The sequence below is a fragment of the Catharus ustulatus genome, chromosome 4 (assembly GCF_009819885.2).
Source record: "Catharus ustulatus isolate bCatUst1 chromosome 4, bCatUst1.pri.v2, whole genome shotgun sequence".
Taxonomy (NCBI): domain Eukaryota; kingdom Metazoa; phylum Chordata; class Aves; order Passeriformes; family Turdidae; genus Catharus; species Catharus ustulatus.
The window spans coordinates 23,224,122-23,477,145 of record NC_046224.1 but is presented as its reverse complement, the minus strand read 5'-3'; the positions used below and the strand labels follow the sequence as shown (position 1 = coordinate 23,477,145).

The following is a 253,024-nucleotide window of genomic DNA, read 5'->3' as shown; positions in this document are numbered from 1 at the left end:
TGGAGGAATCCATCTAAATCTTGAAAATCCAGCCCAACCAAAGTAGCCTTTTAGTTGATTTACTGCTTCTGTTAAAACTGACAAAAAACTAAATGGTGTCAGCAAAGTGCCGGCCAGCCTGCCTCATCTCCTGAAAGCACATGCAGCTAACTCCTTCCTGCGTCCTTCATGGTGAGCGTTACCTGTGCCAGGCCTTGGTGTCATTACAGCACCAGACCATCACTGACAGAAACGTTTACTTACGAATGTTCTTAAACCAGTGTGTACTTCAAAGGTTTCCTTTTGTTTCTCTGTGTTGTGTTTTTTTCCTGTGTACGTGGTTTTGCTTAGGGAGGTATATAACTAGCAAAGACTTTTTTTTTTTAAAGAAGTATTGCACCTTTTTGTTTTTTGTTTTTACTTTTTTCTGTACTGTTGCTTTTTAATTTCTGTATTTAAGGAAAGGTTTGGGGTTTTTTTTAGCATCAGTGTAGTAGTACTCTGGGCAGGATAGAGGTGACCTATAATCCACAGTGATAACCAGTGTGTGCGTGCATGTGTGCGCTGGGAGCAAAACTTTTAAGACCTATTGTTGTGAAAAGAGTTGTAGCAGACTTGAAGGAACATCCCTTGACACAAAGCAGGAAGTCTTTTGTGGGGGTGGGGCAGGGGGAAGAGGGAAGAGAGATACTTTTTCCATAAGTGGTAGGATTTCCATGCGGCATTTTCCAGCTGTTACACTGTCTAACAAAGTGCCGACCTTCTGTACCAGCACATACCTGTCCATTCCAGCCCTTAGAGGGAGCAGTGCTTTATCACCTGGCAGAGGGGAGCAGATAGGGGAGTCCGTTTCTTCAGCATTTTCATTGAAGGGTATGACCATGTCTAATGTATTTAACTCATGGGTTTGGTGGGCAGAAGCAAAAACAGATGCAAGTCATGGGGGGGAGGTTGGTGAGCACGTGTGTTTGTGTGTGTGTGTTTGCCTGTTTGGTGGGGGTGGGAGGGAGGGGCTAGGGAATTACATGGCTGTTTTATTTAATTCGCCCTTTCTACGTAAACCCAATGTCACAAGGAAGACTGAGGGAAATGCTGCATATACACATGCCTGTAGATTTGTATGCAAAGCATTATGTGGTAAAAAAGTATGAGTAGGTTTGTATTTGTTTAGTAAACTGGAGAGTGCAGCATACTCTGGCCCGTTTGGAAAATACTTTCCTATTGTGTCTCCTCCATCTATCCCACCATGCACAAAGAAACAAAATGCTCTCTTTCAGCTCCTGCTAGCTGGCTAGTGCCCCCCATGTGCAGGCATCTGTACAGCTTTGTTTCTGTCAAAGACCAAGCGCACTCAGACATGCAGAGCAGGTTCTTAAAAAGTCCTGTGCCAGCAGTACTTCCTAGTGAAGCACCTTTGGCCTGAGCAAGCCAGTATCTGTTCTGTCACATGATTTGCTCTACATGCTGGTTCATTGCTGTGTTCCACCCTCACTTCTCTCTCCCAACCTGCCCTAAGGTCCCGTTTCCTGCACTTTGGGCTAGTTGAGTTCATTGCGATACTACGGTGAAAGCCGGGTGCTAGAGCCCCTCTTGTTTACAAGACATAATGAGGGATTTGAAATACTTAAAAAGAAAAGCTAAATTGTTCTTCCATTGTAAGCTTAAAGGGAAAAATTAAAACGTACAAAAAAAAAAAAAAAAAAGACCAAAAAGTGCATATATATATTTTAGATGAAGACTAACTCTGGGAGCATTTAACAGTGTTTTTGTTTTTATTTTAACATTTATTTTCCTGCTTTAAATTTGCAAGCATTCTCAGGAATTCTAGGGTAGGAAGCCAGTTTTTTGAAGATGGTTTATTTAACCTTATCCTAGATAGATGGCTGTTTCTTGTTGATAAACTTTTACAAGTTCCTGAATCTTCAAAATGTTTGAAAGTTTTTACTTTAAAAAAAAAAAAAGCTAAAAAAAAAATAAAAAGAAAAAAAGAAAAAATCTCCAAATGTTACTGTCAAGCGAGGGATCAAGAATTTTAAAGACTTTCTAAATTAAGATACATTAAGAAAACTTCTCAATATCAACAACAGGAATTCATTGCAATCTTAAACAATTTGTGGGAGAAGGGTTATCATTTATTTGTTACTCATGCAGACGTGCAGTTGCATGGAGAAGAGAAGTGTGTGAATGGAAACTTACTATTCCCTCTCTATTGAAACTAAACAAAAAAATTCTTCCAAGCACCTTTTTAAAAGCAGAGTGAAAGTATAAACGTTACTAAAATGCAGTAGAGTTTAACTGAAAGAATCCTCGGTTGGGACGACTAGCAGGAAATACACGATGGTGCTTCTTTGAACCACTTCTGAGCAGTGCTAAAGAAAACCAGTGCTGACAGAGTACTCAATAATGAAGTAGTTCTATTAACCTGCCTTTTCAGTACAGAAAAGAAAGAATATGGAAAAACTCCACAAAAATGTACATTGGAAATAAACTTTCCTGTTTTCAGCTACATGGTCAGTTTAATTCCCCGCATGGAGATTTGCTGCTTGCTTTTCTTCATCCACCCCACCTCCCAGTCTTTCTGTTTCATTTTATATGAGGGAAATAAATAGCTGTTAAACTCCTCTGTTCACCCTGTTGCTGCTGGCTGTCAGGGCTTACAGTCTTGAACTTTAAAGTTGGGTGTTGGGATGGCCAACTTCTGCCTCCCAGCCCTAGGGGTCAGGGGCTTACTCCGCCAGAAACGGCTCGGCTCAAACCACAAAAACCGCGCTAGTGCCTTGTTACATGCACCCACATGCCCTACAGTAGGGGAGGGGAGGGAAGACGAGGCAAAGTGAGGCAGTGTAGCCACTTCATGGAAATAGATGTGCCCATTCTTAAGGGAAGAAGAGCATGCCGCGTGAGCAAGTCGTGCAATGAGTTACTTAATAGTAGTTGAGATAAGTTATTATTAATAAAAGAAATCAGATGCCAAATTCTGTCTTTCTCATAGCAGTAGCCCAGTGTTTTCATGTTGTGCTGCGTGTGCATGTGAGTCTTTTGAAAATAATGCATCAGTAGTAATAATAATGTGCTTTAAAAATCCTGTTGTGGGCCAGTAGAAGGAGGATTTACTTAGAAAGTTTAGGATTTTATTTTATTTTATTGTTCTTTTAATGAGAGAATTTGAGTGCTTTGCCAGAAGCCGTGTTTTATCAAATTAGTAGTGTCCTAAAAGAAAGGAAACCGTAGCATTTAGTCAATAAAAGCCGACAGACTTGATATTCACTTGGAAATGGATTGTGACTGACTGCTGAAGGGTTGACAGTCTTAAGTTTCAGCAGTCTGTCTGCTGGGTCCAAACCTATTGTAGTACAACAGTCTGCTCCTCACTTCCTGAATGTGCATCCTATAAGTGTTAGTGACTGTCTCCTTAGTGACAGTTTCCTTGCATTGTCAAAGTGACATGGATCTATTTTCCAGCTACAGTTGACAGATCTGTATGGCTTAGTCACTGCATTCCCAACCATTCCAAGTGGTGTCTGAGAATTGTGATAACCAGACTCAGCTGCTGGGGACACACACTGCTTAAAGTTGTAAAAATTCTGCTACCATTTGAGCTCCTAACAGCAAAAAGTCAGCAGGAATTGATGTTAGGGTGTTTCTGGGCTTTTACAAAACTGTTCCTGGGAGGGAGTCTTGGGCAGCATCTTGATTAAACATGTTGCAAGGTGGGGAAAAGAGACTGGGGAAAGCACAGCTTGGAATAGACTAAGGGCATCTTTTTCCACATAAAAATCCAGCCACTTTGCTTACCCTACCTTGCATTGTCTATCAAGCTGAGAGTTTTTTATCTGTTTGATAATTCTTTCCTCCATTTGAGGATTTAATCTTAGTAGTGACAACTGAGTCTAGCATGCAAAACAGTGTGGTACAGTTCAGAAAGCTGTGTTTAGATTTCCGACATTTACTTTGGAATACTTGCCATTTTTTCCCAGTGTTTTTATGTTTCTACCTGGACACTTACCCAGCAGTCTTGAGAGTGGGGTTTTTGTTCGTTTAGGGGTTTTTTTACAATCACAGGGTATCAGGTTTTTATTATAGTTTTGGTTTTGTTTTTTTTTAAATTGTGCTTCACATTAAGTGGCTTTTGTAATGAGTAAAAGTTAAGCCAAGTATGTTTTTACCTCTGCAATATAAACAGGTTGTTTTCAAAAAAACTGGGTGGGATAACCACCTCAAAGATTAAATAACAATTAAACATTTATATTAAGTTGGCCTCTTTTTTACCATGAGATTTCTGAGCATTTATTCTTTGGAACTTTTGCCCTATTTTTTCATCCTAGGAATGCTGCCACATTTTCCACTGTGTCCTGATAGTGCATCCAAATAGTACTGTAGTTTATTGAGGGGAAATTTTGGTTAGGTTGGGTTTTTTGCTTCGTTCTTTATTACTTTTAACTCTTCAAGTTTCTAATTTTGTTTGTGCATATTGTTTTTCCTATTGACTTTAAGAGGAGCACTGTTTGTATATCTGAGGTACCAAAATTTGACCAAGCCTGGTCAAGGAAATGAGCTGGATCAGGGTTAACGTAGCAGATGAGGACCTGTTGTGTTTCCAGAGTGTGTTGCATGTATTGCCTTCACTGTAAATCATGTGACCTTAGTATCCAGGTTCTCAAGTGGATTGAAATGCAGGTTTTGTGGAGGCTAGTTAACATCTCAGGGTAATAGTCCTGATTAAGTAGAAGGTAGGGGTTTTTTTCTAAAGATGTAAAGTTCCCCTAACAAAAGCAGCTTTCTTAATTGTAAATATGCATGCATGCTTTGTGGGCAGGAAAGTAATACCAAGACAACTATGTTGAAGTTGATTTTTTTAAAAAACCCCAATAAACAAATGCTGTTTAAGTGCAACTTTGGTCCTGAATCTAAAGCAACGTATGCAGAATCTGTTGGTTTGTCTAAATTGATTTTGCACACAATAGCATTTCACTTCTGTAGTTTATTTGCCTCTGTTTTGCAGTTTTAGGAACTGATACTATTAGATCATATCAGTCATTCCCACTGTGATCAAAATATAGATATCTAAAACCCAAACTCTTTCTTCTCTTTACCTTCAGTACTAGGCTTCCACCTGTGGCAGAAGGATGTTAACAGTAATGGGGAGAAATATGTGAAGTTTCCCAGTGTAGAGTTGGTATTCCCTGTTGTCCTGAATTCACATCCAAACCTAAACCACAAAGCAACAGTTAGGCTGTAGCAGACCTGTTGGTTGGACTAAACGACAGGAGCCAAACTGGAGATTTTTAGCAGCCTTGCTAGTCCATGTCCTTTGCAATGTTTTGCGTAAGTGTCCCATCACTGTAAATACCAGTGTTGCTGAATTTTACCAAAGTTCCCTTGCAGTAGATATTAGCAAACAGGTCCATTTTGTAGTGACTCGCCAAGCAGAGCTTTGCCTACAGTAGACTTTAAGGGTCTGTCTACATTGCTGTTAAAATTGAGTTAGGGTCCTGTTTAAAATTATAGCGCTCTATTTTGTGGTGTTACGTGACTTTAAACTTTGTGATGTAGTAACTATAGCTTCTGATCCTTGTATGAAAAGTGCTTTAAAGTTTAATCTGTGCTACAAAAAACGCCACAGCTCCTGATGGGTTGGAGCCTACTTTTAAAATTTGTCAGGCCACAATAGATGCAGTTTCATCTGTAGCACGCAGCAGACAACATCTGTTTATATCCACAGTTTGCCTGCGCATTGCTTTTCATCGAGCTATGCAGGAAAGCTTTTCTCTAGAAGTCTCCCAGAGTCCTAGCAAACTTCTAGCAAATCAAGTGCCCTCTGTGAAAGAGCCATTTTTGCCCTGTATGTGTGATAGTTGGGACTGGTGACATTCTGCAGTGTTAGGGTTCCTGTAAACTTTGTAGTGAGAAAGGGAGTTTTTTGACTTGACTCTGACAGCCTTTCTGTAAAGTAATGCAGAGCACTCCAGGGAAAAAGAACAAAAAAAGGGAAGAATGCATTGTGCCAGCCAGCGTTGAGTATTAAAGTATTTTAGCAGTAAACATTCTTAACTTCTTGTGAGGGGCAGAGGGGAAGAGACTGGAGAATTTTGCATGAGTGCGCAATACAAGGAGACCACGTTCGGCAAGAAATGTTTCCTTGAGCACTAAATGCCACTTGGCTACTGGTGTGTGTTGTTACATTCACAGAACTAACTTCCTCTTTTTTTTGTGTTTGTTTTTATTAATTGAGACACAGTGGAAGCTCCTCCTGTTTCAGATGAAACACAACCAACCATAAGTGATCATTTTCTTCATCATTTGCTGTTGAGCAGGTTGCACAGCTTGTTAGAATAGCTATTTTAGTGACATGGTTATGATATTATGTGCTTTCTTTCCCCTCCCTCTCCCTGCCAGATCTGGCTTACCCTTTCTCTATAAGGCGCTGTGTGGGTTTTTTTGTTTTGTTTTGGGGACATGTGGAGAAGAAGCAGAATGAAGTGAAAATGCAAGCCAAGGTAGAACAGCCTTACTTTAGGGGGTAGCCTTACAACAGAGCTTTATAGTGAGTGTGCTGTATTCCAAAATATGTAAGCCAAAAACAAACAAAAAAAGCATTCATTTATGCAAAAAAAATTTAAAGAGGTGTTGGAAGACTTCTTTAATATGTACCTTCTAAAGGTGGAGTAAGGTCTCACCTCACCAAGTGATATGTTATTGTGATACTTCTTGCTGGGTCAGTAGGAATGGGTTGGGGTATAAGCGCTTAATGTTTCCTCCTATGTTTTTACAAGCAGTAAGTTAAATGTGGTATTTATGAATGTGCCTTTGTGAGTATAGTGACTGTCTAATTGAGGAGACCGCTTGGGCTGGAGGGGAGACAATGGTCAATTTATTCTTTCAAGAGGTCAGACATTGAGATTGCAGCCCACTGGTCCCTTTTGACGAGCAGCATCATTGGCTGGTCTCTACACTGCACAATACGTATTCATATGTGGTAGAGATTGGGGTGGGGGTGCGAAGGGATGTCATGTGGTGCACAGAAGCTGTTGATAGTTCTCGGCTAGTCTGCCATTGCAGGTTGAGTCTGTGTATGTATTATGTGGCTTCTCTTTATGTTTGTGTGCATGAGTGTGAGTGCGTGTGGCTTTGGTTTTTTGTAAGCACTGGAGAATTGAAACACAGTGGTGTTTGAGACAAATTTATACATGTAGAAAAGATGATGTTTTGTAGCTTCTGTTAGATAGTGGGTGCAGGCACACTTTTACCCTCTCTGCCCGTGTCCTGATAAGCGAAACAGGAATTTATTTTTTTCAACCCTTCAACTTCCAGCACACTTAATGTTGCCATTTAAATGAACAGGGTATAACACAAGAAGAAAAAGAGTTTTTGAAATGGTGAGGTAGAAGTGTTTAAAAGGAAAAAAATCTGAAGTAATTTTTTGTTTCTTCAAAGCTGTTTGTAGCTAAACATGGGAATCTGCAGTGTCTCCTTCCATTTGTTTTTTTTCCTAATAATTCACCTCTTCGTCCCACCCAAAACATGAGGTGTACAAGAGCAAGAGCTGTTGTTGTAGCGCTTTGTAATTCCCACCCTGAAAAGAAACTCCAGTGGGATCCCTCAGCTCTATTCAGGAAGACAAAGAGAGGAGAGACTCTGCAGTTTTCTTTGCTTCGCTCTCATTCCTCTCTAATGGCCTTGAAATGTATTATTATGCAAATGTGAATTTTGATACTGAACTTAAGAAGAGGTTGTTTGTTCTTTTTTCAAAAAAAAAAAAAGGTCCCATATGTGGTTAGCATTGCTTCTTTATTTTGTAAGTGAATTGTAAACTATGCATTCTGCAAAGGGGGTATAGGGGACAAAGATACTTTGCTAAACTGTTCAGGAGTTTCTGTGTCCATGGCATATCCATTATAGTTTGGGGAAGTGGGGAAGTGATAACTTTGTATTGAGAAGAAATTGATATGAACCTTTCTTTTGTCAGAACTGGTCAATGGATAACTGGGCAGAGATTTGAATTACCAACATTGACTGCAAAACAAAATCAGCTCTCAGCCTTGCACAGGGTGAATTCAGCCACACAGTGTTAACCCAGGGCCAAAAGGGTGACTGAGACACCAGGTCTGCATGGGAAATATCTACCATCTCCTGTGCTTTGGCCCTTGTTAAGCTCAGGAAACCCGCTGCCACAGGCACTGGTTTTTTTGTATTTACTACTCATTTTCCATTTCAGCAGTCCTTGTGCTCTTCCAGTAGAATTGGAACATGGCTAGTCCTTGATATCCACGTTTCCTTATCCCTAACATCTTCTTTGCTGCTGTTTCTGGTACTGTTCATGCAGTGACAGAGCAGCTGTGAGCAGGATGGGGGAGATGGTACTTACTTTCTAGTGCTGATCAAAGCCCAGCTATGAGGACTGTGTATTTTCAACATCAGCAGCTATAGGTGTTCTGTTGTCTGGTGTTGCTGCCAGTGACTTAGCACTAATATTGAAAGCATGTGAAATTTTAGTGAAGGTAGACTGAAATGTATACCAGGTCCCCTCTATTTAAAAGGAGCTATCCTATTTTTATTATAAGGTTATATCATAATGGTCATTAAAAAGGATTTACTTCCTCACATCTCCACAATGCAATCATTGTGAATTATGTGCATTCCTTGAAGCTTGCTGGGCTTCCAGGAAGAGTCTCCTCAGAAAAAAACGTAGATCTCACTGCTCTCTCCATCATTATAATAGGGACCTTTTGACTTGACTTTTTCCTTTGTCCATGGTGAGCCATGGTATCGGCATTATCTTGGGTGTAATATCATAAACTGAGAGATTATCCTGCCTGTATTCAGTGTTTTCATGCAGCAGTTTTATTTTTGTTGACATTCACAGTACTGTAATAAGTAATAGACTTGATGATCACTCGCATCTGTGCTTGCCTTGCAGATGTGATCTTATCAGGGTTCCACTCTGTCAGAATGCCTTTCAAAAAAAAAAAACAAAAAAAAATTATAAATCAGAATCTTAAACTCATTCACAAAAATACCTCGTGGTACATTTCCCCTTCTGATGTAACCGTCTAAATCTTAGTTTTTCTTCTAAACTTGATGGGCTTTTATTTCCATCTGTTATCTCCTTTGTAAAAAGATATTTGAACTAGTGGTTTTGAGCACAAGTTGGGAAGCCTGAAACTCCTGAATTTTAACATTGGCCATTACTCTTCCCTTGCCTTGGGCAAGTCATTTAACTACTTTGCCTTTGTTTTATTCATCTGTAAAGCGGGGTTGTTAATAATACTTACCTACCTCACAGGGGTTTTGTGAGGATCAACTAGTAATGTTTGTGCTTTAAAGAAAAAAGCGTGATAGAAGTATTATGAGGTTTTCACAGCAAGATCGCTAGTTCTTTTTACATTGTTTCCTTATGTGGAGGGAGATAACCTTTTTTTGTTTAATTATTGAAGCCATCAGACACTCAGATCCTAAATGATAGAAGTTGATAGAGATTCAGTTACTCATACTCTTCAGTCTTTATGCCTGTTTTCATCTTCTTCTTCTCTTCTTTATATAGTTATGCCAGTGTTGCTACAGGTCACATGTCTCTATTACTTTTAGATAAGCTCCAAAATTGAAGTACTTTGAGCTTGCTGCTTCTTTCACCAGACCACCAAATCAGAAGAAGTTTGTGTTTGTCTCCCTGCCATTAAATGGCAGTTTTGGTAACATCATCTTTCAGGTAGACAAATTTTTTCCTGCCATCAGGAAGGGGGGTTGGCGATGTGTAGTTCCAGAGAGGGGACTGTAAGATGAAGAACCTGGCCACTTTATGCTGCTGCTCCAGGGATAAAGGGCAGAGTAGCTTCCTATGTCCTTCCCTGAGTTAATTTCAGTGTGTTACACTTCAAATGCAGTGTCTCTTCTTGTCCACAATATACAGAAGCCATCACCTGCCAATAGAACGTAGGAACAGAGAGAATGATAGTAGATGCTGCTTGTGCATATGCCTTACAGCTCTCCCAGAGTGTTTCTGGGAGGGTGGTGGGGGATGAGGTCTTCATTGGGTAAATCCCACAGCTGTCAGGGAACCTCTGCTACTTTCTCCTCTCTCAATCACTTGGTCGCTGTTTCTTCTTTCTTGGATGTGCGTCTCAGGGATGTGCATATGAGCCCATGCCTCTTGGAATTTGGTGTTTGAAATATCAAGAACATGGTTTCTGTAGCTGAAACCTTTCTGTCTGACACTCCCTGGTCTTCTCTGTCCTGCATTGCTCCCCGTGGCCTTAGGAACATCTCCACTGTGCCCTATGCCACCCTCTCCATCTCTGCCAGTAATCAAGTGTATACAGTGATTCTGCAGAGAAAGAAGCTGAAGTGATGCAAATGCACCTGTGGGATTTACACACAGAGGTATTTTGGTTTTCTGCTGCATCTGCTCTAAAGCCTGCAGAACATCTGATGCACAGTGCTTTTTTTTCCTCATCTAGAAAGCAGAACAAACAACAGTATAACTCTGATGATGGTAATTCTGTAATGTTTACTTTTAACTAAATGCTAACTATTTTCCTCAAAGAACCAAAAAATCCCCCACCTTTTAACAAAAGTAACCAAATGTAATCTTCCTGGGAGCGGAAGAGGAAAGGGGAGGAGGAAAAGCAGTGACGGGGGAGCGTTCTGATCTATTTTCATCTCCACTGCTCGGCTGGAGGTGTGAAATGCTGCTTTGAGTTCCACAAACATAAGGGATTATGTTTACAAAGGTAAATGCCTTCTACCTGTTCAGGAAACTCGCTACTGGTGGGCATCGGGAGTTTGGCAAGTTTTCTCTTCATTGCAAACAAGTAATGGGAGAAGGGTGTGTCTGGAAGAGTAATGGAGAAACAGATTCATTTCATCTAGTCTTCTTGGTAAAATAATGCCACCCTTCTTCTCTCCTTGGAATGGAGGGATGAGGTGGCTGAATAGAAAATCATTGATGTCCAATATGGCTGGATTAGAAAAGGCAGCTTTTCTACTTTGCACATAAATATGTAACAGGAAGGTACAGCTAAAGTCCTCTTGCCTGAAACACTGTCCCCCAGAAGCAGACATTGTAATAATAAAAATAGTGGCTGTGTGTATATTGATGCTATTTGCAAGTTACCTGTAAGTGTTTATTTTTTTTTTCTTATACTTGAAATGGCTTCCTTTACTAAACTCTTACCGTAGTTCTGGTTTCTCCCCTCTTTCTATAGTGTGCAGTAAAGAAAATTACAGGACAAGTGGGGAGAATGTAGAGGAGATGACACTATGTCTTGCATATCCAGGTTTCATCTTAATTTCCATCCCATATTCTCAGAAATGTTTGAACTTCCTAAGGGTTTTCCATGGACACAGAAACTCAGCACTTTAGAAGGTGCTCTTGTAAGGCTGGCTGCCCCCTTTTCCTCCTTTTCTATATTTTTATTTTACTTTTAGTATAGTGGTACTTAAGATCACTGGTTCACTTAAAAAGAAAAAAAAACCAATAAAATGTTTAAACTCTACTAATGTACAAATAAGCTGAAATGTTGCATTTTATGTGTATTTTTGCCATAGCAGGTACTGTATTTCTCATGCTGGATTTAGAAAAAAAAAAAGGAAAAAAAAAAAAAGAAAAAAAACAAACAAAAGGGTGATGTTTTATTGGAGTGTGACAAGTTAAGAGTAATAAAGAATTAAGTCGTCGTCATTTCATTGAAACTGAGAGATGGTGTAATACTTATATATAAGTTTTCTGAAGGTTTTTTTTTTTGGGCTTTTAAACAGCTTTTTTGGTTTTTTGTTTTTCTCGGTTTTTTTGTTTTTGATTTTTTTTTGTTTGATTTCTTTTTTTTTTGAAAGATATGATTGTATTATGTGCAACTCAGTTGCTTACATTATAACTACAAACTATTTTTGGGTTCCTGGAGAAAAAAAAAAGAAAAAGAAAAAAAAAAGACTAATAAATGTGTTTGGCTGCTAAGCATTTAAAGCTCGTGTTCTGTGCGCGTTTTGTGTCCCCTCGGGCGGCGCTGGCCTCCGGCCGCGGGGGGGCGCTGCGGGGCGGGACGGGGCGGGTGGGGGCGGGGCCTGAGCCCGCGGGGCGGGGCCTGCGCCGCCCTTATCCTGCGGGCCGCGCGGCTGGCCGGGCCCTGTGCCGCTGCTGCTGCCGCTGCCATGGCGGCCCCCGGAGAGGAGGAGGACGTGATGGCGCGGTACCGCTCCCCGCTGGTGTCGCGCTACGCCAGCGCCGAGATGGCCTACAACTTCAGCGAGAGGAAGAAGTTCGGCACCTGGCGCCGCCTCTGGCTCTACCTCGCCCAGGCTGAAAAGGTAACGCGGGACGGGGCTGGGGGCAGAGCGGCCGGGCCGGGGGGAGCGTGCTGCCCGGGGCATCTTCACGTCCCGTTCCCTTAAGGGCTGTGGCCGATGAGGACACGGGAACCGGCCCGGAGCTACCCTCGGGAAACCGAGCAGCGCAACTTTCCAGGCGTGTTCCAGGGAGGAAAGGGGCGCCACGGCTGGGGGCTCTGCGAGTTCAGGGTTACCCAACCCTCTGTACACAATCCTCCGCGTACCTGTTGCCCCTCAGCAAATCACCTCTTCTCGCCTCATATCCTCCCCCTTGCACTTTCGCCTGCACTGAAAAATTGGCTTTGTAAAAGCTCTGCTAAGCAATCTTTGGTGAGGGGTTGCCGTTGAGCAAACACGGGTGTCCTTCCCAAGCGCTCGGCTGTTTGCTTTCCAGGAGGTGTGGCGGGGGACGTCCACTGTCCATTCAATCCCGTGGCTGACAGTCTGTGCCAGCCGGACCACCCCTGCATCTGCAACCATTCGTTGTTAGATTGCCCTTTTTTTCCGAGATTAGTTTACTTTTGGCCAAAGCGAGCAGTACATTTACCCCGCAAGTAGTTGTGATGTTTCTGGTAGGCTGAGTGCCACAAAAAATAATGCCACAAAAGATCGGGTGGTGTGTTTTATTAATTCAACTATTAGTAAGCAGCAACTGAGAGTACGTCCATATGATTGCAAGCTGTTGGGCTAGTAGAGGATAGGAAGTTAACTTTTTTGACACGCACTTAAAGCTGAATCTTCTGACTCTGTCTCTGGTCTTAATTAGGGATACATGTACAGCTATTATTACATCTTAATTGAGACATGGTCAGTTTTTAAGATGCACTAACTTGATTCCTTGTGACTCTTACAAGGTTTTTGACTGTGAAAAAACTGTAATGTGTTTCGCAAAAAACCCAAAGAAAAAAAGGTACAAAACCACCCACTTTCTGACAGAATGGCTTTAGCTTTCACACTCCATAGGAGCCCCTTTGTTTTTTTTAATAGAGTCCAGTTTCTGTTTTCAAAGCCCTGGGATTGTTAGAAGAAATCCAAGCACTAGGTCTGGGTGTTACTGTGAGTGCAAGGGCAGAGAAGCACCATGCAGGAGAATGAACACACAGTGCACAGTGTCATTACTGTGTTCCCTCTCCATGCAAGGAGAGTATCTCTAAGCAGCTTTGTCACCAATATGCTGGACCCAATATGATGTTTCAGAAGCAGAAGATGCAATTATACAGCTATGCTAAACAGGAGTCACCTGCCAAAGTACCACATGCCTGATTTTATCACAGTTCAGATGGTGGAGTGAGAGAGCTGCAAATCTTACCTAGTATAGAAAGTGCCAGTACTACGAGTACATGCTTGAGGAGCTTTGCACGTTCAAAGCATGACAATTTAAACATAGTCTTATCAATTTCAGCCGAAAATTATCACTTTTACTTCTGTTCAAGAACAGAATATGTGAGTTGCCCAGCAGAAGAAAGCAATCTGGTTGAAAGAACCAGTTTGGGGCTTCTAGGTTTCCACTCCCAAGCCCTGAACTCTGGGCTACCCTGTCTCTTGACCCTTGCTCTGCCTCCCATTGCCACCCCAGAGTTTTGTTCCCAGAAAGTAGAGACAGGTCTTAAAATTTCTTGAGCTCTCTTTTCATAGTGGGAAGAGGCTCACTACTATTTTTATCTGGCTCCTCGTTGCAGAGCAATTTGTAATCTAATGTCAGCTCTGGACTAAAAAGGAGGAAGAGTCAGCCACTTCCAGCACCTGTTACTTCTGTCAGTGATCAGTTAGTTACACATACAAGCAGTTTCTTTGGGTTCCTTGTAGTATTTCTATGAAAAAGAACACCAACCCAAAAACCAGGCAATAAATGAACCATGGCAATTTACTGCAGCACATATCCTCACTTCCAAGACGTTCATGTGTTGCTTCTTCCATCATTCTTTTGAAGATACATTAAAAACCAAAAAGTAACAACTGAACTGTGGGTAATACTTACTTTTGTCTTCTGATAAATCAAATCTAGGAAGGTCTAATCATCGGTTTTCTGAAAGTTGCAGGGAGTAGTAAGACAGAAGACATACAACTTAGTGGCAAAATTTTAGGTGAAGTACAGGACCAGGCAGATGGCTTCAGTATTCACTCTACTTAACAGGTGGTCCACTTGGAGTACGTGAGATAAGAATGAAAGAATTATTTCAGTAGAAACTGAATTTGGCAGAAAACCTATATAGTGTTTTGTTCCTTTCAGCAGGCAATAGCAGGAGTTTGAAAGAGCATGCTTAGAAAAGTGGGATTAGTAAGAAAAACTTATCTTTTCCCAACTGACAGTATTTAAAGTTTGGGTTAAAAGCTGAGGTGTCTGAATTTATACCCATCCCAAAACACTAGTTAAATTTTTTACATAAATTCCTTTGAATTATGATTCTTCTGTTAACATTTTTTATCTTGAACTCTTGACTTAATTGTGTTTGAAAGTCAAGTACAAATTTCTTGGAGCTCTCCCTTCTCGTAGAAGTAACTTTGACATCCTGCAGCATCAAACTGACTTACGGTATGTTTTGCACCTGTGAAATATAAATGTTTTCTCTCTTTCTATAGTAACCCTCCATCTATTTTTTCTGTCCAGTTAAGTTTCGTTATTTTTCTGTCATACGTTCTTTATAAGATGAGCAACCCAGCGTTTTCATTTTGTGTGCAGGAACTGTGCCATATCATCTACCTGTTAGTGATGAGCAGTCATAGCTGTTAGAGTGGCACATCAGAATATTGGGACATTCTCACAAGAATGACACCCTAAAAGCACAGTTTGGAGAGCTCATCACTGACTTCACACACCCGTGGTGCTTTGGGGAAAGCCTTGTGTTCTTCCTTGTGTAATTTGCCTGATTGGTTTTCTTAGGTACATGGGTTTGAAGGACGTTTGATTGTTTTTTTCATGAGGTACTGCCAAGTTCAGCAAAAGCTCATAGGGAGGAGGCCTCACACATTGTTTGTGGACAGATGAGAACATCATTTGTCTTGGCACTGCCCTATCTTGTACATGTTCTACGTCAAGTCATCTCTTTTTGAGGGGTTATTTCTTTCCTCTCTGTATGACTGTGCACTGTGGTCAGCTTTTCCCAAAGGATCACGGATGTCTGAGCAAGGCATGAGATTTGAATCTTGGCACAAGAGTGTATTGCCTGCTGAGCTGCCTGTGCTTTTAGGCTGTTGCAGTCTATGCTCAAAGGTGGTCCAGAGAGTTTTTCCTGGCACAAGTTATTTAGTATCATGTTAGCTGGATTTTTCTTTACCCAAAAGATAAACTTAATTGAAAGAAGTTTAAACTATACTATTTGTGTATCATTTTTCCCCATGTATTTTAAATTTTGTAGTTTTCATGGGAATGTTACATGATTGAGGAAAGTATGAAACCCAAGAGGAACATCTAAGAATGAACACTCCCCTATCCTGCTGGAAAAGGCTGGAGAGCCCTAGAATGAAAGCATTGTCTGTTACAGCTCAATTATACCAATTCTGGGAGATGTCAGATAGGAGTAAATTATTTAAACAGCTTCTGTCTCAGTTTGTTGGTAAAGAGAAAAAGCAATAAAAGGTCTTTTCCCCTTGCAGTCACTTGGGCTTCCAATCACAGATGAGCAGATACGGGAGATGGAAGCAAATCTGGACAACATTGACTTCAAGATGGCAGCAGAGGAGGAGAAGAAGCTGCGTCACGATGTGATGGCTCATGTGCACACCTTTGCCCACTGCTGTCCAAAAGCTGCAGCCATCATTCACCTTGGAGCAACTTCCTGCTACGTAGGGGATAACACGGTAATACAGTATTTCCAGTTCCCTGCCTGCAGAGCTGGGAAAAACAAAGCTACACTTGTTTATTTTATAGCTCTCTATAAAGTTTTCTTTATAAAATATTAAGTGGATTTTGCAGTCTTTTTTGTTAATTTTACTGTTGAAGTTAATTCAGTTTTTTAACCTGGCTGCCCTACAAAGCAAGCTCCACTGTTGCCTTTCTTCTGATGTGAAGCAAGATCTATCTGGAAATTGTTCCCTAACCTCTGCTTGCATGTTAAATATTCAAGGAGATAAGAGGGGAGTTGCAAACACATGAAGAAACATGTGAGCTGTGTGATTTTACATCCCTGTGACAAGAGTTTGTTGACAAAACAGGGTCCATGAGCTTTCAACTGCTACTTGGAACCCTTTCATAATTCAGGGCAAAACAAGCTTTTCAGCAGCAAAGAGAATGGGTCAGTGTGTTAAGTGAAGAAGCTGTGTGCTTTTTCAGCTGGGTACTTTTTAGTTTTACAGAATTGTAAAATATTTGTGAAAAACCTTATCTAGAACAGAGTGCAAACTGAAGCCTTATTTCTCAGTATATGTTGCGGTTCCACTGTTCAAGCCATTGCAACTTCACAGCTGCTTTTGTCGCATAACAAGCTGCCGTGTAATTATTTTTTTCTCTACTCCTTAGCAAGCCTGTTTAGCTTTTGGGGAATATAATTCCTTGTGACACTTGTGCCCAGCTGTACCTCAGTCTCAAAAGAAGGAATAAAGACAACTGGTACCTTTTTAGCCCACTTACTTTCCTGCTGTCTTTAGCCTACAGTGCCTATGGTTTCCACTTAGGACCATATGATTTAGTCTGTCATTCCATGGGCAGTTTCCAAGAACCTCAAAATAATCATTTGTAGGTACTTGGTGGAAACAGGTCTTCCACCACGTGTGACTTTCCGTGGAGAGTATAAAAGGACCAATGGTGGAGCCAGCATTTTTGTCATGAGCAAGTTCAGTGCAAGTTCTGTTACAAGAAGGAAAGCAAATCGTTTGTTTTAATAGGAGACTTTTGAGTCAATGAAGCATAATCTGTGTCCTCTCTGAGAGAAACTGTTATGTCTGGTCCTTTAGACACGGCACAAAGTTCCTTTCTCTGCTTCTTTCAGGATTTGATTGTCCTCCGTGATGGGTTTAACCTCCTGCTCCCCAAGGTGAGAAGATGGTTCTGCAGTGTCTCAGAACTGGGGAGCACTCATGTCCTGTGTATAGCCTGTGTTTAACTTGGGTTTTCCTAAACGTTTGTGGGAAGCTAGGAGGAGTTGTCTGTCTGGGTTGTTCTCAAAAAAAGTGAACAGTTCCTTTCCTTTCTCAAGTCTTTTCCCAGAGCTTTTTTGCTCACAGTGAGAATTATAAGCAGCTCCTTGTTTATCTCTGCCACAGATACCACACAGCAATACAACTGTATTGCTTTCAGGATTATCTTAGTCTTATCCTTAGCTTTGTTCCTAGGAGTGTGTCAGCATTCAAGAAACTATATAACACAATTTTCTGAAGTCAAATATAGCAGGAGTGTAGTGCAGTGGTGTCTACCTGACGTGAATGAGCTGACATCCAATTTGCCCTGGACTGTAGGTGTGTCAATTATACACCAAGCAGCTTTCTTTCTGACCAATTCCAGGAATAAAAAAAACACCCAAGGATGAACCAACTGCAGGATTGGGTTGGGCATGAAGATTAGACTAGTTTGAGCTCGAGTCCAATGACTTGTGTTAGCTCTTGATTGAGTTTTGTAGCAAGCAGAAATTGCATGCATGCCCTGAAAAACTGAAACACGCCATATTCTACAATTAGAAGGGGCTGCATAGTTGCCCCTCAAGGTCCCTCCCTGCACAACTGCCCCTTCCTGCACAGTGGTTTCCCTCCCCTTTTTCTCACAATGTTGTGCATGTGAACTTCTGCTGTGCTGTTTGAGGTTTTTTCCCTCTCTCATTCCACCTCTTTTCTATCCTTCCTGCTTCCACCAGCTCGCAAGGGTGATCAGCCGGCTGGCCGACTTTGCTGAGAAGTATGCTGACATGCCTGCTTTGGGCTTCACTCACTACCAGTAAGTAGCTATCAGCCTTTACTTTCTTTTTGTTGTCTGTGCTTTGATTAAACTGACCTACTGCTGCTCTTCTGCCATCCTTTTTCCCATCTCTGACTAGTTGGTGGTTCAGGAAAGGTATATGTGCTTGACTCCAGGCTTATCTCAAGAAATTGGATCGCTGCTTTTACTAGCTGTCAGCAGTTGCTTCCACACAGCTTCATAAAGGATGACTTCCAGGCAAACACAGATGTACATATTCTGGGCTGTTTCAAAGAAGCACGACTGGGAATTCCACTAAGCTTATCTTCCAGTCAGATTTTCTTTGTTTTTCTTAAGTTATTTTTCACTGCAGCCTAGAAAGTTTTGTTAATGGCTACTTGTTACTATGGATGGTGAGTCAAAGGACAATGAGATGTGGGTGGTTCTGTTCTTGGAGTAGTTTAATCTCCTGCTTCATGTCTTCAGAAGCACTAAACTATACCATGAGGTAAGCCTGGGTCTTCTACCCCAGTGATGCGGAACAAGAGAAGCAGGGAAATTAAGCACAGGTTGTGTCTGACTCATTGTCAGGTACTTAACATTTCTCCCTAAGGAGAGTGAAAGCATCAGGTCAGGTCTCTGATTTATTGTCTTGCTGTATATGCAATGTCAGTTCCATCAGCTCTAGTCCCACAGCCCTCTTTATCTACAGCTTTTTGGAGGAGTATCTGTGTTAGTTTCATTTGGGCTTTTGGAAAGAGGACAGAGAAGTGTTCAAGAAGTGTATGCAAGGTGAAATCTTAACTGATGTCTCAGCTTTTTCTGTGCCATTTGTCAGCAGAGTTTTTGCTCCATTTACAGTCATGTCATTTACAATCATGTTTTCCCTAGCCTTTCCTTTTCCTGCTTATGTACTTGCAGAGGCCTGTCTTGTTGCCTTTCACATCCCATACTAAATTAATCCAGGTGAGTTTTGGCTTTCCTTGCCCCATCCCTGCAGTGTTGAATAGTTCTTTATATTCCTCCTGGATCACCTGTCTCTGCTTCCAGACCTTACAAGCTTCCTTTTTATGTCTGAGCTTAATCAGGAGCACGTTGTTCATGTGTGCATGGTTTTTTGAAGTAGCATAGAGGTTTTCTTTGAAGTTCTTGTGGGTAATTTGAAATATTTTCACTTTCTGGGTTCTGCATAACACCGCTGCTCTCACCTTAAAGCATTTTCAGGGGGACTGAGGTGTAGCTAAAGCTTGCAGTTACTTATTCCAAGGTAGAGGTCTTACAAGAATTGTTGGCTGGCAGCATTGTTGTAGTGTGTTTGCCCAGAGGCTGAGTAGCACATTTTTATAAATAAGAAGGAAAGGTTCCTGAGAGGAATAATTTAAAACCACAAAGTGGATGCAGATGTCTCTGTGCTGAAAAGTTCATACCAGTGCTGTGACTCAGCCAGGGTGCCCCCCGTGCCCTGGGTGAGTGGAATTGGGCTGGGGGACAGATGCACCCCAGTCTGTCACAGCCCCTGCAGGCCTGCAGGGGGCGCACGCCCGGCACATGGACGCAGAATCGCTGTTTTCTCGTAATGTAATTCCATCTAATTCCTGAAAGGAATGATTACATCTTCAGTACCGTTTACTGCTGACATTGGTACATCCTTCTGCCTAAGCCAAATCCTGTTAATTTCTGCTCAAATGAGTCAAGAGAGATGAATCTGTAGGGAACTCTTAATGGCAGACTCAGCAGTGAAGTGTGGTGCTTGTGCGAATGCTTAGCGAGTCATGTTGTGTTCTTGATTGCTTTCAGACCTGCCCAGCTCACCACTGTGGGGAAACGCTGCTGCTTGTGGATTCAAGACTTGTGCATGGACCTGCAGAACCTGGAGCGGGCTCGGGATGACCTGCGCTTCCGGGGTGTGAAAGGCACCACTGGCACTCAAGCCAGCTTCTTGCAGCTCTTTGAGGGAGACCACAGTAAAGTACGTCAGACAGCCCAGGGTACAGACGTACAGTCTTGGCAATTTTCCACTCTGGAACACTCTGTTTGAGGGAACATTGAGATTCTGGCATTAAATTTACAAAGTCACCATGATCCCTCTGGGGGTCATTGACAAGGCTCTGTGTGAAAGCGAACAGCATTTGGGAAGGGATGTTTCACAGAAAGTAGAAGATTTTTTGACAGGAAACTGAGAAAAGCAAAAGACCATTTTTGTTCTTGCTCACCTTGGTAAGTTGTATTTTGAACTCTGTTGGTTTATTTTTTTTCCTACTTCACCCCAAGGTTGAAGAGCTGGACAGATTAGTGACTGCGAAGGCAGGATTTAAGCGGTATGTAACATGAATTCTTAGCAGTGTGTGACTCCTGCTGGTGCTGTTGGCCCAAATTCCCCTGGTTGCAAACTGACATCTGCGCTGCTGTTCACTTATTCCCCCTTGCCATCTTCCATTCCCAGTTGCATTTTCCTGCATAAAACTTCACCTTCTAAATAGGCCACTTCTGCTTGTCTCCCTGTCAAAGCACAGCTGTCCATTTTCCTCTGTTTACCTTCTCTCCCATCTGCATGCTGCCCCAAGAAATTGACAGCCTGAATTCAAATTGCTCTCATCAGGGCAGAATGACAGCCCTCCACTTCAAGAGCCATGTCACTCCTTGCTCAAAGTCGTGCAGTACTGTTGTGTCTGTCTGGAATGCTCAACTTCTGTGCTCATTTCTAGGGCTTACATGGTCACAGGGCAGACCTACAGCCGCAAGGTGGATATTGGAGTCCTGGCTGTGCTGGCCGGTCTGGGGGCTTCTATACACAAGGTGAGCACCCTACTTGTACACATTGGGAAGAAGGAGAAATGGTTCAGATCTTGAGGAGAAGGTGCTTGTGGTGCAGAATGCTCTGCTCAAGAAGTATTGGTGTTCCTTGTTTAGCTGTTTTCTTAGTGATCATATGGATTCACCACTGGGTACACGCCTGGTACTCAAATCTCAAAGATCTTAAGACCAATGAGAAATAAAGCAAGTTAAGTGAGCAGATTCTAAGATGCTCAGTTAACTTGCTTTGACACCCGATATTAGTCTAATCTATGCTAAATTGGTCCAATTAGAGTAAATGTCTTTCCTAGTAGTGTATGAGTTCTTAAATTTTACCATTTCTTCCTAGTTAATTGCCTTTCTGATAATGGTGTTATTCTCTTTCTCCTTGTGGATTCTTTTCATTGATTTATTTCTGTTCCCTCCCTCTCTTCTCTTGGGCCAAAGTGATTTGTGGTATTCTCTTCTGTTTTGGTTTTTTCCCAGTTCAGTGAGCACACATTATCTGTGTTTGCAAATCACTGCAATTTTGCGATCTTCTGATCTGTCTTCCATTCCCTGCAAACAGCTCCTTGTTGGAGTCCTGTTCTCATCTAATCCAGTGAACATGCTGTTTTCTTTGTTTTCTTGTCAAACATTTTTAGACCAGGAGGTATGATTGCAGTGTCTTTTTTTTGGTTAAATTTTTCACTGTCCCTAGCTTACTTCTTGCACATAGATGCAAAGATTCTCTGAGAACACTAACTGTAAGATATAATGGTGGGTGTCAGTTTGGTTCTGTTTTGATAATTTCTCATGCTTTCTTTCTAGATTTGCACTGACATTCGTCTTTTGGCAAACCTGAAGGAGATAGAGGAGCCTTTTGAGAAGGACCAGATTGGTAAGGAATGAGTTTTCTTGGACTGGTGTATGTGTCTTTTCATTTATGTTGGTGTGGCCTTTTAAACAAACTTAGAAATGTCCCTGGCAGAATTTGCTTTAAATTAACTGGAGTTTACATTGTTAGTATTTCCAATCCTTTTAGAAGAAAAAGAAAGGAGGGGAGGGAGGAAGTAAAAGGAAAAAACACCTTACCTAAAGGTTTCTGGGTATTAAGAAATTAAAATCAGGTTTGTATTTCTGCACTTCCTGTGTTTGGGTGGAGAGCAGGAGTAGCCATGTATGTCCCATTGCATGGAGAGGCAGACCTGGGTCTGAGGAGTCCTTAATGTTTTCCAGTCCTCATGAAGCTGACTGGAAAGCAGGTTTTTTGTTTAACTCAGAATTTTGATCTTTATAAGCAGACAAATTACGAGCAATGAAACTAGGGTGGACCTTGCACCCTTTCTAGAAGAACGCCAGTGATGTGATTCTGACACTGTTAGGGAAAAGGAAATGTACTGTTTTGGCTCTTGGCTGAAAGAAAGTTAAATAGTTGTATAGAATTGAATCAGCGAATTAAGCCTTAGTCCTGTCTGGTACTTTTACCATTCTACATTCTGTGGATGGTTTTAATACCCCTTCACTAGAGCAACAGGCAGCAGTGTAAGCATCTGACTTTGAAGGACAGCATTACTGAGCAGATGGAGGCTCGAACACTGCTAAAATTGCCATGGGTAGCCTGGAGCAATGGTGCTAAATACTACATTGAAAATTCAGACTATTTGTCTCTTGTATGTGATAGTACTTCTGTTTTGCAGAATTGCAAAAATGTCATCTGACTTTTTCTTTGTCCATGTTTAGAGGTTTCTGATATGAAGGGGAAAATGGCGGTGTCACTTTCATTATTATAGAAAATAGTTGTATTTTGAGGCTTTAGTCAAAGCTATGACTCCTGACACATTTTTCTTTCCCGGGGGAGGACCTTCATCTGTTCTCTCCAAATGCAGCACTCTTTCTGTTGCCCTGTTTGCACCCCTGTTCCTCCTTTGCCAGGCTCCAGTGCCATGCCTTACAAGAGGAACCCAATGCGCTCGGAGCGCTGCTGCAGCCTCGCTCGGCACCTGATGACGCTGGTGATGGATCCCCTCCAAACAGCCGCCGTGCAGTGGTTTGAGAGAACGCTGGATGACAGTGCCAACAGGTCTGTGACTGCAGCAGCTGCAGGTGGCCTTGTGCAGGAAGGTCCTCTGCTCTGTTCAGAAAATAATGCCTTTAACTAAACCCACAAGATATCACCTTGACAAAAAGCAGTCTCAGCAGAACCCAGAGACTATAAATTGGTTTCCTCTATACTGTCAGATAAAAAAAGTTAGGTTTTTTTTTAATGTCAAGATCTTCTGCAAAGTAAACCAGCAGCCAGAGTAATAAATTGCTTTCCTTGTCTTCCTGTTTCAACAGCACAGTGTTACAGTACTCACAGTTCTGAAATTCTTCTTGTTCTGTTTTAGATGGAGTTTTTTGATCCTTTTTTTTTTCACTTTTTAGAGAATAGTTCAATACCTTAACCCTCCAAGTAATCTAAAAACCATATTTTAATTTTGAAAAATATTATTTGTAAGAAGCAGTCAGATCTTGGAGAAAGAGCACAATTACTTTTTAAAAATTTAATGGAAATCTGTGCAGGTCTTTAGGATGTTGCTCAGCAAATTTTGCTTTATGATTCTTCATTACAACTATTTTGAACTGAAGTTATTTACAATTATTATCAAGTAAATTAGTAAATTACAGCAATTAAATTCAATGCTTCCATCTTTATTTAGTACTAAATCTGCATAAAGCTCATACCTACCTTTGAAACAATTTAGTTTCAAAGTCATATTCTGTTTCAGAATTTGATCTCTTAGAATCTTAGGAATCTCTAGACTTTAAGGTATGGCACCTGTGAGACAATGAAAAGCAGCAGTTTTGGTTTGATTAATGCTAGATTAGCATTAAGATTGCTGATGAGAATGTTATTTTTAGAATGTCTCCCCAAACGTAATACATGCATAAAATTTTGTGAAAAAATAGATTTTTTCCCAGAGAGACCTTACTCCAAGCTCCTAGTCTCATTAAAAAGAGAGCTGCATAGGCAGCAGAAAAAAAATGTAAATTTAAGAAGTGGCATACTGGTTGATATAGTGTGTTTATTTCCCAATAGCTACCAAGTGTTAAGAGATGTACTGGAATGTTTAAAATTTTATTTTCATCTCATCTAATAGAAAGACACATTTGTCCATGTCATTAACCAATTATAAAAATCTATGCCTTGAATTTTTCTTGTTAAAGCTATAGTGTTTTGGCAGGAGAACAAACCAGAGAAAGTTCAATCAGTCTATAGTCCAGCAGAGTTGTTTTAAGGCACTTTGATAGAATTGGAAGGCTTAGATGTAGCACAAGATTCAAGAACCTAAAATAGCATATTTTAAAAGGTCACAGTTTAGTATGGGCCAGGCCCTGCTGCCACAGATGGATGATGCTATGTTTGCTGCATTGTGATGTAGAGCATTTTGCCTGATACAGCTCATTCCCCACTACTCCTCGTTTCCTCCTCTGCTTTTTGTCAGGAGCCTCCTTTGTGACCAGGATCTGGTTCCTTGGAGGAAGCCCTCATCAAATGGATGGATCCTCTTGGAAATTCCCCACTGAGCACAGCCAGGCACAGCATGAGCATGCAGCATGTCTTACTGCTGCAGGGTAGGACCAGTAGTAGACAGTTCAACATAGAACACACAAGGGAAGATCCTTTAGACTGCTGCCCTGTTTCCTATCTGTAATCACTGAATTATCTTGGAGCTTTCTGTGTCTGCCTTCACCTTATTCCCTCTCTCTTTCTACTGACCAAAAAGACAAAAAAAAAAGAGAACAGCTCCAGTGTTAGGTCACAGTAATGCTATTTAGAGCATTATTTAGAGAAACTGGAGGATCTGAGGTGGACTAGAACATGGCTTTGTTGCTGACCAGGTTTCTGGGTGTGTGTATGTTTCGTAGGCGCGTGTGTCTGGCTGAGGCTTTCCTCACAGCTGACATCATTCTAAGTACACTGCAGAATATCTCTGAGGGACTCGTGGTGTATCCAAAGGTAAAGCAGGAGATAATGGACTTCCTTTGTAATGCTACAACTATGCAAAGTGCACCAAAACATTCCCATGCCATGAATTTTTATCTGTTGGTTCAAATGGTTTCTGAATTTTGCTCTATTCTTGCCGTATTCTCACTGTTGTAGGACATACATGAAAGGCCTCTTATGAGGTCAGTAAGAGAGTAAATGCAAAACCTGTCACAAAGGATATTTTTCCCTGAATTACAGAATGGATCTGTAGAACTCAGCAGCAAAAGATACTGTCTAGACAGATCTCATCCAGTTCTGTAACTTACTACAGGTTAAAAAAAAATATTGGGCATCTTTTCCAAACTAATGTCTCTTACAAGATATGGCTTCTAAGTATTATCAACTTCAATATTTCCAGAGCTAAGTTCAAAATGACAATTTGTCTTTGCATTGTGGGGACAAACTATTTATCAGGGCCTGTTAACAGGACAAGGGGTAACGTTTTTAAACTGATAGAGGGACAATTTAGATGATATAGGAAAGAAGTTTTATTACAAAGAGGGTGGTGAAACACTAGAATAGGTTGCCCAGAGGGGTGGTGGATGCCCCATCACTGGAACCATTCAGTGTCAGGTTGGACAGGGCTCTGAGCAGCATGATCTAATTGAAGATGTTGCTGCTCACTGCAGGTGGTTGAACTAGAATGGCCTTTAAAGGTCCCTTCCAACCCAGACTTTTCTGTGATTCTGTGACCATTGTCCAGTCCTAGAGATTCAAAGGGAGAGGAAAAAAAACTTATGAGAAGTTTTCTGTAGACTTATTCTATAATGCTGTTTCTTTCTTCCTATTTTTTTTTTCTTTTTTGTGTGTGTTTAAGGTGATTGAGAGAAGGATCCGGCAGGAGCTGCCGTTCATGGCCACAGAGAACATAATCATGGCAATGGTGAAGGCTGGGGGCAATCGTCAGGTACAAATGAAGTGTCCAAAATACCTTTTTTTACAGCCTGGTGTTTTTCTCCTGAGAAGCAAATGTCTCTGGGCTTTTGTCCTATCTCACCTTTCTCTGCTCTTCACCTGCTCCCAGAGTTATTAGTATTTCACTCGTGCTGCAAAGCCAGGCTCTTCTCTCAGAGGGGAGAGCACTTGTGAAGATGCTTATTTTCTGTTAGGAACAGTGTGCTTGGGCTCATCTGGCTGGCTGTGCTGGAGAAGAGGGAGACCTATTTTTATGTTTGATACTAGTAGGCATTTTCCTTTTTTAAGTGTTTGAAGGAACTTGGAACACGGGCCAGGATTCTGATTCAAATGGAACATGTTGGCAGTTGGCTACCTTATAAATTAAAAGAGGATGAATCAGTACTGTTAACAAAACAGCAAGACCAGTCTGAACCACTCATTCATTTATCATTCTTCCCTAACTCAGTACAGTGTACTAACCACTTTGTTGTAGTCCTTCATTCAGCTTCCTGTGTTCAAGGAAACCGTAATTAAATATTTTCCTTAGTAAATAAACTCAGACAAAATTAGATTGTATTTCCTTATAATTTAATTTCACAATTCAGGTCAAAATTGATAATCAAATTTCCATCTTAATAAAACACCTTTTTTCATTCACCTTTTAGATAATAATTTTTCCTTCTATGATTATTTCCACATTAAGGAGAGAAGCTAAACTTGCAAGAATAATTGAAAGGGTTTGATAGAAGTTTTGAGCAGAATATATGTGGTTTCAGTTTTCTGAAACAGTTGTGGCAAATAACCCATTATATTAGTCAGGAAATCACCTTTTTTCCTTTTTTTTTCCCCCCCTGTGTCTCTGATGTCAGTGGGTCAGTGAGTAAGCTTCCTGACTAAATGCATTAAGGGTCACATCATGTGAATCACATTCTGTGATTCATTTCTGTCTCTTGTTGACCTGCCTTCTTTCTGTTTAATTACATAGCCATAGGGCTTAGAGCATTTTTAGAAGATGTTTATATTCACATTCGTATGTTCTGTTTTCCTGTGCTGGGAACTTTGGAACAGCACATTTTCTAGGCTTTCCCACCTCATAGCACCAAAACTCGCTTCCTTTCCCCACTACTAAACAGCTCTCTCCCCTAAACATCCAGAAGATAGATCTGTTCATTTCGCCTGAAGCAGGTCAGTGCTGGAGCAAAATGACATTTGGATAGAGGAATCAGGATAATTTTTTTCTAATTGTAGTTCAAGGATAATACATTTAAGGAGAAGATTCCTACACAGCTGTAAATGCAGCCACATGGCTGTGTTTTAGGACCAGCATGGCAGTATCTGATTTTGCAGGTGATACCTGACTAGAGTTGGGTTCCCTTGTCCTTACCAATTGATTCCAAAGGAATGTTTTTTTTTTCCTCAGTCTATCCTTATGTAGGCCATGGTTTGCAAAGTCTCACCACTTGTTAAGTTGGACAGATTCTTTTCCCTTTTCAAAATCTGTAGAGGTTTTACATTGTTTACAGTTAAAAAAAAAAAAATCTTAGAATTACTCCTAAAAGTATTTGGGAAATTTGAAGAAGATTCCAGTGTCATTAGTTTGTTATTGTTCAACAGGGAATGTATGTGACATTTGGACTGTTTTAGCCTCAAAGAGCAGATGTGAAAGGATGAAGAAAATCTTGTTTTAATGCAGTGGCACATGATCCACTGCAGTCCAATCTGTGTCTTCTTTTTGCACTGTCCAGGACAATACACTTCGATATTTTTGCCTCCCATACAAGTGGTGAGATGAACGTGTCCTTTCAATAGCAATGGAATGACTTTTTTCTTTTTCTATCTTCTTCTCCCTTACCTACAGGATTGCCACGAGAAAATTCGTGTTCTCTCTCAGCAAGCAGCAGCTGTTGTGAAACAGGAAGGGGGTGATAATGACTTCATTGCCCGTGTCCGTGCTGATCCTTATTTCAGCCCTATCCATAAACAACTTGAAAGCCTGTTGGATCCCTCCTCCTTCACTGGACGTGCTCCTCAACAGGTAAAGTAGTGGAAAGAGGCTGTGGGTTGTAATGCAAGTGTAGTTTAATCCTGCATCCTCTTGTATATGATATGTACACTCTGTTTGCTACAGAGTATACATATTATATAATTCTAGCTGTACTACTACGGAAGACACATCTTTCTTCTTTGATTTTCTTGTCTTTCTTCCCTGTGGCTTCACACTTTTGATTCTGGGCATACCAGACCATTGGCTGTCTTTGTGAAAGAGAGATCCCAGTGAGACAAGCAGGTCCAAATGGGGAGGAGGAGGCAAGACCTTTTCCTAATTTTATTTTTCTCATCTTGAACAGGTGGCAAAATTCCTGAAGGAGGAGGTTCGACCGGCACTGATTCCATACCAAAGCAAGATGGGTGGGAAAATTGAACTGGCACTGTAGGTATAGTCTGCAAATGTGTGTGGGTTTAGGAAGATAATAAAAGCCTTATTGACCCAGGTCTATTTACTGTGTCATGTTATTTTGGTTCTCTACAGTACATTTAACCTCCAGAGCTTACAGTCACCTTGATTCCAGATGGGCTTTTCATTCTTTGTCTGCTCTTTGATGGAGGTCAAGCCTCCATCTGTAGTGTTACTGAGAAATGCTCAATTGTGACAAGTTACCTTTACCACAGCACCTTCATTGACCCCTTACAGAGCACTGCCAGCTGTTAAAGAGCTATGCCTGGTGCTGCCTGACATTCATATAGGACTGACTTGAAGAAGAGCAGTGGTAAGGGGAACTGAGGCCACTCCCATTTTCATCTTTCTTTCCATGCCCTGAAATTTTCTCCACAGGTGTCTCAAAAGTTGATGAAAGTTTGTCCTGACTTTCAGAGTACTATGACTTGGGGAGCAAATAGGCCAAAATACTAGAAATAATGGAAGGGAGAGGTCATGGAACTTCATGGTTCATTGAACTGGTGCTCCTTCAGTGCTGCTTTCCTAGTTTAATACTGTAGCTGTGGCTCTGTTGCTTCTGAAAAAATCATATTTACAGGTTTTGGGTATAAAACCATCATGTTTTGGCTGTGATTGTGGTCCTTAGCGCTAGGTGCTTGATAATGAGTGGCAGGTGGACTCTGGCATGTCACAGTTGTTCTCTACTACACGTTTTGTCTGGTAAGGAAAGAAAAAAGATACTGGAATTCATTGAATGACAGAGAAATTCAAGAGCATCAGTTTTATTTCTGACATTAATGATCTGTTTTGTAATGTCTGTGCTTCACTGGACATCTAGTAGTGGATCAAATTCTTCTCCCTTTGACTTAAACTGGAATAATTCCCTTACCACTTCTTCCAGCGTTATTACATCATAGAGCATTTCTTCTACTTCAGTGCAATAAAAAAGCTTTCTCTGGCCTCTATTTTATTCAGACCTTCAGAGGTGACATGATAAGGATTACTTGATGATTTTTGAAGTGTGGTTGCTGAAGAGAATTAAGAAAAGCAGAACTAATTGAAAGAAGCTACCTGCTGTCCTTCAGGTCATTGAAAGAGAATTTTAAAATACTGCATGTTTTAATAAGGCTTGTCTTTTTTAACTAGTTAAGAGCAGTGGGAAGCTTCAGGCTGTGATCTCCTTCCATCAAGATTGCTCTGGCTTTACCTTGCCCCTAGAATACGGCATTCAGAATGTCTCAAACATTTGTGAATTTGATGGTGTTTAAAGCATTTTGCTTGCTTGTGCTATTAACATTTAATTAGCCATCTGTTTGAAAAGGATAACTCTAATTGAACCCTTGTAATTTTCAGGCTATTACTCAAACCGATAGCCAAGAAAGAAAACAGACAGATGCGTAATTCATCCTTTTTTGGTCCTCTTTCCTCTTCAAAAAAACCAACCAACCCTGTGTGGAGAGGAGTAACAGTATCTTTTCTCATAATTGGAAGTAAATCTTTTTCAGGTAGAGGCTGCCAGCTGTGAGCTGTTGGATTTGTTTTCCTGGAAATTATAAAACGAGTAACAGTGGTGCAGAGGAAAAGTCATCCTCCTAGAAAATGAAACACAAATCCTTTGGCAGACTTGCACTCCTTGGTTTGGGAGCTGACTTCCTGCTTTGCTGCAGAGTCGGCAGTGGCAACAGCCAGAGATGTTATTCACCCCTGTGGTTGGTTGTTGGGAGGAGGTCACCAAGCGGTGCTTCAGGAGTAGCTCTCCATTGTTCAGCTCCTGATTCTCCCCCTGTACTCAGCACTGGTGAGGCCACACCTCGAGTCCTGTGTCCAGTTCTGGGCCCCTCAGTTCAGACACGACATTGAGGTGCTGGAGCGAGTCCAGAGAGGGGCAGCAAAGCTGATGAAGAGTCTGGAACATAGGTCTGAGGAGGAGCAGCTGAGGGAGCTGTTTAGCCTGGAGAGGAAGATGTTTAGGGGAGTTGTCACTCTGCAACTACCTGGACGTAGCGTGTAGCCAGGTGGGGTCAGCCTCTGCTCTCAGGAAACCAACAGGATAAGAGGACGTAGCCTTAAGCTGGACTGGGGAGATTCAGGTTGGACATTAAGAAGAATTTCACAGAAAGGGTAATTAGACAGGGTGGTGGAGTCACCGTCCCTGAAGGTGTTTAAGGAAAGGCTGGACGTGGCACTCAGTGCCATGGTCTGGTTGACATGGTGGTGTTTGGTCAGAGCTTGGACTCCATGATCTCAGAGGGCTTTTCCACCCTGATTGATTCTGTGATTCCGTGGCAGATTCGTGAGGCCAGATCACACTTTATGCCATTCGGTGCATGTCCCTGCAGCTGTGCAGAGCAGGACCATCCCCAGGCCCAAGCCGGCGCCTCCCCCGCGCCTGCCGGGCCGCGCCTCCCGGCCTACAGCCCCCGCCGCGCCGCGCGCCGCCGCCCGCAGCCCGCGCATGCGCCCCGGCAGCGGCGCGTGGGGCCGCCGGGTCGGGGCCGGGCGCCCGCCCTGAGGGGACGGCGGTGGCGGTGGCGGCAGCAGGTGGGTGCCGGGGCAGGTGCGCGCCGGGGCGGGCGGGGAGCGCCTTCGCCCTCCGGGGCTCTCAGCCTTCCACTTCCCCCCGCGCCGGGGGCGCTCTCCAGGAGCGGCTGCTCCACCTGTGCGGCGCCCCCCGCACACACCTCACCCCGGCACCCCCCCTGCCCCGCTGTCCCTCGGGCGGAGCGGGGGCCGAGGCCGCCGGGGCGGCTCCGCCGCTGGGCTGTGTGCGGGGCGGGGATGCGCGGCTGCGGCTCCGCTAACCGGGCTGGGGCGGGGAGCAGGAAGGGACCCCGGCCCGAGGGAGCTCCGCGCACCGGCCGCGCTGACGCAGGGTCTGGCTCCGGGAGTGACTCACGCTGTGCTTCTCCGTCAGGGCTGCCCGGGGCACGCTCCCTGCGCCCCGCTTCCCCCGGCTGGGCTCCCCTGCTCCCCGGGACGGGCTCTAACCCGCCTCTCCTGCTCGTGGCTACGACTCCCGGGGGTCCTGCTCTGCCATACTCTGCTCTCCACGCCTGCGCCTTTTCGGAGGTGCCTCGGAGGAGAGACAGTCTGTCTGCTGTCTGGCTGGGGGGAAGGAGCAGTCACGAAACACAGATGGAAATATGGCAGTATCCTCTAGGCAATGGGCACAAACAGACGTGCTGCAGGCCCTGTGATTGTCAGCTATAATAAATGTTAGAAGGCCAGCAGGAGACAGATGTAATTCTTCGTACCTGGTGATGTAAATCCAAGGAAGCAAGGAGCCCCAGTCACGCGGATTTAACTCTCTTTACAGGCAGTGACTGTGGGCTCCGGGACAGCTCTTGATGTCTCTTCACAGAACTGGTAAGAGCGGAACAGAGAAGATTTCCTGTGTGTGGATTTGTTTCCTTCCTAATTTTTTGAGGGATGCCTGAATTTAAGCAGGTGCTTTCCTTCTAAACCAGTCCTTTTCAGTGTTGGTGGGGGGTGGTTTATGTGATGTCATAGCTTCCTACTTCATGATGTCTCAGCCCTACTCTGCATGGCTTGCTGTGGTTTTTTTTTTTTTTTTAAGGAGGGAAGTGGGAATAAGGGAAGAACAGTGCCTTGAGGAAATGGAGGATTCTTTAGTGCAAATAGATGGGACAGTGAAGCAGTCTTACTGAAATTAAGATCAGTGGGTTTTTAGTAGTGCTAGGCTGGATCTTAAAATCATTCAAGAGGCAACTGTCAGCCTAGCAGGAGTGGGGCACTACTGTGCTTTTGCTGAACTGTTGATCAGGATACAGTTGCTTGCTGGATAATCTGAATTCTAGAATAGATTTTCAGCTGCTACAGAGTCTAGAGTGGTGGCCTGGAAAGAAACAGCCACTGGAACAAAATTCAATTATCGTTATTTATTTCTGGATCCACACAATGTGTCTGTGACTGTGCCTATGCAGAAACAAAAGCTGAACTCCTACTCTGGAGAATTCATAAAGTAAAAAAAAAGGAAGAGGGTGAGAAGAGGCATGACATGTAGTTAAAGAGGCCAGGGTGGGAACTGTTTGTGTCATGTTAATAGAGTGTTTATTCTGTATTTAACAGATTAAAATGACAAATACTGCCTATCTTAATTCCTGTTTATGATAGTATTTTGATAATGTGGTTTGATATTCTTAGAGAGGTGTCATTCATAGTGACTCTTTGCTGAAGAAGGATGAAGGGAATCCCTGAGGGGCAGCAGAGAGGAAGGGCATATTTCTGGAGGAATTGCACTGGTCAGGGAATGATAGAATTGAGGTGAGGAAAGTACTGCACGCTTGCTCAGGACTGAAATAATTCTCCAGTTTTAGGGGTCTCTGCTAGCAATGTTGTTTAGGTTTTTCTTCTTTGCTGTGCTTTTAACCTGTCACTTTACCGAAAGGTGAGATCTTTTGCTAATCTGAGTGTTCTAAAGCCTGACAATCTTAAAAGACAGGCAATAATGAAAATACTTGGCTTTTAAAAAGTAATGTGTCTTACCTAAGGTGACATGGTATCAGTAGAGATAATTGGTTGAGAGCTCTGTGTGTGAGCTGCCAGTCTTAGTCCCATACTTGGTGAATTGATTTGTGTGTTGCAAAGTTGTTTCCCATGCTTGGTATTTGGGAGGCCTTGACAAAGGAATTGGCGATACCATGTTTGAGGCAGTAACTGTTTTGGAAATGGCTGGAATGATGCCTCTTCCTGGCAGTGAATTGCCAACTTCTCACCAACACATCAGAAGTAGCAAAAACTTTAGAATTTGCAAATTTGTCCAGTAGGAGGAGGTAAACAAACAGCTTAATTCTCTATTGTGAGTGGGATGGTCTAAGTGTCGCTTAAGAGATGCAGAGGTTTTGGTACTTCTGGTTTGTGGTTTGTGTCCTCAGCCACACAAAGACTTGCCTAAACTTCTTTCTCTGCCACTCTTTATCCCAGGGTCAAGGTTTTGATACATAAAGCTTACACAGGCTGAGTATCTAGGAGTGCTGGGGAAAATCTCTTGTCGGCTGTGTTACTGTTGGCACAGTACTTGTTGGGTAAGGAAGAGAAAGTTGTTGTCTTGCCACATTTGTTTTGTCTTTGAGGAGGTCTCAGATTTTTTTAAACTGGAGCTCAACCAGTTGCATTGGTAACAGAGCAATTTTGTTTCCGACTTAAGGAAAATACCCTGGAAGAAATGCAAACAGGCTTGTTTTATGAGATAGGGGAAGAGAAGAGAGTATATTGCTGTTAGTATGACTACAAGGACTGTTGTTACTGCCCAGTAAGTGCTGGCTGGAAAGTATTTGATGATTCTAGATGAAAGAGAAACCTTAAAGTCCTTTTTTTCTCTTCCTGATCCCCAGAGGTTTTGTCTTGTTTTGTTACAAATGTTAACAATCATTGTATCTTTTGCTTTCTTTTCTCTTAAGTTATCTGTGCATATAAATTTCTGCAGGAGTAAGATCTAAGTAGTCCAACATGACTACTAGCTCTCTAGATGAGAGCTTTGCAAACAGTCCTGAGAGGTGTTTTGAGTGTTACTAACCTCTTCAGAAAGTTGTGTCCTGTAAAGACGGAACCCTGAAGGAAAAAAGTTTTGAATGCTGTGGGATATATTTGTCTTAAAAGCCGTTTTCTAGAGCCAAATGAAGTGAGACCAGCTTAGAGTCCTGTGAAGTGAATCTGACTTTTTTTGCGAATACCAGAGCAAAGAGTAGCAAAACAGAGCTACAGAGAGTGACCTGAAGTGAGCCTTTCCTGTGCCTCACCAAGGTAACAGCAAACCATGACAGCAAAACCTCTGCAAATCCTCTGAGGCCCTGTCAAGGAAGAGCCGTTGTTCAGGCCCTTGTTCCATTGTCACTGGGAGCAGTAGGATGAGACCAGCTGGAGAATCAAACTTGCACCTGGGTGAGCCTACAGAGCTGGTGATGGAGACAGCCTCGGATGGCACTGCTTGTCACTGCTCAGGACAGGAGTGTGATTTAAAAGACCTCATAATACCTGACTTTAAGTAACTGTCAGTAGTGTCTTTTAACCTTTCTTTGATTGGTACGGCCCTGCATCTCTAACAGAAATATTTTCTTTCAAGTTTCTGTATACAAATGAAACTGGATGGTTGTGACTGCTTTCCACAGACATCTCATAAATAGTTTGCAATCTTGCAATGGACCAGAAGGTAAACAACTCTTCTGAAAATTTTTTGGGGAAAAACAAATTTTTGTAGAGTTCTGCAGAACTGCCTTTGTCATGCACTCTGCTTGTTTGAGTGCCCATTTATAGTGCAGTACTTGACCCTCACAGAAGATATGTTTAGACACTAATCAGAAACCTTTGGTTTATATTTGCATAGTGGTGTTTAACACGAAATTGCCTTTACCCTAAGCCTTGAAGATTAGGGTGACTGCAAGCCTGCCTATTTTTGGCACATACAGGTTTTCTTGCCTCTGTGTTGGAAGTAAGGAGAATTTTGCTGTGCAGTGAGAGGGAACCTGACCTCTTTTTCTAACTTCATTTGATGCAGACAGAAAACCCCCAAAACTGTTGTTCCAGTACTCAATTGTAATCCTCCTGTGAGTTGCAAGGAGCACTCTGTATTCCTGTCACGTATCTTTTCACCACTCTAATAATGGGAGTACTGGGAAAGGGGAAACTCCTCCTCTTCCTTAGATCCCAAGGGTCTTAGCTAACAAGAGGTTCTCCACAGAGGGGCAGTTCATGCTTAGCTGGCATGGGTTTGCTTTGGAACCAGGTGAATAAAAGGCAGTTCTGCTCTAGGAATAAAATACCTGTTGTTGTGTAGGATATCTACATAAGTAGGTATTACATAGGGGTGTTTTAGAGACAAGTTTGACACATTGAACTGTGGTCAGGAAGTCCATCTGTGATCTGTCTGTCCAATGCATAAGCAGTAGGAAGCAGGATTCCGCTTTTTCACATCCTCGTTTTCAAAATGGAGATGCGATGGGAACAAAACTACAAGTTACTTGTTTTGTTCCTTTTGTGTAAACTGACCATGGTTCAGCAGCTTCAGCTGCACTGGGGCTGTCTCTGTCATTGCAGCAGGCATTGCTGGACACTGAGCAGTGCAAGGAGCAGAACTGTTATATGGAAGTACCTTTTAGTTATGTTTCTGCGCAGAATTACATTTCCAATGAGGGCAGGAATCTACAAGGTGCTTTATGGCAAGAGACATAGAGTTCCAGTTTACTTTTTGTTGTCTCTGTTGTTCTAATAACGCCATGAGGCAGCTGGGAGGAAACACTTTGCCCTGCCACATTCCTGCTGTCTGTATGTGATCCCAGTTGATGACTGGGCAGCACAGGAGTCCTGGGTGGTGCCTCTGCAGCAGCCAGCAACTAGCCTGCGTGGCTCTGGAAGCCTCCCCCTCGCTGCTCTCCAGGTCCCTCGTCCCCCTTTTGTGACCTAGGCTTTTGGTGCACCTCTGGTTCACTTCAGTGCTACAAGAAGAGAGCTGAGGGCAGTTAAAGTTCCCAGCTCTTCATTCCCAGTCATGTTGTAGAAAGGAAGCCTGAAGGCCACCTCAGCACTTCCAGCCTGCGTTTGTAGTGTTGCTCAGCACCCAAAGCAGTGTGAGGCTGGTCATGGTTTGTAAGCCTCAGACAGGAAGTTTGGGATGAGCCAGGTTTGCTAACCCCATATTGACTCTTTAACCAGTGTCTGTGTGGGATTCTGCTTTTTTTACAAAGCCGGGATGTCAGGGTGTCAGGGACGGGAGCTCTGCATCTTGTCTGCCCCTTGGTCAGGTGTGTGGCTGTGCTTTGCTCACTGATGTATTTGTGAAGCTGGGGTTCTCTTCTGACTCTGTGTGCAAAGCAAATATTGACTTGTGGACTAATGGCATTTGCAGCTCCAGGATATGCCTTTGCCCAACCTGAGGGAGACGCTGATGGGGGAAGGGAAGGCAGGCCAAGGGCATCCTGCTGAGAGTTTCCCTTGGACATTTCATTGAGCAAATCTGGATTATAATTTGAAAAACGTAAGTTTTCTGGTTGTGAGAAGATGAAATTGAACTGCCCGATTCAGTGCAGAGCTTTTGTCTGATGTCTTGCAGAGGGAGTTGTTAAATTGACCCAATCTACTTGGGATTTCAAAAGCTGATCTGGGAGAGGCTTCTAGAACTACACTTATGTGCATAGCTTCCTAATGAGTACTGTGACTTTCAATCAGTTTTTTCTCTTCCAAAGCTTTTTTTCTTAATAAAGGAAGAGAATAGAGAACAGTGGAAACCAGCTGACAGTCCAGAGGTGGCAATGGGATTTACTGCATACACTGTTGCTTTATGTTCATTAAACATAAAGGAAAACAGTTCTTCCCTTGCTAGCTTATTGTCAGAGGAGGTGTTGTAACTGTCAGAACAGAGGTGCAGTTCTTGTAACAGTGAATGAAAATTATTCTAGAAAGAGTTGTTATGCTTGTTCTGCTCCTTCTGACGATGCTCAGTGGAGGTTCCTGCATAGTTACTGCTTGTAAAGTTTTCAGGATACAATGGTAAAATGCTTGGTAAAATGTTTGTCTTCTGCACAGTCTGCTAAAAGTATGCTGCCTTTTTTGTGGATTCTTTTTTTTCCCTTTTTTTTTTTCCTTAAAATCAGTGGGGGAAGAACAGTCCTGGGAAGGAGTTTCTGTCCCAAAATAAAGCTTCTACTGAGAGGCTCCAGACAGCATCATTTTGTGCTTAGCACATCCAGGCATTACCACCACAGGCTTAAGTGGAGATCACATACGGCAAAAGAGGCCAAGCAGGTAAAACACAGGCAGCAGGAGATTGCTATCTGGTGTTTGCCAGGAGCTAGGTAATTGAAATCTCTCATACTACTGTGGGCAAGAGCCAGTGTGTCCAGGGGAGGCACAGTATTTCCAAGTAGAGGTAAATTTGCAGGACTCCTTTGCAAACATCAATTTCTAAAGGACACCTGCACTAGAAAATAAACTAATTGGACATAATCCTGCATGGTGTGTGTTTGCAACTCGAACGAGGGTATTGCAGGTAGAGTTCTTCACATGGCTGTACTTGATGCTGACTGCGTGCTTCCCCTGCAGCCTTCTTTTTTGGGTACATCACACCTGTCTTCTAGCAGGCTGGAATCAATGGTTGTGTGATTTATTTTGGACACTGAATGCAAAAAGTAAATCTATGATTAACAGGTACTATTTGCATTTTAGCAAAAAATACATTTCTTTCAAAATATGAGGACTACCTGTCTGACCTGTGTGACCACACTACCACACTACCTGTGTGACCAGAATTGCTTCATATAAGAAACTTAAATTGCCCTTGAACATGGGAGATGCTCCTTAATATGTGGGTGAAACTGGTTTTAATTTTGTAGTAATGAGGGCTTGGGAATTGGTATTAATATTTGTTGGATCTGATTGTTTTCTTCCTTTGTATTTCTTACTGTTGCTTTATTTCAGAAGAGTGTACGTTGCAAATAGCATAGCAATTTCACAAATATGGTTTTATTAGCTTTGTGGAACCCCTTTTCTTACTTGCTATCTCCTGGCTAGGAGAGCTTAATAGTTGCTTCAGATTTATATCCCTCAGTCAGAGAAAAGACCTTCCTGTATCAATCCCACAACTAGATATCTTCCTCCTCCTTCTGGCTCTCACTAGGTGGTGCCTGGCAGTGTCAGGGAACCTTCTTCCCTGTTCCTGTAGTGCTGAAAGGGCTGTTTCAGTGACCTCAGCACTTTCTCTTGGGGACACCTGGCTGTGAGGGCAGTGCCCAGGGCAGTGTCTCCATGTGCCACAGTAGGAGCCTTCCCTTGGTGTGATTCCTGCTGCTCACCCTGCCCTTCTGTACAACCAGGCCAGCAGCAAGGTGAGCCTTACGCTCTCTCTGGGCTCTGTCCCAGATGGGTGCTTGCAGGAAGGTTTCTATGGGAACCAGGGGCAGGAAAAACCTGCCCACCAAGTTCAGTGCTCTAATGTCAGGGACAGGAGAGCAGGCAGGGGAGTGATCCCCAGCAAGGCGGAGGCCAGGGCGCGATGACGTGGACTGGGGAGGGTGTTTATCTGCTACACCTGTCTTGGGACAAGGAGAGACTCAATCAGCACTCTCCTGCCCTGTTTCCAAGTACTGTAGTTAATTCCCATGTTATGAGTTTTTTTCTCAGCCTGACACCCTGGCCTGCCTCCTCCACAGCAGGTTGGGTCAAGCAGTGGTTGTGCATGCAATAAAGGTAAGTAATGACTGAGGGGAATCTCTACTCACAAGCTCAAGGCACTGAGGATGGATTCAGAGCACAGGCAATGAGAAGCATGGCAGATGTACCAGGTGATGGCTGCCTTCCTAGTAAAAGCCATTTGAAACAGGGTTTAAGTGGGCTGAGATAAGGCAGGGGAGGACACCGTGCAGGCTCAGGAGCAGAGCAGTCATGCTAGCAAGGCAGTGAAAAAGCATCGAAATGCATTCACAGCAATATTGAAAGGGAAGTAAGTAATATCAGCCAATTTACCTGCTTGGGGGTGCATGCCCTGTGTGTTCCCATGTAATGTGAGCATGCAGATGCTCATTTTGTAGTTGCTGTTTTATCTTCAACTGCTAAGAGAAGAGTTGGTGCTAAGGAAACAAAATGGGATGAGAGCATAGGGAAGAACAGACGAACATTTACGGAACTGGTGAACATACAACTGACCATCCTGTGGACAACATTACTTCTCAGAAACAAAAGCTGGATTATTTTTTTTTTTTTTTTTTTTTTTGGTGATTCTTTTTGCCCTAAGAGTTGGTGTCAGAATGGATCAGAATGTCTGTTTATCCATGCTGGCCTTTCTCAAGCAGAGAGCTGCTTAAATCTATAAGGAGGAAACCTTATCATTTGTGTTCCCAGACACAGATGTTTTTTATGCTTTTGCAGTGTTGTACAGCTTCTTATCTTGGAGTGCTGTAACAAGTTGCTTCCTGGCTGCAAGTGCTCGCTGGCAAACTCACTGAGATGCAAAGACAATATAACCTTGTACTAATCACCACTGGAAAACAACTTGAATAGGGCCTGTGGGATGAATCCCTGGGGTTCCTCCTTTTAGCAACTTACAGTCATAAGTAGCTTTACTGAGAAGGGAAGCTGGAAAAGCCATCCTAGATGTGCAAATGTTAGTTTCTCCCAGGTTCTTTCCCAAGGAAGTGTGGGTGACTGAGCTATCCCAGCACTGGCTTTATCTCTGCTTGGTAGAGGTGTCTCTTGCTGTTTCCCATACACAAATTGTAAGGTTGATCATAAAGTCCAGAATCTCTCTGATTACTGAACTATTCCAGCCTAGAAATCCCCATAGAAATCCCCATAAAAATCTGCTGTTAACTAGTGTCAGGAAAGCAAGGAGGGGAGCTCCATCTCCTGATTTAGTTCAGAAGAGCCTGGTTTGACTCATTGCAGACGTACTGGATAGCATCTTGTCCACATCCACATGCTTCAGGGAGTTGTATTCTGCAGCCCTACACACTTTACTCCTGTGCTTTGTGGTGCTACTCCTAAAATCTCTTTTGGACTTATTGCATCTAATGATACCTCCTTAAACCCTTTTCACCCCTCCTGACCCTTCTCCATGGTCAGTGTCTTCAGAGAATGATGATGTATGGGTTTTTTTCTTAGTTTACATCATTAAATACAGAACTCACAATAAACAATGGAGAAGGTGTTAAAAGTTGACTCTTTTTTTAAAATTCTTTCAACTAGCAATGCTGTTATTTCCACAAGAAATTTGGCAAATGACTACCCTTTCTAGCTGGTCAGTTGGTATGAAACCAAAAGGAAATTCCAGTCTCTGGAATTTATTTCTTGTGGAGGTGGAACTTAAATACTAAGGAATTTAACATTCACATGAGGAAGTTGTGTGTGAGGGGTCTGTCAGTCCCCCACTGTGTTCTTAGATGCTAATTGAATTCTCTCATCACCCTTTTTTTCTTTTTATAACAGGAGTGTAACATCTCACCTCTGTGGACAGCGTTTCTGGACCTGCTGACACCTGTGCCACTCAGCCTTGCCTAGTGCAATGTCAGGTGAGCACACAGAAATTTGACACAGTATCTTCTCATTTGGCTACTTGCTCTGTCTTCACCTGAAACTTCATAACAAAGGTTTTGGTTCCAAGAGCCATTCTTTACATGAGCATGCTTTCTGGTCAGATTGAGAGAAAGAAAACTTTGTAGCCCAGCAACCTTTTCACTCAGGTAAATTCAGTTCCTTCTTTTACCATGTAGAAACTTTTTCAGCCATTGAACAGAGAGGAAGAAGGAGGTTGAAATGTGGTCTGCCTTCCCCATTTTTCCTTAAGATTTGCTTGATTCTGTTCTCCCCCCAAAATTTCCCCCAAAGTGAGTGACTCACAATGGCTGTGAGAGATTTTTGCTGTACAGTGATAGCTTTGGACAGGCAGAATGCTGAAGAATAACTGGAGTTCAGTTGTGGACTTCTGAGATACAAACTTTGCTAAAGACTAGGTCTTCTCCTTCTTAGAGAAGCCAACTTTCCACCCTGTACTCTTTTTTAAACCTTCCTTCCTGGTCCAGCTGGTTATTTCAGGGCGCTTAACCGTGGGGGAGACTGTGCTTCAAGGCCAGGTAGATCTTTGTCTTGCTGGTAGAACAATAGAAGACTTGGGGCATATTAATCTGCTTCAATTGCAAGATTAGATGTCTGCTTGTATTCCAAGGGAAGCTGTTCACTGGGGTTCTACCTGAGACTGTAAGGATGCTTGTCTTGAACACGAAAGACCAAGATTGTTGGTGTACTTTCATTGCTGCAGCTCTCTATACATGGTCTGACAATATCTCAGCCCACTGGGAAAAAAGGGAGCAGTTGAATATCTTTCTGAGGGCTCTGATTTTCTATTCTGGTGCCTGAGTGACAGTTTCAGGAAGCTCTGGAGTGCTGCTGGTGCTGGTCCATAGGAGGAATTTACTTCTGCAAAATAATATTTATGATACTCCTGGCTTTTTGCTGATCACACAGCTTTTCCAAGCAGTGAGTGATCATATGATGCCATGGAACTATTTCTCTTCCCTAGAGGAAACTCCATTTGGCTTTTGGTTAATAAAAAGGAACAAAACCATCTGAAATTACTGGCTTCCCTGGTGAAGTGGGAGCTGTCTCACTGTTTAGAGTAGCAGTAGCAACAAACTGATGAGTGAGTCCTTCCCATACTGAAGCAGTCTTTATTGAGTGTGTATCTTCCAAGGGTGTTCTTCCAGGTTTTCGCTGCTATGTGTTGATCTCTTTCTGTTTAGGCCATCACACTCCCTCTGCTGGAGGTCCCTTCTCAGCACTCACACCTAGCATTTGGCCTCAGGAGATCCTGGCAAAATACACTCAGGTACAGTGTGGGGCAGGGTGGGGATGTCCTCTGGCTCTGCAAAAGTAGAGGGAACCTGTTTTTTTGTGATGGTCTTTGAAAGCCACAAGGAAAAGAAGGGAGAGGTGCATTTTTCCTCCAGTGTCTTGGTTGTGGACTTCACATGTTTTGTGGTTGCATTCTGGCTGTTGCAAGAGGATCTTGCAGAGCACAAAGAAACTTCTGTGAATTCCCTGCTATTTTGCAACTATTGCTCCACTGTAAAAATGTTGACACCCTCAGGGAACCTCTGTCATCATCAAGCTACTCTGGATGGCTTGTGCATACCAGGAAATGCTAGCCTCAAGCTTGTCACCAGGTGGGTAGAGCAGGAAGGAAGGAAGCAGCTGTGAAATTTTGTAATTTAGCTGCAGTGTTTGCTGAAAGCAGATTAAAGCTTTTTTTGGAGACCTGTGGGCAGTGCCTCTTGCTTCTTGGGTGCTGCCCAGGTGCAGTACTTACGAGAGTCTCCACAGGAGGTGCGAGTGGGCTTGCAGGAAAAGGGAGAGAGCAGTAGGTTTTTACTCCTAAAAAAAGCCTGGAGGTAATCTGCAGCATGTGTCCCCCAGTACACCCCAATGCCAACCATGACCCCAGATGAGGAAGGCTGAGATTTGGGTCATGGATCTTAAGTTTCTTTGGCCTCTAATTTGGACTTGCATCACAGGTGCAAATCCCAGTTTTGCCTGCTGCCTTTCAAAGGCAGGAGATGGAGTGGTGCTGTGTATTGGTGATGCAGACAATAGAGGCCATGTTAGCTGGTGTGTATATATTCTACAGTCCATGAGAAGGGCTGCATGTCCCTCCAGGTGGGCAATTCTGATCTTGATAAGATGCTGAGATCACGTCCTGCTGGGAAAATCTGTATAGTTTTTTTCCATGGAGAAGTCAAAATGGGAATGGCAGGCAACATCTCAGCTGGGAATTGTGGAGGGAGGCTTTAAAAATTAAAGGGCAAGGGGTCTAGTTGCTCAAAGGGCACAGAGTGGGCAGTGGTGGGATGAGGCAATACCTATGTGTCTTTGTTTGGTTATTCAGTGATAAACTGTTGAGAATGTCTGTCTTCCTCCCTCACATTTCCCAGAAAGAAGAATCTGTTGAGCAGCCAGAGTTCCGCTATGATGAATTTGGTTTTCGAGTTGACAAGGAAGGTAAAACCAGTCCCGTCCCTCCCACTTGCGTTGTGTCCAGCCCTCCTCATGCTTTCAACTGTGGCAGGATTTTGCAGCCGTTCTGTGCTAAGTCTTGTCTACTCACCTGTTTCTGTATCCTACTATTTGTAAATAAGTGCATTAGATGTCCTGGCCTTCTGGAAGTCCAGAACATAGACTATGCAACAGTCATTTCCATCCCCTTATGCCGTGCCATGGGGAAGAGGGAGAAAAGTTGAAGAGTTACCATTTCCATTAGCAGCTGGAGAAGGGCAACTTTCCCAGTTCACAGTGGGATCTCCACTGTGTTCAGTAGCACTGCAAGGGCTCATAGCAGGCACAGTGAAATGTGCTGTCTGCAGAAAAACTCATGGCCAAGGTGAGTGGTGGTATGTTCTGCTCACCTCAGCATCTCAATAAAGTGTGGGGCAAATTGTTGGGGAAAAAAACTACATCCCAGTTTTTCTGCAAGCTATGGAGGCAGGCAACCAAATAGAAGGAGGCATGGAGTGCTGTTGAAGCTGAGCATTGCACTACAACAGCTGGCTGCCTTAGCAAAGAGGAAGAGAAAGGAGTGGGAGATGTAGGAATTGTTTCATGTGCTCTAGGGGTCATTCCCAGGGCTCAGGCTATATAATGTAAGGGCAGAAGCTGTTTGCATGTGTGCCCTGAGGCACCTTGAGGCATAGAAGATCCTCTTTGAAGCAATGACCTGAAGATGAGGACAGAACACAGTGATATTTTTTTTCAGCCAGAACATTTGATAGACGTGTGCATTATAAAATCTACAGAAAGATTTGGAGTGCATTGTTGGGAGGTATTGTATGATGAAGGACAGAGTGCCTTATGTCAAACCTGTCTTTGTGCTAAAGTATCTATTTTAGGAAGCCAGCGTCAAGCTAAAGTGCTTTCTCATTATGAATTTGGAAGTGTCCTTATTAAAGAATTTTTGGTGATTAGATATCCCCAAAGTTAACATTTTGCACCTCATTACTTCCATGAGCATATAGCTTCTGCTTTCCAGCTCTGAGGCTTGCTATGCTTTTGTCAGCCTGATTTACAGATCCTTACAAAACCCAGCAGGATGACTGCTGCCAGGATCTTGTTTAATTCCAGCCACACTGTGCTCTAAATCACAAGTAAGTAGAGACTGGAAGCCTACTGATAGCTTCTTAGTTCTCAAGACTTCTGCTTATGACCATAAAATTTGCTGCATGAAGCAGGCAGTTAGAAACCAGCCTTTGCCTTTCCATATTCTGATTGGAAGATATGAAGTTTTGAGTGTGCTATTTTCAGACATCCATCTATTCCCCACCCTGCCGTGTGTTAATTTCCTTTCGAGTTCCCTCTCTCATTCCTTTCTCCTCCCTTTGCTGAGGCAGATGGTGCTGAGCCGAACTCCAGCAAGCTTCTGGGGGTCCCACTGACGGAGGAGCCACAGCAGAGGCTCAAGTGGCAGGCTCATCTGGAATTCACACACAACCATGATGTGGGCGACCTCACCTGGGACAAAATTGAGGTCACCCTGCCACATTCAGACAAGCTGCGCTCCCTGGTGCTGGCCGGCATCCCACACAGCATGAGGCCACAGGTGAGAACGCTGCTTGTTCTGGGCAGGCACTCCTGCCTGGAGTAAGAGATCATGGAATGGGATCTCTTGGTTGAGAGGGTGCCAGATGATGGCTTTCTGTGCCTGGCTGAGTGACTACTCTGTTCACCGTGTCCCCCCAGCTGTGGATGCGCCTTTCAGGGGCTTTGCAGAAGAAGAGGAACTCAGAGATGTCATATCGAGATATTGTGAAAAACAGCTCCAACGATGAAACCATTGCTGCCAAACAGGTAGGAGATACTTCCTAGTGCTGAGTGGGAAGAAGGGCAACACTTGCTGTGTGAGGAAGATGGGGTGTCTGCCTGACTTCTGCAGTAGGGGCAGTTGAGAGGATGTGTGGTTAAATCCTGCTAAAGCTTAGTCCTGTGAGGTATATTTCTCCTCTTTTTTGTTGCAATAGCAATTGTTTAGCTCTGTTCTTTTCTAGGACAGCAGGGAATGCATGCATCCATGCTACTTGCAGACTAGAAAAATGCTGCAGCTGCATCTCAGCAAACATCCTGATACTGAGAAAAGGGTGAAAGGTTGACATGCACTTCTGTTGAGGTTGTGGCAGCTGCTTTCAGGGCCTGTCTTTGTTCCCTTGAACACAACGTTTCTGAATACCAGCAAGACTGTTAAAGGGTGTTTTGCCTCTTCCTTTGACCTCATGGATTTGGACAGGTTGTTGGTTTTTCTCTGGAATACATTTGTTGGGAAGCCATGCTTGAAATCCAAGCAGATGTAATTCCCAACTAGTGTATGTTTTCTATTGTCAGTGGTGAAACTAGGGTCTGGGTTTAGACAAGTATCTCTAGGGATTCAGCAAGCCACTGTCTGCACTGGCATTTTCCCACATGCTTAGACAGGAATACCTTCTTTGATGCCTGAGGACTTGCAGGTGGGTGTGGGGAGGCAGATTTCCCTGAGGCAGGGGTTCAGGGGAAGTGCAGAGAGCTGAAGGCAGTTTTTCAGATGCTGCAAGCTGACTCTGTCCTTGTTTATGGCTGCCTGACAGATTGAAAAGGACTTGCTACGTACAATGCCCAGCAACGCCTGCTTCTCCAACATGAACAGCATCGGGGTGCCACGGCTGCGCAGGATACTACGGGGACTTGCCTGGCTCTACCCAGACATTGGATATTGTCAGGGCACTGGCATGGTAACCTGCTTTCAGAGTGTCCTTGTCAGTTTGTCTCTGGTTGCACAGGAGCGAGTTATTTGAGGTAGTGCTGCCAGATATTGTAGTCTCCAGCTGAGCTGAAGAGAAATCCCTTCCGCTTGGAGCACTTTTCCTAAGGCAAGGAGAGCAGAGTAGCACCACACGTCCAAAGATATGGAAGACTTTGGCCCATCTGTGGGGGAGGGGGCAGTCATTATACTGAGGAGAAATCCCTTCAGTGAAGACTGCAGTAGAGCTCCTGTGGAAGGAAGATTTTGTCACCTAGACACCGGTTCATCTCTACATGTGAGAAAGTGAGGAAAGAGTTCTACTCCTCTTAGAACATGCAGTTTTTCTTCCTTAAAAATCCTAGGTGGCTGCCTCTCTGCTGCTCTTCTTGGAGGAGGAAGATGCCTTCTGGATGATGTGTGCTATCATCGAGGAATTGGTTCCTGCCTCCTACTTCAGCACCACCCTCATGGGTGTGCAGACAGACCAGCGTGTCCTGCGGCAGCTCATCGTGCAGTACTTGCCCCGCCTGGACAAGCTGCTTCAGGAGCACGACATTGGTAAAAGTGTGCCCTGGAAATTTCTTGCCAGGGTGACATGCAGACAAAGAGTATTGTTTTTTCACAAAGAGGACCAACAGGGAGAGGAGCAAACCTCCTGACCCTGGAGGCAATGTGTGGAGGAAAGCTCTTAGGAGAGTCCACCTTCACTGGTTGACTGACTTCCTTTGTTGAGATTATTTTCCATGTCTCTGTTTGCAGAGCTCTCCTTGATCACCTTGCACTGGTTCCTCACCTCCTTCGCTAGTGTTGTCCACATCAAGCTGCTGCTGCGTATTTGGGACCTCTTCTTCTACGAGGGCTCTCTGGTGCTGTTTCAAGTCACTTTGGGCATGCTAAGTATGAAGGTAATTCCCAACTCCTCTCCCTCCTTTATAGTACTTCAGTGTTTAATTCTGAGATTTAGGGGCAAGAAGGTTTTGTATCCACTTGCTGTATGTGGTTTGGGAGTGTGTTAGGGAAGACGACTTCCTGCTACCTTCAGAGCTGGAGGCTATGAAAAACTTCTAAGGCACTTCACAGAAATTAGAGATTGCTGTTTCCTGTGCATACCTCATTTCTTGCCACATAATTAAACCTCATCAACTGCCACCCTCTAATCAGTCTAGATCCCAGCCTGAGGGTCCATCTTATCTAAGCCCAAACGGATTGTGATTTTGCACAATCTGGGAGGAAAGAAAAAGCCAAAGCTGTGATCATCTGGGAAGTTTTGGATGGCATTGCTTAAATGCTCTAAGAGATGAGCATTGTTCTGACTGCATTTGATTTGACTGGTCTGATCTTTTCCTTTTCTGTGTGAAAAACAGTTTGCTGTGTAAAGGGCAGGGGTGATCCTGCTGGGAGTATGGAGAAGGTGGAGCACAGTTTGGCATGGTAGGTGCTCTAGACTGCAGCTGCCATTCTCTTATCCCTAGCAAGATCCCTGATGTGACCAGTCCTAGTGGTTGATGCAGAATAGATTTGAGTTTGGTTTTCTATGCCGATTTGATTTAATTTCAGTGGTGAGTTCTGTGATTCAAAAAAATGCCAGCTAGAATTCTGGGAGGAGAGTGAGTAGAGGAGTAAAAAGTGCTGTTTCCCTCTAAAAAGTTGCTAGGACTTCTGCTGTTGAAGGTTTTTTTTTAATGCAGTTTTCTAGTTCTATCTGCCCAAGCTGTACACTGAATGTAAAACTGCATCTAGCAGCATCAGGAGCACAGCTGTCATGTTCACCCCTCCATGAGGCAAAAATGACTGTTGTTGCAGGAGGATGAGCTGATCCAGTCCGAGAACTCTGCCTCGATCTTCAACACGCTGTCAGACATCCCAAGCCAGATTGAAGATGCAGATGTGCTGCTGCGAGAGGCCATGCGCGTGGCCGGCTCGCTGACGGACGTGGCGGTGGAGACCCAGCGCCGCAAGCACCTGGCCTACCTCATTGCTGAGCAGGGACAGCTGCTCAACTCCAGCACCACTGTCAACAATCTATCCAAAGTCAGTGCACAGGGTCCCACTGCCTCTGCTGCTCCCTTCTTACCGTTCCTTATGTATTTCCACCCAATTACGGTTTGTGAGTAAGAGGTCCTTCTGTTTGAGAGGATTTTTGGTTCCAGGATAATTGCTACCCAGTGAAGAAAATGTATCAGGAAGTTCTATACCAATGAAAAACTGCCAGATCTGTCCTGGTTGATAAATCCCCTGATGAAAGAGATATTAGCATTAATTGTAATTATTATTCATGAGGGTGATGATGAAATGTGATACATTTTGTTGATGGAAACTAAAAGAAGCAACATAGGCTTGTTCAAGCCAAGAATTCGCTTGAAGCACACAGAGTAGAAACTGGATTTAATCCATTAGTAAGAAACTGGTACACTAAAATAACCTTGGAAGGTAGAGTCAGAACACAGCAGCAGCTGCTTTTGACAAGCCAAATTAAAGATGCACCTGTGTTTAATCTTGGACTAAAATCTACAGTTGCAGACAAAACAAGCAATTCTAAAATGTGAAAACACTTAGAAATTTATATACAATTACATGTAGAACTGCTTCTTACAACAAATAGAGTTAAAATTATTTACATGGTTTATGGTTGATTCTTGAACTTCAGTTATGCTTTTATAATAATTAAGGTATAAATAACCTGTTACACATAGAGCAGTAGAGCCGATTCAATGCATTAGGACTAGAACAACTCCTGTCTAAAACTGCCAATTTGCTGGCCTGCCTCTTCTAGTGGTAACTGTCAGGACCCCTTGCCCAGAGCTGACTGGTGTGGGGAGTTGCTTCATTTTATTTCTGAAATCTCTACTAATGTGTGCACTCTCTTTTCCCTCTCCTGCAGATTGTGCGGCGCAGGACTCAGCGCAGGAAATCCGGCATCACATCTCTGCTTTTTGGTAAGGACAATCCTGCACCTTTCATGTGTAGCTGGTGGCTATAGCAGCTTAGGAGGGAGGGGAGCAGGCAAAGTAGGGAAACGTTGGGACAAAGGGATTGGAGAGAAGGGAGTCAGAATTGAAGGATGAGAGGGAAGAAGTGCAAGTTACTAGTTGCTTTCTTTGATCTGAGCTCAGAAAGTAAATTTTAGGTGAGACAGTCCATGAATAGTGACCAACAGGAGGAGCAGCTCAACCCAGCTGTAATGTCCTTCTTGCACTGACCAAGAGGTCAAGCACATTTTCATTATATTTCCCTTACTTATTCTGAGAGTTTGATGTTTTGAATGCTTTTGATTCTTAATTTTCTTCACTTATGAGCCAAGCCAACATATATCCAGAAAGGGCACAGTCACAATAGCTTTTGCAGAGGTTTAAGAGTAACTTATTTCTTGACTCCATAAAAGCCCTTTCTGCTGTAAGCCTCACTGTCATCACCTTACTTGAAATTGGCTAGCCTTCTTGAAATTGCCACATGCAACCACAGGAATTGTTTTTCCGGAAGAAGACAGCATGCTGAATTTACAGGGCTCAAACGGTGTTCCTGTTGTGGTTGAAATGGTCTGAATAAATCTAAAAATGGCCTCTACTGGTCTTTCCAGAGAGGAGCTTTTCTGATGTTCTCCAGGAAGCTGATATATTGTCACAGGCTTCCTACAAGCACATAGAGCATTACTCAGAAAAACTATGATAGAATACCCACAATGCTGTAAAATCAAGCATGCAGAAGTGAAGAAACACAGGAAAGTTGCTTGTGCAACCTAAACTCAAGACTTTTTGTATGTAGTGCTCTCATAGAGTTGGTACAGCCTGAACTGGAAAGGAACATGGCTGCCACATGCACCTTTCTTGGGTCTCAAATAGTCTCCTTCACAGTTTTGAGTATTTTTATGAAAGTGATAGTGAGTTATGCACATAGATAAACTTTAAGTACAAGCTTCAAAATATATCAGTGGTAGCCTCACTTTAGTGGGGCTTCTGTACAATGACCATCATGTGTTTTACCTAGCATTATTCTTAGTATTTAAAATGTTGGTTAAAACTGAGAAGTTGTCATCTTGCAGCAGTTGACCACAATGGAAAAATTCAGCCCAAGTGAGAGGAAGGAAAGCTTGTATGTGATAAATTCACCCTCTACTGGGACCTGACAGTCAATCCTAAATGTAAAGTCTGCTGCCTTTGATAGTTACTGTGTAGCTACTGGTGCTTAATCCTCATCTGGGAGGAAATGAGAATTTACCCAGAATTTAATTCTTCTTCCTTAGAGTGACTTCAGATGTGGCCGTAACTTGGGCAGGAGCCATAGAATAGCAGGAGCAGTTTTTAGAAGAGACCTCTCACTGTCTGTATTCCAGTGTCTCCTGCTTGAATGTCTTTTGCTCATGCTAGATCAGGTTGGTCAGGGCTTTTTGTAATTGAGATTCAAAGAGTTGAACCAGATTTGTAATGCAGGAAGAGAAAGAAATAACAGAAAGTAATTTGGCAGAGGGCAGAACATGCAAGAGATGTTTCCTGTTGTGTGGGCATTGCACCAAGGGAATGCAGAAGAGCTTGTCCTGTGCAGAGCTGTGCAGCTCATCAGTCTTTGCAGGCTCAAAGCAGAGGTGTGGCTGAGCATGCTCTGTGGTTTCCTGTTTGGAAATGTGGGTGTTGAAGTTTGAAAGTGTATATGTTGAGTGCAGTGAGGTGAGTCTGGGGGACATGCCAATTGCTTTCCTCTGTACCATGTCCACTCTAAACTGGGAGATTGTGGAACTTGCTCTTCCCACATCCCCTACTTGTGTTTGGCTAGGATTGATCTGAGAGAGAAGAGCAAGGTATTTTGGCCAGATGGGACTGAGAGATGACAGAAAGAATCAATGATCTGTGTAAATGAGAGCAGCCCACAGAGCTTGTGTAGCTGTGGTTTAGTTTCTTCTCTAGTCACGTTCTATTTTAGCAGCATGAAATTTCTGGGAATCCCCAACATCTATGTGCTCACCTATCTATTTGCAATCTTTGCATCTCTGAATAGGAAGAATTCTTGCATGCTCTGTACCTAGCCCTGGATACAGAGGAGGAGGAGATTTTTTTTTTTTTTATTGCTTGGACTGGGAGTAACTATGCCCCACAATTTTTCTAGTCCAGAAGCAAAGTTCAGTTTTCTCTTATGCTCTGTGTATCTGATGTATATCAAATAATTTAATGTAGCAAATAGAAAACAGTTATAAAATAATTTTATATCTAATTTTGTGCTTTTATTTACAGTCCTAAAGTTTGGGTCTTTTTAATTAGGATCACATGATTAAAAGATACTGTTAATCATTTTTCAATTAGCAGAAGCTTAATGTGTGTAGAGCTGTTGTAGCAGCTGTAACTCAGGCCACACTTTATTTATATTGTTTTCTATAATGCTGCTAGAAGATAAGCAGAGTACTAATTTGCTAGCCAATTATTTACTTAGCTCCTGAATAAAGGCTGTGTTTGTATAAGCATTGAAGTTCAGTGAGAAATACATTAGTTTAAATGTTAATTTTGTTGATCAAGCTACCACATCTTCAGTATATTACAGAGGGAGCAAAAAAATAGATACGTGAAAGTACACTTTGGATTTAATACAAGATTATTTTTTTAGAAAAATAAGCCAATGGTACATTGTCCCCAAACATCAGGTACCAGTGTTTAAGGCATTCAGATACTGAATACTGAATACAGGTAACTGTCTAAAGAATCCATCCCATCAGGTGTCTTTCTGCATAAGATAATAGACAGAGGTTGTCAAAACTACTGGGGAAGACTAGTGATAGTTGAAAGATGCTTTGGTAATTTCTGTACACCCCAAACATTTGAAGTCTGGCTCTGACTTTATGACTGGCACAGCAAAGTGGGCTGTTTTGGTTTTTCAGATCTTTTCCAAGACATGGTGAAGAATGTGCTCTCAGCCTGTGAGTTATACAAATATCAGAAGTAATTCAACCAAAACTTGATTCAGTTTCAAGAGAATTTCAGTTGAAGGGAATTATTGCAAGTTCCCTAGTCTTGTGTCCCACCTTTCAGCTGACTGTGTATTCTAGACACTTCTCTAAAGTAGTACCGTGGTATACTGAGTTTCCTAGACAGATCAAAGATGACATATTCCCATTCCATCTGCAGTTTGAAGTATCATCTCCTTAAAATTTGATGCAGTCAAATTGATATTTGCTATTTACATTATTGAATAGGTTGGCAGTAAGTACCTGCCTTAGTTTAGGTACTTCTGATGTTAGGCTTTTTTGGTCTCTTCAGAACCAGGAATTTCTAATGGCAAGAAAAAAAATAAATACAATGCAATTGCTTTCCTTCCCTCACCTTCCCTCTTGCTGCATGGGCTCCACCAGGGGATGATGATCTGGAGGCACTGAAAGCCAAGAACATCAAGCAGACAGAGCTGGTGGCTGACCTGCGTGAGGCAATTCTACAGGTGGCACGGCACTTCCAGTGTGTGGATCCCAAGAACTGCATCATTGTGAGTGGAAACAGCTGAATCTGCATTGCTATGTGCTCCAGGCATGGGTTTTGTGTGTTCAGCAGGGCTATTCATGTGCTCCTGAAGTGCATTGAGAAAAGGGCTTGAGAAAGAGCATGCCGGGTGTAATGGCTGGAGGGTGAGGCTTGCTTAATCCATCTGTGGTGGAGGAGGGCTATGCTGAGAGGTTGTCTGCTGGCTAGGAGCAGGGATAGGTTTGGGAACAGGAGCAGGGAAAGGTTTGGGAACAGGAGCAGGCAAGCTTTGGCAGATAGCTGGGAGTCACCTGTGGACATTGATTCCTCTCTGCTCTGCTTGTGTGTGTGCCTGCTAGGATCTGACCCCAGACTACAGCATGGAGAGCCACCAGCGGGACCATGAGAACTACGTGGCCTGTTCCCGCACGCGACGCCGCCGAGCCAAGGCACTGCTGGATTTTGAGCGCCACGATGACGATGAGCTGGGCTTCCGCAAGAACGACATCATTACGGTGTGTCAGCCTGGGCACAGGCAGACCCAGCTTGTCTGGGACACTGCACTACCTCTCCTGCAGGGAAGGAGGGGAGGACATAAGCTCAGAGCCTGGTTAGGAGCCCAAGAGAAGCAGCTGGTGCTCCTAGGGACTGCCTGGGGATGAGGCAGTGTGTTCCTGTGAGTGTCATCCTGTGGGTTGTCCAGGAAAGTCCCTTTCCTGGCTGCTGTACAAAAGATGGATTTGGTCCAATTCAAGTCCCAGTTTAACACTGCACACTGAATTGTGATAAGACTGTAAAAACATCCATTTGCATTTAACTGTGAGCATCCCATCTGAAACTGGGGAGAAGAGGATGTTTGCAGTAACTTTGTGCCCTTGAGGGCCCTGGGCCATGTGGGAAGAGAACATTGGCAAAGCGGTCAAGAAGAAAGCAGTTCCTCACTGTGGACACACAGGCAGCTGTTCCCCTCCTGCCAGTGCAACCTCTTCAACTGGTATTTTTCACTCCCTCTTTTTCAGATCATTTCCCAGAAGGATGAGCACTGTTGGGTGGGAGAGCTGAATGGACTGAGAGGTGAGAACAGGTTGAGTTGCACTGGGGAGAATGGAGCCAGATGAAGAGCATCCATTCATCTACAACAGCTGCTCTGGCAGTAAAGTGTCTGCCAGGTACCCAAACTATCTGCCAGGGACAAAGGAAACATAGGAGAGCAGTCATGCAGCAGTGACCTGGTTACTTCTTGCAAACAGCAAGTTTAGGCTCCATCCTCCTGGCACGGGGTGGTTGGGTGCATGTGCACTGCTGCGTGTGGGCAGTGTCCTGTAACTGGCTTTCTTGTGCAGCTGCCTTAGTCATTGTGATTTTTTGAGGCTGCTTGCTTCCTTCTTTGGGGGTGGGCCCTACGAACTCTGATTTATTCTCAGCTCCCACTGGGCTTTCTGTAAGGATTTCTCAGTATCTTTGTCAGGCTCATCTCTTTGTTCACTCTTTGTAGGTTGGTTTCCTGCAAAATTTGTGGAGATCTTGGATGAGCGGAGTAAAGAGGTACTTGGAAACCCCACAATTGCAAAAAAACTTGACATGAAAAGAAGGGTTTATGTCATAACTGAAAAAAACACAGTTGAAAAGAACCATAGATTTCCCTCCTCCAGTCTGTTTGCTTTCTCTGGCCATTGAGTGCTTTGTGATGTGATCAGATAGCTTATCTTCCTCAGCTTGTTTGCTCCACTTCCTCATGCTGACCAAGTGGAGAATGAGGGCCCCAGATGGCTGCCAAGGCACCTGTGTGGGATGCCTGGGGTTGCAAGGACCCCAGAGGTGAAAGCTGAGAAAGCAGCAGGGAAAGAAGCACTGCAGTGCTTCTGTCTGCTCACAGCTGTCTGTGTTCTTTCACTCGTTTGAGGCTGTACCTATGGATCTTGCTCATGCTTTGTGACCATGACAGTAAACTCTCCCCAAGCAGCTGTGCCCAAGGGACAAAATGTCTTAGTTCCTCTTACAGGTGACAGTGATGGCATGGCACATACCTATAGCAGATACTTCAGTATGTCCTCAAGATTGGGGTAGTGTGTATGAGACAAACATCAGCAGCTGTTGACCTAAGCAATTTTCAGGGGAAGTGGAGAAGGCCCAGTTTTCTCTCTTCTCAGCATTTGGGGAGTGAGGAGGGATTCAAAGGCTGAGCCAGGAACCCCTAGAGAAGCCCCCAGAGAGATGTCACTATTGACATATTGCTTCCTTTCCACTCAGGGCTGGCTCCTTAGATGCAGATCACCTCTCTGTGCATAGAAATGTCTGCACTGCTGAGTGTTTCTCCTAACTGTGGAAACAGAGACAATCCCACTTTATGGGAGGGTTAACAGAGTTGACAGTGTGATACCTCAAAGTAGTGTACTCCCTGACCTGGAAATTCCTATCTGGTTCTGTTTGTCTTGACTTCTAGCAGCTTACAGAGTCTCAGAGACCCTCAGTGCAAGTCCCTCTCCAAACCTTAGCTCAGCCAGCATCACACCATCACATTCCTATATGCTGAATGCTGCTGGGATGATGCTGGGGTCACTTGTGTATTCTCCTGGGTATCACCTAAACACAAAGGTCCCAGGAGATCCCCCAGAGTAGCACAGAACACAGGGCCTATGCAAGAGCATGACAGGTGGATGGCAGAAAGGGGTTCTGGTGGGCACCTGGAAGTGGAATTGGTCTGTGCAGAGGTGTAGGTGAGTGGACCATCGCCATGCTCTGCCCCCTGAGAGCTGCTTCTTCCTGTTCCTCAGTATTCCATCGCTGGAGATGACTCTGTCACAGAGGGGGTGACAGACTTGGTGCGAGGGACACTCTGTCCAGCCTTGAAGTCCATATTTGAACATGGATTGAAGAAGCCATCTCTGCTGGGGGGGGCCTGCCACCCTTGGCTGTTCATTGAAGAGGTGAGATATCACAGTTCCTTTCATGGAGCAGTGTTACCAGAGGGCTAAGGTGACAGGATGTAGGGCAGGTGTGCTGAGTGTCCCTCTGTTCCTCCAGGCTGCAAGCCGGGAAGTGGAACGGGACTTTGACTCCGTGTACTCTCGCCTCGTGCTCTGCAAGACTTACAGGTCTGTGCCCTGCTCCTCTCTGCTCATCAAACTGATGCTGCTCTGCACCTTGGCAAGGCTCATGGTCTGCCCCATCCTCCTGTGGGTCAGCAGGCTGCTGTGCCTGTGCTGACCTGGGGCTGGCAGTGGCTCCTGTGTTTTCCTCTGGGTCTGTATCTGGCTCTCCCATGGTTGTGGGGGCACCTCTGGGCTCAGCAGTAGCATGAGAGCTGTGGGGGTATGAAGCAGGAAAGGCCTGTGTGTGCCCAGGGTGACTGGAGCTAGCTGGATATCTCTTGTGATCTTTACAGGCTTGATGAAGATGGGAAAGTCCTCACTCCAGAGGAGCTGCTTTACCGGGTGAGTGCTGCCCCAAGCCCAGCCAGAGCCCAGCTCCCATTCTGGGGACATTTTCCTGTGGAGTCTGTTGAAGGAGATGCTCAAGAGTCTCCCAGAACTTCCCTTAGCCCCTGTGGTGCTAGCAGGTGGCACTGGTGAGGGTGGGAGCTCCAGGGAGGGCAGCATTTGGCTGTGTTGCTGAAGTGGCTGCCCAGCAGTAACCACACCTTCCCTCCCTGCAGGCAGTTCAGGCTGTGAACATGACACACGATGCTGCACATGCACAGATGGATGTGAAGCTTCGTTCTCTCATCTGTGTTGGACTCAAGTGAGTCATCTGGCCCTGGTACCTTCAGCATTTTGGGTGCAAAGAGCTTAGAAGGGGCTTAAGGGCGGCAGTAGTTTCAATCTTAGGCCACAGAATTGTTTTTCCCCCCTCTCACTGCAGCCACTGGGTGAGACTTGTTCCTTGGGCATTGTGCTGGCCTGATTCCTAGCTGGAAGGAGCTCCTATTGTATGGAGTGGCTCACACAAGTTTACTGGGTTATCCTGTTCCTACTGGGGTGGGAGTCCAGGCTTGGCCTGAAAACAGACTATCCCAGAGGAATGAGGTTTTTTCCCTGGCTGCTGCTGAGTAACAGGCCTCTACCCCATTGTCGCAGCGAGCAGGTGCTGCATTTGTGGCTGGAGGTGCTGTGCTCAAGCCTGCAGACCGTGGAGAAGTGGTTCCATCCCTGGTCGTTCCTGCGCAGTCCTGGCTGGGTGCAGATAAAATGTGAGCTGAGGTGAGTGTCCCCATGGCATGTCCCCATGCCATTGTCTGGAATATATTTTCCTCCTCCTCTGCAGGAGGTGGCTCTCACTATGGCTGGGTTTGAGCCCTCTCCAATTAGTTGCAGCATAGCCTTCCCAGACATCGCAGCCACAGAGATTTCCTGCTGTGTGCTGCAGCAGCAACAAATCTCTGGACAGTTTATTGTGAGGCATTGTGCCTGCCTGATCCAAGAGCAGAGTTTGGCTCCTGGGGACCTGTTGTGACAAGCAGGCAGCCTTTGCCTGCCAGCAACCTCCTGCTGTACACCTACTCTGATGGAGAGTCTGCCTTTTTAACCCCACTGCTCTCCCTGTGTTTTGCCTGCCACTCTATAATTTGAAGCAGAGAGCAGGGAAGGTGCTAGGGACACAGTTGGACAGTCATTGGCTGCAAAGGAGTCAGTCACCCACTGACTGAGGTGAGGGAGTGGTGTCGGGGGCTGAAGGCAGCTTTAGTGCCTGAGGTCACACAAGGCAGTGTGGAGCCCAGGGCACACATCCCTGTGACTCCAGGCATCCATGTTCCTGGCCTCCTGCACTCTGCAAAAACCAGCAGAAGTCCCAGGGAGCTGGAGGGAAATCCCCTGCCATCACCACTGCTCCAGCCTGGTTGCTGCTGCTGTTCAGTGGGAGCTGGCTCTTGTATGCGCCACCCAGTTGCCTCGGGCCCCAGTGGGGGTATCTGTAGCCAGAGCAGGCCTGTGTGTGCACATTTCAGGGTGTTGTGTTCTCAGCCTGCTGCTGAATGGGAGGAGGTTTCCACCACCTCTGTCCCACAGCTGCTTTCTCACAGTGCCAGTTGGGCACACCAAAGAACTGAGTGGGACTGGTTCATATCTTACATCCTACTTCTCCCAGCCAGCAAGGGAGCACCTGTGCCAACCCCTTAAAGCACTTCTGCTGCAGAACACTTCTCTTGCTCCAGGGAGAGGGAGGGGGCTGCAGAACTCTGAAGTGCTACAGGCAGGGGTCTGCTTTCTGGAGAGGAACCTGCAATCTGCCATTGCCAGCTGCATGCATCCCCCTCAGCCAGGTGTGTCTGCCATCCTCCACAGCCCAGGGCTGCCTGTGCCTCCCTGTGCTGCTGCACCAGGCTCTGTAGGGGCTGCACTTGTCACATCTTCAAGCTCCTTCTTCCAGCCTGGACCTGGATGTGAAGCCCAGCAAGGCAGGGAAAACAGGGAATGAGTAACTGCTGCTTCTTTTCAACAGCATCAGACAAGGAATTTCATCCTTGTAGGCTTAGTGGCATGCCAGGACAAGCTGGGGAGACCGTGTATTTGTGTGCCTGGGACAGCAGTTGTGGGCAAAGGCTAGGAGTGTGGTCTGGGGGTCTGTTTTAACATCAGTTTCTTCTGGTTTTGTTGCAGAGTCCTCGGCAAATTTGCTTTCAGCCTCTCTCAGGATTGGGAGCTGCCAATAAAGAGGGAGGTGAGTAGGTGGCATCTCTTATTCTCTCACTCAGCCAGGGGCTTCACTTACTGCCTCCCTCTCCCTGCTTTGTGCTTCAGCCCATCCTCTACCTCCTCTGGAGCCAGCTCCAAAGGCTGTGGATGGGGCTGCTTTCCCTGCTAAGGCAGGCTGTGCTGCAGGAGCTGTGTAGCAGTGCTAGCTGAGGGGGCTGCCTGCCCTGCCAAGTGGGGCAGGGGGCAGTGACAGGCTCCCTTTCCCCAGTGCTCTCCAAACCAAAGAGCCTCTCCCTGTGTAAAGGTGGGGAGAGCAGAAAGCTGCTGTGTCTGGGTGCCAGAGGCCTTGGCGTGCTCAGGCTCTGCATGCAGACACAACCTCTTGTTCTCTGGGTGTGATGCACTGACCCAGCTCTCTGTGTCATCCTGCAGGAGAAGGAGAAGAAGCCACTGAAGGAAGGGGTGCAGGACATGCTCGTGAAGCACCATCTCTTCAGCTGGGACATAGATGGGTGACCCCCACCCTGCCCCATCCTGGGGACCTTCTCGATGGCGCATACTCCTCTCCTCCACCCCCTAATGTCTCACCCCCTGCCCTTCCCCACCCCACCCACTTGTATCTGTGACAAAATCCCCCATGGGGGCTGCCAGACCACCTGGAACAGATGGAGCAGTGCCAAGAGGCTGAGCTACCGACCCAAGGGGGTTGATGTTTGAGGGTGATGCTGCAAAGGGACAACTGTGTTCTGGCTACAAAAACCAAGTGCCCCTTCCCAGCTTTCCACATCTCTGCCACCCCCATCTTCTGCTTTCCTCAGCCCTGCCTCCCCACCACTGCTGAGGGGAGCAGCCTGGCTGGAGCCATTGTGCACTGCCACATGGGCTGGCAGTCACTGGGGGTGTGAGTTTGTCTGTGGCTGAAGCTGTGGGGAAGAGACTGCACTTGAGGGGTGGCTTGGATCCATGAGAGCTGGTGCCATTGACAGTTGGCACTGCAGCTGCATGTGGAACTGGGCTGGTGAGAGACTCACTGCTGTACAGGAGCAGGGAGAGCACATCTCCTCCCCATGCCAGCCAAGAGCTCCCCTCTGCTGGGGGACATGTGGACAAGTTGTTTTGACCAGGAGCTGAGAAGGGGGAACAGTTTCATCCCACCTCCCTGGCACTGGTGTGGGTGTTGACAAGAGTTGCCCAAATTTACCAGCCTGTTACCACTGTAACAGCCTTAGGGGATGGTCCTTGTCTCCTCTGGGAGCAGACAAAAACCATCTCTCCCCTAAAGAAGAGTGTTTCATGCTGTCATTTTAGTCTCTAGATGATTTTTACTGTTAACCAAAAAGCTGTAAATTTACTCCAGGAACATGTATATTTTGGCACCATTGTAGCTCAGGACAAGGTTTAGGTTGGAGTTGGCTCAGGGAGACTAAGTCGTCCTCCTCGCCCTGCGATGGCAATGGGGACGTGGGTCAGGAGTGGAGAATTGCTGCTTTGTGGTGGTGGCTCTGGATACAGAGTCTGTGACTTTCTACTGAAAGCGCTTGTCTGTGAGCACAAACTACTGATGGGATGACACTAGATTCTTACTTTCCTTTATTTGGTGGGTTTGTAAATAAAAACTGCGTCTTCGGAGAGTGGTGGGCTTTGTCTTATTTTGTGACAGGGCCAGGACTCAGTTTAATTTTTCCTTTCTGCCATTTGACAGATGTGCTGGCACCAAGGGATCTCTTTGCATTGGAGCAGCCCATGAGGTCAGGCAGCAGCCAGGGCAGAGCCAGTTCTACTGCCAGCAGTGGCAGCCCTGCCTCGCCTCTATGCCACCCAGCCCTAAGAGCAGGTCCACAGCAAAGCCCCAGAAAAACCAGAAATACTGAAAATACGGGTTGTAGGGACACTGCAGGGGGAGGACACGTAGGAAAGGCAGAGGGGCTAGCAGAAAGCAGGGCAGGGTGATGGGCAGTGTTGTCTGTTCAAGGAGTGTCACTGGCAAAGGCAGGTGTAGGCTGAGCTGCAGTGTGGGACAGTAACAGGGCACAGGCCCTTGGGAGAACTGTTTAGAAGTCCAAACTCATGAGAGGGTGGAAATTGCAGCCTACATTCTGATTTGAAAGTGAGTGTTTTCAGTGAAGGTAATTCCTCTGGAATGTGGCTGTGGAAGGGGCAGTGCCACCTCACCACCACCTGTAGTCCAGACCTGCTGGGCTGGAGGAGACTCTTAATAGCTGCCCCTGGTAAAACCTGCTTCTGGTTGGAGGGTAGGTAATTTCCATACGCTGAGGGAATCTCCCTGCAGCTGAGAAGGATAAGCCACCACCACTTAAGCTGCTTTTTCAGGTTTGAGAAAGGTGCAGAGGAATCACTCACCCTTAGCTGGAAAAGGCACAATGGCCCCAAGCCTCCCACCAACATAGCACAGAAGTTTTTGAGAACATGGCTGTTTGGAATTTTTTTAATAAAATGGATTTTTTTTCTTCAAATATTTGTAACTGAAAAAATAATTCAATTTAAAGATCATTCTCTCCCCCATTAACTTGTCACTTTTATCCTTTTCCAGTTGAATACTCGCTCTGGATCTGATGCCCCAGCACCATCTGACTCTGATGATGCTGATCAGCCCTCGCCATTGGCTGCATAGTGGAAGGGAGAGTGCGTGCTAGTCAAATACACATTACAAACAAGTAGTGGTTACAGCAGAAAGATTCATGATTACATTCAAGGTAGAGGCAGAACATCAGACTTTGTTTTTCCCAATGGGTGCAAAAATGTATGTCCAGGGGAATACCTCTTCCAACAAAGAACTATTGAACTATTATTCAAAGAAATAATAGTAAGAAAGCAGAGAACTGGGCAAGCCTGCTCTGGGCACTGCTTGGGGAAAAGACTTTCTAACATTTCCAGGGATGGGGCACCACCTTCCCCTTTGCCCACAGGCACAGGGTTATCGCTCACTCTACTGGCAGAGGGGCTCCCATAGGTCAGCCAGGGCTCCTCAGGACATGAGGCTCATGGTTCTGTTTCCTCTGAGCTCCTGGAAGCTCTTCAGCCAATGCAAGCATGTTAGGCAAAGGCAGGGTCAATGAATTCCTACAGTTTCACACCTGATGGTGAAGGTGAAAGGGAGCAGTGGTGAGCTCAGCCTTTCACCAGCAACCTCTGGGAAGGGCTACACTGGTATCAGGCATTGGCATCTTTCTGCCAGTGACTGGAGTACCTGGCACAGGGCAAGGAACAAGGGCTGGCTAAGGCCAGGGCTGCAGCTAGAGTGCTCCCACCTTCCTCTAGGAGCTCATTGCACTTTATTGATAATTTCCTTCTTTATTTAATGGCTGCAGATTTGTAATTATTTGTACCAAAGAAATCACACAGCTGGGTTTTGTGGGGGCTACTGCAACTATGGGCTAAAAGAACCTGATTTTACTTGAGTCTGACAAACAGGCAGCCTCACGTTTTCTCCTCAGCCCTTTGGAGATCCTCCCACTTCCCCCATACCTTCCTCCTTAGAAACTCCTTGCCTCCTGCCCCCACAGCTGGGCAGCTGCCCTGGCAGAGCTCGTGAAAGCTCTGTAAGCTGATTGCTAAGTACTCACTGCTCCCAGTGAGCACCTGGGCTGCACCAGGAGAGAATTCAGAGAGGGCTTAGGAGGATAAAGGGGGTGCCCACCAGTCTCTTTTATTCTGATTTTTAGGATGTGACACTGTAGCTTGGGGAATAGAAAGCCTGTGGGGAAGGGGAAGGGGGGCGGTGTCCTCCCCAACCCGAACACTGAGGGAATAAGAGGCTCCAACTTGCTTACAGTTCAGGGCCAGAGGAGAGGGGAGGGGACAGAAAGGAAGCTGCCAGCAGGCTCCCCCTGCAAATGATTAATAAAGTGGCTCCCCATGCAGTTAACAAGCAAAGGGCTCAGGAAAGCAAGAGGATCTCCCAGCTGCGAACAGGCATGACCCCACCCAGCTGCCAGTTCAGTGGCTGAGGGAAAGCACATTGTCCAGGATTGGGCTGCCTGCCAACCTGCCTCACCACAGAGCAGAGGTACCAGCACCCCTGTGGCACAGCTTCCCCCTGGGAAGAGGACCAGGAACCAAAGTTGCAGGGAAGCAGCACATGGCTCACAGCTACTCCTGCCCAGTAGGAAGCTCTGTGGCCCAGCGTGGGGAAAGGTGGGGACAGCATCCTCAAGGAGAAATTGAGAAGGATGGCAGTTGATCATTGCCTGAGCAGGTCAGTACCTTAGTCTGCACGACTTTAGAAGCCACAGCTTCCCTCACCTCACTCAGCACAAGCAGCCTGGACTCAGCTCAAGGCCAAAGCAGGGACAGACTCTGGTGAGGTGGCCACATCCAGGCTAGCCATGTCCCACCTGCTCAGTATGGCCATGAGTTACTACTGGCACAGGAATTCTACAGTAACAGGAGTACAGCACAAGAGTGAGCCACAGGCCTGGTGTTTCACCATAGAACCCTGCCCAAGGAATAGCACTGTCATGGCTCTGAGGTCCTGAGGGTTTGTCCACCCACTCCTCAGTCTGCAGTTCCCCCAAGGCATCAGCTTGGGGCCCTACAGAGACACGGCACCAGCTCAAAGTAAGCAGCCATTTACTTTTGCCTTTTACCTTGTGGGACTGGAGGGAGGGAAGAGCAGAGGTCAGCTGCCCAATACTTGCTTTCAGGCTTCTCTCCAGAAAGGGGCCCTCACAGGCACTGAGCTGGGACCACTCCTGTAGTCCCCTTCCTCACCTATGGGGTCTAACATTCATCCCCAGCTGCTGCTTTCCACTGGGGCACGTGCTACAGCGAGGCACCAACACAGCAAAGGCAGGAGACAGATTGCACATGGCCCCCAATGATATGTTACTGATTGCCAGCTGTGCCCCTCAGCTGCTCCCCAGGACACAAAGGAGCTTTTGTGTCCCTGCCCAGGCTGACTGCCCTGCTCACCTGGGGACGTCATGAATGCTGTGGGAGCTGGGGGCAATGGGCTGTGCCTGACAGCAGTTTTAACATATAAGGACCTGATTTTAGCACCTTAAAAACTGTTTTGCAGCCCAAAGCGAGTGAAGTGAGCAGTCAGGTCAGCAATATTCGGGAAACCAGCTTAGACCAGGTTACCAGGCTGGTGAGGAGCCCTGGTTCCCTCTGGCTACATTTAGAGCAGGTGCCTGTTCTGCCCAGCTCCTGCCAGCCCTGTGGCAGATCAGACCCTCCCCTGACAGAGGCAGGTGGTGCAGAGGGCAGCTGCTCTGGGCCCCAGGCAGCCTCCTGCCTTTGTGTCCTGCTCCAGAGGTAGAATCCCCTTCCAAAATCGTTAAGACCGTCCATGCTGGGGCAGCAGAACCCCCTTTATCTGCCAATCCTGAGAAGGCGCAGAGTGCTGCTGCTGTAAACAACTCAGGCCCAGTCATGCTCTGTCCCACGTGAGGGAACAGTGTGCTGCCATTGCTCCTGCCTGGAGGAACAGGGGCTGCTGGCTCTGCTGTCACCCTGGCTGGGCCAGGCTGTGTGCAGTGGGCAGGAGGCTGCCAGCCCCACAGCTCCTCCTGCCTCTTGTGCCCCCCCAGCATCCATTCTCCCTGCCCTGGCCCGGCCCAATGCCGGCTTCACGCAGGAAGGACACTGTTAGGGGAGGAGTACAAATACTAGGAGCTCTTTCTTTTTTTCTCTTTTTTGGTTGACTGGCCTCTTCCCTCTGCATGCCTGTGCCCTCCCACTCCCATTCCCTTCAGTCTCTGCTCACAGAATTACAAGCAAGAATCCCAGTGCAGCTGCAGATCATGTCCATCAAGAAAGTCTGTGGAAAAGAGGCTGGGAGCTGTGGTGCTCAGGGGAGCCAGGCTCATGACAGAACCCCCTGGCAGCTCCAGCCAGTCCATGCTGTCCAAGTTAGCCTCAGCAAGATCCAGGGCTATGCCCCCAGACGGCTCGTGAGCAAAGTGCAAATCCGAGGTGTCCATAGGTGAAGGCGGGTGGTCCAGGATGGCCGAGCTGCTCAGCATCTCACTGTGGAGGTCGTCAATGAGGGACAGGGGCTCCGGCCCATCGTGGCCTGCCGTCAGCAGCGGGAGGCCGGTGCTGCTCTCCAGGAAGTCCTCCAGCCGGCCCACGAGCACCGGCTGCCCCAGGGACACCAGCACCGCCAGCTCCGAGGAGTGGTGGCTGCTGGGCGGTGGGGAACAGGCCGGCGCCGCAGGTGTTTCTTTCCCAGCTGGGGATGACTGATCCTTGAAGTCAGCAGAAATCTCTGTACAGGGAACAAACGGGCCAGGGTAAGGAAAAGTCTGGCTGAACACCAGAAGGGTCCCTCTCACCTACCACGGCCACAGACACCCCCCAGACCAAGCCATCATTGACCACCAGCTGGGATGAGGAAACATCCTGCGCCTTCGCTTGCCTCGCTATGGGGAGTTTTCAGCCCACCACCATGAAATTCCATCTCTGTCCAGTATCTCAGAAGCCATGTACCCAAATTTGATGCAGCAGAGCCATCAAGAATCACAGAATCATATGAAGGCCTGACTGATATCTCCCTTAGTGTCTTAGTGACTACTGCCAGTGCTAAAGGCATTGGAAGGGGCATCAGAGAAAAAAGTGGAGCCATGACAGACTTTCCCCTCGGTGCTCTACAATCCCCAGCATCAAACCCAGGGACTATGGGAAATGCTGGCTTTGTCTCCTTACCTCCACTTTCGATGAGGATATCAAACAAGTCATCCATCTGCTGGCTGGAACAGCCATTCTCCTGGGAAGAGCAAGTGCATGATTACTTTCCTATTTACCAGGGGAACTTCCACCTCCAGAAATACCCTTGGCTGCTGGCTCTCCTCCCTTGCCCCAGGGACAGGGCTCTTTTCTAGCAAGAATGAGCAGGCCATGACATGGTTACAGTCCTCTGTAACCCAGGCTGTTACTGGCTGGGAAAATATGGTCAGCAACGACAACGAATGGCTTGGGATTTTTTATGTGTAATTTAGGGTCTGCTCCAAACCCTCCAGAGGAAGTCTGACAAGGAAGGTGCAGTTGTGTCTCCATTCCCTATCACTGGCCCACACCAAGAAACTAAGTAGGTTTACAATGGCAACTGTTTGTCTCTACAAGGAAACCGAGGAGAATAACTGCTCTCACCTGGGCCTTTGGCTGTTGCTTCATGGCCTCTTCATAGCCTGGTGGTGGCTCTTTTATTGGGACCGAGGGAACTGGAAGAGGAGGTGGAGAAGTTCCAAAAAGAGGCGTGTGCTGTTGCTGCTCCAGGTCCATCTGGGAGGGGGAAGGGGCAGCAGGAGAGCCAGGCTGCGACGAGGACTGTTTAGAATGAAGGCAGAAGAGGGAATGAATGCAAGTCAGGGAAAAGTCTACATCAACTCCTGTCTCACAGCTGCTTTGAGACACCATCACCTCTCCCTCTGAGCACTGCACAGTGGTCTGCACTGCTCTGCCCACAGCAGCCTGCCTCCTTCCCTGGACTCTGTGCACTAAGCCCTTGCTGCAGAGGAAGAAGACAAATTTCCCCTCCAACTCACAGCTGGAAATCTTCAGCTGATTTTTCCAATGCTAAAGCAGCTACACCACAAACCACCTCCTCACTTCTCCTGGACGGGGAGGGCCTCATCTGTCCAAGCAGGGGATTCCTGCAGCATTTTGGAGAGAAAGGTCACTTCCCTTATGTGTTCAGCCTACTCTGTGTAATATATCCAGGACCTGTCTTCTACTCCCCCCCCTCTGCAGAGCCTGCTTTGGAGTCATAAGCCAGCTTCACTCAGCAGCAGGTTTCATAACCTGATGGTACGTGGAGAGCACCAGAGCACTCAGCAGCACCAGAACTTCAAAGGAAATGCCAAGTGTTGCAGGAAGTGGTGCTCATGACTCAGCTTTACAAGATGAATCAGCACATAACTGCCCATAAGAAAAGCTGAAACTAGGATCAGGCCTTTCCCTCTACAGCAGCTATGCATGACCCCCATGGAAACCTGCTCCCTGGAACAGTGAACCCTGGGGCAGCAGCTGAATGTCACTTCCAACATGTGTAGGTATGGATGCCCTTGCCTATCCTGTTTTCCCTGGAAAGCTGCTCATCTGTTCTGTGACCCACAGGTAGAGGAGCGACCCCAGACCAGTTCTGCTGGGGTCCACTCTTCCTGAGAGGGGCTGGAAACCATGGCTGTGGCACAGGCCACTGGGACGTGCTGGGAGGGTACCTTTTTGACACATTGGGTGGGCTGGTTTTGCCAAAAGCACCAATTTTCAGGGACTGTTTATGGAAACTATTGGGGAAGAAAGGCTGCAGGTTTGGAGATGCTGAGAAAGACAACATAGTGTATGGCCAGCTGCCCTGCAACCACCTGCAGATCTGGATTCTGACCCCCCCCAGAGACGTAAAGGATTGGAAGAGTCAGTACAGACACCTCTGCAGCACAAAGGCTAAGGCTCTGAGGAAAAAGGTGTCTTCATTTACCTTCTGCACATTCTCTAAGGTCTGAAAGCAAACCAAGGCACTGATTCTTTGCAAAGTAGGTATCTCACTCTAAATATACTAGAAATTACATCTGTCTTCATACCCTTTCCAGGAACTGACTCAGAAATGATCCTCCAAGCTCTAAAAACTCTCTATAATCTTTCTGTATCTTAATTACATGTTAGAGAGACAGCTAAGCAGGCTAGAAAGGGAAATGTACAGCAGAGCCTCTTTACAACCAGCACCTGGAGAGGGTTAAAGGCAGAGGTGCCCTCTTTCCTGAAGCAGTATAGCACTTCACAAAGCAGTGATTAACTGGCATGCTCAGGGCAGAGGAATGGAAATGACAGCATGCTCATCGGTACCAGAGACTAAAAGATCACAGCCTTTTTACCCCTCTGAGCTCACATGCTCCCTCAGCAGCAGCCACACTGCCCACACCACCCTCTCTCTGTTTCTGTGCAGCAGCACTCCTTTAAGAATCTGGGACACCCTTATGAATCAAGGGGTCCCCACTCCAGCCCCTCCTCATTTTTAATCCACAGACAACATCCCCTGGAGTGTGGCATATTTGCTCCCACTGCCTGTGGGAACAAGCCCTGGCAGGAGGCAAACAAAACCAAGGGAGAAAAGTGAGCAGGCAAGTGAGCTACCTTAGACTGGTCTGGTCCTCTGGGCGGCTGCTGCTGCTGCTGCTGTTGCTGCGAGGGCTGCTGAGGCGTGTTTGCAGGTACCTGACATGGCAGTTGGCTGGAAGTTTTAGTGGGTGATGATTGTACACTCTGGAAAGAAAATTATATCCATAACAGGTTATTCCCCAGACATGACATCGACACACGGCTTAGGTTTCTTACAGGATTTGTAAGTTTGTTTTTCCCCGCTCTTTACTCTTTATGAAATTAAATCTTTCTCTTTCCCTGAGCAGAGAAATCAGATTGGATGCAATTATGAGTCCTAAGAAAGGAGGTGGTACCAGCCTAAATGCCTGGGCTACCCATGACACACCTCAAGGACTGCCAGACCTGACACAGGAGCTGAGCCCTTGTGGAGCAGCAGTGACTCAGTTCAGGTGAGATACTCTGGGATTTCAAGGCTGACACTGGATGCTGATGTTTAGACAGCTGCAAACATCTCACCTGCTATGCAGCAAACATAGCCTGCTCAGTGCCTCTCACTGATGGCAGACACTGCCACTTGCTCTGCAGAGAATAAAAATTATCTTGCATGTCATGGAAGGTGGTGAGGTTTGACTTACACCATCAAACCTGGGCATATTTATCCCTTCCTGGAAGGAACACTCGGAACACTTCTGTTAAGTGCTGAGCTCATGCCAGCAGGAGAATAGTAAATCATCTCTGATGAAAGACTCTGTTAACACTGAAATACTGACACGCACTAAAACAAAGAGCAGCCAAAAAGCAAACAGTCTGCTCCCAGGGTCTGATTTCAGCTCTTGGTAGATAAGGTGACCCATCTATCAATCCAACTATGATCTCTACAGTTAAGGACAAGAGGTGAAATACACCCTGCCCATTTTACTACCATGGCCATAGCTGTTCTTTTAAAAACTAGTGAACTGTGGCAGCAAACCCTTGTCATCCAAGCTCGAGGTCCTGCCTGACAAAAGGCAAAGCCATGTGTTTGGAAGAATGCTGAACAGCCTGTGATGCACAGAGCCAATCATGCATTGCTGTACACAGCTCATCATTGTCAAATTCCAGTCTTTTTGCTGGAGATCTGCTTACACTGCTCTGTTTTACAAAGCCATGACCTACCAACCACCGTAGTGAGCAACTCAGCCCTTTCAGTATTTACTGCACTGAATTTCCACCCCGTTAAGTCATCCTGTGGTAACCGGAGTGGGAGGAGGAGAGAGGAACCCAACTGCCCGCAGCAGTGATGGGATCTGACCCTTGCCTACCTGCAAGGGTGGGCAGCTGCTCCCTGCCATCCAAGGGTGGGGAGAGAGGCCCTGCCTCTCAGTGTTCTGCTTGGTCACGGTGAGGACGATGTGGGTCCCTGTGGAGTCAGTGATGAGGGGGGGGGAAGGGGTGCCCTTGAGGTCGCTCAGGGCGCTCCCTTGCTCGCCAAGGAGAAGCCGCGGGCTGTGGGACTGGCACGGCGGCTCTGCTTCCGTGGCTGGCATCTCCTGCTTCACCATCACGGCTTTCTTTGGCACTGGGCTTGGATGTGAAGTGTCCATTTGGCTAGCGGTTGGTGCAGGGCTGAATTGGTCTGTTTGGCCGCTGGATTGCTTCGTAGACTGGCAACTCAGGAAATCATTTTCAGTCTTGACCTGGGTGCCAAATGCTTCTGGTTTGGAGGCGAGGGCTGTTCCTTCTTCCGCGGCTGTTGCGGCTGGCTGTGACTGCTGAGAGCGCTTCTCCTGCTCCAGCTGCAGCCTAAGCATCTCCACCAGCTGCTGCTTCTGCTTCAGCATGCGTGTGAGTTCCTCGATCTGTTTGTCCTTCTCCTGCAACATCTGGTCTTTGTCCCTAACTTCTGCATCTCTGCTGTTACCAGCACTACACCGCTCTGACCTGGGTGCTGCATTTATGCTGCAGGACGTGGACTTGGAACTTTCTTCCTTCACCAAGAACTGCACTGGAGATGTCTGCAAGGTGAGCTGGGTTAGAGGTGAAGTCACCATCTCGCCAAAGGTATCTCCAGTGCCCGAGTTTTCATCCCCTGTACTCATCTGCGAGCGCTCAGAAGGAGTTGGAGAAACAGGAGGTGTTGAGCCTGTGCTCCCAAATTTCATCACACCGCCACCAGTAACTGTGGCCACAACTACTTCTGCTGGTGCAATGCCAGTGGTGACCAGGGCCGGCCCTGTGCTCAGCCTGGCAGTTGGGAAGGCCACCACCACTTTGGCAGCTTTAGGGAGGACAGCTGCTGTGCTGGGCTTGGGAGTGGGGGGTGTTTGGCCAGCTGCACCGTTCTGCTCTTGGTAAGCTCGGAGACGCTCAATCAGGTCCGTCTTTGTGCCCGAGACAGGCAAGGCCCTCAACTTCAGCTCTTGCTTCAGCTCTGCTACCTGATATGGGGCAAAAAAAGAGGGCAACATTAAGAGAACTTCTAACTGAACAACTGTCAACAGCCACCAGAGTTATGAGACAAAGGACTAAACTGATTTTCCTGCAGGCCAACAAACTTGCACCTCGGGTAAGACTGTGGGGTAACAATCCCAGCTGCCATCACTAACTCCTGTCAGTCCACCTCAGCCCTGCTCTGGGGCAGCAACATCATTCAGTACTGCCCGCTGGCAATGGCAGAAAGGGTCTGTGCAGCTTCACAGGACGTTTACCTTCATCTCATCCAGGTTGGCAGGGAGAGGGCCAGGCTTGCCCACCGCAGCGTTGCTGTTTTGTCTCATCAGCCCACTGGAACCAGAAGATACTGAAGATGTGCTGCTGACTGTGGCAGAGAGATTGCGTACTGCAGGCGCACTGGCACCACTCTGCTGCTCTCCTGGAGGCCTGCAGGAAAAGAAAGAACACAGATATCAAAACCACGGCGGAAAGACACCAGAGGCCCTCAAGTGTCCACAAGCATACGCATTCAGAAATGTCTGGGTCACTAGTGCTGTCCTAGACTCTGAAGCACACCAATGCTCTTGACCATATCTATGCCCCTTGCTGTGCCAACCAACTGCTTTTATCTGATTCATCTTGTACCAGCTCTTTTTGAGGCCCTCTGGAACCTACAAGACTGGATGAGTCACACCCAGTGGGCATCCCTGACACCGTGGTGAGGTGAGAGTGCTGGTAAGTGCACACATCTCTGTGAGAGTGCTAAGTGCTCACTAAGAGAGCTGCCACTGCAGACCCGTACTTAGGTGGGGCTGGCAGGATGGTCTGATAGTTGTAGTGCTGCTGCTGCTGGTTGAGGATCTGAAGCTGGAGAAAGAGCTGCTGTTGCTGCAGTATTTTGGCATAAGATGAATCCATGGGAGGAGCTCCCTTGTCCTGCTTTTGGTCCGGGGGAATATACTGATGATATTTAAGCTTCTTGACTTTCGGCTTCAACTCCTTGGCTTTTTTACTGCGCTGAGACTTCTCACTAGCAGACTTGGGCTGGCTTTGCTATTTAGAAGAAAAGGAGGAAGCAAATAAGAATGGAAACACTGATATAACGTAACACCCCATGTAAACTAGAACACACACTGGGATTTTAATTTTGAAATTCCCTAGTTTGCTCACCTCAGGGTCTTTCCATGCTTCTCGAACTGAGACATTACAGACACCACACTGGCAGCAGCTTATGCTGTACCATAATGCAGGTCACCTTTCCCTGCACACCAGATAATTTGTTCACCCAGTGCAGACTCACTGACTCTAATTATAGATAACATTGATTGTTTCAAAACATTTAGCATTCAGCATCCGTTATATAGAAGGTGAATACGCCATGGAACAGAAAACCCCATTAAATATGTTACAATTAGTGTCAGAGGAAAACACTAGTGAGAAACGTTTCCTTCCTTGACATCTGTTAATCTAATACTTCCAACTCCAAACCTGCTTAAAAATAACTTTCTTATCTTCCTTCAAACTACAACAAGCCATCAGCCAAAATAGTACCTTAATGAGTGTTGGTGGGGGCTTGGCAGCAGTAAGAGCCACTCCATTGGTAAGACTAGGGGGCAGAAGAGGTGGAGGTGGCAGTGGTGGAGGTGGTTGCTCAGGCAGGAAAAGAGTTTCACTGGAGTCTGTGCTAATCTGCAACTGGGATGAACCCTGGCAGGGACAGAAAAAGGCATAATGAATACACACAAGAGGAGAGAAATAGTTTAACAGAGTGCAGGAGGTGTCTACTTAGAAGGAAGGAGCACAGGCCTCAAAACTTTAATCGGACTCTTTTAACCCACTGCTTCAGTTGTCCCTGAGAAGCAGCACAACATCTTAGGGTAGAAAAGGAAATCAAAATCCAACACCTGTATCTCTCAGCATTTCCTGCTGGGATCAGCTGCACACAGGCTCTATCACCAAGCAATGGCTGCCCACTTCCCCACAAGGTATCACCATGAGGGTTTGTGAATAACCAGAGGAGGACGTCACTGACACCACACAGAGGTAAGACCCCTTGTGAAATCTCACAGACTACACCTCTTAGGGAAGCCTTAGTCTCACTTTTTAGGCTCCTCTGCCACAAATCAGCATGAAGCTCCAGGGTACTGCAGGAGGCCTCCACATTCTCACCTGAGCTAGTGAAGTACCAGTGGTGCTAGGGAGAGGTTCACAAATCCGGGAGTCCATCGGCGATGGGACAGACCCTTGGGACTCATGGCTGGCTGGCTGTTCTGGGGAGAGGGCATCACTGCTGTCCTCATCAAAGGAGGAATTGTCTGCAACCTTTGGGTAGTTCACCTGTCCAACTAAAAACACAAACATCAACCGTGGTCTGCACAGTGGAATAAGAAATGACTTTGCTTGACACTAGATGTTTCACAAAGACAATGATGGCATGGGAAGAGTTGTGCTTAAAGCACCAGCTAAACATGAGAGAACAGAGTTCCAACTGGATCAGGTTTAAGTGTTTGCATTCACTATCTATCCATACAATAAAATAATGTGGACTGGGGTGAACCATTTCCCTTGCTTCCTAGCCAGGCAAGATCAGTGAGTGTAAGGTACTCAGGTCTGCTCAAACCCAACTCTGTGGCATGGCTTATTTCATTACCATCTGTCACCAAAGAAACCTGGACAGTTGTAAGGTTGAATCATGGCTTCTTTGGTGTTCATCCTGTATGGTAGAAGGTAGACTCTCTCTTGGATTCTTCTGTCTTGGAAGACAGAATCCCAAATTGTCCTCTAGTCTTACAAGCAACAGGGGCTATGGATTAACTAGTGGCCCTGGCTGCTATCAGCGTTTCTGTCCATCTACATGCGCAGTAGATAAATTCACATGAGTGTACACTTGTAATGTACCAAAGCTTTTTTAGACTACATTTTCTCAAATTAATCCTGCTAACAAGGGAAATATCATTAATTGCACCTAACCTAAAATGAAAAGGAATCCAGAGATGTACTTTGCTCAGCCAGAAGGAAGCCACACCTCTTATGCTTCAGTTCACAAGTTCACCCTTCCTCAACTACTTCTTGTTTAATAGTGCAGCCAGGTTCTCTCACAACACTGTCCTTTTCCTTTTTTATGGAAAGTATTCCATCTCACTCACAGTTGTGTCCCATTTGTCTTTACAGTAGCTGTGCATGTTTGAGGGGATGAAAAACCACAGACACACAGACTGCTCAGCCTGGGGAGACAGGAAAGAGCACTGCTGAGGCAGTGGGAAGGCTATTCCTCAGCATTCCTTTCAGCCCTTGGAATGGAACTGGCATGATTTACATCTGTTCTGGTTTATTTTTAAAGGGGTTGAATCCTCTGAAGTTTTTGAGTTCACAGACATCTTTTGTTTCATCACACCTGTTTATATTCTGTCTCCCCTCTTGATCTAAGTCAGTGGGTTCCCCCTGACCAACATTGTTGACATGTCATACTGAGAGAGGGATTTTAAGGAGACAATCTAGGGAATACAATTTTCAACAGTCTTTTAAGTCTTTAGGGTATACAACTACTTTCATATTATTCTGGAATGTCCACATTCCCTATAATTTAATGTCCCCATAGCACTATCTGGGCCAGAGGGAGATCTGCTTTTGTGAATCCTTGGGCTGAAAGCCTGTGATTTTGTACCAGGAAAATGAGACCAGCCATGGGATTGCACTGTCTTAGACATGCAGGTGAATTGATAGGTAATCACAGCCACATGTAGGAAATGCCCTCCACAAAGATCCTCCTCTGACCTTACCAATAATAGCTTCCTTTAGGCTCGATTCCACAGGCAAGATGTTCTTCTCCACCAGCTCCATGGGCCCTGGCCTCTGCGCTATCTTCTCATTGAGGTCATCTGCCAGTCTGGCTCTCTTCAGCTTCAGCTGCTTAGCCTGCAAGGAGGGTTCAGCTGAGGTCTCTGTTTGGGGGAAAATAAATAAAATGGCATCAATCCAACAATGGTCAACCCGTGCCCTTCAGCAGTATTTTAATTCTATTCAGAAGGGTAACTGTAGGTAACAGTAGGTAACTGTACAGAAAAGTAATTGAAAGAGTTGATAGATAACAACAGGTAACTATGCACTACAAAGATATGACAGATGTTATGTACATTCAGGTTATAAAGATAACTACAGCAGCCCTTGTGACAAATTCACTGTTCTCAAACTGATGTCACCCAATTCCCATTGATCTTCTCCCCCTGGTTATGCCTCAAGCTTGGTGCTCAGCAGCAGCATAGCACTCCGTCTCCAAAACTGAGGTTCATTACTAATCAGATTAAATCTGCCTCACTCCCTCTTGGATATTTTACAGTGTCTTCCCTTAGTAAAACAGCAATCCATGGTCATTCTACTTCATTATTGCTCAGCTACACAAAACTGCACTATTTGAATTCACACAACAGATTTTTCTGAGAATAATCTCTGAGCAAGCAGAGTTCAATCCCTCCCAAGGAATCATGCAGTGGGCACAATCTTCTGCCTGCTCCCAAGTGGAAGGAAGCTTTGGAGGTCAGAGGCAAAAAAGTAAGCTGTTAAAAAGATAGTTACAGTAAAGTTGATTGTTGATTGTTGATGTTTGCATGTTCAGCACTTGCCATACCTTCCAGAATGTGCATCCTAACCAGCTCTGATCTCTCTGGCCGGGACCGGATTTTGCGTTTCAGATAGTCCTCTGTCTGTAGCAAAAACAGACAAGCAAGAACCACTTTCAGCTGATCAGACACAGGAGTGAGGTAATCTTGAACAGCACAATGAAAAGATGCAACCATCTTTAGCTGTTACTGAGATCTAAAAAAGCCCAAAATGGAAAAGGGACCTATCTCCTGTCCCAGAGCACCCAGAGAATGAGCTTACTCTAAAGATTGCCTTCTACAGTAATTACCTCAGTCAATTGTCCAATGCTGCCCCATTTCCCCAGTATGGAAATTGGTAAGGACTTCCTCAGGAGCTGAAGTCCTGTTTTCTCGTTGCATGCACCACCACTGACTTGTGTCAGGGTAACATCCATGAGATTTCTTTTTATGTTAAAGATAGATGCACTGGTTCCATTGTTCACAGGAAATACTTTCATTTACTGCTGGCACTCAGGGCTGACTTGTTAAGCTAAAGACCCCATGCAGTCCCTTGGAGGGGGCAGAATCTAAATGCTGTGACAAGGCTTATTTCACTTTCAGAGCTGCTATTAGCTCAATCTTTGGAGAAAGTGCTAGGGAGCAATGTACAGAGATGACCTTGACAGGCTGAACATGTTACTCTTTACACTGCTGAGGAAGGGGAATCTAGAAGCAGCAGGTAATAGACTGGTAAGTAGACTGGACATCAGTATGGGCCCTCGGAGAAAGTAAGTATTAAAGTCAGTCAGAAAACTGTACCACAGTTGCTCAACTGCACACATAAAACTATTAACTTAGTAAGGTTTTAGGAAAAAAAGAGAAATAAGCAAAAGCCCTTTGGTCACTGGTCTTAATGCAAAGTCCCCCGTTGCAATCCCTCCACAGTTTAAAGGGCCTCAGCTGTTATTTTTTTACTTATGTTGCTTTCACTTTTAAAACAAAACTTAGTCATAACAAGTTTCATTCCACTGTAGGCTAATCAGAAAAAAATATCCCCAGAGGCCTTCTGCGGAACAGAAATTACCAAGAAACTCCCCAGTTAGAAATACTTCATACACATGAAGTATGATGCCTGGCTTCCTCTTTCTGTAGAGCCAGAAGTCTATTATTTCAGTGTCACAAGATTTTGGGGGGATCCTTTCTATTCCATTTTAAATTTTACTTAGTCTCCTAGGTAAAAATTGCACGTGCAGGTAACAGAGGAACTTTTCTCAAATATGGAACCAAGCGCCACATAGTAAGAGCATTTAATAGCATTTAAGGGCAAATCAAACATCAAAAATAAAAATGTCAAGTGTGTGGACAGTGGGGAAGAGTATCAGTCACTTCCAGAAAGACTACCCTAGGGAAAATCCAGGCCCCATATTCAATGGGCTTTAGGCACAACTGGTTCACTGAGGGTTAATCAGCACCACATGCAAGCTGCAGAACACTCCATCCAATACACCTCTGACTACAGAAAGCTGTATTACAGCCAGAATATGAACAATTCCCTTCTGCATCTCATTAACAGCTACAGGATGCCCAAAACAAAAGACATACTATTCCAGACTTGCCCAAAACACTGAAGATTATATTGCATCTTACCCTGGCCCGCTCCAAACTCTTTCTTTGTTCATGAAATGCAGCTGGACTTTTCAGAGCTGTGGAGAGGAAAAGCATTTAGAGAATGAATTAGAATGATGGAAGTTCTCTCACTGCACAACCCTTCAGGCCAACTGAGTTAACAAACACATGGAAGCAACTGCCTCCTGCATCTTCCAACACATTGAAGCAGATCTCCAGCTGGTACAAAGCCATGGGAACTGCCACACTCCATCTGACAGCACAGGGACACAGGAACTGATCTGAAAATTTTGTGGTCCACTGGAGAGTCTAATACAGGTACACTTCTAGTCAAACTAATCGCTGTTCCCAAAGTTGGGTCCAAGAACATGATTCAAAAACAGTCCCCCAAAAAAGCCTTTTACAAGCTTCAGCAGACAGTAAGACATTTAGGACCCTTACGGGAATGGCTCTGAAACACTGAAGAGGTCAAATGGTTGCAAGGATGGGGGACAATACTAATGAACTGTAAATCCCTTTTACTATCTTTTAATGTCAAAGGAAGCTGAAAGTCTTTCCTGAATCTGCACCTGTGTTTTGTACGCATGCAAGGACTGGCTGCAAATCCTGCAGGTCCACAGGACGCATACACTGCTCCCTGGAAGAGGAATTACCATGAGAACAAGGACACTTGGAGAGAGAAGTACTTCTGTCTATTGACAGAAAACCACAGCTTGAGGAATTAACTTCAGCTCTCCACAGAACAGACCTGCTCACCCCCTTGGGCCCTGTTTAAAACCAGAGCCAAAACGGATCAAGTTTTAAGAAAGTGATCCTCTGCTGTCCAGGACCACACTAACCCTGGAGGAATCTCTCACTCTGCCTGGCTCCTCTGGAGCACAGAAAGCTCACGTCCCACAGTAAAACCACAGAGGGGGGGTGATGATGGTGTCAGTAGCTCCTCACAATCTCCCTGAAGCTGCAAGTAGCTTGTTTTTTAAAAAAAATGACCACACTGTGGTTTGTATGAAGAAGTAGCTGAAAGGAGCATAATAATTTCTTTTCATGTTTCTGAAATACTAATATCTTAAACTGTCTGAATTACCATCCAGTTAAACAGAAAAGTTAAGAATTCAGCTTTAAAGATAAGTTGCAAGTCTTTTGAAGACAGAAAACTAAGCTCACAGAGTTAGTAACTCCAAAGTGTTGCATCTAGGTCCCATGAAAAATAAGTCTGCTCATATTATTTTTCACTTAAGACCGGTTATTAAGTATTTCTCAAATACAAGTTCATAATGAAGTCTCAAAAAACTTAAAAAATAAAAGCCCCTGCATAATACAATCTAAGAAATTACTTCTAATGCATGTGGAGCCTTCCATGCCATTTCCTGCAGAACAAAATGAAGTAGCCACAAAAAGTGTTGACACATTCTGTGAAATATAGAGTCTCTCTGATGCCAAGATGACTTTTTGCCTTTTCTCTTATAAACCTTTCATATAATTTTATGTACCCTCAATACTCCTAGCATGTATACTTGTAATTCTTTAAGTCTAATAACTTAGCAGAGTCCTAGTACTTTGTTAGGCCAGGAGACAAAACATCCTAAAGGCCTTGTAGTAGGAGTCCAGAAAGCCCAATACTATCTTGGGAAACCAAGTTCACCTCAGAATGTAAGCTAGAGATTTGGCCCATCCAGGGGGGAGCTCCTCAGATGGGGGAATACCACACCATTCATGCAGGCCTCCCATTGGGGCATCCTTGTTAGATATGCTCATTTGTAAGGTCTATAAATTGTATACAGAATCCATCATGTGTGTGCATTGCAGCACATCCCACCTTGGCAAAGCAGTGCACCGTGAGGATCCTTATTAAAATACTGAGGTAAAAACCCCTCATCCCTTAACAGTGTCTGGCTCTCAATTATTTTTTTTCAGACCAGGGAAAGGCATCACCACTGGGTTCACATCAATGGGGTGAGAAGTAGAATTCAGTCCACATGGCAGGAGTTCCAAACACACCAGGTATCATAGATGGGATTTGGACTACAGAAGTGAATGAAGAATAATTTGTAGAATAAATTAACAATAACTGAAAACTAGAGTGAGTAAGTATATAGACCCCTACAACAATGGGGCAAGCAAGTAGTTCCTGCTCAGATTAGTTGCATAAATCTGGTTACAGAGGGAAATCACCAGAGAAAGTTACACAAGCTGTGAAATGCACTTTGAGGAAAACCAAAGAGATATGGTCGGGATATTGTTTTGCAATAACTACAAAAATAATGCAGAAAACTTCCCCATCTAGCTGAGGCACCAACAAGGCCTCAGCTGATGCCTGCAATGAGATGTCCTGGGCAGTCTGACTATGGCACTTCAATGAAGAGCAAGGAAGAAACAATACTCTCTTCTATTCTTGTGAATATGCACATGCTTGAACCTGAACATGCTTTCCTTTCATTGTGTGCATCTCACAGAAAAGCAAAATAAAAGCTCAGGTCCGCTTGGGCAGAGATAACAAGAAAGATTTAAATCTGCATAAACACGTACTCTGAAGACAAGCAAAGCAGGATTCATCTTGAGTTTTCAAAAGTTCTCTAACAGAATGTGCAGACACAGCAGTAATTCTTTACTCTCCCTTCCTGCCTACCTCTGCTGCCAGTATGAGGCAGCAGATGAACTTTAAGTGACATTTCCCTGACCACAGCTAACGGTCAGAAAAGTCAACTGCAGGAGTTCAGCTGGTGTCACAGGTAGTCCAGGAAAAGTCTTGGATACAGAAGAACAAAGCAAGAAAATAATCCCTGAGTAGGAAAAAAGAAAAACACATGCATTTAATAGTAAGTAAAGCAGAGCTGCTACATGAATAATCTTGTAAAGAACACTTTCAGTCTCTCATGGCTCATCCCCTGGAAACGTGCACTGGGATGTAGCTCTCTGGGCTGGCAACGTGACAGAGGACTTCATATTTGACCTCTGAAAATGTCAAGAGGGCACAAATCCTTCACTGCTTTCATCAGCAATCTGGGATGAGGCTGATATGTCAGAATAGTGTGTCTATTGTAAAATCATACTCCATTTGACGTTAACTACATCTTGCACATTTTTTTGGCTTTGAAATGGCTGTGGAGCCACTCTGCTAACTTTCCTACAGCAAATAAAAAAAAAAAGGAAAAATATAATCTTATGAAGAACATTGAAGCAACCAGACTCTGGGTGAGCACTAAAGGAGACCTGTAGTGCAGATATGCCCCTTTTCCAGCTCCTACCACTGCCCTTCCCAGCTACTTAGCACTGATCCCTGCAAAACTGTTCCTGTGCCTCATAACCCATCTGGCTCACTCAGCAAAGTGCAGCTTTATCCATTCCACTCAAAACTGCCCATATTGATAAAGCTCTACCATTCTCAGCCACATCAGCTGTGGTGGTTCGTTCTGACAGTGGATGTGAATGAGTGGTTGAGCTGCTGGAACAGAATCTGTGTGGGGCAGGTGGGTGTGGGACAGCATTCCCACTCTGTCCACAGCCCTTAGGACCTGAAGCTTCAGATATAACCACAGAGGGTTAGGGATGAGGAAATTCCAATTAACTGATGCTTTCTGACTGCTCAGCCTGCATAAAATATATTAAATTATTCTTTACAGTAGTCTGTCTAACCTGTTCATGGAGACCTCTCATGAAAAAATGTAATATTATTGCAGAGAAATTATCCCAGTAGACAAATTTTTTTACTATTTAAAAACCTTTCTGAATGTCTAACTTGTATTTCCCTTTCTACAATTTATACTCTTTGTTGCACACCTTACCTGCAAACATTACACAGAGAATGATTTATTTTCTTCTTCTTTGCAACTATCTCTTTTGAAAACTTTGGTTCTCCTACAATCTTCTGATATATAAAATGACCAAAGGCAGTTGCTTCAACCTTCCCTTGCAGATAACATTATCCAGACCTTGGCTTGTTTAGTCTCTTCTGGACTCCTTCTGTTTAAGCTGCATTTTTGTTGAAACCTAGTGTCCAGAACTGGGTACATATTCCAGCCTAGGCTTTATCAGCTGTTACAGAGTTAAATGATTATTCAATAACACTTCTCAGCCAGTTTCCCTTGTTTGTGCACATAAAACAAACAACATTCACTTGTGCTTGTCTCACAGTCCACTAAAGGTGTCCAATCCTCCTCTGCAAAGCTGGTACCAAGCCAGTCACTTTTCATCCTCAATTCAAGCCACTGACTAGGCCTTACAAAATGCAGAAATTCTGCCTTTTCCTTTCATTTTATTCCATAGTTGTTGGCTTCTCTGAACATTGTGAGTCCCAGTCCTGTCCTCCCCCCAGCCTACTAACCTGGAGCTTAATAAACATGCAGACTTCCTTTGTTTACATCAAATCACTGAAAATACTGAATCATGTCAAACACTGATTTTCTCCCTTCCCACCACACCCAACAACCCTGCTCAACTCAACCTCTCAGTCTGATACCAAGCCTTTATTCCAATCCTGCTCCCTCACAAGTTGCATAGGCGCTTCAAGTAGTCCCAGCTTTCTTCCAAAAACATTGGGCAAGGCTATTTCAAGTGCCTTACTAAACCCAAGAAGTGCAAAAACACATTTAACACCCTGAATTTCTTGGGAAGCATTTCAACAAATATTTAGTCTGCTGGTAGATCCAGCTTCAGTAATGATCTCTTTTTCCCCCTCTTTCCACGTCCCGTGTGTTTCTGCCTGGCCGTTGATGCTGCAATTGAACTTGTACTGCACAGGGAGCTCTACTATGCGAGAGCTCTACTATGCGACTGTTGCCATAAAGCATCTCCCGCACCTCTCCATGGCACTTGCCCCTCTCCAAACTTAACTTGGAATCCTTGATCTAACTATCCAGGTACCTTTGAGTGAGCCCTGATGAGAACAGAGTGCTGCCAGAGGGGGAAAAAAACACCGAACTTGCCAAACTACAACAGCAGTATGAGCTGTTGGGTTTTTGTTTTCTACTGTTTGTAGAAAAGAAATAGTTGACAATGCAGAAGTAACTTCTGCAATGCCCAATTTCAGAGTTAGGTTACCTCCTGCTTGCCTTTTGATTTTATTTCTACATGATATGTATATGGCATTTTCAGCCTCAGTAACCTGCAGTTCCCCTTTCTGCCCTCGTTCCTGTACCTAGGTCTGGGACAAAGCATGTCAGCCCTCGGTTATGCTGACAAAACCGTCTGTGGACTCCCATCACAGTTGTTTTGAAAGAGTTATTTTAACCTGGATTGGTATGCTGGTTTACAGCACGGCTCCACAAATAATAGTGTCAGCAAAGCTGAGCACAACTGCCCTGCCAGACAAAGTCACAAATGAGAGGCTGAGTTTAAGGCCAGCACTGCAGCAGGAGCCCCATCTTGCTGACCCACAGCCCCCACATCTTCAAATTGCCCCATCCACCACAGGAAAACAGCCTGGTGTTACAAATGGCCCAACAAGCACTAAAAAATGCTCAGTGACAGTGGGACAATAGCATCACCAATGGGGCACAGTCCAGCAGATGACCTCCACTGAGCTGTTCACACTTTGCTGCACTTGGACAACTGTGGCAGTCTGCAACATCTGATGTTAGGAGGATGAGTTTTACCCCTCACCTTTAGATGACTGACTGTCCTGTCACAGATGGGCTGGCTAGCAAGGATCTCATGAAAATCCTACCTATTTCTTTAGTCTCTCTGCTGCCTGTTGTGGAGCATTCTGACACTTCATCTCCAGAATTCCTGAAGCATTAGCATCTTTGTGGTCACACCCTCAGCTACCATGAAAAACATCCCTGCACATCAGTGATGCAACTGTTCCGTGCCTCCACCCTGCTTCAAAATTGTTGCAGTTATACATTGCAACGTTCTTCCATCTGACCCCCCAAAACCAAGCAGCAGCACAGAAGGCCATCTACATTGACCCACACCTTTCTATACAAAGCCCAGAGATGAAAATTGCTACTTCAAAGCAATGCATTAATTCCTATGAAACAGGGTGCAAAACTGAAATGCCTCAGTTCAGTGTCCCAGTCCAAGCCACATTTCACAGATAGTAAAGTGTGAATGAATCACAGAACCACAGAATGGTTTGGGTTGGACAAAACCTTAAAGACCATGTAGTTCCAACCCCCCTGCTATGGCTGCAGGGACACCTTCCACTAGACCGGATTGCTCAAAGTCCCATCAGCCTGGTCTTGAGGCATTGCTGCAAAGCTGTGCCTCAAACTGGTACTGCTATAAACAACACACTGAATCAAGGCTCAGGAATCAAACTCCAATCTTCCATATAACAGCAGAGACAAAAAGCTGGGCAAAATGGCCCAAACATTTCTGTTCAGGGTTTACCCTGTAGTGTACAAAAGTAGATTTTAGCCATGCAAAGCTTTCGAAGATACTCATATGCAGACCTCTGAGTTCCTGTTACCTAGCGTGAGAAATAAGTGGAATCAGAAACAGACTGACACTCTAAGAATGAAACACAGCAGGGGAAGGGGACTGACCCAACTGCTGAGAAAAAGAGGTCAAAATACCCATACACCCTGCATTTGCTTATGCAGTTGACAGAAGACACTGAGGTTTGCACGGAACCAAACACAGGGAAGAAAGAAAGGCAAAAGGATCTGCACAGATCCTCCTAGCTCAAGTGTCTTGTGGGAAGCAGAGGCTGCAAAGCTCAAGGCTATCAGACTTGTAGACTGACAGAGGAAGCACATGAGCTTTCTTCGGCTATAGTATCTAGCTCATCATAGACAACAAGGTGATATTTGAACTGCAAATCAGCTGTTAAGACAACACACAATGTTTTGTAGAAAGGCTATAGCTAAATTCAGAATACTGAGTCGAATACTTTGCTCTTCAGTTAGACCCATTCCTAAGGGAAAGGAAAACCTTTCATTTGCTATGACAAAGAGAAGCTTGTGTCATGCACAAACCCAACCTCAGACACGCTGATTTAATTCAGAATGTCAGAAGGCCTTCTGCTGCAGCTATTCACCCCTGCTCTCAACCAAATTCTCGTTTCTCTCTCTTGTTTACTATGCTTTCGTAAAAAGATGAGATAAAGTGCTGCAAATAGGCTCGATGACTTCCGCAGTTGGTTGAGGGTGGGGCTCCCACCGGTAGGATTTGCTAAGAGACACAGAACTTGAACCACAGAGCAAGGCAGTTAGCACTTTCTTCCTCCCTTCATCTTCATCCCACTTTCAAAAAGTATTTCTCACCGCATGGAAGAAAAAGGTATTAAAAAACTGGGTCACATGCACAGAAGGGGTTGTCATCTTGCCAGTGGGACAGTGTCAAAGAGATGGCTGTGTGCTGCAGAAATATGAAAAGGAGCTGGAGAATACACAGCTGAGAGAAGAGAGATCTCCATCAGCACACTCTTCTCCATTTGCAGCTCTGGGGAGCTTCTCATCCAGTACACAGACCTGATCATACTTGAGAATTCTTGATACCACACCCCAACACTGGCAAATGACCTTGGGTTAGGGATAAAATATGAGTATCAAGTTAAAGATAGGAAAAGAAGCCATAACTAGTAAATTGCAATTTTTTCAAATCTCAAAATAGATGAAGTCAGAAAATTAAACATTAAGACTGACCTAGAAAAAGCAATGTAAATATGTTTATGAAGGTAAGAAACACATCTCTGGCACTCAAACAAATGCAGCTTGCCTTTCAGTGACACCCTTCAATGAGAATGTTATTGTGATTGAAGGATTATGAGTGCTGCTAGTCCCAAACAGAAGAAAGGTTGGAGAAGGGCTCCTCCCACATCGCTGCTGTTGCCAGCACTGCCAAAGCACAGCATTACAGATGCAGTGCTGCAGCTTCACCAAGTCTTCCCCACTGCCCAGGTATTCCAGCCAACAGAGACACACACAGAAAATGCAGCCAAACGAAGTCCCTGTTAGCAGATTGCTTGCTGAGCCCCAGGCTGCTGTGGAAGCCAGAGCTGAGGTTCTGCCTCCCTGACACCCTGCACCAGAGAGCCAGCCCTTCTCCTGGGCCAGCATTCTGAACCTGCACAGCCTACCAGCTCATGCAGCTGTTTTTCCCAAGAAGAGCCACTTTCCAGTCCTGCACTGGGCTCACGCTGGCTGCTGAAGCTCACAGGCAGGGGGACTGTGGTGCCCTGCCTCAGCTCAGCTCAGCACAGACACTCACCAGCTGCACTGCTTCCAGCACCTCTCCAGAGCCCACTTCCAGCAAGACTGTCAGTAACTTCAGTACAGCAGTATCCCACTGATGATGCAGCTGAAGTTCAAGATTTTCATTAACTGTGTGAAAAGCCTGAAGTACAGGTTTGTCACAGTAAACATGAAATTATTGGCAGAAAGGACTACGATTTTTCTGAGGCCCAACACTGAGTTAATTTAAAATCTAACATATGTGCAATCTCTCAGAAAGTTCATCCTCTTCAGAAGCAGAATGGAAATTGTCACCCATGGTAACAGTTATCAGATCTGTGGATGACTATGGTTACGGCTTTGTGTCAAAAACATTTACAGCAAATACAAATAATATATAATCTGCTCCATCCATCACCATTAACTCTTGGCATTCAAAAGACATTACCTAAATCCTGAAATGAAAAATAAGAAAAGGCATAGCTTCATTACAATCAGGATTATACCACCTCCAAACTGAAGAGAAAAAGGGAGACAAGGAGCTTCTACCAGGAACCCTTTGATCCATGCATTCATGGACCAGACTTGTTTCTTGCACGGATAATTGGCCTTTGCAAACTCTTCTGATAACTTTCCAGAGTGTCCAGGGTAGGAAAGGTATGGGGTCACAAAAAGGAGAGACCATTCCCAGACAACAAGTAAGAATGAAGCTAAGACAACTGTGGGAACACAATGGGAAAAAACTGTATTGCCTATCAGACTTTACTCCCCTGAGTTATTACATTTCTCTTGCAACTGGCAGAGTTAAGTCTTCTATCATGGCAGGGATCAAGGACCAAAAGCAGCCTGTCAAACACCTGAGCATCTTCCTTCTACAGCTTCAGAAAGGGCAAACAGCATATTTCCATCCTACCACAATGAACTTTATTACTGCAATCATGTCTTATTAATCACAGATCATGTACACACATGGAAAACACACTCAGACAGATATCTAAAAATACAAACAAAGCAGATGCAGTTATTATCCTCTGACAATGAAACTCTACATTTAAATGTACAGCCAGCCTTCCATATGCAAAGCCTAAAGACTTTGAAATTGTGCTCCAAGAAAAATGGTCAAAGTCAAGCAAATAATTCCTGGGAGACAAGTTATTAATATTTTAATTAATATTTACAAAAGTTTAATATTTTAATACAATTTAAAAAAAAAAAAAAACAGTTACAGATTTCTGTACAACACCAGAAACAGAAAAAATGTAGAGGACAGCTGCAAGTGTCCTCTACTTTTTTTTTCTTTTTTTAAAATTTTACAGTACTTGCTTAGCATTTCCATCGTACTCTCAGAGCATGACACTGAATATTAAAAGTCTAGCTGCAGCTTCTGTATGGAGTAAAAATATTTACAGTCCACATGTATGTTTCTAACTCCTTGTCCTAAATGAAATTACAGCTCCAGCTTAAAAGCATAGAAGAGAAGCAGTTCCCAATGTGCAGAAGAGCAGACATAAGATGGCAGAGAAGTGAAAATTTGTAATTTTGCTTTGTTACTATAAATAGATTCCATAAAACTACAGGAATGTCACTACAAAGATCTGATCTGTAAAGTGGTGGGAGAATGACGGGAACACGTTACGTAGCAGGAAGAGATATTTCAGGGTGTTAAAGCAATGGGTTTAGCTGCAGCTCTAAGAGAACACACCACAACCTTCAAATGTCAGCTGTGCAGCCACACTGCAACAGTTCCAAGTCAGTACTACTCCACCCAGGCATAGCAGTTCATCTATCCTGGCCCTTATTCAGAAGACAAAATATATCTGAGGCATGAAGAATTGCCCCTGAAGTCACCAGCACGGTGGCAGAACAGTTTGTGCCATTAAAAACACTGCACCTGTAGGCAACTGTCACGTTCAACAGCTTGCTCCCTCTCCTTTCTCCGACAAAAAGATGCTCCTATTTCACAATTAACAGTTAAACAATTCATAAAACTCGTTTTCTTTTGTTTTGTTTCTGACATTTATGATGTTCTACTGTGGCTATTGTACATAACAGGAACCAAAGGTTGATTATATCCTCAACTGACAGGTCTCCTTCAATTAGCACACATACACTAAATTTACAAGATTCGTAATAAGAAATAAGAGTAATAAGAAAATATGAACATAAATATTAATTACAGAGCCATGTAGCAATAAAGCTAGAAGTGCATAATTTTCAAGTATTTAAAAACTATATTTTTCTAAACCGAGATGTGGTAAGACTATCAGGTAAAGGCTAAAGCAGAAATAGCATTCTTAGCTACCCTACACAAACACAAGTGTGGATGTATGGCTGAATATTGGGGTTGAGATGTTGAAGTCTATAGACATGATTTAATCTTAGAAACACACACATGGCAGTGCTTTGCTTCCCAAATTCAGTATCTCAGCTGTGCTGGATGCAGAAGATTAGCTACTACAAGCTTTGTCTTGATGATGATCTACACTGATATGCCAAAGCCTAAACCTGTGTTCTGTACTCTTAAATCACCAGCTGTCTCCAGTAAATAGCAATTCCTTTAGAATTCATTCTAAGCAATGTCTCACAGACTGCAAAAAAAGCAAATACTGCATTTCAGTTTTATAACAAAAAATACATTTTGTCCACTAACCTTATGGCTAACAAAAAATGCATAGTGATATGAAAGGCCTAATGAGATGATAATCATTAGCCTGCCTGCTGTATTACAGTAATTTTTGTGACATGTTGAAATTGAACCATGGCACACTCCCCTATGGAGTCTGAGGATAAAATACACTCTTGTACTCTGAAATAAGCTCAAGTATCCAGCAGGCTGAACATCCCAACAAAAACTGCACCAGAGTGCTGGTAGCAGAGACCCAGAGCATGGAAACACCCCAGCACCTGTAAGAGCAGTCCCATTAGAATCTCCATGCACAAATTCCATCTTCTTTGCATCTACACACAGTCATGTGTTCTGCATCCCAGAACACAAACACACAGAGGAGCTGGATGTGGGCACATAAACTGGCAAACATCAGAAGTGAAAAAGAAGCTCCTGGAAATTCTCAGCCTGTACAGCAGCCTCCTTCTAGCTTTCAGTGCAGGCAGTGCCCTTTTCAAAGGATGCCTGTGTCATTTTTCAGACTCACACAGCACTACTAGAGAGAAACACAAGGCGCATTCCCAGAAATTATCTACTTCTGCTTCGCCTGGTCAAAACAGCTTTCCTGCAGAATTGTGCCACATGACAACCTTGCATTCTTGCCTGTGTTTGGTGTTTTCAGCCAGAAGCCAAAGATCACAATCCTGATGGATAAAACAAATGGCATGTGAAGCTTTAAATCTTGCAAAAGAGAAAAAAGAGCCACATATTTTGCATAACAGAGTATTGCTACATTTGCCAAATGTCTTCCCCCTAAAAATTTTTGCTGTTTTAGTTAAAGATACTTTCCACATAACTTTCTACTCAGATGTGCATTAGCTACTGTTTTAAACACTCTCTTCAAGAGTGAAAAATGGGGTGTTTAATATTCCCCCCAAAAACCTTACAATAGCCGTAACCTTTAGATTTGACTCTAAAAAATGACAGCATCTGACTGTTCTACGGCACAACAGAGTTCAAAGAGTTGAGAACAGACAGCAGATTTTGTTTAACTTGTATTTTATGAGGACAAGAAGATGAAAAATATCTCTGCATCGCTACAAAAAAATGCAAATAGCGAAAAAGCCTTGTCTATTTGCACTGTTAGAAAATAGGCCAAAACCTGAATAAATACAAAAACTCAGCTCTCCTTTTTTCAAGATACAGTCATTCTAGTTCAGATCACAGGTATGTCAGCTGCAGGTGAAGACCTGCTTCCCACCATTTTTCTAAGGGCAATTGAGAATTTTAATCCTGAACTACTGAATCCTGCTACTAGTAAAAGGTTACACAACGAAGTAACAGAAAGCAAGGAGAATTAATGAAGTATAAAACACACTTAGTTTGCATCCTCTTTCACTGCCTATAAATGCTTTATTTTTTACTACAATACACTAATCTTTCAGTGGAGTAAAGCCCCGCTGTAGGTGGCTGGTGGGTTGGGAAGGTTAAGTGAGATTAAGTGTACTTGGTAAAAAAATGTTGAAACATTTGCCTTTCCACTGTACCATATAAACAAAATTCCACATGGGACAAAGTAAGCAATTCCCAGTTCTGTTATGAACAAGCACAGCAGGAGTAGCATGACTCTCACTCTCACTTTAAGGTGACACAAACATGTAATCTCCCACTCCTCATATTTACAGTGTCCAAAAAACACATTTTGATGGAAGCCTGCAATGAAATGTCTCTTTCAGGGCGTGAATTTGCAGAATAAATCTTATGTTGGGTTTAGATTCAGTCAGGAGACCCAAAGGTACCGATGAGAGTTTGCCCACTATATAGCTTGTAATGTAAAACAAAACCTTTCACTTCTCCCACACTTGGCTGAGGGATTTTTCCATGGCAGTGTGCCTCCAGATACACAGGAACTGATCTGTTCACAGACACAGATCACAGGCTAATCTAAAGGAACATGTAGGAAAGCACAGTAAGACCCAAACAGAAACAAAGTCCATGCTGAGGAAGTGACATCCACAGTCTGGATGTGAAGGTGAACTGGAGGTGTGGTACCAGACAAGCTGTAGTCTGGTCCCATGGGCTGAATGCATATTAGCTCTAGGCAGAATATTTTCCACTTTACTTTCATTCCAATTTAATCCAGCTCTCAAACAGCATTTTATGGTGCAAAGCAAAGCACAGCAGGCAGGTGCAATCAGGAGCTTCACTTCAAAAACACATTCCTGACACAAGCTGTAATGCAGATAGAACTGCAACCATCACAGTTCTCCCAACAGTGTTGAGACTCTCCAGACAGAAAATAAAGGAAAGAAAAGAAGCCAACCAGCATCTGACATGGAAAGAGCACTCCAGCTCTTTTAGTTCAACACCAAACCATCCTCTGGATTCTAACCTTTATACTTTTGTTGAATCATCATGAAGGACTGTGTGGGGCTTGGTTCCTGGCTAACAAACTCAAGAGGGACACACAAGTCCAGCACAGCTATGTTCAGTAGCAGATGACAGCAGAACAAGATTAAGTACCTCAATGTTTTCACAGACAAGAGATACAGACCATAGAGAAGAAAGAATACAGGATACTTGCATGATCCCAGCAGTAAAAAAAAGGTCTATTCTGGAACTCCTGAAAGTAGAAATAAAGCTGCCATGGTGCTGAGATGTGTTCTGGAGGAATATGGTCCCTAGTCATCCTCTGTACTTCTCAGGTTAAAAACGGGATTTCTGCTTTAAGTATCACAATTTATCTCACATCTGATCTTCTCTTCAAAAACGGCCCAGGCAAATTACATTTTAAACATTTCCCTATGTGTAGTTATTTCCAGTTGGCACATATGGGTAAATGACACCATTACTTGGGAGGAACTAATTTCAAATCATGTTTAGAACAGACGTGTTAAAGTGGGTTTTCTCCATCGCAGAAAGGACCTTTTAATGTGTTGCCAGTATTTTCACAATGATATTTCAATAAGTGGTTTTCTTTGGTCCATCACAAAATTCATATGTAAGACATATAAATGAAGCAATGAAGGGCACAAATCTGCAAAGACTATAATTTAGGCTATATTTTAAATAAATTTAAGACTCACTAATTATTCCTGATGCCTTACTTTAATTACTTGCAAGGGCCTCATTTTCAAAAGGCCTGTAAAACAGACCCCTCTCAGGAATCACAAGTTTGGCCAGGCACACTTTGAAGAAAGTCAGCACTGAACATAAGTTAATTATTTGCATACATATCCACCTAAAGAAGGACACCACAAAGAAGTCAGGAGCATTTTCTTCTGAGAAGCATTAGTAAAAAGGCACAGTCACTGGGACACTAGTCTTTCATCCAAAAGCAAGTAAGTGTATTCTGCAGAATCTCAATATACAAGCTCAGGTTTAAAAACAGACTACAGGTGTGATATATCCAGACAGGACAGCACTTTGGTTTTGCTTTGGTAACATGATTTTAAGCAGGGGTCCCAGAAACCTCATGAAGAACATTACTGCTATCCAGCAAGCCCCTTCAACTGATAGAGTGCTGCTGACAGGTTCTCTTCATTCAGAGACAGAGATGACAGTCTAACCTTCAGCAAAGTCTAAGTCACAGCACTGTGTCATATTACAGTGTGCACCCCAGAAACAGAAGAAATGAGAAAATCCTCATTACTACACCAACTTCAAGTAATGCTTCTGAAACAGGGCAGCAGGAAAGCTTTTGAAAGAAGAAAATACATACCACATCCACTGCATTTTACTACAGCTGTTGCATGAAACTGAGAGGACTTCAAAAATAAAATATTTGCTGTGTGGTCTTGCTTCAAATTGTTACCTATAAGTCATCTAGTTCAGAGGTACCAAAGCATGACAAAACTATTTGTCAGACACCTTTTTTGCATTTTTGGGGGAAGGAGGGGAGCAAAACAGAAAAATACCTTCTCCAACGCTAATCTGACAGTGAAAGCTTGGCTTTAGGGTAGATCCTCTCTGTTTACCCAGAAAACTAAATGTTCTCTGCCTGCACAGATTTTGCCTTTCCCTGCAAAAAGGGCAATGGCTGATGCCCATAGGGCTCATTCTAGCTGTTTTCTAGCTATAAACATAAAAGAGGGTCCCTTGCTGGTTAACATCTTGAACACAATGTCTGGTTTTGGTCAGTTTATGGAATATGTGCACACAAAGTTACAAGTGCCTCAGAGGTCTGGGGACCTGACTCACTGTAAGAACAGAAACTGCAGAGGCAGGAAGCCTGTTGAAAGAGTGATTACCAGCATGGGTCAAGTCTATAAGGCACTCCTAACATAGTATGTCCTCCAGGAGACTGCACTGAGATGAAATGAAAGCCTAACTTTGCAGTACAGTTACACTTGCAGCCACTGCTCTCTTGCTCAGTACCGGAGGTGGCACCAAGACTTCAGAAGGACCGGGCTGGGTGGGACAGGGTGGGGCTCTCACACATGATGTTTTCCATGCAGAAGAAGAGGACCTGATCTTCCAAATCATATGGGAAACCATTCTCCACCAAAACACATGCATAAAAACACCAGGGCAAAGAACTGAAGTGGTACTTACGCGGCATGATCCCTTGGCTCACCAGCTCCTCCCGTGTGCGCCGCTGCTGGAGCTTCAACTGCAGCACTGCACGACAGCAGAGAGAAGGGAGAGAAGGAAACCCATCAGTGCAAGAAACAACTGAAGAGACATTTTCAAATGCATCTTGTTTTCTTCTTTGGATGCCAAGGCACTGGTGAGCAGCAGAAGGAAAAGACCCCTTCCCACCCTGCTGCCCTGCCCTGCTGCAATTGCAATTGCAGAAGTGGCCCCCAGCAGTCAGGTTTCCGTAGGCTGCTGCAGCCAGGGGGAGAGGAAGTTGCGCAGGGTCTTGGCAGGGTGATAAAAATCCACAAAGCCAAGCCTGTTTCTCAGTTCTTTCTAGAGCACCAACTGCTTTCCAAACCACTAATATTAAAAAACAAACAAAGAGAAACACCAGCTGACAATCCTCCAATAAACACAGAGTGACACCCCAGCTGCTAATGACTCCTGAAAACTCTAATTACTATGTGCAGATTAAATGATATGTCAAAATTGTTGGTCGTTACTCTAAATTACAAGGCTGATTTCCTTCCTCAGCTCAGAAATTCACCTTCAGAAACATCTTGTGAAAGTGAAATACCATGGGATGCACCTAGAAGTGTCCTTCCACTACAAAATGAATGCCCTTATCACTAGAATTTTTCCTATTTATTTTAGTATAACAGAACATATTCATGACCTGTGTGAAATGCAATTAGCTGGGTTTTTTTCTGGTGCAAATCCCTGAAATAGTCTTAATTTCAACATTTAGATTATAACAGCAGCTTCCCTTTAAATCATCCTATCAAAGCAACATTCTAGATGATTCTTACAGTCAAAGACACTTTCCATATGAAAGCAACCTTTCCTGGAAAAAAAAAAAAAACCTGAAGAAAAAATTCACATGAATGCGTAGTCACACACACATCTCAAAATAGGACAACCTGACTATCACTGAATCCCATTTGCAATTAAGCCCAAATTCCTAAGTATACTCAACATAAAATATTATAAAATGAATGGCAATACATGTCATCTTGCCTGTTTAATCTGAATTTCTTTTATGCTTTTTGTCCAGTCCATATAATGAAAGTCCACACAAATGTAGTGGAACCACTACAGAGCAAAACTGCTCTACAGTCTAACTACATAATCTTGTTACAACATTTATGACTCCTTTCTTAAGTACTCTGTTTGTCCAGTACATCGATTTCATACATTATATCCAAATTTGTATAGTACACTCCCTAAAGCAGAGATCCAAAAAATTTAAGAAGATGCCACTTTGTCTACTTACAGACATCATCACATTTTACCTGTTTGTTTCAACCTCCTATCTAAAGTTTACATTTGACTAAGATACATCTTCCAATATGGCTTCTAGTAATTTTATATGTATAAAAAAAGAGATCCATGTCTTCCTTTCTATAGTTGTTTCCATAACACCTAATCACTCTCACTTAAATCACATTTAATTTTTCAGGCTTCCACTTCCATTGACTCTTGATAAACCTTTCTCTGAAACTACGACAGTGAGAAGAGTACCTCCTCCCAGTGGAAATACCTCTGTGCAGACAGTGTGCAAACAAGTTACCTCTCTTCTTTTTCTTAGGACAAACCATAATTTCTTAATATATGCATCCTGGGCAGGAAACTACTTTCTTGTAGTACATGGAAGTGAGAGAGGGGAGGAGGATGTACAAAGCACCATGGTAATTCTGTGTGGGATCAGCCAAGAGCCAGAAGGAGGAGGAGGGAACACAGAGGGGAAGGAACAGCCCCTTCATTTGGCTGTGAAACTGCAAACAGAAGTGCTAGTTCCAGACTCTTCTTCCCACCCAGCGTGAGATCGCACTCCTACTTCTGTGCTAGTGTGAGGGCTAGCACAGCTCCCAGCCAGCCTGCTCACAGAGCTTCTCATTTGCTGGACTCCTTCTGAGGTTAGCAAAACCCAAATCTACATGAGCACTTGATCTAGTACCTTGCTGAGAGAGACAGTGTCAAATCTCTCACTCCAACCACCATCTCTCATGTCCACTTGACTGCTGGCTGAACTCACGAGAGAGACCCCAGCCCAGTCAGCACAGGCACCAGGTTTTGTATTAGTGAGTTGGAGAGGATGACCACACAGCCAGGAGCTGTAGTGGAACACCCAGGACCCCAGGTATTCACCAGCACTGAAGGTGGGAATTGGATTTCATCCTTCCAACAGCACATTGGTACTAAGTGATTTCTGCCCCATTAAATCTCTCACTGCATGCATTACTTCCCCTGCTGAGCCCTTTAGGGACTCACATCCATGTCCTAAATTCACATATCGTACTAAATGTATACAGGCAAGGCACAGACCTATAGCATCAGGCCCATCTCCCCAGCAGATAATCCTATTATTACTCTTGTCTTTTATTTACACATCTAGTAATGTATGTTAGCCCTTTCTGCCACTTGCTACATCTACCTTCCCTCACATTTCTAACCACACCTACTATTTCCCTTTCACCTCCCAGCCCGGGATTTTCAGCAAAAAACTACCCCCATAGGTGCGGTTGGCATTTTTTGTTCCTGGGTACACACCTGTATTGTCACCTGTATTAATGTGAATTTTACTCAACTGTCTAAGTTTGCCTTAATGATCTAAACTACTTTTTTAATGTCACAATTTATTCATTCACTAATATTTGTTCTGTCCACACTGTTACAACCTCTTGCATGTGTCTCCAGACTGCACCAGGCTGATCTCAACCACAAATACTTTTCTGTTTTCTATGATTACAACCAGCTCTTAATACAATTAAGCAGTACTTCATTAAATTCAAATATACTTCTTAAAACCAAAATGTACCATGCTATTAAGTTAAAGATGTTATAAAAGTCTGTTGCACCTAGACAAAACCCCTATCCAAATGACAGAATCACATTTGAGCAGACCTGTTTTTCACAAACTGAAAAGCTGATCAGCCAGATTATACTGCTATTCTTATACCACCTAAATTCTTGATCAAATTTTCCATATTTTTTTCCTGGAACTGACAGCAGATGAGCCACTCTTTACTCACTCACTCACCAGTTAGTGATGCAAAATGTTATTGGTCTTTCGCTCTTCTGAAGTCTCCCTGCTGTTGCCGGATTTATTAAAAATGACTCTCAGTCAGACTGCTAGCAACTTCATCAAATGACTTAAACTCCTCTCCTGACTTCAGCCTCCCTTATGAATTTTCCAAATATATCTTATTTCTTTTTTAGTTAACATCTATTACCCATTTGCTCTACCCATTATATGCACATTTTATTTTTAAACCCTATGTCCCTTCGCAGCAAGAAACTAGCAACCATCAAGAGAACTAAACTGGAGAACAGAAAAAAAAGTAATTTTCAGGACCCTTTTTAAAAGCACAAGTAATTCCTGGGATTTATGAATGTATATACACATGTATTAAGCACAAGTTATAATCAGCCATAAAGTACTTTTTTTTTCCCCAATACAGTTTATTTTTGTGGCAGGGAGGAGAGCAAAAAGGATTATTTCAGTTCACTCCTAAATGCATTTTGGTTTAACTAAGTACTTGGAGTTCCCAATGCCATTTCATATATTTAGGAGATCACCTGTTTACATGTGCAGTGTGTGAATCCTATATATAGATTAACAGATGTCCCAAGCACCAATCCAAGGCTGTTGTACATGGAGCTCAGCCAAAGGTCTAGAATGACCAGAGAAATTCAAAGCTACGCTAAGACAGACTCAAGTGGAAGTCTTTCAGTCACTAATGGACAATCTTCTGTTTCCTTTATCCCTGTACTTAACCTGTAAATTATTTTTCAAATTAAGAATAAATCAAGTCATGTATAACTGCTGGCTAGAAAATAAGTTTCAAACTGGTGCTCTTCTACTGTATGCAGTTTTTTGTGGGATTTGTATGCTTGTCAGATTTTCCCACTCAATGCTGGGCATAATTTATTTATTTCACAAGTATGAAATGTTCTCAATTAAATTTTGACCAATGTTTTCATATCACTAATGGACTGTTCCAAGAATCAGTAAAACATTCCAGAGAAATCTGGGAGCTAGGATAGAGGACCACTGCCAGCAGTCTAAGAGGACTGGAGGAGAACTGCAGTGGTGGGAAATGTATTAAATGACAAATAATATTGTGATACAGTTATTACCAACAGAGTTACCCTATTAGTAAGATACAGCATGTCATGATTATTTTGTGCTTGTCTTAGCATAAAACTTTTTCAACAGGGAAACCACAGGCATATTCCAGGATCAGCTACTCACAGCTGGTGGCAGCTCAGATTTAACAGTATAAAATTAATATACAGAGCCTGTGTCCATAGGGACACTTTCAGGACAGCTACAACTCTGGTGGTGGTTCAGGGGTGCATTAGTAGTAAGCAAAAGCAAGAACAAGTATCTCTGATGAGCTAAGTAGTTTTTTGCAGGTCATCACCTAAATCTGCAGCAGCGTGCCTGCTCTTCTATTTCTAAACCACACTGCATTTAGAAGTGCAACTAGAACTACTGCAGAAAGTAGACTGCAGATTCTGCATCTCAGCATTTCAACAGAGAAAAACAAAATTAAAATCTCTTTTCAAAGACTGTCTCACATACCAGGACAGGTTTGTGACAATAAATTATTAAAATATTCTGCATTTCCTGTTTTTAAAACATAGCAAGAAGAAACAGATGGCTGTGAACTGCAGCTTGTGGTGAGACCTTGTGCATGTTATATTGAATATAGACTTACTGACAAAAGGAGCCTGTGCTCACATTTTTACAAAACCTTTCCCACTAAGGAATCCCAAGAGATACTTAAGGTCACCCAACCAAGGTAATGATTAAGCACAGCCATATGGTGGATTACAGCTGGGACAGCATGAGCAGCAGAGCAGATCAGGAAGGAAGGAAGGCTGCTAGAGCCAAATGAAACCCTGTAGAGGGACTGAGGGAGCCAGAACTCCCTGGAATTCAGGCTGGGATACCCATGCAAAATGGGAGAGTGCAAGACACAAACAAGAAAGACTGTATGCTCACAGACGTGATTTATCAATTTGGTAAATTCAGTGAAAGCAGTCTGCCTGACAGAAGAATTCATCCTTGCAACCCAATAACTAAACCATGTGATTAGGAAGCAAAACTACTGAGGAACAAGTGAAAATAGCCTAACTTCATTATCTAAATTGAGGAAAGTGCAAGCATAAGTAAAGGCAGTAAAAAGCAATTTAATGCTCATTTATTTGTACATTGTTCAGCACCTCTGGAGTGCCCATTTTGAAAGCACTGAGCAGCTACAGCATCCTCTTAACTCACAAGGAAGCACTAATACAGCACAAACTGGGATAGGAACTTGCCAGTTAGTTCAACACCTCTACCTTTCTGTAGTGCCAAAGGAATTTCAGAATTTTTACTGGCCTAGCACTGAGCAGGTCTGACCAGGTTTATTTTGTGAGGGTCAGAGACTATGGACTACGGAGATCCAGCTCTAGCCCACATTTGCAGCCCACACATACCTTCCAATTTTTCAGTCCAATGTGTATAACACCATATGCAAGCAACTTAATTATAACATGCAACAATAACAGACAACTTTGATGACACAAGGTATTTTCTGAACAAAAGTGGCACAGCTGTTTGTGCAGAACTGGGGCCTCTACCTCAAATATCACAGTGCCATGTTACCACTGCTTTGAAGAATGAAGCCACCCTTCCACTTGCCACTCGGCCAGGAGCCCTTCTAATAGCACTAAAAAGAAAATGTTTTTCCTACATTCTGATTAAATAGCCACATTTGACCAGAAGCAAATGCCAAATTCAGCTTTTGAATATGCAGCACACCAGCTGTTGTTTTCTGTGGAAGCTACATCCTACTGAATTCAGTCCCTTGGAGATGTGGTAAGAAAACCTTTCTCTCACACCAAAATATGGTCTCTGAGCATTTTTCAGCTGTGCCAGCTTACAGAACAAATGTTGACTTGCATCAGATTTTTCATGCAGGAAAAATCAACAGGAAGTCAGATAAGATTCATCAGCAAGGGCAGCATCTGTAAAACTCCAGTTGCAGCACCTTTCTGTGCCAAATTACATGTCCACAAGAAGAGTAAGAAAAAACTGCTGTGATAGTTTGTGATCAGTACTGAGAATACAATGGTCACGATTAATTTTCAATTTCTTAAATTGCTGAGGTGGATTACTTTTTCTGTGTTAGAGTTGCATTTTTACTGGTGCTGTTGACAACATACCCCACACCACAAAGAATGTGCTAGAATGGGGGTTACCAACAAAGAAAAGCAAACTTTTGGGGCCTTTTTTAAAAGCAATTTTCTGAGCCTAACAGCATTTTAATCCACTAAATCCATTTTATTCCCCACTGCTGATGGGGAATACATGCTGGCTTTGCATTTAAGCAGACTGTGCAGTTAACAGAGAAGCATTTAAGTGAAGCAGACTGTAAATGACACCCAAACCACCAGGATTATACGACAGTTTGCAACCCTGGGAAGGGGATGCCAAAAATTCATGTCCCTCTGTGGGGTGAAGGAGAAGCAGCAGACACACTGTTGATCCTCACAATTTGCATCCACTGTTGTTGGGAGCAGCAGCCATACAGTTCTGTTCATCTCAATGCATTTTAAAGAATAGCTTGAAGTAAGCCTGCTCAAAATGGGAGAGTTAAGTAGAAGTTGATTTTTTTACTGCTTGAGACTATCTCACATTTCACTACATCTCTACTGAAGCAACAACAGCTGCTATTGAAATGCAGGAAGCTTCCTCTGGTCTTCCTTAGCAACCATGCTATGGAGAAAATGGAGTTTGGGAGGGTAAAGAATAGAAAGAAAATTTGGTTTTGTCTCTTCAACTGTTACAACAACCTTTCATACTAGAAGCAAAAGCCACTTATTTATATTCATGCTGTGCTCTCCCCTCTGTGAGAAGTAGGATTGGGACCACTCTCCCTATACCCAGAGGTCTGTGAAGCAGATCCTGAACAGGAAACAAAACTGGGATCAGAAGTAGTTCTGTACTGCAGGTTCTGAGAATGATGAGAGTGGATTTCTTCGCAGAAATGCAGAAATCAGCACATCCTGCTGCAACATGCTGAGATGGAAAGGTGTCTTGGAGCAGTTTGGGGAACACTGCTCACAGGCAGTTCTTGTATAGAGGACAAGAACTTTTTTCATGACTACTTCTTATTTTTTATCCTCTTAGGAAGCTTATGAAAGCATTAAACATTTGTACAGATGAGAACAGCAGTAGGATGATACCTGATATAGACCTAAATGCACTATCAATTGACTCTTAAAAAACAGAACAGTTTCTTTACCTCCAAAGCAACAACTTACAAAATATTTCACAGTGGATGTGTTAGCAATAATCCAAGGATGCAATATGGGTCATATCACACCAGAGTTGGTTTTTTCCATCCAGCACTTCTAAAAGCCTTCAGGCTCTCAAATGCTCAGCAGCTTTAAAAAGCAGCTGAAAAGTACAGAAAAAAAAGAGTGACTGGTCAATTAAGAACACAAAAAGACAAGGGAAAGAATAAATTAACTGACTGTCACTCTCAGAACAAGAAGGGCTTGTTTCTTGATAAAATCACACTCTTCAAAGTTTCTACAGCTCAAAATATTCCTGGGTCATATAAAATCATTGACATGGCATGCAGCTTACACATGCCTGTCATGTCGATTGTCTATATAAGCAAATTCCAGAAGACAGGTTTTGGCTAGAAACAGAAAAAACAGGTTCAGGGCAATCATCTTTTATTGCTGGGAGGATGCCACTGGAAGAGAAATATGAAATAGGAAACATTTTAAAAGATGTTTTCAAAGGATGATCGAATACTGCATTTTCTTTTAATGAGTCAATGTTATGAGGCATTAGTAGTTCTCTTAGTGGAGACAGACAAATGCAGATTCTTTGATACAGTTAATTTAGCAAAATCAAAAATCCCAACCTATAGAGGAAAGTGGTCCCCAAAGAATATGAAATCAGAAGCTCACAGTCAAAAGTAAAAGGTCTATTTCCACTCTCATATTACCACAAAGGCAGCTGGCTCACACAGAGCACAGAACAACAAGCTACCTCAGCAGGCCATTTTTGAGGCTTAATATCAAATTTGATAAATGTAGAAATCACATTAATGTTAATTTAAAACTGTATGTAGAAGATTAAACCAGCATTTACAGCAATTTTAGTTTTCTTAGGACACAGCACTATAAAACAAACAAAATCAGTAGCACCATCCAACAACCAAGCCATAATATGATCTAAGATCCAGACAGGACAGAACAATTACTCCTGTTAGCAGTTATCCAAGTCAGCATTGGCTTTGTAATATGTGGAGATCTCAGAGGAAGAAGCAGTTCATAGCCTTAGAAGTTTACTTCATTACTTCTGAGATTTAGTCTCAATATTGCACTCAATTGAATGTACTTATTTCACAGGAGCTACTCATGTATATGACTCCAAATAAATGCAAACTTGATTTTTACCATGAAAGTTATGCTGAATTTTGCAGGGTTCTTTTCATGTTTATTTAAAATGAAGACTAGCAGTTACTGTGCATTTTACAGCATCTACCTTTACCTTCTTTCTTCATGACTTAACTCCTGCTACTTCCATTAAACATTTAAGATTTAGGGGGAATTAATGTCATTTTATTCATGGCTACTTTTTAATGCAATGCCAGTTTTGTCTTCCTTGATACTAAAATTTTAAAATCAGGTAATTTTGTTACTATTAGTACATAAGTGTTTCTACAGAACACATAGAAGCTCACTCTTAACCATAAAATCTTGGTACACCTATAATCCGTGTCAGCACTTGCTAAAACTGTTAAAAAACAACTTTAAGAAATTCACCTGAAATACACGTAGCATGTAAGATATGCTACATGTAAAAATGCACAACAAGCTTGTCAACAGGAAAAGTTGGTTTGCTTTCTGTGCAGGGTACTGATTCTTATAAAATCATTCTGTCTCAGTAGTACTGGCTAGGTGCAAACTAAGCATGTGAGTAACTAGGCACATATCCATATCCATGGAATCTGGCTACCATGCATGATCCAACAAGATGACCTGTAACAAAATACCTAGGTGGAAAGGTCTACCTAAAATTGACCCTGGTATCATAATACAGTAAATATTAACTGTAATCAGTACTTGTTGATGCCATCTATATATCCATTGTTACTATTTTTAGCTGGAAGAGAAGTCTTGAGGAGGGAAAAACAGAGAGAATTTCCCACCTCCCTGTGCAAACTTGAGTCACAGTCTATAGTGATTTGTATTTTTCCATGAAACAATGCACAAGGAGGAACTAACATTGCCCTTAACCAGCAAAGAAGACCCTGGAAAGAAATTCTCCCAGATAATTTGACATGGCAGATGGGGACAAATGAAGAAAAAAGAAGGAATGGGTAGATATATCCTGACAATTACATCTATAGCTGTCTACTAATGTGACAGTACAAAAGGTGAGCTACACAAGGGAAACAAAAATTCAAACCCTTTTCATTTTTTTTTCTTGGAAAGATAGGGATCTCTCTGCCTATAAGAAGAAAGAGCTCCAACCATTTAATTTTCCATAAAGATGATACACGGGAGTTGTTTATAATTTTTTCCAAAAAACTATACAGAATAAAAAAAAAAAAAAAAAAAAACAAAAAACAAACAGATGTTTTGAGGTACGTCAGAATCTGAACAATTTTTCATTGTATTTAAAACTCTCAGTTCAAGGGATGTGTTTCTGTGGGTTTCTTACAAGCAGAAAGAAAGTCAAGCACTGAGACAGTGCCCAGACACATCCATAAAACACACGATTGATTAGATAGGTTTATAACACTAAAATTGATGAGCAAACCTTTCTGTGTCCCTTGCAGCAAAAGAGACATGGTCAAATACTTTTCCTTCATAATTCTCCTCCTACTACAGCAGAGTGCTCCAGTATACCAACAGCCTCACAGATGAAGGTCACAAACTTCCTCAAACATTTCTGAGACTGGTTTTGGCCCAGTGATTCAGCCTTCCTTCTGCCACAGGGCACCCTCTACAGATAGAGGTTAAAAGTTCCCTTCACAGGAATCATCTAATGGTCAGGACACCACAGAATTTCTGTGGCAAAACTGGGACACCTCAACATATGAGCTGTGTTTTGGGGTTTTCCACTAAAAGCTGGAATAATTCTGTGTTTCCAGAATTTCCATTTCAGATTTTTAACCATCTAAAAATCTTTGGTTTACTGAAACCGAATGCAAATGAAAGCAAATGTGTTTTTCCACAAGTAGTAGAAAAAATTACTTAGAAGTATGCAAATTTAAATACAAAACCAGCAGTTCTTTAGAAGAAATAATTAACCAGTTATACAGGCAACTCAGAAATTTAGGCCTTATAATTTTAAATTAGCTAGCTTGAGCATCTCCCAGCTTCAGTTGCTTCACTGGGCTGGCAGTTACTTCGTGGGACATGAAACAAAAATGGTTTTGTCCAAACTGCATATTGCATGCAAAACAAGGACTCAGAGCATTCCCTATCTAGTTAGCATTCCTTTCACCAGCTTCTATCCAAGTCCCAGCATTCTCTCTTAGCAAGAATTTCAGGTGGATACTACAAGGAGTTACCATATTTCTTTAACTCATGGTAGTTTAAAACATCTTTGCTGTTTTCTCAAAGACTGCAAAGAACACACACCACAGTCCTGGCGTCTGAGGTTCAAACAAAGATCCTGGCCTCTGTACTCCAACAGTCTGACACTTAAGAATAAATTCAATTAGAATTCTGTTGCTACTTGTAAAACAGTTGCAAGATTCAGCTGTGGCCATCATATCATTCTATATTAGAAATCAGTTCCTCCACAAGAGCCCAGTGTGGAAGCTGATCCCCAGGATTTGCATTACACATAAAAAGCACATCAAAGTCCCTCAGAATCTTTTCACTGAGGACACAGCATCTATCTACAGTTTTTTACCTCCTTTCTCGATGGATATTTACTGCCTTTCAAAATAACTTTGGACTACACATCTCCAGGACTGACTTCTGTAGTTTTTGCCATGAGGGAAGATCCACAGCATTGAACGATTCGAGCTATGAGACTTAATGTGCTACCATAGCTATAAATATTTAAATAATGTAATTCTATGTAACAGATCAATCAGCAAACCAAAAAAACCCATCAGTCCAGAATGGCCTGCGTGACCACTGACTTCAGACTGGCGGACAAATTCTGCAGATGTTTCAAATGTTACTGCTGGCTCAGTCCTCTGCTGAAGGGCACAGAGGGGACTGCCAGCAGCAGCAGATTTACACACACTCCATGATTCTCTCCAAGCAGTAATAGAGGTGGGTTTTCACTCACATCCTGAACAAAAGCACGCGAAGGGCAGCCACGTTTCCCTTGTGTCACAGCGCTGAGGCGGGGAGGTGGCTGCAGGGGACAGCGTTTGCAGCTGTAGTTAGGATTCACTGTCACATGTCAGTCCTGAAGATACAATCCTTGCTCCACACTGCCTGCAGTCAATGTGACAGATACTATTAGCAGCAGTAAAAGAGTCTCTCAGAGAGACACAAAGGTACTATTAGCTTAGCATCTACTTCTACAATGTTGTCTTCTGCTTCTGAAAAGGGAGAATTTGACATCAGAGTGTGCAAAAGGGCTGCAAGCAGCCTTAGAAGGACCTTCACACCTAAGTGTAACACAGAAAGAGCCCTGAATTCTTAGGAAGGTGAAAGTGATTAAAAAGAACATCTACCAAAGTAAGAAACAGGATACACAACAATGTGCAGGGACAGGTTACATGTTGCTTGCAATACTGATCAAATTATTCAACAGGAACTTCTGGCTTTTATTCTGGCTTCCAACATTGCTGTGAGATTTGCAGAGGTGAGTTACCAAAGATCATACCTACTGCCACATTCCATTCCTGCAGCTACAGTCTCCATGCACTTACTACTGGAGAGACATGGAGCAGCAGGAAGCTACTGCACACAAAGTCAAAACGAAATCTCTTCCTTCTGTCACCCAGAGAGCATCACTCAGCCCTGCCCCCAGCCACCCAGCTGGGCAGCACAATGTTTGTGCCTGACAAGTGTTTCAGTGAGGAAGATTACCAAAAAGATGTTAAATGTGCCAGCTGGTAGAGCAGAGTTGTTATGGGAAATACCCTCAGAATGGTGACAGGTCTTTGAGCTGCTTTTGGGCACAGAGGCCACAGAGCAAGGTCTTTATAGGCATGATTGCAACAGATGATTCCTGTCCCTGTGATGGAGAAGAGTCCATCACAGACACCTCCACTGAAAACTCTCAAAAAGCTATATTTTTAAAACAGGTTTTCTCTACAGCTGCTTATTTCTGAAACCCAGTTTTAAAATAAGATTGTCCAGAAAGCCTGGATTTTAACCATTTTCACAGTCAATTTTGCAAAGAATTTATGGCCCAAAGCAATATATTCTGTTCCTTATCACCAACTTCTTTCACATTTCATGTTAGCTGCATCAGGTTGATATAACTTTTGATGGCAAAACTGCAGGCTGGAAAGTTCAAATCTTTGTTCACTTGAACGAATGTTGATTATATTATTTGCACAATAAACTCTGACAGAAACTCTGACAGATCACCTGCACAGTTCTTCTACCCATCTACCCATCTCATCTCTCATGAGCAAAAACCATTTTGTAGTTCTTAGCAATCACCATAATGCAACGTATTTCAGCTACTGCAGGTCTGCTTTTAGTTTAGAGAGATACCAGGTTAGTAAGTATTACATAGTGCCAGGGAAAAACATTGTACCTACTTTTACTAGCCCAAGTAAAAGAAAGAAACTGTGAATTCTGCTTCATGTTAGTGCCCTTGGACACTCCTGCAGAGTCTTCTGCAAGAAAAAGCAGCACAATTTGCCCCACAGGGTCATTTTAATTTGATAAACCTAAGCCACATCAAGAGTCATATCCCATTTCCTACCATAGGTTTTGGATGTTCTTGCCAAAAAATGTGCTGCTTCTACATTTTGGATTGAAATTTGTTGATGCAGCAGGTGACAAAAACAGTAATTCAATTCTCAGAAAAGACTAGAGACATGGGAGTTGGGGCATGAAATGAAAGATCTAAGCAGGCACTTATTTTTGGTATAGATATTCACTAAGTTGTTAATCAATGACTTGCAGATGTGACTGCACGATGAAAAATCAGGTGACTACTGGCAGGTCTTGTGGATGATAAAACTACCCAGATAAGATTTACACAGGCAGTCTGAGACAGATCCAAAACCCACTCCTGTCACTGACCCTCATCTTCAGGCAAGGACTCCAGAAGATTTTTCTGGATGCAAAGAAAACAGTTTTAGTTTCACTATCATAGTTCCAGTTCCAAAAAAAGCAGCTGCTTTTCAACAGTTCCTGGGAAACCTAAGCATCAGTCATTTGCTGTTTAAAAGTATAAATAGAGATGTTTTCTTGATAAAAGAAACAAGATAATTACGAAAAAATCAATAATCTGAAAACCACACAAGTGTTTTCCAGCTTTATTAATATGTGTCCCAGTTGCTGGGATTATCAGTACCTCAGCACCACTGCCACTGAATATGAAGCTCAGTTCAACTGTGAAGAAAATTCAGTTGACAGGGCAGGAAAGAACTTACTGGAAATTTTACTTGGTATCATTACTAGTTCAAAGCATTGTCTGCATAAATGCTACTGACAGCTGTACTCATCCTACCACACCCAGTTTCTACTCTTTTTTGGTTTCTGCATGTGTTGAGTCCTTACATCTGTCTCCTTGCTCTTGCAGGTCCAAGTCTGCAACTCTTTCCTTTTAGTATTACTTTGCACTACAGAAAGCACTGTAATAGCCATTTTTGACAAATTAAGTAGATCATAGTGTGGTAAACAAGCTAGCCTCTGTCCCTCTCCTCCTCCTCTTCCCATTCCCAGCATGAAAATAGCTAGGGCTAAAGCAACAGCTGGGGATCATTACACTGACAGGAATAGTTCAGTAAACTGCAAGAGGGGAAAACATGTCATATCCAAAAAACCCAAAAACACATTAGAGCATCAGGACTGAAAAAACATGTGAATTCAGCTCCAGGGACAACGCTATGACTCTTCTTTCACTGATAACAAATGACTTACAAAAACCCTGGTCATTTAGTGTTAACCCTTTCCCCAAGCTTCCCACTCATGTCACAGAGTTAACAAATACTCTGAAACACCTCTAGTCCTCACAGTCAAATGAGACACACAAGCTATTAGCAAAAATAAATTAAAATAGACAGTCAACTTCAAGCCACTTCACATAAATATATACTTATCTTACCTTCACTGTACCTCTTACTTTTAAGCATTGACACAGGCTGTGGTTGCAGCAAGAGGATACAGGAGTCTGATGTGCCTCTGGATCTGCCATAAGAAATGCCAGAGCAGATCAGCTCCCCGTACATTCAACACATTTTCTGTGTTTTAATGTGTCAGAGCACTATTTGCATAAATAATTCCAAAAGTGGGATGCATTAGGCCATAATTCAGAAAGACATCTGTGTGTTTTGTGACTGGTTTCTGACACTGCTTATCCATGAATTTGCACTGCTCACACATCTCCCGACAGCAATTTCAGGTCCACTCTGAAGCAGGGAGACCCAGATCACCCTTTACAGAAAAATGTCACCCTGCATTCCTGTGAGATGCCTTGGGCTCAGGGGCTGCCCTCTTGCTGGGGATCTCCTTGGGACTGACAGCTTCCAAGTCTGCTCGTGCAGGTTTCCTGAGCCTTCCTGGATGAGCTGGGGCCAGGGCCAGCAGCACTTTCAGATGCCCACAGGTCTAATGACAATAAGGTCTAGATTACTCCTGAAGAAAGCTAAATGCTAACAAACACTTGCATGACTCCTGATCTCTTCAAAGTACTAAACAGATATTAATAGTTTAATCAAAGGCTAAGCTAACTCAAATTACCTCCCATTTGCTGTGGAACAAGAATGTGCACACAGTTCGTGCAGATCAGATAGCATGCAGGAACTTGTTCCTGTGTCTGGGCCCTGAGATACCAATCTTGGAAAAAGACAGGTGATTTTAACTGTCAGGCCCCCAGTCACACTGAATGTTTTTGAAGGAAGGATCTTGCAAAAAAAAAAAAAAAAAAAGTGCTTTGTTAAAGAGCAATAAATTAAAGATGTAGCACAGAAGTGGAATTTAGTTTTGGAAGTATTTAATTCTAAGTGAAACTCACATGAATGCTAACTGGGTTTTGAGTAGCTTTCTGCAATTCCCTCTTTCTATCTCTCATGAGGGGCTACCATACTGCTGTGTACTGCTGTGTTAATTTATCTAGGAACTGCAAATTGGGTTCTAGTATTTGAAGACTAAATCATTCCAAGGCATTCTTGAATAGAAAACATGTTTACGGATTCCTGAATTCTAAGAATTTTGCAAATAACTGCCCTAACACATACTTTGAAAAATACAAGCTTAAGTTCTTTGACTTCTGCGTGTCAAATTCAATTCTTCAATGTCAAGTCCTAATTTAAAAAAAAAGAAATAAATCAGATTTAGGAGACATCTGTTTTCCAGAAATCAGGAAGCAAGATGTAGTCTATTCCAGATAGCTGCTTCTCATGGGAATCATTAAGAGAATAGATGAGCATTGTCAGCGTTAGTATAGACAGCCCTTATTTGCTCAGTTTTATTCAGTGAGGAAGAGAAATGCATGGGTTTTCTGTCTTGGTGACAACAAAATGAAGCTGCCCCATTTTTAGGAGGACCAAAAACTAAGGCACAACAGTCATTAGTTCCAGCTCAATGCTAATTCTGGACTTCCATAAGGGTTTACACGTGGGTGCATCTGTTCCTCCACTGCCCGTAAGATTTGGCTCTGCAAAATACAGTGCATGCTACAGCAGAAACACAACAGGCATCCCAAGACTGCAGGAGACTTGAATGGAGAAGCAGCAAAGCTAAAGGGTTATTTTCTTCATCTGACTGGAAAGAAGCTGGCAGCATCTATTTTTCTTCCCTAGCCTTCATTTGGTAGCTGGTGGAAAGCAGCTTTCCTCATCACATATGACATTAGAGTATCATGAATTAGCCATGGGGTAGGCTAATGGTACTGCTGGACTTTGCAGAGTCAATACAGCTTTTCCAATAACCAGAATTATACAAGATTTCAATGGCCTTAATTCACTTCAACTTGAGACAGCAACAAACCTTTTCATATTGATTAAAGTAAGACAAAATTGCTTTTTCCTTGTTGTACATATTATCCCACTGTACAGCTTGTGATATTTAGTGACTGGATGAAAGATGTATCCTGGTGCACCTAAACATAAAATGCTCACCTTCTGTGAAAACCAATGCTTGCAAATACAGGACAAATTCAAGTTCTGGCTTTTTTAATTTTGGGTTGTTTTCTTCCTGAGAAGATTGATGTACTTCAGCTCTATGTCTCCAAAGCAGATAAAGAAATCTGGGAACAGTGCCTATACTAATGGATTTATAACTCCTGAACTTCAATTTGAGGACTGTGGCTTCAGTTTTCTTTTCCTTCTCTGTATTTTTTCAACAAAGAATATTCCAATGAAAACATGCAACACAAATAGTAATATTTTTAAAAATTAACAACAAGCTAGCTCTTGATAGATGTTAAATAGGCTTGGTAGGAGGAGTGACAAATGGGGGCAGAAACCTAATAGTTCTGTGTGGCAGCTCCAGCAGGCCTAGATTTTGTACTAGAGAAAAATCCTCTAAATGCAACTGCTAAAATCCTCTTCCACACACTGGCCATCTTTACACAACAAACATGGCCTTATTCTGTCTAGATTCTTGTCCTCGATGGCTACCACTCCTTTATCTTGCTTTGATGTCCAAAATGTCAGAAAGTTATTTTCCCCTCCATTCAGATGACAATATTCACTCTTAAAATCAGTCATCACCTTATTCTGAGGCCACTATACTCCAGAGCACTGTTCCCTTCTGCAAGTTCCCACTAAAATTTCACTTGTTGCTAGACAGATCCAGTATTTCTCATAAAACATAAACCTTGCTGCTTACCATTGGCTTTTTGTGTTGTTCTGCCATTCTTCCATGTAATCTTTTCCCAGTTCCTGCTTGTTGATATTTATCATGCTGTGCACTATGAATGGATCACTGCCTGTTTTCATCTTCTCAGTCTTTTTCAATCCCTCCAGATCCTCTTCTTTCCTCCTAGATATCACTCTCTGAAATCTGATCTCTCTCTCTCTCTGCCCACATAATCTTCCAGAATTGTTAAATCCTCATTAAAAAATCACACATATTTGCAGCATATCATCAACTAGAACAAAATCACATTTAGATATATACACAACACTCCTTGCACACTCTCAAAACAAGAACATACAGAAACCTAAAACATGGTTGTCTTTCTTCTTCAAGGCACAGTTGCCACTCCAAAAACAAGCCTTTAACACCTTTAATGAAACAGCCTTAAAACACTGCCCACAAGAGGCCTACAGACATAGGGAAGAAGAAGAAATTTTAAGTTTGAAACTAAAACTTCCAAATGCAAATGAAATTGTCTCAAGGTCCCAGCACTGCAAGTCACTACAAACAGAGCTCCAGGCTTGTCGAGTGACATGCTTGAGCACCCTCAGGGACAAGAGGTCACAGGAGTCAGTGGGAAACCCAAAATCTGGACTATTGCCCAGAAAATAAAAACCAGGCAGATTCAATATGCAAGAGGGGAAAAAAACCAACAACAAAAAAAAGTCCCCAAAATAAAGCCCCCACAAATGAATTACACAGTGTCTACAATAAAGAAAGCTGAGCCTGCTAACCTTCTCGTAAGCTGTGGTATGAATCCTGGTATGTGCTTGAACAGCTCTTCCCTTGCTTTGACACAGTCTCTGCAAGCGGCACAATCCCCACATAGGCAGGCTGGAGTGTCTTGGCTTTATCCAACATGTTAGAGGAAATCCCTGGACCTGAAGGTGGATTCTGTAACTCGGGAGACGTCCAGGCAAGTGGAAGGGGTGCTTAATCCTCACAAGAGACCCAACTGCAATCCCTCTCTACCAGGTTTCCGTCACTGCACCAAGCGGTAGAGCAGAAAAAAATCAGTTTACTGCTAGATTCCGAGGCTGTGCTTGCATCAGAACAGAGAGGTTCTGTAGCCACAGACAAACTCTGACAGCCAACATCTAAAGATTAAAACCAGCAAGGCACTTGGCAAAATTTTTCTTCCTATAATCTCAAAGATCAGGCAGAAGCTTCCCTGTTTCAGCAAGCAGCTATAAGCATTCGGGCACCCTGTATGCAGAGCACTGCTTATCAACAGATGCGTGGACTTCTTTGTGGAGCCACTTGCAGTAACAGCCAACCTCATTCACCCAAAATAGTGAACAGTTGGTTTCTCTACTCACACTGCAGACACCTGCCAGACAGGCAATATCATGTGATTGAGCAGTACCCTCTCTCCCCTGCATCTCCTGACTGCAAGCACGCTGTGCACACAGCTAGGAGAATAATCCTGCTCTGAGTGCTTCTTCTGCCTTCTTGCTTAAACTCTTAGAAACAAGAGTTTTAGCTGTGGAGAAAGCTAAACTGATAATCCAAGAAACAGAGACTTCACATGCATTTGCCCTGAGACCACACACAGGTAACAGCAGGCTACGTCTGTGCAAGCACATATTCTCACCCCTTCTTCCCTTAAATCCTTTCTCCCAACCTAGCAGGAACACCTACCTAAAGATAATCTGCTGCCCCAAATCAATAACCCTCTACTGCAAGCACTAGAACTTCAGAATCTGTGCTTACATGGGGGCAGCCACCTCATCTGGAGCTTATTTCATGTGCATTCTGAACAGATGCCACATGGCTGACAAATTTTGGTTACAGAAATTGCCCAGCATGGTACTGGAATTGGAAGTGGCCAGGTAAAAACATGTTCCATCTGAGCAACAACCAGGAGGTCCTCTCACCAGTACAGCTGGTAGCTTTGCTGGTTTTTAATTTTGTAAGTATGAATCTTAAGAAGTGCAATGAAGTCTGGGGTTTAAAAAAAAAAAAAGGAGTTGTCCAAGGATTACACATATCTAAAAAAAGGTAATTCTTGTTAAAAAAAAATAGTAATCAGTGTCGTCCTACACATTTGAAACAAAGATAATCACATGGTCATAACAAAAATAAAATTATTAATAATCTAAACAGTACAGGAGCAGTTTCCAATTCATATTCTGTTGCCATCCCACTCAAGACAAAATTTTCTCATTTCCAAACAGATTCAAGTCATTTTATAAAGCAAGACTGGAATTATAATCAGTGAAAAAATGTTCCTAATAATGAAACTAGTATCTAAGAAAAATAGTGTTCAACCAAATGCTAGATGGCATCAGTGACATTTCTGAGTACTGTCAACAGTACTCTTCTTACTTTGAAATGTTCAACCTTCACCCAGGAAAGAATCCAAACTCCAATGCTCCCATGAGTAAAAAAATACCTTTGGTGATAACATAAAGCTCTGTAATTGCACTACTCTGAATTACCACCATATATTCAACAGAAATTTTCATCCTAATTTTAGGATTTGTAAAAGTCAGGCGAAGGTTCAGTCTCATAGTGAACTTTAGCCAGTAAGGTCAAATTACTGCATAAATAGAAGAGCCTGTTTTTGCATGAGCATTAGCAGTCACAGCATTGTGGAGAGCTGCCTTGGGAAACAGACCCAGCAAGAGTTCTAAAGACAGGATGAAGAAGAAATAAAGGAACACATTGACCAGATCTCCCCTTTCAGTAGCAACACAAAACTGCACATTGAGTAAGGCCCAATACTCTGAGCAGAGGGGTTCCATAACTGCAATAACTAAAGAACAATTATCCAGTGCCACACCAGTTCTACTTTTCCTGGCAAGCAGTATACCATCTGGATGGTAAAAATTACAAGACTCAGTTACAGAGGTCAGAATCTACTGTTATTTTGCCAGCCAGGGCTTCTGAGTTAGCAGGTCACTACAACATACAAAACCTGAGAAACATGAGCTAGCTGCTCATCCAGCAAACCTACCAATAGCCAGGAATTGCCAAAACAGCCCTGAGACATTGCCCAACTCCAGTTTTAAGAACTGATGAAGAGCTGATCCTTTCAATGTATTATTGCAGAGCTGCAGAGATGTACACAGACACATCTTTCTTTTCTCCTATGCAAAAACCAGCTTGGATAGAAAAACTTGACTGGCTCAATGGTAGTTAGGTAAATCTTTTATTTGCTGAGGAAGATACTCTAAAATTTTGTCTTACAGTATCAAATTTTTCCCACAGCATTATTTAGTGTTCTAAAAGAAAGAGTAATTATCCAAATCATCTGGGTCACAGAACTCCAAAGAGGATGTGGATAATGTCCCCCATGCTGTAAGAAGATAAACTCCAAAGGGCCTAGATTGGAGGATACCTTCAACACATCAACAAGTACTTGTGGAGCTCCTCATTGCAAAACATGGACTCTAAGAGGTAAGTAAAGGCTAAGAGCAACCTGTCTTGCACAAAACACTTACACCATTTTCACTTGTTTATAAACATAAAAAAGTTTTTAAAAGTTTAATTTGTTTTACTGGATCCTGATATACTGATAAGAGATCTGAAAGTCTGATCAGTAATCACATGGCCAGAAATATCAATGTACTGTAAGAACAAGTAGATTTGACAATTACTCTGGAAATCAGCAGGGTAGATTGGAAAACACATTTCACAGCAGAGATAGGATTCCAACAACAGTTTCAGTTGCTTAACCATTCCAGAAAAGTAGGATCAACCCCACTAATGCACGCCCAATATTCAGTGTCTTGCACAACTTTTACCTTGGAATTGGCAGAAGTGCTGTTGGTTAAACAATCACCTTTACCAAGGGGACCTAAGTATGTGTCACAGATTTCATATCTGAAAAACATCAGGCCAAATTTTCATAATCTATCCATGAGACATCAATTGAGCAGTATATCCTTTGACTTTAAGTGTGAAATGAGATGCAGAACGTGGGGATGTAGTCTACCTTAAGATGCTGCATCAGGTGCGCACACAAGTTGCACAGACACTGCTGCTCCTTCTGAGGACTGATGGGCATGGATTGCAACACTTGCATTTGAGTAGTACCTTAAATACACACAAATTTTAATGAATTAATTTATTGTCTTCTTCTATCTGCAAAAGCCAAGGGAAGGGAGAGAGGAGACACACTATCTTGACATAGGCTAGAACTTAGATGAGCTCAGCTGTAAATTGTATCATTAGTTTCTTTCCCCTCAAAAAGACTGCATTTTAAAGTTCAAATTATTAAGCAGATAGAAAATCTCCATCACCACCTTCCTCCTCCTTTCACCTCCAGTCCTCTCTGCAGCTCAATACAGGGTCTCCTCTTTCCCCCAGTAATAATGTTCTCACAGGACACAATGCTTGCAATGATCTGCAAGCATGTAATTTAGTGATGAAATATAAACAATGTACTGCTAAAAACTTGCAAACAGCTGCAAAAGATGCTCCCTTGGGCAACATGAGAGAGGTCTCAGCTAAGGTCTAAGCCAGATGAATCCTAAGAAAGAAGTATGAGCCCACATATGAAGATTTGTCTGTGATTTCTAGAAAGTAGACAAAAGCCGGGAAAATAATAGAATGCTGCGCTACATCAATGTGAAGTTTTCACGTCTCACAACTCAATTCATTTTATACTTCAAAATACAGACTGCACACTGACACTCGTGTTGCTTATTTTTCAGCTAGGGATCACATCTATGAAATGTGAGTTCGCTGTGGATATTCCCAGGATCCACCAACAGTGCCTCCCACCAACGATGACCTTTAGGAAGAGGAAGAAAAGCGAGGTTGGGAGCACTGCACATTTTTGCTTCTCCAGTTCTCAGGAAGAGTCTGGAATTTACCTACTCTTATCTTTTCAACCAGCTGGTGACAGCTAGTGCTGCCATTCAGCATTCAGAAAACTCCTAGACATGACAGGTAACCAAAGTTAAACCACCATGATGCAGACGTAAAAATAGGTCACAGCAGTAGGAACCATGCCTGGGAACCTGGACTGTAGCTGTAGCTTTTGAGCAGCTCTTCAGTCCTCCAACCCACTCTGGGATATACCACCACCTCTGCTTTTGGCAAGTTGGCTGTCATTGAGCTGTAATTACTGTGAGTTGAAAGCATAAAAATAGTTGCTGCACAGGGTGGAAAACCTATCAGATGATGTCAAGGCGAGTTTTGAGCCCTCCCTTCCCCCTACCTCCCCCCCTCCACTTCCTTTCCTATGTCACTTTCTCATTACCTCACTGTCTCTAATTCTGAAAGTGCTTCTCTCTGCATCTTTCAGCTGTCAAAGTGAACTTTACACAGCAGCTAGAGCCAAACCAACCCCCAGCCCATATATAAACTCTGCCACCCACTCCATTCCTTGGGATTCAGCCAAGATGTCAGTTTGCCTTTCCCTGAAAACACCAAGCACATGAAATCCTCGATCCCTATCTGCAAAAGACTGGACCGAGAAGAATCAGTTCAGCCCAAGGAATGCAACTCTGATCTGCGTTTGATTAACTCCATAGATAAGCAGTTTCCAACCAGCAAGGCAAGTCAACATGGTAAGTGAGGTGTGGAAAGACAGCAGCAGCAACCCCATCCCCCTCTGCTAACACCGAGTAACTCAGCCCAGCCTCTCTCCCAGGCTCTGCAGACCTGAGGAGCAAAATGCAGCACAGCAAAGCCAAAACTTTTGATTTTTCCACCTCTCCCCTCCCCAGGTCAGGAGCTCAGATGCCAGTATTGAAAGAGGCTCTGGAAATATTGCTACAAGGGTTGGAAAGAGGGAAAAGAGAGAGGAAGGGAAGCAAAGATGTTGGTTCACTTATGGGCCATGCCCCTCCTTCCTCCCTCCAGGACCCAATGCACTGAGCAAACTGGGTGTGATAAAGACAAGGAAATTTTCCAGAGATCTGTAATACTCTAGATCATATGCAAACAAAAGCATTATGCAGCTCCTGATACTACTACATGTGAGAGTAACATCTGCTCAGGTGTCACCCGTGCAGCTGAAGAAAATGGTGAAACTTTTAAAGACAAGTTGGTTAATTTAGCTGGATTTTCTTCAGAAAACCACTGACAGTAGTTCTGTCAGTTCTGTGCTCTAAAAAGTTGCATATACACTCCCTGACTACAAAAAGTTTGTTGCCCAAGTAGAGATTTCTAGCCCAGAAAAGAAGAAATTCTGGATTTCTCTGACCAAAACAGTGGAAGAACTCTGTCCATGACAGAAAACTTCACAGTAGAGGGGAGAACAAAAGCAGAGAGATTAAGAAAAAGACGCTTTATAACCAGTTCCCAAACAACTACAGCCCACTGTGCGTATCAGCCCAACAAAAACAAGCATGTAAATTAAAAACACATATCCAAGCATATCTTATTTGTTATTTTTACCATTTTGTTTGATAAATTCTTGTTAGATGCAAACACTGTTGCATACCTCTTCTTAGTTCAAAGTTAGTAGCCCTTCTTCAAGTTACCACCCCGTTGTGAGCCCCCAGAACTGGTTGTATGAATGCTCTCACTCTGTTCCAGTGCAAAGTTAGAAAGATTAGCTCAAATTACCTTGGCTAAGCCAACGAGCTTCACAGTGAGAGCTCACACATCAAGAACCACATCCCAAATGTGGGGTGCACATCTCCAGCGGAAGGCCTTAAATGAGAGCTGCTCCGCTGGAATCACAACAGAATTCCATATATTCCTCTAGTTCATCTATTACTCATCTTCCTCTAAAATAATTACTTAGACCAAAGGAAGTAACAGCTCCTTGCTCTAACCTAACAGCAATAGTTCACTTGTTGTAAAAGAGTCGGAGGTTTCAAGCCAGAGACAGTCACTGAAGGTTCAAGTTAAAATTGTTCTTATCAGCCTTCCTGCCTACAGTTAATCTGCTAATTCACCCACATGCTCCCCAAGTAACTTTAACTTCTCCAGGGGTAAGCAGATGTGCTCATACAGGTGCAGATGTGCATTTCCCCACCCCCACCACTGCACACAGGCAGGAATAGAGGTTGCAGGAATCACACACACAGAATCACAGAGAACACGGAGTTGGAAGGGACCCACAAGGAGTGTTGAGTCCAACTCTTAAGTGAACAGCACTGACATGTGAGTATACACTGTGACCAGTGGAGAACACTGAGCACAAGACTTTTCAAAACATTTCAAAACATTTCCTCTTACAGATATTCCAGGCTTCAATTTAAACCACCATGAACAAGGGAAAACAGCAAAGTCCAAAACATTTGGTTTTGCTCTCAAGAGCAGAAAAACAGAGGAAGTTCTGGCTGCCAGACCAAGAGGGTTAGTGCACAGGACAGAATGGAAAAGGAAGCTATTTGAATTTGTCTTAAAACAGCAAATTGCTTTTTGGAGGGAGTAAATGGGAAAAGACAGGAGGAAGGTACCCTTCCCCTCATGTTAAGGCATGTCTAAAAGTTTGAGAAGTTATGTCACTAATTCCTGTGGCTGTTGAGTAAAAGCTATCCCACACTTCTCTCTCCCACATCCTTTAAATGTCAGGCAATAAAAGGTTTCTTCTCTATCAAACCCTCCTACTTACTGCACAAGAGGGTTACCTGCAAACACTTGGAAAATGCAGTCTATTTTTAAAGCACCTAAACAAGAGAGGAAACAGCCAGGCTGTACTCTGTGTTCACACACTGCTTGTGGAAGGATTAGCAAACCCTTCATTTACTTCTCAGCTTATACTAGCAGAATTGCTACTAGGTAAACCTTCATTAAAGATTGTGACTTTTGCCCAGAAAGCTACTTCCTTCTGCAAACACATTGGTTACATGGGCAGTAACAATATTGTTGAGGCATAACATGACCATTAATCTTGGTTAATCTGATAAAAACTGCAATCTCAGAATATAGATTTTTATAAAGGTTATCTTCCCCTTATATTTGCAGAGGATTTCTTCACAACTTGAAAAAACTATGCAATAATGGAGATATAATTCTGAAAAGACCATAAACCATTCCATTCCTTTAATAAGTTAGTAGTCAACCATAATAATTTCAGATGTGGGCTTTTTTCAACTCTTAACTTTTTCTCTAAAAGTGCTTCAAGTCCTTTGTCACAATCACGTAGTATTGGAGGCTTGGTTGAGGTAAAGTAGGAGACCAAGTTTTATGACAGCTCTAAACCAATTAAGTGGTCAGCTGCCACTGAAAGCAGTGGTCTCCTTTTCCCTCTTCATAGATGCTCATCTCACCTCACAGTAGAAAACTGCTGTTGTTGGGATTATTTGAGATAGGAAATAAATTTCTCTTTAGAATATAAAATTCAGTTCTTGCATTGCCAAAAATCTATAAATCATCTCCAACATCAAATGATCAGACTCCTCCTTTAGTGCTGAAATTCAGCTATTCCCTGGATGTATCAATGTCAGTCTCAAGCTCTCATGGTGGCTTCAACAACTGAATTTGTTTCCAATATAAAAATAAATGTTTCATGTGTTTGAGTTGTAATCTATAGCTACAACATAAAATGAGCCTGAAACAATGTCAAGGCACACAACCACGATGTGGCCAAACTCATGATATGGACACACTGATCCTGGAAAGAACTTTCAGTCTTGTATGGATTCATCCCACATCACCCCTCCACACATGCAGACCTTTTAGACCTTAAGTCAAACATAAAGCACAAATCTCAAAAAGGGGAGAATTTTAGACTAAATTTGGGATAGTCTTTACCCGGATGCTGCTAAATTACTCAGCTTTTGATTAGCAGGAAAAATATTCTTGTCATGCTATGGTGGAAGAACTCCTTAAATGCCTACATGGAAGTCACTTGCCCATCACTTTAGGAAGATGTAGTTTTGACAGCACTACCATTTCTTCTCCATATATTACATTTTTAAGTGTATCCTATTCTGCTTCAACCAAACCACAGGTTTACTTTCCTTTATCTAAAGGGAGAGGGGGCAAAGATACAGACCTCCTTTGCAAGGAGCATGATTACTTTTAAAACAAATTTTATCTCATGTTCAAGACTCCTGGTAACGTCAGCCATGGAAGCAAAAAAAAAAAGGCAAGTACAGTAATTTCAAGATTATAAGCCACACCATTTTGACTAAAGTTTTGTTCCGTACCCGGAAGTGCGGCTTGTATTCCGGAGCGGTTAATATATGAAAAAAAGTTCAGGAATTTGCCAACCGGAAATGCGAGCACGCAGCAGCCCCAAGCAGAGCTGAGCCCACCCTGTCCCAAGGAGGGCCAGGGCCGCCCCCAGTGGCCGTGGGGGAGCAGGGCCGGGGTCGGCAGTGGAGGAGGGAGCCGGGCCGAGCCCGCATGGCCCGAGCCAGTAAACCCCCGTTCCCACGATTCTGTTACTAACTGGTAACTTTGTGAAAGTTGCACGCAGATCTTCGCTGCGAACAAAAGTGCGGCTTACAATCCGGTGCGGCTTATATATGGAGGAAAAACGAAACTTTGCCGACACCCTGGAAGTGCGGCTTATAATCAGGTGCAGCTTGTAATCATGAAATTACTGTAATTGTGAGGGTGTATCCTCTTCCCAGCAAAACCTGCCAAATCTTAGGAGTTTTAATCACCCAACTGACCTAAAAGCATTGGAAGGCATGTAGCCTAATGCTTGTAACTGCAAAGGTAAGTGCGCTTGGAACATGATGTTCTGATTCAAACATCAGCCTTTCTCTTCTGGTGGGCTCCTCCTAAATCTGTAAGTTCACTGAAACAATATGCAGAGAAGTCTCTTCAGTCACAATTTTCCATTAGCTGCCTTAAGCCCCTTTAAGATCTTCCTTTCTTGCCTTGGTATAAGTTACCAGAACTTATCAGTTAGAACCTCACAATTATGGATTCTAATAAATTCAAATATATTTAATAACTTTTTGGTTGGATAAACTAGGTTAAAACAAGTAGAGGGATTTACATATAACACAGTCTGTGTGTCAGAACTGGAATTAGAAATCCGTGTATCGTCCCTTCCTTGGTTACTTCAATCTATTTTATGAATCCAGACACAAGAGAGGGACCATTAAGGTGGGACTGTATAAAAGCAAACAGGTGGAGGATCCAATCGAATAGATAAACATGCAAAGAAAAAAGGTATGGCTTTTATATGGCTATCAGTCGCTATGATCTGGCAGGACTTGGCTGCTCGCTGCCAGTCGGCTTAACAGAAGTCACTTATGAACAAACTCTTTAGAAAAAAACCAATTTTAACAGTATAGACATTGCCATATGCTTGCTTTTAGCAACTATGCTACAGTAAGGCCAGAACTGACTATGAATTCACAATTCTCTCCGATCAGAAAAGATTTTTCCCTGGGCACGACTGCAAATCTGTCTTTAGGTTTCAGCTACAGTGTGGAGAGACAGACCTGGTGTAAGAGAGGAGAACAGTGGATGTTGTTGAGTGAGGCCTCCCTGCATGATCCTCACAGAGAAGATGGTGAAGTCTGAGTCAGATGAGGAGACTGAAGTAGACTCAAAACTGAATGGATGGACCCAGAGGGTGCAGCAGCACATGCTGGGGGCTAAGTGGCTGCAAAGCAGTTTGGCAGAGAAGGGCCTGGGGATCCCACTGGACACCAAGTTGAACATGAGAGAGTGATGTACCCTTGGACAAAGAAAGCTAAGGAAGGCATCCTTGGCTGCACTAGGAGCAATGTTCCCAGCAGATCAAGGGAGGTGATCCTACACTCTCCAGCTGTGATGAGGCCATATCTGGAGTGCTAGCACAAGCTCTAAGATCCCCAGTACAGGAGAGTCATGGCCATACTAGAGACTTTAGTCATCTAAAAACCTGAAGGAATGGTACAAAGAGCACCTCTGAAATGGTGCCCAGTGACAGGACCAGGGTTAATGGGCACAAACTAAAACACAGGAGATTCCCTACGAACATCAGGAAATAATTGTTTTAGTGGGAGTGCAGCTGAGCATTGGCACAGGTTGCCCAGAGATGTTGTGAAGTCTCCATCTATGGAGAGACTCAAAAGCCATCTGAACACAGTCCTAGGCTCCAGGGGAACCTGCTTGAGCAGGGGGCTTGGAGAAGATGACATTCCAGCTTCAACCATCCTGTGAGAGATGTGTAACCACCCTTCTTCCAGGGACGCGTTTGTTCATTCACAGATATGCAGCAACCTCAGAGTAAAATCAAAGCAAATGCTAACATGACAGACCTCATACTGGGGAAATGCATATATTTTTAATATTCTCCTAAGAATCACTCACTTCTAACTTAATTCTTAATATTTTGAGTTTGTCATGCACTGTATATCATTCTTTGCTGGCCAATCGTTTCTGTCTCTTGGACTTACTACTCTAGGCACTGCCACCATTTATAGGTTCCATGACCTAGATTTCAGTAGTGTTCTCACTCTACTTATGATTTCAGAGTTGAAATTATCTGCTTCCTCAGCTTCACTGTTCAGTACAGATTTTAAGTGATATTACACAAGCAAGATGAAAAAATTTAGCTTTATGCTCTCATTATTCCTTCTTTTTGAGGGTTCTAGGTTTCATAAGAAAGTTCAGTGAGCTAATTAGGATCACGGATGCATCAGCAAAGTGAGGGAGTTTTAATGGCTTTGTTTCCAAAAGTGAATTAGACTCCTCACAAGAAAGTCCAATTGTCCAAGCCAGCTGGAGCTAAGCAGCAGGTGCACTGAGCTGCTGCTGCAAAACAGGAGTGATGGAAAGTAAAACCCCTTTCCCTCCCTTCCACTGGTCATGAGAAATCATTGGGACAAATAACTTAAACTGTTTTGGGTTATTTCACCCTTGAGACAAGTTTCTCCATTTTAGTTTCAATTTAGTTTCTTTATTTTACCATAAAGATATTGGGTCCCAAAAGACAGAGCTGTCACATTTCTGTTTGGAATATCTTGAAGATAAACATACAGGCATGTGCTCTGTATAGATAGCCAGAGCACGTGAAAGAAAATCATCACTCTGTGGGCACATCAGGATTACTCTTTGTACTACAAGCACACCAGATACTTAATTAGCACAAACACAACATTTCATGATATGTCAGATTTATTATGGTTATGCTGCAGAAATGTTTAGGACTTCTGAATGTCTTCTTCCCTCACGGTTAATGGAGTGCAGTTGCAGCAGGGCAGCCAGACATCTGGAAATTCTGCAGAAGTGTTAGAAGAACTCTCATGGCCCAGGATGGGGGAGAAGGCAGAAGGAAAAAATGGACAGTCCAGCAACATAAGACATATAGAAGAAGCAGTATCTGCTACTAAATCAACCCCCTGGAAATAAAGTTCCCACCACAATTTAGGCCCCTGGCTCTCCACAACCAACTTCTGCTATAGGAACAAAATTATGCACAGCTCCTGATACGAATTTGAAAGAAGTACTCAAATACTTGACAACATCAGAATGATCTTGGGACATTCTTCTCCATTAAGTCCTCCTACACTTTTCCGTTTTCTGCTCCCAGCTCTTCTCTCCTCTTCCTCTAAATCAGTTACTCACCATTTTTCACTAAAGAAGTTATTTTCCCCCCTGCTAAGTCTCCAAATTAGTTGCTACTCAAAATTCTAAATCAAGCTCTGCAATCTCCTGTCCCAATTAAATCAAAGGAAAGAGTAGTTCACATAAATAACATTTTCAAGATCCAGTTTTAGCTTCTAGATTTTGCAGCAAAGTTTCCAGTCATGCTTCAGGGCCAGAAGGTTAAACATTTCTCAATGACGCAGGCTTCCTTAGCAAGAGAGAGATGAGGAAGGGGTCCAAGAAAACCTCATTCTTCCCAGGCACTAAATCAACAATCACAGCAAACAGTAACTGCAGTTCTCCAAGGAAAACTGGGAGGAGTGGAGCAGTCTCTTATAACAACAGCAGCTACTTTGTCTGTCACCATAAGGCAAAAGCCCAGTACAAAGAGGAAAAAAATAATCATATGAAAAGAGCAACACACATTTTTTTTAAATCCCAGAATGGAGATTGTATATTGTGCACTATATAGAAATCATGATAAATTAAAAAGCAAATGAACAGAATTCTGTAGAGCACTGTGAGTCTGCTTTAAATTGCTGTTCTTTTCTGGTCCATATAAAGTTGCCAGTAACTTTCTTAAAGCTTAAACTTAAAAGCTTTGACTTTTAAATGGGCTGAAATTTTTATGCCTGAAAGACCACTTTTCATATACTACATATTCCAGAATCTCATTAATCTCTCAATTTTCAAGATAAGATTAGCAATAGTGGTTTTTCCAAAAGGAGTCTAAGTAAGAACAAGAACGAGATTAGTAGAGTGAACGTGGAATCTGCAAAGCTACACTGGAAAGTGTTTTCTGTTTATTTCAGTTTTTAGTAAAAAGAATATTGAAGGCTCTAAGCTTTGAGATTGTTTTGCAGTTAAGTCAAACTCAAGGTATATTCTGAACCAAATGTTTTGGGAGTTGCAATTTTTCATCAGTGGTACCTCAGTGTCCCAGTTAATTTAATAAATCAAAACCACACAATATATTTTTAAAAGGCATATATTTGTGTTGACATCAGTGAACACAAAGTCCAAATCTCAAATATTGAAAAACATAGACAAGGAACAACAGCTTCAGCCAGAGTATCTCCAGAAGAATTTTTAAAAAAGGTCACTTATGATTACAGACTGATCAAGGTTGCTCGTGCTTCACTGGAAGCCATAATTTCTTTATTTGGGATACACTCATTTTTGAGGAAAAACAATCAGGGCAAAGAAAAAGGAACACTACAAAGAACTACAAATACATTTCTCAACCTACTTTTCACATGGGATAATTAAATAGGTTCATATCCTGCTGGGGATCCAATGCTGTGCATAATGCCTGGGAAGCATCATTAACATTATGTAGAGGATCTGATTTAAAATAAGCATTACTACAGAAAGATACAAAAAAAACCATTAAGCAGGTCACATTAGCAGATACTATTTTAGCACTTGCCTACTTTAAGAATATTGTAAGTATTCTTAAATTCTTATGTAAGCTTCTTCTAAGGAGAATATTTTGCCTGCATTAAGGTTTGCATCAGTTTAACTACAAGGAGCTATTTGCACTGAAAGCCACTGACACATTTAATATTGAAAACTAGCAGACTTTTAACCAAAGAAAGAAATTCTAGGACAGCCTTCCAGTATGAGTGAGAAATCTAACACTTTTTAAAGCAGTAATAAATTCAATAAATTTATGTAGGGGACTATATGACCAGATTACTTGCAGCAAGGGGAAGGGGGGCTCTGCAACCCTGAAGAGTAATTCCAGTTTGGTTGCTTTATGACTTCTCACCTACCTAAACTATTGCTAAATTATACAGCATTCTTAAACCACACCAAGGTTAAACACAAAAGGGAGTTGTGCCAATATAATTAAACCCATTTTCTATATTGATTTTGATAGTAAAATTCTCTTGACAAAGAAATTGAGGGCAAAGGGGAGCAATATTTCTTCTATTAAGACAAAGATTCTAGTTTCACCTCCATGAAGCAGGGCTCATGTTTCCTTAGCCACATATGAAAAACCAGACCGCCTCAAGACAACCAGCTGAGGTTTCTCCATTTAAAAAGACAGTTTGGAACAAGTACCAGTCTCTCCTTGGAAGAACCCTAAGGTCAAAACAGCAGAGGGTGCTGTAAGTCTGAACTGAGGTGCAGCAGCTCAGCAGCAGGGAGAATCCAGATGCAACATAAAGCTGTAGGTTACTTCAGATTTTGGGGTGGGTTTTTTGTCTGTTTTTTTTGTTTGGTTTTGGAGGGATTTTTTGTGCTGGATTCATTTGAGACTGGTAAAAGCAGACAGTAAACAGGCTATTACAAATTTATTTATAGTAGGTCTCACATAACATCAAACATCAGAGACATTTCCAAAACCTTTACAGTTACCTATAACCCCTCCACTGATCTATAGAGCTCTGGGCACACATTAGAACATTAGAGATTGACTGACATTGATGCTTAGACATAAAACAATTGTACTTTAATGATTACAGTCAAAATGTAGACTGGACTTGGATCCCATTATTTAAAAAAAAAATCCTGATTATAAACACTAAACACACTAATGCAAATTTCTGCTATCACACAGACATGGAAACTTGAGCACTTTGTTAAAAATTAGTCATCTCTTACATCTGGCAAACACTGAATAGCAAGGAGTCAACAGGTAACTGGGAGACAGAACGGATGTGTGTCGGCAGTGTATCCCTTTAGGCAAAGAATACGGTGTAATCATCATACCAGTTTAGAGAGACTCAGCATAGCACACGTTCAGATATTAATCCAGAACCTACATTAGTGGCAGGCCACAAAGATGACTATGATCTGCCTGAGCCACAAAGATAAAAATTATCAGTCTGAGCCTATATACATAATCAATATTCATTCCTATACAACTGTGCCTGAAGACCCCTAATAAGTATCTGATTAAAGCAATTCTATTTCACTTCATTTTTCCAATGCACTTAACTATGTTCCTAAAGAAAAATTGATTCATACTCATCATGTAAATGAGTGGGTAACTCACAGAGTATGATGACAACAAGTAAACAGGGCCCATTATACATAATGCATTAATTTCACAGAAAGGAAGACTATGTTTTGATTTGTTACAACATATCAAACCTGACATGGCTTTAAATGCATTTTAAACTTTCATTTTGTTTTTAATAACAATTGATGAATGTTACCAAAAATTGCAGTATGATGATATCTTACTGAGTACACTGGAAACTGGTTAAAATGCACACATGTACCTCTAAAGTTAATTCTCAGAAGCTATCTTTTAAAGTAAGCTGGAGCCATAAGAAGGGTTACGAGACAAAGCAATTCGTGAATAATTGTTTTATGTCTACCACATCTTTACTTTTTTATAACAAGTGCAGCCTGTATGTGGCCCCCTGCAAGTTAATCTCAGTTCACAGAATGGGTAAGGGCAAAAAGCTGCCTGAGTGTTTTTTTTCTTACTCTCTCTTTCTCTCTCTCTCACTTGCTGTATAAAAAGAGTAAACAGAGCAATCTCAAAAGAGATGGAGGGAAAAAAAATATTATTTTCAAAAGATGTTTCAATGCTTCAACAAATACTTACTACAGGGTTAAAGAGATTTCCATGAGTTTCTTGTTTAAATTTAAGTTTGTCACCAGAAATAGGTAATGCTCAACTAAATTATTCCCATGAGTACTCTTTATTGTAGACTACGACTCTTGACACCAAAAAAAAAAAAAGGAAAGCATCCTTTACATATTTAGTTTCAGTACAATCCTTTAACTTTAGTTTGGCTAACACAACCACACTGTGATTTGCTTACTCAATAGTTAATCACAGGGATAAAAGGTAGCAAAAGGTTATGTTCAGATCTCTCATGAATGGAATAACTCACTAATATGCAGCTTACAGTTGGGCACTCCTCTCTCCATGTCTTTTAACAGCCAACCCAGAACTCTGTGCAGCTTGTAACTCCAGTACAAAAATTTCCATATTTAAAGCTGACTTCAGGAACATCCCATTTGCTGCTTCGGAAAGAATTCCCACTGCATGATGACGACGAAGCTCACATAACTTTGTTCAGTCCTTGAATCACATGCAGGATTCTGGTTAAAAGCCAGTGAAGAGTCATTTTATCACTACTCAGAATATACACACCCTGGGAGGTTTACCAGTAACTGGGGAACTCTTTACACTCCCCAGGAACTTGCTACCTAGACACAAAAGGTTACATTTCCAAATGCCATAGATTCCGAACAGAAATCAAAAGTTCTATTTTTAAAGTAGTGATGAAGCAAACTATAGAGCCAGGAATGTTCTCCCCTCAGCTCCACCCTCTATCCAAAACCAAAATCCCAACTGTGTTGATTCAAGAACTCATTGCAATTTTGAAATTCCAGGTTGGAGGGAAGAGGGAAGAAAAGAGATGCAAAATAAAAGTTCTACTATTTGAACAAAATGAAATGCAAAAAACCTCACAACTAGAAAAACCTCTCATTAGAAAATTAAAACAGCAAGAAAAAAAATCCTTGTAACTGGTGCTTGAAAAAGACAAGATGAAGTTAGAAGGCATTTTACTGCATCAATGAAAGGTCATTCCTTATGTACTAAAAGCCAATACTGAATTTTAGATTTATTTAAAACAGGAATGAGAACACCAACCACAAACTTCAGCTCTGACATTTGTCACTCCTGAAAGAGCTGAGGAGGGGGACATGTCCCTCCTAAGAAAACACAGATACGCTGTCTATCCTCCTTCTCATTAAAAGCAGTTTAGCGGCTGACATCCCTAAAGCACTTCAACTTAAATCCTGTAAAGAGGGAAGAGCCTGGGAGTTGTCTTTTGAAATAAAGAATGAAGGGATCAGGACTGATTTTTTTCCTAAACTGAATTTAATACACCCTAATCTGCTAAAGTAGCTCAAAAATCCAACTTTTTCCCAGAAAATGAGGGAAGTTTTCCATTAGATTCAAAATGACACTAATTTTTAGCTGAAATAATTGTTCCTTTTTCAGGACTAGTTGGATGCAAAGCAAATTAGACCACAGAAGTCAAGTTTTATCCACTACAGATATGCAAATTATTTCTGTGGTCATTTACAGTGCTCATTTACAGACTTCAAAACAGTTTGTCTTCTGTTCCCTAAATATGCATGGAAAAAAACCCTCAAGTTAATCTAAACCAAACTTCTGACAGTTTAGAACCACCTGCTTCTGGGTTTGCATACCTGCCTTGATATTTAATAGACTTCAACATCTTTTTCAGCAGGTCAACAGAACAAACATCAAATCCCAAAGATTCTATTCAATAGACTACCTTACACTGAACAATGTTAATGTTTTTCAGCATACTCACAGATAGAAAATTAAAATAGGACAATTATTAACATTCAATATATACCAAGACAGTGCAAACAACAGTGTTGTGCACTGAAACAAACCAAAGCTATCCAGAACAGTAAACAAATGTTTTAAGTAGAGCAAAACCATAAGGAAATAGAATTCATTAACAGAAGTAGCCATTTGGCCAAGTGCTAACATCCATTAATTCTGGCAATGCACTGTTAGACTCTACATGACCCTGAGTGGCCATAACACTTATCTGCAAAACATCAGGAAAAAACAATCTGAAATTTCAGGTTTCTCTCTGGCTGACTGCATCTCTGTATGTGTATTGCACACACACTCCTGCCCAGCCACCTCCTAGAAGCCATAAAAAGAAATTTGTGACAAAACCAAATAAAATTTAAAATAAAGTGGAATTCTATTTCTAAGTTTGTACTTGATATTTAAACACAGAACTTGCATATAGAAGCCAGCAGCACAGCCAAGACTCCTGAGATTTCCCCCAGTTGCGTGAGGCCCTCATATGTTCAAAAACATTTTATTGTTACTAAACTGTAGATTGTGTCAAAAAAAAAAAGTATATTTCTAGCACTCTTGCCTCTCCATTAAAAAAAGGAAAAGAAAAAATATAACTCATTCCTTCACTGGTCAGTCTGTTACAAATCCAGGTAACAACAACATCTATTTAGTCTGTATCCTGACTGAACAGTGACCAACAGCAAAAGAATTTGCAAGATCTGTATATGGGCTAATTAGATAAAGACAGGAATAACAAAAAGGCTTCAGGAGAACAAAAAAAGAGGCTACATAGGGAGATTATGTTGAAGTACATAATGGGAAGGAAACTGCAAGCTTTTGGAATCAGCAAATAAATATAAAGAAAACAAATTATTCATATGCTGATAGAGTCAAGGCAGCAAAAAAGACCAAGCGACTCTTGGAGAAAATAAACCAGAGAGGGAGTTCCCACTGCCAAGAGCTTGGTACAGATCTGCACATCAGCTTCATTGTCAGCAGAATGAAAATACACAAACTGCCACAGGGCTGGTTCCAAAACTACACCCTTGAAATTGAATGCAGAATTTCACCCCACTATGTATGTCTACTTTTTGAATGATTGGATCAGTAACAGCAGTTCTTTAAATAAGTTCAGCAGTCCAACGAGATATCAAATAGAGCAGTTATGTTTTTGGTCTTACTTTTGCATTTTTTTTTCGGGGTCTATTGCTTTTTTGGAAAGCTTGATTTTTTTCAGCTTGATTTTTCACTTTTACTTTTTCCTTTCTCTGCTGTCACCACTTGCACTGTTTTTTTACTCCTCCTTTTTTTCAGTTTGACACGCGTGTTTAATTTTTCTCTGGTTAATACAACGTGCACCTTATTGTTCATATTGTTCTCGCTTCGGTTATTTTTTGTTCTGAAGAAACAATCCCTCCCTGCTTAAACTATTCTGCTCCAGAAGAGTAAAGTTGTAACGTCTCCCTCAGTTCTTTCTACAAAACATTAAGAATGTTTTCTCGCCTTCAGTATCAAAGGAGTTGCTTCTCATGCCCACCAACATGGAATACAGACACCGTGTCCTGGTTCAGCAATGGTTTCAGGTACTCCTGCTTCTGGAGTGGAGTCCCATTAACATCCAAGCAGTAAATAAGCACAGTCTCATGACCTGCAGTCTTGAAGAACTTTTGGTCTCTGGAGTGCAAGCTGTGTAAGCTCTATCAGGATAATTTATTTGCCCAGCTTAGGCCATGATTCTTCTATTTCTTCAGTGGTTGTTTGGAAACTTTGAGGGGTTGACTGGAATAATTTTTTCTATCTTCCATCTTTCCAGTACGGTTTCTGAAGATGAACACCAGGACCAAGAAGATTTGAGAAGTTAAATCTTTCCTCAGCTTCCTTCATCTCCCCATTCTAGCTCTCAACAGACAGGAGATCCAATTTCAGCCTCTGAAGTCTCAAATAGCTTGCCCAGCACACAACTACCTCACTAAGCCAAACAAGAGCAGCCACCAACAACATCTGAAGTCTCTAAATATTACAACTGTACCAACTGGCCCTGTCATCAAGGAGTTGCTTTCCTTATCTAGAAGCTTGTAATACACTTCCATTATTCAAGACAGATCTTTAAAATTATTATGCACATGTTCCTGCTGTCACACTCCATTTCCCCACCAATCTTGTGAATCCATTTACGTAAACATTCACCCGCTTCGTGCTTAAGATTTTTCCAGCAGTGGGTGATCCAAGAGTAGCCACTGATGGAAGAGGTGCAATAAATCTGTATCCCTCACTAGGTAAGCTAAGCTTGCCAGGAGATTGCCTCAACATTACAGAGCACCGCTGCATAATCTAGGACCAGGGTTAGCTGTTGCATAGCAAAAGCTCCATACAAGCACTCCTTAGTGGGGGAAACTCTCAGCCTCAGAATTAAATGAAAGCCTCAGGACTTACCGTAATTTGGAAGAGACAAGAAACACAGCCACACAAAGCTTTGAGGAAAAGCAATACTAATAGGAAGACTGTTTTCCTAATTTTAACAAGTATTACTTTATTATGTGAGTTTCCTGAGAATATGATGCACAAATTCAGTTACAAGAGTTACAAGGACACTGAAATGTTCATTTCATGGCTGTTCTTAATTGGAGGGGGAGAATTTAAAAACTTATTAAAACAAACCATGTTAAAGTCAACATCTTTTTTCAGGCCTTCACGTAAGAGCTTTCTTTCCAACAAAGCCAGGTTAGATACTACCCTGCCATATGGATCCTGTTCAATACCAAACACCTTGTTAGTGTCTAAACCCCACCTCTAAAATTCACAGACTGCAAGAGTACATCTAGAGCAATGATGTAGATGTACAAACCCTCTTCTGAATTGAGACAAATGCTACATAAGATGTAGGCCTGTCTTTCCTATCTACAGCAGGAGACACAAAATAACCATTCTTTGGTTCTCTAAACAACAAAGAATGTGTCAGGACTATAAAACAAAGGTCATACAGGATCCTTATAGACATATAAAATCTTTGCAGATATTTTAAAAACACACAAAATTAAGTTAGGGAAATTAACATGGTCAATTTAGGGAAAAAAAATCCAACAAAACAAATCAAACAAACAAAACCCAGCAATTTTGGCAGTATTTTGGGGGGAAAAATTAAACTAAGAAATTATTGTTTTACTTGTCTCTTCCCCAGTCACTACTTAAGGAAATGAAAAAGCACTTGACTTTCAGGAACAAGTTTTTGGGCATTACCTGTGTGCTGCTTTTCAGACAACGCTGCAGAGATTAAGAATACACAAACCCAAACTTCTAGGCTACTAGAATTTTGTGGTCAAATCTTACCAAGGTTACAGTCTCTGTTTCCAGAGCAAAGGCCATTCATATCTATGCACGCATTTATTTTCATTACTATATAATGTCCTAGGAGCCTCAGATAAAAATGCCCCACAGAAGTATCTCATGCTCCCATTAACAGATAATTCTCATTCTAGCATGGCTTCCATGTGAGAAATGCAATCTTGTACATATCTAATGGGTAAGCCCAGTATCACCAAAAGGCCACAGTACTTACAAAGGAATAATGTAAACAAAATACCATTGTCATTCTCAAGGAAACAGACTTTCAAGATATAAAACAAGTATTGCAAAGTTTCAAATACAAGTTTTTCCCAAACTATGCAGTTTAAAATCTCTCCAAAGTATCAAGAATATGTTTAATCAGAAAATAATTAACAGTAAAACCACATAAATCAGTCAAAAGCTAAATGGAGGAACAAGCCTTTAGAACAAGTCATAGCTTTGACTGGAGTTTTCTAATCTTAATAAGCCACAAGTTTAACACTGGAGACCAACAAGGGAAGAAAAAGAGATAAAATTATCTCTGGTGAAACTCTAAATTGAACAGTATTTAACATCCAAAACCATGAAATCACCACACTTCTCTAATTTATCTTTATCTGAAGTCACACAGCCTCCTGGCACTCCTACAGAGTTCATCAACCACGATTCACTAGCAAAAATTAACCACAGGATATGTTTGGAGTGGTACCTGATTGGATTGTTGTCATCTGCATTTCTGGTTCCAGCAGTGTCATGTCGATCCTTTTCTCAACAGTTACAACTCTCTTTATATAGACATAGGTATGTTAAAGAAAAATAAATAATCCAAGAGGACCTCTCAACTTCAATCTCATTCAAAACTTGCAAGAAATTCTCATCCTTATATCATGAAAACTGTGCCTAGTGAGAAAACTGAAGTCTTTCATATGCAGTTCTCTGCTTATTCACTACAGACAAGTTGGAACAGCCCAAGATCAAATTACTGCTAGGAGAAAAATGAATACTCCAAGGGAGAGCAGGATGGGAAGTTTGGCAGAAGTAAGGCCCACCCCTTGATGCTCTGTAAGTTGAAGGGAGGGGGAGGAAGGGGTCAGAGACACTAGAACTGGCAGCTTTTCCCCTTTTATAAGAGGAAGATGACGTCTTGGGTAGACTTTCAATCCCCTAAGGGGCTCTGCTGATGAGGCAATTTCGTTCCAAGGACAAGGAGACCCAGTGTTAACATAAACATGCAGGCATCCTCAGCTTTGAAACAGCATGGCCAAAGCTATACATCCTGCTGATAGATCAGTTGCTTTTCTTTAGTCTTTGCCAGTCCTTTTTCTCAATAATTAAACTACTAACCTAATCAACTCCCTTTGCTGATCACTAAACCTGCGCTACTCTAACAGATGGAAACAAGTGTGTTTCTTAAAACCAAGAATCCTGCCCTGCGTCCTTCAGACTTTTCCCACCATGGATCACATCCTCCATCTAACCACACCAGAGGTTAAAAAAATTCAATCTTGTTTCCCACATCCACATTATTTGGGATAGTGGACAAAACTTTTACAGTCAAGTATTTATTGAGTATAAGATAAAAACAGAATTAAGTCTTTCCTCACTAGATGATTCTAGGTCCCAAAAGAAAGGAAATTCAGTCTTGGTCTCTAAAGAGTCTCAACTAATTTGCCCAACAGATAATTTAATTATCTTAACAAACTAATTCCGACACTTCTGTCCCCAGAGCATCTTTCCCTTATTCCCCATCTTTCCACAAGGCTCATGAGTGTTTCTCTTTAGGTCGTCTAAGTAAGTAACAGCATATATTTGTATCAAAGCCCTAAAATATATTGAGCTGTGCACATCTAAGATACAGACAAATTTTTAGATTTTAAATCCCTTTTTACAAGTCAGAATCCCTCTCCTACCACAATAGTACGCATAAAAATGAGTAGCCAGGTGTGCAAAACTGCTGAAGCCGTATTTTCTGACCCCTCTAACGTGAAATAACTTCAGGACTCCTCTACCACTCAAGACACAAGAACTCCCCTGCTCAACTGCTGAGAGAAGAGCATGGCAGGTTTTAGCAGCATATCTTCCTTCCCACACACAAACACACCTGGAACTTTAAAGGAGACAGGAAAAACTCATTTAGCAGCTTTAAACAATGCAGGAGCATCCTTTAAAGTGATGATATTGTAGTATTTATGTGGTTTTCACACTCCGTACATCAGCAGTGTGTTGTGAAAGGACAAGAATTGGCTCATTTGGGTTTCTCTTGCACTCAAATGCCACCGTTGCAATCCTACATCTGCAGCCAGAGTAGACAAAAATCACCGGCCTAAAATGCTCCTTCTTGCTATGCAATCTTTACGAAAAGGAACTGCAGCAGTTCACTGTATCCTGAGCATTCAGAGACAGTAGGGACAGAAATAACTCACTTTACCACCTACTCTGAATATTGACATGCATCGCAAATAAAGGAAACATCCATTTTTAGTAGAACGTGTGCTTGTTTTTGTTGTGATACATAGAAATATAAGAGGAAGCAGTGGATAGGAAATCTTCCCTACAGTTTCCAGAAACATCACTTAATTCTCTGAAGTATGCACGTGTGCACTGTTGGTCACCACAAAGAGGCAGATGAAATTTAAAGCACTAAGCAGGATGTTGCTCCTTTGACCAGCAAGGAAGATGAAAACTGCTCTACCAGATGTCTTCTGACAGAGATTCCTTCGTTATACTTTGTGGTAATGTATTGGTCATGGCAGGAGCAGAGCTACAGCTGCAGAAGTGGCTGATAACATTAAAAAAAAAAAAGTTATCGAAAGCCAAACGTTACAGAAGCAGCAAAGGTCCCAAAGCTAGGATTCAGCTGGCTAAGTACTAACAGCAATTGACTGTTGTGAAATAGTGCAATTTTTCCTTCGTGAAGCAGCCACTGTTTAAGTAGAACAGATTGAAAATCCTGCTGAATGGCATTCTCCTTTTAAAGAGCCAGGCTTCCTTTCCCAATTACTGCCCTTAACACTCAAAACCAGCAACAGAAGTCCTTACACAGGCAAAACAGCTGCCCAGATTTGGGCCTGACTTGTTTAGTAAGCAGTTTAAGTTCATGAAAAATGACTGTTTTTTAAACAGCTATCAAATTGTATGTCTAACATTCATCCAACAGCCCTGAACCTTGAAACCTCAAAGGCAAACTGAAGTAAGAGAGAAGCTAGAAAGGAAAAACAGAAGGAAGAGTAATATTATGAGCCAGTGATTATAGAAGGGTGTTAGTCTTGTTAACTTGATAAGGAACAAAAACTTATGTTGAGAGCTAACTTGTTAAAGCCACCATGTTAAAGCTGCCTTTAGCATTATTCTTTCCAGCTCAACTATTCTCCCATCACTATTTAGAAGTTTGTTTAAAATAGTTCAAGGAGATTACCACTTCTCAGTTGCTTGGTAGCTCCCATCAGTAACAGGCCAGTCACTCTGTCATGCTCTGGATCTCATAGTTCTATCAGTAACTTTCAGACAGCATGCTAAATTTATAGTCTCCTGGGACATAAAGTCTCGTAACACAAATCTATCCAAGACAGACTGGTTGTTTTTGTTCTAACAACCATTCCCCTTACTCTCACACAAGAGAAAACAGCAAAGCTCACTGGAATGTGTGTGAAGGACAGATCAGAGCAAGTTATATATTTTCTGTCTAGGTCCTTTTGCTACAAGAGAGACTTAATCTTCTTCACATCTAAGTTCTGGATGAGGCAGTAACCACCACGTGGTAGTTAAATGTAACTTCAAGTCACACTATTCCACACTATATACTCTTATCTCTTTAAAACCTTTTCTCAGGAAAAAATATCATCCTTGTTTATAAGTAAACATGCCTAGGTTCTCAAATGAGTTCATGAGTCATAATTTAATTTTTAAAATGGCAATTTATGACATGATTTTAAGAAAACATTATTATTGTTTTGAAAGTCAGAATAACAAGAACATTTACAAACCCTTTAAGTAAGGGTTTGTAACCCAAATAAGTTATATTTTAAATATTTGAATCTAACTGTATTCAGTGTAATGACAATTCAAAATAGGAAGGGGATAGCAGAGGAGGGAGATAGGAATGTCTAGCCTAATAAAAGAATTTTAGGACCAAATCACCTACACAATTATTTAAAATAAAATAAGGTGTCCTAATACTCATGTATTTTAATTGTAAATGGGCATAAGAACACAGGCACTAAATTAGCACTTTAGAATCATTTTAAAAGTTCAGTTCTGCAATTTCTGAGTATAATTACCAACAGCTCACATAGCAACTATTTATCCCATGCCTTGTGCAGCACTAACAGGAGTACCTTCCCATACCTAAAGCACATGCCTTTTGTATTACTTGAGTCATACTGAAATTCCACACATTCCAACTAGACTCTCTTCCCCCAACACATGTAGCACCATGTAGAAGGCAAGCATCCCAGATCAAGTAAACCCCAAACACTGGCAAGCTGGTGCAAGTGTAGTGCAAACCTGTAATCATAAAATGCAACAGTTCATTGGAAAGAATGTTACCTCATCTTAACCAAGCCCACAGCGAGAAGAAACCAGGAGCGTCAGAGGATTCTAACACAGTATTTTTCATGACTCCTGGACAAAGATAACTTTAAATTCATCTCAGGAAAAGAGAGAACTCCTCAAGAGAGAGGGTCAATATTTACACCTGGAGTTTTTTGGGGGGTTTTTTTTGTTTGTTTTTTGGGGGTTTTTTTGTGTGTAAATGCATTCATCAGGGACCTGCTCTAACCCTGCCCTAAGGGCTGGGATAAGTTATCTTTGCATCTTAGTACAGGTGACTGAGAAAAATCAAGATATACTGAAGAGCTTCAGATGACTCTGTAATGGCCTTTTTCTGGCTTGTGTGGTAGCAAGTGAGTCCGTCACAGGTAACCTCTCAGAGTTACAGAAAGTAGAGGCCTTGATGAACATGGGTAGAAAATGAGTAGGAATGTAAATCTGGGGTAGAAAACTCACTCTGAAGCACAAATCAAATAACTACACCTTAAATGTCCCATTAAGCTTGATGTCTGAACATATTGAACCCGATAATTGTGTCAAAACAGTTTACTAACACCTTAACATAAGGTTTCCCTCCACTGAAATGACAAAAAATTGTTTCCCAGCTGTGTTCAAATGCTTCATATTGGAATTCTATAACCTTAATATCTTTTATTGCACTTTAATTGTGTAACCTAACAGCAGTTGTTCAGTCAATTTGTCCATGATCTTTACACCCATGTGTCCAGCTGTACTTATCCTTCCAAGAGAATGTGTAGCCATGATAAGGGAAAATATTAAAAGAAGTCTGAATCTGAAGCAAACAAAAACCAACAAGAAAACCCCCAGAAACTGTGTCTGGCTGCTCGTCAGTTCTAAGAGAAGGGAAAAAAAATTAAAAGGAATCTGCTGTCCTAGGGCATATGGCAGTATGCATACACAGGACTGCACTCCCAGTTTTCCCATGGGATCCACAATTTCATGATGCTTCAAAAGCCAAAGAAATTCCTATTTTAATTCAGCCAATAGTTTATGTTCCAGAACCACAGTCTGTCACAACAAACACAGAACAAACCCATTTAATACTTTTCTACAGATACCTACAGATAAACCAAGTCTGCTTAGCAAAAGCCACAGAAAGAGTTAATCTGTTAGAAGCTCTCAGCATAAGCAGTTAGTTCTGCTGTGAGTCAGCAGTGCCTGTCTAGAACTGCAAACAGGAGACCCTTTGACACAGATAGGCAGCTTCCAGCAAGTCTCTTACTTACCATCTCCTCCCTCCCACTGCCACTCACATTGAATCTTCCTCCTACCTTGAATTTGGCAAGTTGTCACAGAAGCAGTTTCACTGCACAAGATATGTTCTACAATCCCTTTGGATTGCTCAAACGTTTAAGCAGATGGCCATCTCAACCGGATATCATCTCTGAATTTTTTTAACATGTTTGAAGCCGAGGACACAACAACAAACACACCACATTTAAGAAAGGAGTTCTAACAAGCTCAACAGCTTTCAACAGCTGTGCAACCTCCACCTCAAGATAACTGAGAAGTTCCATTTGAAGGAAGACATTCATTAATTCAAAATGCATCAGCTCAATTTCTTAAAAGCTCACTAAATTTCTTAGCAGCCCACTAAACCAAGTGGGGTTTTTTGCAAATAACCATATTTCAACAGCACTTTTCACCCCCATAATACTTCAGTGAATGTACACACAGACAACACATAACAAAATACTGCAGCCTCGCAGAAAAGAGCATTGTGTACCTCCAAAGATAAGGAATATTCAGATAATCTAGCTCAGGGACTTTGGACTTTATGCCTTGCCTGAAAAGCTGCCCCTCCAGCAGTAAAATTCCCACTATTGTGCTGAGCCCTGATAAAGAATCAGCTCTGAAGAGACCCACCTAGTGAGTCATTTCCGGGAATATCCTAATTTTCTTTGGCAAAAGATATGGGCAGAGGTGTTCCTTTTCAAATACTTTTAAAGTGGAACTCTATTTTGCCTGTTCCAGTCAAGCAGATTTGCAGCCCACAATAGCACTGAGTCTATAAAAATAACATTACTCCAATAGAGGAAAACTATCTGTTTCTGTTAAATATTCCTGAAATACCAGTTTTTAAACTTATTCAAACAACTGAATTCCATAAAGACCTTCATTCCTGTGCCAGAATATCCTTTCCTCTGATATAACAATACCATTTAAAGTGCTGCTACAAGTTTCATTTCTCTGAAAGGTACTCTTATCCCAGCACTAGTTCCCAGCACTAGTACCCTTTTCCCAGTAGCATCAAAAATAAACTGCTTCTTCCCACCTCAGGATCCTTGACCATGTCTTATTGGCTAAGAGAAGAACCCTGTTTCCAGAAAAGTCACAATGTCACCTTCAGGCGGCGAGCTGTCAGGTGCTGGAAACAAAGGCTCATACGCTTTTCCCATGTTCCAGCGCTCTATCAGTTTCACTGCTATCTCCATTAAATACTATTTGAAATCTCTCCTTGCTTTCATAACCATAAAATGCCCAAGTCTACCAGTAGCTGAGATGTGCTGAGATCACAGTCTATCTTGCTGACATTGCAATTTTCTTCTATTTACCATCACCACCTTTACCTCCATCTGTTGTATTTTATCTTGGAAGACTGCAAACATTAAGGATTAGAAGTTTTTTTGTTGTTACTGCCATTTCTGTCTTCTCCAGTTTTTGTAAATATAACTGTGATCACATAATGATGGTATAATGTATATGAATGAGGAAACTCTTTTTAACCTCCTAAAAACCCAATACTTTGGTTTAAGTTGTTTAATTCTTCCAAACTGCTGTTCAGAGAAAGGCATGGTCATTTTCTAGATACAAAGATCCAATCATGCTAAGTGAGGAACCCATTCAACCCAAATTACTGTCCTTCAGTACACATATTCTAAACCACTTTACCATAAGCATTATATTTTGGGTATAAAGCCACTCTTAAGCTCCCAAGCATTTCTCATCTGCCCATTCTCCATAACGCCCAACACTAAGTCACACAGGACTCGACCATACCTGCAGGTGACAGCATAAATTCAGACTGCAGCAAGACCCTCATACTGCAAAGAGTTACCAAAATATACCCCAGAAGATGGAGTGAAGGGAGATCACCAAAAGGAGTTCACAACCAGAAGCCACTGCTTATCAAATGGTTTCATCACTCTCTCACAGGATGAGGCTAAACATGCAATGGCTTTCACGGCAGCCTGGTGATTCTGAGCTCAGACAGTTTAACAGCTTTCAAAGCCAGGAATTCTGGTCACTGAGTGGCCTTCTATTTTGCCACTATGTTATAACCCACTATATAGCTGCCCTTAAGATACCTGCAAGTTGAGAAACACGCAGGTCATTCTGACTCAAGGATCAGAAAGCCTACTGGGACATTTAATTTTTAATCTAGGTCTTGCTTCTCCTTACAGGAAGTCTGAAAGAAACTTTCAGACATTTGCAGTGAGAAAGTTACTCACACTTGCATGTGCAGACCAAGGTGATAAAGAAAGATCTACAGAAGGTGAGCTAACACTTCTTTTGACTGACAGTCTCAGTTTTGCACAACCCAGTCACCACAAAGTACAGAGAAGTTGTTTCTGGTATTCACCTAAAATAATAATATAAAGCATTTATCACTGGAGCTCTGTGGAAACTTCACAGCCACTAACATCAATCTTCCAATGGAACAGTGCAAATACATTTTGTGAACTCCAGATCATTAGTTTTTCCTACCAAAGAACCATAGTAACAAGCAATAAAAGGAAGACCCATTACCGGAACATTTACCATGCCACCACCACTTGGTGAGGACACACTGGGTGAGACATGACCACACTGTCCCACACTCACCATTCTTCCTTTCGCTGAGCGGCGGGAGGTTGGGGTTCCGGCCATGGTGGAGGCTGAGGGTCAGCTCGGGCTGCAAGGAGAGCTCCTGCAGCTCATTGGCAACAGCTTCGCTCTGCGGGCTGGGGGCCGCTGACAGCGACACCAGCACCGGCTCATCGTCATTTTCGCCAGCCCCTCCTCCGTCCAGCCCATTTCCAGCAATGACGGAAGGGGGCAGGCACACCACGCTGGAGAAATCCACTTTGGCTTTCGTGATGGCAACCTGCAAGAAAAAACAGCAAAACCCATCAATCTCACATGAGTTTTAGCCATATGTCCAGTTCATCATGGTGTCTTCCATGCTGTTGAGAAACATGCTGAGTTTGTGTGATCATCATCAGTTGAAATCCAATGAAACCTGCTCAACTCAGCAGTTTAAAAACTTGCATAAACCTCCAACAGCATCACCACAGAAACTACTGATGAACTACAGATTATTGTAATTTTATTAGAAAGTATGAGAACATTCTCAGTTTTTGCTATTTTAGGAAGCCAGTCTTGAGAAGACACAGATTGATTTGCTCCAGTGAAATCAGCCTATTTGGAACCTTGTTGAACTTTTGACTACTGTCCTTTATGTCAACAATAGTGTTTTAACAACAGTCTATCTGAAATCCAGTCAGGTAAAGTAATCCTTCATAACAAACGTGGAAGGAAAGCTGAGTACAACAAATGAGGATTTTCAGATAAAAATCAACTGCATATCAAAAATAATTCTCCTGTTCCGTTCTGCCCATTCAAAATCAGTGAAAATTGATAAAAGAAATATTCCACATAAACAAAAAAGCTTTTCTGTCTTAAACCTCAGCTACAGTAACCAAAATGTGCACTATATAAAGGGCTATAATAAAATAAGTAATTTTTAAATGCTTTATTTCATTTCCATAATTCTTTAAATAAGTATTCAAAAGCCACTTCTACGCTCATATTAAAATCCTTTCCTGTTCAGCAATTTAAACAGAAACAAACCAGCTGTAAGACTCCAGTCAAATGGTTACTGTGTCAACATTTAAACAATAACGGACATTATACAAGGGCAATCATATTTGGTTTTGATTAATGAGGACAGAAGTCTCCTGTTTCTTAGCATACTGCTATTTTAACATGGAAGACACAGCTGCACTGCTGTAATTTAGCATGCAAAAGGTACTTGCACTTCAAAAAGATGCAGGTAAAGCAAAGTCAAAACCATCAGGATAATCCTCTGGAAAGCAATCAAAAAACATAAACGTGAAATAAGGATTTTAACAACACAGATTTTATTTAGCATTCCCCACTTAACACTCATAATTAACCTGGATGAGTGTGACAGCACCAACACATGGATAGCAGACAAAGGAGCTCAAATAGTCACTTTCCCCACTTGCATACTTCAGCTGATTAGCACCATTTATTCTGCAATATCCAGAACAAAGTTTTAAGTGGTACAAAAATTTGTTTCAAAATTTTTTTCAGTGTATATTTAAGACAACAATAAGAATTCACTGGTAATGAAAACAGGTTATTGCATCCATGTTTCATACATTCATTCCCAGGACCCTATGTCATGATCTGAAGAGAAGCAAAAAAGGGTGGAGGAAAAAAAACGGAAAACAACAAAAACCACCAACTGAAGCTGGTGCTTGTTAAAACAAAACGGATGAGACTGAGCCAAACCCTATTGCCATATGAAGTATTTGCTTTTACTTCAGTTAAAATCTGGCTAGAAAGTGCCTAAGCTTTCCTTGATATTTCTCCTGTGCAAAGCAAACATGAAATCGTATCTATTTGAAAGCAAATTGCAACGGTAATCTGAAAAGAGAAAAAAATTGGTATCATGCCCTTCTCTTAATAATGGATAGAGAAAACCTTAAAACACAGACCCTTAAAACACAGACTTAAAAGAACAGAGTTTGGTATACTACAACAACCTTTGCAAAGGCTGGAAAGAGTTATAACACAACCAACACAATTGGTTTCAGGCTCTGTCCCTGTAGGATGGGAGACCTGTGGAAAGGGGTTAAAAGGAAGAATAATTGCCCAAGTAGGAGTCTGGCTGGTAAGGGCTGCTGTCACCATGTTAGAGGAGCCAAAGGCAAGCTGCTTTATGCAAGGAGATGGACTGGAGACATTACACCTCACCTAGTTCCACATGGTGGTCAGATCATGCGGAAGCACAAGTGCAGCCAGGCCTGAAATCACAAACAGGTGACAGACCTATCTAACACTCACCCCACAAGGATATGGAACGGCAGAATTCTTAAACTTCCCTTCTCAATCTACCCTGGAAAAGAAAGATTTCCTTTCTCTTCTCAAAAGGGAAGAAAAACCCTTGACATGTCTCAAATATGCAAGATCTGCTTCAACTAGGTAAACAGTAAATGTCCTTAGGAACTTTGAACATACTGTTTTTTCTTTTCAAGAGGAATTTATAACCTGCATGATGAACTAGAAAAATCACATTTCAAACACCACTTTAATAACAGTGTTGTAAAATAGAATTAATTTCCCTAATCAGTATATTGACATTAGCCAGACTAATGAAACTATATCATTTATGGAAAAGCAGGGTACCAAGCCAAAGTAAAAACAATCCAGCAGAGCCAGCTACAGCACAACAAGGAACAAGAGACCCGTGCTCATACACCCTCTGATGACCTTGAGCAACACCACACCAAAGGGTGTTAATTGGTATTGAGATTATAAACCAGAGTTTCTCCATTAAATTGTCCAATAAAACTTCATCAGAGCAGCTGGACTATCTAAAATTGCACCTGGACCTGCATGCTTCCTAACTCATGCAGAAAAAGACACAGATGGAGAGTATCTTAATCCTAGTTGGCATGTCAGTCAGTGTCTGTCCCACATCAAAGGAAAACAGCTTAAGCAAACCCTGACTTGACACTCATTCTTGCTCTGCTACTATGTCCTGAATTGTGCTGGAAGTGCTGCTTGTACAGCCATCCTATGAACTGTATCTGAAAGTTGATTCAGCTGAAATGCCGTTTTTCATCTGGATCAACCCCTCTGTACAAGGCATACAAGGCACACTTGAACCAGCATGGTACAGTGGAACACCGCCACAAAATAAAATATTAAAAAACAAAAAAATCAGTCAGTCTGGACAAAAATTCTGCTAGCCATGTAGGGCTGCAGTTCAAATGAAACAAAACTGAGGTGAACCACTATGAACATTAAATGCATTTGGTAAGCCTGTCTTCTCCTTCCTCCGCATCACCTCCTAGCACAAGATTCTGCAATGACACACAATAAACCAGATGTAAAAGCCAGTCTTTTGGTTCACGTTTCTGCTAAGTCGCTGGTGCAGTCTGCTATGCAGCATCACCAGCACTTGTGCCAGCACTTCACAAGGACAGAACCAGCTTATACCATTAGTACATCCAAACATGCAGCCTCTCCTTAAGGGAAAGAACTCTTTTTCAGATTATTGCCAAGTCTTAGTATGGTATATGTCCCCACATTAAAAAAAGAAAAAAGACATCCAGTCCTCAAGACTACAATAAAAGCTATAATTGGATGAATTTAATTTAAATGTTTTCAATTAAAAGTCTGATGATAGCAGAGAGGGATTTAAAAGATGCCTTGAGGATTTACAAACATTCATGCTACAGTATTTGCAAGTCCTGTGAAAGATGTGGAATCCTTTTCTACAACCACCATAAGTCTGCTTCTGGACTTCCCAGACAGTTATACCACTCTATAACTGTCATTGTAGAATGATCAGATAGTTACACACATCAATATCTAGAACCTAATTAAAATTTTACAATGTTTGTTTTCCTGTCATTTCCAACCAGACAGAAACTTTCCCATAAAGAAATGTGCCATGCCATGATCTTTAAGTGAGTCATCCAGAAGCTGATGGACAGTATTAAGAACTAGTATTTCTTATCCTCTATAAGGGTTTCAGAGTAAGTACCCTCAAGGATTTGTATCTGTTGCCTTACCAGGCAAAAGCTTTCTATCATGGCATTTTTCTACTTTTAGGGCAGCTGCTTCTGGGACAAAAGTGGCTGTGATACCACAGATGTTCTACAGCAGCAACATCAGCTTAAGCAACCTCTAAGTCCTCCACTGTCCAGCTGCTCACTTCTGGCCCTACACTGCCCCTTCTTTGACTGGGGAATCTATTTAGCTGAAAACCAGACACTTTTTTCCTGCATATTCAATCAAATCAGTTCTCCAGTCCACTGTCAACTACACACACAGCTGTGTCACCATACTGCATGTGTCCATATCGAACATAAATGCTGGCAAGATAAAACCATTTAATAACACCTTAAGATGATTGCTAGTAGCCATCCTGATTCCGTTTTTACTTCCTTGTGCCTTATTCCCCCTCATGATAACAAGTTTTTGTGTGGCTGGCTGAAAAGCCAGATCAGCAACAGATGCAGATTAAAACGAGTAGTGTGTGTGTGTGTGAGACCAGGTGAAATTGAACACACATCAGTTCCTTGGTCTGGTTCAGCCTGTGCTGGCTGACAGGAGGTGAGGAATGAGCAGGCTGCACTGCTCCTTTTGTTGGCAGTGCCAGTTTAGTGTCTAACCAGAGGATGTGGTTGTATGATACAGCTAAATTGGTCTAAGCTGACTCTTGCCAAAAGGGGCAATCTTGGATGCATGCCTTTGTTGCTTCCCTGTGCCAAATTGGTGCTTGTCTGCCCTTATGATGGGATGAAGTGACAGGAAACAAATCCTAATCCCTTTTCCCCCTCCACTTTACTTTTCACTAGTTTACTGCTGGTGAAGGAGGTTTCCATACTGCATTTTGTGTGTCTGCATTTTGTTTCCCTCTTCACCTCAAGGGCTTTAAGCTATCCTCCAGTGATCCTGGATGAGAAGCTTTAAGAGAAATTTCTCTGAGTAATTTTGCATATGGTAAAGTGGAATACTGGCTTTACCAATGGATAAACTAATCAAGTTTCCTGTGTGCTTACAGTGATACGGTCTTGCAACGGCAAGAGGATGGACTTAAACAGCTACCATGTAAAACAAGCTTCAGAGTAGTTTAGTCTTTGTATTTGTATCAATATTCCCTTGATAAAGGGAATATTTTTCAGAAAATTCATTATGGCTGTGGTTCTTGTGCAAAGCAAAGTCTGCCATGTTTGTCTATCTGAAATGGAAGTGTTTAAATGCCTTCAGAAGTTAGAAATGGATAAAGATTAGTTATTATTTACCAGTAATGTCTACCGCTTCTCTTGAGCAGATCTGTTTCCTCCCAGGTGTCATCATGGTCCATGCTCATATTGTTGTGACAGTAGTTTTGTGTTTTATAGCAACATAACTTAAAAACTCCTGGCTCCTGAGAGCATGCTATTCCCCTGTATAATTAAGATCTTGACAGTCAGTATTTAAATGAACCAAGGACTATCACCTTCCCTTACAAGAAAACTCAATAGCCAGAGTAAAACATAGAGGAATTTTAACTTAAAATTAAAACATAAAATAAATTTTAAAATAATTGAGTAAAAATCAGGGAAGCACAGAGGAAAAAAACTAAACCCCGTGCAATTATCAAGAAAGGACACCTCTCTAAACAGCTTTCCCTTGTTTGCATTTTCCCTTATTGCCCAAGTTGCCAGGGCAATAGCAATTTCCTACTGATTTAAGAATTGCTAAGCAACCTCCAGCACCTAACAGCAACAGCATGTGTGTGCAGCTGGGCTATTTTGAGTAGACAGGACATTTTTTTATTTTAAACCTAAGACCAGCCTTCTGTTAAATTATCATGCCAGCTGAGGTCAGCCAGCCAAGAGGCAATCTTGGGGCAAAGTGGCTTTCAGTGGACTTTTCACTTTTCAGTGGACAAATCTTTGAAATGAGTGAGAAGACTGGAAGAGAATGCCATGACATGCCCAAAAGCAACTATACCCCCCAGGTCATCACAAATTAAAATAACCCAGGAGAAGTGAAGTTTGCAGCAGGTGAAAGCAGAGGCACCACATTAGCTTGAGAAGTTAAAACAATCAGAATAAGAGATATCTTTAGATATCAAAGTCACCAACAGGAAGACCTACAAGGTTGTATTAAAAAAAAAATTCCTTTCCTGTCAGTCAGCTTAATTTAGACACACAACTGTTGGCAGAATTATTTTTCCAGTTAATTGAGAGCTAACATGAAGACACTGCCCATAAAGAATACACAATACAGTCAGCAGCAAGGCAAACATCACAAAGTCTGTATCCTGGAAGAGGTACAGTTTTGAGGACTTCTTCAGGAACCACCTTAAGTTAAGAAACCAAACCATGCAGACCACTAAAAAGAGGCCACCCTACAACATGTTTTATTTTAACGTACACATTGCACATGCATTTGACTTCTGCAAAACTAACCTGTCATCAGCTTCCTTCACTTCCACAGTAACTGGGAGCAAGGATGGGCAGAGGGGCAAAAGCAATCAAAAAGTAACCAAACTCATCCTGGATTAGAACCAGCGATTTGGAGGTGTAAATTGTCCATTTTGCCATGATTACAAGCCACTACACTGCAAAGCCTGTATTATAAAGGCAAAGATTACAACACATGGGAATGAAGACACTAGTAAAACACAGATGAGTACAACACAGATGAGTTCTTTATCTGAGCTAAAGAGCCCAAACCCATACGTGCACTGTGCCAGTAACATTGCAGTAACAGAGGATATCTTTGAATCTTCACCATCTCTCTCTGCTACCACCTCCAGCAAATCTAGCGGTGCAAGAGTCAAAATATGCTTGGGCCAGCAAGAAATGTTATCAGACAAAAAGCATGAACAGCTGTATAGAGATGTGAAGACTTGAGGGAGAAAAGATGCACATCTAGTGCAAAGCAATCAACTGCATCATCTGTGTTGTAGATAAACACAGCCTTGCACATGATTTTAACAACCCCTCATCAATTACAGTATTTCTCAAGCCCTAGATATTTCCTTATAAAACATTAACGTTTGCTTCACTCCATCCAGCACTGGCAGAAAGTTTTTAAGAGGTTTTCAAAAATCATCATTAAACATTGATTTCTTAAAGCCGCAAATAGCAAGCTAAGAAATGTAGTTTGACATTCCAGCTATTTTTTAAGAAATATTTTTCATTCTTCAATATGTATTTGGAGGAACTTTGTGGCTTTCAAGCTCACGGAACTTTGAGTACACAGAGAACTGATAATACCAAAGCTAGTTTAGAGATTAGAAATGATATTTAGAACAAACAATTCCTGCTGGAAAAAGAAATGAACTCTCCACCAATTTCTGAAGTCGTTAACTTTCGTTCAAAGCACGAATGAGGATAACATCCTTCTAATTTCAGAGGATGTTAAGCCTTAAACTGGTGAAGTACTTTATAGACATCAAATTCTCTCATATTTCTCAATGTGTTGAATGAGTGATCTAGTTTGAGAGACTAAAGATGATAGCTACTGAAGAAGTAACAGTTTTTGCTGAAGTTCAAAGAACAAAAGAGAGCAGAAAAATGTCATGTTCAGGTGTCATGTGCCAGTGGGTACACGGATGTATTTTAGGCCTTGGTCACAATAGAGTTCAACATCATAATTAAAAGAAGACTTCAGCCTACTGTTATGAAGCTGTTGGTTCCTGCTGCTTTCCTTTTGTCTCATCTAATGACTGTGCACCATGGGGTGACTCAGGTCAGCCGAACTAGCAGACGATTCACCCTGTGCAACATCAGAAGCCATTTATTCCCGGATCAGTCGGCTGGCTGTGCCCTGTGGCTGCACAATCACCAGCTCTGATGCAAAGGAAGAAGCAGGAGTGCAAGGTTGTGCAGAGGTTTGACCTGCCTTTGCAAGAACAGCACACTGAAAGATCAACTTAACTGTAATGTCAAAGAGCACACTTAAATATCTAGCAGCAGTGCCAACTCAGGCAGCCTGCTACACATTCCCACTCTCATACCTTCCTCATTGTGAAACCAGCATAAATCTTACAGAGACAACATGTACTGGGCCAGATGAAAAATAATCTAGAGAAAAACACTTCTTTTCAGGAGGATGTGTTCCCCAGAGTGGCTCACCATGGCCACAAAAACAGCTATGCCAGCAAAAACAGAGGGAGCTGAGAAAGGGAGCAAGCTGTTTGAGCCTGCACTGCTGCCAAAGAAATGCATGATGAACTGCAGTGTGTTTAGAACAGAACTGCCTGCTTTCCACCACCTTCTGACTGGCTGGCTTCCTTGCAATCACCGTCTGATGCATCTTTTAAAATTTCCTTCATGTTAAAGGCAAAGCATTCCTCCTCACCCCAGAGGGGCAAGTGGTGGAAGCGATGGGTTCAGACAGCAGCAAAGGCATGTGGCAGTGGATGCCAACAACCCATGGAAGCAGGGAGGCTACAGCAAACTAGAAAAAGGAATGCTGATGATCTGCAGCCAGATGTGAGCTTTGACTTGGAAATTCAGAGCTGAAAAAGTATAAAGGAGTTTTTGCTGAATATGGATTTAGAGCAGATTGGGATGAGAAAGTCATCGGACAAGAGAAGCATGGAAGTAAGGCCTCAGAAGAAACAATACACTTTCAGACAGAAGAATTGAAATTTGGGTCTAGAACTGGATGACACGGGACATAATAAAGTGGTGACTTAGGCAAGGCAGGAAAGACAGCTCAGGAAACAAATCTAGACTAAAATAAAATATTTTTTTTAATTTATAAATTTTTACCAGAAAAGGAAGAATTAAAACAAAGATAAAGTAGTTAAATTTCAGTCAGTTCAGTTCCTGGCACAAGCACGCGCTGCAGCACAAAGCAGCAGGCAAAACTACAATACTTTAGAATCTTAAGGATTTTTTGGCAAGGCTTTTTGGCAACTTACTTTTGTGTGTCTGACAAAGTAGTTTTTCATTTTATCTAATTCGGTGTGATCACAGGCTGACACTGAGATTGTACGTCCATATTGTATCACCACATCACCATTTGAAATTCTTGCCTTCTCTCCTTCAAGCAGTGACTTTGCAGCCATAGAGCAAGTCAATTCAGTTTGCTGTTCTGATGGAAAAGCTACACCTTGAAACATGCTCGTTTTCCCATTGTGATAGCAATCTGAATCCTGCAACCATAGATTCCTCAGATCTCATTAAAAACAAACAAAAAAACAACAAAATCCCCTAAACCAACCAACAAAGAAAAAGAAACTGAGGAGCAAGACCCATAGAAAAATTACAGATTTCAGTTACTTCATGTGAAGTACAGTGTGAAACCAAAGCCTGAAACAGAGTCTACAAGACATTTTCTGACCCCAGTCACATTCTTTAGTCATGACAGTATGAAACTGTCTACAGAAATTAAACCAATCTGAATTGGTTTTGTCTCTCCTCCCCATCAACAGACACTGGGTGTGGAATTCAAATTTCTTTGCATTTACTGGCATCTTCTAATGCAGCTACCCAGCATGACCTTCATTAAGTGGAAGGCCCAGCAACTGATTTACTAGATATTCTGTTCCCTTTTTCCCTTACAACAGCTGACCTTCCACCCTTGGATTTCTCCACTACTAAAAATAGGTGAGAATTTTTTTCAATGATTCATAGAGAAGCTAAGATCAATACCATTGTCTTGTTTATGCTAACCAGTTTACTGAAAAGAAGTAGCAAGTACCCTCTAACATGGAAATCTAAACAATGTGAGCAAAGAACATGGTGTAGGGATGGTGGAACCTGAATTGCTGCTGCTCTTTGCTAATTCAAAGGATACCAAATTCAACTACTTCTTTCTTACTAATTGCTCAGCAGCATAGAAAAGTGCACACATGTGCTGTTTATACTCTTGACACTCTGAAGCCCTTGCTGCACAGCTGTCACACTTGACACTAATACAAATTCAAAATATTTTATCTCTAAACAATACTGTCCCTCATTTTTAGTGACTACAAGCAAGTTTCAAGTCAAAACCTAAGAATAAAAGGTATAGACTAAAGACAAAAAAGAACACAACGCATACCTTACTCACAGTTCCCACGGATAAACCCAGCTAACTTCCATGCCAGCAGCTCTCTCCCCAGTCACTGAAAGAGAAAACAGGACACAAACACTCAGAGATCTAAAAACAAACAACCAAACAAAACCAAACATAGCCCATTTTCTCCTTGAAGGGTAAGGAGCAAAGTCCTTTATGCGGGACTCTTTTTAAACAGAATCTTTAATTCATTTGGTACACACTACAGAAGTTGGATTGAAATACCATCAAGACTGCCATGCTGGTATACACACACCATGCTACTTGCAGAGCAGAACTTTTATTTTAGGACTGCTGCTTTGTCAGTTCTGAAGGCATTCCTTGTTTGAGACCTAAGGCAGAATATTCACCAAATCATATACTCAATTTTCTAAACCCTGTACTGAAATAATTTTTAAACATTGGATAGTAGAACTTGGAGACTGTTATAACTAGTTTATCACAGGTTATGCATCCACACAAAACCAAGGAAAATATAAAAGTACAGAAATCTTAGAAGACAACAATGGGAACCCATTTTGGACGATGGGGAGAACCATCCCACGCACCTTAAAAACTCCTAACTGTACTGAAGTACCACATCATTTTGTTTGGCAATACAGTTCTAAAAGGTATGCACAGCAGTACCTAACTAGAAAATAATTACTTTGGAGGCTCTAGAAGATTGTTGTTTCAAATGGTAATAAAAGATTAGAAGTTGCCATACGTGTACTCCTACTTCCTTGGCCACCTTTAAAAAAAATACACATCAAAGTTTCCATTCCATTTCCTCCTCCGAGCTTTCCAGACTTTAGGGCTTCCTAGACACCAGAAGCACAGAACTGCAGTCAAGATGCCATGATACTCTGTCAATAAGATAAAATAAAAAAGAAATAGCCACCTCCCCAAATACAAACTTCAGACCAGATGGACTTTGGACATGAGTATTTAAATAGTTCCACTGAAAAGGAAAAAAAGTAGTACAAGAGATCTACTACTTCAACATCAGAAGGAATAAGATCAGTTACACTGATGAGTCTCAATGCTTGGATAGTCAGCTTAACACAAAATGTGAGTTTTCTGATCCCCAACAAATAATTTTATTCTGTTTCCACTGTACAGAAGGAGTTACAGGTAATTGCTCATCTCTTTGGTCCACTCTCCTTACTTACCTCCACTAATTTGAAGGAGAAGGGATTTACAATACTGGTACAAAAGGGAAAACAACCAAACAGTAAAGCCAACTACTTCAGAAACTTCCCTTATAGAGAATGTTCCTATTTTTCTCTGAATAAAATGTGCCAGCACACATTAATCATTGCTCTATCCCAGAATCAAGGAGTCATTCTGCCACCTCTCACAGTATATTTGTCATCAAGTCAATATTTAAAATGACTTACAACTACTTAATTAATTTAATGTGAGAACCCATAATAAGTAATTATTTTTCTTTATTAAAGCAGTCAAACTGATACAACTGTAATTAAAGCATAATAATGATGCAAGACTACATAATGAAGTATATATTTACAATGCACTTTTTATTGAATTGCAGATCCTAGATTTCCTAACAGGCAAGGCAAAAAGGCCTCTAGAAGTCAAGGAAATCTTCCACAAAGATAGAAAACAATTAACCACTGTTAAGAGTTTGTTATTTCAGCATAATGAACAAGGTACCTGAAAATTTAATTAAACAATTTTGCTGGAACATTCTTCTTGACAGCATTAAGCACATACCATCACAATTCAGTTGTGATTATGTTGGTTCTTTAAATCACAAATTATGAGTGAAATTTATCCATATATTAAATCTTGACCCCAGTGCAAGTTGGTTTTCTTTGTTTGTTGTTTGTTGGGGGTTTTTTTGGGGTTTCGTTTTTGGTTTGGGGGTTTTTTTGGAGATTCAGGTATCCCTGAAACCACTTTTCACAGGGAGGTGTGGAAAAGTTAGAAATACGATTCATTTGAAGATTTCTGTTGGCCAAACCCTAACTCCCAGTAATCTTGGTTCACTGAATATTATCTTCCAATTTAGGACTGCAACAGCACTGATAAAGCTGAACAATCACCATGCTGCTGCATTTAGCCCCCAGCACTTAAGATCCAGACTCTCCAGTCTCTCATTGAGTCAAGGCAGGTCCAACAGTGAGTTTTCTCTTGATCTGCCTGTCCTGGTACAGGGAATCTGCTGATTTTCTGTAGAAGTAAAACCCCATAACCAGTCAAAAAAATTTCTGTATTTTCTTCAGTGTATTTTTTTCCTTGCCTTAGCTTATTTACCTCTCTTGACTTTCCAACACTTCCATTAGGCTTCTCAGGTGCCTAGAGATCCTTCCTCTCCCACTCAAAACTCATCCTCCAAGACATCAGACATTTTTCTTACTTTCTCTACTAAGAACTAAAGTTCTATTTCAGACACTCTGACCATTAAAAAGTCAGTTTCAAAACTTTCAGTCCCATTTGCCAACAAAGTTCCTGCTCAACCTGTGACAGTGAAAGTATTGCATCCTGCAATTTACTGCTTGGTCATCTGAACCCCAAATAAGAGATAACTGGCTTGCAATAGGCATGAACAGCCATCAATTTTATTTTTTTTCTAATATGTGTGTGCTATTAAGCTAAGAGATGCTGCAGGTATAACATATTCCTATTGTTATTCACTCACTCCATGGAATTTCAACCCAGCTTCAAGACAAAACAACAGAAAACCCAGACACACCCTGCCTTCAAAATTAACAAAGTCAAATTTTACAAGTATTTAGCAGAACAGCCTTACAGTTGTAATGAAACACAAGCTCTTTACAGCTCCTCCTATGCTGCAGTGAGTGAGCAAAGATTAATCTGATAACTGAAACATTTTCTGGCACAATTCCAGTTAAACTGCTTTTGCTATTCTTTGCCCACAGTAGAATCAAAACATTCCTCCAACACTCCTTTTTCCTCTCACTACAGTCAATGCAGGCAGAACTCTACTGTCCTAGATTTTCTGAAGAAAAAACAGTGTCATCTCTAAGAAATGCAGAAGTCTCATCCTGCTGATAAACTTCTCCATCCAATGGAAAAGTTTATATGTCAGTGTTTACATGCTCAAGCCAAATGGCTGCTATTCCAGTGATTACAATGGCTTATTGCCTTCACTGGTGAATTGGAGTTTCAGCATGCCTGAACAACACAGAAACTGACTGACAGGACCCAGTAAGTCTGATCAGAACATGGCAAGGCAGAATTTATATCCCACCCTTCCAACACCCAGACTGTCTCTCGGATGGAGGCTTAAAAAAACCTCAGACTCAAGTGATCTGCTCCTGTAAATCATGTCCAACAGGACATATGAGAGCGAATGTACAGACAGTTATACTAGACCTAACATTAATATGGCCCTACCAGTCACCCAGAGAAAACTCATCTGGATGCAGGTCCATCTTACACAGTGGAATAGAAATTAAATTACAATGTAAACTACAATCACATTCTGCAGGGAAACTTCTTATATTGCTATAAAGATCACAAGGGAAGGCAAAAACAGTAATTTTTTTTAAATCATTCAAGTAGAGTCTTCGATGTTTTTTCCCAAAAGTTTCTGCCTGAAGGAGGAAAAGCTTGCCTGTAATTGACAGAAAGTGAATCCCGTCTCAGCTCAGAGCTGTACTATCACACATATAAACAACTGCAGAGCGAATGAGTTCATCGTAACATGGCTGTGGTTGTGTCTAAAGGATGATCTCATCTGAGTAAGCCTAAACAGGGTGTCAGCCATATGGATCAGTCATGCAATGAAGATATATCCTCAGCGTTCCCCTAAACCACGGGAAGTGTAGAACTCAAGGAACCACACATCCCCTCCCTGCTGTGTCTATAGCTAGTCATAATTGCTATATATTACAGGAAATATTAATTTGAGGTTTGAAACAATCTGTGATGTAGACTGTCCCAGACCAAAAGTAATTTCACAGAACTAGACATATCATTTCAGTCTCCTGTTCCCCTAACGTGAAGATACTCTGAAGATGAAGTGTAGTCAGCACATTTATTTGCCCCACTAGAAGATGGCAAAATAGGGAAGTTTCTGCACTGCTTTATGCCAGGACCCCTGCACTGTGGTACATACACATTTCAATATGCACCCATGGCAAGCAGAGAAAACAGCACCAGCAACTCCTGACCATGTCCAGGAGAAAGTTTTTCTTTCAGTGCCGAAAAGGTAGCCCCCAGTGATCAGCTGTTAACAAATAACATGCTGGCACATGCAGCAGCAGCTACCATGCTTCCTCTGCTGTACTCCACAAAAACTCTGCTTTTCTGGATCAGCAGGGCCCAAACAAGCTGAAATAGGAAGCATAAGTTAATTAAGAAGGATAAGCAGAACTAGGCAACACTCTAGTATGTAGTAAAGACAGCAAAAGCAGATGGATGTCAAGAGGTTAAGGTGCAGAAATCTCCAATTAAAAGCTCAGACTTTAGCTTTCAAGATTTAAAAAGACTTGCGACTCTACGTTAAATTTCATCTTCTTGCAGAGGTGTTATCAATATGGCTGTGTACCTAAATCCAAAATATTTCTCCGCACAAGAATAATGATGCTGCACACACACACATACAAGAAAATGGGGGAGGAAAAGGGAAAGGAATGCTGAACAAACTAAATTCATTAGATCAATTTCTGAAATACAAACCAAACTAATTTAAACAATTCCATTACCTCACTAAGTGACAAATTCTAAGATTTATCTGTGTGGAAAATAAGCATCTTGAATAAGAAATAGGAAAGGATCAAAGGAAATTAAATACTGTTAGCAGCCTTGTTTCTTCACATCTGAAAACAGAGTATCAGACTGAGGGCAGATTCCTGTACAAGCTGCATGCACTGCATGCCCTCTGCAAGGACAACCCACACTCAAAAATCAGAAGGCTCTGACTGACCCATGTGGCACATCTAAGTCTGGTAATGAAAACTATCCTCACCCCAATGCCATTCATTTCCCCTGAAGAAGCCACTTAACAGTGTTTGCACTCCAGAAAGCATTCAAAGGTTGGAAGGTAAAACCTACACATTAACCACACACAGCATCCCTTAAGGATTGAACAAAGTATTGACAAAGAAATGAGTTTCTGAATTTACACAAACTCATCCATTTCATCTAACACCCATACATAAAAGAAGAATCTCAGGAACAGTTTTAAAGCATAGTTCCTTCACTCCACCTATGCATTCCTGCATCTCCCCCCCGTTTTTTATTTGGGGTCTGAGGGGGAGAGGACTAGAACACACCCAGATTAAAAATCAGGCCTCTAAATTGGCACAGCATGCAGCTCCACAGACTCCACATCACTACTGAGGTGACAGCACATGGTGGGGAGGGGAAAAAAGGCAAATGGGAATATGAGCTGTTTAAGACAGCCCCACCAATAAAAGAAACGTCTGTGTAACCACATCCTCTGTTTGCAGTCTCAGTTCAGCAATATGTCCAACAGGAAATAATTACATTTGGCTTTTCCAGAGTAGGTGTCTGACAGTTTGAGACCACTGAACAATTGCTTTTTCTGCTTCCTTTCCAACAGTTCCTCAGGAAAAGACATTGACCCTCAGGACACAACTGATTAAAAAAAAAAAAAAAAAAAAAACACAACTTTAAAGGAATAGCTTAGTATAACTGTAATAAGATTTGCTAATTATTACCACTTTTTACATGGAGGAAATCAACTGTACTCTTCAAAAAGGATCTTAATCAAATACTGAGTTATCAGTAAGTAAACAAACATTGAGATAGTCCAATTGTATTATCTACAACACAGGAAGGACAGCTGAGCATAGAGAATAAAGGCAGAACAGTATTGGAGTTGCTATAAATTGTGCTTTTGAGGTGAAAGGCATATAAGGAGAAACCCTGAACATTCCAAATGAGTGCAACAATTAATCTTGTGATAATGTTTTGACACATCATAAGAATTCATCTGCTTTCTCCTCCAGCATCCAAACCTTTTTGTTCTGTTATTTTTCTCTCTCTAGTACAGCTGCTGTTTTCCCTACTAAATACCATACAGGAATTTAATCATGGCTCAACAGTGAAAGAAATCCAGTAGGGATTGTTAATATTATTATTATCATCATCATTAAAGGGTACTTTTATTGTCTCAATGTACATTTCACCTGGAGGTTCAAAAATGAAAGTCTGTGATAAATGCTGCTGCTTTGCCATACCAGTAGAAGTCAGCATTTAAAAAAAAAAAAAAAAAAACCAAAAAACACAAGCAAACAAACACTCCTCCACAAACCTAAGAGTTTCCCATTATTTCATATTCAAGAGGAGGAAAAATATTAGAGGCTGCTTTTGGAAAAATGCCACATTCTCTTAGTTTTACGTCAAAATGTCTTCTTTGCATTTTTCTTTCCCTTCTCTCCCTTTCATGATCTGCTTGTTGCCTGAAGATTTGGGAGCCTTCTCCTAAAGGATGATAGGAGTGGATGGCCTTAATTAAACAGAAACTGAAGCGGCTTCCACAACTGTTGGAACCAGCGAATACAGCTCTGCTCACATTTTGTATAGAACAGAAGCTGTAACTGGCAGTGTTTCACTCTTTTCCTGAAATCACATTTGGTTTCTAAATTGTAAGAAAGGAAGGACTGGAAAGGGCTCAGTAAGCCAATATCTGGTAATTAAGAAGGGCAAATTTGCCTACTTGTGGAAAAATTGAGGCATTTGCTTTTAGCCCTGAGTCTTTTTCTCCTTTCAGCAGAAAGCACGAATCTAAAGAACAGAAAAGGAGTTCACAGTCAGCTTCAAATCATACACTTATTTTAAATTCTATTATTAGATTCTATTTAATCACAACTATTAGATCACTCATTAAATCACTGCAGTAAATGGGAACAAATCGGTGTTCCTTTCATTTCATATTCAGTAATGACTGAAATATTTTTGGAAATACTTATGAAGATCTAAAGGCATTACACTTCAACAGTTCAACAGTAGGGATTTTACAGAAGCGTGTCTTTACAGAAACCTAGTGAGGGGTTTTGTGCAAGCAGCAGACATATAATAAAATCAGTGGAGGAAGTTCATTTGTATTTTTACCTGAAAACCAACACATAAGTAGAAAACACACTTCCAGTAAGTCAGCTATGCCACAAGTAGCCCTGATACAAATACAAATTTAAAATAAAGACAGAATGTTGGGATATACATATTTAGTCCAGAATAGCTAGATTTTATATTTTACAAATATTCAGAGCTGTGTCTTCAGATCCTACCAAGAAACAAAAAGCACATTTTGGCTTCCAAGATACAGAAAAGAAGTTGCAGACTTAAATAGAAACATTTTTAATGTCTTCAAAATCCATTTTCTATGGACAGCAGGTTAAAATGCAGTTTCACAGCACAGGCCTTGATGCTGTCTGGACAAACGATACCAGAAAGGGACTGCTAAAAGCAGCAGCAAAGCTGCAACCCTTTATTCAGTTCGCTCAAGGCTCATTTTGTAAAACAGAGCCACACAGAACCGTATGAACACGAAGTTGGCATGATGCAGCGTTAAGGTTGCACAGATGCAGATCATGAAGATCCCACGAGGGTTATTCCCACTAACACACACAGAGTTCAGTTTTCATCCGTGATCGGGAAGATGTGAAATTACAGTCCCCTTCCATACAAGATTTTACAGCCACAGGGAGGAAGACAAACGGCTGGGACACGCGGATGTTACCTCAAAGAAGCACCCAGACACAGCACGGACAGGCATCTTCCCGGTGGGAAAATCAACCCGCTCAAGGAGCCCGGGGGGGGATGGCGCTGCCCAAACCCTTCGAGTCCCTGTCAGCACTGCCCGGCCTCGAACGCCGGAAAGAGCCCCCCAGAACCACCCCCACCGACCCGCTGAACGCCCGGGACCCTTCCCGGGGGGAGGCCGGGGAGGGGCGCAGCGCGCTCCGGGCCAGCGCGGACACAGCGCGGGGGCTCCGGAGGGGCCGCGGGGAGCGGCCGTGCCCCAGCGCGGGGAGGTGCCGGGGCGGGCCCGAGCCCACCCTCCCTCTGTCTGCCGCTGGCGCGCCCCGAGGCCGCGCCGCAGGTCCCGGCCGAGCCGCAGCTCCGCGCTCACCTGGTCACGGCTCCATCGCGCCCGAACCCGCCCGTGCCCGTCCCCGGCGGAGAAGGCACCGCCCCCGCTCCCGCAGCCCGGCCGCGCCACCGCCGGCCGGCGCCTCGCAACCGCGGAAGCGCCCGCCCCCCGCCAGCTCCACCAATCAGAGCGCAGAGGCGCCGGTGAGCGGCACGAGAAGCGACCAATGGGCCGCGAGCACCTGGGGAAGCTAACGGGAGCGAGGGGCGGGCGCCGCCTGAGTGACAGGGCGCGCAGCCAACAGAAGGCAGAGATGAGGTCATCGTGGGCGGGGCGGAGGGGGCGGGCGCCCGCTGGGCGGGGAAGGGCGGGGCTTCGCCCCTAAAGGCGCAGCGCCGCCCTTGTGGGCGCCGTGGGGTGTGAGGGTGAGTTAGTAAAAGAGGGGGGCAAAAACATGGAACATCCCGTGAGGGGTGGCAGTTCTGGGAGTTTCGGGTTTAATAACACGTCAGGAATATTTACCTTCCTTTCTCCATGTTTTCACCCAGCACCGCCCCCGCCTAATCCTTGGGATGGGAATGGGGGGCTCCCGGCAGAGCCTGGAAGCTAAATGCAGCAGCCTGGTGATTGTTCAGCTTCATCACCGGACTGTCGCAATCTTAAATCAGAATATCTTCAGTGGAGCAAGTTTGCGGAAACTGTGGATTGGCCAGCAGAAATCTTCAAATGAAAGACATTTCTAACTCTTCCGCACTTTCAGGTGTGAAAAGCAGTTTTGGGGTAGCTGTGTCTCAAAATCCCAGAGCAGCCCACAATGTGGAGTGTGCTGCTGTCACTGCCTGGCCTGAGACTGGAGGATGCCTGGCAGCTCTGGTCCTTCTCTAGGAGAAGCACAAAGCTTCTGGATGTGGTACAAAACCAGGAAAATACATGGTGCAAGTGGGTGAAGTGTCCATAATGAAAACTTCGGTCAACTGTGGTGGGGTTGAGAGAAAATAGAGGAATGATGGCATCCCTGAGGAGCAGGGCAGGGGACCGTAGCTGGAGTGTTGTAATATCATTATAAATAGGCTGTGTTTTACCTGCAGTGATGTTCTCAGCCCTGCTTACTGTATCTCAAAAGGACGTGAGTCATGACAGAGACTGTAACAATGCTCTGTGAAGGATTGCCTCGCTCAGTGAAGCTGAAAAAGTTAGGATCATCTTTCAAAACAAAGAAAAGAGCGAGGTATACAATAACAAGTGGTTTAAAGAAGGCGTCAGAGGCCTTTCCTTATTCTCTCATATAGTCAGAGAACTGGAGGACGTGATATAATTGCAAAGCAATGTATGTGAAGTAGTTAGGAAAAAATGTTTGTGCTGTGTACAATTAATCTGTGAACTTCATGATAAGAAGCTTGATGGTACAAGTATGTTAAGAAGAACCAAATTCTTAGCCAGTCACTGCCAGTCAGCCACTATCTTGCCCTGGTTTCCAATCCTGACATTTACAGCTTTTTGATTTTCATTCCCAGGGATCCAGTTCAGCTTTGGCTACACACATAGATCTTTGCAGTAACATAATTCTTCTCCCTGCTGTTTCACAGTCTTAACCCTGCAGAGGTGGCTTAGTGGAAGAGTCAAAACCACAAAACGTTCCCATGCATGCTGGTAATTCTGTGAGTTTCAGTTTTAATGACAAGTCAGGAATATCCACCTTCTTTTCTGCCATGTTTTCTAACAGCTCTTTAGGGGTCTGAGACAAATACTCCAAGTGAATGAGAAAGCGTGGATGTCTTCCTGTTCTACATTGCCAATTTTAGCAACAGTGGTGTGTGGCTCATTCTTGAAATCATTTCCTTAGGAGATCTGTTTACAGAACAGGGGAGAATGGATGATGTGTGCAAGGGCATGGCACAAACTGATGGCAAAACTCACAGATCTGCACATATTTCCAGTTTACAAGCTGAAGTCCTGCTCACTGTATCTTCCCTCAAACATAGGAACATTTAAGAGATGGAACTGATTTACAAACTATGCCTGTTACAGATTATTTTCAGTAGGTACTACTATGCTTTTCTAAGGATTCAAAGGTATTTACAGGCCTTGATAAATATGTAGTAGGGGTAACCATAAAAATATACTTCCACTTGTCCATAAAATCTTTCTGTCTTCACCAGGAACAGGGACAAGTGAAGAACACTTTTACCCGAGCTATATTTTTGTTTTAGTTTTGAAGGCCTTGTTATTTTCAGTAGCTTTCAATTTCCTTAAGACTCATAATGAATTAACTACATTCACATTTTATTAACAAATGCATAAGAGCACTTGCAGCATTAGTAAAGGCAGCAAATCAAGTCTATTAAATTACTTCCATTGGATTTAATGTTAGATGAAAGTTTGCACTGAACAAAGAAGGCGCCAGTGCAGTATAACAGAATACAACAGAATTCAGTACAGTGAGACTGTGTATGTGCAGTTCTGAACTCAATTGCATAATCACAAAATTAAGTTACTTCTGGGTGCCTACCATGAACAACTAAGCTTGGGGTCTTACCCAGAAATATTAGATTTTCCTGACGTGATGTCTTAGACATCATTGACTTAGCATTAAATTCACTTTTGCATTTGGATTTCCTTTCTCTTTAAAGAAAAGCAGGTAAGAATAGAGGGGTGGGGGGGTGGAAATCAAAAGAGAGCAAAGCAAAGGATGTCCCTAAGAGTGTTTCTAAAGATAAAGTTCTTAAAATGGCTCGATGTGGTGCTTAACATTAAAGGCTGGATGGCCTTCAGCCATGTAAAGATTACTCTGCTTAAAACCACAAACTATTACAGAACCCTTAATGACCCAACAACTCAGAACATGCCTAACAGTGCCTCGGCATTGGGCTGGTGGACAAATCATCTCCTGATGGAGAAAGAACCTTGTTGGCACAGATAAATGGTCCAGCTTCATTTTGGGGGGAGTAATGAATTCTGCTGTCATGGCTTCTGACTGTTAACATGCATCCTAGCAGCTCAGCAAGATCCCAGGTTTCCCAGTGGTTTGCACAGAGCACAGCAGCAGGTGCTCACATGTGTGTGAGCAGGAGTGTGCAGGGACTTCCCAGGGCTCTGAGGAAGATCCTTCCAGGGGCAGCTGGCCAAACAGGGATGATTGCCAGCCCTAGGCTCAGCAGAGCCTGCACACCAGCTGCTGTGGCCAGGCTCTTCAAGCCCTGTGCTCAAGGGAGGCCACCCCTGCGGCAGCTCTGCCCCAGCACCTCTGGTGAGCACTTCCATGAGCCATAATTGCCTGGATCAGGGCTGCAGGAGCTCTTACAGCAGATCAAACACTGTACATCACTTGATCAGCTCATCTTCCCTGTCTGGCCTCAGGCCAGAGCCTACAATTCCCTCACAGGCTGTAGGACAGACGTTGAGAAGGAGGGTGGGCCAGACGAGGTTGGGCAGGGGAAGGAATAGGAGGATGCAGAAGTCCTGAAGTTCAGGCATGGATTTGGGTATGCAGGAGGAGGAGTAGGCTGTGGACACTGAGGATTGGGCCCCTAATGGAAAGCAGAGGGCTGTGAATGGTCCAGCTCTGGGCAGACAGCTGCTGCAAGCCCCCACGGTGCTGCCACAGTCCTGCTGTGTTGGGAGTTCTTGTGGGAGCTTTAAAGGGAGCAGTTGACTTCAGGGTTGCATTGTAAAACTAGGAGATGGTGTCTTCTCAGCCTTATTTAATCAAGTCTTGACAAGCAAGAGGCAACTGGAAAAAGTGCCTAACAAGATTCTTTGCCTTCAGTGAGGCCAGTTGCTTTCACTTTTTAAGTGGAATCCTGCTATTTACATGGTTTCATTCTTTGACCTGCACATCTGTCCTATAATCCCTACAGTTTAAGTGTCTCTTGAGAAGAGAGTTGGGCAAAGACAAATATCTTAGGTAATTCCATGACTGTTCAAAATGTTAGAGACACTCATTTTCCTGTCTTACTAAAGATTTTCTGTTTTGAAATAGGTCAGCAGTTTCAGTTTGGTAAACACCAACGTATTTCTATTAATCGCAGTTTAGCTGGGCAAAGAATCTACCTTCCTATGTGCCCTTTACATAAAAAGATTTTTCCTGCTCAGCTGCTCAAAGAGAGAGTAACATATGGGAAAAACAGAGCAAAGGAAAATAAAATCCTTTTTAAAAGTATGTCCTTTAGGTAAATATCAAGCATGAGAATTTGCAATAGGGAAGTTGTTTGGGGAAGTGTAAGCACTCCTAAAAAAGTGTGTAGATTAGTATCAGAGTCCAGAGTTAATAATTAGTGTCATCTATCAAAGAATACATTAATCATTAACTTGAGGCTGTGACTTCCAAGTTGTAACCCACATAGATAGAAAAGCATTAACCGTAGTAAATAGCACAGTTTACAAACTCATTGGTTCAAAAGCGCAGGGGTAAAGCTACATAGCGCTTTATGAGAAGAGGTGAAGGTTGGCCATCGTCTCTTGGCTCTAAAGGGCTGGAATAGACACCAGCTCTGGGGCTTTGTAGTATTTCCCTGCTTCCCTTAGATGGAGCCAAACTCACATGGTCCAGCTGCCTGTGACTCACCAGTAGTGCATGCAACTTGCCCAAAATCAGAGAACTATGCAGCAGGGGAGTTTGTCATGGGTCCCTAAGCCCCATTTCCTGCCCGTTCCCTAGACTAACTTCCTAATACTGGTTCATTGCCTCCCAGGTCTGTTCCCACAGTGCGACGGAGACAGACGGTGACACACAAATGCACTAATCTGACACCAACCTTCCCTTGCAGCTGGAAGGGAAATGTTTTTTCAGATGTTACAATTACTACCTTTCTAACCACACGTTATATCACAGCTTTTGCTACTATTCATTTGCACATTGAATGGATAAGGCATTAAGAAGTTTGGAGGCTTTTTCCTTCCATGTTGCATTGTGATCTTGGGCAAAATTCTGATCTACCAGGTCTTGTGACTCTGTAAAACGTTTGGGATCTATATGATTGCAGTGCAATGACTTGTAATAGAAAGTAGGAACTTCAGAGAACACAGAGGAGTCTACAGTCTCTGCCACCTGTGAAGTGATAGCTAAATTACAGCAATTTGATCAAAAAGCTGCATAAGAAAGACAGAAACAGCTATCAGCAAAACAAGGATAAGAGAATTACAGGGTAAGGAGTGAGCATTTCCAGTCTTTGGGAGTGAGAAACAATAGTTACTCTCCTGACAGCAACTTAACGTTCTTTCCTCAATTCAAGAGCCAAGAAAGACATCTTCACATCTGTGTTCAGAAGAGTGCAAAGCCATTCATGTAAGGGGCAAGAGTATTTCCACACTGACTTTACTTACCTGGCAACAGATGTCACTACATTGGATTTGCAAGTGCTATGGAAACATCTGAGGCAACTTAGAGAGAGTGCCCTTTTTCTAGTCTTCTATTTTTAAGTAAAACCACAGAAGACGTAATTTTCTCAAAAGCCTATTACATTTAAAGGCTCTGTCTTGTTATCCTGCCATTTGGTGTTCAGACTAAATCATGATGAATCAAAACACGGAGACTGTGTGTTGGTAATATCCCAGCCAGTAATTTCACGATTATAAACTGCACCTGATTATAAGCCGCATGTCCAGGTGTTGGCAACTGTCTTGGGTTACAATACAGGATGTGATAAAAGGTATCTGTTCTATCACCATCTGTTGAGGGTGGGGGCAGTGATCCTTATCTCCACGGGAGATATTCTGCTAATGGGCCATCCATTGAAACCAGGCAGGGCATTGTTCTTTATCTTTTCATACCCCATCCTTCCTCCAGGGAGTCATTTTTTGCTAATGGCCCATTGAGTCCCACTGTGTGACTGATACAATTACTTCATCCCACTGGAAGTTGCTCCAGCCAGGGGGAAGAGCCCAACATTTCTTACCAAAATAAAAACAGAGGTTTTGGGACACTAAGGGAGCCCCTTTCTCCACTGGACTCCAGAGGAAAACCAGATTTCTCCACATCACCACTAGACCTCCGGAGGGAAACTGCACCTTCTGCAGGAGCACTGCTCCAACTGAATCACATCTGTCACTGCAGGAGGATGCAGCCACCATTTAATGGGACCGCTACCAACACCCTGCCTGACAGGGTGTCAGGTTGTACTCTGACTTTGTCAGGGTTTGGAGTTTGTTTCTTTGTAGTACTGTACTTCTATTTTAATTTCCCTAGTAAAGAACTGTTATTCCTAATTCCCACATCTTTGCCTGAAAGCCCCTTGATTTCAAAATTATAATAATTTGGAGGGAGGGGGTTTACATTCTCCATTTCAAAGAGAGGCTCCTGCCTTTCTCAGCAGACACCTGTCCTCCAAACTAAAACAGCAACTTTTCGTTCTTTGTCCGTATATAAGCCGCACCTGATTATAAGCCGCACTTCCAGGTTCAGACCAAAATTTTAGTCAAAATGGTGTGGCTTATAATAATGAAATTACTGTAACTGGAGAAAAGATCTGCACACAGCTTTATATCCCTGTCATTCTACACCTATCATAGCATTTGCAGAAGTCCTTTCATCCCTTCCACAGAGGCATTTGGAGTGCAGAAAGAGGCTGTGACAACCAAACAGTTGAGAAAACTGGGAAGGGTTTTCTGGTACCATTTTTTTGGAGGGAGCCTCCTTTTCCAGTGGCTTGCTCAAAGAAGGAGATGCTGGAGCCCACTCTGATTTGCCACATCTTCATCAGGGCTGTGTAACTTCCCAGCTGCTCCAAGGTTCTGACTCCAAGGTCTGCTCTCGAAGGAGTTATGTTCTCCATCTTTCATTGCCAGAGAAGTTGCAGCTGGAGGATTTGGAAAGAGGAGATTTGATCCCCACAAAGCCCTGGGGGTTCCCCAGAGTGGTGAGTAATCAGCATGGGGAGAGGAAGTGTGTGACACTCTCATCTTTACTTCGTTTAGATGTTTCCCATGAAGCAACAAGAGGATCTTTGGATTTCCGTTTGCAAAGCCCTTGTCTGATTTCAGCTGCGATGTCACCCTGCAAGAGCTGACTCATCCAGCAGGGCTGCGGTTCCAAGGAACACAGGCAGAGGCTGGGAAAGTTCAGAGCTATTTTCAGAGCTTGGGGGAGTTGGACTGTGGGGTCCCACTCTCTGGAAAAGGTTCTGGATAGAGAGTGGGCTGTCCAAGAGGCTCAGTAAAACTGGACACTGCCATGACCTCACAGGCTTCAAAGCAAACAGACTGCAAAGGCAGAAAACGGTAGAGAAAAAGTAATCATCATCCACTGGGAAAGAGTTCCTTTGGCATTGTGAGCTGACCAATCACCTTAACATGGCTTAGCTGCATTAAATGGTCTCTGGAGCAGGATTTTGGCAGTGCCCAGACAAAGATGGACCAAAGAGAAATTGTGCAATACATTGGCAGAGTATGCTGATATTCACCCAAATGAGTGCAGCCTCATCTTCTGCCTCAGTTTACCTTCATCTGTTTACCTCGACCCAGATAACGTGCCTGGTATTTCCAAAACTCTCCCTAGTCTGGGTAAGGCTTGTTAACATAACATTCAGCCTTCCAGTCTTAATAACAAGATTTACAATTGTGATAAGAAACATTTTAAAATGTGATTTAATATATATATTAAAAACAGTGGAGGGAAAAGCTCTAGAGAGAAATTAGAGTATTTTAATTTATGCTTGAGAAAAGAGGGATCAAATGGAAAGGGGAAAAAAAAAAGAATGAGTGCTCAATGCTGTCTGGGGAACACAGCAGCAGCCTTTCTCAGACAGGCCTGATGTTCCTACAAAACAGCCAATCCAGGAATGAGCATTCCAGATAAACAAAGATGCACAAAGATAGAAAGTAGGAATCAAATTCAAGTGGAGCTGCTTTCTACTTTCCCCTGCCACTGCTGCAGCACAATGCTGAAACTAGGCAGATGAATTTGCTCCCCAAAAAAGATATCCTTGTGTGGCAGAGTTGCCCATCAGACACCAAAAGCTCTTCCAGCTGCTGGCAATGTAGCAAGAGCGACAGGCTGCTGGCCAGGGCTCTCATGATGGAGCCCACGTGAACCAGGGAAGTACCCGGGGGTGGTTTGCTTGCACTGGGACTGCTCCGCATCTTGGATCCTAACATTCCTCTACTCCTTCTGCTCCAAGGGAGCCATTTGTCAGAATTAAATGTCTGGTTAAAGGGGCTGAGACAAAGCATTCTCACAGAGCTTATTTCTCCAGAAATGTGTGTGATGCCAGTATATAATGTCAGGAGGCAGCTTTGCCTAAAATACCAGGGGCATCTAATTTCAAAAAAAGAATACTGGAGAAAGAGTGTAGGTTGGAATTGAAGGACAGAAATTATAAAAAGGAGGGATATATTGCTATGCTGAAGCCCCCTGTGATTATTTAGTTTACAGGGAGACATTCAGAAAAGGAAACATAATGGAAAAGCAGAAAATACTGAAGTCCGTAAAGGCATTTTACAGTGCCCTGATTGCTCCTATACTGAATGAGGACTCAGGGAACCTGCAAAGGATGCATTTTGAAGTGGGCAACAGGAGACATGTTTATTACAAAATAAAATTGAGTGTGCACAGGAAATGTATTATTTACTACAGAATGATGTTATTTGTGAGACTTTCGCAAACCATCATTCACTTCAGTCACCTTAAGTGTTAAGTAGGATTAGACTTGGGAAAAAAAGAGGATAATCAGAGGTTGTTACTTTTATTTTCTCTTTTATGTTTGAGGGATAAAATCCTATTAGCTTCAGGGCATGGAGCAATCTCAGAAAGCCCATGATTAGAAATAACTTATTCCGTAGGCAAATTATCCTATTCTTCTCTTCAACTTTTCTGGGAATAATCTTCTGCTGGTTTCTGTCACAGATAGGATAGTTGCCTGCAGGGGTAATTTTTCAGTACGTGTTTTGCTGCTGGGGTGTGTTAGTAAAGGTATGAGCTGGAATTTCAAAGACTGTTTTCAGGCCACTTTCATTGGCAGCAAAACACCATGTGACAGATGAAGACAGAATTCAAGTGACTGACATGTTTTTTCAACCCCTTGAGTCTCTGCCAAACATAAGAAAAAATATATTTAATCTGTATTTTGTGAATATGCTTATTTTTTTTCATAGTAGCCTAGCCTTCAGAGAATCTCCTAAGTTAATATTGTTCAGCTTTGTATCTTGAGCATCATCTATTTCCTGGTTATAGTCTGCATCTCTATTACTGTTTCTGCTGTAGAGAAGAAATCCAACCTTCTCTGCTGCCACCATGTTCCAGACATCTAAATCTTTGAAATCTGTCTTTGTGTGGGCAATGGGCTCTGGCATGTTGAGAGACCCTACATTTGCTCCCCGTGCTGTGGATGTCAGCAGTTCTCTAGCACCCCTATTCTCACTGCTGAATACACAGGCTGATGTTTAGCCACTGTTTACCACTTTTCTCCCTAAGATGTTGCAAGTCCCTTCTTGCTGACTTGATAGGTTTGTCTTCTGTGAGCACATCACCCTGGTTTGGTTCCACAGCAGGCTTATCCTGATGATGCCAGAGGTTGTGACATTCACTGCCCCTACTCTGGCCGTGTCCTGTAATGTCCTGCACTTATCACATGCAAATATTCTGAAAGATCAAGTCTCTTCTGCCCCAGCAAAGTGCCCAGTTGAGGGTGAAGTGAGCTACACAATTGCTCTAAGCCTGGTCTCTTCTGTCTGCTGGACACGGTGTCACTTGCTGCTCTTGCACCTGAAATGTGCACTTCATCCTGGGCTGTGCACTGAGCTGGCTCATCCCTCTCTGTACTTGGTGGGTCATGAGAGCTGTCACTGGGTCTCTCTTTCAGGTCAGACAGACAGGGACTGACCACACATCTGCCAAGAGACAGATAGTAAGCCAAAAAGTAAAAGTATTTGATCTAAAGGGGATATGAAGGTGCCTAAACAGGTACCTAGAGTCCAGAAAGACTTCAAAAGGATATTTGATTGTCCCTGGTGATTCCATGCTTTAAAACATTTAAACAAATCCAGTGTATAATTTGGTTGAATGACAAGAATATATATAGAAGAGAATGGGGATAACAACTCACAAAGCTTTGGAAGATATAAATGTCAAGGAAGGAGTAGTTATGGTGGTACTAGTGTAATAGCCAGGAGGACCGAAGTGAATTTGAGAAAAGGAATATTTTGGCTCAGGACAAGGAACAAAAATATTAACTAAATAAAGCAACCTAAAATAAGTAACTGTACAAAGCCTAAGAAACCAAACAAACCCTTTCCTCCAAGCAGTTATTTTGGAAGAGGAAAAGTACCAGATACTACATTGAGTTCTTTGCAAGCTTCACTCTTGTTGTGGGTTTTTTGTATGGAAGCCACTCTAAAAGTTATGGTGATGGTGGGCTGCCTAAAATGGAAAGAGCTAACAATAATCACTGTTTGATTTGAACAATCCGCAAAAGGCAGAGGATGAAATCCCTCAGAAGCAGTAAATTAAAACTGAGCAGAAACCTGGCACGCAGAGTAAATGACGCATACAGTGAATGGCACAATCTTCTGTTGGGCACTGCACATAGAGGACAGACACATCATGATTTTCCGTGTCTAAAATAAAAAGCCTATAAAAAGTACTTCTTCCAGTTATGGAGACAAATACATTTGACAAGAGTTATTTGTCTTCTTAGTACGGAATTGATGCTTTTTTTCTTTCTTTATTCTTGGTGTCCTCTTCTCCCTGGTGAGCTTTAAGTGCAGAGAAAACAAAGGTGTCTGATCTAGGTAAGAGTATGGCACAGAGATCTGAAGAGAGGTCTGAAACTGGGACAATAATCACTGCTTTTCACATTGACAGTGCTCTCTTCATTGGAGTGTCCCTGGGGTTTAGAGGATGTGATAAACCATGTTCAGTCCAAGTGGAGGAAATGTTAAAGCTTCAGATATAAATAGATGTAGTCTTTAAATTTAGCCACTGTGTTAGAAAATTGTAGCAGGAGCTAAACCAAATCTTTGAAGATGTGGAAATTTAAATTTAGGCTAATGATCAAAACCAGAGAACAATGTTGATCTTCCCAGACAGACTTTTCTATTTCTCCATGAAGGTCTGTTGCGTTTTTGGTTTTTTTTTTTTAAATGAAGGCTAGAAATATCTGTATATTGATGGCTGTGCTTTGATGGAGGAGTAGTAAAACAAAGCTGGTCACCATATCAGTGGGACAGATGCTGCAAAGGAGAGCATCCTCTTCAGCTTTGTGAAGCACTGACTTCCGTGCCAGCAGGGAGGCAAAGAGCTGCTGCGCCATGTTCACAGTCCATTAACCACCGGCATTTTCAGTGCATGCCAAACCCCAGATCAAATAACTCTGCTGCTAGATCACGCTAAAGTGCTCCACTGCTTATTTCTCTCTGTCACATCCCAGTTACCAGGCTGCAGGGGCACCGCTGAAAGTGGCATGTGGAAGCTTCAGCTATATAAACTTTGGTTCTTGAAACAGACAAACGTGCGATGAATGAGCACTCGTTGTTCCCTTGTTCTGTGTTTATACTTTGGTGAAGAAGGCATGGGGTTCCTGCTGGAAAGCGGGATGACAAGTTTAAAAGGACACGGGCACAGTGCCCGGCAAGTCCCTGCATCCCCCCATCGTGCAGAGCCACCACTCTTCTCCTTCCTGCTGTCCTGGTTCCTGGGATGAAGGCGTTTGGGATGAAGGCGTCCAGCCCAGTACTCGTGCTGCCATCGTGGCACTCACCCTCCATTCCCCTCCATGGTTTTGAGCTCTTGGGCATTTTGTTTCAAGGGCAGCGCTCTCCGGATGTTTTCATTCTCGCGCACTTGTAGATGTGACTCTCTGCCAAGTGATGTGCCTTTTTTATCTGGGAAAATCCTTGGTGTGTTTTACGAGACGGACGTGCGAGGCCCAGGAACTGCCAGCACGTACAATCGCCTGCAATGTTTCTTCAGACAGAGCCTCGGGCCGGATTTTTGCCGTCCGAGATAGCAGAAAGGAGCGCTGGCAGCGGCGCCCGGGTGGGGCTTGCGGCGAGCTCCGGCTGGCCCCGGGCGGCCGGGGAGACGTGCGGGACTGCTCTGCTCTGTCCCTGTCCCTGCCCTGTCCCTGCTCTACCCCTGTCCCTGCTCGGTACAGCAGCCCCGGCCTGACAGCTGTGCTGCTTCGCCGCCCTAGGGCAGGGGAATGAACTGCGCTGCCCCCTCCGATGGTAAAGCACACAGAGGCAGGTTAAATATCCCTGCTCTTGTTTTCCCACCTAATCATGCCATACTGTCCCTACCAAGCCCCATGCTTCTCTCTTTTCAGATCTTGTTTATTAACCTCTTCTCCCAGATATCTATCACTGATTTTTTTTCTCTATAGGTCCTGATTTTTGTTTTAAGCCTTTCATCTGCTCTACTAATGTACACCCAAATCCCACACTTGAACACAAATACTGGAACCCCTGAACATACCAGTACTAATATAACAGCATGTAATAATTACAATAATATATAAAACAAGGAAAGTAAGGCCAGTTACATACTAGTATCCTACAACTGGGAGGAACAATTCCCAGGAATGCTCTATTCCATTCAATGATGGCACATACTTTGTTGACATAGCCTGCCTCTGCTGAAGGAAATGTAGGGATTGAACCAGCATTGCTCTTTTGTTTTTATTTAATGGCTTGTAATCTCAACAGGCATGGAGCAGAGGGTACTAGAAATACTAACTTTATGTCTGAAATCAGGACATAGCTGTGTTAGGCAATCTTAATCAAAAAGGATGTGGTTTTCTTGCTATGCTGAAAAAGCTTGTTTCTCTTAGGTATGGAGAAATGACTTTCTTGTTTTAGCCAAAATTTTCCTGAGACAGTACACGTCACGCAGACACCCAACATAGAAACTTTCTGCCCACATCACTTGTCAACACTATCAACAACTTGAAATCAGATTCAGTAAGAGGAAGGGTCAGGTAAACTCAGCCATTATCATTTTCCTCCCTTGGCTTCTCATAATCAGATGTGGCCTGGTTCATCTTCTGGGTCAGCAGTTCTACAGCTAGATGAGGCACTGGAGGAACCACATACATGAAACCTTCAGAAAGCTGCAATATTCAGCCATTGTTTTCTGTTTTATGGCAGATGAAGCAATGTGAAAGGACAAGAGGTATCCAGCAGGATGATGTGTGGTGTGGAAGAACACCTGCATCCTCTCTGGGCACCCACCTCCTTTATTGCTGCTAGTGATGTGTCCATAACACCAATTAATCAATGGTGCCATTTTGTGCTTGCCACTGAATATATGATCATGGAAGTAGCTGGACAAAGCCCAGGTCAGAATCAGGAAGAACAAATGTGACTGTGTCTTTTCTTTCTGTTCAAATGTCCATATCCTGAGAAAACCCTGCAGTGTCCAAAATAATGGAAGTGTTCTTATATTTGCCAGCTCAAGAGCTGTTATTATTGATATTGAGAGGAAAACCACAGGTATCAATGAGGTCAGATCACCTCAGTCCCTACTTATTTGTGTTTTGGATTGCTGTGAGCAGAGCTCCAGAACACAATGATGCAAACAGAGGAGTGTCCCTGGCAGCAGAGCTCTCCCGTTGAGGAAAGGTATGGCACTGGGGGTCATCAGTGGGAAAAGACCCAGTGCCATGGCTTTATTGCTACAGCTATAAATGCTACAGTGCATTTTAACTCTGGGCAGAACTCTGTGGCCACCATCTCCTCATTCAGGTTCCTCTCTAGCAATGCTTGTGCTCATGGAGCCATTACTTCCTCCTTACATCTCCAGCCATTCCTTCCTTCAGCTGCACTTCACAACAACCTCCTCCAAGAACCAGCAGAATGGGTTATAGAGCCAAGTGTTGAACCCCAGCAGAGAACTGATCCAGGCTAAAACCCCAATGCACTAGCATAAGACAACAGCTAGATCTCTTTATATGGAATTTGCCACAAAAAGCCCTTCAGGAAGACATTGCCCCTGGGTTCAGACGGCAGCCATGAGCAGGACCACCTCTCCCTAGGCATGGATGTGTGAGCCATGGAGAAACCTGTCCATAGTTTTGCCCCATTTGGATCCACCGATTGAGTCTGCTCCTGTGTTCAGAGATAATCTCCACATGGAAAAATTAAGGCAGATGGCCTTTCTGACCCTGCTTATCTCACTACTCAAAGATTAAAAAAAAAAAAAAAAAAGCGGTTCCTACCTTCAAATTCTTTCTTCCCTGTCAGAAATCCAGGTCTCAGCAAGCTGGCTTCCTTGAAAGCTTCTGGTGATAAAGCAGAAGCAGTTGTGTGAGCCACCAGCTGCAGCAACTTTCAGGGAAGATCTGAGGGAGGGGAAATGAGATCATCGGGACCACCTGGAGCTCTGTGTGCCACCAAAGAGGACCACTGGGGCAGAAAGCAGCAGTGAAAGGTCAAGTTTTCAAGATAAATATGGAAACAGTCATTGCACAGGATTTCTCTGGTAAATTCACTTTGCAAATACAAAAACTCCCAGAAGTGAGTCTTATCCACAGTGCTACACCCTGATTAAACCTCTCCAGCAAATCATAACCACAGACCCCAATTCTACTTGCAGCTTCCTCATACAGGGCTTCTGGGCTTCCCAGTGCTGCCCCAGCTGAGAGCTATCCCACCCTTCAGAGCCTCCTGTGGCCCAAGCTCTGCTTACTCACTTGGTGAAATGAGGTTGCCCTTTTGAAGTTCACCACTCACTTCAACCACAGCCCTGCAAGAGCTGCTGCCATGTGGAGCTGGCTGAACCCCAAGCAGATATTGTTCCTAAATAGCCAGTTATAGTCAGAGCTCAGTTAAAAAGCAAGAGGCATCTGTAAAAGCATAAGTGCAAGATTTCATGGTGAAAACGAACAGTTAATTGAGCCTTAGGCACAACATGTCTCTCTTACACTTAATTTAACACTCATTTTGACAGCACCTGGTGATGCAAACCTTTTATCTGCTGCCTGCAGCCTCTCCCACAGCAGTGACTCAGCCAACCCTTTCCTAAAAGCCTTGTTTGAGTGGGAATCTGTACAAATGCTCCTGGTAAAGTTCAGTCCCTTAGACCCAGAAATTTCTTACCTCTCTAGGAATGATTGGATCAATCAAAGCCCAGGAAGATTTGGTTGCAGCCACTCCTTCTTTGGGAAGAGCAGAAGCACTACTTTAGGCCTAAGCTTGCTTCCTCATGGACAAGAAAACCCCTCCAGCTATTCTTGCCTCTCCTTCAGACCTGCATCCCCTGTCCTTTCTGCTTTATTATATTAGCAATACTTGAGGAATTGCATTTTTGTTGGATGGAGGTTAAGGAAAACAGAGGTGCAAAGGCTTTATGATGTTGTTGTTCATCAGTCTGTTCATGCAAGTAGGAAGTTTGGTTGGTGACTTTGAAAATATTCATGTTTCCTTCATAGACTGGCTTTCCACCCAGTATTATGGTCCCCTGGCCTCTCCCTCCTGGCAAGAGGGCTCTGCCACTGAGAGAAGCCACCACCCCCATGGTGCCACCCATGGCAACATTGCTCTCTGCTCCCACAGAAAACCAATCTGAGTAGGTAGCATTTAGAAAAATACGAAATTAAGCAAAGCTTTAAAAAAAAAACTACAGGAAAGCTTTTTCACCAGATCTGCTCTCTGCACCGGCTCATTAAATGCTACAATGAAGATTAAATGAGGGTCCAATTTATTCCCTTCCTTGCCTTGCCCCTACCCTTACTCTGCCTGGCTGTTGGCCAGGTGACACAAAGCACTCAGGAGGGAGCTGATGGGGAGACAAGGAGACTTCACTGGAAAAATTGAGGCACACAAGGACTCAGAGGGAGAAAGGGACTCTGGAGGATTGGCTGGAAGTGGTGCTCACAGGACTGGCCAGCTGCCAGCAGTGGTTGAAGCTACACAGAGCAATTCAGGCTTAAGAGGCCAAGGGAAAACTGTCAGGGAGCCCAAGAGCAGGGATGGCCAGTGACTATTCAAAGCCCAGTCTGAAGCTCGTAGCAGGGTGAGTTGAGGAGCAGAGGGAATTGAGCTACCCCAAGTCACACAGTCCCCATTTTCACCCTGAGCAGGCACCCAGGGCTGGTTTTGGTCCTGCCTCAGCCACTTTGCTCCAAACAAGAAACTAAGAAATGTGTTTATGTCTTCCTCAAGAGGAAAATAAAACAAAAACAGAGCAAAAGCTTCCACTTGGGATTACAGGAATGAAAGATCAGCAATAGGAAACCCTGTTTCCAGTGCTGGGAAATGCAGTTGTTATGTCAACCAGCTGCTGCTGGCAGTCCCACATGGCATGATAAATCGAACTGGGCTTGGTGTGGAAGCCAGCTGGCCTGCACCAGGCAAACCTTATGGGAAGAGATGAAAGCTGGAGGAAGAGTTTATCCACACCCAAATGTGGGTGGCTTTGGAGAACCTCAGCTATCAGTGACCCGAATTTGCTGTGAGTTGGATGTTGTGAGCCACCAGCACTCCCAACCCACCCACATGGTTTGCTCTTGAGGACAGCAAGAGATTTCAAGGAAAACCTTTTCATTTCAAGGGTGACCTCTTCCTTTCACGCCACGCAAAACCAACCTCCTGTTCAGCTCAGTCTGAGATACAATCAGGGAGCAAAAAAAAAGGAAGTAAATGAGCTGGAAGAGATGAGTGCCCCAAAAGCCCTGGCTATGCTCCGCACTCACTGGGAGTTTCCCCTTACCTCACGCAAATGAAGAAAAGCCACTGGGAAACCACATGGACTCCCTGAACCATATCTGAGCCAGCTACGTGCCTGTGGAGCCACCACCTCATTGACCTCTGCCAGTGACAGAGGGCTGAAAATCCCAGTGGGCAGCTTTGCTCAAATAAAGGCATTATAAACACATTGGCTGTGACGCTTTGTACCAGCAGGACCAGTGTGCTGATCATCTCCCCATACTCGGTACTGGTGAGGCCACACCTTGAGTCCTGTGTTCAGTTTTGGGCCCCTCACTGCAATAAAGGCATTGAGGTGCTGGGGCATGTCCAGAGGAAGGCAGTGGTGAAGGGTTTGTGGAACACAAATCTTAGGAGGACCAGCTGAAGGAGCTGGGTTTGTTTAGCCTGGAAAAAAGGGGAGACCTTATCACTCCTAAATTACCTGACAGGAAGTTGCAGCGAGAGTCAGCCTCTTCTCCACGGTGACACAAGACGTGACAGGTGGAAACAGCTTCAAGTTGTGCCAGATGAGGTTTTGATTGGATACTCATAAAAATTTCTTCATCAAAACTGTTGTCTAGCCCTTGGGCAGGCAGTCCAGGGAAGTGGTGAAGTCACCATCCCTGGATGTATTTAAAAGATGTGTAGATACGGCACTTAAGGACACGGTTTAATGGTGGACTTGGCAGTGTTGTGTTAAAAACTGTACTCAATCTAATGGTCTTTTTCAATATCAATTATTCTGTGATTTCATGATACTATTCTATCTTTGTAGCCCAGAGAATATACAGATGGTGACTCCCCTGTTGCAGTGCCGGCAGCTCTGCAGGACAAAGAACATTTCTGTATCCCAAAGAACTTCTGAAGTAGCCAAAACTGCAAGTTCTGTTGCAAAAATAGTAACACTCTTGGAGGGCTTCACACACTGTCCAAGCTGAGGCTTAACATCCTTGTTGGAGAAAAGCAGTCTTTCCAGGCAGGTGAACAACGGCCTGTCCCTTCAGTTACAAATAGATTTTCTTAATAAAATTATGAGCTTGTCCCTATTTCGGGGGCTAGTCATACCATTTGATTGCTCAAAATTGGATGAGAATGACTCGCTGATGCACTGGAAGCAAATATGCTAAGCAGAGTGGCTTGAGAGCTGAAATAGCAGCTTAGCCCCTTTCTAAAGGTTGGTGACAGTATCTGATGCAGTGGTGACAATTTGCCTTTAAAATACAGAGAGCAGTTATTGTGTCCTTCTGTCCACACCTCTGTTTACCAGCAGCCTTCCAACCTAGCCCTTCCCAGGAAACAGGGGAAAGGCAAAGGCCACAGCAATTGATTTAATTGGCTCCACAGCCTTGTAATTTTCATCCTCTGCTGTACAGCTGGCATTTTGTTTACATGCTCCTGTATTCAATACAAATTAACAAGGTTTAAAAGGGACAGGAATATTTGCTCTCAGATGTACTAGATCTTGGCCCTCCCCATAAACTCCAGTTTCCACGGATTGAGCTGTTTAGAAATCCGTGGATGTAATTACTAACAGCCAAAGGGCAGGAGTATTTAAGCAAAGAACAAAAGGGAATTTCTGTGTGAAATAAGCTTAAATTTTATTGTTAAAAAGATGATTTAAACATCAATTCAACTTCATCAGTGAAATAATAGCTAAAATTACCAATAAATAAAATAAAGAGCCATGAAAAACTCTTTCTGCTATTGTCTAACTACTCCAAGGAGGTTTTGTTGTCCCATGGCAGCCACCCCAGTACAAGAGAAAAAATAAACTGGTTTTGGCCAGCAGGTTCCCTCCAGCACACGGGGTCGTGGCTGCTCCCAGAGGAGCTGAGGGAGCAGAGGGGAGGCAGCAGCTTGCCTCCCGGGGCACCTCGACCACCCCAGTCCTGGAGAAAAGAAGGTTCTGGGGGAAACCTTATTGCAGCCTCTCAGTACATGAAGTGAGCCTTGAAGTGAGATGATGAGGACAAACCTTTCATCAGGGCTTGTTGAGATGGAACAAGGGATGAACTGAAGGAGGATCAACTCCAGTTACCTATAAGGTAGAAGTTTTTAACAATGAGAGTGATGAAACACTGGAACTGGTTGCCCAGAGAGGTGGTAGATGTCCCATCCCTGGAAGCATTCATGGTCAAGCTGGATGGGACTGAGCAAACTGGTGCAGTTGAAGGAGTCTCTGCTCATTTCAGGGAGGCTGAATTGGATCATTTTTAAAGGTCCCTTCCAGCCCACAGCATTCTATGATTTGAGCATCCCAGAGATTTTGGGAACTCACAGAGAAATCAAAGTGCAGTACTCACTTCCTGTAGGGACCCCTAAAGCAGGAAAGGATCCCAGCACAGAGGCAGTCAAGCAGGCACTGCAGCCTGAGCTCCTGACGAGGACAGCTGAATCAGCACAAAATTAGCTGAGTGAGAGGGAGTGAGGGAGTGGAAAACCAGAGGGGAGATGAATGAGAAGAGCTGGAGAGAAGAAATCCCTGCCACAGGTCCTCACAGCACATCATCTGAAGGGCTCTGTAGGCTCTCCCCCACCTGCCCTCAGGTGTGTACTCACAATGAAAAGTGATACTTTGTACAAAAGCACGACTTAGTTACCTTCTTTCCTGTCACTAACTCTTGGCCTGGTGCCTTGCTCACCAACAGCTTTTGTGCACAAAGGATGTCTGATGCCTGCTGAAACAGAGCTGGGCTTTCCTTTAAGCACATCCTTCTCTGGCTGCAGGGCTGCTGGCACACTGAGGGGGTGAAGCTGCCAATTGCCCAAGAGATCAGAATTTCAGCACAAAGCAGAATTAGTAGGAAGGTGGGTTGGGATGGAGGCAGGAGGAAGCAAACTGTATGGGCATGAAATACTGGAGGTGGTGAATGACAGTGAGGATGGGTGAAGAGGGCTTTTGGCATTAAGCACAACTGAAAGAGAGAGGGGCACCGGAACAAGGAGCCATCCACCTGCACCTGTAACCCATCTCTGCTGCTTCTCTGGATGTGCATGTCCAAGGTGTCAGATTCCAAACTTGACAATACCCGGTGCCAGCCAGCCAGAGAGAAACACCAGCAGCAAGGTCAGAAGGGAAAGGAAGGGAAGGATACTCACTTAAGATTCCAGCACAGTGTTTTTGGGGGCTTATCACAAAGCCAGGCTAGGAGGCTGGGATGCTACTGGACCAGTGCACAAGAAGAAAATTATGATGATGATGGTGACAATAATGCCAGCCCCCAAGCCTCTGCAGGGCCGCTGGGGTGAGAGGCAGGAGCTGGCAGGCGATGGCAGCAGCAGATAGGTTGCTACAAGCAGGGGACAGAAATGGCAGCAGGCTCGGCCACAGATTAGCTGCCTGCTCACCTTCAAGGCAGCGCAGTGTGCCACTCCTACCCAGCCCTTCTCTTCTGGGAGGTTCCCAGCTCAGCCTGGCACTCATCCTACCTGTGCAGGAGGGGGTGTCACTGCTGATTTTTTGAAGGTGCCAATAGAAATCAGTATCCAGAAAGGCTGCTTTAGTTGCCTTCCACTTATTTTATTTTTCTGCATGTTTGAATGTTTCCAGGAAGAATTACGTTAGTTTAGTTTGTTTTGTTTGGGTGTTTGTTTGTTTGTTTTGTTGTTTGGGGGGGGGGTGTTTGTTTGTTTGGGGTTTTTTTGTTTTATTTTGGTTTCTTTTTTTACACTTGTGTAAAGAAAGTATGAGCTGTGAAAAGAAGGGCCCTGAAAAAAGGCAGACATAGCAGCAGCAGAAGAGCCTCTGGCTCTCCCTGCTGTGGGGTTTTCAGCCCCTCATGGACATATCTGCCTGTGAGAGAGCTGAGAGCTGACAGAAATTAAAGAATAACATGACTTAACCTGAACAGCACACGTGGGTTTGCCTGTTCCTGCAATTACACACTCAGGAAATTAATTTTGATAACTACTCCTGAATACCTTCCTGTGCAAAAAAAAAAAAAAAACCTGGCTGGATTTCTTTCCTCTTCTATCACTGGGGAATCCCAGAGGAGACAGTGAGAGGCCCTGAAAGTGTGTTATGAAACCACCATGAGGCAGGAACCTTCACATAAGGAAGAACTGGATCCTTGCCCATCCCAACCGGCAACACCACAAACTGCTCTGTCTGGACAAGCTTTGGCTCATGGGGATGTAGTGACAGCTTCTCCCACTCTGCCTTGGTGAAGTGGTCTAGATTGTGAAGGGAGGTGGAAATTGTACATGTGTGACTTGCCACAAAAAATCCTGTATTTCAAAACTGCTTAAACTACCCAGCATGAATTTATATCAGTGATCTATATACACTCCTTAATAGGAAGATTTTTTGTATTAGTGACCTAAATATGCTATTGGATACAAGATGTGTAGCTGCTGTCTGATTTCAACTCAGAGACCTGCCTGAGAATTAAATCAGAGCAAGAGGTACTTGCTTTGAAAAATCAAGCCTGATCCCACAACTTTTCACAATCAGCATCACAAATTGGAACCATCAACTTTTTACCAAATGGCCCAAATTTCACAAGACTAGCTCTCATTCCAGACAAGAACCCAAGGTCTTTTGAGTATTACAGAAGAAGCCACAGATTTATTTTTCTTTTGTTTTCTGATGCACATACGAAGTTTTATAATTCAACCACTGACCAATGCTAAGAGTTTTCAGATGTTTCTGGCTGTGGCCAAGCTTAGGGGCAAGGCTTGCCTGACAGCAGTGGAAGGGAGCAGGAGAGGTGATGGTCCCTTTCCCTTCAGGCAACCTGCTCCCATTGTACCACACACTGCCCAGGTCACCTGCCCCAGCTTAGCCTGGGAGGAAGGGAAATGCATTCACTGCCAGACACGAAACGCCGGGAGTGAGCACAGGGAGGTGGCAAATGAATACTGCCCATCAGCTGCTCAACAGCTGTGTGAGTGCTCAGAAGCCTGAACTTGTTCCCTGGCTGCACACAGTGGGGTCTTCCCTTTGCTATCCTGGACCATATGCTCTCGCCTTGGGAAAAGCGGTGGGGAACACTGCTGAGTATTCTTGGGCCAAAGTCACTCTTTGATTCATCCCACTTGACTTATAAAAGATCCATCTAAATGCTGCAGCTCCCTTGAGTGCTGTGACAGTCCAGATAAAGACAACCACGGGAAAAATGCCCAAATATTTTAGCTCCTATGTTTTTTTTGGTTTTTAATGAATGTACTATGAAAAAGGACAGAGGAAAAGACTACTCATTTTCTGTAAAACTACTAATTATCTCCTCAAGAGAATTAGTTCATTCAGTTGACTCCCCTTCATCCCAACCTCACATCCCATGACTGAAAAGCAGAAAGAAAAATTGCACCCCTACTCTGCACACATAATTCCAGCCATTCAGAATGAACCTGTTCTCCCATTATCTGTGTTTTCTCCCTTTTTCTGCCTAGTATCAGTCATAGCAGAGTGACACATGGGAAAATAAACCAGAAACATCACAACTACTTTCCCTTGCAAAGTATTTAAAGCATAAGGTTCCCATCTATTACCATGACAGAAAAGCATTTGTGCAGTGAAGGTGGAAAGAGGAAAAGAAGCCCTTCCTTCTTTTCCTCTTTGCATGTTTTTAAATGATTAAGACTAGAAAGAAGTAGAAAAAAAATGGCTTGATAGAGACAGTCCTTATTCCTGCCAGATACTTTCTCAGTAAAATGCAAGGAGGATGATCTCTAATGTCTTGTGTAAGACTACTGCCAAATTCACCTTTCCAGGATTCCTCTGAAACACTTCTGAGTTTAAACCATACTTGCATTTCTTACTTTTTTTAAACTATATGCCCTAGTAGTGATCACTGCAATGACAGACAGAAAATACAAACTCACCGTAAGATGCAGCACCACACAAAGGACAATCAGGAGACCAGGAGGAAGACAGCTCTCATATTCCCATGCTTTTTGGTTTCTCTTACCAGACTCCTTGCAAGACAGGGCAGAAATAAACAATTACCAGTGATAACAGTGCTGGTACAGTGCAGCTTCCTGTCCAGAAGCAGCTGATTGCATCAAACAACTCATCCTGGCTAATCAAGGCAGAAGTCAAAGGGGGAATTCCTGTGCTTACTATGTCTCTGGGCAGAGTTGTTGAGGTTCAGGAGGTCTCAAAAAACCTCCCCCACCAGCTGAGAGGTCTGAGAATTCTTCCCCTGCTGCAAGTTGCATTGTGGCCAAGAGAAGAAAGATGTTAAACTTCTGTCCTGGTGATAACCCAGGGCTTTTCTAAGCATCACTACCTGTGGTTAGAAAAAATAGGAGATGTGCTGGGTTCACATCTCTCACTGTGTGCTTAGTGAATGAGGGGACTTTCTGCAGCTGTGTCTAGATTGGAGAATGGAATCATTGAATTTTTTAGGTTGGAAAAGGCCTCTAAGATCATGGAGTCCAAACATTAACCCAGCACTGCCAAGGCCACCAATAAACAACATCCTAAGCACCATATCTACAAATTTTACTTGAAACTTCCAGGGTTAGTGATTTAAACACTTCCCTGGGAAGTCTCTTCCAACTGACCACTCTTTCAGTGAAGAAATTTTTCCAATATCAAATCTAAACATGCCCTGGTGCAACTTGATGCCATTTCCTCTTGTCAGTTGTTATCTGGGAAAAGAGACTGATGCCCACCTGTACACAACCTCCTTTTAGGTAACTGTACTATCAGTAGGGACTACCAGGGCAGGCGGGGTGCGGAAAGCAAACCTGATCTGTAAGTTCCCTTATAACCTGCCCTGAAGTTAATTTGGTCACATCTCTGCAAGATGATGGTGCTGTGTCAGCAGTGATTACTCCAAAAAGTCAGCACTGAGCCACCTTACTTTTCCAGCTTAAAAACAGGTCACATTCCCATGGCATTTGCATTAACCCCAAAGCACTGAACAAGCAAATTATTTCATAAAGGTCTCTCCTCACAAGAAGGGGATCGGATGTTATCCCCACTTTACAGATGAGAGAAACAGATTACAATTTGCTGTAAAATCAAGCACATGTTCCCTTTTCTACTCAGTGTGAGACACCTGAGAAAGGTTTATGACATGATCTGAACCACACCAAGACAGCTGGAAGATCACAGAGCCCATGCTGTTGAGTTTGCTGGCCCCCAGACCTTCTTGAGGAGCTACTCATGGTCTCTTCTCGTGGAGCAAACTGCCCTGTGCTCCATTTTGTAGAGACAGGTGGATGCTGGACAATGCCTGCATCCACTAAACCACACGGCCCAGCTTGCACACAGCCACCAGTCACTTACTGAGACCCACTCCACAGGCCAGAGCTTCTGCAATCCCCTGCCAAGGGCAGCTGGACGTCATTTTGTGTGGCATTGGAATGATGAGCTGCATGCTCAGGTGCCATATCATACATCACATTAGCTGCTCCAGCAGCTAGGAAGGGACAGTCAAGATTCATTAATGCTGTTTTAACATTAATTATGTTTGTAGAGCAGTGCTACGAAGGAGACTTCTGATAAGCATGTCCTTCCTCAGCTACATAATTTCCCCCTCCCTTTGCCTTCCAGAACCACACATTTCTTTCCATTAAGAGACAATGACAGAGCATTACAGTCTGTCAGGAGAAAATAAAGCAGTTCAAGGTCATTGTGTTGGATAACAGGCACTTAACAGATGACTTTTGACTTTTCCTCCCCATCTCCTCCAATATATAGAATATCAGATCATTGCCCTGTGGAAACTAACCTGAATTCCTCTCTGAAAGCAACTGGAGAGGTGGCTGCCTGGAACAGTTATTGTTGCAAAAAGTCAGTTTTCTTAACACAATGCTTTGAAGTCTTTGTCACCTCAAACAGAGGAAGTTAGCAACTACAGCCACTCTGCAAACCATACAGGTTTTCACAACTGAAAAAGTGTATTTTCCACAGACATCAGGCCACACTCTCTCACTCAGCTTTGACCTTCTAATGCAACTGGAAAGTAACTCCTCAAGATAAAAGGAGTATATACAGGCAGGAGAAGAGTTGGGGGAAACTTGTAGCTGGGCAGAGGAAGGATGGCTCAAGGCTCAAGTCATTGGCAGGGACTCAGTTGCACAAACCAGAAAGCAGAAACTGAAGTCATGGATGTTGGTGGCACCATGAAATTATTTGGTGATATCTTTAAGCCAAGTGCTAGCAAGAAACACGTGCAAAATGCCAACAATCACACATAGCAACATCTACTTTTGTCAACCCAAGTAATTCACTTTGTCTCACAGAACCATGTCAAATCTATGAAATACACATAACAGTGGCAGGTTTTGGTGTTGGTGGCAGCAATATGGAAATACCATCCCACCACATCCCCGGAGTTCAGACAACCTTTTGCGACAAGCACATTACAAATTCCTCCTTCTTGCAATTTAATTTTTCCATTTCATGTAACTCCATGGGTTTCACTCTCCCCTCTGAAATGTCTTACACTGAAACTCACTACTTGGCTATTTATTTTTCTTCCCACCAGTCTCACTTTGATTCAACATATATTTTTCAAACTAGAGATTTTTTTTTTTATTTTTTTTATTTTTTGCCCAGCAGCATTCAAGGCAATGGGAAGCACATTCAATTCATTAATATTCTGACATGGCAACAAACAAAAAATTTTGCCTGTATTTAAACAAAGGTCTGAGATTCACCTAAGGTTTTAAGTCACTGTAATGCTACAATGACACTAAAGAAAAAATTTAACCTCATAATGAGTACCAGCAGCACACAGCATAGGCTGAGTGCAAGCACCCATCACCCCCCAGCAAGGAAACACAACTTTGCTACACAGAATGGCATTTACCCTCTCCTCCTTCCCAGCTTCTGGTGTGCCCTCTCTCCAGGCAAAAGCTCCAAATCTTCCAATTGTAATTTGATTTCTTTTGGCTCAGAGAAAAGTCCTGCTTGGGCTCCTGGCAGCGAGGGAGAGCAAGGCAGGGCAGCGGGGCTTGGCTGCCACCTCCTGGTGTCTGATCGCCTTCTTTGCTGGAAACACAGCAAACCACACCGAAAACAGAGCACACCAGAAATACAAACAATAACCACCACTGCCCTCTGGCTCCTCAGGCCGAGCCCATTCTAACTCCACAGGAATAAAACAGGCTTATTGTGCAGAAGGGGAATTAGATAGTTTGCTGAGCTTCACAAATTAATACAGTTTTTATGTATATGAATATGCATATGTTCATAGTTTTTAATAATATGAAACTGACACACTACAGGAGCAGTTAACATCTTGCACACAAGATGTTACTGAGGTATAAGGCTTCCATGAATGTTTCTCCTCCAGCTTTAGAAAAAATGTACGTGTATTTGTTCCAGAGAAACAAATAATAAATCTTACTAAGCAACGAATAATAAATCTTACTAATTCTTTCTCCATTTTTTATCCTCTTCCCTGCTTATGAGGAAAATATAAATTTTTCCCATTTTTTCCTCCAAACACTAAATATATTCACTAAACCCAATATTTCAGTGTCCTTGGAACACTCTGCTTTATTCTTGATACATACTTTGAGAGTTTTGAAAGCATCATATGAAATCTCCAACTTGTATCTTTCAAAATGTTATGGAAAGACTAAGATAAAAGGCTTTCATGTGAGAAAAAATACAAAACCCTCATACATTGCCTTCTGTAATCCTGGGAATTTCAAAACTAGAAAACAGTGGTGTCAAAGTATTCTTGATTTATGGCCACAAAGCAAGCCTAGGAGAAATAATTCAAAAGAAATGAAGACATTTGTTTTGTATGCAGCAGGTGACTCTGAGGCTTGGGACTGCATGGACATGTGCACTATGAAAGATAATGAGAAAAATCCATCAAATTAGTTTTCTCAAATCAGCATTCATGAAAGACAGCACTTCATAAAACCTTCTCATCAACAAGTCACTATGAGTCCTCAAGGACATTAAAAGAACAATGAACTTCCCAAAACAGGACAAAGGAATTTTTTTTTTTTTTTAATTCAAAACAGCAGCTCTGGGCTTTGATATGCTGTCACTCAGCTGAGACAATGAAACAATTAGGGGAGGCCCTATCACATCTTGAATGTACCCAGACATGCTGAAATCCGCCCATCACAGATGCAGGTCAAAAAGGCCGAGGCAAGAATTGTAAACTGTCAATTTCCAGCAAGGAATCCTCAGCCAAAGCCTTGCCAGCATTTGTGTCTAATTCCAAATAAATCCTATTGGGGAAAAAACCCCAACCTCGCCCTCCATATGTGGATGTCAGAGTACAGAAGAGATTAGCTGTTACTAAGAATAAGACCGACGTGTGCTGTGACGACAGCTGGATAACAGGCACTAACAATTGCAACCCCCCAAAGTGAACTGAGCACTGGTTGGAGTCAGAAAAATGTGTTTTCCTCTGGATAAACCTAGGCTGATCCCCGGCCCCTTCTGCATACACATCCCTGAGCCCAGCACGTGTGAATCAATCTGGCATTTGGCATTAGAGATAAAGCTACAAATACAACATTGTTAAGAGGCTTTCCCTGTAGTTAAAACCTGCTTCTCTGAGGTGCTGTTCCCAATATGACCAGTAACTGTCTGTGCTTTTAAAGTCCTTTTCAATTGCTTTACAATCTGGCATATTGTCACATTTGGGAGACTTTCTAAATGCCTTATGCAATTTTGGCAGCAAATCCAAATGCAAATACCAGCAGCCTAGACACACCTTTTGTTTTCTTCAGCAAGTTTGAAAAGTCATAGAAAGCAACACAGCAAATGAAAAGTGCTGAGTAATGATGTATTCTACAAGAAAACCCCCTGATTATCCAGACCATTCCAGCTCCAAAAGAATGTACCCCAAGATTTCAGTTAGGGATTGTTAAAATGAAACCTCTCACCACTGGTACAGCTGAGATGGGGGTGTGAACTGTGTAGCTGATTGCTGCTGTGACAGCATCCCGTGAGCTAGGTTCCACTGTCCAAGTGCTCCACCAGGACCTGGTGATGTGCTGGAGAATCTCTCTCAGATAGATTCTGGCCTTGTTATCACTTCACATTTCCATTGCTGCAAGTTAGGAGGACTCTTGTCTTGCTGGGTTTTCTGACCTGGACCACCACTAAATTCCTGCTCTGCCCTCTCCTCCAGCTGCAGTAACTGGAGGATAATTTCCCCGACTGCAGAGGACAGAAATATATCCACCTTTGCACAAGTTTCTGCCCCTTACCTTGAAGTGGCAGTGCTGTGCTCCAGGCTGCACTGACAAATTCACTACATTGCTACAAACAGCAGAGAAAAATGTTGTCAGCCAAATAGAAAGGTGAAGAGAGCTCTTTTTAGTTATAATTTTCCAGAAAGTTCTGGAGTCCATTTATTTTAAACACAAAGGAAGAATAAAGAAGTTAAAATAACTCTTTATCACACAGTTTATTGCATCGTGCAGCGCAAGTTCAAAAAAGTTCTTTTGCTGCTGTTCACTGAATCCTAATGCTGTCCTATTTTATCTAGTGCTGTCAAAACCTGTAAGCTAAGAATATTGTGTAAGTTACATATCATGTTACACACTAGTAAAGTTTTGCACTAGGTCAGCATCAACAGCCCTGTACAGACCATGCAGTCATGCACAGCTTTATTTGTGCAAGAGATGGACCTGCTCCTCTTTGTACCAGGAAAACTTGCTTTGGCAAGGGCTCTTCAGCCCACATAGACCATCCAACCGTGCCCTAAAACCTCTCTGTTTCTGCTGTGAAAGACTGCAAGAAGCAGTCTAATGCCCACAAAGTACCCTTTGCAGACACAGAATTCAGCTTTTTAGATTAGGTGACTAAACAAGCACATAAAAACAACTGGTTTAATACCTACCTTCCTCATTATATCATTCTCATTCTTCTTTTCCTTAAATCATATTGATTACAATAAAAAAATACATAAACCCCAACAATGGCCATAAACACTATGGGCCTCCTATATAGCTCCCTCTCTCCCACAGCCCTGTGCTCTCCTGCCCATGCTCACCAGATGAGAAATGTTTTTGACATGCGGTATAAAAAGAACTCCATTGATGGCAATGAAAACCTTTTTCAAGATGCCTGTGCAAGGAATATCCCAGTTGTGAAAGCTCACCTGTTTTTTCCTCTGAATGTACTGTGTTTACCTGTCTTTACTACAAAAGCCCAGCAAGGAGCAGGGTTCAGCACTTCAGCACTCCCCCTTTTCCATCCTCAGCAGGTGAGCAGTAAGACATGTAAAGAAGGATTAATCTGGACAAGAAGCTTTACAGTGCAGCAGTGAAGTGCACTTCATTCCTCTTGGTCAGACCAGAGGTAAATCCTCCCATAGAGGGTATGCACCAGCTTTCAGGTTTTAATAACTTTCTCCAGTGCAGCCAGAAAATAGTTTCATGGACAGACTCTTCCAGCAAAGTACAGTCAGCTCTGACAGCAAATACCCAGCAATTTAACATTACACAAGACAAAAAGAACATGTTACACCCTATCAGTTGTCGTCCTCCTAACTGAGGCTTAGTGAATAGCATTTCTATTATATGATATACTGAGATATATATATATATCCAAAAGACAGATATACATGAATAACATTAATGAATAAGCTAAAATGTGTTAAACACTGCCCTACCATACAGGCAACCTACAATTGCAAGAAATATGGTTTGGAATGCAACCTGGAGCAGAATTCATCCCCAACACCACAGAGACCTGAGAAGCCACTTGTTTTACAATCTCTAAGATGCTACAGGGGTTTCCTACCTTCAGTCAAAGTGTGGGGTGGAGACAAAGAAGAGCACAGGATTAAATTTAAATCTCCTAAATTGAGCCAAGGACAGAATTACCCATGACAGAACTCGGCTAAGACAGACGATCCTCTCTGCTGTTGTCTTTTGTAATCATCTTTCCTTTCTCTCTTCTCTCAAAAGTAGTATTAAAAATATAGGGAGAAGATCTGGTTTTGACCTGAAGACGAAAATATTTTCTGTTAAGTTCTCTAGAAATGAATTTACACAACTTTTGGATGGAACACAGAGCTGCTACTGACTGCACAGCAGAAGTGCAGAGCACTGGCAGCCAAGGCGGTCACTCAGGTACTTGTGTCTAGAGCAGCTTCTGTGGGCATCACTTGTATCTAAAGGAACACTTTTATGTTTTGTGCTGTTTTGATGGCAACTGTCATTAGCTCTCCCACTATTTTTATCCAGTGAAATGACAAACGTACAGAGCCAGATTAGCTGAATTATGTCTCTACATCATCCCCTGAAGCTGTTATTTGCTTATGAGGGGGACAGCACGAAATGACAATTTATGTAGATGCATTTTAAAATAGAGTAAAATTATTTTATTTAGTTTTCATTTCTGGACAGTATTTATCCATCAAGGATGAATTACAGCTCCAGTACCAAGATTAAAAATAGTCTTTCATAGTTTGCTTTGATAAATTATGGACTTTTTAATGTCAAAAATAGTCACCAACGCCTTTGAAGCCCAAAATAGTTTCAGGCAGTCTAGCAGAAATGTCATCATCTGCTCAAACTACATCTGAGAAAACTTAGGTAGAGGTACCAGCTGCAACATGAAGATTTGCCTGCCAGTTGAACAAATAACTTAATAATTTCTCAACCATGTGCATTTTGGCTAAGTCCCACAAGGTTAAGTGGTTTTCCAGTTTTTTTAGTTTAATGTCTAAATAAATACTGGAGAATGCAAAAGCAAAAAAGTCTTAAATGCCACAGGTCTACCATTAAAAGAAGACTGGTGATGCTCCCAACTTCAGTTGCTTTTGCTTTCATTCCTTTATGAAACTGTTCCACTGTAATTGGTCAGCAGAGCCAAGTAGAGAGTTTAGGGCAAAATGTCTGTTACAAGCTTAATGGTAATGTAGACACAGCCAAGGCCAGCACACTTTTACAGGGGGCTTCTGGCTCAGCTTTTTTGCAGAAAGGAAATAATTTATCCCTTTAAATCCACGCTGGCAGGTAGACAAGTATTTTTTGGCTAGTAAATGCTAGCAAGCCTTTACTTTTTTCTTACAGGTAGAGCAACCCGAAAAATATTTCTGCAGGAATTGCTCCTTCATGCCACAGACCAGAAAGGTCTGAGGCACTGAACTCCAGTTCCTGGCAGCCACACAGATTTCAGCCAGACTGGCACAAGAACCACTTTGCTTTCCCACAATGATTCTGGCAGCAGCAATTTTGAGGTGAGGTAGCTTATCAAGAGCCAAATTCCTTATTTAAAACACCCAAAAGACAAGAGACTACCTTTCCGCAGGGCACCTCATTTCAGTAAAAAAAGTATTTTCACTGAAATTTTCAGAATTGTGATTCATTCTTTTTCAGTGGTGAGGTCTCCAGTTTTTCATTTTCATCCTTTAACAAAGTATAATTACAGCTGATTACATTTTGTATTCTTACTTGTCTATGTAAATCCTACTTGGACTGAAAGTCAACCAGCATTGAATTAAGGGCATTCTTCTTGTATAGTCACTCCCAATATTCTTAAAAGAAGGAATTGGTGTAAAAGTAATATTCTTATTCAAAAGACATTATCTGCAGAATTATTTTACAATTTCATTCTTAAAACTGACTCAATGCAGACTACATTCTTAAAACTGACTCAATGCAGGTGCCATTTTGCAACTTGTAACGTATTTCCAGCAGCATTCAAATCATACCCAGACATTCTTGGTGTTAAAACTGCCATGAAATTTTTGAATACTCCAAATAGAAAACTGTTCTTCAGAACAATCCTGCTGCCAACTTAACAATCGACAGAGAATAATTTAATTTGGATTTTAGGGTCTAGGAATACTGACCAAAACTACACAAAAATATACACAGATACACTAACTAGGACAACAGTTAGGATTTTTAAGCTTTATGGTCTGGGAATATCAGTGGAAAAACAAACAGAGCACATTTTTGAGCAGGCATAGCACTCTTGAAGCACAGGGTGCCCTTTTCTGCATAAGAACATAGTGTGAATTCATATATTCTCACAAGGAACAGGGTCATAAAGCTTCACATATTTCTGTAGCAAGACCATTTTCTTGAGGCAACTTGAGGGACTCAGCTTGAATAAGCAAGAGGTTATCTTCCTCCTATCCAGCCAATATCTGCATTCAAAATTTTCAAGATTCAAAACAGCTGGATTCAAGAAGACAGATTGCACTCACTTATTATATCCATTCCAGCAGTTCAGAGAGCTCACCACCAGGTATTTGGGGCAACATCAGATCCTCTGCCACAAACATATTTGAAGGTAAAGGAAAACCATGCCAAAAATGTTACTCTTTATTAATTATTTTAATGAACCAAATATGAAGTGACAAAAACAGGTCAAGGAAAATAACACAAAACCAGCCCCACCAGCTGCTGACAGAAGGTAAAGACACAAAAATAGTTGAGAATTATTTGAGGGCAAAGAAGAAAGCATAGTGAAAGATAATCATTCCTGCCAATATCAACCAAATAACCAAATCACATAATAGTTTAAATTTCATGTCAAGTGCTTAAATAAGGTCTCTTTTTTCTTAACACAGTCAGTACACAGAACAACAGGGAATGGGCTCTCCCTGAATTCATGGCAACAGGTCCTATAGAGCATATTCCAGATTTCTCCAAACACTGGAGATAAAGGTGGCTAAAAAGAGAAGCAGAGAAAGTGAGGACCCTTTGCTACCCAGTCAGATCTCAGAAATGGAATGTGTTTTCTAGACCCCAGAATCTTTGGCATAGGTTCCTCTTCAATGTCTGCGCGAGTGCTTTAATCCCATGACTGTAAAGGTTGCAGCAGTCAGTTTCTCATACACCAGAAACATAAGAGCAGCAGTAAGGACTGTCTGCAGGAGCTTTGCTTCAAGGCCCTTGTAGAGCCCCACTAATCCAAAACGCCTAAGGAGGAGAAGAAAACAAACAAACAAACAAACAAAATAAAACAAACAAAAAAACCCAAAAAACAAATATTAATAGCTTTCTGTAGAGCAAATTAGTACACTACAAAGAAGAGCCAATATCACAAGTTAATGACAACTGTAGGAATCTTAAACCCATTCTTGATCTAGAGCCAGCTTAATAATATTTTAAAGGAAAAAATTCTGCAGAAATGTAAGGTCTCTCGTGCAAGAAACCTGCTTATTTTCAAGTTGCTCACCTCACTCTCTGTTGAAGAAGGTAAAGAACATTTCTAAGACTGCCCAGTGTTCGGTTCTCTGGGTTCAACCTGTGACGTCCAAACTGCAAAAAAAGAAGAGTATTTTGCTGTACTATTTCCCCACTGTGCATGGTACAGAACACCATACATTCATGAAATCTAGACAGCCTACCCTAAACCTCTTTAAACATTTTCCACGTTCTATGATCACCAGCAGAGAACAGAGGCCAAAGCCCACACTGCAAGCTTTAAAAAACTGTACATACTAACATACTACTGTAATTTGGTTTGGTTTTAAGATGGATTCTAACAAATATTTCCTCTCTTTCAATTGCTCTGGAGGAAGCAGTTTTCCAGATCTCAAAACCATAATTTGCAGAGTCTTAGTAAGTATATGACACTCAAAGCAAGTTCTTTCCAGCTTTCTCAGCTTTCACTTCAAAAAGATTCAGACCCTCACACATCTGCAAATCATTACTACATTGAGATTGCATAGTTGAACACAAAATTTATCTGCCTAGCAATGGTCCTGGAGCACTTCTGTGTGAACTGCTGTGGAAGAATTCAAAACTGTTTGATCCACCTACCTGGCCTAAATAATATTTCTCTTTTACTCACTGCACTTGCTTATCCCCAAGCTGGTTTTCAGTAGGCATGATAGCTGATGCTGTAGAATTAAACTAGTAATTTCAGCAACTCCTTTTCTAGCATTCATTGATACTTTTATCTGATACAGGTTGATAGTACTGTCAGCAAGGTGTAACTATGAATTATTAATATACAGGAGTTGGCACACTTGTATTTGTAACAGCATAGCCTAAAAGCTTTTGAAGACTATTAAGCTTCTGCACTAAGAAAGGTGAACTTGAGTAACTGCATGTTGGATGAGTTTTTTCCCATAACATGCTCAGGCAACTGCTATTTCTTAGGTGTAAGAAATTACCATTGACAGTAGGTAAAGTATGCCAGCTGATTTAGGCAGCTCAGAAATTTTAAGAGAATGCTAGGATGATACAGGTTCCTTTACTATGTGTCTTAATAACTTGGGTGGAAACAGCAGCAACAGAATGCTAATGGAAATCTCCTGTTATTAGGTAAATACGTACTGAAAATCCACAATCTTCTCCTCAGCAACCACCCATTTGATATTGACAAATCAATGTTAAGAATTATTGTCAAAGAATTATTGTCAAAGATTCAGACAAGCCCACCCAAACTGCTATCGAAATTCCAAGTTGCAGTGTCAGTCACAGCCCATATTACTCATAGGTTTCCACACTACACCATTAGGTGCCTCATTCTCCTCTTTTCTCCACCACTGGACAATTTTTGTACTACAAACAAAGATTCATCAAGAGAGAAAAAACCATTAATTTTTCACTAGGATGTTAGTACTTCAGTTTTCACTGCAGAAGATTTCCCAAAGGGATTAGCATTCTCTATGACAGAGAAAAAAGACTTCAGTTTTAAAGACAACTTTTTCGTCTGGGATCACTGAGAACATTAATGGTATTGCTGTACCTCCAGAGGCAAATTTAATTTATCTGCTCTTTACTGACACATAGGCTAAAGAACAGTTTCACTGCATAATGACTAACACCAGTGTCACATAATTTTAATGACTGGGAGAAGGACATAGCAAATAGCAAAGCTGGAAGCTATCACTGTCAATTACACAGGATAACTGTTAATTAACTGTCATATATGACAGTAAGAAGAGCACTGTGCCAATGAGTGAAAACAAAGGTGTAGACTCTATAATAAAGAACCATAATAACTTTCAACAAAGAGAAAGTTTCTAAAGGTTTAAGGTTAAAAAGAAAAAAAAAAGTCCTGTAGTACTTTGATGACAGAACTTAATTATGATATGTAAGTTTATATGAATTATATTGAGTTTATAATAGTTTGTGTGCAAATCTGCTGAAATTGTTTCTAAAAACACCTACAACTATACATATTTTTTCATGCAGAATATTACTACTGAAAATACTAAGCCTTTACTGAAAATACTAAGCCTTTACTCATAATCTTTTTTTAACATCACTTAGTGTGAGTGACAGAAACTTCAACAACTAGAACAATGCCAACTTTAGATTAGAAAACACATCACAAAGTAGAGTGAGTCTCAACTGGACAGTACAGATGTCACAGACACATTTCTGCTGTCTTTGGCAGATGTGTTCAGGGCTCCTGGCTATTCTTTCATAGAGCAAAGACAGAATTCACCCCTAGTGACTGCAGAACTAGAGACAGGGTCCTTGTGCTCCCCATCATCACCAGGAGAGGATGGACTGGCACTGGATTTTTTTTGCTTTTTTCTTTCTACACTGTCATTGAGAGTCAGAAAAATTTTGTTCAAAAAGCTAAAAGGAGACAGAAAAAACATAAAACCTCAAGACTGTAAGCACTTCTCTAGGAACCATGGAAAGGAATATGGCCTGAAGCTGTTCTGTGGCTGCAGCTCCACAAAACCTGCGCCTGCTGTGCAATGCTCAGGCTAAAACAGATCACTCCAACTTTCCTCCCAGTTCTCCTTTAAACCAGGAGAGAACAGGAGTATCACAAATTAAAAACAGACTGATATTGCAACTTATCTTTTTACAGGTTATGAAAAATCAAGATACATTGATTCCACTCTAATTAGAGAGTTACAAATTATTACAAAACTTGTTCGAAAATTACTTTTTCCAGATGAACAATTAACATGAAAATTCCCTTATTAGAGAAGTCTGAAAAGTGATACTCTTAGCATGGAAGGCTTGTTTTCTGTAATTCAACTTATTCTCCAAATTTGGCAAAGTCTTAGAACATACACAATGGTTTTACTGTACAGGCAAGTTAAGGCTACTTCTTAGGAAAATATATTTCATGTGGAAACCTTTATTAATATTTAGCTGTTACAGAGTTTAAAGCACAGAAATTTAAGTACAATATGCTTATGCATGGCCAGGTCTCCTCCTTCCGTCCTACTCCCCAGTTTTGTGTCAATATTACAACAATATTGGTACACTCTGAAGGCAGCAGCATTATCCAGCACACATACAAATAGCAACTAAGAATAAATGCAAGTTTCTATTACCACTACAACTAGCCTACATGGCCAGGTAAGTGGTTAAAGATATTTTTGAGGGAACTCACATTCTGGACACTGACAAGGTCAGACAGCCACCTGAACAAATCCTATGAATAAAATTTTGGGTTTTTTAACCACCATGGGTCATCTGGAAACATACTGGTTTTAGAAGATTTAATTTTAACTTCCCAACTGACACATTCTCCATTTACATTCCAAGAAGTAAATGTACATTTTTGTAGTGCCTAAAAGCAGTACAATGCATCAGATTCTGTGAGACACTGAATCAATACAATACACTGGCAATCCTACCAGCTACTTGAAACAAATGTGCACCAGTATACCAAGCTCAATCTAAACCAAAGAGGAGAGCCATTCTAATCAGGGACCTACATTGGGAAAAATGCCTCCCAAAACAATGGGTCCATTAACACAAATAAAATCAAGCCATGTGAACAAGGCTTGCATGATACAGACCAAGTCAGAGATAGAGTTACCATGAAATGAAATTATCACTTACCCGCAGAATTGACTGTACTGTCTGCAGAGGATAAGTGAGTGTGGTGGCAACTGCTTTGGCTATTGCACCAATGACAAAAGCATCCAAAGAGGTGAGCTGTTCAATAGATAAAGAACAAATTTATTTCCACAGTACCAAAACAGCCAATTACTCATTTGTATTTGGAGATTCTGTACTGGTACTTGCTACCAGATTATCTAAGGATCTTTGGAATAAAGATTTCATGAAATCTCAGGGTCTTCTCATTTTAAAGAGTTGGTTGTGGTTCAACTAATGTACTTTCCCATATCTTAATTTCATATGTAACTTCCACTTGTTTTTTGCATTTCTCAATATAATTAGACTACTAAAACAGGGTTGATATAAGGCTATACAATTAGACCACTTCAAAGCATCAAGACAAAAAGATAAGGAAGTATTATTTAAACATACCATCAATCAAAAGCATTTCAGTTTTTGCAACAGTGAAACTAAAAAAGTCATACAGCACTTGTGAAAAGATGACAGCAAAAGATTCCTTGAACATCACTCTGTATTCCTGAGACATAATCACCACACTCCCAGGCAGAATTTTAGCCCCAATGCCACAGGCTAAAAATCTCATCCCCCATTAGGTAAGAGCCCCTGCTGAACCCATCCTCAGCACCAAAGCCCACACTGCCCAGGATGCACCAAATACATTGTTCCAGCCTATGCTGATAAACTGCATCTCAGTCTAACAGTGTGAATTAACTACTGAACATAAGTAGGCACCCATATCAAAACATTCTCAAAACATATTCTAAAATAAATCTATTGCGATCAAAAATACGCTCACGCGTGCACATTGTTAAAAAGGTCAACCTGATATATTTAGGACAACAAGGAAAAGACCAAATAGGAAGAAAAATGTTTTCCAAAATAAAAATTGCCATTCCTAGCTGAAAAAAAATTACTTCCCCTCTTCACTGATCATGGACAAAGAAACACTCTAATTTAAGGTGGAATTAAGTAATTTTTAAGAAACACAAGAAATAAACACCTAAGGAAATATGTTATTAGACAACAAGAACATAACAACACAGATGGAAGCCTAGCTCATCATTCAAAAAATGTGCATAATGTAACTGTGTAGATCCATCAGGCACAAATGGGGTGTTACAGCTGCAGTATTAACTGAAGACAGTAAAATACCCAAGTCTGATTGATGATGCAAAATCTCATGTAAAAATAATCTCACTATATCTTGGGGAAAAACAAGATGGCTTGGTAACATACTGATATGATCTAGTATTCTAAAATCACAAATTAACAGCAAAGCACCGCATCCTAGAAATATGTTATGTTACAATGTTATCTCAAAATGTAATACAAATGCTTTTCTGTTTGCTGGAACATAGAAGAAACATGAGTTCAGCTGAAATTCTATATCTGATACAGACAAGAAAAAAGAAAAAGGAAAATGAAGAGCACTATAAATAAGGGACAGAAAAGTGATTATACTTCTATTTAGAAAATCAGGAAGATATGGTTGCAATGCTATGTTCAAGTCTAGTGTCCATCCCTGGAAAAATTATATTGAAAAATTGAGAAATTTCAAGAAAAATAAATATTTCAATATTTCAAGGAAAAAAAAGCCTATTACTTACTGCAAAGAGTGTTAAAAGCAGACTTCAATACAGTCAGTATGTAAATACTTGTAAAAGATATATTAGAATTGAAATCCATACTTTAAATCAAAATCTGCAAACAAATGTGAACAAGAGGTTCCATTTTATTTTTACAGGTAGAATAATTTATTACAGGAATCTCTTCCCCAGGGACATGAAGGATTCCCACCTCGCTGAATCCTTTTTACACACACTAATTCAAAAAACCACTCAAAAATACAAGAACCAAAACCCAACCTACATTCTGAATTTGCTTAAGTGTTGCATATCAAAATATCTGTCTTGTAAAAGAGCACGTGCATCATCTGGGCTCAAAACATACTCACTTGCAGCTGCTTTTTCAAAAGTTTTCGTTTAAAGCCTTCATAAAACATAAACTGTATGGCAGGATTGAAGACCAGCAGCAAGGAGGGGAAAGTACCATTCCACAGAGCTAAGACTCCTTCATCTCGTATTATCTGATGAAAGGCATCTGAGACAAATGGTGAGGAAAAAAATCATTAATACTTTGAGTACAAAACTCCGAATATAAAAGCCTAATACTCAAAGTGTATAAAAATCCACTGAATTCTTTTATGCAAGCATTTTTATCTTCCTTTTTAATCCAGAAGTTAACAGAAAGGTAGTGACAAAGGAGGTTCTTGTTTGCATTACCATTAACATAAACAAACCTTATCATCTGCACAGGCAGCCCACCTTGGTTTTTTTTTTTTTTTTTTTTTTTTACAAGTGTGGCATCCACATTAAGGTCTTCCAAACCTTCTTCAAAATAACAGCAATGTTTATTTGGTTGGTTGATTTTAGAAGGAGGACAGCCTGAACATGTGAGTGATTAAGAGATTAAGGAGAGTGAAGTTTAATTTTCAGACTGTCCATCCAAACTCAGACTCCAAGCTACCACTTCATGGGGGCTCACTACTGCTTCATTATCTGTATGATAACATATCCGCCCTTGCAAAAGATATTTTAATTACAGGAGTGCACATTACAAACTCCTAATCACCATCACAAATAGCCAAGTCCAGTTTCCTGTAATACTCAATGACTGCAAAGTGCAGAGTAGAATAGAGATTACAGGGTGAAATCAGTTACACGAACAAAAGTCTTCAAAGTCCTTGATACATTTCATTTCATGAACTTGTCTTTAAGAGGTTGTAGACAACAGGCACTCACCTATTATGCCTCTGTAATTGGTTGGTACAATGTCTTCATTTCTGAATTTTGCTCCCTGTAGCTTCAGGCGTGTGTTCACTACCCAGAGAGGGGTAGTCAAGAGCACATTCACTACTCCTAATGCAAAACACAGCACAAAGAAAATCAGCATGAAACAGAACATTTCAAATGTTTTCTTATCCCCTTTTCCCCCGACTGATATTTCTGGTAGGAAAAAGGAAAAAAAACAACATAGTATATGGGAAAAGTAAATGATAATTTGTACCCTAAATCCTGTAGCTTTTGTTCCAAAATATATTTACATGGATTTTTTACTACAGACATATAGCCAACTTAAGAATTTCCTTCCTTATTTCCACCATCTATCCAGCCAGTCATTATACCTACACTGAAAGTATAAGAAACTGCCAACTCCTCCCCCACTCCCAAAAAAATCCTAAACCCAGAGGCCTTTTTTACAGTTTTTGGGGTTTTTTAATTTCTTGGTTTTTTGTTTTTGGTTTTGGTTTTTTTTTTTTGTTTTGTTTTGGTTTTTTTAAAGCTTGATTCTATGCATTTGCATGAGCAATAGTCCCTGAAGAGCATCATTAGCAAACACAAAGCCCACAGTGGTAACTTTTCACGCTGGATGTGCTAGAAAAGTCACTAATGTTATCTCTTCAAAGAAGGTACTTTGGCATCCACGTAAGAGGACAGATTAACAAAGAACATATGGCCCCACTGGACCTGCATATATCTAGGAAATTCCTGTCCTTTCAGGTGACAACCCAAAACCAAGTCTGAAAACACTGACACTCAAATGTTTACATTAAAATTCCTTACCATACTTGAAATTACGTATTTCAAAATTGGCACGTATCTTTCCTCTGGAAAAAATCCAACTACCACCTCTCCCTGCCACTTGTCTTCAGCATCTAAGTGATGATGCTTAGGTACCTGGTAAGCACCACACCAGACACAAATTTCACACTAAGCCACAAGAGCACTGTGCTTTGTGCCAAAACTGTTTATGCATCTCCTTAGGAGGCAAGGAAGGCAGTGATGACACAGAGGAGCAATCAGAAAGAAGCAGGTCTGCAAACAGTGGGAGGTGTGAGCACTCAGTGTGGCCTCCAGAGGACTTCATAAAGAAAATCATTAGACAGAATATACCAAAAATACATTATTGACAAAATGGAGATTTTTAAGTATTACCTGCAACAACTCCAAGAACCAAGTCTTTTCCAGTGGTTGAATGCTGGCCTTTGACCCAGAGGGCTTTAAGACTATTAAATGTATAAAAATAAACAAAATTGGAGCAGCAAAGGCTGGAGATAACAGGGAACCATCCTCGATATGGTGCCAACCTAATGGAGAGCAAAAAGTCACAGTAAGAATCAGCAAAATATTTATGTGATCTGGCTGATTTTATGTATTGAGGATCCCAGAGATACAATACGGTATACTACAGGAAGCACTAACTAGATTATCAGCAATGGTAACAAACCATACTTAACTCCTGACTAAGGAAATAAAGTATCTGGATTCTCACAAAATTTAAAAATTGAAGAATAGTTACCGAAATTCATATACTCCACTGAGGAGAGTTTTGCAACAGATGCAACCTGGGGACACAAGACGCACAAGTGGGAAGAATTTCTAACAAATGCCTTACTGTAAAATCTAGGGCAAATCAGTCAGGTAAGTAAGAAAAAGACATTACCTAGTTAATTTTAACTAGATTAATCCCAGATGAAAAACTGAATATCACCTAAACCTGTCTTGATTTAGGAATGATTTCGTAACAACTGGCTAACAAAGCTCCCTTCTCTGACAGGCCTGATGATCCTGTAAAACAGGTACACTTCTACAGCAGTCCTACATTCCCAACATGTTCTACAACACATCCTAAAAAAGATAATGATACACAGCTTCACTGGAGTTGCACGAACAGGTAGAGAGCTGATATCACATTAAAGCATAACAAAGTCATCCCAACAGCAGTAATAATGGAGGCTCTTTAGAATTCATTAAATTACCCTCTGTACATAGAATTTAAGGATCTCAAATAAGACTGTAAAATATGCAAGACTGGTAAACACCACATCTGGTTTTTCTTAAAATGTAAATGCTACTTTTTCATCTCAAATCCATTGAGTGCTTCTCCTTGCTGTGTAGCTGGGAATACATCTTATTGTTACAAAACCATAGCTAATCATACAGTTACAAATTAACTGACTATGCAGTTATTCATAAAACAAATTAAAACAATTTTTATATTACCTATCTCTTCCGTGCTGAAAAAGAAAGAGAGAAACATCCTCTAGGGAGCATGTCCTCTAATTGAGTGTTAGTTTGGGCTTGGTTGATTTATTAAGAAAGACTTCTGATGATTTTCAGATGAAACATCTTGTAGCAGAAAACATGAAACTAAAACAAAACCCATGAGTTTATTTTAATGACTTAAGTTGTCAGTAGCAGCATCCATGATTCACTGCAATCTTGACAAAAACTTGGTGCACACTAGTGAATGCCTTTCAGATCACCTAGAAAAGGATGGAAGTGCAAGCAAGAAAGCTGCTTGATAAACTTCTGAAGGAAGTCCTTTACCTCACATATTTGCTTTATCTAGACAAGAGAAGCAGTCTCACAGAAGTATGGTAATGAGACAAGACTCCACAAGCTAATGTCAACAAAATGTTTATAATCTCACATCACATTCCAGATTTGTGGTTGTTTGGACTTTTTTGTTACTTTAGACATATCTCTAAATTAATGCCAATGCCTTGCCAGGCCTTCCCAATACCTTTGGAAGAAGTAATGTTCCTCTCTTGCCAGAGCTACTGATTTTTCTCTTTCACAGGAAAAGTAGGATAACCACTTTTGCAATCTTTCCACCTCAGTTAACTCCTTCATTTTTCTTTTTTACTTTCAAATTTTTTTAATTGAAGTTTACTCACCACCCTCACATGACAGAGGTAATGTGGGAATGTGAACAAGAGCAATCAGCTGGCAGAGAACTCCCATGTGTACAACTGCCCAAGTTCAAAGGTGACACAGTGTTATGAGCCAAGTTAAACTTTGTCAGCTTTAATGTCCTGGAAGCGCTAGTCTACTTAGGAGTTCCAGAGATTCAGTTAGGAAAATACTTCTAACAAGGACAGGCACAAAATTCTTTTTCCCAGCCAGCTCAGCTCAGACTATTACAAATACTAAAGTACAGCACAGCTGAAAGTTAACTGCTTTTAGATAGATGTGGAATCCCACCAGCATAGTGTCATGTGTTGTATACTTGTACATGTTTAGGAGAAGAAAAAAACCTTCCAACTGGGAAACATGTCTTAATTCTCCTCTTGAAAGCAGCTCAGTTGTCCAGGAGTTTCATCTTGGTTATTGAGAAACTGACACACCCAAGAATTCAGGCAGACAAAGCTGGTTGATCAGGTATATGAAAGCACATTTGCATTTCTGAAGAGGCACTAATGAAGGCACAGTTACATCACTGAAGAGATCAATTGCATAAGGTGCTCAAGAAAGTTAATCCTAGTTAGCTAAAGATGAACACATAAGATTATGCAAGTCATATCACACTTGTGTGGAGACATTTCAATTCGGAATAAAAATCTGTCCACACAGATACAGGCTAAGTGCTCCACTTTAAAAGCTTATTCAAATTAGTTTTAGAGCTTGTCTACAAGATGACAAACAGAAAATCAGTATCTACTCACAGGCCTTCTTCTTTGATTATTTCCAAAAGGACTGCTGGTGTTGTCTTTGACTTCCGCTTCTCATCAACTGGAAAGCAAAAGAATCAAACATTTAGATGATTCAAACTTTTAGCACTCTTTTTCAAGTCCTTGTCCTTGCACTTCTGAATATAATTTACAAGCACATTTCTTCTTCTTCATAAAGAAGAGAAATACCCTATTTCTCCTTATTTTCATTTGCTAGGTAAGACTACTTCCTTTTTTTATTCTTCCCCAAACTGGCAGGTTCTGTTGCACTCCACAGTATCTATAATTACCAGTTCCTAATAATAAACTGAAATTAGGTTCCCCTTAGGTAGAGGGCTAGATTTGGGCCTGTCTAACTGCTCTCAAAATTATTCCTTGGACAGCAGACTAGCACCAGTAGCAGAGCAATCTCCTACAGTTCATCTGTCAACAGCTAAGCCTTAGCAAAGCAGTCTCTTCCTGCACTGAAAACTGTTCATTTTTCAATCACATTCCTCTGACGACCTGGTTGATGATCTCCCTCCAGTTCTTATAAGAGCTTTAGTCATAACTCTAAAATGCTTGGTGATCCTGTGCCTTTTGATTAGAAGACAGAGTTTTAGAACAAGTTTTAGAAGTTTATACCCAAATGCGTTTTTGTACATATTGGATATTCATAATCCCAGTTCTAACCCAGACTTTTCCCTTGAAACCATCCTCTGGAATAATTCTAGACTTGTTTTTCATTATATTGCCCCTGCATTTTGAAGTGTTCATAGCAACAGAAAACAACACCACACAAATACAATCTGTGCAATCTCACATCTTTGTTTTAGTCTTTGGTCTTAGATAATCATTTAAAAGCCCCAGAGCACACAGCCTTTTCAGCTAATTAGAAGGTTGTCTAACTTTCAAAAGGAAGAATAACCTTCAACTGGAAAAATGGTGTTACTGTGACACAAGTAACACTCCTGGTCATGTAGAACCCCCCTACAACCACCCTTACAAGTGCCCAGGCCAAGATGAACAGAAATACCATTGTACAAAGAAACTAGATTTTGACACTTACCCTGAAGTCTAAGCCTAGCTGTATCCAAAGGAAAAAATACAGTCATTGCAGTCATACTGCCCTGAAAAACAAAATAAACTGGCTGTATAGAGTATCAGTTGCTTGTACTGTGCCTGCTAGACTCTTTGTGACCCTTCACTTCTCATTCACAAAGCAGTCTGCTGAGCAAGTTTAAACACAGGATAAATTCCAAATATAATAACACATTTTTGTCCCATACTTACAAATGAGGGTTGGTTTTTTTTTTCTCTTGCATTAGAACAAACTAAAATTAAAACCATTAAAAGCTTTTTGCCAAAAGAGAAAATATTTGAAGGCTGAAAGCCAATCTAGTGGGCATCCGAAAACAAACACTGCACTTTCTCTACCTCCTATTAGCCTCTAAAAGGCCCTGGCTTGCTGTAAACCTATTTTCCATGCATTAGACGGCTGCGAAAGCTGTGGCACCTCTTCTATTAGCAGTCATGAAAACTGTTTAAATGGTGGGAAGGTCTGAGATACAGCAAGTTACTCAATGCTGTGTTTAAAGTACAGTGCACAGTGTGACTTGAGCTTTTCTACAGCTGTCTTATGCCATACATTTAAGTGAGCTCTGCCTCTGGAAATACTCCAGCTCCTCAGCAGGCTGCTTGAACCTACCTCTACAACCAGTAGCAGAGGATTAATTCTCTGGTGGTGTTTCCACACTACAACAATTCAGGGTTGAGGTCTTAAGCAGACTTAAGTTTCTCCAGTTTTCATAACACTAGGTAGCAGATGTAAGACTTGGCCACAATTACCTGGTTATTTTAACACATTTAGTTTGGATTCTTGCCAAAACAGTTCATTCTGCTCTCCTATGTACTTGTCCTGTGCTGTATCATTCTCAGTACCTACCATGTACCCAGCTGGACAGCAAGTAGATTAATGAACCCTTCTGACTGAAATTTTCTAAAAAGTGTATCTCAGTTAAAAGGTTAGTATCAGCACAAAAAAGTGTCAGAAAGAGACATAATGCTCCTCCTAATGAGCAGTAATAATGCATTACCACAATTTTGAAGACAGTCTCAAAACTCAGTTACACCTACGCACAGAACAAGACTGCACAACCACTGCACCCTCCAGCCTCCCCCTGCTCAATTTATCCTGCTTCCACCCTCCCCAAGTGAGATTTGTCCTGGATCCTAGTCTCAGTGCAATGCACCACACAACAACAACAACACATACACACTTGCACTCAAAGTTAGAAAATGGTAGTGAGGAAACAGTCGGGTACAGTCACACAGGACACAACGGATGTGTGGTCACAAGACACAGAATAGCCGATTTCAGCTGGAAAGGACCTGCAGTGATCACCTAGCCCTGCTCACCAAAAGCTAAAGCACGTTAAGTGCATTTCCCAAATGCCTCAAACCCTGACAGGATTGGGCCACTGACCACCTCTCTCAGCAGCCTGTTCCAGTGCTTGATTGGCAAGCTGGCTTAAAACTTATATGGAACTATAGTTCAAGAGAATGTCATGAGATAACTAAACTGACCTAACTGATCACTGCACATAAACAATTTGTACCCTCTCCCCTTCTTCTGCTAAACTGAGGGAAATAGAAAAGCCAAGTTACTTTTCTCCTGGGTTTATAAATGGAACAACTCAACTACATAATGAGGAGGTTGGCAGAAGCATCATATGGAAAAGACAGGATTTCATGACTAGAGGAAAGGAAAAAAGCGATGAGCAGGACCAGTACTTTCCCCAACAACAAAGGCCCTCAAGATGGACTCAGATTCCTTGCTAAACTGCATGAAGACCAGCAGGTAAAATTACATTACTGAGTGCAAAACAGATGCTGCCATGTATTACCCTGCACTGCTGGAAGGGTGAGGTTTCACTGTCAGCCTTTCCCCCACCTCCTGTCAGCACTGGATCTCGGTAGTTTGCCAAGTCACATTACAACTGAATAATCACAGGGACAGGTACAGACAGGTTCATGTAATTCCAGGCTCTTGGTCAACTGTATTTGCACCCCTGCCTCCTCCAATCTGGCAGCATAACTTTCTGGGAACCTACACAATGATGCAGACACAGAAACTAATCTGGCTGAAAAATAACTTTTTTTCCACTGGACTACTTCTTCAGTCACATCAGTTCACTGACCAGCCACAGCACTCGATAAACAACTGTGCAGTAGCCAAGAGGTGGCCAGAACAAATGGCCTGAGGTGACTGCTTCCAGGATGATGCGTGTAAGACCACAGTCTGAAGCTTGGCTTTATAAAAAATAGTAATAACAAAAAAACGTGAAACACATAAAAAAAATTAACTGCTATTTTTCAGCCACCATACAGCCAATGAAACAGCCTGACTGCTTCATAAAATTCTCATCCCTCTAGCTTTTGCAACAGGAAGATTGTGTTTTAGCTACATGCAGAGTTAAAGAATACTTATGCAACTCAAAGTTCACAGGAAATCAAGCACTGTTGTTTATTTTAACTGTTCACAACACTATTCCTTCATCTCAAATTTGACTAGGTTGCCTAGAAGGTATATGATCTTTCAGTATATTAGAATACAAACAAAAGTTACCTTCTTGTGGTCTGACATGCTTCTCATGCATTAGCTCACACATTAGTTCTCAGTTTGTGCCTGGATTTGTAAGCTTGGTTCACCCCACAAACTTTGTCCAGGGGCACAACCTGACAACAGCAATCTATATTTGAAGAGAGAAGTTAACAGCAAGGTCTAGAAAGTATCACTGACTTCTGTAGAAGCCAGCAAAAGGAAAACGGGTAGTATTTCAATGATGAGATTATTCGAGAGAGCTCCACTTTTTGAAAGGGGAAACAAAATCCCCACTGCCTTTGATGTTTAAATAAGCAGACTTAAAACAATTTAAAGAGCAGACAAAATTCTTGTGCTTTTTTATAATAAAACGAAAATATCCCTTAAAGTCTTGTTTTTCCTTTTAGAATCAGTCTTTATAACAGAATCACTGAATTGTCAGGGTTGGAAGGGAGCTCTGGAGATGACTCAGTCCAACCACCTCGCCACCCCCCACCAAAGCAGTGTCACCCGGAGCAGGTGACACAGGAATCCATCCAGACGGGTTTTGAATGAACCCAGAGAGGGAAACTCCATGACTTCCCCTGGCAGCCTGTTCCAGCGTTTATCGTCCAATAGTATTTAGTAACTTTTATCCTATAGGAGACATGAGAAGTTCTTTCTGTCCATCAGCATGCCCAATCCAACATGCTACATGCACAAAAATTCTCAATCTGTTGGAAGCAGAAACAGAAGGCTGATGTACTATTTAGAGCTAGCGCTCTGAAAATAAAAATTCAGGAGCTGGGACCAACTAGGAAATCTACATTAATTAAATGCGACTTTTTAATTTACAAGTGTCACAGGAAAAATTAAATTCAGTAACCGACAGAAACTAGCTGCACTGCGCTCGCTTTACATTTTGATTAGCACCGATGAGCTCCCTCACCCCTCACAACTCCGGGCACTTACGAGGACGGTGCTCGTTACAGCTCTCGGATTATACAGCTGGGGTGCCTCCCTCTGCCTGAGCTTAGATTTTCGCCGCTGAAGGGATGCCCAGCTCCAGAGGCGCCAGCCCGGCTTCCTGAGGGGAAGCTCCCGCTGGCTCAGAGGCGGCTCCGGCTGCTCGGGCCTCCAGCTCCCCGGCCCGCCCCGGCCCAACAAAGGCAGCCGCCCGCCGCGCCCCCCGCCCGCTCGCTCACCACGGCGCCGGACACGGCGTGCACCAGGCTCTCGTAGGAGGCCACGGACGACATCGCAGCGGCTCTCGGCTGTGGGTGCTGCGGCTGCTGCGGGTGTTGCTGCTGCTGCTCCGCCCGGCCCGGCGGCCCCGCGGCCCCGGCCAGCTCTGGGCTGCCGCGCGCCGCCCCCGCGCCCGCCATGGCTCCCGCCCTGTCACGTGCGCCCGCGGCCCCGCCCCGCGCGCGCCCCAAGGCCCGGGGGGCCGGCGGGCCCTGGGGTCATGGCTGGGGCTTTTCAGGGAAATACAGCATCAGGGCACCAGAAATACAGCACCCGGGCACCGCGAAATGCCTTCTGCTTCCTGCCTCCGCAACTGCAATAGCGCCTTTTCTCTCCAGCAGCAGCTTCTCCTCTTCCAGGAGAGGCCAGCGAGAGGGGACTCGTCAGCGGCTGTCCAGCCTCTGAGGGGAGGGTTGGGAGAGGATGGAGCCAGGCTCTTCTCGGTGGTGCCAAACAACAGGACAAGAGGCAATGGGGCAGAAACTGATGCACAGGAAATTCCACCTAAATATGAGGAAGAATTTATTTACTATGCAGTGACCACACAGTGGAACAGATTGCCCAGAGAGGTTGTGGAGTCTCCCTCACTGGCAATGTTCAAGAATCCTCTGGACATAATCCTGTGCCATATTTAATAGCAATAGCGCCATCGTTTTTTTTAGTATTATTTTATTTTTAGCAATTTCGCTTGAGAATCACAGAACAGTCTGAGTTGGAAAGGACCCAGAAGCACTCCCATGTGCTCTGGGATGACCCTGCTCAAACAGGGAGGCTGGACCAGATGACCCACTGTGGTCCCTCTTCAACATGACTCATTTTGTGATTCTGTGATTCCCTTTCCCAAACATTTAACATAAACGTTTAATTACAATGAGGAAACAATACTAAACTTCACACTCTGATTCTGCTTTTTGCTAACTATACTCCCTTGTACCTTCCCAAAGTCCTGTATCTTCAAAGTATCACTTTTCCAAGACAATAGTTTCTTCTTACTCCATGTGGACCAATAGAGTCTGATGCATTTTCAAGCATCAGGGCATGTTTAGCCTGGAGAAAGCCAGCCCAGGGGAGATCTTATTGCACTCTATATGTTAAAGGAGTAGCAAGGTGGGGGTCGGCCTCTTCTTCCAGTTAACAAGTTACAGGAAAAAACAGCCTCAAGTTGCACCAGAGAAGCTTTATACTGGATATTAGGAAAGATTTCTTGAATGAAGGGGTTAGCCAGCACTAGAAAATGCTTTCTGGGGAAGTAGCTGAGTCACTATCCCTAGAGGTATTTACAAGACATGTAGATATTGCACTTGGAGACATGGTTTAGTGGTGGATGTGGCAGTGCTGGATTTGTGGTTAGACTCAACTTAGAGGTCTTTTCCAAACTAAACAATTCTATTATTCTGTTTACTCCTTTTCCCAGTCTTCCTCGTTTCTCCTTTGCCATCATGCTGAGAGTCAAAGCACAGGGCTACAAACAGAACATCTCCTGGCTTGCCACACCCTTTGGTAGCTGAGGGTGGAGTGAGAAGTACTAGCACAGCACTAGACACAGGTAGCTGCCCAAAGCATAGGGGAGCCGTGGGTCACTGCATTTGGGCACACAGAGACAAGGCTATCACACACACACTTTGGGAAAATATCAATAATCCTACAGCCTGCTTTTAAACTTTTATGTAGGAGAGGTTCCGTGAGTATGAAGGAGCTGAGAAAATTAAATGAGTTTGGACATGCCCCAGTGCCTAACAGCACTTGGAAGATGATCCCCACGTCTGTTCATATCCTGCTGGGGTTTTTGCCATTCTCATGTCTCATACTGGTTTCCAGATTGCTTCAGTGTTTTGTCTGTGTTAACAATCACTCCCCTTTTGTTAGTTTCATCTATACTTCAGAATAAAAAAAATTATAGAATGAATGTTCTCTTTAGCTTTGTATCATGTTACTCCTGGGCTCTTTGGTTTCTTTTGTTATGCCATCTTTTGTTCTCTCTTTCTAAAAGAAAGAATAACTTAATAAGTTTTTCTTCATAAATGCAATTCCTAGTGCATCAGCCTCAACTCCCCTTGTTTGAGCTGCAAGAGCTCCTAGTGCTTACATCTACGGTAGGAATCACCATACCGTCCATCACCTAAGCAAGGACAGGGCAGTTGTAACATGACACTCTTCCCAAGAGTTTCTATCACACAATTGGGTAAGCCATTCCTTTTTGAGAAGATGTTCCTTCATCAGATGGCTATTAACAGACCCGTTGTCTCTACCCTTCATTCAGGAAAATGCCATTATCTTCTCTGAGGGAGGGCAGGTACAAAGAACACAGGCTACTCTGTCTAATGCAAATGTTTCAGTTGGAGAAAAATATTTTTCCAGTGCAGTGCTCCAGCACATCCCTGTACTCAGACTTTAGATGCTGATACCAGCAACCTAAGAGACCACAATTGTTTCATAAAATGCTGATACCACTGATAGTCTCTTTTTTTTTTTTTAATAATGTAAGATCCTTGCGATGGATGCACCCCTTCTGGCTGAGTGACAGTACTTTGGTTCAGGTATCACCAAAAAAGGAGACTTGACTGAAATCATCCATGCAGTGTAAACACCAAGAATCATCCTAAGCCATATTTTATCCAGGAGCAAAGAGTTTAGGCCTCTCTTATCAGGAGATGATTACCAGCCTGGGTTGGGACTAGACAGAGCTGAAACTGCTACAGGACACCTGCACAATACACCAAAAGAGGCTCTGACTATGAGTCAGTCATTTTAACCTCTAAATAAATGTCTGTAGCCCCCATGAGCCTGCACAGCAGCAGGCTGCTCAGTAATGATCTCCCCCTCAGAAAGGGATGGCTGTTAAGGTTAAAGCTTGAGGCTGAAAGATCCCCTTACCAAACATCTGAGATCTATAATGGAGAAAGTGACATCTTACATGAAGCGTAAAAGTAAATTGTATACTTGCTGCAGCTTTTATGAATCTAGTTATAGCTTAATTATTAGATGTACAATAAGTAATAGAGTGTTTGACCAGAGTGTAAATAATAATTTAAAACGCTGTTAAGTCACTGTTTAATTACTGTTCAATTATTGCTTAATAACAATACTATCATCATTCACTTTTCATTTAGGTGTCAATCTTTAATCATATTAATCATTAACAAAACCTTTTCAGTTACACCAACATTGACATACTCTTAATAACTCAGCTGTGACACACTCCTACGTGCAAGACTCAGACCATAATTTAGAATTAAGGTGTACACAGGTCACTGGCTATCTCCTGTCACTAAAGCAGGCAGGAGCACCTTTACAAATCAAGGGAACAATTATGCAGTAACTGCACAAACAGGTCCACAAACTTTTGGGACAAATGCCTCAAACAGGACACAGACTCCCATTACTGCTGTTCTTTGTGGTTTTGTCCCTCTTGTATGAAGGGAAGCTTTCACCAAAGAATCAGTTTGTACTGCAGACTGGGATTCCATCATAAATGTGCACCCAAATAATTCTATGCTATTTCTACTACACTTAGCAATATTTTTAATACAACACTATGCCCTGTATATATTGGAAAACAGAGTATTAACAGGTAACACAACTGCTATATTCTAAAAGCAACTTACTTTACTGCTGGAACATACAGATTTAGTGAAGTTGTCCAAGAAATATGAGGGCACATGACAGATTAAATTAGGCAACATGTGCCTTGTATTCTACCAAGGGAAAACAAAAGGCAATTACCTAAAAATCTACATAAACCTATCTACATAGAAAGTTTTCTGAAGACATGGTCTTAAAGTCTTCACATAAATGCTGCAAATCCACCAGATTTCCCAGCAAACGCATAACATGCACAAGTAGGGTTCAAGGAAGGACAGACTGCCCAAGCCACTTACTTTTCCTCAAATCTGTCAATTCTACTGGAAAACCTGAAAGAAGTGAACTAAATTAAGCAACTACAAGTACAAACATATTCTCTGCACATGAACTATGTCTTTGTAATTTCTTGCTCGCGTAGTTCTGCAGGTTCCTGTACAACGAGGTAATCAATATCGAGAAACTTTATTCTTGATAGATTTTCTTTGGCCAACCCAAACTTTTTTTCTGATTCATGATGACAAGGAATTAGGATACTGTTGGTGACTCCAGAGGTCAAATTTACTGCCTCTGCATTGTGTCCTACCTTTGCAAGTAAAGAAAAAACTCTAAACTTAAACTATTTCTACCCTAGTACTCTCCTTATTCTAGCATTAATTTTAAAAAATTAGAAATACTTATCTCCTTTATTTTTGCTCAGAAATTCAATTCATTAGAGAGTGCAAACATGTTAAGACAGCATTTAATTACTACTTTCAAAACTACTCTCTGAATCTGTTGCAAGACTTTATCTGTCAGAGAAGGCGGATAAACTGGATCATATTCCCAGTACATACATCATAGATAAAAGCAACTAGAAATTAACAAATGCGATTGCATGTGCTGACAATTTGAATTCATTAAATAAAGCTATTTGATCACACCAACTGGTCAAGATCAGGCTTAAGTATTAAGGCCAAGGTTAAATCAGCCTCTTCCTTCTTCTCTTGCTTCCGCAAGCATTGTAACCACTAAACCACATACTAAAAAACATGTGTGAACTTTGCTGAACCAATTTTGACAGAGCCTCTGGAATGATGCAGAATGCTCCCTATGCACTTCATCTAGGTCCAGGGACATCATAAAAGTTGAAATTTTTATTTTAAATTACTTGCATTTGCCATTATTATAGTTAATCTCCTATCATTGTACTTGCTCAACCTAATTAGACTAAATGTCCCTTAATCACTTTTAGTTTTACATAGACTAAGTAATTGTCAGAAATAACACAAATTTTTGTTGCCTTGATATTGGTTTTTCCCTCAGGTACTTGATAAATGTCTGACATCTGTTCTAAGTGCCCCCCCCCCAATTTTTTTTTTTTTTTTTCCTGGTAGAGGCTAGTAATAAATTCCAGTTCAGAATCTTGCTTTTTCTGGTTTGAAAAGTTTTCACACAAGAGGTTAGAGAAAAAAATGTGCCAGATTATAAAATGGCTTCTGAAAAGCATTTTTTTTTTGCAAGAACTTTTTCTTACTGTAGGATAACATACAAGAAAATGTGAGGGCAAATCATCTTGTAGAACAGTTGTGTTAATTTTTCCTTATAAACTCCTAGCAATAAGCCATATTTTAGCCCATTAAAAAGAAAAATCTGAAATAAGAAAGCACAGGTGGTTTTCTCTTCCAAATAAGAGCTAGACCCTAGTGGCTAAACATCAGAATGAATTTTCTCTAATGAGAAGCAGTGCAGCTGGCAGCAGCTCAGACACTTCACTTTCAATATAGTACTTTGATATTTTTCCATCTAATTCTGATAATTTCCTAACAACTTCTACCTTCAGCCCATTTAAAAGTTAATTTTATTTAACTCTACGCTAGTTGCTACATTTCAGCTATGATATTTTTCCTTCTGAAATGCAAATTCAACTCATTTCTAGAACTCTTACACCAGTGAGAATGTTAAAAAACTAAATGTTTCAATAATGGAATTCAATTTACTACTTTAGACCTCACCTCCTTGTTACTCTACACTTGAGAAATAAGTACCTTGTTTTTCTGAAAGCCTTTGTTCTATAAAAATTATACGTACCATCTGGACTGTTGCAGCTGCTGTACTTCAGGATGAAATTCTAAGACAAACTGCTAAACCCTGGAATCCTTCACGTTTAACTTCTTTACATACAGAAGCAACTTACATTCCTTGCAGCCTCTGAAATAAATGTCTATGCATTTTAAAAAATCCTGTGCAAAACCAAAGATGCCAAAGTTGTAACCCACTAACAAAGAGACATAACACATCTGCAAATACATTTATTTATTGATAAGATCTCAAGCTAGTCTGAGATCATCCATCTAGAATACAGCTTTCAAAAATGTGTTTGTACAGCAGACATATATAGTAGTAACACTTTGTTAGCAAGATTGCAAATTAACATCTGTATTTGTTTAGTCATCAAGATTCAGATTTACAAGAGAGTCCTTGGTATTTACATTCCGTGGGACGTCCAGCCAGCAGGAACATGGAAAGGTTTGTCTTACATGAAGTTCCTGTGAGGATCAAATCAAGTGAGTATGACTTACCCAAGCTTTGATTCACAAGGTGATCAGTGACTTGTGGTCTGGTCACTTTAATTTTTTTTCTTGCTCCATAGTACATCCACCAGCAACCACCTGATCTGCTTCACATATTTACCACATTAAAGCTGCTCCTGCTTCCTCTGTATTTGCATTTTCTTATATCACTACTGACCTCCTGATTTGTCTTGTGGTACTGAACATGGAGGTGTCTGCATTTGATTGGACACCATCATTTTTTACTCCACTTCAGCTCTTTGGTAATCCTGAATTACTTTCTTACAATGCTGCCCTCACTGCATCATGTGTGAAGCAAGGTTGAGGCCCAGTTCTGCAGAGCTCTGAATATGGTTCATGAGACACCTTTCTCTAGGCAGCAGAAGAAAACAATGCTGTTTTCCTACGAAGCACCCTCCAGCTCCAGCTTACCAATCATTGTCAGTACCAGTAACTGCCAGGGTCAGACTGCCCTGGATTAAATGAAAGGGAACAACCCTCCAGTCTCTAGCATCCCTCAGCCTGCATGCCCTGGGGGACTTCAAAGGGGCTCCAAACACTTCCCATCACAGCATGCCATGATCCATGGGAAGGTACACACCAAAGTTAACCTGGCTCCAGCTCCCCCTGGAATCTCCCTTCCATATGGGTGAAGGATTCTGCTTGGTGCCACGAGCTCCCATAACAATCTTATTTGCTCTTCCATTCCACAGAAGAGGGATGTACAGGCAAGAGAGTGGCCTGTATGAGCTTTATACAAAAGCCCTGAAAGTAACACTCAAGAAAAACAAGGTGACATTTAAAGACAGATATTTTGAACTACAAACAGTACTTGCAAAAAGCTGTTTCTGTAACATGGTTTTACCTTTATGTGGCTTTTTAATACTCATTGATGCATTCTCCTCTGGCCTATCACTGCTCTACCTAGGTTTTTCCTATCTGCCTTCAACTTTGAGAGTCCTGGCTCCTACTCATTCTCACAAAGACAAACCAAGCCACCTCAACAAGTACCATTTATTCATAGCCAAACAATGAAGGGAGAGAAAATTTCCAGAAAATTCTGGTAAAGGCACCAAGCTTTGGATTTGCCACATTACTATGTAAAAGGACTCCCTGTGATCTGGAACAGCCTGGATGTGGCAACTGAGCTGACACTTGCTTTCCCTTGGGGCAGCAGCTGAACCAAGAGGACAGCCAAGTCACTGGGACTCACACAGGAACAAGGCTATGAGCCTCTGCTACCAGTCACCTGCAGGTGCATCACTGCACACCTGGGTCATTGAATCTGTGGCATGGGATCAGCCAAACAGCACAGTACAGGACTTGTGCACAAGGCAGAAAAACACACCTGAGCCAGGGGCAGGACTGGCAGCACTCTGTTCCACCTGACATTGATATGCTCTTGCAGCTTTCAGAGACAAACTGCCAGCAGAGATGGTTATTGCCACTGTCACTCCAACCACCCTCACTCTATGCTGCAACAGAACAAATAACCTGAAGGAGCTGCCAGTAAATACAGGAGCAACCAATGAAAATAACAACTTCTTCTTTTAGCTACTTACATCCCACATTTGGAACTCCCCATCTTTGCTCACCTTTTGTGCAGTTAGCTTTCTGCAATTCTACTTCTGTTCAAACCAGTTTAGCTGCTTAGATATCCACACACCAACTCAGGGAACTGAGACAAGGTCCAGACAGCTCATCAACTTACTTGCTGAGTAACACTAAAACCAAAAAAGCTCACACACCAAGGGAGTCACAAAATGTGTATTCCCAAAGAACAAGAATTCTGCTAAATGGCTAATGCCAACATCAAAATGAGAATGTTTTCATAGAATCAATCAATTCTCAGTAAGGGCAACTAATGCGTAAGCAAGCAGGCAGGACACACATATGACCATTTCTATTAGGTAGGAGTAACTTCCTAGTTTTGACTATTCATGGGTAGACAGACATAAACAGCCAAGTTGGAATAACAGGAAACTGTAGGGAATAAATCTATATTCAAGATACTCTAATTTGTGCACAACACATATGCACTAGCCTGAATGCAGATTTAACCTATATTGAGGGGTGACCTACTTCAAATATCTCTTCTTGGGAAAGGGAAATCAAGACTATGACCAAAAGCCATGCACACAGCAACACACAATTGTAATCTGAGCTCATTTGGTCATGAAGATGAGCCAGTAGGCATTTTGTTCCAATTTAAAACACAAGTTATATATACAGTTTACTTAAAGCACTTCCACATTTAATTTAAGCAAAATAGGTTTTATCAGAAAGTTACACAAACCCAAAAAGCTGTGTTTTCCAAAACCATACTTTATTTTTAAAGGCTAAGAAGTATTCAGAACTGTATTTCTTAAGCAAAAAGATTCACGTTTCCTGTGCAGGGTCATTAGTAGGAGAAAAAGCATTTGGGGATTTACTTTTTTGCGACTGCTGTTGAGTTCCTACATCAAACCAGATTTGTTTAAAAATGGTAACACCAGTTATGGCTTAAGATACAGAACTACAACAGAGTAACATAAACCTTGAAACTCAAGGTGTGAACAGGTAACTATGGTCATTGTTTCCACATAAAGATGTTTTAGCCAAGACAAACAGAAGCAATAACTGCCTTTATTGGTAGCCAAATCCACTGAACATCATCAGCACAGACACTGCTTCGAAGATACCCATGCTGATAAATGCACATGTTAGAAGAATGTCCAGTCTCTTCCAATTACTTCACCTTTTCCTCCATACCACAAGCCTCAAAATCATGGAGGGATGAAACCACAACAGATACTTTATTTCTTTTTTTTAAACAAAAGGCTACAAGAAGAGACGGAAGACTACAGAATGTGGTGAAGAATGATTCATCACCTCTACAGAGACAGCAGGACTTTGACCAAGAAATTTTAGTAAGTGAGCATGTAAGAACCCAAACCGATTCAGAACCCAGAGCTGCAATTTTGTTGGGTACTCCTCCCCTTTACTGATCTGTAACTCTGCATGTTCATGTTCTGGATGGCTTGCATTCAGTGGGACAGAGGTAGTGATGGGAACAAGATTCCTTCCCTAAAGTTTCCAAATAGATGCAACCTGGTAAGCATGGCCCCAAGGAAGGGTAAGTGCAACCAGCAGAGGGCCTGCCAACTGGGAAAGGACAAGAGCACAAGCACAGACAAGAAGCTGCTCTCCCATACCCAGACCGATAAATAAAGTGTTACGTAAAGGTACTGGACAAGAATTGAACAAGTAACAAAACATCTGTGGCCTCAACAATATGTACTTCATGCCAGGTTGTGCAAAGGGTAGAACTGTACCTTTGCTGCACAGTTGTGGTAATCAAAATGATATAGTATTTGCAGTACTGCCAGAGGTTCCAGTGTGTAACTAGCTAGCCTGATTATAGTGATAATAGCTCTAAAAAGTCATTCACCCATTTAAAAAAAAAAAGTATTTGCAGACAATTCCTTTATCCAGTTAATTCTTCAGACTTGTCCCACCTTTGCTATTTTTGTCCTAAGGGAATTAAGTCAGACTTTAGTTGTTAAAGTTCTTTCCCCTTTGCTCAGTGAGAGCAATTTTAAAAAAATAGCATGTTTTTATCTTATACTCCTGAAATACTACAATTTGTTATAAGAATGTTCAGTCAGAGAAAACTGTCTGTAATACTTATAATGGAAGGTTGCAACTGTTGGACAAGAAGGGATGGTTGAAAACTAGGTCATCTGAATATAATTTGAGTTCTATAAACCAATAACTGAATAAAGTCAATACTTGGGGCTAGAGAGCGCTTCTCCTTAGAACACCCCATTTCTCTTCTTAAGAAGATCAGAGGTAAAATGGTTTGTTTTATTGCAACACTGGTTAGCCAAATCCAATCTTTGCCATTCGGATATGATTTTTCTTAAGAACCAGGGATTTTACGGTTTACTGCCAAATTTGGCAGACAATTTACTGATGAGATTCATGACCTTGGGATTGCTCTGGTACTTGGACATATTTGCTGGGTTCTGGGCAACATCTTGGAATGCAACCATAACTTCTGGATCCTGCAGGACAAAAAGAAAAAAAAATTTGTAAAACAACTCTACAAAAGTGATTATGTGGCTCCACATGAATCTAGTCTTGCTCAGCTTTTACATAACAAGACTATGCTAGACTTCTGGCAAGAACTCTAAAGACAACCCAATAATACAGTGCATGTTGTTAAAGCTGTGTCACTAAACACCAGAGACATTATTGAACTTGTTACAGTAGTAGTTCAGCGTGTGAGAAGGGAGATAGGATAAGACTTCTGTTTTCCCAGAAGAGGAGCTGTCAAACACAGCCACATCTACGTATTATTTCTGTTCAGGCATCTTTCAAATGTATTTTGAAGGAGGAAGAAATTTGATGTGTGTAGCATGCATGATAGGATAATATATTCATGATAGATCTACTCTGACCAATGGCTGATGCTTGTCCTTTTCTTATTTTTTCATTCTAGCAGCAGAAGCCTGAAACTATTGGGTTGTAAGCAGACAATATGGCAATGTTTGGCTTTTAAAAATGCAGATAATTCTCAGTCATTCCTCACCTCCACTGAGAATTCACTTGGAAAAGAACCTTATCTCTCATCACACTACCGTGTTGCAGTTGATAAATACATCCACACATTCAATAGTCAGTGCCCAAAAAATAAAAATCTCCATCTTCTCTATTTAGTATGAGAAGTATTAATACCTTTTCCCCATACTTCTAGTATACCTTTAGCCTCCACTGAACTTGAAACGGTTTTACTCGTTTTACCCGTGTATGTTTAGAACATAATGTATCTGTATGGAACAGTTTTACATCTCAGCCTGGAAAAATGTTTCCATTATAAACAGTATCTACAAAAAAATCCAATTTTCTTTAATTCAACAAAAGTGCGAGCAGTTTATTATGTTAATACAAATCACAGATGCTAGCTGTAATTTCATCTGCTGCTCTTTCTAGGATATTTAAGTACTTTCACCAAAAGACACACTGCTTCCTAGACTTCTAACCCATTGCTACAGCAGGCACGTTCTTTGCAAACCATCACAACCTAGTAAGTGTGCTCAGAGTTGTTTGTGCTACTATAACACCATCCTGTATCTATTCTAGCATCAGACTCAGCTCAAAGCCGTTTCACAAGTCTGATTCTAAATTGCATTTGGTAGGTGTGGACTCCACTGGAAGCACCTACACCTACAACATGTATTTTATACATGTTGGGAAACAAGAGTCCAGTCTTATGGGAGGATTTACAAATGTGTTGTCTCCCTCACAAAAGATAATTTGTAAAACATACGGAAAATAGAATGCTGAAGTTCAGAAAAGAGAGACTAGATACGTTGTCTCCACTTTACAGGATACCCGTGCAAAGAAAAAAGGCAAGACTTTCACAACCTCAGACTTCTTGAATTGATTTCAAAATGGAGCATATGATTATAAAGATTATGTCATGTTGTTTAGTCTGTGGTTTCACTCATCTATGAATCTGGAACAAAAAGCTGAGTAATCTTAGTCACTGGTTTGTGTCAAAGCACTCCTAAATTAACATTAAATATCCAGTTTTATGCTATATGTTTCACTTTCCTATAAATTCATAGCAAGTAAATGATTCTGTACTTCTGTGACTCCCTGGAAGCTCTCAACCTTAAATCCAAGGTTTAACCGTGATGAGCACTATTAACAAAATAAAGTGTAAGACTGAGGATATCAACATTTCTGTAGGAAAATGTTTAGCGCATAAGGTGGAATGGTAGCCATTCTATTAATGGTACTAAGGAGATATTCCGTTTTCTAATGCTCTGGTCTTTAGTTGCAGAAGGAAAATTAATACTTCCAAGAAAAAAAATTACCACTACTTTTTTTTTTTCCAACTTGACACATTTTGTTGGAAGTCTGTGTCTAACATATGGCTACATGTCAAATAAGGAATCCATAGATTCATCTTACACATCACTCCTCATAAAAAGAACTTCTACTTGACTCCAAAATGCAAATGTCATGTGTCTAGAGAAAGCAGTTGTACAAGCAAGATATGAAGTACTAGACAACCCTCCAGATAGACTGTAAAACAGTAAAATAAAACACTCTGAAATTTCAGCCAATACTTCTGGAGACTAGAGAGTTTAGGGACAAATGAGCTAAAAACCCATGCATTAGAAATCACTTCAAAAAGTCACAACTTGCTCCCATTAAGAAAGTGTGAAAAGAAATGCAAGAGAAGTTTTGCTGCTTTAAGAAAAAAAATCCAGAAGAAATAAATCATCAAGATAATAGAACCAGACATCTTCCTCAAGAAAGGCAATTTCAAAGTGGTTTGCAGAGATCACAAAATCACAGAGTTGTTACGGTTGGAAGGGACCTCTGGAGATCATCTAGGTCAACCCTCCTGCCCATGTAGGGTCACCTAGACCAGGTAAGATTTATGCCAGGGACAAGCAATAACTCCCCTAAACATGTCCACAAGGCAGCCATATCTGGTTCTTTGGTCGCTTCTATGGATGACAAGATGAATTAACAGCAAAACCAGTTTAATGTGGCTTCTCTTCAGGCACGCAGGGCTGCCAGGTTTACTCAGATGTTACAAGACTCGGGCACATTTCAGTGTTAACTCAAGAATAGCCTCCAAAATTATGAAATTATAGCAAGTCTAAAGAGACTGGGGTGGTGGCCTTTACTCTTAGAATACTCCCACTTTGGCACTAACTCCCCACGATGAAAAGCCTCTACAGACTATCAGTTAAAAAGCAATATTAGAGCAGCAACTTGTGTGATTCAGTGTGTTGAGATCTTTTTGTTACCTCAGATAACAGACATAATAGCTGCTAAGTAACATCACCCATCAACATATTCCACAGCTGCACTAGGCAAATGCCAAGCAGTAGGAACTACTGTCTTTTAAAACTAGAGCTTACACAGCCAATTCAGAAAAGACCAGAAAGCAGAGTTGGATATTTTAGGAAAAGCTGGCAGTGTAGACATAGATCAAGTTCTAATAAATCATATCTGGATATGAAGTTGGTACAAGAGTACAGCAAGAGACTCGAGGTTTGCTAACAGGCTGCACATGCTAAAGCCTGCCTGCATTATCAGAAAACACACACTCTTGCAAGAGTCCTACCCTATGCTGGGGCACATGTAATCAGCATGCAGTGGAGTTTTCTTAAAGGCATGTGACAAGCACTTAATATTTAGCTGCACATCAAGACTGTTTTCAGCAACCTTTCAGAACAAACTCCAGTGTTACAGCAGGAAGTAGACAGGTAAGAAAGACAGCTCTAAGTCAAGGACCCTTTCTGCATAAGTTTGCATGCAAGCCAACACTGTGATTGTGGCAGTCTAAGTAAAGATGTGTTTTTCAACATCAGCAACCATGAAGGGAATGAACCCATTAACTTCTGCATGCAAAGTGGTGATTTTTTTGTGATTCCAGGGCATACTGAATAAGCTTCCTTTGTGATGTCATTATTTCTGATAAAATGAGCTGAGGACAATATGTAACTCTACTGACAGCAATCCAGAAAAAGGAAACAGGACAGTTTCATACTTGATCATATTAGAATGCAAATGTAACTACATAGCTCTGACTTTTTCTAGCCCACTTGCCCTTAAAACTGGTGTTGTCAGACATGGTCCCTTTAATCTGTTGAAACAATTTTCTTGAGTAAAAGTACTTATGACATTAAGCAATTAATCAAGCCTACCAGGGAAGTAAGCTTTCAGAGTATTATTTCAGAAAATGCCAGATGAAGAACTACTCTAATACTAAGTCTCTGGCAAAACCTCAGATATTTAATCTCCTAAGAGAAAGGCAATTCTCATCACAGTATTATTGTAATACACTGTGTAAGAAAAATATTGTCAATTTTTTTGTTTGTGCATAATTATCCCTCTACAAAGTGTGCGCATTCAAAAAATGAGCAAGTGAATTGTAATGTGTGAAAAACGACCTTTAGAGAGACTTTTTCAAAAGAGGTGACAACTGCACATAGCACACAGTTTTGCCTATCATAGATGGGGGGCAGTGTTTGTGGGTCATCTTTAATTAAGCTTCCATTAGTTTCAAAAGCAGCTAACACTGAATTCAGACAGTCTGGTGTCACAGACATCAGGAAAGAATTTTACAACAGAAATAAGCAAGCACCCCATTGCTATCCAAAAGATCACATCTTCCTTAGGCTCATAGGTGCTGTTCTTCTCTCATTCAGAATGTGTAGCTTTAACAAATGCTCACCTGCATAGCTGCAAGAACTTCTGGATCACTGAGAATCTCATTGAGACCTGGCATACCTGCCATTCCTGGCATGCCTCCAGCCCCAGGAAAGCCACCTGAAAATCCAACACAAGAAAAATGCATGACAAAAAATGTTCAACTCACTGCTACAGTAATTATGCTCACTGAGACCAAGACACACTGCCCTTGCCACATCTCTAAAGCCATGTCTTCTATATGGCTACAGCTGGTCCACTCAATGGGAAGCAATGAAAGGGTCTTCACCTACTCTTTCTGCTATGACCTACATCTTATTTCATCCATGTTTTTAACCCAATCGAACAGGAGGCCTGTAATGAGTACTATTCTTTTCCTGGCTAACTGAAATGAGGTAGGTCTCAAGTTCAGGAACTCATAAGGAGTTTGAACAATTTAGGGCAGAAGCAGCTCAGTATTATGTCCCAGGTACATTCCACGTTTGACAGGAACTTTAGATTTTGAAAAATTGCACCATCAATGGGAAAAAACTCCAACAAAACACCAAGAAAAATATTCCTGAAGTAAAATTCTTGAGGTTCCCTTATGGAATCCTTATTCTGCAGCTTCCCCAGCTGCGCTGAGCATGACATGTATGGTCTCTATCTGGCTGCTGATCCAGCTGGAGCACACACACAGCCTATCTCAACTCTCAACTACATCTCAAGAACATCAGTACTTTTGTTTCTCCCCAGTTCACTGTAAAACATGGAAAGCCTGATTTTTGTGAAGCTGTCAAGGATAACTTTTCTATAAGGTAATCTGCACTACCTCCTTTAAAAAAACAATTCAACCAGCACAGATTTCTCTCATATTCAATCCAGATTTTCAACTTTAGAACTACTGTTCTTAAGCAGAATGGATTCAAGGCACACTGGGTAATTTAGAACACATTTTTATACTAATTTTAAAACACATGATCAAGCAAATTCTGCTTCTTTTGTTTTGCCAGACCTAAATACTTTCATTCTGTTATCCTTCAGTTATTGATTTCTGTCTTCCCTCTACTTGCTACACAGCATCAATCCTCTTCAAGAGAAAGAATCCCTCTTAACCACAAGTGCTCCAAGAGTTATTTGTACACAAGTTTTAAACTTCACGTAAGATTTTTCTCTCTGTCTTGAGAACAAATACTATAAAAACTGCAGTTATAATACTCGATATGGAAACAACAGCCACCTCTACCTCAAGTATTGGTGCTTAAAAATAAAATACCTGGGAAGCCACCTGGGAAGCCACCAAACTGAGCTCCTCCAGCCTGTCGTCTTGCTTCTTCCTCCTGCGGATGAAAGCACATCATTCCACACAAAACTATGGAACTGCAGCCTGTTTTCTACTGCTCAACTGGGTTTAGGAGAAAAAAATTATCCGAGACTGTTTCAGGCAGATAAGCTATGGTAAGAAGCAAAACACTCTGTTTTCAAAATCACTGACAAGAAATTGCTCTGTCTAGTCTTAATTTTGTACATGATTGCAGGTTAGTTATGCAGGGTACGTTTCTACTGAATACAAACTGTACAATTTGTTTTAACTCCCCAGCTGTATTTTTAGAACTCCCACCCCCAACATATTAAAATACATCATTAAAGCAGAAAAAAAAAAGCAAGCAAACTGTGCCAGGAATTGAGGAAGAGAAGAAAAGTACTATTCTGCATTTGAAACCTCCCACTTTGGGATACATAAGTACTTTAAGTGAAAACTATTCTGGAACAGTCATACAATAACTGACTTCTTGAAATACAGGATTAGTAGAGATTCTAGAGACTGTTTCTGTCACAAGCAATAAAACCAGATGAACTCAAATGCTCCCTTCTCCAGATTTCATTACTGGTTAAGTAACCAAGACAGAAACCAAAATTTAAAACTTTAAATGTAAATTATTTCTTCCTCTGTAATTAATTTTAACCAAGATTAACACTCTCCAAATTATTAAGAAATATTAAAGCCTGAATATTCACCCTTTGTGCTTTCTCATGCTCCTCCCGTGCCTTCTTCACTCTTTCCATTCTTTCCTTGATTTCCTTTTCTTCACGCTTCCGCTCATATTTTCGTCGATGTTCTGCAATTTTCTGAGCCTGTCACAATGGAATACCAGGAGTTCCTATACATTTCTAGCACATCACATGACATATTTTAACACAAAACCCATATAAGCATAACCAACTCGTTCTACCAGTTCTTACAACTAAGATCTAATTTCGCATCCTAAAAGCCCGCTTTGTTTTAGGAGCCATTTGCTCTTTCCCATGGCAGTCAGTCATTCATGTCTACTCAACCCTGACTGGATTCAGCAGAACATGCACTCTAGCATTTTTTTGCAGTAGTTTTGTGACTTGTATCATTGTTAGAACTCGAACATGTTATTATTCCATGTCCCTTTATGCTTTTATGCTGAAATATTGATTTCTCTGGGGCTAAAACCAGCAACTGCCCTGGAAGAGGGCACAATAGGAAGTATAATTCCCACTGCACACACATACACTTTTTAGATAGTGTTTTAGTGTTTCAGATGCCTCTGCAGCATGTACACACCAACACAAGCAGACCAAAGAATTCCCCAATCAAACCAAGAAAGGGCTGGTGGGGAGGAAGTTTGCTTGCTTTTACTAACTTTTTCCTCAAGTGTATTAAATCTATAGTCCCAGCAAAAGAGGAATTAACAATTAACGTCCCAAGGCTTCTCACTCAGGACTCCTTATGACAACAGAATCAACTGCAGCATTGCTTTCCTCAAAATATAATGTATCCTTATAAATAATTGCAAAACTGGTTCATGATTTCAGAAATAGTGTATGATGGTTACTCTGTAACATTCCTGTAACAACAACCAAAAAAAAAAAAAATCGCAAAATCCTGATGCAAGAACAAAGATACTACTAAGACAATGGATACTCTCGTATTCTTTTAGAATACTCTTTAAAGGAAAAAATTACTTTTTAAGTAACAGAGCTTTGATACAACTAATTTTAGCTAGGAGATGCTCTTTCCGTACTACCATCAGTCCTGAAGTGTATCTGCCAGAGAAAGTACACTGGAGGCAGCAGGAATGATAGAGTGAATGCAGTACCCACTATCAGATCCTGACGTCACTGACATTTAATGGCTCATTAAGAGTGAGGTAAGTGTTCTGTTTTCTTTTTAATGAAGCATAAAGAGTTTCTAAATTTTAGATTTTTGTTATTTCTAAGTATTTCTCAAAATGAACTAAACGTTTTTAGAATTTGACTTAGACTTTCAGCTGAAAGTGCTACAAAGCAAAAAATTTTAGGAAAGCTTGAAGTGAAGAAATTAGATGAATGCATCATTTTCACTTACTAAAGATTTTGAAAATCACCCACGAAAAGATCCTATGCTTTTCCTACAGCTACAAACACAAATTCCTATGCAGTTAGCAACTACACATCAATGTACCACAGAAACTCACTCTGCTGTTTTTGTGCTCAGGTAGATTAACTGGGAAAGAAAAGGTTACCCTCAGCCAAGCATTAAGCATTACTTCTTATGAATACCAGTTGAGACCTAAGACCTAATTAAATCAACCACAGATCAATAGTCTCCAAAAAAAGAAGACTAATAGGTTGCAAAATGGTTTCCATTGTCATTTTGCTGGAGACAGCAAAGACATGGTAGAAAAGCTGAAAGCTGTAGTTACTAGACACAGGAATGTTTCTGCATGTGGGGGTTTAAGCTTGACTGGCTGCCAGATGCTAAGCTGCTCTCTCACTCCACCCTCCTCAAAAGGACAGGAAGAGAAAATAAGATGGAGAAGCTCTTGGCTTGAGATAAAGACAAGATCATTCAGCTGCTACTATCATGGGCAAAACAGACACAGTCTGGGGAGGATTCATTTAATTTATTGCCCATTAAAAATGGAGCAGTATGATGAGAAACAAAGACAAAACTAAAGCCACCTTCTTCCTGAAGCTCAGCTTTACTGCTTCATTCCCCACTCTTCCACCCTGAAGAGCACAGTGGGATGGAGGCTGTCACCAGTTCATAAACACTTACTTCTGGCACCCCTTTCTTTTCACAGCTTTTTCCTGCCCCAGTATGTCTGCCCCACAGGACACAGTTCTTCACAAACTGCTCCAGTGTGGTTGTCCCCACAAGGTACAGTGCTAAAACAACAGACTGTTCCACCATGGATCCCCCATGAGCTGCAGCTCTTGCTGCAGTTTCTGCCAGGAGCTCTCCACAAGCTGCAGCTTTCTTCAGGGTAGATCCACCTCCTCTGTCATGGGATCCTCCACGGGCTGCAGGGTGGATTTACCCCACTGTGGATCTCCATGGGCTCAAGAAGGACAACCTGCTTAACCATGACCTTCTCCATAGGCTGCAGGGGAATCCCTGTTCCTATGCCTGGCACACCTCCTCCCACTTCCTTCTTCACTGATCTTGGTGTCTCTGAGGTTCTCTCATACCTTTCTCCTTTACTGCCCTCCCTCTCACAGTTGTTACACGGCATTTTTAACCTCTTCTTAAATGTTGTCACAGAAGCAGCACTGACATCACTGATTTGCTCAGCTTTGGCAGCAGCTGGAATTGGCTCCCTCTGACACAGGGACAAATCTCAGGTCACTCCTTACAAGAGGCCAGCCCTGCAGTCTCCACCTTCCCCCAAACTTCCTATGTAAATCCAATACAATGCAACAGCTGCCATTTGTGGTGTGTCAAGCATTTCAAAGGAACAGGCAAAAACATGAAAAAGAAAGCCTGCTATCACAGTGTTACAGAAGTTTCTCCTTATAAGAATCCTGGGGTCAGCCAGGGGAGAACAGCTGAAAAACAGTTGTGCAGAGCTGAGGCTGCCCTCATGGGGCTGACTATTGAAAGTATGAACCACAGCAAAATGCTTCCTTTGGAAAACGTGCTTAAGGTCAGAGCTTTGATCAACTCAGAAATATCTTGGCAAAAAATCAATTATCAGCTATCTCCATCTTTTCTGAAGGTTTTTAGTCTAGATTCTAAAATACCTGGCAAATTTCAACTGCTTCAGATTATTCTGTTAAAATTTAAAAATTCGTATTTCTGTTACATGCCGAGCCCCACACACTCAATTTCTCTACACACAGCTACAAACAGCTGTTACTAAAGACAGAAGTATTTATAAACTCAGTCTGAAGTGTCAGGAGACATATGAAAACATATGAACAGACAAAGTCTTTTGAAGAATATGAAGGCAGCTATGTCACTCAGACAAATACAGGAAAGACCTCCAACATTCCTCCCCACTTACTCTTGGCTGCACCTCCTTCAGCATGGCGCTTGCATCTTCATCATAATCCAGTTTACAAGCTAATGCAAGATCATGAGCAGCCTCCTCCCAGTGACCAAGAAGTCTGGACCAAGAATTTAGAAGACACCAACAGTCAGAAGGGATAACTCAACACTTGAAGATATTCAAAATATTTAACCATGCATCACTCAGAAATCTTACTTAGAGCTACAAGGACTTACAGAAGTTTAATAATCACGGTGTTTCCTCTAAGCTGCACACTACAATACCATTAAAGGACACTTGCTTGCTTCATATCCTCACAGTAACTTTTGCTTGAAGTAACAGTAAGTAAAAAACTCACCATGAGAACACGTCATTGTCTGTTATAAAGAATGATCTAGCAGGGAGAAGGTATCCTAGCTAAACATGAAGCACTACTACCACCTCAGGCTTAAGTGGACCCTCTTACTCAGCACTCAAACTTCATGACTGGATGCACCATGTCTTAAAGCCTCTGTGCACACTTCTTTAATTTATATATACTCCCAATAATTAAAAATTTAAGCAAATGGTGGTACTACTAAATGGTCAAAGCACTTCTGCTCACAGACAGAGGTATTAATTCAAACTATTCTCCAGTCTTCCCACCCTTAGGCTTCACACTGCAAATTAAAACTGCAGACACTAACTAATCAGTCTAAACACTGTCTAAAATGCTTTTTAAAAAGTTATAATCGCATTTACTTCTTCCACTTTTACATGAGCCATAAGAATTGTCACCTTTTTTCTGGATTTACTGCTATTTAAAAATTTTTAAAAGTTAAACTATAGTTGGCAGGATGCCTAACACCATTTTAAATAATTACATTTTGCTTAATAACATTTCTCAATTGCAACAAGTGATTCCCTAATAACCAAGCATTTAAACTTACTACGTAAAAGAACTCCAGGGTCTAAGGAAAAAGGACAGCAGAGAAATGTTCAAGAATTATAAGGCAGTAAAGAAAACCCAACAAACTATGCGAAAACAAAACACCTCCAAACAAATAAAAACAAGCAGTCCTAGATCTCATAATCTTTACCAAATTATTAGAAAATGTTATTCAGAAAAGCAGTAAGCCACTACAAAATGAGAGAGGAAGGGTGAGAGTGGGGACAGTACCAGGAGGACTACTCATAAACTGCCATCAATAAATCACCACCACCCTTTCTATTCTCTAAGCCACATACTCAGCTCAAGGGTTTCTTGGCTCACAGCTATTGCTCTCAGCTACAAGACAAACAGTTCAAAGGTGCAGAGGAGAGAATGTATGAACAAAACTATTCCCTTCAAGTAAAGATAATATCAAGTACAGGTGCAGTTCATTACCTATGTGCTTTCCCCCTCCATTTATAGGTCTGTGCTGAGTCAGGATTAATCTTGATGGCTCTGTCACAATCTCTAATGGCAGCATTTGGCTTCTGTAGTTTCACAAAAACACTGTGGGAACAAGAACATTTATCATACATATTGAAATACCAAGTTACTAACTTAAGCTGGAAATAATTTTGGATGACTAACAGGCAAGCTAGTGAGATAATCCATTTGAAGAGCTGAGTTCAAAAAGATTTCATAGTAACATAGATAACAAAGTTGCTAAAATTTAGTCTCACTCTCCCAGCATTGTAGGTGAGTCACGGGCAAGAAGTGAAAGCATTCATTGTTCAGACTCAAGCCTCAAGAATAACTTCAGTGCAGATGAGAAGACACATAAATGCCAAGGACAGTTCAGCCCCATGGTGCCTGGGGTCTTTGGTCAATGGCAACTAGCAGTTTGAACAAAACAGCAATAATATTCTGCATGCCATATTGCACAGTCTTTAAGACAGTAACACAAAGAAAGCATGAGGAGTTTACACAGTCTACAAAGATCAACAGCTAGAGCCATGAGGAAAGGAGGTAGGAGATGAGTCATCAAAATCAAAAGCAGCAAAACAAACACAAATTTAGCAAGAAGGCCCAATTCCTTGTCAGTTAAATGTAAAAATGGAAAATTTTACAACACACAAGCATATCAGACTAACTAATAGCATGGTACTTTAGGAGTTTCTAGTAATTAAAATTAAAAATCTCTTAAGGGAATACTAAAAAATATTCCTGAGTTGACAAAAGTATTCAGTATTCAACATATTCTATGTCAGAACTTCTACAACTACATCTAATTCTACATCTCTTTTTTACATATATTTGAAACTTCACTATCATTTGAAAATTTCACTATTATTTGAAACTTCACATATAGTAACTTCACATATAGTAACTTCACTATTGAGGCTTCTTATAAAGCAAGCACAAAGTCACACATTGTCTTCTAGGAACAAACAGCTGGACAGGGTGTCAGGGAAGTGTCCCAAAGCTACACATCATCAGTGAGAGCCATTCCAAGCTGCTGGCTCCACAGAGTCTCAAGTCTCTTAAACACACAAATCCCCCAGAACCAAAACCATGGATTACTCCTAGCACTTGATCAGCATGGCTGGTTTGACAATATCCTAATATATTACTCATTTCTTTCTACAACAGACCAAATTGAGGGAACTTTTAAACTTCTCCTTATATTCTTATTTTTCATTGCTACACCCAGTCCTGAGAAGACAGGACAAAGAGATCTTAAAAATACTGTTATGATGAGTGCATTAAGGTACACAAGTGGTGTTACATGTAAAAAACTTTGATATGGAAAGGAAAAAAACAGCAAGGCAAGTACCAGCTAAGATGCATTACAATGGAACAGTACTTTGTATTACAAAGGACACTAATCTTATGAAAGTTTAAGTTCTCTTTGAATAAAACTTTGCCATGGGAAAGATTCACTAAATTATCAAATCATCGATGGTTAGTGGCCTTTTGTGTAAGAACAGAAAAAAAAAAAAATTTGCTTCTGCAACCCATACTTGCCAAGCCTTCCTGAAGAATCAGGAAGACTAAGATGTTTGTGCATTATGAATTCAGAAAGTTCTCAATGCATCATCTGCAGTCTGGTAGATGTAAGTAGCAGTAAGGTGTGTAGAGAGAATGGGCTGAGATACAATGTGTCCTTTTCAAACATAAGACTGTTGAATAGATCGCAGTCTACTAACATATTCATTTAGCAGGTACAACAGGGAAAGAATTTACAGGATTCTTAACTAAGTTTGCATCTAAACCAACTATAATTTCGATCATCTTAACCTCACAATACACTTCAGATTTTACAAGTGTTTGTAACCCAGCATTATTCTATCTCAACATACCAAAAGCACTATTATTGAGGAATACTTTCATTCCAGGTAGTTCCATGTGCAGCTGCAGTGTCAGCTGAAGACTGAACTCTGGGTGGTGAGAGAAGGCACCTCTGAGGCAAGTCCTCATGCAAGAACTTGTGTCAACCTTTGCACAGGGTCCTGTGGGCCAGCCAGGTGACTGGACACTCAGACACAGCAGGAGTCCATGACCCCAGACTTTCACAAGCACAAACTGTGAAGGTATAAAAGGGCTTCCCTCTGTTTGGAATTCCTCCTCAGAGGGACCAGTTTGAGCTGTTATTTTGTTATTGAACCATGATTAAATTATTTTAAGGATACAGAAGTCTGAGAGTCTGCTGTGGGAAACCCAGGGTCGAAACAGCAAGAAAACCTGATCTGACTGTGTGAGCATGGGGGGTGTAGCTGCAAAGGCACTCAGTCCCAACTCAGGCAGTGCATGTGTGACTGGAAGGTTGCACAGGAAAATATCCTTAATGTTACCACAATGCATTTTGGAACACCATTCTGTTATTTACTCTATTACCAAGATTCTTTATATGGCTGCTACAGCAAACTTGGTGAGTCAAACAGAAGAGAAACTGCATGAAATGAACACTTCCCTTTCCCTTCTGTGGTTTAAATTTACACAGATGCTCAAGTTGCTTTATATTTAGGCTCCTTAAGGAAAATAACAGAACAGGCAGAAACATTAATGACTAGTTTATGACTCACCTTGCCCTCTTGGCATACAAGATGGCCAAACAAGGATTCAGCTTGATAGCATCTGTGAACAAGTCAACAGCCTTCTGAAGGTCCCCTAAATATAAGTATCAGTGAAGTTTCAATGATTATGTAATGAATTTACATCTGAATTCCCAAACCTGCCTCATACAATGTTAGGTGCCTAGACACTTCTTACATAAAACATCATTAACAAAGAAAAATCACTTTCTCCCTCTCACTATGTTACTGAAGCACAAACTCCAAAATTAATGCTTGAGGAGAAGAGATACTTTTCCCAGTTAAATTTGCATATTTAACTTTGAAAGCAATCAAATACACATCTTTACTATACACTTTTTCACTGCATTAGGACAAACCACTAGAGACACAAACCATAATAAGGAGGGAATTAGTATAATGACCAATTTGTAATTAAGATGCTGCAGTACCTCATTCCCCCCTTCCACCTTTCCCTAAACTATGGCTACATTGGAGAAACAGTACTTGAAGAAGCTTTGATGTTCTAGATAGTTTTGGGAATCCAACAAGAAGTATGTTTCTCCTCCTTGAAAGCATTCAAAATGGTCTAAGATATTCACTTTCTTTTTTGCAATAGGAGAACCAAAACTAATGTCTTAGAATAAGTACTAAAAATCAATTTATCACCTTCACTGAGAGCATTTATCGCTTCAATCTTCTTTTCATTAGCTTGATCTGCCATCTCTTCAGTTACCTAACAAAATAAAATTAAAAACACACACAAACCTGTAAGCAATAGCAGTAGAGTCCACGTCAGAATTACCAGACTAAGATCTCGTCAAAGGACAAAGTGTTTCAGTTGTCCAATTCCAGAACGCTAATTTTAATTTGCATTGAAATCGTAGTTCAATAAATCCACAAAACCTTTGCTTCCAGCTTGAAGACATTAGTCAACATTATTTTTAGCTATAAAACACTTGAAAGCTAAGTTGAATAATGATAGAATTCTATGTATTTAGTTTGCATGGGTGTTTTGATAAACTTCTTTGACATTTTCTGACCTGATCTTCCACATGGAACTGTTTGATTGACTCTAACCTTGAATAAGAAAAGAATGTGATTTTAAGCCAGTAACTTTTCTGTTTAGAAGAAAAAGAGTCAAAACAACAGCTGGCTATGCAGATAATAGAGTATTCATCCTCCCTCAGCTTCTATCCCTGATTACACTCAAACCCTCCTATCTGTCCTACTGCCACACTGAAAATATTTTGCTTACCTCCACATTTTCATCTCCCATTTCTTGAGGGTCATCATTATCTGGTTCAATCACTCCCTCATTATCAATTTCTGTGGGAAAAACAAAAAGCAAGACTAAGCTCCATCTACAGAAACAGGATTTCCTGAATCATTTTCACATTGGCAAAATGCAATCAGGTTGCTATTTTCCTCACCTAAGTCGCTCTCTTCACTTTCTGGTTCAGGTGATTTAACCGGCTCCTCTGGGTGTTCCTCTGCTTTGTTCTGAAAAAGAAAAGTATTTGTAGGCACACATTACTTCTGACCAATGCTCTGTTTCCAGTCTCATAAATAACAATGTATTAGAAAAATCAGATTGCTATACAGCTGAACCATTTTAAGATACTAATCTCCTTTTCCCTCCTCTCAGATTAAGCCTATCATGTATGCAAATATTTCAGAATCCAAATCTGGACTCATGAACTTCTATTATTGGCAAAGCTGGTCCTTCAAATATCATAACTCAATAACCAAAAGCAAACAATCCAAATAACATCCAATTCAGACCCAGTTTTGCAGTGATAACTAACCAACCCTTCCAATCTTCCTGTCTCCCCTCACACATTCTCTGGATCAAAAATTCTATCAATTTAATACCATTAAGCTAAGGTTTTTAGCAGGAAACAATAAGCAGATGACAGTGATTTAAATATTGTTTTCATTTGCCAAGGTCGGAGATTGTTGCCACTTCTACATACTCAGAATATTTTTTCAAAAATTTCAAATGTTTTCTTACCGACTTCTAAATTTCATCTGAATACCATAACTTAGCACATCCTGTCTATCATCACAGATACAAACTGTTTGTCTTCATATTTAGTGTCACAGACCATATTCAGTACATATACACAATCCTTCCATATTGTTCTAAATAACCAGTAATTCCAGCCTCCACTGTCTTGTTAAAAAAAAGTTAAAATTCAAAAATAATTTCAAACTTGAAAAAATCCTGATATAAATATCTACAAGGCAAGTTTATTTTCTCCCTTAAATCAACAAAAGCCAACGTCTTCCACAATACTGCCTTAAAATTTTGTTAGTTCAACTGATCACTTCATTACTACATCATGCTTGTTAATACTTCTCATTAAAAGATTATAATTTAATCCACTAACGACCGGAGAAATGGTTTATAAACAGACAAGAGAAAACAAAAAAAGAGAAATCAAGACTCTGTATGAAATTTGCATTGCAGAGAACATCAGGCATTCAGGATTAGGGAAATGGAGCATGATAACACTTGAACTAGGAAGCCATCTGTAATAAGTCATCTGCAACACACAATGGGCAAGCTTCAAACTGAACTCTCAAATTCACCTCCCACATCTGAGTGAAAACAGACAGCAAATTTTCCCCTCCTGTTGCTCAGTAATTTAGCCAGCATCAATTTTCAGTGATAAATTCTTCATATCTCACCTTACTTGTCTCCTGCGCAGAGGCATTGGCTGGAGCAGGCGGTATTGTGCCTCCCATACTTTTCAGCAAAACAGAGAAAAGACAAAACAAAACTAAGATTATCAAAATAGTGGCATGTATTTTATTGATTCAGATCCTACTAATCTCAGCTTTTTGTTGTAACACAAAACATGATGATCCATTTCACTGTCAAAGCAGCAACCAGAGTACACATCCCCCACACTTTTCTCAGTGTAGTGCAATGCACACTGTCTGTTGTACAACTCCATTGAGACCTGTAGTCACTCACATCACCCTTCACCCACCCACCCATTCTCACAAGGAAAAGCTGCCGTGGCTCAAATGGATTTTCTCCTTTAAATGTTACTTATGCTAGAATCAAAACTAGATAGCATGATTATAGATATTGCTAAAATTAGAATTTTTTTTTAACAAAGGTCAAACAATTAAAGAGAACACCCTAAAATGCCTGTGCAATTAAAAAACCCTGCTGCCTAGGAAAAAAACATTTATCTTACATATTGCAATATTCCTGCCTCTCCTTTGCCACAATTAAGGAGCAGTCTTGGTGGAGACGGCATTCTGTCAATATAGAATAAACTTCCACATGCTATCGACTTTGATTAGCAGCCAGGAAAAAGCAGAGGCTGAATTATCCAGCAGGCAGATAGAACATCTAATCATACCTATGACAGCACACTGCAAGGAACAGCATTCCCAGACATCCCCTGCCCCACATTTCCACCTACTGACAGTTTTCAATAAAAATCTTTCCATGAACTCAACTACCAACTCTTTGGAGCCCCACACAACTGGTTAGATGGGATGCAGGGGAAAGGAGAAGGAGGTGGGTAAACAGGGCTGGGCAGGAGGAACTGGAAGGGTGTAGGATTATCTGCTTTCAGGAATTAGTGCAACATAAAACTGTATCCCAAGGATGAGAAGTTACAGCTTCTTAAGTCAAGCTACTGCAGTCCATTCTCCTTCTTTCCTCCTTCCTGTCAGCAGCACCTCAGAGTCAGGCCTCAAACTGGCTGAAAACAAACCTGAATGAGCAGAAGAGGACAGGGATAGGGATGAACTGGGGGAGAAAGTGTAGAAGGAGCTGGAGAAGGAGTTGACAGGATTGACAGGTCCAGGCACAAAGCCCTGCAGCAAAAGGCAAGCAAACAGCACTAAACTACTTCCCATTTAGAAGGAAAAACTGTCAAAAAAACCCCAAACCAACCAACTAAACTCCAACAAGTGTCAAACCCCAGCATGTCCTGAAGCTATTGCAACAATCTCTGTGTCCCTGGGATGTTGACATTACTTAATCGATGTTACACTGCAAGGACTCAACAACTGCAGTCTGAGAAATCATTATCCAGCCAGGCAGAAAACACAAAACACAGACTAACTGTTCCTTTAAAATTTTTGTCCTCGTAGGCTCACAAAAGAACACATAACTCTATTAGTCTCTAAAAACCAAGGAGAAGACTACTGGGACCATCCAGTGAGGCCTTGGAATTTTTCTTCTGCATTAAAAAAACCCTACAAATTATAAAGCATTTTAACAGAGCTCATAGCTAATATCCATGGTATTAGCTGGTTTTAAGTCTTAAATCACTCAAGACTGAAACAACTTTGTTTCTATTCTCTTCATATCCCTCCAAAACTATCAAAGTTCAATTAAGTTTGAGGAATGTTTACTAATATACATGCATGTTTTATAATATGCTATTTCATTAATTGCCTAGGTTAAACAGTTTCACTCACAGTACATGAAAATATTTTTGCAATCCTGGTAATCTCTATTTAAACTACAGCTATAATCCCAGAATAACTCAAAAGCAAGTTAATCTAAAATCTCTTATCCCAGTAGTTGATAACAATGTTTGAATACACAGCAGGCATATATGTAAAGTTTGCAATGTATTAAACCTCAGCAGTACATGGAACTACAAGACACTCTTGTAGGGAAAGGCAGGTACTGAGCTGTAGAAAATGCACAGACACACACAGAGTTTAAAGTGTGTGAGCCAGTAACAACCTGGAGTTGTCAGGACTCCACTGCAGCAGTGACTGCACATTTCCACTCATCACGGCCATGAAAAGCGTCACATTTATGACTCACTGGAAGAACTGCAAATGTGATTTCTGCAACCACTTTTATTATTGACAACAAAATTACCTTAAGAGCGAAATATTCGATTACTGTGAATTCAAAAGGGTAAAAACCTATTTGAACACAACAACAAAAAAATGCAAAAAGCCTTATGAATCAATTAGAGATTCTGTATTTTTAAGGACTGCTATTGTTTCTTTATTCAATTGCAGGGTTTTGAAATATATTTCCTTTAATGACTCATTTCATAATAATTCAAGTAAAACATTTGTATTTTTATGCAATTATGAAAAAATGGGCTTGATAAAAGGAATGTCAAAACGCTTTCCAAGCACTACCCTATGCTTTCTCCACAAAGATGTAGAAATTAAATACAACAGCTAGGCAGAATAAGGGTCAGAAAACAAGTGCATGAAAACAGTAAAACTTAAGGCTACTAATGCAATATTAACAGCTAATCAGAAATAGAGCAAATAGAGCATCCCATTCTGGTTTCATGAGTAGTTAGCATAATTTAAATTAGAATCACTAGGTTTAAGGAAAAAATAAATCAAAACAATGAGCATAAATTTAGTCCAAAAAAAATTAATGACGGATTTTACTATAATTCAGTCATTATTCTAATCACTCATAACACTACTTAGGTAAATAAACCTATGTCTTTCAGATTAAGACAGGTAAGCCAGACTTTTTATATATAAAAAACATTCCTTGGTGCTAAATGTAATTACTGTAGAAGGCAAGCATCCAATAGAAATTCTAAAAATTAATCTGGAAATTAACATGGAGAAAGTCAGGTGGTCATCTTTCCATTCCCTAACACTTTCTTTGGCAAAAAGAAGTCAGTGTTCTTCCTCTCCCTCTAAAACAGTCAGTCCACACCTTCAGATTTACGCAACAGAAGTACTGGAAGAAGCCTAGGGTAAGGCACTGAATAAGCAAAAGGAATAAACACGTGCATTAGGATGAGACAGACATCGATCTCCTTCCCAGGCAGAGCTACATCTACTGCAAAGCCAAGTTCAGTTAAATACCAGCGGTTTTACAACCACAGTATTATTCAGACGCATAAAAAACTTAAATATCACAGAAAAAAACCCACGAATAAACACTTAATTGTAGTCATTTTCATTAGGTCATATTTTTAAATGCCAGTGTCTACTACTCTGCATTTATGTACATATATATACATCTATACACACAAAATCCTGCTGATTAACACAAATTTTCTAAAACAAATCCCACATGGTCACTAGATAAAAACCTTTTCAATTCTCTTTGCCTGACATGTGCACCTGAAAGTATGTCCCTCACTTCTCAAGAGTTCTTTAGCACAGCAGCCATAAAAGCCAAGCAGAGGCACCGCAGCTGAGCACAGGGGTTCTGTGGGTTCTCTGCCAGCAGCAAAGAATCCCAGCCCTTCCAGACTCGTGCTTCTGGGCGCTCAGGGTGGAACCCAAAGAGAATTTGTATTTGAGAAGCATCTGTTACGGCAGGCCCCGCTCACACAGAATATGGGCAGCATAAACAGCAGGCACCTAAATGGCTCACGGGGAGCGGAGAATTCGACTGCCTTTGACATATTAAACTTCAAAGAGCAAAACACGTTTTGGACAGGAACTGTAGCTGCCAGGTATTCTGTGCTTTTGGGTACCAGGATATAAATCAACGTCACTCATCTCCCCAAAAACTCGGCTCCTTTTTAAGACAGGCTAGCCAACTCTGCTGTGTAATGCGAGAATTAGCTCAGTAAGTATTACTCTGAGGCTTTCCAGGCTGGAAAGCTGAGCCACTGAGATGGCCGGGGGGCAGGTTTTTTGCGATGGGAATAGCCAGCGTTAACGAAACAACACAGAAAAACTAACAAGTCTTTTTAACGCGCCGGGAGTAATCCCGGCGGGAAGAGGAGCAGAGGGCGGGAAGAAAAGGAGGGGAGAGGGCGGGAAGAAAAGGAGGGGAGAGGGCGGGAAGTAAAGGAGGGGAGAGGGCGGGAAGGCCGCAGCGCGGACCGGACCGGACCGGACCCGCAGGGGCGACACCGCGGCCCCCCCACAGCCACGCGGCGCGCCCGCGCGCCAGCACGCGCCGAGGAGACACGCCCCCCTCCCCTCAGCGCGTCCTGCGCCAGAACACCCTCCCCCCCTCGCCCCTCACGGCCGCCTCCTTCCGCGGCCCGGGACCGACCTCTCCACCCATTCGCGGAGGAAGGCGAGCTCCGGGGTGTGCAGCAGACCCGGGTTCTGCTTGCACAGCCGGACGAAGGCCCGCAGCTCACTCAGCTTGCGCGAGTCCATGGCGGCACGGCAGCGGCCCAGGCGCGCTTGTTCCCCCGCCCACCCGCCGCGGAACCTTCCAGCCCGCCCCGCCCGCCAGAGGCCCCGCCCACAACCGCGCTGGTTCCACCCGCCAGCGCTGACTCCGCCCATTCCAGACAGTGTCCCGCCCATAAGCGCCATTGACGCGCCCATAAACGCCGCGCCGTGCCGTGGAACTTTCCAGCCCGCCCCGCCCATCTCATTCCGAAGTCTCGACTCCGCCCAGGCCAGTCATGGCCCCGGGCCTCCGCGGCGTGGTGGGGGGAAACGTTCTGGAAGCGGCAGCCGTGGCTGACAGCTGCTCTCCGCGCCGTGCGGCACCGCCGCCCTGAGGCTGCTGCCGCCAGCCCCGAGGCTGCTGCCGCCAGCCCCGCCGTGGCGCGGGTTCCCCCTCGCGCGCGAGGCAGGCGGCCCCCGGGGCTCCTCAGCCGCCCATTGGCGGCGGGCCGCGCGCGGTGATGGTGTCAGCGCGCGGCGCAGAGAGGCCCCGCATGCGCCGTGCGGCCCGGCCATGTCGCGCCTCCCGCAGCAGGGGCTTGTCCTGGCGGCCCGGGTCTGGCGCGGCGCCGCAGGTCAGACATTCCCTCCTCCCCCCACACCCCGACACCGCCCGCGGCTCCGCTACCGACACCCGGCTCTCGCTGCTTACAGCCCTGCTTTCGCTTCTCGGGTCGCGGGAAAGCGGCTCTCCCCGGCGGCGCAGTGCAGCCCCGGTCAGGGCTGAATCTTAGGGAAGAGCAGGCAGTAACTTGAATGATACAGCAACGATAGCAAGCCCCTCGCGGCCTTCAAGGTGTTGCTTTATTTAGTGCTCGCTGTGTCGTCTCGTTGTGAGCTGCCCTGTTTGTCTGCTATGTACGTGCAGAAAAACAGTAGGAACACAAATTCTAGACTAGACTGCACAGAGGACTGCAGTTACATTTCACCGCCCGGGTCTCCAGTCAAGCATCACATAGTGAAAGCTTCATGTTGTGACTATTAGCTGTCATGCATAAATGGTCTTCAATTAGAGGCTAATCATACAGGCTCCCGCGGCAAATTTACAGTCTGTGTGTTCTGCTGTAAGCCTTGGAGTCTCGGCTACCTCAAAGGCAGATGTTTTGCTTGTGTTATCATTGCTTATGCTGGTAAAGAGTTAATAGTATTTGTTCTAAGGATGACAACACAAATTGGTTTTCTAGTAAGCACATGGTAAGTAACAAAGAGCAACCACTTTCCAAAACATCAAGTAGATGTTTACCTTCTGACTACCCTCTCCTTCCTACAGGTCTGGATGATTTGTATTCAGGCACAAGCACTTCAGTTGCAAAAGGCTATGACTGAGAATTCTTAAGTTCTTGACAATCATTCTTAGTTTTAGATTTTGTCTTATCATGCCCTTTCCTAGCTCACAGATGCATACTTGTAGTTGTCTTTCTCATCTGCTTTGGCTGTGTGTGGGTTTGCAAATGGGATACATAACTATCCTGTTTGGCTAATAAACAGGGACTCTTGGGTATCCTCCAGACAGAAAATCACATTCCTGTATAAACCCGTGTTATTTGATGGTTTCTTTGCAGCATTATTAGTCAAAAAAGAAAACTGGAAAGGCCTTGAAAATGGTATAATTGTTCCAGATGAGAGAAAATTTTAAGACATAGTCAAGAAGAGATAATATACAGGTGTGGTGCTCGGAGCCCTGTGGTGTTTGAGGGAAGCAAGGGTGGGAGAGTGTTGAGTGCCTCATGAACCTCAGTTGTATGAATTGGAATATGCAGACCAACAGAGCTTCCCGGGTTTTGTTGCTGGATTGTCAGGTTTAGCAAATGTTTGTTTCTTTTTATCTATTCCATGAATATTTGATTGTCAGCTGAGTTGTGTGTGTTTAGTAAACTATTGTGATGCACAGCAAATGGAGAAGTTAAGGAGGGATATTTATGTCATATAAGTGAAGATCTGCTGCTAAGAGTCTGATGAATAGACCACAGTTCTGCAGTTTCCTAACTGGAAAGCTTGGGGATTTTTTACCTTGACATGCTACATTTCTTTTCCTCTAGTTTGCAAGTCATGTGCTCTCCGAAGATTTTCCATCCAGCCTGCCCAGCAGAAGAAGATTCCAAACCGGTATTTGGGCCAGCCCAGCCCCTTCACACATCCACATCTGCTCAAACCAGGTGATGTTTGGGCCCTGCATGAGCCAGTCATTGATTATTTTCTTGTCTCTGTTTTTCTGAGCGTATTGATTTGCTGCATCATGAAGTTTCCGCAGTTTATGACTACCTTCATTAGCCAGTAATTATATTTAGTAGCTAATTTCCTTGTCTGAGATGATACTGATTCCAAAAATAAGCTTCACATGTGATGACTTTCATAGCTTCTTTCTTTTTTTCTCAGGGTTGTTTACTTGGTAATGCAGACCTTTTGTGCCAGTGTCATTTTGTGGGCTGTTGTCCTGCAAATAAATGGGTTTTTTTAAGAGAGAGCCTTTTGTGCAAGCTGAACTGTCAGAATGGTTCACAAAACAAAGGTGCGGTTAGCAAAGGTGAATGGGGAGGGACATTGATAGATGGACACCGCTTGTCTAAGGAATGTGCCCTGTTCAGAGGAGAATTCAATATGAGGAAAAGGGGAAAAAGGAATTGTGACTATGAAGTTAGACAGTAGTGGTGGAAGCTTGTGTATTTGAAAGAAGTGATAAAGGTTGTTTGAGATTCATGAAAATGAGCATGTAGGCATAAGATGACCACACTTAAACCTAAAAAAAAAAAAAACAAAAAATTGCGACAAAAATATATTCAAGAATATGTCCAGGAAAACATTCTGTGTTCTTCCATAGATGGGTAGAAAGGGAGAACAGCTGAACGTGTGTATGTGTATACATATATATATATATATTTACACTTCTGTATTTAACTGTAGAATAATTCAGGTCAGAAGGAACCTCACACAGTTAACAGGTTCCCCCTGTCCTCAAAGCTGGGCTTACTTCAGTATTAGATCAGGTTGCTCAGGGCATTCATTGACAGCTCAAGGCTTAAACAGGGCTTAAAGGGGAATTCCTTAAAGTGCAGCTGAAGCACTGGAAGTGAATTCTAGCTATCCAAAGTATTTTTCCATTTAATAAAGTAGAGGTGGTTTCCTTAAAATAATATTGTTTTATTGCAATTATTGTTTTGAAATGCCTTTAATGCAAAGGGAATTTCCAGGCCTCACGGTTGGAAGACAGCTGAGATTCCCATGTTTCACCCCATTGCAGCTTCTGAAATTCACTGAACTCTGGCAGTTAAAAAACTGACTGAAATGCAGTGGAACATAGGAAATTTGCAGTATAACATTGCAGAATTGTGAGGCCAGATTGCATTAAAACACTTTGTGTTCTCTGTCATTTCTATGATTGCAGAGTAAAATAAATGTGATAGGTGTTTTGGGTTTGTTTGGGTAATTTTAAAGACTTTCACATCAAATAGGTATTGAGGATATAATTGAAAACGTGTAAAAATTAATGCCAATAGAACCTCCCCCTCCCACTGCACCCATGCAAGAATCCACTTGTAGTACAAGTCAAATGTCAATTTTTGGTATAGAATTGTCACTGTGTAATACATGAAAGAGGAAGAAAAGATTATGAAAGTGGAAAGTTAACAAACAGCATCAAAATTCAATCTATGTTAAAGTAGGGTATTAGCCAAAGTACTGATTAAGGCTCTTATATTAATTTAGATCATAATTAGGGAGTCTCACAATTTTAAAAATACGTACTTCAGCTGTTGCTGGTTGTCCTTTGAACTTCAGTCCTGTGTTGGTGAGTATCTTGATTGCTGTAGTTCATGTCTTTTGGGACTGGAGCAGTTGAAAGAGTACCTTCATCTGAGAGATCATCTGCTTAGTTAGTGTTATTAGAAATACATACAGTATTTAACTTTAGAAAATCTGAATTGTTAAATATTGAGAAAAGCTACATATGCCCTGGAGAAGATCCGTTCTCTTAACAGGAGTCTGATGGCAGCCTGCAGTCTCTGGTTTGTTTCTGCCTGGAATCTCGTGACTGCTTAGACTCTGCAACCTCTGTACTTCTGCCTGATCTCCCAGGATCTCTGACACTCAATCTGCCCCTTGTGGTTTAGAAATAGTCACTTTATGAGTTGACTTAGTGTGTATTTGAACAAACATTCTAGCTTTATCTGAGGAAATTAATGCTCAGCCTCAGGAGGTAAACTTCTGTTCAACATCCATGCTGTAAAACCCATCAGTTTTTAGCGGTCAAAGTGCAGTTTGCCTTGCCCCTTCTCTTTTTTTTTTTTAACACATTCTCTGCAAACATTTGGATGTTTGTCTGAATCTACCAGGTTTTGTGATTTCTGCCTTTGCACAGAAATATGTAACACAGCATCCAGTTGGTTAAAACCAACGTCTGTCTTTGCATGATGGAGTAGCAGCCTGAATGAGGAGCAAGGGAAAGGCTTGTGGGGGATTACTAAGAATCCATGCACATTTAAGGCAGGGAGTAGGCAGGAATCAGGCATGTGGCTAGTAAAATACCCTTTGTGCCTTGAATTTCTCCATCTGATTTGTTTTGTATTCACAGGAGAGGTAACCCCAGGATTATCTCAGGTGGAATATGCTCTTCGCCGACACAAGCTGATGGCGTTGATCCAGAAGGAAGCCCAAGGCTGGGATGGTTTGGACCACACAGTGATTCTGCTGTCCAACCCCACATACTACATGAGCAATGACATCCCCTATGTTTTCCACCAGGACACTAATTTCCTGTACCTCTGTGGGTTTCAGGAGCCTGACAGCATCCTGGTGCTGCAGAGCATTCCTGGCAAAGCGCTACCATCTCACAAATCCATACTTTTTGTGCCCCGGAGAGATCCAAATCGAGAGCTGTGGGATGGGCCCAGATCAGGCCCAGATGGGGCAATTGCTCTCACAGGAGTAGATGAAGCTTACACCATTGAGGAGTTCAGGCACTTGGTGGCCAAGCTTAAAGGTGAGAAAAAATGGCGAGGGAATGAGATGAGCGTGTGGTCTGCAATGTCCAAATGGTACAGGTTTGAGAGGTGGTCTGCGACACCACTTTGAGACTAAAATGAACTTAAGGGAGGGGCAGGGAGTATGGCTATGGCAGAGGCAGTTGGAAGTTTGTGTTAGCTCTTTGAGGGCCACCAATGAATATGATGTTTTGAAAGTTTCTGATTTTCTTGTGTATCTGTGTGAGTGCCAGTCTGCATATCTGTGAAATATTAAGGAACAGGATAAGACCATGTTGCTGTTTTAGTCATATTTGTTTGCTGTCAGAGCCAGAACCAGATGATGTATAGGAAACTTGAAGGCTTTTTATTCATAGTGGACTTGGAAAACGATGGGGCTTGTTACACATTTAGCTAGATGATGACTTGCCCCTGAAATACAAACATTGCTGTCCTTTTAAAAATATTCTTCTGCATCTCACGTCAACATGTAGCCTCAATACTTATAATCCAGGGGGAACTTAAATGCATAATAAAATGAAGATGAAGACTCCTGACTGTAATAAGGGCAAGTGTGACTTTGGAGGGGTCACACAACTAGAGGGAGAGAATTATTGAGTATTAATTAAGTATTAATTACCTTGGATTCAATTATTTTGTTTCAAAAAAGGACCTCTTGAAAACAGGTAAGTCACAGAGCAAACGGTGATCAAAGAAAGCATGAAATGTGTGTGAGATACATGCTGAGCCAACCTACTCAGCTTGAAAAAGAGAAAGCAAGGCAAGATGTGTATAGTTGGGGAAAGTACAGAGGATGATTATGACTGATTAATTGCTGGTTTTCCTAATTTAAAAACTAAGGGAATTAAATTATCACATGGCAGGGTTTGGCACCTCTTAAGCTGTACATCATTAATGGAAGTTTTGAATATCAAAATTAAAATGGAGTGAGAGGTTTGCAGTTCTTTGGGGGAGAGGTCCATGAAATGCAGTAAATCAGCCAAGGACAATACTCTGTCATGAATGCTCTGTTTCTCAGCCACTTTTAGTAAGCACCTGCTAATGGTTCCTGTTACCAAAGAAGGAGGGCCTGTGTGGACATCAGCAGTGACTCACCATGGCTTTTTTACTCATTTGCATTTAAAATGTTCTCCTGAGGAGAATGGTGGTGTTAACTGATGTTCTGAATAAATTTCCACTGTGAGTAAATGTGTTTGTTCTCAGTAAGCTCATCTTTTTGAATGGCTGAAATAACCAATTGTTCCCCCAAGTGTCCTGAGGCATTGCTGATAATGTTCTTGATTCCATGTAAAAAAGGTAAATTGCTTTCCATGAGTGTGGACAGGCTGAATGGGAGAACTATTAAGAAGGTACACTGTGATGTGATAGCTGCTTAGCTTACACCAGTGCACTCTGAATGGACCTGAGCCAGATGCATGTATTCAGTGATGTGGTTGTAAACTACATTAGTTGCCCAGAAGTGGGGATTTGTCAAATCTATATGCTATGAATTGCTAATCTTTCAAACTGAGAAGAGATTGCTGGGATTTTGTGACAGTGAAAGTGCCTATATAGTCCGTCAGTGTAGGTCCAGAGAAAATTATTTTTCTCAAATACAGCAACAGTTCTCATTCAGGAAGAATGAGTTAGTTTAGTATGGGGAGGACATTTCTGCATTTATTTTAGTCTGTGTCAACTTTTGTTTTGTATTCTAGGTGAGTCAAACATGGTTTGGTATGACTTGAGAAAACCAGTGCATGCCGAGCTGCACTCTGACTACATGCAGCCCCTGGCTGAGGTAAAAGCTCGGAGCAAAAACCGCATCCAGGGCATTCGACATCTCGTGCAAAACCTTCGTCTCATCAAATCCCCTGCAGAGATTGAGAGGATGAAGATAGCTGGCCGGGTGACAGCAGAGGTAATGGGGTTGTGTGCTCTCCTAATGAGCCAGTGCATTCCTTTGATGAGGTGACATGAGTTGGAAAGAGAGCTTTGGTCTGATCTGTTACTGAACTGCTCTATCTCAACCACTGGCTGGGCTTGGCTCCCTCCACAGGACAAAGAGAAAGGGAAGACTGCTTGGACTACCAGTCTATCTCAATTAGCATAACTGCAGTGAAGGAAAGCCAGCAGTTTGTTTAAAAGCAAAGGCTAGCCTTTTTACTGTCTTCCCAGCTTCCTCTCTGCTTTCCAAAATAATTTTCTTTCCCATCTGTTCTGTTTATTTTGAGGAAACAGGATTTTTTATGAAGATGTTTCCTATGTATGTGTCTGCATTCCCCCTTCACCCTCAAGTACCTTTTTAACTCATTGGCCACTTTTAAACAAATCTGACAGATGCTTCAAGTGCAGTTATGTTTTTGTAAATATTATTAAAATAGATAGCCAAATAGAAAGGAGAGGCACAAGTTGTCTTTCTCTGAAGGAAAAGCTGCATAAGGCAACCCTATTATATCTGAGGGAATCCATAGTGAGACAGCTTCTAAAATGTCAAGCAATGAGATCAGCCTCAATCATCTCATCCTTTTTTTGTTTGTTTGTTTGTTTTTCCCAAAAACTAGAGTCAGTCATCCCCTAAATACAGTTTCATAGGGTATAGATGTTAACTGGTTCTGACAACACTTTCACCAAAGAAGTTGGTGAAACCCTGTGGTTCTGGGCCAGCTGATTTGGGGCCTTCCTCAAGAGACAACAGGTGGAAAAAAACAGTTCAAGCTCCTTTGCTAACTGAAAGTCCCTTCTTTTTCATAGGCTTTCACAGAGACGATGTTTGCCAGTAAATCCCCTGTGGATGAAGCCTTTCTGTATGCAAAGGTGAGTGCTTTGTAGCTGAAAGTGAGATTGAAGGGCTGGATGTTGCTTTTCCTTCCAGGAAACCAGAAATGTCAGATCTCTTTCTCATCCCTCCTACTGTAGCACATTTGTTCACCCAACTCTTGTTCTTTGGACATGCAGAAGAGTCAGTGTGAGGAGTTCTTCAGCTGTATTTCCTGTACCTTTATTTAAGGAGTGTAGCATTTGTTTCTCTCTGTTGATGTCTTTTTGTACTATATTGAAAGTACCATAGAAGAGACATGCTATTAATATGTTGAGGGTCTTTATAAAAGTAAATTTATTCATTTCCATGCTTTGATCAGCTTCTTCATTCAAGAAAGGTAAAGATCTTGAGGCTTCTGGTGCTTTTGTTTTCTATCCCCTCAAACATCAAGGTGGTGCACGCTTTCAAATCTTCTTAGTTCAACAGTCATGAAAAATAGATACTGCTGTAAATATGCTGGTACTTTGTAATTTTAAAAGAAAGAAACAAACCATGACTGTTATCATGCTGATATGTAGGATCTTTGAAAATTCACAAAGTCATATGGCAAATAAGAGCTTTGCTTTATATGAGAGTGAGTCCACACCTGGATATATAACAATGTAGTGAATGTTTGAGACGGTATTGAACAGCTTGTGCCAGAAAGAGCTTCTTGTAGACCCAGTAAAGGCTTGAAAAACTCTTGAAAAAGTGGATGGTTCTGGGATTTTTCTTTCCTGCAGAGTTTTTGAAAAATATTTAAGACTGACTTCATTTAGTCAACACTTTCCAATTTCATTTTGAATTGTACCAATCAAGAAAACAATTGTTGGAAAGAATTGTTGCAGTTCTAGGGCAGTTAATCACCTGAATCAGCACTAATGGTTTCCTCTTCTCTCCAGTTTGAATTCGAGTGCCGTGCTCGTGGTGCTGACATCTTGGCATACCCCCCTGTTGTTGCTGGTGGCAACAGATCAAACACTTTGCACTACGTGAAAAATAATCAGCTCATCAAGGTAACCCTTGTTCTGTCCAGTAACTTGAAATGCAGTTGTGTGACACAAATATATGTTCCCTAGCTGCTGCTTGTTTTGACTGAACAGATCAAAGCACTTAAATACATATTTTTTAAGTGAGCAAGGGAAAAGAATTCTGCTCTGGTTAATTTTACTGTCAGTGGCAGATTCAACTTGTCTTTCTTTCTTCACAGTTTTTGCTGCAGTATTTTCCGAACAGTGCAGGGACTTGCAAACAAGATTGCAGATAATTTAGTGAATGTCTCCTCTCACAGCAGCTTGCAATGCTGGGGGCCTCACAAAAAAGGGGAGCTACTGTCACAGGCAGAGCAAAGGCACTCGGGAGGATCTTCTGCTGTCACTTGCATTCCTTGGCCTTGCTTTGCAATATAAGGGCAGAGTGCATTCCTGCTCTGGTGAAGCCCAGCAAAGCAGGAAAGGGGAGCAAGTGAGGAATGGATCAGCATTAAATGTCAAGAGGTGGAAGAGTAATGTGTTTTGTCTTATTTTGAAGATTCTCATTGAATTTAACCCCCCTCCAACTTTCCTGACAATAGGTCTTTAGATTCAGATAAGTATTTTCAGGAGCAGTGTTCCCTCACTGCTCTGCTCACTATTTACTTTTCAGAGGAGCATATTTTTCCTCTGTCTTAATGCAGAATGAAACTTTCCCACTAGCATTGTCTTTTCTTGAAGCTGGCATGCTAGCAGACCTTGAAATGATCTGTAGAGACAAATGTACAAAAGATATGACAGGCTGCTTTTGGCAGGAAGGAGCCTCCTTTGTTGTTCTGTCATCCAAGGTCAGGCGCGCTGCTGTAACTCCAGTTGCTTGTGTTGAAATTGTTCAGTTAAATGACTGTCACTTGTTTTTTTCCAAAACTATTAAGTAGAAGGTTAAACCCGTAAGCTTGGCTCTTCCTTTGTGTGCTGCTTCCTACAGATCTTGTTTCCAAATAGGCTAACAAAGTGTCTAATTTGAGAGTGTTTCATTCAGTCTTAGAGGACTCTGCTTTAAAGCAAGAGGACAAGTACAGCATAAGGCATTTACTGGACAGTCAAACCACAGGCTGAATTCTTAGTCAATAAATTTTTACTTAGGTTGTTTAATTGCTTGGAAGATAGTAGGTGCTGTATTTTCAGATTTGCTTTAGAGAATTTAAACCAGCTATTCTGAAAGTTTAAAAGTACAGTTTAAATGCATAGTTAATGCCCTGTCTATTCGGTGGGATAGTGAGACCTGCTCACTTCTGGTTTATTTGCTGTGTGCCTGTTTGTATCACTTGCACTGCAAGTAGCATTAGCAGTGAAATTCTGCTGCTTTATTCTTTCCCTTAACATGCTGCAATGATGCCTTGTTGTTCCACGTCGTGTCTGCTGACAGTCACAGATCTGTGGAACGAATCTCTACATGTAGTGTAAATCTGTGGAGAATTTAATCCAAACTTGTTGAACATCTTACTGCTCTATTTGTTGCTAGCCCCTTTAAGGAGGGAAAACAAGGCAGTGGTTCTGTTCCTGGCACTTTGTCTTTCTTCTGTCTTTCTTTCTTTTGGGAGATGTGTAGTCATTGATATGAAACAGTTCTGCTGAAGTGAATTGGAGGTTCACATCTCCAAAAAGTTTTTTTCTTTACCAGATAGATCCAGAAAGATCCATTAAAACGGTCGAGAAAGTCCTGGAAGAGAAAGGGAAGGTTGCACAACTTATTCACCACTATACAGCAGTGATACACTGTCAGATTTTGTGATACAAAGTGATTATGCTGGGTCCTCCTAGTCTATGACAAGGGTAAATTTGTAGCTGTTTGTGATCCTGTGGGGAGCTCAGAAATGCTGTGGTTTTGTTGCAAACCTCTTCTGTCTCAGTCAGTTATAGCCGAGAGCTGCTAGTGAAAGGAGTCACAGGCATAATTTGCTGGAGTAAGAGATCCGGGTGTAAATAGGGCTTATGTCTCAGAGAGCAGAATAGTTCAAGGAAAAGGCTTTTTCTTCATCTTAAAAGTTCAGACAGTAGATAAGCCTAACAGAGACTACCTTGCAGAGAAACAAGCCGACTGGAATAGCCTATTTATAAACAGTAGTACCTGGGGTATTACTCTGCAAAAGGAATTCATATTTCTGCAGCTGCATTATGAAAACAGAAGCATAACCTCCTTTCCTGATTTCAGACAGAAAAATCAATTAATAGCTGAACTGACCCACAGAGCATTCTTTCCTGTTGTTCACTAGGATGGTGAACTGGTCTTGCTAGATGGTGGATGTGAATTTTCCAACTATGTGAGTGACATCACACGTACCTGGCCTGTCAATGGAAGGTATGCTGCAATAAGTTTTTTTAAAGAATTTTGATAAGCTCTTAAATAATTGATGGAGTGTGTATTTAATAGTTTTACCATGTCCCATTCTGTGGTACTTCAAAGTAATCAAATTATATTAAAGTAATCATTCAGCTGTATTCCCCACTGTCTCATTAATTACTGCATGAATATGTGTGATTATTGCTATTTTCAGCTATTAGAGCATGCTTAAAGTGCAGAGAGGGCTTTTGTACATTCAGCTGTGGCTGACTTCAGTTATGTGTAAGAAAACAGGAGTTTCAGTTGATGTGTACCTGGCTCTGCCAGTTGTGAATTTGCTGGTGTGGCCTTTTATACAAGGAAACAGTTGCTTTGCTTTCTGTTTTTCCCTTGCTCCATGCTTGAACTGAATCTGCCCCCAGAACAGGTTCTGGGGACAGAATCTCTTTTCTCTTGGAAACAGAGATTTAGTTGTGAGATATTCCTTTACTCCATGGTCTTCAGGTTCACCAAACCCCAAGCAGAACTGTATCAAGCTGTCCTGGATATCCAGAAGTCCTGCTTGAGCCTCTGCTCCCCTGGCATGAGTCTGGAAAATATCTACAGCCTCATGCTGAGCCTTATTGGACAGAAACTGAAAGACTTGGGTGTCCTGGAGAACAGCATCACTGACAGCCATTTCTTCAAGGTGCTTCAAGTTTTTTTTTAATCGACTTTACTCCTGTTTACTCTAGCTTACTCCTATAAATCCTGTTTGTTTTATCCTTGGATGGTTTTAGGGCTTTAATTTGGGTCAGGAATGTGGTTTTAGGATGTCTCTTCTAATTGCTGTTACACGATGCTTTAATTCATGTTATGGGCTAGTCTCAGCACAGGAATGAATTTCTCTGGTTGGGCTTGGTTGAATCCAAGATGTGTTTCAACCATTTGGTGCACGGTTTGGTCTGAAGTAATCGCTAGTCTTATATGTACATAAGTGTGAATATTTGTTCCTTGGCTCTTGCTGTTTTGCTCTACAGGTCCATTCCCATTGCTCTGTACTACTTGCCAGGACAGAAACAGCTTTAGAGCACAGTCTGAAGGGAACTACAGGCACGTGGGCACTTATACAAGATTCAGGGTTGACTGCAGGCAGTTATTTGTGCTTTTGTGGTCTGTTTGACATCGCATAAATCACAGTGCCACCAAAAGGTGCAGCCTATTCTCAGTCATTCCACCTGCTGCCTCTTCTGCACAATTTTGTGTTAGTACTGGGATTCACAGAGCTACCTGGTGAATGAGACTGGGAAACTGGACTGCCTTAGAGCTGAACCTGCAGATAAATAGGATTGGTTTGCTGTTAGAGAAGTTTATGCAGTACTCTCACTGCGGAGCTGATGATTGCTGATGCCAATACCGCAAAGATGGCGGAACCAGGTGATGGCACTAGGGTTTTTGGCAGCCGGACAGGTTCCTGCCGGATTTAGCTGCGTGCGGTGCCGGTGCCATGGCAGCTCCGGCTGCCGCCGGCGGACGGAGAGTGTCGTGCCGGGTTCTTCCGGCAGGTGGAAGCACAGCCAGACGGGAGCAGCGCCTGCAGCTCAGTCCCCTGGGAATGAGGAGCGTGGACAGGGAGGAGTTCTAGATGACTGCTGCTTTAGAGGGAGGGAGATTAGGATGGAGCGGGGGGAGGCGGTGTCCATACCTTGAAGAGATGGATTTAAATCATGCTGTAGCTACTGAATGAAATCAGCACAGCATTTGCTTTGCTGTGCCTGGGAGACTACTTTCACAGCCCAGAGCAGCTGTATCCGCTGCTGTCAGCTGTGAAAATCTGCTGATGGAGGGGCAGGGCTTGGGAGTTTAAGGGATAGAAAGGGTTGGGCAGCAAAGCTCTGCGATTTGCAAATTGACATCTTGCCTGACATGCTGTCACGGTGATGGGTTTGGGCTGTTCTTTTCACTGCAGGGGAAAAGCAGTCTGCAGCTGGTGGGTTTTAAGGCCATCCAGCTCTAGTAAATGGAAGGCAGGCCCTGGTGACCCAGGTATGGCAGTAAAACTGCTAGTTAAGCACATAAGTATTCTCGCTCTTTTCCCTGTGTTTTGTACTGGAACAAGTTGGGGTGTGTTTAACTGCCTCTGTGACACTTGCTCTGTCTTCTCTTAGGCTGTTCGAAAGTACTGCCCTCATCATGTGGGCCATTACTTGGGCATGGATGTTCATGATACCCCAGATATATCCCGATCGCTCCCGTTCCAGCCAGGCATGGTGATAACCATTGAACCAGGTAAAAGCAGTCCGTGGGGGACAAAAACATGCAACACTGAGGATAACAGTATTGCCTTTCAGTAATTAGCTGGTCCTGCAGACCAAAGCATCCAGATCCTTTCTGGTGAAGCTGGAAACTATAGCAGTATTGGAAAGCCTTAAGTTATTCACCTTCCAAAGCCATGACAGTATTAGAAAACTCTATTTCCTTCCAAAACATAGCCAAGGTAACACGCATTGGGAGTAAACTCAGGGGGGAGTAGTGTAGAGCTCGGGCTGTGTAGCATAGGTGAACTGCAGTGCAGAAATCAGGGTTAATTCACTTGTGCTGTGTTCTTGCCACTGAAATTCTACCAGTCACTGGTAATGTCTCAAGCATTGCAGTCTGCAATTATAGGGGTTCACAACTTAGCTTAGCAAAATAGGCATACTGTAAGGAATCTTTCTCTCTCCTTGTCAGTAGATTTGGAGCTGTGAGCTGGAAACTTATATTTAATGCTTGCCTCTTCTCTCTCTATTCAGAACATTGTTAAAGTCATCATTGTGAATGTAACACTGAGAGCAAGAAGTGTGAAAAGGCTACGTGTAACTATTGGAGTTTTTTATTAATGTCCTGATATCTACAGGCACAGAGGGACACTTTCCTTTCTTTGCCCACCAACAGCCATGAGAAGAAAGAGTAACTTGCCATATTAAAAATTCTCAGGATCAAACATGCTGTGTTGCTGAAAGTCCAACCCCCTCTCCTGGTGGTGCAGCAAGTGAAAGGTGGTATTCTGGAGAGTGTTGTGTTTTAATTCTCTTTCTTATTTCAGGCATTTATATCCCTGAGGATGATGCGAGTGCTCCGGAGAGGTTTCGTGGTATTGGTGTGCGCATTGAGGATGATGTTGTGATAACAGAGGATGCACCTCTTGTCTTGTCTGCTGATTGTCCCAAGGATATCTACGACATCGAGCAGATCTGTGGCCGCAGCTCATGATGCCCCTTCTTTGCCTCTTTCATCCTCCTTGGGAGACGCAGCCCCACAGGGATGCAGATCCTTAGCTGGCTGTAGTTGTCAAGTGATGGAAGGCATGGACAGATGGTGGCTGTTTCCAAGACTGGGACTGGGCAGTGGAACGCAAAGGGCTTGGGTACTGAGGGATGAAAAAACAAAACAACCTTTTCTGTGCACAGTTTTCTTCTGATAGTGCTAACATTGAACTGTTGTATAAAGTGGGAATGGATTCATCACTCTGCTGTGGATCCATGTGTTCTGACCCCCTTGCGAGGGGTTGAATTTTGTCAGTGCCACCAGATGCACAGTACAACAGCAGAGACCAAGGCCCCCTTTTTTCCCCCTTAGCAGCAGTTTCACAACAGTCAGATTTTAAAAACGAGGCTTTTATAGATGCTGGTTTGGGATAGAATGTGTCAGCTTGAATTTTATAGAACCATGTAATGAGAGAGTCTGGTAATCAGGGAGATGGGTTTGGTGGAGAGGTGATTGTAGCTGAAGCCCATGGAAAATTATTTTAGTATTTTAAGGATAAGGATGCGTTTAGGCCTTGATCAGGCATATGCACAAAAGGCCTGCAGCAGGAAAAAACACCTTGTGTTTCAGCTTATTGGAGTGTTTGGTAATTTCAAAGTACAGATAGGGCTGAGAAGGCTAGACATACCTATTCTTGCTGTCTTCCACATTCCCTTCCTTTTGTCCCAAAGGTCCATTCCTTTGTCCTGCTCTGAGCCCCTCTCTACCCTAGGAGCCAGGGCCATGTTGATTATGCTGGACTCCACTGGTGAGCTGTTGGTTGTCACCCAGATGTGAGGTGTCCAGTTCTGGGACAGTCACAGCACCTTTCTGGTTTATGCTTGCTGTGTGCTGTAAGGGCCAGCAACTGCAGCAGTGAAGAGTCAGCCCTATGGCAAGTGTCAAGTCTTTACATGGCTTTTATACAGAATTAATTGGAATTAAAAGTAATTCTTTTTTGAACTCTGAGGGCATGATAAGAGCTGACTTTGGGGTTTTTCCAAGTGCTCTGATAATATTTTTGAAGCAGGTGCAAATGTTACTGAGGCTAGGCTGGATGAGGGGTAAAGAGAGTTTTCTACCCTGAACATCAGCCTGCCACCCAGGCCATTGTATGCCACAGTAAATACACCTACTAGAAGCAAGCACAGCATCTGTGTATTTACTGAAATATTTAGACAAACAGCTGTTCAACATGCCTGAAAAATACCTCTCATCAGAGCATGTCCTGTTATTTACACTTGTTGTTGTATCACCTTACTTTCCTTTCTTAGGTAGCTTTCAGTGCTCTTCATCTGTTACTCTAAATTTTCTTTCTCTTCTCTTCCTAGATTGTCTATTTTTGATGCACTGTGTCACTGCTTCCTAATCCATTTTACTTCCTTATCAATGTCACTGCCTCTTCCCCATTTTGGCCTAATTCCCCACAGTGAATGTAGCCAGCAGCATGTGGGGATGGTGGTCAGGGTTCTGGAGTTTGATGTCTGGCCCTGTTGCTGTGTAATCTCTAGAAAAATCTGCACTACTTTTTCCCCCTCTTTTTTTCTGTATTTCACTTAGTGAAAGCTGAGTGGGCAGGGTCTTGCATCTCTCATTGCATTTAACATGAGCTGGGTGCATGCACACGGGTTTGCATTTGGCACCTGAAAGGCAGGCAAGGCATGCCATGATTTTATTTTCTAAACATGACAAAAATAAATGCTTTTACAGGGTTTAGTGTATTGAGTTTCACCTATTTAAGGGAATCTGCTAATCTCTGATGGCAGTGCTTGTTAAATACTCCTGTCTTGCAGTGATAGCTACAGCCTGAAATGTTAGAAGGGAGGCTTCCTAAGTATGAACACAGACCTGATGAATACTTTTTACATTATTCTCATCTGTAATACATTTGTTCCAATTACACCTGTTGGAGCCACATCAACTGGGCCAAATCTTGGGGATTTTGGAACTATGTAAGCAGGTTAAAATAACATTAATCTGAGAGATACGTGTGTGGGCTGATCTCCACATCTGCCCATGCATCTAACAGAGTTAATAATGGTACTTACTGTAAATTAGCCTTTAAAATGCCTATATACAAATTATTTTTAAAATAAAACAATTTGTAGAAAGTCATTTCTCAGGCCATCAAGTTGCATGCTGTTGAACAGATATATGCACCTCCAAAAACAGTGTTATTTTTCAGGGAGATTTATAAATTGTGTGTGACCTGTCTTGGACTTGAAATAACATTGTCAAATGTAAGCACATATTAATTTCTACTCTTCTCAGGAAAATCCTGCAACTTGTTAACACAGATAGATCTTAGGAATCCTGGAAATGAATGTTTCTGTTAGTAAAGAAGTGTTTGTGACTCTGGTGAGTGGAAAGTAATGGAGCTACTAGGGCTGCTGATTGTGTCTGATTTAGGCCGTGCATATTCTGTAATTCTTCTATTGTCTTCAACCATTTTTTCAGCATAAATTGCTACTGGTTTCAATCTCTTGCTCCATGTAAAAGGTGCGTTTCACAGAAGGTATTAAATCTGCATCCTATGAACCGAAATTTTCCTCATTTGTTGCAGAGATGAATAATCTGTGACCTACACACATGCTGCAGTGTCCCTTGCAAACAACCAAATCCTTGAACATTTTACACGACCTTCATCAAGAAACCCTGAAGAGCTTGGTTCTCTGGCTGCCAGCATGGCACATACCTGTGGTGTATCTCCCTGTTGCTGATCCCATCCTGCCAGACTGTCTGCCTCTGCCAGAGAAGAGATTCCTTGCTGCAGCCACTTGGGAGCAGGAGCAGCTCTCACGGTGGTGGCATAAGTCGGCAGCTGCTTGATGGAGGGCATTGGTGGGATCACGGGAAGTGAAAGAGAAATCGAGGTATACACAAGTTCACATGGGGAGAGATTCCATTTCATGTGGCACAAGTCTTAAGGACATCAGAGTATGAGAGAAAATGAGAGCCAGCCATCCCTAGGGGGAAGCAGCTTTGCTTCCAGAGGAACCCTGGGAGGCTTTTGGTTTTCCCACTTCACCTTCTACCAGGGGACTGCTTTGCCTTGCAGAGAACTAGTAAAGTCCTGACAGTGTGAGCAGAGATACCAATTTGCAGATTTGCTTCTGTCATTGAAGTAGAACGAAATTTGACATTTAACACAAATTGGCATTCTATCTCTATGGGGAAAAATACAGTATGTCTTTCCTAAAATTGCATTCATTATTTTGTGAAGGAACACAGTGTAGGAAGTAGCAAACTGAGGTAGCACAGTAAACAGAATGGAAATGGAGAGTTTTGGAGACTGTACAATGCAATAAGAGAAGAATCAGGAGAAGGTTGTGATTTGGAGCTGCAGGGATGTGTGCCAAGGGGATGGGAGAACAAGGAGAGAACAACGGGGTATAAACTGGCTATTCAGTATGTTGTCAGAATGGTGCAATAGCTCCAGAAAACTGGTTATGCTGTTTCATAACCCTGATTGATTTGTCCTACTCAGTAGGGAGGAACAAAAGAGTCAGATTGTATTGATGAACTTGGTCTTAACAGTTAGTTTAATTATTTCTTTTAAAAATCAATAGAATTATGAGACTTTTATGCAATTTTAGGTTATTGATTATGTGTCATATTTCAAATAATGCAAAGGGGAAAAAGTATGTTTCTAGGCAAAATCTTCATTGTGATGGAGGGAGTAAGATTGAAGTTACATGCTCTTATGCTATCCAAATTACTGCTGTGAAAATTGTGAGTAATTACTCCCAGGAGAATTACCATAAGGTGAAAAGCGTTAAACTTAGAAAAAAAATCTGTATGATATAAATGACAAAAATGTTTTAATTGTGATATTTAATACTTTATGTAATTGGATAGCACACTCTGCATTGGCATAAATTAATGGTTTTAACTTCCTTTTAAACTGAGTTGTCCAGAAGCCTGTACAGGTATCTCTTTATTGGATGCAGATATAAAGTGCATTTAAGTTTATAATTCTGACATCATTATAGTACATCTGTTAAATATGCTCCCTACTCATGTGCACTGCACAGCCTCCACTTGATAAAAAAATCATCATTTGGACGCTGTCATAGTGCTGGCTCTAGGAGTGAGTCTATAAAATTCACTGTATTTAAGAGACATAACAATAAATCAAATTTTCAAGCAGTATTTATAATTGAAATGGGCAGTGAGGCACCATGGATTCAATGACACTCAATTTCAGCTCCTTCTCAGTTTGTTTTGCTGCCTTAACTGCCTGGCAACCCTGAGCCTTCTTCCCTAGCAGCAAGAGGACCAAAGAACCCCTGTGTTCTTGGGACAGCTTATGCCTCAGCCTACCTGGTTGTTTTTCTGAAGCAGCACCCAATATTTGGCTTATAAAAACCAGGCTTTTCAGAAGACGGGCAGAAAGGAACGAGGAAAAATTTCCAACTCCTCCATGAGTATTACCTTCACTTGCTGACTCATACCACGTATGACTTTTTAACAACCATGACAGAGTTATCCATTAACAATAGTAAAGGAAAAAAAAAATTCTGTCTGGGTAAGCCTGACAATGAGATTTTTGAACAAAGAACAAGTTACAAGCAAGCTGGTTGTAGACCCAGAAGTGAGAATATCTACTATAGGCTTCAATATGTTCTTCCACAGGAATGCTGGGGAAACAGGTAGCAATGCAGCAGCAATGTGCAGTCTTCACTGGGAGCTTTTTGCAGATGCTGGTCTCAGATATGCTGTGGTGGGGCAGAACTGAAACTGGTTGAAGCTCTGTATTGTTTTTTTTCTGCCAAGACCATAAAGAGCCTGTGGCTTTTTAAAGGCATCTCAGTTTTTCATAATTCAGGCAGAAATATTATGGCAGCACAGGCTGAGAACTCAGCCTGTAGTTCAAATAGGAGTTGTTGGCATTCTAGTGAGAACTTTTAGAAATGCTGTTCTTTCCAGGGAAATAGCTCACTGCCTTTTTCTTTGTGAGCAAACGATGCCAATATGAAGAATATTTTGTGAGAGGGAGAGAGGCTCAGCTTCTTTTTATTCCCAGCAGAGAAAGGGTTCTACCTCTGTGTGCCTTTGGGACATTAATGAAAAATGGGATTGGCCACTGATCCAAGTGAAGATTACACAGTTTGACTCTTGTACCAGGAAATAGCAGATGTCAGGTAATCTCTTCTCATGTGAATACTTTACTCAGGTAGTGCTTTAAGTTTGGGGATAATGTTCTTTGCTCTTTCAGTCTAATGTGCACAGAGAGTGTAACATACAACAT

General features: G+C 42.2%; 6 protein-coding genes across 9 annotated transcripts; 3 read left to right on the top strand and 3 right to left on the bottom strand.

Moving 5' to 3' along the window:
* Window positions 1-12,036: 12,036 nt before the first annotated feature.
* Window positions 12,037-28,323, top strand: ADSL (adenylosuccinate lyase). Its single transcript, XM_033058284.1, has 13 exons — window positions 12,037-12,279; window positions 15,895-16,098; window positions 17,226-17,270; window positions 18,084-18,163; window positions 19,922-20,093; window positions 20,396-20,442; window positions 20,830-20,920; window positions 21,728-21,797; window positions 22,832-22,979; window positions 24,809-24,899; window positions 25,747-25,836; window positions 27,685-27,861; window positions 28,175-28,323. The coding sequence occupies exons 1-13, from the start codon at window positions 12,124-12,126 to the stop codon at window positions 28,259-28,261; spliced, it is 1,458 nt and encodes a 485-aa protein (XP_032914175.1). The 5' UTR covers window positions 12,037-12,123; the 3' UTR covers window positions 28,262-28,323.
* A 2,409-nt stretch (window positions 28,324-30,732) lies between these two features.
* SGSM3 (small G protein signaling modulator 3) lies at window positions 30,733-59,218 on the top strand. Of its 3 annotated transcripts, XM_033057079.1 has the most exons (23): window positions 30,733-30,804; window positions 31,580-31,629; window positions 40,195-40,277; window positions 41,505-41,590; window positions 42,693-42,759; window positions 44,142-44,350; window positions 44,491-44,598; window positions 45,366-45,509; window positions 45,883-46,078; window positions 46,280-46,425; window positions 47,324-47,551; window positions 48,402-48,456; window positions 51,852-51,979; window positions 52,314-52,469; window positions 52,974-53,028; window positions 53,450-53,499; window positions 54,729-54,881; window positions 54,979-55,049; window positions 55,340-55,388; window positions 55,610-55,695; window positions 56,031-56,153; window positions 57,552-57,612; window positions 58,020-59,218. In XM_033057079.1, exons 3-23 carry the CDS (start codon window positions 40,271-40,273, stop codon window positions 58,101-58,103), a joined length of 2,262 nt encoding a protein of 753 aa, XP_032912970.1. In that variant the 5' UTR covers window positions 30,733-30,804; window positions 31,580-31,629; window positions 40,195-40,270; the 3' UTR covers window positions 58,104-59,218. The 3 variants fall into 3 exon arrangements, with proteins under 3 accessions (XP_032912970.1, XP_032912971.1, XP_032912972.1); XM_033057080.1 differs by lacking the exon at window positions 31,580-31,629 and having other exon boundaries at window positions 30,766-30,804; XM_033057081.1 differs by lacking the exons at window positions 30,733-30,804; window positions 31,580-31,629 and adding an exon at window positions 36,181-36,253.
* Window positions 59,219-60,019: 801 nt separating this feature from the next.
* Window positions 60,020-154,791, bottom strand: MRTFA (myocardin related transcription factor A). The gene is made up of 15 exons (XM_033057647.1): window positions 154,756-154,791; window positions 137,094-137,355; window positions 90,536-90,601; window positions 75,284-75,339; window positions 73,684-73,759; window positions 72,839-73,000; window positions 71,229-71,404; window positions 70,611-70,766; window positions 69,862-70,112; window positions 69,335-69,506; window positions 67,949-69,064; window positions 66,681-66,809; window positions 64,701-64,877; window positions 64,257-64,317; window positions 60,020-63,819 (listed from the first exon to the last, which is right to left on the bottom strand). Exons 1-15 carry the CDS (start codon window positions 154,789-154,791, stop codon window positions 63,320-63,322), a joined length of 3,396 nt encoding a protein of 1,131 aa, XP_032913538.1. The 3' UTR covers window positions 60,020-63,319.
* Window positions 154,792-186,926: 32,135 nt separating this feature from the next.
* On the bottom strand, window positions 186,927-202,854 carry SLC25A17 (solute carrier family 25 member 17). Its single transcript, XM_033058204.2, has 9 exons — window positions 202,697-202,854; window positions 198,978-199,038; window positions 197,924-197,990; window positions 195,411-195,562; window positions 194,217-194,333; window positions 193,370-193,515; window positions 191,395-191,490; window positions 187,802-187,884; window positions 186,927-187,542 (listed from the first exon to the last, which is right to left on the bottom strand). Exons 1-9 carry the CDS (start codon window positions 202,748-202,750, stop codon window positions 187,395-187,397), a joined length of 924 nt encoding a protein of 307 aa, XP_032914095.1. The 5' UTR covers window positions 202,751-202,854; the 3' UTR covers window positions 186,927-187,394.
* An 8,318-nt stretch (window positions 202,855-211,172) lies between these two features.
* On the bottom strand, window positions 211,173-233,487 carry ST13 (ST13 Hsp70 interacting protein). Its single transcript, XM_033057707.2, has 12 exons — window positions 233,315-233,487; window positions 229,024-229,081; window positions 227,763-227,832; window positions 227,588-227,658; window positions 226,999-227,065; window positions 226,342-226,426; window positions 223,715-223,825; window positions 222,364-222,466; window positions 219,086-219,202; window positions 218,343-218,406; window positions 217,113-217,207; window positions 211,173-212,913 (listed from the first exon to the last, which is right to left on the bottom strand). The coding sequence occupies exons 1-12, from the start codon at window positions 233,422-233,424 to the stop codon at window positions 212,785-212,787; spliced, it is 1,080 nt and encodes a 359-aa protein (XP_032913598.1). The 5' UTR covers window positions 233,425-233,487; the 3' UTR covers window positions 211,173-212,784.
* A 445-nt stretch (window positions 233,488-233,932) lies between these two features.
* On the top strand, window positions 233,933-250,317 carry XPNPEP3 (X-prolyl aminopeptidase 3). 2 transcript variants are annotated; one of them, XM_033057676.1, is made up of 10 exons: window positions 233,933-234,017; window positions 235,482-235,598; window positions 238,010-238,417; window positions 240,113-240,315; window positions 241,149-241,211; window positions 242,097-242,210; window positions 244,442-244,527; window positions 245,014-245,197; window positions 246,657-246,777; window positions 247,574-250,317. In XM_033057676.1, the coding sequence occupies exons 1-10, from the start codon at window positions 233,957-233,959 to the stop codon at window positions 247,738-247,740; spliced, it is 1,524 nt and encodes a 507-aa protein (XP_032913567.1). In that variant the 5' UTR covers window positions 233,933-233,956; the 3' UTR covers window positions 247,741-250,317. The 2 variants fall into 2 exon arrangements, with proteins under 2 accessions (XP_032913567.1, XP_032913568.1); XM_033057677.2 differs by lacking the exon at window positions 233,933-234,017 and adding an exon at window positions 234,052-234,238.
* Window positions 250,318-253,024: the final 2,707 nt, after the last annotated feature.

Excerpts from the sequence above, each read along its gene's own strand:
- ADSL (XM_033058284.1), top strand. The coding sequence starts at position 12,124 with ATGGCGGCCCCCGGAGAGGAGGAGGACGTGATGGCGCGGTACCGCTCC. Across the intron at positions 16,099-17,225 it reads GCTACGTAGGGGATAACACG|GATTTGATTGTCCTCCGTGA; the intron begins GTAATACAGTAT and ends TGCTTCTTTCAG. Across the intron at positions 20,921-21,727 it reads TGGGGGCTTCTATACACAAG|ATTTGCACTGACATTCGTCT; the intron begins GTGAGCACCCTA and ends CTTTCTTTCTAG.
- SGSM3 (XM_033057079.1), top strand. Across the intron at positions 42,760-44,141 it reads TTTTCGAGTTGACAAGGAAG|ATGGTGCTGAGCCGAACTCC; the intron begins GTAAAACCAGTC and ends TTGCTGAGGCAG. Across the intron at positions 55,050-55,339 it reads GTGCTCTGCAAGACTTACAG|GCTTGATGAAGATGGGAAAG; the intron begins GTCTGTGCCCTG and ends TGATCTTTACAG.
- MRTFA (XM_033057647.1), bottom strand. The coding sequence starts at position 154,791 with ATGCCTGTCCGTGCTGTGTCTGGGTGCTTCTTTGAG. Across the intron at positions 71,405-72,838 it reads CCTAAAGGAAGCTATTATTG|TTGGACAGGTGAACTACCCA; the intron begins GTAAGGTCAGAG and ends TTGTGTTTTTAG. Across the intron at positions 69,507-69,861 it reads ATCCTGCCAGCCCCACCTAA|GCCTCCAGGAGAGCAGCAGA; the intron begins GTACGGGTCTGC and ends CTTTTCCTGCAG.
- SLC25A17 (XM_033058204.2), bottom strand. The coding sequence starts at position 202,750 with ATGTCGTCCGTGGCCTCCTACGAGAGCCTGGTGCACGCCGTGTCCGGC. Across the intron at positions 193,516-194,216 it reads CAATTACAGAGGCATAATAG|ATGCCTTTCATCAGATAATA; the intron begins GTGAGTGCCTGT and ends CATTTGTCTCAG. Across the intron at positions 187,543-187,801 it reads CTTCTTCAACAGAGAGTGAG|GCGTTTTGGATTAGTGGGGC; the intron begins GTGAGCAACTTG and ends TCTCCTCCTTAG.
- ST13 (XM_033057707.2), bottom strand. The coding sequence starts at position 233,424 with ATGGACTCGCGCAAGCTGAGTGAGCTGCGGGCCTTCGTCCGGCTGTGC. Across the intron at positions 229,082-233,314 it reads CTCCGCGAATGGGTGGAGAG|TATGGGAGGCACAATACCGC; the intron begins GTCGGTCCCGGG and ends TTTGCTGAAAAG. Across the intron at positions 212,914-217,112 it reads AAGTTCTTGCAGCTATGCAG|GATCCAGAAGTTATGGTTGC; the intron begins GTGAGCATTTGT and ends TTTGTCCTGCAG.
- XPNPEP3 (XM_033057676.1), top strand. The coding sequence starts at position 233,957 with ATGTCGCGCCTCCCGCAGCAGGGGCTTGTCCTGGCGGCCCGGGTCTGG. Across the intron at positions 241,212-242,096 it reads AAGCCTTTCTGTATGCAAAG|TTTGAATTCGAGTGCCGTGC; the intron begins GTGAGTGCTTTG and ends TCTTCTCTCCAG. Across the intron at positions 242,211-244,441 it reads AAAATAATCAGCTCATCAAG|GATGGTGAACTGGTCTTGCT; the intron begins GTAACCCTTGTT and ends GTTGTTCACTAG.